The sequence below is a fragment of the Hyla sarda genome, chromosome 7 (genome assembly GCF_029499605.1).
Source record: "Hyla sarda isolate aHylSar1 chromosome 7, aHylSar1.hap1, whole genome shotgun sequence".
Classification (NCBI taxonomy): Eukaryota; Metazoa; Chordata; class Amphibia; order Anura; family Hylidae; genus Hyla; species Hyla sarda.
This window is the reverse complement of record NC_079195.1, coordinates 200964065-201233919: the sequence shown is the minus strand read 5'-3', so window position 1 is coordinate 201233919 and position 269855 is coordinate 200964065. Positions and strand designations below refer to the sequence as shown.

The following is a 269855-nucleotide window of genomic DNA, read 5'->3' as shown; positions in this document are numbered from 1 at the left end:
GTCTGAACTGTAAAAACACAAGATATACCATACATAAAAATCTGCTTCGAAACTAAATAAAATGCACTGCGCCTCCCCAAAGGCTTAGATGGGTTTAATCTTGAAGTGAAGTCCAATCAAACTGAACACCAGACACTTCAAGTCCTGAACAAGGTAATAGAAAACTCTTAGTCCCTCTGGGTCTCTGCAAGACAGACAAAAAAAATAAAATATAACACAACAAGTTGAGCATAAGATTTTACATCCAAGTACTACACCTTATTTACATTGCACCAATGTGGTCTGCAGATCTGTACACTATTATTCAATATCTTTACTAGAGATCGATCGATTATCGGTTTGGCCGATAACCACGATTTTGGGCCTTATCGGTATTGGCAATTACCTTGCCGATTATAAAATAAATTTTTATAATTTTTTTTACCATCTTAGAAATAACTTTTTGTCTGCCTGGTAGTGTGCTCGCTACCAGGCAGCCTTCCCCAGCAGGCGTGACATCACTAATGCCTGCTGGGGGGGGGGGGGGCCCCGACTTCTGCCCTCACTTCAAACATACAGGGTGCCTCCAGCTGTTTCACCACTACAATTCCCAGCTTGCCCTGACATCTATTAGCTGTCAGGGCATGCTGGGAGTTGTAGTGGTTAAACTAGAGGCACCCTGTGCTGAAAAACAAGCTTTGTAACGGGCGCAACCCGCTCCCGCCCCCCCCCCCCCGCACAGTTCCTTATAGAACGGCCGCAGTGCAAATCCCCCCATCGCTCCAGGCCCGCCTCCAAAAAAAACTCCCTAAAAAATCACGGCCGCGCTACCCGATCCCTTACAGCTCCCTATAACATGTCCAAGGCCGAAGCAGCAGCACTGCGAGCCTAGGAGGGAGACCCCTAGTGGACGGTTTTCAAATGTAAATTAAACCATTTGAGTAAAAAAATTAAAAATGAAACTATATTAGAGATATGTTGTAGTACATAAGTACTACAACATATCAAGAAAAATTTATGCTGGTGACAGTGCCCATTTAAATGAGCACTGTCAGATTCAAAAACGTTTTTATATTTATCTTGGCAAAACATTAACCTTTCTAATATACTTCATGAGAAGTGTTTATTAACTTTTAATAGAAATAGTGGCTTATAAAATCATGGCTTTGTACAAGCTGAACCACAGGCATAGACAAAGTCCAGTAAGCGAGGGTAAGACTAGGGCTCACCTGTGCTCTCTGACTGATCGGACAGAGCACAGAGGAGTCCTATCAGACAGGAGAGAGAGAAAGCACAGAGGAGTCCTATCAGACAGGAGAGAGAGAAAGCACAGAGGAGTCCTATCAGACAGGAGAGAGAGAAAGCACAGAGGAGTCCTATCAGACAGGAGAGAGAGAAAGCACAGAGGAGTCCTATCAGACAGGAGAGAGAGAAAGCACAGAGGAGTCCTATCAGACAGGAGAGAGAGCACAGAGGAGTCCTATCAGACAGGAGTGAGAGCACAGAGGAGTCCTATCAGACAAGAGAGAGCACAGAGGAGTCCTATCAGACAAGAGAGAGCACAGAGGAGTCCTATCAGACAGGAGAGAGCACAGAGGAGTACTACCAGACAGGAGAGAGCACAGATGAGTCCTATCAGACAGGAGAGAGCACAGAGGGGTCCTATCAGACAGGAGAGAGCACAGAGGAGTCCTATCAGACAGAAGAAAGCACAGAGGAGTCCTATCAGACAGAAGAAAGCACAGAGGGGTCCTACCAGACAGAAGAAAGCACAGAGGGGTCCTACCAGACAGAAGAAAGCACAGAGGGGTCCTATCAGACAGAAGAGAGCACAGGAGTGCTAGCCTTACCCAAATCCCGGAGTTCTCCTTTAAGAAACAATTTCTTTTATCATACAGGTATATACCAATCATACAGCATTTGACCCCCCCACCCAAGAATAAAAGGACTTTGAATGGGAAGAAGCAGCTATTTTTCTATGTTAACTTTAAGTTTATTTTATATATTTTTTTTAATCATACTAGGAGACTTAAGTACAGTCCATTGCTTGCTTTTATAATATACACTGTACTGTAGATTGCCTATAGTGCAAGAATGACTGACAGGCAGCCTAATAGGCTTAAGTACATTGCAATCCTAATGGCCAACCAACCGTCACTGTAGAACCATTGCAGAGGTGCTCATGGGATGTGTGTGTGTACCCTCTTATTGTTTACCCACTTAGATGCCAGAGTCTGCATTAACTGCAGGATGTAGGGGGTTCTTTGAGGCCATCCATTAGAATGCAAATGGTGGCTGTATAAATAAGATATTATGCCAGTTCGCTAATCTGCATAAGGTAGAAAGGGATTAAATACAAAACTGAGGAGTAATACTTACTTAGACTGATTCACATCTATAAGAGAACCGATTTTTGATGTAGTAAAGGATATGTGCTCATCACCAATCACAATCTCCAGCTCCTGCAACAACAAGAAAACTTTACTAAGACCCAGAACTACTTAAGATCGATGTCTGCATAGGGAATACAGCAGAACACTTTGTTGTTGCTATATCATCTGTGTGATCATAGAACAAAGCTCTAAGCAGAACAGCAAAACCTACCTGCCGACCAACTCTATCAGGCGGGGGCCAGAGGGCATCATCTTCTTTTGTGATTTCACTGTCGTCTATGATCCGTTTTAACTCTTCCATCACACTCTTGTGGACGTATGCCTAGAATGAGAGAATGGACAAGTCATTAAAGGGATGTCATGACCACAGCGCTCTCTGCTGACCTCAACTGTCCAGAGCAGAAGAAAATCCCCATAGCAAACATATGCTGCTCTGGACAGTTCCTGAAATGGACAGCAGAGGTCAGCAGAGAGCACTGTGGTCATGACAGAGGAAATGCATTTCTCTTTAGTATACAGCCCCTAAAAAGTACTGGAAGGATTAAGATTTTTTTAATAGAAGTGATTTACAAATCTGTTAAACTTTCTGGCACCAGTTGATTTAAAAAAAAAAAAATACAAAAAAAAAAAAAAAATACAAAAAAAAAAAAAAATACAAAAAAAATTAAAAGTTTTCCACGGGAGTAGGGATCGACCGATATCGTTTTTTTGGGCCGATACCGATAATCGGTGCAGGATAGGGCCGATAGCCGATAACTTATACCGATATTCCGGTATAAGTTATCGGCTATTTAACCCCCTGCGACACCGCTGCAGATCATTGATTTAAAGCGGGCGTTTAAATCAATGATCTGCAGTGGCTTTTGCGGGGCCATAGGCCGCCGCCGCCACCCGCTTCCCTCCCCCTACCTGTCAGGGTGGTCCGGGCCATCCATCCATCGTTCATGTAGTGTCCGGGGGCGTTCCGGGTGGAGGGTGGTCCGGTCCGGGCTGTCCTCCACTCCGGGCAGGCTCCGGCCTAGTACGCTGCATAGACGCCGCTGCGCAGTGACGCCCGTGCGCAGCGACGCACCTGACGTCACGGCGTCTATGCAGCGTTCTAGGCCGGAGCCTGCCCGGAGTGGAGAAGAAGACCGTGGGAGAAGAAGGACAGCCCGGACCGGACCACCCTCCACCCGGAACGCCCCCGGACACTACATAAAGGAAGGATGGCCTGGACCACCCCCATTACGGGTAAGTTTAATTTTTTTTATTGACTCGGAGGGTGGGGGAGGGGCCCGACCGGTATAGCGGTATGGGAAAAAATCCATACCGGTATACCGCCTAGCATCACGGTGGGTCGGGGGTGCGGTGGGTCGAGGGGGTGGCGGTCGCGGTGCGGGCATTATCGGCTTATCGGCAAGATAATTGCCGATACCGATAATGCCCAAAATCGTGATTATCGGCCGATAATATCGGCCATACCGATAATCGGTCGATCCCTACACGGGAGTACCCCTTTAAGGCTGCACTAAACATTTTTTCATGAAAAGCAGACAAATCAGTTGCTCAATTTGTGGTTCCCCCAGAGCTGGGGTGATCAGGAGTCTCCCTGCTGGGGACATCTATGGTCAATTTCTGCAGTCAGCGGAATGTGCTTAATGTTCAATCACTAATGTTCACTATAAAGCATCACACTGCTACAAGATAAAACTTCTCAATTATAAAAAAATGTAAGGACAATAAGGACAGAGTACTAGGGCCAATGCAGAGGTGGCATTCTGCCTGTTGCTTCATAGTACTGTCTAAACCGGCATCAATGGGCAGTGATTAAAAACAACCACTTAATACTTCTTTGTTACCATCTCAACCTAGTCCACCCTCTAAGGACAATCTTATCCCCTTTCACACTGCTGTTGCTCCCCATCAAGAAACGGCTGTTAAAGTTTTTTTTTATTTTTTTGTGTGACTTTAACGGCCATTCTCGTAACGGGGCAAAACGGGTCCCATTTACTATTATGAGGGCCGTTGGGCACCGTTGTTTTTTTTTTGACGGGAATAGCGGGAGAGAAAAAAAAAAATAAATAAATAAAAAGACTGCACAAGCAGTATTTTTTCTCCCACTATTTTCCCCCACTCTCCCGACAGGCATCACACTGCCATGTCCTAATTGTAGTGTGAAAGAAGCCTAACCTGTGATCAGACAGAAAAAGAAGGTCAGCCTTTGGCCACAAGTATGAGATCTTTTAGCAGATCCACTCAGAAATGCATTGCTGTCTTTGGGGACGGTCCTAGCGCTGCCTGCTGCACCCCCTGTGGAAACTCTTTCTGGATATTCCTCCAGTGGAATGGGCAGAATGCAAAACCAATATGCAGGCAGCATATCTTTAATGTAGTGTCACAAATGAGGTCACCTTACTGTGTAAGGATGGAACACACTATTTAGCCAAATGGTAAGCTAAGAACCTCTTTTTCTATAGCAGACCTGCAGTTAAAAAGGTCTTAAGTTACACAATTTGTTGGGCTATTAGTGTAATTTTCTTGTTTGCATTTGTATTTTAGCCACAGCAACAGACACCTGTGTAACATCTATAATAGTTGTGCTGCCCAGTTTTTGTGTGAGTGAATGTAGACATACCTCCTTCCTGATCATTACATCATTTTTGTAGTTGCTGTTATTGGCATAACGGAGTTTACCTGCAAAAAAAAAAAAAAAAAAAAATTATAAATGAGTTAAAATACAATACACAGAAGAAAATAACACATAAAATGGGGGAAAAGAACCACTTAACAGGCTCACAAGCTGGTCAAATGGTCAGTATGGGGGAGATTTATCAAAACCTGTCTAGAGGAAAAGTTGCTGAGTTGCCCATAGCAACCAATCAGATCGCTTTAATTTTTGAAGAGGCCTCTGAAAAATAAAAGAAGCGATCTGATTGGTTGCTATGGGAAACTCAACAACTTTTCCTCTGGACAGGTTTTGATAAAACTCCCCCTATATGCACATAAAGTATGCATTTCAATTATTAAATGCTTGTATGAAGTAGGGATCGACCACTATCGTTTTTTAGGGCCGATAGCCTATACCGGAATATTGTATAAGTTATCGGCTATTTATCCCCCCCCCCCGCCCCCCGCGGGCGCTTTAAGTCAATGAACTGCAGCGGCTTTTGCATGCCATAGACTGCCGCCGCCACCCGCTTCTCTCCCCCTGCCTGTCCAGGGGTCATGAGTCCTATCACCGCCACCGCCCCCCACCGCCCCATCGCCTCCCCCATCCCCGGTTTTATAATTACCTGTTCCCGGGGTCCACTCTACATCTGGCTCCGGCGGAGTCCTCCTGAGCTGTCACTTTGCACGGTGACGTTACGTCACTGCGCACAGTGTAACCCAGGACGCAGCAGGAGCCAGAAGTAGCGTGGACCCCGGGAACAGGTAATTATAATACATGGGATGGGGGAGGCAATGGAGCCGGGGCGGTCGTGGTGCGAAAAGCCTCAATTTTTTTTTTACCAGGAGTGCTGCTGCAACCTTCTTTTCTGTATATGCTGTAAATAAAGTTAGTTTAGTTCATAAAATATCTGTACCTGTGTTTAATGATCTGTGTCTCACAATTCTTATGTGATCTTTGCTCCAATGTTAATTTTTGGCAGCATACAAAATTACTCAGCTTTTCCCAGGTTGCAGTGCAGCCTGAGACATTACATCACTAGTCAAGTGTTTAAAGAAAACCTGTGAGCATCAATTGGTGAAGCATCTGCTGGGTGGGAAGAAGATCATTCTCCAGAGCTTCAGGGAATTGTAGTTTTATGAACAGCATGCAAAGCTTAGCTGTGCTGCAATGGTTGAAGTGTGGGAGGGAAATAAGTGACCTCTCACTTAAAAACAAGGGATCCTGGGACTTAGTTCGGAGGGAGGGAACGCCAACAGGAAATTTCACAAAAAGACATGTAGCAGCATTATGGTGGACTTGCAACACAGCCATTTAGCCCCTAAGCACGGATCCTGCCTAAGCATGTCCATTTCTGTCAGGCAGGTAAGATTCTAGGAGGAAATTCCTACCGAGTCAGCGCGGAATCTGTGTTTATGTTGTACAGAATTTTTACCATGAAAAAATAAAAATCATAGTTGGAAGTCAGTCCCTCTGACTAGGGGCTCATGCTCAATGGATAGTCTGCTTGCAGAAGAATTCCATTGATCTCTACTGCTCGGTGAACACTGAACGTTCTGATGCAGATCTGGATTACGCACAGAAACCCCCAGTAGTCAACGGGAATTTTATGTTTGCAAAAAAATAAGAGCCTATTCTGAGCTGTTCTAATTCCTTGCTAAATTTCCTCAGTGCGCACAAGACCTAATAGGCTTTTCCAGGTAGATTCTGATAAGAGGATGGGTGGAGGTCTCTTACCTTCCTCTGGCTTGTCTCAGCCTCAGCAGCCTATAGTAATGGAGCACTGATAACACTGACCATGCTATTCTATGGCACAGCATTGCTCAGTATTTGCAATCAAAAGATTATATGCAAGTCCCCGATGGGCGTAAAAAAAATTACAAAATACAAAACAGAAATTAATAAATGTGAATAAGCCCCTTAAAGTTTAAATCCTCCCCCTTTTCCTATTTTGTAACTAAAAATTACATACATATGTGTATTGCCACAAGTGTTAATGTCCGAATGATAATGTTAATGAAAGTGAATGATCAATAGTGTAAATGGAAAACGATCAAAAATTCCAATTAAAACAAAAAATTGTATCAAAGCCTACAGAATATGGCACAAAAAAAAAAAAAAAAAAAAAAAAAAAAAAAAAAAGAGCATTCATATATCCCCACATACGTAAAAATTACAGAGCTATAGGGGTCAGATGAGGACAATTTTAAGCATAAAAGCATTTTCATGCACAAAGTAAAAAAAAAAGTTTTAAAGTAGTAAAATAAAAACAGAACCTTTATAATTTGGGTATCGTAATCGTACGGACCTACAGAATAGAGATAATGGCCCAGATTAATCAAACAGAAAAAAAAAAAGTGATTTTCCCACAAGAACCAATCACAGATCAGCTTTCAATTTTGCCTGCTGTGGAGAGAAAAAAAAATAAATAAACACTTTTTCCTCTTAGCGCATGTTCACACTATGGAACTATAGCTAAATCTCCGCTCACGGAATTCAGCGAGCGGAGATTCAGCCTGGCAGTCGGCGGCAGGACCGCGCAGCACTGCGCCGTCACCACGCGGTGCGGGGCATTATCGGCAAGGTAATTGCCGATACCGATAATGCCCAAAATCGTGATTATCGGCCGATAATATCGGCCATACCGATAATCGGTCGTTCCCTAATAACTACAACTCCCAGCTTGCACAAACAACTAAAGTGCATGCTGGGAGTTGTAGTGGTGCATCTGCTGGTTGCATAACTACAACTCCCTACATGCGCTGACAGACTGTACATGCTGAGAGGTTTAGTTTTGCAACAGCTGTAGGCACACTGGTTGTGTATCACTGAGTTTGTGACCTAACTCAGTGTTTCACGACCGGTGTGCCTCCAGCTGTTGCAAACTACAACCCCCAGCATGCACCGTACATGCTGGGAGTTGTAGTTTTGCAACAGCTGGAGGCACACTGGTTGTGAAACACCGAGTTAGGTCACAAACTCAGTGATACACAACCAGTGTGCCTACAGCTGTTGCAAAACTAAAACCTCTCAGCATGTACAGTCTGTCAGCGCATGCTGGGAGTTGTAGTTTTGCAACAGCTGGATGTCTCTCCCCCCCCCCCCCCAATGTGAACGTACAGGGTACACTCACATGGGTGGAGTTTTACAGTAAGTATCCGGCTGCAACTTTGGGCTGCGGCAAATTTTCTGTCGCAGCTCAAACTGCCAGCGAGAAACTACTGTGAACTAACACTACACTAACACAAAATAAAAAACACTACATATACACATACACCTGCACAGCCCCCCTCCCCTCCCCAATAAAAATGAAAAACGTCTGGTACACCACTGTTTCCAAAACGGAGCCTCCAGCTGTTGCAAAACAACTACTCCCAGTATTACCAGACAGCCACTGACTGTCCAGGCATGCTGGGACTTTTACAACAGCTGGAGGCACCCTGTTTGGGAATCACTGGCGTAGAATACCCCTATGCAAGTCCCTAATTTAGGCCTCAAATGGGTATGGCGCTCTCACTTTGGAGCCCTGTTGAATTTCAAGGCAATAGTTTAGGGCCACATATGGGGTATCGCCGTACTCGGGAAAAATTGTGTTACAAATTTTGGGGGTATTTTCTGCTTTTACCCTTTTTAAAAATGTAAAATTTTTGGAAAACAAGGATTTTAGGCAAAAAAAAAAAATATATATATATATATTTTTTTTTTTACATATGCAAAAGTCATGAAACACCTGTGGGGTATTAAGGCTCACTTTATCCCATGTTACATTCCCTGAGGGGTCTAGTTTCCAAAATGGTATGCCATGTGTTTTTTTTTTTTTTTTTTGCTGTTTTGACACCCTAGGGGCTTCCTAAAAGGTGACATGCCCCCAAAAAACCATTTTAGAAAAATGTTCTCTCCAAAATCCTCTTGTCACTCCTTCTCTTCTGAGCCCTCTACTGCGCCCACCAAACACTTTACATAGACATATGAGGTATGTGCTTACTCGAGAGGAACTGGGCTACAAATACAAGTAAAAATGTTCTCCTTTTTATCCCTTGCAAAATTTCAAAAGTTGGGTCTACAAGAACATGTAAGTGTAAAAAATGAAGATTGTGAATTTTCTCCTTCACTTTGCTGCTATTCCTGTGAAACACCTAAAGGGTTAAAACACTGACTGAATGTCATTTTGGATACTTTGGGGGGGTACAGTTTTTATAATGGGGTCATTTGTGGGGTATTTCTAATATGAAGACCCTACAAATCCACTTCAAACCTGAACTGGTCACTGAAAAATATCGAGTTTGAAAAATTGCTGCTGAACTTTGAAGCCCTCTGGTGTCTTCCAAAAGTAAAAACTCATCAATTTTATGATGCAAACATAAAGTAGACATATTGTATATGTGAATACAAAATTTTTTGGGGGGAATTTTCACCAAGAAAAGATGCAAGTTACCACAAAAAAAACTACTACTCTGGTCTTTAAGGGGTTGAACAATGTACCCCAACTTGTGACTCTGCAATTAGTGCAAAACTACAACTCCCATCATGCCTGGACAGCAGAATTGTAGTCGGCCGGGAATTTTAGGTAATTTGAAGGGGCAGTTCACCCAACCTTCTGTAAAGGAACAGGGGAACAGTTGCCCATAATAACCAGATTCCATCTTGCTGAAAATTTAAAGCTGGAACGTTATTGGTTGCTATGGAAACAGCTCCACTTCTCCTTTTCACAAGGTTTAATAAATCTCAGGTACATTTGCCTCCCTGTATTAGTTAGACCGCCCGCACCCTCTCCCAGCAGCTTCCGCGCACTTTTCCTCCGACATCCCCACCACCCGCACCCCTCTACAGCTCCCGGTCCTTACCGTCAGGCCGGAACTCAAATTCCAAAAACTCGTGACCGAATTTGCCTTTGTGCCCCACGTAGTACCGGAGATAGAAATCGCTGCCCATGATGTTACTGTTGGCGCACGGAAATGACGACACCTCAAGAAGCGGGCGCGGGTGAATGACGTCTCACCGTCTGGTGACGTATTGTGCAGGCCTACTGTGCCAGCCAATGACAAAGAGGTGGGGGCGGTCCCACAAGGGGGGGGTGGACGACGTTGCTGACGCGCCTTTCACTAGAGGCCGCGTGTAACTCCTTTGTATTACGCCCGCACTACCTCGTGAGGTAAACAAAGTCCGGTCTACGGAAAAATGGCGGCTCTCTGTGTGGCGCGATGACTGCCTCTTGGCGTCACGTGTGTGTGGTGTCAGGACACCTGCCAGTGCTTTGGAGCCATGATAAACTGAGACTATCATGGAGGAGATGTATCAAAACTTGGTCAGAGGAGAAGCGGAGCAGTGGCCCATAGCAACCAATCAGATCACCTCTATTATTTTTAAGGCCTTTTTAAAAATGAAAGAAGCTATTTGATTGGTTGCTATGGGCAACTGGGAAAATTTTCCTCTGCACAGGTTTTTATAAATCTACTTCCAAAATGGAGGAGATGTATTAAACATAGTGCAAAGCAATAATTGAGCAGTGGCTTATGGGACCCAGTGTAACTTATCAAAATCTGTGCAGTTGCCCATAGCAACTTATCAGATCCCTTCTTTGATTATTTAAAAAGGTGTATGAGAAGAAATCTGGTTGCTATAGGCAACTGCTCCACTCGCACTACTAATGGGGGATATAGGTGAATGGGGTAAAAAAAAAAAAGTAGTTTTCTCTTGGCCACTAGAGTAGTGCAGCACGACATAGTAAATGGCAAGTAAGGCTAGGTTCATGCTACATTAGGGTAGGTGCACACAGCATTCCTGCCAAAAACGGGATGATGACGTGTACTGTTTAAGTAGGCAGCAGACCCCATTCACTTCAGGATGTATGTGTTATTTCAAAAGCGTCCCTGTTATGACTTGTGTACAGAGCCCCGCTTGTCCTCAGTGTACAGAGCCCCGCTTGTCCTCAGTGTACAGGGCCCCGCTTGTCCTCAGTGTACAGGGCCCCGCTTGTCCTCAGTGTACAGGGCCCCGCTTGTCCTCAGTGTACAGAGCCCCGCTTGTCCTCAGTGTACAGGGCCCCGCTTGTCCTCAGTGTACAGGGCCCCGCTTGTCCTCAGTGTACGGAGCCCCGCTTGTCCTCAGTGTACAGAGCCCCGCTTGTCCTCAGTGTACAGAGCCCCGCTTGTCCTCAGTGTACAGGGCCCCGCTTGTCCTCAGTGTACAGGGCCCCGCTTGTCCTCAGTGTACAGGGCCCCGCTTGTCCTCAGTGTACAGGGCCCCGCTTGTCCTCAGTGTACAGGGCCCCGCTTGTCCTCAGTGTACAGGGCCCCGCTTGTCCTCAGTGTACAGGGCCCCGCTTGTCCTCAGTGCACAGAGCCCCGCTTGTCCTCAGTGTACAGAGCCCCGCTTGTCCTCAGTATACAGAGCCCCGCTTGTCCTCAGTGTACAGAGCCCCACTTGTCCTCCGTGTACAGAGACCTGCTTGTCCTCAGTGTACAGAGCCCCACTTGTCTTCCGTGTACAGAGACCTGCTTGTCCTCAGTGTACAGGGCCCCGCTTGTCCTCAGTGTACAGGGCCCCGCTTGTCTTTAGTGTACAGAGCCCCACTTGTCCTCCGTGTACAGATACCTGCTTGTCCTCAGTGTACAGAGCCCCACTTGTCTTCCGTGTACAGAGACCTGCTTGTCCTCAGTGTACAGAGCCCCACTTGTCTTCCGTGTACAGAGACCTGCTTGTCCTCAGTGTACAGGGCCCCGCTTGTCCTCAGTGTACAGGGCCCCGCTTGTCTTCAGTGTACAGAGCCAAGCTTGTCCTCAGTGTACAGAGCCCCGCTTGTCCTCAGTGTACAGAGCCCTGCATGTCCTCAGTATACAGAGCCCTGCATGTCCTCAGTGCACAGAACCCTGCTTGTCCTCAGTGTACAGATCCCCGCTTGTCCTCAGTGTACAGAGTCCTGCTTGTCCTCAGTGTACAGAGCTCTGCTTGTCCTCAGTGTACAGAGCCCTGCTTGTCCTCAGTGTACAGAGCCCTGCTTGTCCTCAGTGTACAGAGCCCTGCTTGTCCTCAGTGTACAGATCCCTGCTTGTCCTCAGTGTACAGAGCCCTGCTTGTCCTCAGTGTACAGAGCCCTGCTTGTCCTCAGTGTACAGAGCCCTGCTTGTCCTCAGTGTACAGAGCCCTGCTTGTCCTCAGTGTACAGAGCCCTGCTTGTCCTCAGTGCACAGAGCCCTGCTTGTCCTCAGTGTACAGAGCCCTGCTTGTCCTCAGTGTACAGAGCCCTGCTTGTCCTCAGTGTGCAGAGCCTTTCTTGTCCTCAGTGTACAGAGCCCTGCTTGTCCTCAGTGTACAGAGCCCTTCTTGTCAACCCTCACTTCCTTTATTTTGACTCCTCATAGAGACACACATGAAATAGCTGCAGGGACAAAAATATACATATTTTTTAAACCATTTATATTACAAATATACATATAATGGTATTATCTACATTATTTAAAAAGTTTTTGTTGATGACAGGTACACTTTAACGCCGCGTGGACCCGTCCTGCCGAGAATCAGCTGATGACTCAGTTCAAGACATATATCAATGTTTTCCAAACAGTGTGTCTCCAGTTGTTGCAAAATTACAACTCCCAGCATGACCTCATATCCAGTAGAGCTCAGCGGGTGCATCACGCAGGCTCACTCCTATGCTGGAGCTAGGAGGGGGGGTGGCTTCCCGGGGCCGAATACCACTCGCTGTAGCGGATTGAGCAATTGTATTGAGCTTAAAGGGGTTATCCTGGAAAAAACTTTTATTTTATGTATCAACTGGCTCCAGCAAGTTAAACAGATTGGTAAATTACTTCTATTAAAAAATCTTAATCCTTTCAGTACTTATGAGCTGCTGAAGCTGAGTTGTTCTTTTCTGTCTAAGTGCTCTCTGATGACACGTGTCTCGGGAACTGTCCAGAATAGAAGCAAATCCCCATAGCAAACCTCTTCTACTCTGTGCAGTTCCCGAGACAAGCAGAGATGTCAGCAGAGAGCACTGTTGCAAGACAGAAAAGAACAACTCAACTTCAGCCGCTGATATTTATTGAAAGGATTAAGATTTTTTAAAATAATTAATTTACAAATCTGTTTAACTTTCTGAAGCCAGTTGATATATATATATATATATATATATATATATATATATATATATATATATATATATAAGTTATTTTTCCTGGAATACCCCTTTAATAAGACATGGTTTAGAGAAAGGCATTTAAAGCAAAACATGGTGCAAAAGGTGCTGGTTGTCCAATTGGCATGGGAAACAAGCACACAGTGATGGAGCTGCCAAATATAAAAGGGGGGGAACCAAAATTATTGAGGCACCAAAATTACAGGGGTCACCAGGATTAAAAGATCAATGCATGTCTAGGAATATGTAGAGAGGGCTGGGTGACCTACCTACAGTTCCTAAAATGGACAGAGGTGTCAGCAGAGAGCACTGTGGTCAGACAGAAAGGAAATAAAAAAAGAAAAGAACTTCCTGTGGAGCATACAGCAGCTGATAAATACTGGAAGGATTAAGATTTTTAAATAGAAGTCATTTACAAATCTGTTTAACTTCTGTCACCTGTTGATTAAAGGGGTACGCCGGTGGAAAACAATTTCCAAATAAACTGGTGCTAGAAAGTTAAACAGATTTGTAAATTACTTCTATTAAAAAAATCTTAATCCTTCCAGTTCTTAGCTGCTGTATACTCCAGAGGAGCTTGTATAGTTATTTTCAGTCTGACCACAGTGCTCTTCACTTTCCGACCACAGGAGAGGTTTGCTATGGGGATTTGTTCCTACTCTGGACAGTTCCTGACATGGACAGAGGTGTCAGCAGAGAACACTGTGGTCAGACTGAAAAGAACAACTCAACTTCCTCTGGAGCATATAACAGCTGATAAGTACTGGAAGGATTAAGATTTTTTTTAATAGAAGTCATCTAGAAATCAGTTTAATTTTGTAGCACCTGATGATTTGAAAAAAAAACATTGTTTTCTACCGGAGTACCCCTTTAAAAAAATGTTTTCCAGTGGAGTACCCTTTTAAGGGTGATGGAGGGTGTATAGACAGGGGTCTAGAGACACTACACTGAGGTCCTATGACCTAAGCAGTGTGCCTGCTCTTAAAAGGGCGGTCGCACAGGAACCTCCTATGTAGCCCTAGTAGTCTTTGATCTAAAGAGGTGACAAAATATCTCCACAAGGCTAACTACAGCCTCCCTTGACTACCTAGGAGTCACCTCGATGTGCCACCATGCCAGTCCCCTTACAATTTAGTGGGGAAGGGGGGTTTGTGTAAAGGAAGCAGCGTTGGCCTCGGCATCGGACATTGGTTGGGTGTCCAATACCACAGATATTTGGATTCAAGTAATTTTGGTGCAGAAGCAGACAAGAGCCTTTCCTGGGGAAGCTTACAGCTCTAAAGCCTCAGGGGCACCGGCTTATTGTCCTACAGGAGCCTGTTGGCTCTAAAGTGAGGGAAATTGTTGATTTTACACTACGTTCAAATTTCACCATGAATGCTCCACCTGTGGGGGTGCTCACTCAGTAAGGTTAAACATTTCCCAAAGATGGGACAGAGATGGAGCCACGGCTAAGATAGTATCTAAGGAGACAGGAGGCCGCGCTGTGTGTTGGCTTTACATAAGGTTTTTTTTTTATACCGTATTAGTTGCATCTGGCTTTACTGTTGTCTGATAATTTAAGGTCAGTAAGGGATAACATGGAGTTAGCATTGGAGAAAGTGCACAAAGAAGTGGACTTGGGTAAGAGGGCTGATCCATTTTCTGACCCGCCATTTGATAATTTGAGAGCATCCTCTCTTGGCCTAGTCCCTAAGAAAGAGCCAGGTAAATTTCGATTGATCCATCACTTGGCATTTCCACCGGGATATTCGGTTAAAGGGGTACTCTATAAATAAATCTATAAATCTAGGGGTACTCTAGATTTATAAATTACTTCTATTAAAAATTCTTAATCCTTCCAGTACTTATTAGTGGCTGTATACTAAAGAGGAAATCCTTTTCTTTAGGGATTTCTTTTCTGTCACAACCACAGTCCTCTCTGCTGACACCTTTGTCCATTTTAGGAACTGTCCAAAGCAACAACATTTTTATTATTTTTTAATAAAGTGTGTGTGTTTCACTTTTTTTTCATTATTTGTTCCATGATGGGAGTAGTAGTACCTGTACTAATAGACATATCGCCCCGGGTGTCAGTCCTGACATCCGATGCGATCGTCCATAATATAGCAGAGATGCAAGCGGCTCTATACAGCACTCACATCTCTGCTCTGTACTCCGGCCAGTAATGTGAAGAGAGCATCACTCATTCATATTTTCCGCCCAGAGCCGGCCAAAAAAACGCCATGAGGCAGAACTAGCGTTTTTCTTGGCGTTTTTCAAAAAACAAGTAGAAACTTAGCCTAAGTCAGGGCTATCACGTTATGTCGCCTCTTGTCCCTACGTAAAGGTTATTGTGGAAGGGGAACAGTTGGAGGTGTTGATAGATACAGGATCACAAGTGTCTACTATACCTAAAAATGTTGTATATAAAATGTTGTATATAAAATGTTTTCTATAAGTATTGGGATGCTTGTGTATTGTGTGAACCTGATGATGTTGACCTAAGAGTAGGGGCGGGTAACGGGCAACCAGTACCCAGACATGGATATTGGGAGCCAATCATTCAGTTGGGAGATCACGTACTTAGAGGGCAGGGAGTGATTGTAATAAGTGTCTGATAAGGGGTCTGCAGAGTTCATATTGGGGATGAATATCAAGAAACACTTTTTTGCTGACATGTACCGTATTTTTCGCTGTATAAGACGCACTTTTTCTTCCCCAAACCTGGGGGGGGGGAAAGTCGGTGCAACTTATACGGCAAATACCTGTCCTATCGCGGCGGTCCCTGCGGCCATCGACGGCCGGGACCCGCGGCTAATACAGGACATCACCGATAGCGGTGATGCCCTGTATTAACCCTTCAGACGCGGCGATCAAAGCTGTCCGCCGCGTCTGCAGCGACAATAACACTATCCCGACTGTTTAGTCGGGCTGTTCGGGACCGCCGCGATTTCACCGAACAGCATACAGGACGCCGGGAGGGACCTTACCTGCCTCCTCGGTGTCTGCTCCGTGCCGGGATCCCCTGGCATGGCCGGCGCTCTCCTTCGTCATCATCACGTCGTCGCGCACGTGCGTCTGCATGCGTAGTGACGTGATGGCGGCGACGAAGAGCGAGGATACCCGGCAGCAGAGACGTTCCAGAGCGACGGGGACACGGCAACAGCGTTGGAGCGACATCCAGGGCAGCGGTGACGGGTCCACAGTGGCGGGGACAGGTGAGTATTACCTCCTATACCAGTGGTCTTCAACCTGCGGACCTCCAGATGTTGCAAAACTACAACTCCCAGCATGCCCGGACAGCCAACGGCTGTCCGGGCATGCTGGGAGTTAGTTTTGCAACATCTGAAGGTCCGCAGGTTGAAGATCACTGTCCTATACTTTACATTGCATTTGGTTCAGAATCTTTATTTTCTAGATTTTTATCCTATAAAATTAGGTGCGTCTTCTATGCCGGAGCATCTTATATGACGAAAAATACGGTAGATTCTTTGCATGCCTCTTTTATTATGTGCTAATCTTACGTGTCTCAGTGAAGACTGCTGAATATTATTTTGTCACTCCCTCTTTCCACCCGCTGATTGGCAGAACACAATAACTTCTGGTGTTGATTGGTGGTGGGTACTAGAAAACACCCTCAGATGGTGTCTATTCTGGAGGGTGAAATAGGGTGCACTTGGAGGTGCCAGGTGTTGGTTCAAGATTCAGAATTTGCACATGTAATTACAGTGACCCCTCGACCTACGATGGCCCCGACATACGATCATTTCAACATACGATGGTCTCTCAGAGGCCATCGCATGTTGAAGGCAGCATCAACATACAATGCTTTTGTATGTCGGGGCCATCGCATAAACGGCTATCCGGCAGTGCAGACTGCTTCAGCTGCCACCGGATAGCCATTTACGGTGCCCCGTGTGGTCCGCTGACGATCACTTACCTGTCCTCGGGGCTCCGGCACGTCCTCTTCGGGATCCTCTGCATCGTCGGCGCTCTCCATCGTCGTCATCCCGTCGCTGTGCACGCCGTCCCGTCATCCAATAGGAGCGGCGTGCGTAGCGACGTGATGACGGGGACGGAGAGCGAGGATGCCGGGGAAGCAGAGGCCTTGCCGGAGCGTCGGGGACACCTCGGGGACGCGGCGACAGCGATGGACGGCAACATCCAGGGCAGCGGTGACTAGCGGTGATGGTCAGGAGCGGCGGGGACAGGTGAGTACAACTTCCTATACCAGTGGTCTTCAACCTGCGGACCTCCAGATGTTGCAAAACTACAACACCCAGCATGCCCGGACAGCCAACGGCTGTCCGGGCATGCTGGGTGTTGTAGTTTTGCAACATCTGGAGGTCCGCAGGTTGTAGACCACTGTCCTATACTTTACATTGCACGGATCCCTCAACATACGATGGTTTTAACAAACGATGGTCCATTTGGAACGGATCACCATCGTATGTTGAGGGACCACTGTATTGTAATTTATGGCTGCCCACTGCCAGTAGACCCTTTAGGCTAGGTTCACATGGCAGAATTTCTGCGCACAATTCTGCATGAATTAATAGCCAATTCACTTCAATGGAATTATTGCAGCAGAAATTCTGCTGTGTGAATGGGACAGCGGAATCCCATTGAAGTGTATTGTCTATAACTTCATGTAGAATTCCATGAGAACAAGGCGACAACCCCCAATAGAAGCCGCAAGAGAGCGGCTCAGAGTCAGCCAGTCAGTCGCCCATGCAAGGGAGTACGGACACATGGAGAAATGGGAGGCCCCCAGAACTAAAAGTAAAGCGTTCCAATACTTATGTCCATATTGCAAAATATTAGCTTTTAAATGTATAAAACATTCGCAAAACAAAAAAAATTAATCTAAAATTCAGTGTATACATTCTCCTTATGGGGTGCAGGTAGATGCGGGGAAAAGTAGATTTTTTTTAAATATTATTTTAGCAGAAGGTTGCAACTAGAGATGAGCAAACTTACAGTAAATTCGATTCGTCACGAACTTCTCGGCTCGGCAGTTGATGACTTATCCTGCATTAATTAGTTCAGCTTTCAGGTGCTCCGATGGGCTGGAAAAGGTGGATACAGTCCTAGGAAAGAGTCTCCTAGGACTGTTTCCACCTTTTCCAGCCCACCGGAGCACCTGAAAGCTGAACTAATTTATGCAGGATAAGTCATCAACTGCCGAGCCGAGAAGTTTGTGACGAATCGAATTTACTGTAAGTTCGCTCATCTCTAGTTGCAACATAAAATGTAAAAAAAAATGAAAGGGTCTGAAGACTTTGCAGATGCATTGTACATCAGTCATAGCATATGTGTCTACATATAATTTTTTTTAATTAAACTTTATTTTCCAAAAGCATTATAATCTACCCCCCAAAAATCAAACAAAGATTAAACATATTTACATTTTACCTTATATCTTATATATTTAAAAAACAGCTGGATGCTTCTCTCCCTCGCTTTCTGCACTCCATAGACTTAAATGGTAACTCATTAAAACAAATTTTTGCTATTGCACTCCTTATGGTAAATAAAAAATCTTTCTAATGTACTTTGTTTAAAAAAAAAAAAAAAGTTTTCCATGTTTTGTGTTTAAAAAAAAGCTGCCACTAGGCGTCTCCCTACTTGTCCAGATGCCAGATGACATTTCCCCCCATCTCTTGCACAGACTTTGGACTTCTGCTGGCCTGACACAAGTCCAAAATCAGGAAATACTGAGGGGTGTGTGTGCAGCCTTATCCAATCATAGCTCATCTCACACACTGAACTGCTCTGGGCAGTGTGTAGCAGAGTGAGGGAGGAAGTTCTCCCCTGTATGGCTTCAGATGATGTCACGCCTGCTGGGGAACGCCCCCTTCCCAGTCTGTGAATCTGACTGAGACTGAGCAGAAAATACAGAGCAATATCAAGGTTGAAAATGAAAGAATAATAGAAAATAAAGGCAGGGGGTAGTTTATCATGATGGGGGCAGTGAACTGGTTGGATTTTAACGTTTAACAAGATTATGAGAGATACTCTTTAAAATGGAGACCGTGTAGTGAGACAGTAAAGGCAGCATGCCAGGGAGTGAAGCACTCTATCTAATGATCGTGGAGGGGGCGGGGCTAAACACCCAGATCCCCCCCCCCAAAAAAAAAACTTTTAACATGTCAAACTTTTTGTTCAAATGACAGGGACACTACAGAGCAGTGTTTCCCAACCAGTGTGCCTCCAGATGTTGCAAAACTGCTGGGAGTTGTAGTTTTACAACAGCTGGAGACACGCCGGTTGGGAAACACTATTTTAGAGTTTATTCAATAGGTGACAGATTCTTCAACTCAATGAAATGACTGCACACACCGCAAACACTTAGGGTAAAAAAAGTTTAATTTGTCTATGTAGAAACAGGTCGTAATTGCACAACAAGTTAAAAATATGGGTTAAGACATGGCAATTATTTACAGATGTCCCTCTGAAACCCCCCAACATCAGAAACCACAGCCCATGCCCATACCCAGTGCCCACCACCCGCCTGAATACCAATGTCCATTATCCACCTCGGAGGAATGTAGGGGTTACATGACCTCTCTAATACCGAGGGAGCCCGAGTCCAGATAAACATTATATATATATAAAAAAGACACACCAAAGAAAAATGTAAAATTTTAAGAAATTCAACACTTATTTTTAAAAAATATTAACAACTTTGGTTGATCTGTATCTATGTCGGTTAATGTAAAGTGCCCTCGTACAATGCTAGGCCAGCCTGCAATGCATCCACTGACAGATCTGCATGATGTGCGCTGTATGTACCTATATATACACACCATCATACACACACACATATATACACGGAACCAACATGCAGTAGTTGGCATTATATCTGTGCTCTGAGTCACTGACCAGTAAGAGTCATATATTAACCCTTTTTATGGTTTGTCTGCCAGACTATAATGTCCAGAAAGCCAACCAAGAGCCCTATGAATATCCAAAAGCCCATAGAAAAGACAACGAAAAGTATTACGTCTGCTTTTGCAAATGGGAGAAATCCTAAAAAAGTTTCCTTATTTTGCCCACCCTGAGGTCAGATGCACCATTGTTACCCAGCATCCTTTGCACCTGCAGGTATATAGCTGTATAGTGAGCAAATATAACCTGCCTCTTGATATATTCTAGTCTATATGGCTTTACATTGTTATTACAGAAAAACAAAACAAAAAACGAAATAGTGAGTGCTCGTATATGTGTCCCCTATCCACAGGATAAGTGTTGGATCCTGGGCGTCCAATTGCTGTAACCCCCCCATGATCTCCTGCACGGTGCCCCAGCTCTCTTTGTACATGGAGCAGGAGTTGACACGCCTCCTCCATGCATCTCTATGGGAGAGCCAGAGATACACGAGTACCGCTCTGTGGAGGAAGAGAGCCAGAGTGCCATGCAGGAGATTGCCGAGGGTCGCAGCGGTTGAACCCTCTCAAACAGACACTTATCCCTGTAAATAGGGGATACGTTTTTCAAAACCCGAGTACCCCTTTAATTAAAGGGGTGGTCCAGAAATAGAAACAGCTGTTTCTAGAAGAAGGCAGCCATGTTTTTCTAATCCTGTATGACCCCTTTAAAGAGACCGGTATTAGATCGTACCTGCCAAGCAGGGACAAAGGCAAGTATGCCACATATGCTTATAAACATATATGGCCGCTCACTCTCGTTGATCCTGTTTTGGCCCAATGACTGGCCAAGATAGTTCACATTGCTCATTCTAGGGCTCCAAAGTAGAAGGAAGCTTCTTTGAAGCCCCAGATTGAGTCACATGATCGCTCTTAGTCAGTAGGCAATACAGAAAAGACCAACCAGGGGGGGGGGGCCGTATACAATTGTAAGAATTTTTTACCCGCTTTCCTACACCCTCTATTAAAGGAGCTATCCAGTGGTGAAAAACTTATCCCCTATCCTAAAGATAGGGGATAAGTTTCAGATCTCCTGTACGGGGCCCCGACAGCCCGCGGGAAGGGGGTGTGTTGACCACCGCACGAAGCGGCGACTGACACGCCCCCTCAATACAACTCTATGGCACAGCCGGAGCGCTGCCTTTGGCAATCTCCGGCTCTGCCATCGAGTTGTATTGAGGGGGCATGTCGGCCGCCGCTTCATGCGGTGGTCGACACCTGCTATCTGGCCAGCGAGCCTGGCCCCTGTACAGAGAGATCACAGGGGGCCCCAGCGTTCGGAAATGTATCCCCTATCCTTAGGATAGGGGATAAGTTTTTCATTACTGGACTAACCTCTTTAAGGACACCTGATATAGCAGAGACCACAATAGGGCCTCATGTTTAGGATTATTTGTGAGATATTGTGCATATAGGACAGTGTTTCCCAACCAGGGTGCCTCTAGCTGTTGCAAAACTACAACTCCCAACATATCCGGACAGCAGAAGGCTGACCAGACATGTTGGGAGTTGTAGTTTTGCAACAGCTGGAGGCACCCTCGTTGGAATACACTGATATAGGATTTGATCATTTAAACTGGAAGATCTATACTGAAAGTAGCGTCATTCCATGTATTAAATATAGGAGCCCAATACCAGGTCACGAACCAGAGGTGATCTCTAATATCCATAGAACTTACAGATAAAGTGATCAAAAATTCTTACATAGATCAGATTCACAAGAGGTTTTTTTTTTTGTATATTACCATAGATGTAGTAATGAACGGGCTGAAGAAGAAGGAAGAAGTACCATGTTTTCATAGAACTCCTTGTTTCATATTATTTTTGACAGTTTCAGTCAACTTTCCCAAGTCCCCGAATGGAAAATCTGCCTATGGCTATATAGAACTACAAGAGTAGGGAATAAACTGCTGGATAATCTGGATGATTTTCCTTTCAAGACCCAAGTGGAAGGCAAAGTTGTCAGAAATTGCCTCCTGTCTTATCATTGGCCCACGCTATTTCATCCTTCCTCCATGCTTTACACTGCATCTCAGATAACTGCACATGTACAGTGGCGCAAAAAAGTATTTAGTCAGCCACCAATTGTGCAAGTTTTCACACTTAACCCCTAAAGGAGAACTCCAGACCATAAAAATTGTCCCCCATAGTGCCGGCAGTAAAAAAATAAGGATGTACATACCTTCCTCCGCTCCCCCGGGGCCCTCGGTAACCGGCTCCGGTCTCTGCCGCAATCCACTTCCTGGTTGCCGGTGGTCGGATGAATCAGCCAATCACCAGCCGCAGCGCAGTCCGACTCGGCCGGCGATAGGCAGAGCGGCAGTGTGAAAACGCTTCAGGACACAAAATTCTTCACTTCACGTCACACTGCCGCTCAGCCTATCGCTGGCCGAGTCGGACTGCGCTGCGGCTGGTGATTGGCTGATTCATCCGACCACTGGCAACCAGGAAGTGGATTGCGGCGGAGACTGGAGCCGGTTACCGGAGGCCCCTGGGGAGCGGAGGAAGGTATGTACATCTTCATGTTTTTACTGCCAGCACTATGGGGGACAATTTTTATGGTCTGGAGTTCTCCTTTAAAGGGGAATTCCAGGAAAAAACTTATTTTTATATATTTCAACTGGCTCCTGAAAGTTAAACAGATTTGTAAATTACTTCTATTAAAAAATCTTAATCCTTTCAATAAATATCAGCTGCTGAAGTTGAGTTGTTGTTTTCTGTCTGTCAACAGAGCTCTCTGCTGACATCTCTGCTCGTCTCGGGAACTGCACAGAGTAGAAGAGGTTTGCTATGGAGATTTGCTTCTAAACTGGGCAGTTCCCGAGACACGTGTCATCACAGAGCAGAAAAGAACAACTCAACTTCAGCAACTCATAAGTACTGAAAGGATTAAGATTTTTTAATAGAAGTAATTTACAAATCTGTTTAACTTTCTGGAGCCAGTTGATATACATAAACAAGTTTTTTCCTGGATAACCCCTTTAAGGATGCAGGGTTTTTCTGTTTTTGCACTTTTGTTTTTTCCTCCTCACCTTTTAAAAATCATAACCCTTTCAATTTTTGCACCTACAGACCCATATGATGGCTTATTTTTTATCAGTCATGTTACCCAAAAATCTACAACAAAACTCACAAAGAAAAAAAAAATCATTGTGCAAGGAAATTGAAGAAGAAACGCCATTTTGTTATTTTTGGGGGCTTCAGTTTTGAAGCAGTATATTTTTCGGTAAAAATGACACCTTCTCTTTATTCTGTAGGTCCATGTGATTAAAATGATACCCTACTTATATAGGTTTGTTATTGTCGTACTTCTGAAAAAAATCATAACTACATGCACAACAATTTATACGTTTAAAATTGTCATCTTCTGACCCCTATAAAGAAGTTTTTATCGGTACCATTTTTGTATTGATCGGACTTTTTGATCGCTTTTTATAAATTTTTTATGGTATAAAAAGTGACCAAAAATATACTATTTTGGACTTTGGAATTTTTTGGCGCGTACACCATTGACCGTGCGGTTTAATTAACAATATATTTTTATACTTCGAACATTTACGCATCCGGCGATACCACATATGTTTATTTTTATGTTAAATGACACATTTTTTTTTTTTTTTTTATGGGAAAAGGGTGGTGATTCAAAGTTTTATTAGGGGGAAGGGTTAAATGATCTTTATTAACTTTTTTTTCCAATGTTATAGCCCCCATAGCGGGCTATAACATAGCACACACTGATCTTACACTGATCGCTGCTATGCCATAGCATAGCATTTATCAGTGTTATCGCCACTTGACTGCTCCTGCCTGGACCTCAGGCACGGAGCAGTCATTCGGCGATCGGACAACGAGGAGGCAGGTAGGGACCCTTCACGTGTCCATACAGCTGATCGGGACATCGCGGTTTCACCCGACTGATCTGCTGGGAAGCATATTTTTTTAAACTTTGGATGCGGTGATCAACTTTGATCGCCGCATCAAAAGGGTTAATAGTGCACGTGACCTCGATCGGTGACGCGCGCTATTAGCCACGGGTCCTGGCTTTCATTTGCCACCGGTACCAACGCGATATGATGCGGGGTCACCGCGTTACCCCACGTTATATCGCGAGAGCAGGACATACAAGTACGCCCTGTGTCCTTAAGGAGTTAAAACGATGAGAGAGGCCTGTAATTTTCATCATAGGTATACCTCAACTATGAGAGACATAATGAGAAAAAAAAAACCATAAAATCACATTGTCTGATTTTTAAAGAATTTATTTGCGAATTATGGTAGAAAATAAGTATTTGGTCACCTACAAACAAGCAAGATTTCTGGCTCTCACAGACCTGTAACTTCTTTAAGAGTCTCCTCTGTCCTCCACTCGTTACCTTTATTAATGACACTTGTTTGAACTTGTTATCAGTAGAAAAGACACCTGTCCACAACCTCAAACAGTCACACTCCAAACTCCACTATGGCCAAGACCAAAGAGCTGTTGAAGGACACCAGAAACAAAATTGTAGACCTGCACCAGGCTGAGAAGACTGAGTCTGCAATAGCCAAGCAGCTTGGTGTGAAGAAATCAATTATGGGAACAACTATTAGAAAATGGAAGACATACAAGACCACTGATAATCTCCTTCGATCTGGGGTTCCACACCTCTTGGTGTCAAAATGATCAGAAGGTGAGCGGTGAACGGTGAGCAAAAATCCCAGAACCACATTGGGGGACCTAGTGAATGACCTGCAGAGAGCTGGGACCAAAGTAACAAAGGCTACCATCAGTAACACACTACGCTGCCAAGGACTCAAATCATGCAGTGCCAGACGTGTCCCCCTGCTTGAGCCAGTACTTGTCTGGGTCCATCTGAAGTTTTCTAGAGAGCATTTGGATGATCCAGAAGAGTATTGGGAAAATGTCATATGGTCGGATGAAACCAAAGTAGAACTTTTGGGTAAAAACTCAACTTGTCGTGTTTGGAGGAGAAAGAATGCTGGGTTGCATCCAAAGAACACCATACCTACTGTGAAGCATGGGGGTGGAAACATCATGCTTTGGGGCTGTTTTTCAGTGAAGGGACCAGGATAACTGATCCGTGTAAAGGAAAGAATGAATGGGGTCATGTGCAAACCTCCTTCCATCAGCAAGGGCATTGAAGATGAAATGTGGCTGGGTCTTTAGGCATGACAATGATCCCAAACACACCGCTTGGGCAAAGAAAAAGTGGCTTCGTAAGAAGCATTTCAAGGTCCTGGAGTGGCCTAACCAGTCTCCAGATCTCAACCCCACAGAAAACCTTTGTAGGGAGTTGAAAGTCTGTGTTGCTCAGCGACAGCCCCAAAACATCACTGCTCTAGATCTGCATTGGGGAATGGGCCAAAATACCAGCAACAGTGTGTGAAAACCTTGTGAAGACTTACAGAAAACGTTTGACCTCTGTCATTGGCAACAAAGGGTATATAACAAAGTATTGAGATGAACTTTTGTTATTTACCAAATACTTATTTTCAACCATAATTTGCAAATAAATTCTTTAAAAAATCAGACAGATGTGATTTTATGGATTTTTTTTCTCATTCTGTCTCTCTTAGTTGAGGTATACCTATGATGGAAATTACAGCCTCTCATCTTTTTAAGTGGGAGAACTTGCACAAGTGGTGGCTGACTAAATACTTTTTTGCCCGACCGTATACTGGGAAAAACTGCAAGTTTTAGGAAGGGTGGTCTGCCAAAAACACCACTCATTAAACATCTGCAAAATAGGTCAATAGGAATCTGATGGAGGTCCGACCACTGTAACTCCCACCTTTTTAAAGGGGTACTCCACTGGAAAACAATGTTTTTTTTAAATCAACTGGCTCCAGAAAGTTTAACACATTTGTAAATTACTTATTTTTCAAAATCTTAATCCTTCCAGTACTTATTGGCTGCTGTTTACTACAGAGGAAGTTCTTTTCTTTTTGGAGTTCTTTTCAGTCTGACCACAGTGCTCTCTGCTGACCCCTCTCTCCATGTCAGGAACTGCGCACATTACAAGCAAATCCCCATAGAAAACCTATGCTGCTCTTGACAGTACCTGATACGGACAGAGGTGTCAACAGAGAGCACTGTGGTCAGACTGAAAAGAACTCCAGAAAGAAACACAATTTCCTCTGTAGTATACAGCAGCTAATAAGTACTGGAAGGGTAAAGATTTTTTAATAAAAGTAATTTACAAATCTGTTTAACTTTCTGGCACCAGTTGATTTAAAAAAAAAAAAAAAAAAATATTAGTTTTCCACCGGAATACACCTTTACAGAGAACAGGGGTCTCATGTTCCATGTTTGAATAGCCAAGCTTAGTACAGTGCTTGGCTATCTCTATTAGGCCCACACAGTTGAATAGAGCAGTAGTGCGCCCACTGCCCCATTTAAACAGGAGAACTCTGGGTTGCATCATTCCTCTGTTATTCCACCTGGAAAAGTTTGAATAAATTGACAGCTGGGTGTTACCATTCTACTTATCAATAGGGTGTCTTACTATGGACAAAGGGCACATTCACACTACAGAATTCTGAATTTCTGAGCTGAATTCCGTTCAGGAATGTCAATTGGATACGCATTGCCGTCCGATTGGTCCTAGCATCGACTGATTCAGTCGGCACTGTTGTGAATTTTTCCCAGATGGAAATTCCATAGTGACTACACCCTAACACCTTCTACACTGACTGGATACTGTCAGACTCTATAAGGACATGCCTGAATGACAGTGAAATTGGTAACACCCAGTTGTCAATTTATGCATTTCTGAGAGGTATAACATGGGAATTGACTCTTTCAGAAGGAAGAAATCTCTCTCGTATAAGTCAAACCAGACCTTCATCCAAAAGGACAACCATCTGTAGACAGCTTCGCATGTGTTCTTGCACCTCATCAGTACAGAACGACCACCGAGACCCCCAGTGACCTCAACAACAGAGCTTCTATGTTCCCTGGATGAATGGAGTGGTGGTTGGACAAGTGCTCTGCTGCTCCATTTAACTCTACAGACCTGACAAGGATAGTAAAGAACAGTAATCGGCTAACAGGCCGTAGAGTTGGATGAAATTACAGCACCCATGTCTGACCATCTTTCTATTTAAAGGGGTACTCCGCTGCTCAGCGTTCGGAACAAAATGTTCAAAATGCTTATAGCCAGCGCCGGTGGCTCATGAGGTCACGTGCCCACCCACCTCGTGACATCACGCCCCACCCCCTCAATGCAAGTCTATGGGAGGGGGCGTTCAAAATGCTGAGCAGCGGAGTACCCCTTTAACCAAAGGAACACAAGACCCCCACTCTTGTGATTGTCAGGGTTCCAGAGGTCAGACACTCATCACCTATTCTGCGGATAGATTTTTGCCAAAAGTTGAGTTTACCTGTAGTTTGGGAAAGTCACAGAACAAGGGACTGAAGGAAATGCACCATTTATTTAAGGCAGTATTATTTGGAGTAAGAGAAAAAAATACTATCCTATAGAGCAGTGGTCTTCAACCTGCGGACCTCCAGGTGTTGCAAAACTACAACTCCCAGCATGCCCGGACAGCCGTCGGCTGTCCGGGTATGCTGGGAGTTGTAGTTTTGCAACATCTGGAGGTCCGCAGGTTGAAGACCACTGCTATAGAGCAGCAACAGAAGAAATACTTCTCTACAGTAATACATAAAACCTAGAAAAAGGACATTTCTATTGTCATTAAAAATGAAATATTTTTATTCTAACAGAACAAGATGCATCTGCAGTATATAAACCCACACGCAGTCATTTTAGTGTCCGATCCGGTCACCTATAAATGGGTGACGTGAAAACGTAACGCAGTTTGGTGCCAATAATGAAAGGAGAAAGGGATTACAGACACCTAGGGCAGTGGTCTCCAATTTGTGGCCCTCCAGACATCACAAAACTACAACTCTCAGCATGCCCGGGCAGCCAACAGCTGAAAAGAGGGGAATAAGCCAGATTTAGACGCCTCTTCTGCACCAACAAAAATCTGTATGTTGAGATTCAGCATGCTCATACTTTTATTTCCCATACATATTAGAACATTGAACTTGATGTAATGTGTATGGCCAGCTTAAAGGGATTGTCCACAGTTAAATGTGGCCACTCTGTGGTATAAATAGTATACTCACCTGCCCTGATTCCCTGCTCCTTCAGTTCTGGCGGTGCCCAGTCCCATTGCACAGCACTCCTGAAGCTTAAACTCCATATAAGGAAGTGCTGGCTTAGCCAATCAGTGAGTGAGGCGTGTCACACTGCAACCACTGATTGGCTGGGCGGGCACTTCATTGTGTCGAGACAGAGACCAGAAAGTGCTGTGCAGCGAAACTGGGCACAGTGGGAAAGGCGATCAGGGCTGATGAGTACATCTTTTTTTTGTTGCTTTTACCCCAACAAAGCCAAATTTCACTCTAAAAAGGATTCACGGACAACCACCTTAAAGCCTTGTACAAATCACTGTATGGCCAGGTTCACACTGAGTGAAATGCACCAATGTATTTTATGTGTGCAATTTTGTTCATAAATCGGTAAAATAAAAAAGGAAAGCCGCAATAAAATTGTAACCCTTTTTTTCTGCTGATAATGCGCCTATAAAATAAAATACATAGGTGCATATTACACGTGGGAACCCGGCCTATTGTAGCTTTATATAACCTATATAAGTCACGGGGCTGTACTGTACTTTGTAATAATTGGGGAGAATGAATATATATATATTGCCATGATACATAAGACATCGTGTTGGCACCATAAAGCAGGAAAGGGCCATAGGGACTCTGTGCGCCTCCGTACAGGCTCTGCCATAGATGTCCGTACATATTAGGTTAAAGTTGATAAAAACGGGCAAAGGATCATTTGGTGGTTGAAATTCAACAATAATGGATTGTTTTAGCTGATTGACGGCATTCTTTATCTTTCCTTTTGGAAAGGAATATTCTCAAAATGTTCCCAGAAAGATCTTTCATCCTTATCTTTGCATCATTGACAATGACTGGCCAGTTCACTGTAATGGCCGATATGGACTAACATGTGTATTAAAGGGGTACTTCGGTGCTCCAGTGTTCTAACATTTTGTTCAGAACGCTCGGAACCGGAGGCCTTGACCGTGAAGTCACGTCACGCCCCCTCCATTCATGTCTATGGGAGGGGGTGTGGCGGTCGACACGCTACCTCCCGTAGACATGAATAGAGAGGAAGTGGTGTGATGTCACGAGGGGCGTGGCTGTGATGTCACGACCACTGCTGCAGGAACCGGGCGTTTGTTTAGAATGTTGGGTGCTGCGGGAGATCGCGGGGGCCCCAGCAACGAGACCCCACGATCAGACATTTTATCTCCTATCCTTTGGATAAGCTGTCTAGCAGCGGAGTACTCCTTCAATGTGTGTCAGGAAACCATTATTCATCAGACTAATGTTCATTCAACCGTTGTTCAACCATTAACCTAACTATCCAATGTTTCTACAATGCGCTACCCTCTGGAAAACCAGCAGAATTCTGATTTTAGCTCTGGATGTAAACCTAATGTAAAGCAAATATGTTATGTGGCTGGAACGTCCAAAACTGTTCTCAAATGGGATGTCTGAGGTCACACAAGCTGTATAGGGTGCACACAGAATAGAACAGCACAAGTGAAACACTTTAGAAGCGGCTCGTGCTTAGAACAAAGAGATTTAGCATTTTTTTAAATGGCAAAATAAACATTTAGGAAATAAACATTTTCCGCTGCAAACAGGCTCCCTGCTGCCTTATGGAATCAGTCAAATCTAATGAGCAATAATAACAGCTCCCCCCTTCACATCACTGGTCTCCTCCTGTGCTGACAGGAGGGGAGGGGGAAAGAAAGACAGCATTCAGTGCCTGTGAGGTGACTACACAGCTTACAAGGGAGAGAGCACAGCTGTTATGGAAGATCTCAGCAGTATGGCTCCATTCTTTCGCTGGACGATCCCTTTAATGTCAACTAGTGACTACATTCAGGCCACTTCCTGCAGGTATAAATTTATTTAGTTTCCCAACCAGTATTTCAAAACTACAACTCCCAGCATGTCGGGGCATGCTGGGAGTTGTAGTTTTGCAACAGCTGGAGGCACCCTGGTTAAGAAACACTGATTTAGAGGGTGATAGACTAAGCTTTTAAGTCCTGTAAAAATACATATATATGTATTGAGTTATTCTCCTCTAAAATAATGCTTCTAGGAAGGATGATATATTATATAATATTGAGTCTGATACAATTATAACTAATCTGACAACAAAAACCTCAGTTTGTCTCCATATGAAATTGGTAAAGCCAAGACCCCACCCATAACCATGGCGGCACGATGTCTTACAGAACAACGTTCGCAGAACACTCTCTTTCCAACAATGGATCACATAACTATAAATGGCCGCCTATGCTTTGTGCGTATGGTTGACATAACACGATACCCCTTTCTGTGACAGCTAGCGCCACCATTACCTGTCAAGTGTGTCTTTACCAAGAAAGTCAGTGACTATAAAAAAAAGTGATAACCGGAGACATTGTAGACATTATTTTACATTCCTCTGAGCATTGAATCTCATTACGTTGGAGTCTTTAAAGTCACACCCGTCATACTACACCATCCACAAATCCGCAGAGGACACCCCGTTGTTTAGCGTATTAGCCAACTATATATTTCAGGACGTCAAGAGTTAAACTCGTCTTCCGAAAAATTCTCTTCTATTTTCAGATTTTTGTTTCATTCCTAATTTTATTTATTTTTTAATAATTATTTTTTTCTCCAGTCATCATCACCAGATTACAATTCAACTATATATATATATAGAAAGGGAACCTACAAAAATTCAATCGTAACAAGTAATTTTTTTGTTTTCAAGTTTCTCCTACAATATAATGATCAGATCAGATTTCTACTGCTGCCAACATATAAAGCTGGAACATACAAAAAATAAATACTCTCATCCCTGTCATATTTACAGAGGGAACGTCCATTTCCCAATCGCGTATCCCCCCCCTCCCCATCCTACTCCCTCTATACAACCCCCTCCATACACGTCCAGGTTAATAAATATCCTACAAAAAGAATTCCTAAATTTTCATCATTAAGTTAATGCATATGTTGATGGAGAACCACAAAGTTTTGTTATGTACAAAAAAAGAGGTTATAAATATAATAATTTTAAAACGGCAGGTTGTCCCAGGAGCCGGCTATATACAGAGGAGGGGAGGAAGAGAGAGAGGAGGGGACGCCTCGGATCAAGTAAAAATCTGTATAAAAGATTATACATAGAAACCCTTACATCCTTTGGATGTTTGAATCAGTAAATTTTTGTGGTTGTCCATCACCAAAATAAATAACAGCGGGTTTTAGGAGTTTCAGTGGTGAGTGTAGAAAAAAATGTCTTTGCTGCATAAGATATATGGAATCGTTGTCGTTCCCGGGGATCCAGGACACCTCAGACTATTAGACTCAATCAGTTACGTGTCACAGATCTGTAGCGGATCTGCCCGGACGCAGCAGCGCATAACATCATATTGTTGACTTGTCACATGCTGAGGAACTCGGGACCGGTGACAGATTTCCTGATGTTCCTCACTCAACTCAGAAAATGTCAGACCTGGTTTCGCTCCTCAAGGCAAACCGTCGTCTTCCAGGCTCAATGCCACTCGCTGTAAGAAGAAACATAGAAGAATATAAGATATGACATGATGTGAGGCTGCGAATGATAGGAGAACAAAGTGACTACTCAGCAAGGAGATTCCGCTATACCGGGAAGAATAGCGCACATTTCCAACCAGTGTGCCTCCAGCTGTTGCAAAACTACAATGCTGAGAGTTTAAGGTGCATAATTTGGAGGAATACTTGTTGGGAAAAAATGGTCTATGGTTAGAAATAAGATACTGGAGCACGGAATGGAGTGGTTATTGGGAGCACCGTATGGTGCAGTTATTGGGAGCACTGTATGGTACAGTTATTGGGAGGACTGGATGGTACAGTTATTGGGAGCACTGGATGGTACAGTTATTGGGAGCACTGGATGGTACAGTTATTGGGAGCACTGTATGGTGCAGTTATTGGGAGCACTGTATGGTACAGTTATTGGGAGCACTGGATGGTACAGTTATTGGGAGCACTGTATGGTGCAGTTATTGGGAGCACTGTACGGTACAGTTATTGGGAGCACTGTACGGTACAGTTATTGGGAGCACCGTACGGTGCAGTTATTGGGAGCACTGTACGGTACAGTTATTGGGAGCACTGTACGGTACAGTTATTGGGAGCACTGTACGGTACAGTTATTGGGAGCACCGTACGGTGCAGTTATTGGGAGCACCGTACGGTGCAGTTATTGGGAGCACTGTACGGTACAGTTATTGGGAGCACTGTACGGTACAGTTATTGGGAGCACTGTACGGTACAGTTATTGGGAGCACTGTATGGTACAGTTATTGGGAGCACTGTATGGTACAGTTATTGGGAGCACCGTATGGTACAGTTATTGGGAGCACTGGATGGTACAGTGATTGGGAGCACTGTACGGTACAGTTATTGGGAGCACTGGATGGTACAGTTATTGGGAGCACTGGATGGTACAGTTATTGGGAGCACTGGATGGTACAGTTATTGGGAGCACTGTATGGTACAGTTATTGGGAGCACTGTATGGTACAGTTATTGGGAGCACTGTATGGTACAGTTATTGGGAGCACTGTATGGTACAGTTATTGGGAGCACTGTATGGTACAGTTATTGGGAGCACTGTATGGTACAGTTATTGGGAGTACTGTACGGTACAGTTATTGGGAGCACTGTATGGTACAGTTATTGGGAGCACTGGATGGTACAGTTATTGGGAGCACTGGATGGTACAGTTATTGGGAGCACTGGATGGTGCAGTTATTGGGAGCACTGGATGGTACAGTTATTGGGAGCACTGGATGGTGCAGTTATTGGGAGCACTGTATGGTGCAGTTATTGGGAGCACCATATGGTACAGTTATTGGGAGTACTGTACGGTACAGTTATTGGGAGCACTGGATGGTACAGTTATTGGGAGCACCGTATGGTGCAGTTATTGGGAGCACTGGATGGTACAGTGATTGGGAGCATGTACGGTACAGTTATTGGGAGCACTGTATGGTACAGTTATTGGGAGCACTGTACGGTGCAGTTATTGGGAGCACTGTATGGTGCAGTTATTGGGAGCACTGTATGGTACAGTTATTGGGAGCACTGTATGGTACAGTTATTGGGAGCACTGTATGGTGCAGTTATTGGGAGCACTGTATGGTACAGTTATTGGGAGCACTGTATGGTACAGTTATTGGGAGCACTGTATGGTACAGTTATTGGGAGCACTGTATGGTACAGTTATTGGGAGCACTGTATGGTACAGTTATGTGAGTGTAGCTGTAGCACTTACAGCTGGATAGACATGCCCAATCTGAGTTGTTCGACCAATGTGAATCTCTTCTTCTTCCTCCTCTTCTTCTTCAGTAGTTTTCCGGTAGACTGGATTATCAAAATTCATGCTCTTCGTATTCTTCCGCTTCCAGTTTCTCCAAATGAGATATCCAGACAAGCAGAGGAGGGCAAGAACAGCTGGGAGAAAGGAAGAAGTGGTAGGTTAGGAATGATGGCTGAGGGAGCGCAGACAGTGTCAGAGGAAAGAGACACAAGAAAACAAAAGACGACGAGACCGCTGCACAAGAAGATGAGACCGTTGCAGCCTTATCCAATTAAAGCTCATCTCACACTGAACTGCTCTGGGCTGTGTGTAGCAGAGTGAGGGAGGAAGTTCTCCCCTGTATGGCTTCAGATGATGTCACAGCCTGCTGGTGGAACGCCCCTTCCCAGTCTGTGAATCTGACTGAGACTGAGCAGAAAATACAGAGCAATATCAAGGTAGAAAACTAACAAATAATAAAAATAAAGGCAGGGGGTGGTTTATCATGATGGGGACAGTGAACTGGGAGGATTATAAAATTAAACAGGATCATGAGAGGTGCTCTTTAAGGTGTTAAATAAATTGGCATGTTGACACTAGACAGATATAAGTTACCTATGGTTAAAACCAACACTTTTCATTAGGCCTAGTATCTCTATTTTACTCACCCACTGGTACTGCTACACCAATGACTGCAGCAGTCAGCGTGGACCTGAGGTCAGAATCATCATTTTCATCTGAAAGAAAATGAAGGAATACAGGTTAGCAAAATCTAACAATGCCCATAGAGGAAATAGCCAAAATGTCTATACAATAAAAGAGCGCTAAATAGTCTAATTCTGTAGGGCTACGAGCATTAAAGGGGTACGCCGGTGGAAAACTTTATTTTTATTTTACTTTTTTTTAAATCAACTGGTGCCAGAAAGTTAAACAGATTTGTAAATTAGTTCTATTTAAAAAAATCTTAATCCTTCCAGTACTTATTAGCTGCTTAATACTAGATGAAATTCTTTTCTTTTTGCAACACAGCGCTCTATGCTGACATCACGAGCACAGTGCTCTCTGCTGACATCTCTGTCCATTTTAAGAACTGTCCAGAGTAGGAGAAAATCCCCATAGCAAACATATGCTGCTCTGGACAGTTCCTAAAATGGACAGCAGATGTCAGCAGAGAGCACTGTACTCGTGATTCAGCAGAGAGCTCTGTGTTACAAAAAGAAAATAATTTCCTCTGTAGTTTTCAGAAGCAAGTACTGGAAGGATTAAGATTTTTTTTAAAGAAGTAATTTACAAATCTGTTTAACTTTCTGGCACCATTTGATAAAAAAAAAAAAAAAAAAAAAAAAGAGTACCCCTTTAACTTTCAAGTTGGCCCCTGGTTTAGTATACCACATCACAGGTTGCCTTAAGCTGGCCATGCATATTAAATACGTTTCAGGAGTGGCTGCCCATTTAATGTTCATAAAAGCAAATGTCAGGGGAGAGAAGGATCAGGCAAATGGGATTTCATCTGCCCTATCCTTTTGTTGTCATGGAGATAAGCTTCTGAAAGAGGTGCCTGGCAGTGTCTCCCCCAAATAAAAACAGACCATTGCTCAAGCCGAGTGTGCATGTGTATAAGGTAGGGTTTCCCAACCAGGGTGCCTTCAGATATTGCAAAACTACAACTCCCAGCATGCCTGGACAGCCTTCGGCTGTCCAGGCATGCTGGGAGTTGTAGTTTTGCAACACCTGGAGGCATCCTGGTTGGGAAACACTGGTATAAGGTGATCAGGAGAGATGGTTATTGTTCAACCGACAGCATAAAATGTATGCGCAACTATAAAGCAGCAGTAAACTAAAGGAGAGATAATTCATCACCAGAAGTTTGGCGGCAGCTTACCCCTCTCCCCATTGAGAACACATGCACGCTCCTTTATTCATTCACATGGCAGCAGTATATTCTGCAGGTCTGTACATTCTGACCTTGTCTCCAGTAGGACACACATATAAAAACTTGGCAAGATACTGTGCACAAAACTCCACCTAGAACATTCTCTTGTGTAACACACACATATATATATATATATATTCCTTACAGCAGCAGTATAACACATTTGAGGTAAGATAATAGCATGACAAAATGAGAGGCTCTTACAGTGTTGGTATATACTGTTGTTCCCGGTAGTTGTAACCTGGATTTCTCTGCGGTTGGACATAGAGGTAGTTGGGAGGTTGTCCGTAGGGCTGGAATAAGATGTTGTCTCAGTGGTAGTGGCTATGGTGGTAGTGATGGTGGTGGAGGGGGGCTTTGTGGTAGTCTTGGTAACTGTAGTGGGAATAGGCTCTGTAGTGGGGGACTCAGTCAGGAGCGGGGGTAAAGTTGCTTGAGTAGTTGTCACTGCAACTAAGGAAAACAAAACAGATAATTGTTAGAAACTAAAATGCTAAAAGAAACTAAAAGCTAAATATGAATCCAAAAGGTAGAATTGTCCGGCACTGGATATGCATAGGAATCTTTGCTTTATTTCTGCTTTGGCAAGGATTAAGCACCTGACGCGTTTCGCACCGTCAGGTGCTTAATCGTAGATTAGACTACGATTAAGCACCTGACGGTGCGAAACGCGTCAGTTGTTCCTGCTCTGTAATGTGACTCTTTGCCAAAGCAGAAATAATATTCTTATTCATATCCAGTGCCAGACATTCTTTCTTTTGGATTTGTATTGTGAAGCCGGGGCGGGACCGGTGGGTCCGATAGCACAGGTGAGCTATAGCGGTCATCAATGAGTGAGCGGACAACACAGTTCTTTGTTCAAAAGCTAAATATGTGACAAAATAATGACAGATTTTTATTTATGTCGTATATACATCCTGTAACTAAAGCTGGATCTGCCAGGTCTCTTATCTCAGGGCAGCAAAGGATCGAGGAGGAGAGGTTAGGCTTGAGGAGATACAGTAGTCCCTCAAGTTACAATATTAATTGGTTCCAGGACGACCATTGTATGTTGAAACCATTGTATGTTGAGACCAGAACTCTATGGAAACCTTCTAATTGGTTCTGAAACCCCCAAAATGTCATCCAAAAATAGGAAAAAGTGAGGATTAAAGAAAAATAAGTAGATAACTAATATAGATAAAGCAAATCCTTACATATAAAAGTAATAAAGATCTGCTGGGAGCTGCAATCACTGTCTATTTCAGTGTTTCTCAACCAGGGTGCCTCCAGCTGTTGCAAAACTACAATTCCCAGCATGCCCGGACAGCCGAAGGCTGTCCGGACATGCTGGGAGTTGTAGTTTTGCAACAGCTGGAGGCACCCTCTTTGGGAAACACTGGTCTATGTAGAGGACAGGAGCTTCTTCAGGGTCCTGTACAGCACACAGTGTGCTAAAAAAAAGTAACATGGAGACGCCCTCACCTGGTGTCCAAAGGAGCAAATAACCCTGGTACAGTTAAAGAGTAGTACAGGACATGTATTACCTTCCTGTACTGTAGGGGGCACTACCAGACACCAGTCAGTGCATGCAGGGGTTTTACCAATGAATTGTCCATTCTAATTGGTCGGTTCTTCCAGCCATTGACACGTTTCGCAGATTCCATAGCATTGTATGTGGAGTCCGGTTTCAAGTTACAATGGTCCAGAAAAGGCCATTGTATGTTGAAACTATTGTATGTTGAGGCCATTGTAAGTTGAGGGATCACTGTATAGATATAAAAAATGTAGAAAGCAGCACTTCCAAATTCAATGGAAAAATGCCTGGTGCAAAGCAGCTTCCGGAGTATTGGCCAAGATAACCCCAAGTTCATACAGCAAAAAGATCTTACTGCAGCACACAGCACAGAGTGCAATTGGACTGTGTGCTGCAGTGAGATCCTTTATACAGTGGTCCCTCAACAATGGTAATCCGTTCCAAATGAACCATCGTTTGTTGAAACCATCGCATGTTGAGGGATCCGTGCAATGTTAAGTATAGGAAGTTATACTCACTTGTCCCCGCCGCTCCGGACCATCACCGCTGCCCTGGATGTCGCCCTCCATCGCTGTCGCCGCGTCCCCGGGGTGTCCCCGACGCTCCGGACGTCTCTGCTTCCCCGGAATCCTCGCTCTCAGTCCCCGCCATCACGTCACTACGCACGCCGCTCTTATTGGATGACGGGACGGCGTGCGCGACGACATGATGACGACGAAGGAGAGCACCGGCGATGCAGGGGAGCCCGAAGAGGACCTCCGGAGCCTCGAGGACAGGTAGGAGACCATCACCGGAGCACACGGGGCACCGTAAACGGCTATCCGGTGGCAGCTGAAGCAGTCTGCGCTGCCGGATAGCCATTTATGCGATGGCCCCGACATACAAAAGCATCGTATGTTGATGCCGCCTTCAAAATGCGATGGCCTCTGAGAGGCCATCACATGTTGAAATGATCGTATGTCGGGGCCATCGTAGGTCGGGGGTCACTGTATATCCATGGGCCCAGCATCTTTCCCTATATTTTATACAGCTCTCATATGAGAGATCAGACTAATTGCTTTAAAGTGTTCCTGTCATTTAAAAAAAATCTTTTGACATGTCACAGAGACACGTCAAAAGTTTTGATTGGTCGGGGTCTGGGTGTTCAGACCCTCATGGATCACTAGAATGAGTGGGGAAAATTGCACAGCTGAACGCTTCCCTGGGTCACAGATCTCCTCGCCTCAGTGCAGGAGACGGACTCTATAGCAAGTCTATGGAGCCCAAATGGAGCACAGAGACCTGGAAGAGAAGGGCTCAGATGTGTGCTTCTCCCTGCTGGTTCTAGTGTTTGGGCACCCAAACACCAACCAATTTGGGCACCCAAACACCAACCAATTTGGGCACCCGAACACCAACCAATTTGGGCACCCGAACACCAACCAATTTGGGCACCCTAACACCAACCAATTTGGGCACCCAAACACCAACCAATTTGGGCACCCAAACACCAACCAATTTGGGCACCCAAACACCAACCAATTTGGGCACCCAAACACAAACCAATTTGGGCACCCAGACACCAACCAATTTGGGCACCCAAACACCAACCAATTTGGGCACCCAAACACCAACCAATTTGGGCACCCAAACACCAACCAATTTGGGCACCCAAACACCAACCAATTTGGGCACCCAAACACCAACCAATTGAACCTTGACACATCTCTGTGACATGTCAAATGTTTTTTTTTTTGTTTTTCTTTCATTTTCAAATGGGCCTGTGGAAAATGAAAGAAGTGATCTGATTGGTTGCTATGGGCAACTAGGCAACTTTTCCTTTGCACAGGTTTTGATAAATCTCCCCCTTTAATTGTATTTATTTCTTTGTCTCTACCACTAAGGCTGTGTTCTCACATTGGGGGAGATTTATCAAAACCTGTGTAGAGGAAATGTTGACCAGTTGCCCATAGCAACCAATCAGATCGCTTCTTTCCTTTTTCAGAGGCCCTTTTAAAAATGAAAGAAGCGATCTGATTGGTTGCCATGGGCAACTGGTCAACTTTTCCTTGACACAGGTTTTGATAAATCTCCCCCCCCCCCATTGTGTTTTAACTTTCATGAGAACACGATGGAACGTGTGAACACAACCGAAATACCTTGCAATAATAGTATCTATCGGAGTCTGATCCATTGGGTTATTTTACCTTTGCCACAGCTCCTCATATCCGGCCCCAGCTCCACGCCGTCTGCACAGGCACATGTGTACTTGGGAGAATGGACAGAAATCTGCGGGGCGGCCAGGCACAGATACTCACACCCACCATTCGGTAGTGCCCCTTGGTTACAGGCATTAACAGCTGCAAAACACGAAATCATTGAACGAAAGGAACCACCAGGAATGAAAAAAAAGATTACAGAGAGTATAGAGCAGTGGTCTTCAACCTGCGGACCTCCAGATGTTGCAAAACTACAACTCCCAGCATGCCCGGACAGCCAACGGCTGTCCGGGCATGCTGGGAGTTGTAGTTTTGCAACATCTGGAGGTCCGCAGGTTGAAGACCACTGGTATAGAGATAAATATCCGAGACTGAGGAAAGCAGAGGTCACCACGTTGTATATAGTGATGTCTTCTATCTGACACAGCATAAAACCTGTTTCTTTTATTTTTTACGCCTCTGCTTGCTGTTAGTGAACTGCACTAGGCTTACATTCAGAAGCTGAAAACCTCAACTAATAATGTTCTGTTCACAGAGATCTTTCAATCACAACAAGTTTATCTGAATAGTTATGTGAGGAAATACTTTCCGGTAGACCATTGAAGGGATTGAATGAGCATTTTAAAAGGGTCTCTCTAGGATATACCATCACTTTATGATCGGCGGGTGTCGAACCTCTGAGACCCCCCCAACGATCATGAGACTGAAGGGGCCTGCTATAGCACTGAAGCCTTATTTGCCTGAATAAAGCGGCACTATAGTTCCAAGCATTGTCGGGTGGCTGGTGCAGGGGAAAATCCCCCAAAAAAGACCTCCACTGTGGTCCCCTTTCTTCTGTTCATCAGTGGGGTTTCCAGAGGTGGGACCCCAACCAATCATATAAAACATGGCAAGAAATGGAATGCAGCCTAAATGGTATATCTTAAAGTCATATGCCACTAATGTCTATTTGGTGGTAAAATATCCAGCCATTAAAGGGGTACTCCGCTGCTCAGCGTCTGGAACAAAACTGTTCCGAACGCTGAAGCCGTCGCTGGGAGCTTGTGACATAATAGCCCTGCCTCCTCACGACGTCACGTCCCACCCTCTCAATGCAAGTCTATGGAGCCGGTGCTGGGAGCTTGTGACATCATAGCCCCGCCCCCTCGCGACGTCACACCCCACCCTCCCATAGACTTGCATTGAGGGGGTGGGGCGTGACGTCATGAGAGGCGGGGCTATGACCTCACGAGCTCCCGGCTCAAGCGTTTGGAACAGTTTGTTCCAAACGCTGAGCAGCGGAGTAGCCCTTTAAAGGGGTTATCCAGCTATCCAGGGCCCGACTCTCCCTGCTGACTGCTCTGGCCCCCACCATCCGAGGTGTATGGTCTTAGCAGTGACCGTCCGCTCAGCTAATCACCAGCCGTAATGGTGTCCCGCCTCAGTTGGGGATTGACTGGATGGCCCGCCATTGCTAAGAGGAGTACATCTCAGAAGGCGGGTGCCGAAAAGTAGGCCCATTAGGAAGAATGGGTGTGATCATGGCTGCCATTAAGTAAATCTTGGCAAATGCCAGGACCTAATAAACATGGAGTGCCTATAACTAACAGCTCCACACTTATCCAGCCAAAGATAAAGTATAAAGATGGCCCACCATTATGTGTCCCCCAAGGACCCACATTCACCAGGAGGCCCTGGGTGAAAGAAACCCTCCTATACACAACTGTATAAAAGCGGCCATAGTCACTGCATACTGAAAGGCGCTACATGAAAGCGCAAGATAAGCTGAGCCGTCTCCTGTACACTATGTAAAAGCAGCCAACCCTATTGCACCCACCCCATGCCAACCAATTGTTCTCACTTTACAGAGTAAGAAAGATTCTCGTACCTTTTGGTTGCTTTAACTGGTGAACAACAACAATATCATGAGGATTGTTGAGATTCTCAGCAAGGACCTGAATGTCTTTTCCTGTCAATCTGTTGGCGCTAAAGATGGCTTCATTCTCCAGGTCGGTCCAGAACACCTTATCCTGGAGGACCAAAGAGGGGAAAAGATTAACAGATGGCATAGAAAACCTACATTAAAGGGGTACTCCCCTGCTCAGCGTTTGGAACAAACTGTTCCGAATGCAGGAGCCAGCAGCCCGTGACGTCACAGCCAATCCCCCTCAAAGCAAGTCTATGGGAGGGGGCGTGACAGCCGTCACGCCCCCTCCCATAGACTTGCATTGAGGGGGCAGGGCATGATGTTGTGAGGGGGCGGGGCTATGACGTCACGAGCTACCGGCGCCGACTCCAGCGTTTGGAACAGTTTGTTCCAAATGCTGAGCAGCAGAATACCCCTTTAAGTGGAACCTGCCTTTATAAAGTAGTTATGCAACAAAACAAATTAGGGTCAGCGTCACACGTGCCGTATTTTACCCATTGAGTAAGAAAATACACAACAGCAAAATATGGCACTGAAGGACCCTCCGCCATCATACAGTGGTGGGATTTTACCTCAAAAACTGCCAGACCAAACGGGTGACTGAGCTTATCCTCGGAGAAGATGAGCAGCTTCCTGTTGGAGCCATTAAAGTCCACGCTGGAGAGGGTATGGAGCTTGGAATCCACCCAGTACAGGCGGTGGGTCAGCACATCTAGAGCAATGAGATGGAATAATCACTGATAGGGCACAGAAATGTTGAGCCCCAATGCTGCCAGGCTACATGCACGTTTTATGGTATCATGGGCTCCAAATAAGAGACATTTGATTGAATATACAGGTCACCACTGTATATAAACTAACAATATAAACTAACAATTTATTTGATAGGATTCTGTGTTGCGACATTCCTCTGTTGCTCCGCCTGGAAAATTTTGAATATAGTGATAGCTTGGGTGGTCCCATACCCCTTATCAATAGGGGTTTTCTTTACATTCTGGCAAAGTTAACACTAATTGGGCAGTATCAGCCTCTGTAAGGCAGCCTTCGGCAGGACGGGCATACCAGGATTTGATGTTTTGGAACAGCTGGAGGCACATTGGTTGGGAAACAGTGCTGTAGGGACTCACCTTAATGACAAGGAGAATGGCAACTCCCAGTTGTCAATTTATTTATGCATTTCTGGGAGGAATAACATGGAAGGAGATTTATCAAGCTCCATAGTGTTTTTTTTTTTTGCTTACAAAAGTCGCATCTGTTTGTGCAATTGCGACTTTTCCCTATCCCGTGGGACTTTTCAATTTTACTTACCTTTTTTTTTTTTCCTTTGCATTGTTCCGAGATTCAGCAATAGCGACAGTCGCTAAATATGAAAAATACTCAGTTTTTACGTCGCATCGTTATTTGAGCTCCTGAGCTGCCTAGAGAAACTTCATTCAACCGCTAAAAATCTACTGTGAACTAAGGCTATGATAACACGGCCGCTGTCTTCCGTCAACCGCCTACAGACTCCCGCAGCCGGGACTTCTACTACTCCCATCATGGAACAGACATGTTTTCATGATGGGAGTAGTATTCCCAGCTGCAGGAGTCTGCAGGCGTCTGGGGAGGCTACATTAGTGCTTGTACTACTACCCCCATCATGGAACAGAGTCTGTTCCATGTTGGGGGTAGTAGTACAGGGGCTGAGGGATTCATCGCACAGGGTCTCACTCCTGAGACCTGATGCGATCAGAAGTTATTAACCAGGGGAGCGGGCGGCATGCGCGTCATGCGGCATGTGTATACTATGTTTTGCTTTCATTTTAAATTCCCTGCTGGGAGCCCTGAATGGCTGGTGCCGGGTGGCCATTCAGGGCTCCCAGCAGGGTTTTTAAAGTTACTCACTAAAGAACGTGCCCCCCCAGTGCTATAGTTATAGGTCCCCCCCCTCAGCTATAGTTATAGTGGCCCCCAGCTCTAAAGTTATAGTGCCCCCCCAGCGCTACAGTTATAGTGCCCCCTGCAGCGCTACAGTTATAGTGCCCCCTGCAGCGCTATAGTTATAGTGCCCCCTGCAGCGCTACAGTTATAGTGCCCCCTGCAGCGCTACAGTTATAGTGCCCCCTGCAGTGCTATAGTTATAGTGCCCCCTGCAGCGCTATAGTTATAGTGCCCCCTGCAGCGCTAGTTATAGTGCCCCCCGCAGTGCTATAGTTATAGTGCCCCCCGCATTGCTATAGTTATAGTGCCCCCCGCATTGCTATAGTTATAGTGCCCCCCGCAGCGCTACAGTTATAGTGCCCCCTGCAGCGCTACAGTTATAGTGCCCCCTGCAGTGCTATAGTTATACTGCCCCCTGCAGCGCTACAGTTATAGTGCCCCCTGCAGCGCTACAGTTATAGTGCCCCCTGCAGCGCTATAGTTATAGTGCCCCCTGCAGCGCTATAGTTATAGTGCCCCCCGCATCGCTACAGTTATAGTGCCCCCCGCAGCGCTATAGTTATAGTGCCCCCTGCAGCGCTATAGTTATAGTGCCCCCTGCAGCGCTAGTTATAGTGCCCCCTGCAGTGCTATAGTTATAGTGCCCCCCGCATTGCTATAGTTATAGTGCCCCCCGCATTGCTATAGTTATAGTGCCCCCCGCAGCGCTACAGTTATAGTGCCCCCCGCAGCGCTACAGTTATAGTGCCCCCCGCAGCGCTACAGTTATAGTGCCCCCCCCAGCGCTACAGTTATAGTGCCCCCTGCAGCGCTACAGTTATAGTGCCCCCTGCAGCGCTACAGTTATAGTGCCCCCTGCAGCGCTATAGTTATAGTGCCCCCTGCAGCGCTATAGTTATAGTGCCCCCTGCAGCGCTATAGTTATAGTGCCCCCTGCAGCGCTATAGTTATAGTGCCCCCTGCAGCGCTATAGTTATAGTGCCCCCTGCAGCGCTATAGTTATAGTGCCCCCTGCAGCGCTATAGTTATAGTGCCCCCCGCATCGCTATAGTTATAGTGCCCCCCGCATCGCTATAGTTATAGTGCCCCCCGCATCGCTACAGTTATAGTGCCCCCCGCAGCGCTAAAGTTATAGTGCCCCCCACAGCGCTACAGTTATAGTGCCCCCACAGCGCTACAGTTAGTGCCCCCACAGCGCTACAGTTATAGCCCCCACAGCGCTACAGTTATAGTGCCCCCCCAGCGCTAGTTATAGTGCCCCCTGCAGCGCTAGTTATAGTGCCCCCTGCAGTGCTATAGTTATAGTGCCCCCCGCATTGCTATAGTTATAGTGCCCCCCGCATTGCTATAGTTATAGTGCCCCCCGCAGCGCTACAGTTATAGTGCCCCCCGCAGCGCTACAGTTATAGTGCCCCCCGCAGCGCTACAGTTATAGTGCCCCCCCCAGCGCTACAGTTATAGTGCCCCCCGCAGCGCTACAGTTATAGTGCCCCCTGCAGCGCTATAGTTATAGTGCCCCCTGCAGCGCTAGTTATAGTGCCCGCCGCAGTGCTATAGTTATAGTGCCCCCCGCAGTGCTATAGTTATAGTGCCCCCCGCAGCGCTATAGTTATAGTGCCCCCCGCATTGCTATAGTTATAGTGCCCCCCCAGCGCTATAGTTATAGTGCCCCCCCAGCGCTATAGTTATAGTGCCCCCCCCAGCGCTATAGTTATAGTGCCCCCCCAGCGCTATAGTTATAGTGCCCCCCCAGCGCTATAGTTATAGTGCCCCCCCAGCGCTATAGTTATAGTGCCCCCTGCAGTGCTATAGTTATAGTGCCCCCTGCAGCGCTACAGTTATAGTGCCCCCTGCAGCGCTATAGTTATAGTGCCCCCTGCAGCGCTATAGTTATAGTGCCCCCTGCAGCGCTATAGTTATAGTGCCCCCTGCAGCGCTATAGTTATAGTGCCCCCTGCAGCGCTATAGTTATAGTGCCCCCTGCAGCGCTATAGTTATAGTGCCCCCTGCAGCGCTATAGTTATAGTGCCCCCTGCAGCGCTATAGTTATAGTGCCCCCTGCAGCGCTATAGTTATAGTGCCCCCTGCAGTGCTATATATACTGCCCGCCGCAGCGCTTTTATATACCTATAGCCCCCGCAGCGCTATGTGATTCGATTAGCAGAGGATCGGACCGGCCGGGGAAGTGCAGCGCAATGTAGCCCCGGCCGGTTCGATCCCCTGCTAATAGAATCATTATGACACATAGCGCTGCGTGGAACAATATATGTATGTGTGTATATATGTATATATTCACATATATAGTGCTGCGGGGGGCAGTATATATCTATAGCGATGCGGGGGCAGTATATATATATATATATATATATATATATATATAAATAAATATATATATAGCGCTGTGGGGGGCAGTAAATATATATAGCGCTGAGAGGGGCAGTGTATATATATATATATATATATATATATATATATGTATATAAATATATATATATATATATATATATATATATATATATTGCTTTGGGGAACAGGGCCTGACCAACAGGGCAAGTTCACGGTAAGCCCGATGGCCAGCCAGTCCCTGGACGTAGGGAAATCATTAATGCTTTAAAACATGCATATGTAAGGGGGTTTTCGCGTGTTGTGCTTTCAACGTGCCACTATTTGATAAATCGGTCGCACGTAGGCAAAAGTTTGTGAAAAAAAAAATGCATAAAAAAAACCATACGTTAGCAAGGAATGATAAATCTCCTTCATGGAAATTAGCTCTTCTCCAGAAGGAAGAGACGCCTATCTGTAGGCAGCCGGTTCAAGGTTTTTTCCACGGGATACAGTCTACAGGCCGTCTCTCATGCTTTTGAAGAAAAATCAGATTTGACTGATATTATATCGTTTTCTTCTCCCAAAAGAAAGATACGTTACTCCCATAGAGCACTGCCTGGAAATATATGTCTCCATACACCAACTGGATCTCCTCAATGAAAAACAGCACGATACAAATGAATGTGCTGAAGAATATAATAGGACTATGCCAAAAGGTGCCCCCTATATAAACATACACAAACTACGGTGTAATCAATGTCAAATATATATTTCATTGGAAAGTCATCTAAGTACATGTAACTACATACACAGCCCTAAACCATTAAAAAAAAACATATACAGACAGTTTAGGGTATATTCACATGCAATATCTTGTGTGTATTTGATGTATTCGAAGCTGCAGATTTTATGCTGCAGAGTCCAATTTAAATGAAATGACTGAAAACTTCACATCCTGCGCTGGATACTGTACGTTTTAATAGACCCTTCAACAATGGTGGGTTTAGGAGATCTGGACTAGAGATGAGCGAACTTACAGTAAATTCGATTCGTCACGAACTTCTCGGCTCGGCAGTTGATGACTTTTCCTGCATAAATTAGTTCAGCTTTCCGGTGCTCCGGTGGGCTGGAAAAGGTGGATACAGTCCTAGGAAAGAGTCTCCTAGGACTGTATCCACCTTTTCCAGCCCACGGGAGCACCGGAAAGCTGAACTAATTTATGCAGGAAAAGACATCAACTGCCGAGCCGAGAAGTTCGTGACGAATCAAATTTACTGTAAATTTGCTCATCTCTAATCTGGACCAAAAGATACCTATAGTCGAACACTACAGGCAGCGAGCAGGTACAGACCAAATAATGAATTCATTAATTAAACAAGGTTTATAAAGTGCATAGGGCCAAAGATAATCTAATCAAACCTAATGATAAGATAAAATGAACCGTACGAAATGATACTAGTAAATGCCCACTAGAGGTCACTGTTGTTCAGCTATAGAGACATAGGGGGAGATTTATCTAAACCTGTGCAGAGGAAAAGTTACCCAGTTGCCCATAGCAACCAATCAGATGCCTTCTTTCATTTTGCAGAGGCCTTTTAAAGGGGACCTCTCATCAAATAAACTTTTGATATATTTTAGATTAATGAATGTTGAGTAACTTTCCAATAGCATGTTAATGAAAAATAGGCTTCTTTCTATTGTATTTTTGCCGATCAGTCCTGTCAGCAAACATTTCTGACTCATGCTGGAGTCCTAAACACTCAGAGCTGCCAGCCTGCTTTGTTCACAGCCAAACAGGCTGTGAACAAAGCAGGCTGGCAGCTCTGAGTGTTCTCCTTTGTGAACAAAGCAGACGGGCAGCTCGTAGTGTTTAGGACTCCAGCATGAGTCTGAAATGCTTGCTGCCAGGACTGGTAGGGAGACCCCTAGTGGTCATTTCTTCAAAGTGGAAAATTAAATAGAAAGAAGCATATTTTTTTAATAACATGCAATTGTGAAGTTATTCTGCATACATTAATCTATAATATATCAAAAGTTTTTTTTGATGAGAGGTACCCTTTAAAAAAAAAAAAATGAAAGAAGCGATCTGATTGGTTGCTATGGGCAACTGGGCAACTTTTCCTCTCGACAGGTTTTGATAAATCTCCCCCATACAATGCAAGACTATTCACCTGTCCAGTGTTCTTTGTCTTTGTGCTCCATAGACCAGTGTTTCCCAACCAGGGTGCCTCCAGCTGTTGCAAAACTACAACTCCCAGCATGCCCGGACAGCCTTCGGCTGTCCGGGCATGCTGGGAGTTGTAGTTTTGCAACAGCTGGAGGTACTCTGGTTGGGAAACACTGCCACCGACTTATAATGGAGCAGAAAGACAAAGATCGCAGAGAGCCAGGAAGTAAAGGGTGCTACCACATGCTAAAGAGAAGAAATATAAAATTCTCTTGCGCTGGTACTATTGTCCGGTGGACGTTTAGCGCATATTTCCTATTTTCTCCAATATGTGCTGGAGGTGCCATGGCGTTGAGCACACTTCTACATATATGGTGGCGCTGCTCACTAAATCATTTTGGGATGCTGTATTTCAGCTGTATCGGGCCTCGGCCTTTTGGCTAAGATCAAGTGTAGTATCTGTTGTTATCAGGTAGTCCACTGGTCAGAATGGATGGCTGCACGGAGGAGCAGGTGTACCGGGGCGTTCCGGGGCTGGTGCCACAGAACCAGCTCAACGGCTGCTCTGATGTGCTCGGTTTCCTCCAGATCTGGCCATGAGGTTGGGGGATGTAGAGCTGAGGTACATTTGTGCCATGGGGAGTGGTGACCCTGGGGTGCCTAAACTTACTGGGTGCACTCCCCATTGAGTGGAAGCACTGCACTATTACTCTTCACCTTTGGCACTCGCCCTTGGTACCCCGGCCTTCTGGCTAGGATCCGGGAAATTTTTATAGATCCGACCGGATGACCGGGACAGTATATCTTTTTTTTTGTATGTCACTGTGCCTCTTTTATGTGTTTGTTTTGTACACAGGATTGCCAGGATGCGGTAGCCCTTCTGGGTGTCCCTCCTGGCGGTCTAGGGGAGGTGTGGGTGGCCATTAGGTTCCTCACCTCCCTGCAACCCCTGGGCACCTTGGCTTCAGTCGAGATGCCACCAGTATACGGCTCCTCGGCTGATACCTTGGTTAACGCCTAGGTTGAAGCCAGGAGCATTTTCGGCCCCTTAGTAGCTTCGGCGAAAAGGGGCATCGAACCTGGATCCTTGCAGGTGCCTTTTGGCCCGGAGGTGAAGGGTAGGTTTTTTTGGGGGGGCCTCTCTCCTGTTGGAGAAGGGCTTAAGGATAGACCGCATTCCTTTGTGCACGTTTTTTCAGTGTGACACGTTTGCACTTTATCTTGCACTTTGGGTGAGAGAGAGCACTTGCCTCAGCTCTTAAAAATCGGGCCTACTCAGGTCCCTGATACGCCACACGTGGCCTTGTTGTCTTTATTCTTGGGAATTTCGGCAAAGGCAAAAAAGAAGTTTGAGGCATTTTTGGAAACAGGGTCATTTCTTGCCACTTTCTATGACTAAATGGAGCTAAAAAAAAACAATATGAGAATGAAGGAACAAATAGCTGAAATACATGACCGGCCTGCTTGTTTAATTTTTGGGAGCAGTGATGGACTCTACTGAATTTCCAACACTCTTGGGTCAATTTGTGATTTTGGTTCTCTTCGTCATCAGGTGATTGGATCCCCTGCCCCCCCCCCCTTCTTTCCCCTCTCTTACTCTTTGCCCTCTTTTTGTTTCTGTTATTTGATTCTTTTCGCTCTCTGTTTGGCTTTCTTGCTTACCTTCTGGGCAACAAGCTACTGCAATACTTTCAGTAGTAAGTATATAACTGTGGCTCCCCAGCCGGTTCTTGTGCCTTTTAATATGATTTTTGGGGTATCTCATGTTTATGCTTTTTCTTATGGTAAAAGCTGATATTTATAAACCTTTACATTTTGCTTTTAATATGTCTTTTTTGCTCTTACTTTACATTACCTATTGATGACATGTAATTCATTGTAATGAAAACAGATTACACATAAAAGAAAGGCACCTATTTAGTAGGTTTGGCGCCTTTCCTTTGATATATGGGACTGGGGCACTGAGGACACTGTCTGGGTAATAAATACTTAGAGGGGAAGTGATGACAACAGTTTTCTAGTTCACGCTCGAAGACTGTAGAGCCAGGCATCAGGAGCGCACATGTCAGGGGTAGTAGTTCCCTGATGGTAGAATCTGTAGCCAGTACGGGTAAGAGCTGCCTCCAGATTCATAGGGGGATGGATTGTACTTTTCACATGAAAGAAGCAGCAATACCCGGGAAAACAAGAGCTAATAAGGAAACCGCCTCTTTAAAGTCCGAAATTGTTAAAGGAGTACTCTGGTTTACTAAAATATATCCCCTATTCTGCATGAAAAGAGCTGTGTGGACCACTACACGAAGCGGTGGTCAACACGCCCATCCATGCATCACTATGGGAAAGCCGGAAATACATGAGCGCTGTATCTCTGGCTGCATGGAGGGGGCGTTTTCATGCTGTAGTAAACACAGCTCTTTTAATGCAGAGCTGGGCGGACATGCAGAAGATTGCTCTGGAGATCAGACACTTATTTTAGTAAACTGGAGTACTCCTTTAACCTGTTAGCCCTTGCGTCCTGGTACTTACCTGAAACAGACAAGTCAGAAGAGCCAGCAGCTCCCTAAAGGCAGATTTACCCTTGCTAGAAACTTAGAGTGATCAAAAGAAGAAAAGCAGATCCCTCCCGGCTGCTTCTGGAATGGAGCCTGTCATTAAATGGGCACAGACACATGCCAACAGTTTTGATCGGTCTAGGTCTCAGTGCTGAGACCCCCACCGATCAGTAGATTTGACTTATAACGGAGCATCGAGATAAAGATCAATATAAGCTGGGGAGGGAAGATCAATGGCGCGCACTTCTCTAGGGTCGTTCTCCTGATCTGTAGGGGTCCCAACGCTAAGACCCAGACAGATCAAAACTTTTGTGCATCCTGGTGACAGTAAAACTTTGCCAATGATCTGCATGTCACAAACTAAAATAATTCATCACAGTGAAAGTGGCGCAGTCCGGCACATTTAAGCGTTATACTGTGATCTACCTAATGTGATCCCATTGGGCCATTCGATTTCATCAGAAACCAGCACCTGGCGGTCACCTCCATTCAGTCCGGCTTTCTCTATCTTAGCTGGGTCTCCCCAGTCCGACCAGAACATGAACCTGAAAGAAGAAAACAAACTAGTCAGTGTATGCTTGCATTCTCGTAAATTGTTTCCCGAAGAGTGTGAATCCAGCTTATCCAAAACTACAACTCCCAGCATGCCGGGACAGCCGAAGGCTGTCCCGGCATGCTGGGAGTTGTAGTTTTGCAATAGCTGGAGTCACACTCCTTGAGAAACACTGCTCTGGTATTTAGTATCCACATGTTTATACAGGAACCCATAACAGGTGGATGTTTTCTTAGGTCACGCACCATTCCAAAATGCTACGCTGCGCCAAATTCATGCTACAACTTACCCTGTTGTAGGGTCCACCGCAATGGCTCTTGGGTCCCCCAGGCCCTGGTTAAACAGCGTTTTCCGTTTGCAGCCATCGGTGGTCGCGACAGAAATGGTCTTATTTTCGGAATCCGTCCAGTAAATGTTCTTATGGATCCAGTCCACAGCAAGACCCTCGGGGGAGTGGAGATGGCTGTTCACCAAGACGAAATGTTCTGCAGGGTCTGAGGCACGATCCAGAGGAGAACTGCATAAAACACATTAAAACAATGTAAATAGTGAAATGCTAAATCAGATCAGATAAAGGCCACTTAAAGGGGTACTCCGGTGGAATTTTTTTTTTTTTAAATCAACTGGTGCCAGAAAGTTATACTGATCAGTAAATGACTTCTATTGAAAAATCTTAATTCTTCCAGTACTTATCAGCTGCTGTATGCTCTAGAGGAAGTTATGTAGTTCTTTCCAGTCTGACCACTGTGCTCTCTGCTGACACCTCTTTCGGTGTCAGGAACTGTCCAAAGTAGGAGCAAATCCCCATAGAAAACTTCTCCTGCTCTGCACAGTTCCTGACATGGACAGAGGTGTCAGCAGAGAGCACTGTGTTCAGACTGGAAAGAACTGCACAACTTCCTCTGGAGCATACAGCAGCTGATAAGTACTGGAAGAATTAAGATTTTTTTGATAGAAGTAATTTACAAATCTGTTTAATAGAGATGAGCGAACTTACAGTAAATTCGATTCGTCGCGAACTTCTCGGCTCGGCAGTTGATGACTTATCCTGCATAAATTAGTTCAGCTTTCAGGTGCTCCGGTGGGCTGGAAAAGGTGGATACAGTCCTAGGAAAGAATCTCCTAGGACTGTATCCACCTTTTCCAGCCCACAGGAGTACCTGAAAGCTGAACTAATTTATGCAGGAAAAGTCATCAACTGCCGAGCCGAGAAGTTCGTGACGAATCGAATTTACTGTAAGTTCGCTCATCTCTACTGTTTAACTTTCTGGCACCAGGTGATTTGATTTTTTTTTTGTTCCCACTAGAGTACCCCTTTAATGCCCTGTGCTCACAGCTGTCCGGGCATGCTGGGAGTTGTAGTTTTGCAACAGCTGGAGGCACCCTGGTTGGGAAACACTGTACTAGAATGTAACAATACAATAGCATGATAGCAGAAGTATTAGTCCTTTAGTCTTTCCTACAGAGCAACTAGGAGTGAGATGGGCTGCCATTGCCTTACATCAGTGTTACCTAGCCTGTGGCTCTCCAGCTGTTGCACAACTACAACCTCCATCATGGCATTCTAATGGGAAACTCAAGACCCTCATTTTCGAGATCTTAGGGGGTCCAGTGGTCGGAGCCACCCCAAATCATACACTTATCCCCATCCTATGAATAAGGGATAGGTGTCAAGGAATGCACAAGATATATAAAGAAATAAAATAAGTGGCGCAGCAGATACCTGTTGGATCCAGTTTACCATATACAATAAACACTCACCTGTAAATTTTGCGATGGAAAAGGTCGCACCAGTAAATCTTTTTGCTTGTCACTTCTACATCCAGAGACACGACATTTTTTAATTGTGAGGCGAGGCGCGAGTAATCTCTGCGGACCAGATCGATCTGGCGGAGTTCGTGGCGGTTTGTGAAGATCAGATATGGACTCTGTCCTGTGGGAGACAGGAAGTGAGGCACAAACTCTTACACAAGACATTAAAGGGGTACTCCGGTGGAAAACTTTTATTTTTATTTATTTATTATCAACTGGTGCCAAAAAGTTAAACAGATTTGTAAATTACTTCTATTAACAAATCTTAATCCTTCCAGCACTTATTAGCTGCTGAATACTACAGAGGAAATTCTTTTCTTTTTGGAACACAGCGCTGTCTGCTGACATCTCTGTCCATTTTAGGAACTGTCCAGAGCAGCATATGTTTGCTATGGGGATTTACTCCTACTCTGGACAGTCCTTAAAATGGACAGAGATGTCAGCAGAGAGCTCTGTGTTCCAAAAAGAATTTCCTCTGTAGTATTCAGCAGCTAATAAGTACTGGAAGGATTAAGATTTTTTTAATAGAAGTAATTTACAAATCTGTTTAACTTTCTGGCACCAGTTGATTAAAAAAAAAAAAAAAAAAAAAGTTTTCCACCTCATTCACCTAATGTCTAATTGATGCACTTTAGTGATGAATGCCATCTGGCTTTATACATAGCCAGACTTTCCTTAGTGCTATTACTTATACAGCATTTCATTGTAGGCACTTTATTGTGAAATGCCATATAGTTCTATATATCCAGCATATAAGTTTTTCTTTTGCCACCATCTCATTACTTGTACTTTTATGATGTTTTTAATCGGTACGTCCAGATTCATTAATAAAGATTTTTCATATTTTTAGCTATACCTTGTTGTTGCAATCATAGTTCTTTGTAGGTTTAGCATTTCATTATTGTTTTAGGCAGCATACACTAGGCTCTTTTGGTGTGTACCCCCCTGTTGGGGATGATTACAATGATTCTGATTAATATATATATACAGTGGTCCCTCAACATACGATAGTAATCCGTTCCAAATGGACCATCGTTTGCTGAAACCATCGTATGTTGAGGGATCCGTGCAATGTAAAGTATAGGACAGTGGTCTACAACCTGCGGACCTCCAGATGTTGCAAAACTACAACACCCAGCATGGTTTGGCTGTCCGGGCATGCTGGGAGTTGTAGTTTTGCAACATCTGGAGGTCCGCAGGTTGAAGACCACTGTTAGGAGAAGTTGTACTCACCTGTCCCCGCCGCTCCGGACCCGTCACCGCTGCCAGGGATGTCGCCGTCCATCGCTGTCGCCGCGTCCTCGAGGTGTCCCCGACGCTCCGGCAAGGCCTCTGCTTCCCCGGCATCCTCACTCTCTGTCACCGCCATCACGTTGCTACGCACGCCGCTCCTATTGGATGACGGGACGGCGTGCACAGAGACGTGATGACGACGATGCTGGGGATCCTGAAGAGGACGAGCTGTAGCCCCGAGGACAGGTAAGTGATCGTCGGCGGACCACACAGGGCACCGTAAACGGCTATCAGGTGGCAGCTAAAGCAGTCTGCACTGCCGGATAGCCGTTTATGCGATGGCCCCGACATACAAAAGCATCGTATGTTGATGCTGCCTTCAACATGCGATGGCCATCGCATGTTGAAATTATCGTATGTCGGGGCCATCGTAGGTTGAGGGGTCACTGTATATACCGTATTTATCGGGGTATATCACGCACCCTCATTTTACCAAGGATATTTTGGTAAAAAAAGTTTCTTACCCAAATATCCATGATAAAATGAGGGTGCGTGTTTGTGCATGCGTATACCCCGATACACCCCCAGAAAAGGCAGGGGGAGAGAGGCCGTCGCCGCCCGCTTCTCTCCCCCTGCCTTTCCTGGGGTCTAGAGCCCTGCTGCCGCCGCTTCTCTCCCGCTGGCTATCGGCGCCGCTGCCTGTTCTCTCCCCCTGACTATCGGTGCCGGCACCCCATTGCCGGCGCTGATAGCCAGGGGAAAAGAAGCGGCGCGGGCAATGGGGCAGCGGCGCTGATAGCCAGGGGGAGAGAAGGGGCAGCGGCACCCATTTCCGGCACCGCTGCCCCGTTGCCTTCCCCATCCCCGGTTGCATAATTACTTGTTGCCGGGGTCGGGTCCTCGCTGCTTCAGGCCTCCGGTGTGCGTCCCATGCGTTGTTGCTATGCGCTGCACGGTGCGGCACAATGACATCACTCGTCATTGCGCCGCGCTGTACAGTGCATAGCAACAACGCATGGGACGCACACCGGAGGCCTGAAGCAGCGAGGACCCGACCCCGGCAACAGGTAATTATGCAACCGGGGATGGGGGAGGCAACGGGGCAGCGGCGCAGGCAAAGGGTGCCGCTGCCCCTTCTCTCCCCCTGGCTATCGGCGCAGCTGCCCCATTGCCCATGCCGCTTCTCTCCCCCTGGCTATCGGCACCGGCAATGGGGCGCCGGCACCGATAGTCAGGGGGAGAGAATGGGCAACGGCGACGATAGCCAGGGGGAGAGAAGGGCCGGCAGCAGGGCTCTAGACCCCAGGACAGGCAGGGGGAGAGAAGCCGGAAGCGCTGGCGGTCTCTGCACCTGCAAAGCCGCTGCAGTTCATTGATTTAAAGCGCCCGCTTTAAATCATTGAACTGCAGCGGCTTATCGGCGTATAACACGCAGGTAGACTTTAGGCTAAAAATTTTTGCCTAAAAAGTGCTTGTTATACGCCGATAAATACGGTATATATATCTATCAATGCTAATCATATGCTGCAGAAAAACATTATTATTCTTATCAGATATATCAGCTTAGCCATTTGCTTGTAACCAAGAGTTGAACCTGCTCTCTGGATAATACTTGAGAAGCAAGAAAGAAGATTTATGGTGTTCCAAAAAGGAAGATGTAACAATGAAACGAGTAGTAGTCCGAATGAAATCATTCTGAGGAAAATGCAATTGGTGCAAAATAGGGGATACATCTGTAATCTTCAAAATAAAACAGGAAATCTGCCCTATAATCTCATATGACTATAATATTTACGCCTGTATAAGTGTTTAGATTTGAATAACCAATCAAGACGTGACAAGATGATTTTTTATGCGATTGACAACCTCCCCTTTTGATAATCATATATAACAATGTACTTCCTTAATAAAGCCAGATTCTTCTTTTCTTCTGCCTAGGCTGAGAAGGGAGATTGTACCAATCTTTCTTGTCTGATATTCTTTTCTTACGTCAACACTCAGCACACAAATTGGACAGCAGCAGTCACTCACATTTGAGGCCTAAGCAGAGACACTCCTTGACACCCCTACCCTCTACAGCTATTTGGTTTGCTATTGGATGTGCTAAATGTCTTTGCATATAACAATGACGCTTCAACCTCATTTTGTTACCAGAAATATTAGAACATTTTGAAGGAGTGCATATGATCACATCTGCATTCTATAGCTGGCCATACACTTAAAGGAGTTATCCAGGGAAAAAAACTTTTTTATATATATCAACTGGCTCCAGAAAGTTAAACAGATTTGTAAATTACTTCTATAAAAAAATCTTAATCCTTTCAGTACTTATGAGCTTCTAAAGTTAAGGTTGTTCTTTTCTGTCTAAGTGCTCTCTGATGACACCTGTCTCGGGAACCGTGCAGTTTAGAAGCAAGCCCCCATAGCAAACATCTTCTAAACTGGGCGTTTCACGAGACACGTGTCATCAGAGAGCACTTAGACAGAAAAGAACAACTCAACTTCAGAAGCTCATAAGTACTGAAAGGATTAAGATTTTGTAATAGAAGTAATTTACAAATATGTTTAACTTTCTGGAGCCAGTTGATATATAAAAAAAAGTTTTTCACCGGAGTACCCCTTTAACCCCTTCATGACCTGGGCATTTTTTGAAAATCTGACCACTGTCACTTTAAACATTAATAACTCTGAAATGCTTTTACCTATCATTCTGATTCCGAGATTGTTTTTTCGTGACATATTCTACTTTATGTTATTGGTAAAATTTCACTGATATTTGCATCCTTTCTTGGTAAAAAATCTAAAAATGTCATGAAAATTTTGAAAATTTAGCATTTTTCTAACTTTGAAAGTCTCTGCTTGAAAGGAAAATGGATATTCCAAATAAATTACATATTGATTCACATATACAATATGTCTACTTTGTGTTTGCATAAAAAAATTGACAAGTTTTTACTTTTGGAAGACACCAGAGGGCTTCAAAGTTCCGCAGCAATTTTCCAATTTTTCTCAAGATTTTCAAAATCGTAATTTTTCAGGGCCCAGTTCAGGTTGGAAGTGGATTTTAAGGGTCTTCATATTAGAAATACCCCATAAATGACCCCATTATAAAAACTGCACCCCCCAAAGTATTCAAAATGACGTTCAGTAAGTGTTTTAACCCTTTAGGTGTTTCACAGGAATAGCAGCAAAGTGAAGGAGAAAATTCTAAATCTTCATTTTTTACACTCGCATTTTCTTGTAGACCCAATTTTTGAATTTTTACAAGGGGTAAAAGGAGAGAAATCACCCTAAAATTTGTAACCCAATTTCTCTCGAGTAGGGAAATACCTCATATGCGTATGTAAAGTATTCGGCGGGCGCAGTAGAGGGCTCAGAAGGGAAGGAGCGACAATGGGATTTTGGAGAGTGAGTTTTTCTGAAAGGGTTTTTGGGGGGCATGTCCCATTTAGGAAGCCCCTATGGTGCCAGAACAGTGGACCCCCCCACATGTGACCCCATTTTGGAAACTATACCCCTCATGGAATTTAATAAGGGGTGCTGTGAGCATTTACACCCCACTGGCGTTTGACAGATATTTGAAACAGTGGACTGTGCAAATCAAAAATTTTATTTTTCATTTTCACAGACCACTGTTCCAAAAATCTGTCATACACCAGTGGGGTGTAAATGCTCACTGCACCCCTTATTACATTCCGTGAGGGGTGTAGTTTCCAAAATGGGGTCACATATGGATATTTATTGTTTTGCGTTTGTCAGAACTGCTGTAACAATCAGCCACCCCTGTGCAAATCACCTCAAATGTACATGGCGCACTCTCCCTTCTGGGCCTTGTTGTGCGCCCCCAGAGCACTTTGCGCCCACATATGGGGTATCTCCGTACTCACGAGAAATTGCATTACAAATTTAGAGGGTCTTTTTTCCCTTTTAACTCTTGTGAAAATGAAAAGTATAGGGCAACACCAGCATGTCAGTGTAAAAAATTTATTTTTTTACACAACATGCTGGTGTAGACCCCAACTTCACCTTTTCATAAGGGGTTAAAGAAGAAAAAGCCCCCGAAAATTTGTAAGGCAATTTCTCCCGAGTACGGCGATACCCCATATGTGTCCCAAAACTGTTGCCCTGAAATACGACAGGGCTCCAAAGTGAGAGAGCGCCATGCGCATTTGAGGCCTGAATTAGGGATTTGCATAGGGGTGGACATAGGGGTATTCTATGCCAATGATTCCCAAACAGGGTGCCTCCAGCTGTTGCAAAACTCCCAGCATGCCTGGACAGTCAATGGCTGTCCGGCAATACTGGGAGTTATTATTTAGCAACAGCTGGAGGCTCCGTTTTGGAAACAGTAGCGTACCAGACGTTTTTCATTTTTTGGGGGGAGGGGGGGCTGTGTTGGGGTATGTGTATATGTAGTGTTTTTTACTTTTTATTTTAGGTTAGTGTTAGTGTAGTGTAGTGTTTTTAGGGTACAGTCACATGGGCAGAGGTTCACAGCAAGTTTGCCGCTGGAAGTTTGAGCTGCAGCGCAAAATTTGCGCCATCTCAAACTTGCAGCACTCACTGTAAACCTCCGCCCATGTGAGTGTACCCTGTACATTCACATTGGGGGGAGGGGGCAAACATCCAGCTGTTGCAAACTTCGAGCATGCCCTTTGGCTGTCCGTGCATGCTGGGAGTTGTAGTTTTGCAACAGCTGGAGGAACACTGGTTTGGAAACACTAAGTTAAGTAATAAACTTTCAAGTGTTTTGCAACCAAACTTAGTGTTTCCAAACCAGTGTGCCTCCAGCTGTTGCAAAACTACAACTCCCAGCATGCATGGTCTGTCAGTGCATGCTGGGAGTTATAGTTTTGCAACAATTGCAACAGCTGGAGGCACTGAGGTAGGAAACGGACAATGTTTCCCAACTAGTGTGCCTCCAGTTGTTGCAAAACTACAACTCCCAGCATGCCCAGACTGCCCAGGCATGCTGGAAGTTGTAGTTCGGCAATATCTGAAGGATCAGATGTTGCCGAACTACAACTTCCAGCATGCTTGGGCAGTCTGGGCATGCTGGGAGTTGTAGTTTTGCAACATCTGGAGGTCCACAGTTTGGAGACCACTGTATAATGGTCTCCAATCTGTGCTCTTCCAGATGTTAGAGAACTACAACTCCCAGCATGCCTGGACAGACTGAGCATGCTGAGATTTGTAGTTTTGCAACATCTGGAAGAGCACAGATTGGAGACCATTATACAGTGGTCTCCAAACTGAGGACCTCCAGATGTTGCAAAACTACAACTCCCAGCATGCCCAGAAAGCCAAAGGCTGTCTGGGCATGCTGGGAGTTGCAGTTTTGAAACTCTCAGAGGCAGCAGTGAGATCGCTTTACGGCGATCTCACTGCTGCCAATGAAGATGCCGCACTGCTGCTGCAAACTCACCGCCGGGACGCAGCGCAGCCGGGACCGCATGGAGGACGCCGGGACCGCTCGGGACACCGCTCGGACGGGTAAGTGACGCCGGGGGACAGGTCAGGGACACTTAGCAGACTCACACACCGCGCTGCTAAGTATTTTCATAGCGAAACGCTGCTATCAGCTAGTCAGATTTGACCAGCTGATAGCAGCGATCGCTGGGGGGGGTGGGGGATGAAACCCCCCGTGGTCGCATGGTAAGATGGCTGGCTATCAGTGATAGCAACCATCTTTCCGGGCGCTGCGGGATGCCGCGAGTAGCGGCAGTAATGTCCATGACGTACCTGTATGTCATGGGTCGGGAACACCTTGCCACCCATGACGTACAGGTATGTCATAGGTCGGGAAGGGGTTAAAGTGGTATTCCAGGCAAAAACTTTTTTTTATATATATCAACTGGCTCCAGAAAGTTAAACAGATTTGTAAATGACTTCTATTAAAAAATCTTAATCCTTCCAATAGTTATTAGCTGCTGAAGTTTTCTGTCTCACTGCTCAATGATGATGTCACGTCACGGGAGCTTTGCATGATGGGAGAATATCCCCATAGGAACTGCACAGCTCCCGGGACATGAGTCATCAGAAAGCAGTTAGACAGAAAACAGCAACTCAACTTCAGAAGCTAATAACTACTGGAAGGATTAAGATTTTTTAATAGAAGTAATTTACAAATCTGTTTAACTTTCCGGAGCCAGTTGATATATATAAAAAAAGTTTTTGCCTGGAATACCCCTTTAAGTTGTTGGTCAAAGCTTATTCTGTGACATCTCTCCCCTGATCCCCCAGCTCAGCTGAACATGCATGTGTTTCCAAAGTAGAGAGAGAAAGAGAAATGCAGACTCCTCTGGCAGCAGCTTATCCATCAAAAACAAAAGAATCGGACTACTTAAGTTTAACATGCCCGAACCTTCTCTCCCCAACATCTGCTTTTGGGAAAGAGCTGGGAGGCCATAATTACACTTTAGTGCCCATTCAGCTCCGGAAATGCAGCAGCCTCTTATCGTTCTTAATTGGATTCTGCTGCACCATTCACAATACAGAATTTATGCGGCATACGTTCCGGCCCCCGGACTCCATAGAAGGAATAAGTATGTTCATTCTTTCTGTGGAATCTGCTCTAAAATAAACTGCCGTCTATGGAGACTACGCATTTTTGAGCAGTCCTAGCACCGTTTTGCCGGCGCCCGCTCCAGACAGATTCCGTAGTGTGAATGAGCCCTTTGTTGGTCAGCTGGTCCTCATGGAATTGGCTGGTTTATTTGACACTTACCTAATGTGTATGACCGGCTTTAGAACCTTTGTGATCTTATATAAAAAAAAAAAAAAAAAGATTAAGAAACCAAAACGCACAACAAAAACGGAGAAGTAAAAATAAGGAAAACACTGCCGGTATATATCAATAGGATAGCAAAGTTCTGTTTTGTATAATAATCGGCATCCATCTCCATTATTTTTTAGTAACCTAATGGATGGCCCTATAGTCTAGGACAGTGTTTTCTAACCAGTGTGCCTCCAGCTGTTTCAAAACTACAACTTCCAGCATGCCCGGACAGCCGATGGCTGTCCGGGCATGCTGGGAGTTGTAGTTTTGCAACAGCTGGAGGCACACTGGTTGGGAAACACTGGCCTAGGAAATTACACACCATTGAGCGTTTGACTCACTGCCCTTAAGCTATTCCCTCCAGGCTTCTGGATATTGTCCCTTAAATCCTGTATTCATGTTCTTCGTTGTAAGGTCGTGAATAATTCACTTGATGTAACTTTGCTCATCCATTATCTTCCCCGACTGACATGATCGTCCCCGGCACTCACCTGCTGCCTTGCACGTCTTAGAAACACTGTCCATCTGAAATCCTTCATAACATTCGCACTTATAGTCTCCTTTGTAGTTGACGCAGATCTGGCTGCACGCATCGGGGTTCTCGCACTCGTCTATGTCTGAAATCAAATACACAAGGCAATAGAAGGTTAGGGTCCCATCTGCGTCAGAGGCTTTGTTTTTGGGGATCTATAACAGTTTTCATTCAGGAGGAGTAAACGAATTGACAGTCCACTGAATGACACCAACGGATCCCAAAAGACCCCATTAACTTTAATGGGGTCTGTCGGGTTTCCATCTGGTGTCTGTCATTTTGCAGAATTCTAATGGTACAAAAAATATACTGCATGCAGAATCTGCAACATGAAAGATAAACAACATGCGACACAGTGTTTTTTGATCTTGGATTCTCTTAAAGGGGTTGTTCGGCGGAAAAAAATAATTAATGGTTTCAAAATGTATAATAAAGCTACTTACTAATATAATGTTATTTGCCATAGTGCACAGATTTTGTATTATCAGCTGCACTCTCTCCCTTGTAGATGTGACATCACATCACAGGTTGTACAAGCAGTCTTCTCCATCCTTCCTCCGCCTGTCTGCTCAGGAGGAGACCAGTCATGTGAAAGGGGGGAGCTTTTATTTTGCTCATTAGATTTATGACTCGTTAGATAAGGTAGCAGTAAACCTTTTTCAGTCGCAGTAGTTTCCATAATTACAGACTCACTGCTGCCTTATCTAATGAGTCACGAATCTAATGAGAAGTAATAAGAGCTCTCCCCCTTCACATCACTGGTCTCATCCTGGGCAGACAGGAGAGGAGGGAGTAGGAGGGATGAGCAGACTAAATTCAAAGAGTGTGACGTGATGCCACAGCTACAAGGAAGAATGCACAGCTCATAATAGAAGATCTGTGCACTATGGCTAATAACATTATATTTGTAAGTTACTTTAAATATACTTTTTAACACCATACACAGGTTGTATCTTGCACCGGAGAGCCTTTAAGGCCTCTTTAATTGAGAATTTCCCTCTCACAATAACCAAAACATATAGCCCGGGTTAGGCTCCCAGGTTTGTTTCTTGATCATATAGTGGCCAACTCATATTAGAGGCTGGTTCATATACAACCATCTTATGTGACCCACAAGCCCATTTTGGGTAATTTTTAGTGAATTCTACTGCTCTATGACCATTCCTGTCCGCAGTTATATACTGAGAATCATCTACCTGGCAGAGCGAGTTTGGAGAGAATCCAGATCAATTGCTTAATGCGATGACATTGTAGCAGACAGGCATAATTCTCTCTGAAGTTTCCTGAAATTAGCTCATTGCCGGAAATTGGTGTTTGGAACCAATGTGATGTCCTTCCATAGGGGGTGTGTGTATATATATATATATATATATATATATATATATATATATATATAAAATGTTTGCATAACCTCTGACCAACTACAAATTAAACATCATATCCCACATTCGGTTTTCTTCAGACACCTACAAAGAAGATGTGCCCTTAAATACTCAGCTACCCCTAGGCCCTGGATTTCTCATTATCCATTAATTTGAGTCCCCGGCTCTCAGGGACCTTAATCTCTGGCCTATATTCACCTCAAAATTAGGCTGGGTTCACACCACGTTTTCTTAAATACGGTTCCCGTATACGGTTTAGAGGAGGGGGGCGTGGCTTAATCGCGGCGCCCGCACTCAGCCGTATTCGGGAACCGTATTTAATACAAGTCTATGAGCCGACCGGAGTGAACCGCAGCCTCCGGTCGGCTTCGTTTTCGGCCGTATGCGGTTTCCCGACCGCAGGCAAAAACGTGGTCGACAACGTTTTTGCCTGCGGTCGGGAAACCGCATACGGCCGAAAACTAAGCCATCCGGAGGCTGCGGTTCACTCCGGTCGGCTCATAGACTTGTATTAAATACGGTTCCCGAATACGGCTGAGTGCGGGCGCCGCGATTAAGCCCCACCCCCCTCCTCCAAACCGTATACGGGAACCGTATTTAAGAAAACGTGGTGTGAACCCAGCCTTATACATATTGGAAATGCTTATACAAGACGGCACCTTCCAGGATATTAAGGAATCGCCTTTATTTGTATCACCTGCAGCTAATAATAGACAAACAATTACACAAATGTTTCCTCACCCCTCTCTGGATCAAAAAAAAAACGGAAGAATATTATCCACTGAGTGTATTAGAAGTGTATACATCCATTCTGACTTATGGCACATATACTGGGAATATTCAATTATTTAGAGCTTTTGGAAACAGAGAACAGATTTCCTCTCTGTGGTCTTAAAGGGGTACTTCGCTGCTTAGCATTTGGAACAAACTGTTCCGAGTGCTGGAGCCGGCACCGGGAGCTCGCGACGTCATAGCCCCCTCATGACATCACACCCGCCCCCCTCAATGCAAGTCTATGGGAGGGGGCGTTACAGCCATCATTACCCCTCCCATAGACTTGCATTGAGGGGGCGGGACGTGACATCATGAGGGGGCGGGGCTATGACGTTACAAGCTCCTGGCTCCAGCGTTTGGAACAGTTTGTTCCAAACACTGAGCAGCGGAGTACCCCTTTAAACACTACCAAAACCTCATAACCAAGAAGTGGGATTGGTCGCAGATTTGTTTTGTACCGGCTTCTGTACACCGAGAGGCAATGCTGCATGTATCGTAACTTCCACTGTCTCCCTATAATCCCATTGTTGTATTATCCCGTGAATAAAAGAACTTTGTGCACTATACGAGCTAGAAGGAAATATTCCCATTGCACAGACAACTGAACAGGTACTTGATATATATCTATCCAATGATATAGGAAGTACGTATGTATTCGCCGCATCTAGCGTCTAACTGTGGGGGGTAGGGTAGGGTACGGGGAGGCATATCATCCCTGTGGATCCGGTACCTTGAACAGTTAGACGCTAGATGCGGTGAATGCATACGTACTTCCTATATCATTGAATTGTATCTACTGCTTCTGTACTATTAAGGTGTACCGTATTTTTCGCCGTATAAGGCTGGGTCCACACTACGTTTTGTCCCATACGGGAGCGCATACGGCAGGAGGGAGCTAAAAGCTCGCGCTCCCGTATGTAACCGTATGCGCTCCCGTATGCCATTCACTTCAATGAGCCGACCGGAGTGAAACGTTCGGTCCGGTCGGCTCATTTTTGCGCCGTATGCACTTTTACAACCGGACCTAAAATCGTGGTCAACCACGGTTTTAGGTCCGGTTGTAAAAGCGCATACGGCGCAAAAATGAGCCGACCGGACCGAACGTTTCACTCCGGTCGGCTCATTGAAATGAATGACATACGGGAGCGCATACGGTTACATACGGGAGCGCGAGCTTTTAGCTCCCCCCTGCCGTATGCGCTCCCGTATGGGACAAAACATAGTGTGAACCCAGCCTAAGACGCACTTTTTCTTCCCCAAAACTGGGGGGAAAAAGTCGGTGCGTCTTATACAGCGAATACACCCCTATCGCGGCGGTCCCTGCGGCCATCAACGGCCGGGACCCGCGGCTAATACATGACATCACAGATCGCGGTGAAGCCCTGTATTAACCCTTCAGACGCGGCGATCAAAGTTGACCGCCGCGTCTGAAGGGAAAGTGACACTAACCAGGCTGTTCAGTCGGGCTCTTCAGGACCGCCGCGATTTCACCGAACAGCCCGACTGAATAGCCGGGTTAGTGCTTACAGGACACCGGGAGGGACCTTACCTGCCTCCTCGGTGTCTTCTCCGTTCAGGGATCCCCTGTATGGCCGGCGATCTCCTTCCTCGTCATCACGTCGTCGTGTACGTGCGTCGCCGTGCGCAACGATGTGATGACGGCGACGGAGAGCGAGGATACCCGACCGGCAGCAGAGACGTTCCGAAGCAACGGGGACACGGCGACAGCGATGGAGCGACATCCAGGGCAGCGGTGACGGGTCCGGAGCGGCGGGGACACGTGAGTATTACCTCCTATGCAGTGGTCTTCAACCTGCGGACCTCCAGATGTTGCAAAACTACAACTCCCAGCATGCCCGGACAGCCAACGGCTGTTCGGGCATGCTGGGAGTTGTAGTTTTGCAACATCTGGAGGTCCCCAGGTTGAAGACCACTATTGGGTTCAAAATCTTTATTTTTTTTAGATTTTGCACCTATAAATTGGGTGCGTCTTATACGCCGTAGCGTCCTATAGGGGGCGAAAAATACGGTATTTACTTTTGTAAAAGACTGTTCCTGCTTGCATTTATACAGTTTATATCTCCTATAGTTGAGTTTCCTGGTTCCCCCCCCCCCCCCCCCCCCCCCCCGCCATCTCTCTTCAGTATCTATATATATGTATAGTAGAAAAAATTTCTGCAGCACCACTTCAGAATCAATGCTTGGTGAACTCGATCAAAGTCCAACCACAGTAGGAAAACAATGGTGCAGCACACCAACGTGCAAAAGAAATTGTGAATTTATTGTCTCACATCACAGCAGCAACGTTTCAGTCCCACACTGGAACCTTTTTCAAGCTTAAAGATACATAATACTTAAAGGGGCACTCCGCTGCTCAGAGTTTGGAACAAACTGTTCCGAACGCTGGAGCTGGGAGCTCATTACTTCATAGCCCCGCCCCCTCATGATGTCCCACCCCGCCCCCTCAATGCAAGTCTATGGGAGGGGGCGTGGCAGGTTGTTCTTCCTTTCTGTATACCCCCCCCCCCCCCCGTTTATGTATTATGCCGATGCAATAAAGGCTTGAAGAAGGAACATACTGGTGCGTGGCCGGCTATCATTTCTCTTTCTACACATGAATATTTGTATCTACTGAACATTGCAAGTAGCCTGAGCACCACCTACACTAGAGATGAGCGAACTTACAGTAAATTCGATTCGTCACAAACTTCTCAGCTCGCCGGTTGCTGACTTTTCCTGCATAAATTAGTTCAGCTTTCAGGTGCTCCGGGGGGCTGGAAAAGGTGGATACAGTCCTAGGAAAGAGTCTCCTAGGAATGTATCCACCTTTTCCAGCCCACGGGAGCACCGGAAAGCTGAACTAATTTATGCAGGATAAGTCATCAACTGCCGAGCCGAGAAGTTTGTGACAAATCGAATTTACTGTAAGTTCGCTCATCTCTAACCTATACCTTGGTGCAAGAACCAACTATATACACTATTTATATACCTCCTGCATTTCTGAAATCACAGTGCCGAACGGGTTTTTCTTTGTGCTACTTCTATATATGCGTGTGTGCAAAATCATAGGATGTTGCGGAATCTTGTAATACCTTTTTTATTGGACTAACAGTATTTTGTAGCGATAAACTTTCGGGATTCCTCCCTTTATCAAGTCCAAAGCATTTCTGAGCTCACAAGGAGAAAACACACAGGTCGCAACTCACAAAATATGCAGGGGTTAAAATAACAGAAGTGGAGAATTCACACTAAGTTGGGCCATAAATTGTGTAGCTGTAGGATGATAGACTACATAGACAAGGATGAGTAGGGGGGAGCAGAGGTGAGAAAAGTTGGACATGGCGAGAAAAGACAATCCAGGTACAGAACCAAGGACTAGAGATAAGGATGAGACAGGGAGGGACGGGACGGAGGGGTGAGATGGTGATACAGCAGGACATGGGAAAATACAGGAGAGGGGACAATACAATGCAGGTTATAGGAAGTTTTGATAATGGGCTAAGAAGCTCAAATCCACATTTATGTCCTCTGGTCTTTGAATCATAAAAAAACTTTTGGCTTCAAACGTCTTTCTTTCTTAGATGTTTTTGGAGTTTCCTTTCAGAATCTTAATTTTAAGGTCAATCAGGAGTGACCTGTTTGGGTGAAATGGTGTCCTCTGGGGTGCAATAGTCCTATCCTTTACAGTTGTTGATGGAAGATCTGTGTAGGTTCTGAGAGATCTGTTCTCTCTAAAGGATTATCATTCTGTCCAAGCACCAAACTAGATTCCATTAAGCTATACTCCGACTTAGAAGAATTCTTCAGGAGACAATTGCCTCTGCCATAGAGTTGTATTGAGGGGGCGTGTCTGCCGCCGCTTTGTGCGGTGGTCAACACGCGCTATCTGGCCAGCGAGCCGGAGCCCCGTACAGGAGATGGCGGGGGGCCCCAGTGGTCGGACCCCCGCAATCTGAAACTTATCCCCTATCCTTAGGAGAGGGGATAAGTTTTTCACCACTGGACTACCCCTTTAAAAGAAATCTTCCCTGAACCTCCCAATTTAGCATTCAGACAACCAACCAATTTAAAACAAAAGCTGGTTACATGGCATGGACAGAGGTGTCAGCAGAGAGCACTGTGGTCAGACAGAAAAGAAATTCAAAAAGAAAAGAACTTCCTCTGAAGCATACAGCAGCTGATAAGTACTGGAAGGATTAAGATTTTCAAATAGAAGTAATTTACAAATCTGTTTAACTTTCTGGCACCAGTTAATTTAAAAAAAAAAAAAAAATGTCCACCGGAGTACCCTTTTAATTTGGACTCACACAGCAGGTGACCCGTAAATGGATGATTTCCAAATCCCTTTCATGAACTAGTTTGCTATGAGAGAGGTGAGTAGGGGCCCCTTTAACCCCTTAAGGACCGAGGGTTTTTCCGTTTTTGCATTTTCGTTTTTTCCTCCTTGTCTTTAAAAAATCATAACTCTTTCAATTTTGCACCTAAAAATCCATATGATGGCTTATTTTTTGCGCCACCAATTCTACTTTGTAATGACATCCGTCATTTTGCCCAAAAATCTATAGCAAAAAACATTGTGAGACAAAATTGAAAAAACCCCGCCATTTTGTAATTTTGGGGGCTTCCGTTTCTACGAAGTGCATTTTTCGGTAAAAATGACACCTTATGTTTAGTCTGTAGGTCCATACGATTAAAATGATACCCTACTTATATAGGTTTCATTTTGTCGGACTTCTGGAAAAAATCATAACTTCATGCAGGAAAATTAATACGTTTAAAATTGTCATCTTCTGACCCCTATAACGCGTATGGGGCGGTATGAGGGCTAATTTTTTGCGCCGTGATCTGAAGTTTTTAGCGGTACCATTTTTGCATTGGCTTTTTATTCATTTTTTCATGATATAAAAAGGGACAAAAAATGCCCTATTTTGGACTTTGGAATTTTTTTGCGCGTACGCCATTGACCGTACGGTTTAATTAAAGATATATTTTTATAATTCGGACATTTCCGCATGTGGCGATACCATATATGTTTATTTTTATTTACAATGTGTTTTTTTTTAAATGGGAAAAGGGGGGTGATTCAAACTTTTAATAGGGGAGCAGTTAAATGATCTTTATTCACTTTTTTTTTGCAGTGTTATAGCTCCCATAGGGACCTATAACACTGCACACACTGATCTTTTACATTGATCACTGGTTTCTCATAGGAAACCAGTGATCGATGATTCTGCCGCTTGACTGCTCATGCCTGGATCTCAGACACTGAGCAGTCATTCGGCGATCGGACAGCGAGGAGGCAGGTAGGGACCCTCCGGCTGTCCTGTAAGCTGTTCGGGATGCCGCGATTTCGCCGCAGCTATCCCAAACAGCTCGCTGAGCTAACCAGCATGCTTTCACTTTCACTTTAGAAGCGGTGTTCAACAGCACGTCTAAAGGGTTAATAGCGCGCGGCACCACGTTCAATGCCGCGCACTATTAGCCACGGGTCCCGGCCATTGTTAGAGGCCGGGCCCGACCCGCTATGAGCGGACACATGACGTACCGGTACGTCATGTGTCCTTAAGGGGTTAAAGAGGTTACCCAATATATGATGGCTTTAGCACTTATTTGTCAGACAGTAATGGACATGCTTAGGAAAGATGTGTGCTTGTCTTGGGGCTAAATGACTGTGTTGTGAGATTACCACAACAGTGCGGCTTTTATTTTTTATTTTTTTTGTGAAATGGCTATTTCCTGTTGGAGATTCCTTCCTCCAACTACAAGTCCGGGGATCCCTTGTTTGTATGTGTGAGGTCACTTTACTCCCTCCCACACATCAGCCACCTCACCCAATGAAGCACACCTGAGCTCTCTTCAATGCTGCACTGTGGTTTAAACTACAATTCACTGCAGTGCTGTGGAGAATGATCTCCCTCACACCCAGCATTCGATCCACCCACTGAAGCACAGACACACGCCCTTTCATGTCTCAGGCTGTACTGCAACCTGGGAAAAGCCTGAGAGAACATATTTTGTATGCTGCTAAAAATGAACATTGGGGCAAAGATTACTAATCACAAAATTCTTTAAAAAAAATCCTGTATATGACTTACCTCCGCAGGTTTTTTTGTCAATTAACTTGTAGCCTGTGGGGCAATCACATTCGTGTCCCACCATCAGGTCCTTACAGATGTGCGAACAGCCGCCATTATTTATCACACACTCGTTGACACCTAAGAAAAATATGAAATAGTCTTAAAAGGGCAGGACTGTGCCGCACGCATCTCCATTGTTTTAGATGGCACTAAATGAAAATAGCAAAATGGGCAATTTTTTTTTATCATTAATAAAAATCTTGAGATTAGCACAGAGTAGCTGCACATATTAACCAGGTACAGTCCAGTTTTTATTATCACTACGGGCAATACTTCAATGTATTAGTTTGCAATAGTTTTGATGATGAATTTCTGGGGGTACAAATATTATTTCACAAACTAAATTCCATATTTAAAGGGGTACTCTGCCCCTAGACATCTTATCCCCTATCCAAAGGATAGGGGATAAGATGTCAGATTGCGGGGGTCCTGCTGCTGGGGACCCCCGGGATCTCGCCTGCAGCACCCACCTCAAAGGCTTCCGGCAACGCTGGAGGCTTTGGATCCCGACCACGCGAGCAGAAGGGGATAAGATGTCTAGGGGCGGAGTACCCCTTTAAAGGGGTACTCCAAGGAACTAAACCCATAGCCCATCCTTTTCCTCTCACCAACCAATGTATTTGTCTAAATTTCATTCATTAGCTATATAGAGCTATTTCCCTCTTTCAGCTGTCACTTACATGCAGAGAGTAATCAGATCCTGCAAACCCCTTACTGAGACCTAGCCCCCACGCTCCTGGAAGACAAACACCACGTGATTTCCGGCTTCACAGCCACACTTCCTCCTCCCCTCTCTGTGTGAGGATCTCTCCTTAGCACATAACGCTGCTCTTTGCCTGCAGTAGATCTAATCACTGACTGCTGTTATTCAGAGAATATGATTTATTGCTGGGGGGGAATGGATAGTTTGAAAGAAAAGACATATACAGTGCATTTACAACAACACGGCATGTACTCAGATAGCAAAAGCATAGGGGATAAAATGGGGATAGGGGATAAAATGTTTTTGCCCGGAATACCCCTTTAATGTATTCCTCCATGTACACACTCAGTAGCTCCTGGTTATCACATGTAGGCCGCCGTTACACTTGGAGCTTTTTGCCGAAGCTCCGAAATCCTGAAGTTTGTTTGTGGTATTAAAGCTTAATGAGAACAGGGATCCAAGTTTACAGAAAATCAACACATTACTATTACATGAGGTTTGCTTAGTCTGTAAATGTTATCCAATGCCGATTCTGGGTCCCATGTGCATAGAACCGTTGCAGGATCCAACTTCTATTCTCTTCATCTGGAAGGATCAGAAGTCTGAGTTCTGTTACAATCCACACAGTATGTTCTTGTATTCTTCCACCAAATAATGGAAGACGGACGGGGAGAGGAAACTCACCGCATTCCTTCAGGGGCTCATCAGACCAGTCTCTGCAGTCCTGACGGGAGTCGCACACTTTTCGAATGTCAATGCATTCTCCGCTTTTGCACTGAAATGTTCCTTCTGCTTCACATGGCATTTCCACCGCTGCAAAAGATGGAATCGGTATTATTGGAATTTACAAGATAACTCGTTGATAGGACTCGATGAGCTGTCTAGCTGTCTACCTTTAAGAAGATGTGTAAAGCTTTATTCAGTTTGCCACTGACAATGCTGTCAAGTAGCTTTCCCAGACTTCTGAATGTCAGATCCACTTATCTATGCTGCTATACATCTTTCCAAGAGAAGCCTGGAAAGCTGGGTGAAAAGGTTTGGCATTTACATCACCATTCTGCTCTTCATTGCACGCAAATGGGATGTTGACCTTGTGAGGGAAATTATGCTATTTATGTTGTCTACGATTTTCTATAGTAATCTTCATTTATCCTTGGGCCTCCTTACAATGTAGCCTTGTACTCCTTCAAGACTAAGGGCCCCATACTTATAGCGTACCCGTCAGATCCAAAATATATATATTTTTTTAATATATCACTCAGTACCTAATCCTGACCATGTACATCTAATTTTTATGTGTCTAGCACCTTTATGTATTTTTTTATTACACTTTTTTATTTAGCTCACTAGTCTGAATTCCTCTCAAAGGGAGGGGGCGTGGCCTCACTCTACAGGTCTCCGCCCCCTCCCTCAGTATGCTGTCTGCTCACATCTCCCCTAGCATTAACAAAACTACAACTCCCAGCTTGTCCTCACTGACAGTAGCGGGACACAAGCTGAAAGTGGGAGGATTTTTCCTCCAGCTATGAGCCCTGCACTCACAGCTGTCAATCAAGGAAGTGTGTCCATGACATAGGTGATGACGCATGGACACAGCAGGACTAGTATGTGTCCAAGCAGGCAGGGGGGGCAGTTGTTTGACTGGCTTTTTCAATATGAAATACTAAAAATGTTCTAATGAAAGCAATTCCAAAACCTATTGGTTATACATGCTTTTGTAACTTGTATGCCCATTTAAGTAAAAATCTGTCTAATAAAAATATCCTTTTATAATATATATTATGTACTTTTAGATAAAATACTAAGAATATGGGGGCTACTATGAAGGAACATATAACAGCTGCATAGGAAGCACCTTTTGCCCTTGCCTTAGGAGGTATGGAAAAATAAACATATGCATGAGATTTACGACTGGAGCACATGGGCTAGAATTTTAATAAGATCGCCATGAGGAGGGTGGTAATGGACAGTTAACCTGATTGGTGGTTGTTTATCTTTACGTCATCTTTATGCTATACTTTTCTTGAAGGTCATTTTTGCTTATATAAAGACAAGAGTTTCTAATAATAAACAGAACACTTATTTGACTATTTTTGTGTGTATAGTCTGTATCTGGTGCGTATAGTCTGTATTAATTGGGACATTTTCCTAACAACCTAAATCAGCATGGTCAGGCCCAAACACAGTCAACTAGTGACTATGTCCAGTGTTTGTACTCATCCTCAAAGGAGCAGCGTGCTTCTCTTTTGAATCAAACTCAAAATATGCATATGTTTCAGATAAAAAGGGGTCCCTAAGAAAAGGGGATTTAGTCCCAAAGGGGCTTCGGCCCTGTGGGAAATTGTTGATATTGGTATTTAACCCTGGTACCCCTTGGGATAGTGCTTTTTGATTAGAGGGGTCCCTAAGAAAAGGGGAATTAGTCCCATAGGGGTTCAGCCCGGAGGGAAATTGTTGGTATTGGTATTTAACCCTGGTACCCCTTGGGATAGTGTTTTTTGATTAGAGGAGTCCCTAAGAAAAGGGATCTAGTCCCATAGGGGTTCAGCCCGGAGGGAAATTGTTGGTATTGGTATTTAACCCTGGTACCCCTTGGGATAGTGTTTTTTGATTAGAGGGGTCCCTAAGAAAAGGGCTTGGGCATTTACTGTATATACACCAAAATAAACTGGACTTACCAGTGCGGCATCCAGTCTCATCACTACCATCAAGGCAGTCTCTCACCCCATTACACTGATACATCCCATATACACAGGATCCATCTCCACACTGAAATTCATCCGGACGACAGGATACCATAGCTGTGAGAGAAGAGAAGTGCACATTAACATTGCTATCAATAACCCGATTCCAGCAGGTCATGTCTAAGTCATCCATACTCACGGCAATCCTTCTCATCGGAGTTGTCTTTGCAGTCCTGGTCCCCGTCACACCTCCAGTTGAGGTGAATACACTTGCCGTTGCCACATCTGAACTCTAGGGCACCGCATTGCGTTACTGCCTGGGGCTGACTTTTCAGACCGCAGCGATCCTCGGATTCGTCTGACTGGTCCGCACAATCGGCTTGTCCATCGCACACCCACTTCTCGGGGATACACACACCCTTCCCACAGCGAAACTGTCCTGATTTACACGTGACTAAGGCGCAATCCACTTCATCGCTTCCGTCTCCACAGTTATCGATGCCATCGCACACGAAGCTCGAAGAGACGCAGAACTTATTGCTGCACTGGAACTCGCCCCGCGGGCAACCTGTGCAAAAGACATGAGCAAAGACATCTTACAATGCAAATAAACTGTGTGTATAGTTGTAAGGAAAACACCATTGTGATATAAAGCTAAGCGACTCCATTCTAACAAGGGACAACTGCTTTGTTGTGTAGTCAGAGTCTTACTGCATAATGTGCTATTATCACATTTTATGTATACACAGAATACAGCAAGATTACCCTACAGCATTGTTTCCCAACCAGGGTGCCTCCAGCTGTGGCAAAACTACAACTCCCAGCAAGCCTGGGCTGCCAAAGACTGTCCAGGCATGCTGGGAGTTGTAGTTTTGCAACAGCTGGAGGCACCCTGGTTGGGAAACACTGTCCTACATCAATTAACTTTAACCTGCGGCTCTCCATCTGCTGCAAAACTACAACTCCTATCATGCGGAGAGCTGTCAACGGGCAACAGCTGGACAGCCACGGGTTGATTACTACTAATAGATGTTATCATTTTGAGGGGTTATGTCAAAATTTTAACTTATCGCCTATAGATCTCTATTGATCTTTCGAAGATGGCAGAGTGACTATATGGAGACACCCTTTCCACAGAAGAATGGGGTCCCTTGTCCTGAGTGAATAGAGTGTCAACACATAAACTCACCACCGCTCTATTCAATCTCCAAACATAGATAAGCACTGCACGCAGTAGAGGCACTAAGGTTGGACCCCACCCCCATGATCAAATACTTACTCCCTGAATGTAAGGTGATGAATTTAAAAGGGGTACTCCGGAGGAAGAATTTTTTTTTTTTTATATGATGGTACCAGAAAGTTATAAAGAAATTACATCTATTTGAAAATCTTAATCCTTCCAGTACTTAGCTGCTGTATGCTCCACAGGAAGTTGTGTAGTTCTTTCAGTATCAGGAACTGTCAGAACAGTAGATTTTTGTTCTGAGAATTTGCTCCTACTCTGTATAGTTCCTAACACAGATAGAGGTGTCAAAAGAGAGCAAGAGAAAACGAAGGTATATCAGCTTACCCAGTCGTATCCAAGATGCAAGGAATCGTGGCACAATACACCTGAACCAGCGGGAGCTTCGGATGAATCTCTGAGGCCAAGTCCTCAGGTGGAGTAATCACGGAGAAGGAAAGGAAGTTCCGGAACTTCCTTTCCTTCTCCGTCAAAAGAGAGCACTGAGGTCAGACTGGAAAGAACTACACAACTTCCTCTGGAGCATACAGAAGCTGAAAAGGAATGGAAGGATTAATATTTTTTACATAGAATGAATTTACACATCTGTATACCTTTCCAGCCCCAGTTGATTTGAAAACTATTTTCCCTCCTGAGTACCGCTTTAAGATTTTGCCTACGAAGAGGATTAAACAAAGATCCGGCCACCCCAAAGGTTAAAAGTGATTAATCAGCACAGAATTCAAATAGAAAAACAAAAATCAAACAATGGCCTTCAAGGGCGGTTCACGAAAGACACAAATTACTTCTCCTCCTCCTTAAAATGTCTCTTTCTATAAGAGATAACACGGAATCGTCTGGACCCAGAGAAAGGAATGTTCTAATTAAACACAATGATTTATCAATGTTTCCCCAGAACGTCAAGGTTATTAACCAGACCTGAGAAAACCGCACGGCAGAAACGGGAGAATACAGAAAAGAAACAAGGAGACTTCATAGACAATGGGAAGGTTTGAAGCACTTTACTTTCAGGTTCCCCAGTTTCCCCCCATAATCCAAACTCAAACTGGGAGTGTGTGATTTCCATCTTTGTACGGCGCCATGGACTATGCTAGTGTCATCAATTAAGAATGTAAGAAGCGATCTGATTGGTTGCTATGTGCAAGTTTACCTCTGCACAGGTTTTGCTAAATCTTCCCCTAAAATCCTATAGCACCTGCAAGGCCCTGCTCAAGAAAGCTCATGTACAGACCAATCGGAATGACTCAAAGATTCTCTGGCAAACTTCAGATGGGCCTGTGCATGTGCTTTCTTGAGCAGGAGGACCTTGCAGACGCTGTGGGATTTCAGCCCTTTCCAGCTGCTGAGATCATTGACAAGATCCTCCCTTATAGTTCTGAGCTGATGCCTCACCGATCTCATGATCATTGGAACTCTACAAGGCGAAATCTTACACAGCCCCTGACCAAGGGAAGGTGATAGTTATTTTCTGTTTCTTCCATATGGGAATAATCAAACACCTCTGTCCATGTCAGGAAATGTCCAGAGTAGGAGCAAATCCCCATAGCAAACCTCTCCTGCTCTGGACAGTTCCTGACATGAACAGAGGTGTCAGCAGAGAGCACTGTGGTCAAACAGAAAATAAATTCAAAAAGAAATGAACTTCCTCTGTATTATACAGCAGCTGATATGTACTGGAAGGATTAATATTTTTAAATAGTTGCACCAGTTGATTAAAAAAAAAAAAATATATATATATATAAATGTTTTCCACCGGAGTACCCCTTTCATGCTTATGCAGACATATAAAATCACATCCCTTCCCCTTCATCAAACCATACCCCTTCCGCCTAAGGAAGTTTGTGTCACTTAAATCCGACCTTTTCGCTATATAAATTCATGCTGGGAAAAGGTCGGAAAGTGAGCTGTACCATACTCGACCCTGTCCGGCTGGCCGGCAAGTCAAGTATGATACTGCTCACTTTCCTGGCTTATAGCTAGCAATAACAAAAGGGTCTCAGGAGTGAGACCCGAACCAATCAAAACTATTTGACATGTCAGGGCAACAATTTTACCCTATATAACGCTTTGCCAAGCATTATATAGGGTAAAATCTGATGATTGCTTCCCTTTAAGCATTAATAACTCTGGAATGCTTTCACCCATCATTCTGATTTCGAGACTGTTTTTTTCGTGACATATTCTACTTTGCGTTATTGGTAAAATTTTGTCGATACTTGCATCGTTTCTTAGTGAAAAATTCCAAAATGTTATGAAAAAAATTGAAAATTTTGCATTTTTCTAACTTTGAAGCTCTCTGCTTGTAAGGAAAATAGACATTCTAAATAAATTATATTTTGATTCACAAATACAATATGTTTACTTTATATTTGCATCATAAAGTTTTGGAAGAAATCAGAGGGCTTCAAAGTTCACCAGCAATTTTCCAATTTTTCACAAAATTTTCTAAATCTGAATTTTTCATGGACCAGTTCAGGTTTGAAGTGGATTTGAAGGGCCTTCATATTAGAAATACCCCACAAATTACCCCATTATAAAAACTGCACCCCTCAAAGTATTCAAAATGACATTCAGTAAGTGTGTTAACCCTTTAGGTGTTTCACAGGAATAGCAGCAAAGTGAAGGAGAAAATTCTAAATCTTCATTTTTTTACACTCGCATGTTCTTGTAGACCCAGTTATTGAATTTTTACAAGGGGTAAAAGGAGAGAATTCTTCCTAAAATGTGTAACCCAATTTCTCTCGAGTAAGGAAATACCTCATGTGTATGTCAAGTGTTCGGCAGGCACAGTAGCGGGCTCAGAAGGGAAGGAGCGACAGTGGGATTTTGGAGAGTGAGTTTTTCTGAAATGGTTTTTGGGGGGCATGTCACATTTAGGAAGCCCCTATGGTGCCAGAACAGCAGAAAACCCCCCACATGGCATACCATTTTGGAAACTACACCCCTCAAGGCACGTAACAAGGGGTCCAGTGAGCCTTAATACCCCACAGGTGCTTGATGACTTTTCGTTAAAGTCGAATGTGTAAATGAAAATAACTTTTTTTTTCACTAAAGTGCAGTTTTTCCCCCCAAATTTACCATTTTTATAAAGGGTAATAGGAGAAAATGCCCCCCAAAATTTGTAACCCCATCTCTTCTGAGTATGGAAATACCCCATGTTAGGACGTAAAATGCTCTGCGGGCGATCTACAACGCTTAGAAGAGGAGTCACATTTGGCTTTTGGAAAGCAAATTTTGCTGAAATGGTTTTGGGGGGGGGGGGGGCATGTCGCATTTAGGAAGCCCCTATGGTGCCAGAACAGCAAAAATACCCACATGGCATACTATTTTGGAAACTTCACCCCTCAAGGAACGTAACAAGGGGTACAGTGAGCCTTAACACCTCACAGGTATTTCATGACTTTTTGTTAAATTTGGACGTGTAAATGAAAAAAAAAAAATGTTTTCACAAAAATGCAGTTTTTCCCCCAAATTTTAGATTTTTACAAGGGGTAATAGGAGAAAATTACCCCCCAAATTTGTAACCCCATTTCTTCTGAGTATGGAAATACCCCATGTTAGGACGTAAAATGCTCTGCGGGCGATCTATAATGCTTAGAAGAGGAGTCACATTTGGCTTTTGGAAAGCAAATTTTGCTGAAATGGTTTTGGGGGGGGGGGGGCATGTCGCATTTAGGAAGCCCCTATGGTGCCAGAACAGCAAAAATACCCACATGGCATACTATTTTGGAAACTTCACCCCTCAAGGAACGTAACAAGGGGTACAGTGAGCCTTAACACCTCACAGGTATTTCATGACTTTTTGTTAAATTTGGATGTGTAAATGAAAAAAAAAATGTTTTCACTAAAATGCTGTTTTTCCCCCAAATTTTACATTTTTACAAGGGGTAATAGGAGAAAATTACCCCCCAAATTTGTAACCCCATTTCTTCTGAGTATGGAAATACCCCATGTGTGGATGTCAAGTGCTCTGCGGTCGAACTACAATGCTCAGAAGAGGAGGAGCGCCATTGAGCTTTTGAAGAGTGAATTTGTTTGGAATGGAAGTCAGGGGCCATGTGCGTTTACAAAGCCCCCCGTGGTGCCAGAACTGTGGACCTACCCACATGTGACCCCATTTTGGAAACTACACCCCTCATAGAATTTAATAAGGTGTGCAGTGAGCATTTACACCCCACTGGCATTTGACAGATCTTTGGAACAGAGGGCTGAGCAAATGAAAAATTTTATTTTAATTTTCATAAACCACTGTTCCAAAAATCTGTCAGACCCCTGTGGGGCGTAAATGCTCACTGTACCTCTTATTACATTACATGAGGGGTGTAGTTTCCAAAATGGGGTCACATGTTGGGGGTCCACTGTTTTGGTACCATGGGGGCTTTGTAAACACATGTGGCCTTCAATTCCAGACAAATTTTCTCTTCAAAAGTCCAATGGCGCTCCTCTTCTGAGCATTGTAGTTTGCCCGCAGAGCACTTTACATCCACATATGGGGTATGTTCCTACTCAGAAGAAATTTGGCTACAAATTTTGGGGGGCTTTTTTTCCTATTTTCCCTTGTGAAAATGAAAAATTTAGGGTAACACCAGCATTTTAGTGAAAAAAAATATTTTCATTTTCCCATCCAACTTTAATGAAAATTCGTCAAACACCTGTGGGGTGTTAAGGCTCACTATACCCCTTGTTACATTCTGTGAGGGGTGTAGTTTCCAAAACGTGGTCACATGTCGGTATTTATTTTTTTGCGTTTATGTCAGAACCGCTGTAAAATCAGCCACCCCTGTGCAAATCACCAATTTAGGCCTCAAATATACATGGTGCGCTCTCACTCCTGAGCCTTGTTGTGTGCCCGCCGAGCATTTTACGCCCACATATGGGGTATTTCCCTACTCGGGAGACATTGCGTAACAAATTTTGGGGGTCTTTTTTTCCTTTTACCTCTTGTGAAAATAAAAAGTAAAGGACAACACCAGCATGTTAGTGTAAAAATTGTTTTTTTTTTACACTAACAGGCTGGTGTAAATCCCAACTTTTCTTTTTCATAAGGGGTAAAAGGAGAAAAAGCCCCCCAAAATTTGTAGTGCAATTTCTCCCGAGTACGGGAATACCCCATATGTGGCACTCAACTGTTTCCTTGAAATACGACAGGGCTCCAAAGTGAGAGAGCTCCATGTGCATTTGAGGACTAAATTAGGCATTGCATAGGGGCGGACATTGGGAATCACTGGCATAGAATACCCCTAACAGGGTGCCTCCAGCTGTTGCTAAACTCCCAGCATGCCTGGACAGTCTGTGGCTGTTCGGAAATGCTGGGAGATGTTGTTTTGCAACAGCTGGAGGCTCCGTTTTGGAAACACTGCCATACAATACGTTATTTTTATTGGGGGGACAGTGTAAGGGGGTGTATATGTAGTGTTTTACCCTTTATTATGTGGTAGTGTAGTGTAGTGTTTTTAGGGTACATTCACACTGGCGGTGGTTTACAGCGAGCTTACTGCTAGGAGTATGCGCTGCGGCGAAAAATTTGCCGCAGCTCATACTTGAAGCAGGAAACTTACTGTAAACCTGCCCGTGTGAATGTACCCTGTACGTTCACATGGGGGGGGGGGGGGCAAACCTCCAGCTGTTTTAAAACTACAACTCCCAGCATGCACTGACAGACCATGCATGCTGGGAGTTGTACTTTTGCAACAGCTGGAGGCACACTGGTTTGAAAACCTTCAGTTAGGTTCTGTTACCTAACTCAGTATTTTCCAACCAGTGTGCCTCCTGCTGTTGCAAAACTACAACTCCCAGCATGTACTGATCGCCGAAGGGCATGCTGGGAGATGTAGTTATGCAACAGCTGGAGGTACGCAACAACAACTCCCAGCATGCAGAGGCAGCTGTTTGCAGTTTGGGCATGCTGGGATTTGCAGTTTTGCAACATCTGTAGGGCTACAATTTAGAGATATCCAAACAGTGGACCTCCAGCTGTTGCAAAACTATAAATCCCAGCATGCCCAGACAGCAAACTGCTGTTTGAGCATGCTAGCAGTTGCAGTTTTGCAACATCTGGAGGGCCACAGTTAGAGATCACTGCCAGTGATATGCAAACTGTGGCCCTCCAGCTGTTGCAAAACTACAAATCCCTGCATGCCCAAACAGCTGTCTGGGCATGCTGGGAGTTGTAGTTTTGCAAGATCTGGAGGGTTACAGTTTAGAGACCACTGTATAGTGGTCTCAAACTGTACCCTCCAGATGTTGCAAGGCAACTTACCGGCTTCCGTCGGATCCAGGGAGCCAGCCGCATGACATCGCCGGACTCCGATCTCTTCCACCGTTCGTCGCCCACAGCCTCGCCCGCGGGGTAAGTGGACGTCGGCGCCAGTCCTCTGTCGGTTCCCCTATCTGCCCCGCCTATTGTGGGCGGGCAGAACCGAAAGTAAAGCCCCCGATCTGCTATTGGTGGTCGCGTCTAGACCACCAATAGCAGGGATAGGAGGGGTGGCACCACTGCCACCTCACTCCTATCCCTTCAGGGGAATCGTGGGTGTCTTGGACAACCGCGATCCCCCTTATATTCCGGGTCACCATAGACCCGTATGACCCGGAATCGGCACAAATGGCAAGTGTGAAATCGCTAGCGATTTGCAGCTATCGCCGACATGGGGGGTCTGATGACCCCCCCTGGGCATTTGCGCGGGGTGCCTGCTGACCGAAATTCCCACGGGCGTACAGGTACGCCCTTGGTCCTTTAGTACCAGGGAGCAAAGGCGTACCTGTACGCCCTTGGTCCTTAAGTGGTTAAAGATGGACTCCGGTGGAAAAACTTTTTTTTCTTTTTTTTTTAATCAACAGATGCCAGAAAGTTAAACATATTTGTAAATTACTTCTATTAAAAAATCTTAACCCTTCCAGTACTTATTAGGTGCTGAATACCACAGAGGAAATTCATTTCATTTTGGAACACAGAGCTCTCTGCTGACATCACGAGCACAGTGCTCTCTGCTGACATCTCTGTCCATTTTAGGAACTGTCCAGAGCAGCATATGTTTGCTATGGGGATTTTCTCCTACTCTGGACAGTTCTTAAAGGGGTTATCCACCATAAGGTGATTTTAGTATGTACCTGGCAGACAGTAAAGGACATGCTTATGTGAAGGAAATTATACAGTTAATCCATATTATTTATAATTTTAATAGTATTCTTCATTTAAGTGTGGGACTAGCATTATACTCGTGTAGGGCCTAGGACATTGTATTCAACGCCAAAGAAATTGTAATCATTAGTATTGAACAATAAATGATATGTTTGTGTACTTATTGTGTATCTTGGAATAGGAAGTTGGGTAAGAAGTCATGCATGCAGCTGGGAAAAGTACATATCGACCATTTCCACCGGACACAAGGACGCCTAAGTTCATATATGAAATTTATGAGCTTAGCCTATGGAGCCATGAATCTAGTAAAGAGGAACTGATCGGATGGGACTGGACAGATAACATAATTTGTTGATTGTTGAAATTTTGTCCTGGTTAATATTGTACTTGGCCCAGTGCCTAATTTTGCCTTTAAAATAAACCAGCTTTCAACTAATAAACCGAACACTTATTTGACTATTGTGGTGCATACAGTCTGTACAGGAAGGATCTGCACGTGTCTTGGGGCTAAATGGCTATGTTGTAAGATTACCATAACATTGTAGCTAGCTTTTGTGAACTGGTATTTCCTGTTTGACTTTTCTTTTTCTTTTTTTTTACTACAAATCCCATAATTCCATTTTCCTCCCTCCCACACATCAGCCACCCCACCCATTGAAACATAAATGAGCTGCATCCATTCAAAAGACCTGTGGCTTTCAATCAGGGTGCCTACAGCTGTTGCATTAGTTGCAGATTGATCTCTCTCCCACCAAGTGAGCCCTCCACCCATTGAAGCAGACAGGCTCCCTGTCATACGCTGACTAGTGAGTCAGGTTTCGGCTGCATTGCAACTTGGGAAAAATCTGAGACAACAGTCATTTTGTATGCTGATAAAAAGAAACAGTGGGGTGAAAATCACAGAAGAATTGTGAGAAAACCGTCACACACAGGTACAGACCCTATATTATGAACTACACTAACTTTACAACCCCTGTAGCATACACCTTAATAAAGTTCAGCAATACCAAGAAGTATCAAAAAATGCAATTTTTTTTATTGAGTACATCTATTAACAAAGATAAAATCACAGTTATTAGTACTACAAAATGCATAGGTAAGTGAATAGAAATAACCCAATGTAGAGCCAAATGCCACCTGCACTTACCCCAACGTACGTTTAGCGCTACTGCACGCCCCCTGACGAAGAGCAGTAGCGCGAAACGTACGTTGGGGTAAGTGCAGGTGGCATTTGGCTCTACATTGGGTTATTTCTATTCACTTACCTATGCATTTTGTAGTACTTATTACTGTGATTCATGTATACTTTACTATTGTTATGTAACTTACTACATGTATGTGGTTAAAACTAGGCATTCCAATGTTCTTTTAGCCTATGCCCCTTGTATTTTCTCAGTCCTGTGCACCATGCTTATCAATTTGGATTTTATCTTTGTTAATAGATGTACTCAATAAAAAAAATTGCATTTTTTGATACTTCTTGGTATTGCTGAACTTTATTTAGGTGTCTGATTATTTTGTATTCCAGCAATCTACATTAATTTATTTATTTGTTTGGTGACATTAAGCCCCTGTAGCATAGTCAAATAAAAAAAAATCCTTGAATACCCCTTTAAAATGGCCTGAGATGTCAGAAGAGAGCACTGTGCTCGTAATGTCAGCAGAGAGCTGTGTTACAAAAAGAAAATAATTTCCTCTGTAGTATTCAGCAGCTAATAAGTACTGGAAGGATTAAGATTTTTTTTTAAAAGAAGTAATTTACAAATCTGTTTAACTTTCTGGCACCAGTTGATTTAAAAAAAAAAAAAAATTAAAGTTTTCCACTGGAGTACCCCTTTAAAAGGAAATCTGCATTTGCTGTTAAGAGCTGCAGTCATTGTTGGATAGCTGTTCTGATGTAAGAGCAAACTGTACATTTCCTGGAGTGGTGGTCGCCACTTAGAAATTCTCCTTTTTATTTATCAGCAGAGTGTCAAGGAGGTGGGGCTGAGCTGCTCAAGTGCCACAACAATGTACTAAAACTATCGCCATGTACTAGAGAAACAAACTGTTTTTGTTGTGAAAAGTAATAAAAAATAAAAATAATTATATATATATATATATATATATATATATATATATATATATATACACACACACACAAACACATATATATCTGATATATTTACAGTTTTTAGGATTTGGCATGTGTTCTTTGGACATTAAGGAGTTCAGACTCCCCCATCTGTAGGACTGCCATAACAAGGACTACATCCAGCGTAAAGGGAGGAATCTGCAGATTTTGTCTTTTTTTGTGCACGCTAAAGCGTTCACCCTGTTGACGCTACCTAGGACTTTGAATTTGAACAAACTGCTGCAAATCAATGATACATTCTATATCTCCTGCTGCAGCAGATTATCGATTCTTGACAAAACTTTGTACCAACAACAGAAACACATTTGGCGGAGAACGTGACTCATCGTGAACCTCATTACCAGATAACTCCGCTCCTTATTCTCTGCTCTATCGGTTTTGCAGTTTCCATGCTGCCTTCTAGTCTGTAGAGTGAGACACAACTGAAAAGGTGTTTGTTAGAAAGTTATCAAGAGGTAAGGCAAGGCCGCGACGCTACGCCAAACCTATGCCTATAACAGACACCATACAGTGGGGTCCCGCTGTTCTGTTTTAAAAAAAAAATCAAAAATATTATATAACATATATATATATATATATATATATATATATATACATACACACACACAAACACACACCTTTTTCTTTTTTTAACCATTTATTTATTAATTCATTTTTTAATGAATACTATTATATATGACATAACATACTGTTATACAATTCTACACCTTCTTTCTGTATTATACTGACATATAATGGTCAGACAAAAGTCAAAATGGCCCTCCAAGCTAATGCAGTTGTCCGCCAACCAGGGTGCCTCCAGCTGTTGAAAACTACAACTCCCAGCATGCCTTGACAGCCAAAGACCGTTGCCAAATACTGAAGGGAAAGGGCCCTGGTGCTCTATAGGATAGGCCAATGTTTCCCTACCAGGGTGCCTCCAGCTGTTGCAAAACAACAACCCCCAGCATGCCCGGATAGCCGTCTGTCTGGGCATACTGGGAGTTGTAGTTTTGCAACAGCTGGAGGTACACTGGTTGGGAAACACTGCTGTAGGTGCTGGTTATAAAGTTACAGCAATGAACATTTAGATTTTACTGTTCTACTTATCTCTTTTTAGCTGTATATAAAACCCTCCCCAAAGTGGGTGGCAAAATTTGGCAAGAGGGGGGTGTGGTAGGGGATTTCCTGGTAAACATTTCTGTCCTTACTGTTTAGCACAGAATACAGCTGCATAGAGGTTTTGTCAGCAGAAGGAGCATGATTTGTTATGGCACAATATTCGGCTGAAAAAAAGATAAGAGGCCAGACCGGGATCTCAAAGTAAGTGCTGATATATCTGATATATAGTGTACGACGCTGCTGCATTTCTAGCACTTAGAGGGCGATTTCACACCCAGCATTTTTCTGGACAAAAACTGTATTTTCATCGTTTTCTTTTTTCCCGGCCAGAAATTCCGCAGCCAAATTTTATCGGAAAATCAAAAAAATTCTATAAAATCTATTTGATTGCACTAAAAACACCAGGGGAGATCTTCAAAAGGGAATCAAATAGTAAAACTGACTCTGTTGCCCATAGCAACCAGTCCCAGCTCTGCTTTCATATTGTAAACAAGCTATAGTGAAAATGAAAGTTCAGCTCTGACTGGTTGCTATGGGCAACAAAGGCAGTTTTACTATTAAACTGTTTTTGATTATCTCCCCCTATGTGTTTTGGTGGATTTTCTTTTTCATTTTTGGTGAAAACACAGCAGGCTGTATGTGTGACTTTTTCCCCGCATGTGCGGCATTTCTTTTTTCTATATACTTCCATAGGGGTTTAAAAAAAAAACGGGTTGGAACTCTATACCACCTGGACCAGATTGTATAGCCCGCTTCAGATTTTGATTTCTAACCAGCGCCAAAAATGGTCATATCTGAATGCAGCCCTAAAGTCTACCTCCACTGCTTGGTTTTCAATTTCATGAATTTTACTATAGGGCAGAATCGTTTACGATTTTTCAAAAACACTAATTTAGAATTTGGGGCGGAAATAGCTTACCGAGCACCCGCTCTAGTGATATGCTCCGTCTCTATAGCACCTGCCTCCAGTGCAAGTCCCAGTGCCGTAAAAATCACATTGTCCTGGGTTTCATGCTGGAGACAGATGCTATGGAGCCAGGCCGGGAAGCTCCATCCCCTAATGTGCGACTTGAAAAAATTTGTTTTGATTATTTATTTAATGTACCGTATATACTCGAGTATAAGCAGAGTTTCTCAGCACCATTTTTCGTGCCCAAAACATCTCACTCGGCTTATACTCGAGTAATGGAAAATAAAAAAATAAAAAACGCAGGCATACCGGTGGGGGTGGCGAGGGGATGGGCTGGGCCATCCATCGTCACCCATCTATGCTGCAGGGACCGTCCGACTTCCAGCGGGGAGGGTGAGCTGGTCCGGGCCGTCCATCTTGACCAGGAGGCCCTCTTCTCCGCTCCAGCTGGCCCTGGAGTAGTAACGCTGCATTGACGTCGCCGTGCAGGTATGTCCGTGTGCAGCAGACGTCCGTGACGTCAGGGGCGTCCCTACGTGGCGGCGTCAATGCAGCGTCACTAGTCCGGGGCCAGGCCGCTGCGGAGAAGAGGGCCTCTCGGTCAAGATGGATGGCCCGAATCGGCTCCCCCTCCCCCGCTACGGCTGCTAGGGAAGGACCGACAGAGCTGCAACTGGGGAGGTGAGTAGAGAACAAGAGAGGGGGGTCTGGATGATGACAGGGGGGTATGAGGGGGATCTGGATAATGATATGGGGGGCAAGGGGGATCTGTATGATGGGGGGGGATGAGGGGGTCTGGATGATGACAGTGGGAGTTGGGAGGATGACAGAGGAGAGCGGGATGATGACAGGGGGGGATGATTTATTTCCCACCCTAGGCTTATACTTGAGTCAATAGGTTTTCCTGGGTTTTTGGGGTGAAATTAGGGGTCTCGGCTTATATTCGGAACGGCTAATACTCGAGTATATACAGTATTTATTTATTTTTTAAAGTAAAGTTTTATTTATAATTACAGTTGACCGCATCATGTCCTTGCAGTAGTTTTGAGGGATTTTTGTACAAGAACCAACATTTTACTTTGGATGGGATACAGGAAATATTTTTTTATGAGTCACTTCCTGTATGTGAAGTACAAAGAGTGAATTAGATGCAAAGTCAATTGTAATCCTAGCTCAAAAAAAGAAGAAAAAAAAAAATTCAAATAAAAGTATTTTACTTTTGTTACAACTGAATTCTCCTTACAAATCTGCACTAAGCCGTAGTCATGGCCTAGTGCAGGCATTAGGCTGTCTGGATAACAGATTAGCACCCTGCGATTTCATTGCCAATTGGACCACTGGACCTCCAGATGAGTGAGCCATATGCGGTGCCAATCATTACTGGCAGGTGTCAGCTGCAGATAGCAGCCAGTATTTGATGGGAAAGATGCAGGCCCGCCCCCGTTGAGAAAAGGGTTAAATTAAATGGCTGACAAAAACCTAGTTGCCAGGATGAAGTTCTCTTTTGTCCTGGTGCCTGGGATTTGTCGAGCCCTGTCCTATTGCATAGTGATTTGTGGCACTCAGAAAGCTATTGCATCTACAGTGCTGTATTATAGTCAAAACTCAAAGAAGTACTGGAGGTACTCTAAGTTTAGTTTAATAAATAGTCTCCAGTGTGTACATGGATTATAGAGAAAATGATTCTTTAGGGTGACTTGAGAAATATGAGTATTTAGGAGACTATGGTAACAGATGGGTATAGTGGTGCCATGTATATCAAACCCTTAAGCAGGACTAATGGATAACTATTAACAGGGTGCTTGGTCACGTCAGTCTACTGGATGTTCACATTGTTATCCCATTATATACAAAACTTCCCTCCTCTTATCAGAGCTATTGAGCTTGTTCTGTCTTTGTCAGAGAGCTGGGTGCAGACACCATGATAAATTGTGTATGAACAAAGTCCTAATATCGAAGAGGTAAGAATCAATGGTGCTCTTACTGGTGACCAGTCTTGGAGAACACACTTTATGGAGGAGCATATAGAGGTTTGCAACTGTCTACATCAGTGTTTCCCAACCAGTGTGCTTCCAGCTGTTGCAAAACTACAACTCCCAGCATGCCTGGAATGCCTTTCTCAGCCCGCCCTGAGTGCTTCCTTATGGATCAGGCAAAGATACAGCTCTGTGCCTGATCAATGAGTGTGCAGCCATTCACTGCTATACAGTCCTCTCCCTCCTCCTGCTGGGTGCAGGGCAAGAACGAAAGCTGGAGGCCATGTGCACAAGAGAATTTCCCCCAGAAGCAACATACCCCGATAAGTCCTACATAACTGCAGATTATGTCATGAGCATGTGAATAGTCACATGACCGGGAAGACTGGGAATAGTCAGATAACTAAACCATGTGCAGGGACCTTTCTTTAGTAAAATCAAAGTAAATAAGCCTAATTTGTGTGTGTGTGTGTGTGGTGCTGCTGCGTGTTTATGTGTGTGCAGCACTGCTGTGCATGTGTGTGTATTAGAGCTGTGTGTGTGTGTTCCCAAAGCCTTTCAAGATACCATGAACATGTGATAAGTCACATGCCTAGGAGAAGTCACACAGACTTAGAAGCAGGTGTCATGTGTGCAGGGAATTAAAATCAGTGTGTGTAGTAGTGCTGTGTGTGTGTGTGTCAGCATGCAGCAGAGCTGTGTGTGTTTCAGCATGCAGCAGAGCTGTGTGTGAGCATGCAGCAGAGCTGTGTGTGTGTGTGTGTGTGTGTGACAGCATGCAGCAGAGCAGTGTGTGTGCATGCATGCAGCAGAGCTGTGTGTGTGTGTGTGCATGCAGCAGAGCTGTGTGTGTTTGTGAGCATGCAGCAGAGCTGTGTGTGTGTCAGCATGCAGCAGAGGTGTGTGTGTGTGTGTGTGTGTGTGTCAGCATGCAGCAGAGCTGTGTGTGTGTATGTATGTGAGCATGCAGCAGAGCTGTGTGTGTGTGTCAGCATGCAGCAGAGCTGTGTGTGTATGTGAGCATGCAGCAGAGCTGTGTGTGTGTCAGCATGCAGCAGAGCTGTGTGTGTGTGTGTGTGTATGTGAGCATGCAGCAGAGCTGTGTGTGTGTGTTTGTGAGCATGCAGCAGAGCTGCATTCTGTATGTTTGCCCACTGACAAACAAACGATCAGTCTACAAGTTTACAACAGTTGGTGCGTTGTAAGTTGGTGCATTGTGCGTTGCACATAGAAGAAACATAAAATATTTGTCAATCTCCCTCAGTCGGGGGCTCTATGTAAGATCTCAACTTGTGGAGATTTCATGATCATGAGAACAGTGAGAATTCAGCCCGGAACTACACAGGAGGATCTGGTCAATGATCTCAGCAGTCAGGACCATAGTCACCAAGAAAATAATTGGTAGCACACTATGCAGTGAAGGACTAAAATCCTAAAGAACCTGCAAGACCCTGCTCAAGAAAGCTCAAGTACAGACCAATCTGAATGACTTAAATGTTCTTTGGCAAACTTCAGATGGGCCTGAGCATGTGCTTTCTTGAGTAGGAGTGTTAAAGGGGTACTCCGGCCCTAAGACATCTTATCCCATATCCAAAGGATAGGGGATAAAATGTCTGATCGTGGGGGTCATGCTGCTGGGGACCCCCGCAATCTAGCATGCAGCACCCACCTGTGAGCACTGCAGGAAGCGCTGGAGTCTCCAAGTCTTATGCCTCCCGACCACGGGGACGGAGTATCAGGACGTCACGACTCCGCTCCCGTGTGACATCATGCCCCGCCCCCTCAATGCGAGTCTATGGTCCCTCCCATAGACTTGCATTGAGGGGCGGGCGTGACGTCAGTATACTCCATGCCCATGGTCTGGAGGCATAAGACTTGGAGCCTCCAGCGCTTCCTGCAGTGCTCACAGGTGGGTGCTGCATGCTAGATTGCAGAAAAACATTATTACCCTTATAAGATATATCATCTAGCTATTGCTTGTAACCAAGGTTAAACCTGCTCTCTGGGAAAGCATCCAAGAAGCAAGACAAAGATTTGTAGTGTTCCAAAAGGAGAAGTAACATCCGACTGAAAAATATGGAGGAGTAGTCAGATGATGGAAGAATGACGGACACACCAAGAATCTTTGGCATAAACAGGAAACACCTGAATCATATAGCTGCGTATAATATCATTAATAAAAAATTATGTAATATATAGATATATTTAAACAACCAATCAAAATATATCACAGTGATTTTAAATGTGAGAATCAACTTCCTCTTTGATAACCTTATAAAATAGTTGTCTCCCCAAATAAAGCAAGCCATTGTGCGCTCCAACTCTGTGTCTAATGTCACTTCTTCTTGCCGGCACGCAGCTACTTATCTCTAATTTGGACAGCAGCAGTCACTCACATTTAGAGGCCTAACCAGAGCCAACCAGCGCGGAGCGATACAACCTGAGCAACTCCTTAACAGGAGGACCTTGCAGGCGCTGTGGGATTTCAGTCCTTCCCAGCTGCTAAGATCATTGACAAGATCCTTCTGTGTAGTCCTGAGCGGATTCCTCACTGTTCTCATGATCATTGGAACTAAGTCGAGATCTTACATAGCCCCTTACCATAGAAGGGTGATCGTTATTTTCGGTTTCTTCCATTTGTGAATAATCGCACCAACTATTGTAAACTTCTCACCAAGCTTTTTGGCGATGGTCTTTTAACCCATTCCAGTCTTGTGTAGGTCTACAATCTTGTCCCTGACATCATTAGACAGCTCTTTGTTCTTGGCCATGGTAGAAAGTTTGGAATGTGATTGATTGCTTCTGTGAACCGGTGTATAAAAGGTAACAAGCTGAGATTAGGAGAACTCCCTTTAAGAGAGTGCTTTCAATCTCAGCTCGCTACCTGTATAAAAGACACATGAAAGCCAGAAATCTTGCTAATTGATAGGGGATCAAGTAAACTGCAAATCAATTTTTAACTTACTTGAAAACCATTTTTTGGGGGTTTTCTGGTTGATCTGGTACTTCTTATGTCTCTCACAGTTACGACTACAGGCACATTGTTCACGATTAATCATGTCACGACTACAGGCACGTTGCTAACAATTAGTCCTGTCACGACTATAGGCACGTTGGTTACACTAGTCTTGTCACGACTACAAGGACTTTGGTTTATGTTTAGACCTGTCACGACTACGGGTTCTAGGGTCACATGGTATGTTTTTAGACACCTTGTAGTGTTTGCTGAGAAATGTAAATTTTTCCTTTACTGTGTATGTAAAAGTAAAAAATGTAATTAAATTAAAAAAAATAATAATATGTCATCCTCCATCTCTGTAAATTATTCAATAAAAATAAATTAATTGGGATAAAATGACTTCCACATTTTGCCTCACTTTTACTAATATTTGCTAATTTGAAACAGATGGCATCAGCCTTTCTTCCAGTGAAGCCCAACAATCAAGACTGAACTTTGTTTTATTACCAATATTAATGGTTTAGAGAGATAGTGATGCCCGTACCAAGATCTGTATCCTGGACAACGCCTGATAATGTCCGACTAATAAACTATTTGTGTCAGGTTGACCATCTGGAGGAAAAGAGGAACAAGATTATGATTGCTTAACGCTTAGGAGAAAAAAACAAAAATAGAATCCAGGTTGGAAGCTGTTGAGAATAGAGACAATACACCTACTCCAGCTTCACAGGTCATTTCCACTCCCAGCACTTCTCAGCCTAGCATGTTAGGTGGGTTGGACGGTTCTCTAAGAAGGAGATTTATCAAGCTCCGTAGTAAAAAAAATTTTACTTGAAAAAAAACTTTATACATGCTGCGACTTTTTGATTTTTGCTTATTCCAAAGCATATTTCTGAAATCTGCTCACGTAGTAATAATTTTTTTTTTTTTACTTTGCAGTGGTCATGTATTTATCAAATACGATAGTCGCTATTTATGAAGAAAAAAAGTTGCATCTCCATTTAAAAGTCGCATATGTATTCCAGGTCCAACCTGTCATACAGAAAGTGCATATGTCTGGTTTTCCCGGGTTTTGCTTACGTGCGATTTATCTATCAAAGTCGTGAGACTATTTAATAAATAGATCGCATGTAAGCAAAAGGAAGTTTAAAAAAATTGTCATATAAAAGCCATTAGTTTGAAAAGAATGATAAATCACCTTCTAAATGTTGCACCGTCACACTTCATTCCCAGTAACATCAAGAAGGACATACTTTAAGGCAAACTAGTTAACCTAGCATCCTTACTGGTTGTGTCACACGAGGCCCCAGACACCAAGACTCTTGTGTGTTGGGAGGTCTCCATTATCCTAAAGTCGAAGGAAATGCCTGAATTTGTTCAGGCGTTTAGTCTCTTCCGTGACTTAGGGTGGGTTCACACTACATTTTCCCCCATACGGGAGCGCATACGGCAGGGGGGAGCTAAAACCTCGCGCTCCTGTATGCCTTCGTATGCGCTCCCGTATGTCATTCATTTCAATTAGCCGGCCGGAGTGAAACGTTCGGTCCGGTCGGCTCATTTTTGCGCCGTATGCGCTTTTACAACCGGACCTAAAACCGTGGTTGACCACAGTTTTAGGTCCGGTTGTAAAAGCGCATACGGCGCAAAAATGAGCCGACCGGACCGAACGTTTCACTCCGGCCGGCTCATTGAAATGAATGACATACGGGAGCGCATACGAAGGCATACGGGAGCGCGAGGTTTTAGCTCCCCCCTGCCGTATGCGCTCCCGTATGGGGGAAAACGTAGTGTGAACCCAGCCTTAGTCTGTTCTGTCAGCCCACAAAGGAGGGAGGAACTAGACCTATACATGTACAAAGTAGGGGACTTGGGTTACAAGTATGGAGGCTCTGCTTTATATGAATACCACATGCACTTGGTCCAGTTTAACCACGTTACCAACTGAGCCAATGTAGACACCAAACTTTTCTGCCACCACTTTGCTGGTCTCAGAGCCCCTGCTTGTAACCAGTGCCATTCCATGACTCCCACTACTGATTGGTGCAACAAACAAAAAACTTAGCTTCACAGCTAGTTCAACCCAGACATGCAAGTGCTCCACCTACTCCCGTTATTCCCAAACCAGCAGCAGCCCTAGAAAAACAAGGTCGCCCCATTAGGTCGCAAATTTGTAACAATTTTTATTATACCGCCTGCCATTACAATCAGTGCAGGCTTCTTCCCCTGTGTTCAGTCTGTTTCCGTGCTCACCCCAAAGTGTCATGTCCTCAAAGGGGTTTGGCTGCATGACTAAGTGTGGTGTATACAGGGCTATTGAGTGATTATTTGCAGGGTCATCCTGATACTGCATGGGTCCAGGGTTGACAGAGGAATTTCACACCAGCATAGTGTCAATTCCCCAAACATCTTTTGAGTGTAATAATTTGTTGTCAGCCGCCAGGGATTAAGTTTTAGTCACTACCCTACTGGAGGTTGAGTTATTGAAAGGCTTTCTCATCGGTCCTTTGTCTTTCCCGCCTTTTGACATCTGGGGAGTGAATCCAGTGAGGGGGGTGTGTGTGGAAAATTTTCAAATATAAAAAGGTTAATTTACGACCTTTCTGCACCTCATTCTTGTCACATCCCCAGTCTAAATTCATTGATACCATCGGAGGAGTTCTCCATGAAGTACTCCTCCACAGACGAGACTTGCTCTTGGTTGAGCATCCTGCCGTGATCACTCGTGACCTTGATAGCTTGCAAACCATTTATTCTAACCTTCACGTACCGATGGCACCTAACAAAGTCGAGGGCCCTAGTACTGAGATCGCCTTTCTGGGTTTGCGGCTAGACACTATGAGAATGCAAGCTAGTCTCCCTCTAGATAAGCTGTCTAGGATCAGGGCTGCCATACACAAGGTAGTAGTGTCACAGTTGTCCACAAAAGGTGGAGATGCAATCGCTCCTCGGTATTCTAAATTTTGCTATAAAAATAATCCCTCAAGGTAGATCTTTTGTCTCCAGACTACTTCAGTTGATACTTACAGCCCCTGATGAGGACAGCACTACCCGGTTAGGCAGAGAGGCACTAGTTGACCTAGCCAAGTTTCTGTCCCAAGGGAATTGTTCATTCCAAAAGCCTCGCAGCAGTCCCCATGTGTCCATACCAATGCGGCTTCAGGCAAGTCTCCTCTTTGTTTGAGATCTACCCCGTGGTGGCAGCCGCACAGGGAGTGGACCAACACTACTGTCATATTCTAGACTGACAATTCTGCTGTTGCAGACATCCTGAATAGTGGTTGCTCTAGTCCCAAAGAAATTATGTCCTTTGTGAGGAGATTAATTTGGCTTTCTTTACTGCATTACACTGCTCAAAAACATAAAGGGAAAACTTAAACAACACAATGTAACTCCAAGTCAATCGCACTTCTGTGAAATCACACTGTCCACTCAGGAAGCTACACTGATTGACGATCAATTTCACATGCTGTTGTGCAAATGGAACAGACAACAGTTGGAAATTATAGGCAATTAGCAAGACACTCCAATAAAGGAGTGGTTCTGCAGGTGGTGACCACAGACCACTTCTCAGTTCCTATGCTTCCTGGCTGATGCTTTGGTCACTTTTGAATGCTGGCGGTGCTTTCACTCTAGTGGTAGCATGAGACGGAGTCTACAACCCACACAAGTGGCTCAGGTAGTGCAGCTCATCCAGGATGGCACATCAATGCGAGCTGTGGCAAGAAGGTTTGCTGTATCTGTCAGCTTAGTGTCCAGAGCATGGAAGCGCTACCCAGAGACAGTCAAGTACATCAGAAGATGTGGAGGAGGCCGTAGGAGGGCAACAACCCAGCAGCAGGACTGCTACCTCTGCCTTTGTGCAAGGAGGAGCAGGAGGAGCACTGCCAGAGCCCTGCAAAATTACCTCAAGCAGGCTACAAATGTGCATGTGTCCTCTCAAACGGTCAGAAACAGACTGCATGAGGATGGTATGAGGGCCCGGCATCCCCAGGTGGGGGTTGTGGTCACAGCCCAACACCGTGCATGACGTTTGGCATTTGCCAGAGGACACCAAGATTCGCCAATGACACCCAGTGCTCTTCACAGATGAAAGTAGGTTCACACTGAGCATGTGACAGAGTCTGGAGATGCAGTGGAGAACATTCTGCTGCCTGCAACATCCTCCAGTATGGCGGTGGGTCAGTAATGGTGTGGGTGGCATTTCTTTGGGGGGGGGGGGGAGGGGGGGCCCGCACAGCCCTACATGTGCTTGCCAGAGGTAGCCTGACTGCCATTAGGTACAGAGATGAGATCCTCAGACACCTTGTGTGACCATATGCTGGTGCGATTGGCCCAGGGTTCCTCCTAATGCAAGACAATGCTAGACATGTGGCTGGAGTGTGTCAGCAGTTCCTGCATGAGGAAGGCATTGATGGTATGGACTGGCCCGCCCGTTCCCCAAACCTGAATCCGATTGAGCACATCTGGGACATCATGTCTCGCTCCATCCACCAACGCCACATTGCACCACAGACTGTCCAGGAGTAGGCGGATACTTACGTCCAGGTCTGGGAGGACATCCCTCAGGAGACCATCCTCCACCATATCAGGAGCATGCCCAGGCATTGTAGGGAGGTCATATGGGCACGTGGAGGCCACATACACTACTGAGACTCATTTTGACTTGTTTTAAGGACATCACATCAAAGTTGGATCAGCCTGTAGTGTGGTTGTGCCTGTAGTTTTGAGTGTGACTCCATATCCCGACCTCCATGGGTTGATAAATTTGATTTCCATTGATAATTTTTGTGTGATTTTGTTGACAGCACATTCGACTATGTAAATACGATAGTATTTCATAGGATTAGTTCATTCATTCAGATCTAGGATTTATTAACTTAGTGTTCGCTTAATTTTTTTTGAGCAGTGTAGTTTCATTTCTTTGGGGAGCATATTAGCGGGGAGAGGAATATTGTGGCAGATGCCTTGTCTTGGCTTAATTTTGAAAGTTTTTCCCAGGTGTCTCCAGGTGTGCCATACCCACTCCTACTCCTCACCTCAGGTCATTGATGATGGATTAAATCTACATATTAACAGTTCTAAGATGCTCATTTCACCGACGCTTTCATACAATACGCTCAAATCATATAACACAGCATGGAGGTTGTTTGTCAAGTTCCAGCATACATACCCTCAACAGCAGCTTGGTAATATCAAATACCTACTGGCTTTTATTGCTTTCTGTCATTCAAACCTAAAACTGTCTCACAACACGATAAAACTCTACCTCTCGGACATCCAGCATTTTCAGTCCTTAGAGTCTCCAGACAGCCCGTCGCTCTTTTCCACCCATCCTATCCGAGCAATCCTTAAAGGGATTAGTAACGTTAACAGTACACTAGGCTCCACACGTCAACCAGTATCTGGGCAGCTATTCAGGTCTGTCACAGGCCCTGTCGGGCATTCAATTTGGTTATACTTTAAGTTTACTCATTAAAACTGCCAAGCATCTAGCATATTACGGCTTCCTCAGGTCGGGTGAATTATCTAAGACACATGCTTCTTCGGCTTTCAGGAAGTCCCAGATAGTGTGGTGGGACGCCTATGTCCTAACACTATACTCTGCGTATTTCCCTACCGGTGTCCTGCTATGGTCATCCGAGAGTGGTTACGGGTTATTAGCAGGGAGCCACGTGATTCTCCATTATTCCCTACAATCGTGGGTGCCATTAACAACTGCAGTGTTTATAAAATACATCCGTGTGTTACTTAGTAATATGGGGGTCAACCCGATGTCTATATCTGCCCATTCTTTCAGAATAGGAGCGGCCACGGCCGATTCTAAGAATAATACCCCAGTTCCTATTATAAAGAAACTCGGGAGGTGGAAATCTTCGTGTTACTCCAGATACATTCCGGATCCACATTGTGAAATGTTGTTAGCATTTAAAGGGGTACTCCGGTGGTTAATTTTTTTGACTATATGGCATCTTCTTTGTAAGTTTAGTTTTTTTTTGCAATATACATGTGTTATATGTTTTGGCAGCATGTGTGTGTTTTTCTTACCTGTTTGTTGGGAAGGAAGTTCTGTAGTTTAGAGGGTTTTCTTTTACTGTTGTCCACAGTTCTGAGTTTGTTGTGGACAAGATGTCACAGTTTTTCCCCCCACTCTGTCTGCATGAGAGGAATAAGCCACGCCCCCTCATCTCATCCAGCTGAGTACACAGCTCCTCACCTCCCCTCCCCCTGCTCTGTATTCTAAGGAAGCAGGTCTGCACAGGAGAAGGACCTTACAGAGAAGATAAGTGTTATCTGAAGGGGAGGATGAGAAGGTGCACTGGCTGGGGATGTATGGACTGTAGGAGAATAAATCTCATACTGGGAATGATCTCTATGGGGGAGATTTATCAAGACTAGTGCAGAGGAAAACTTGCCCAGTTGCCCATAGCAACCAATCAGATTGCTTCTTTCATTTTTCACAGGCCTTTATAAAAATGAAAGCAGCAAGCTGATTGGTTGCTATGGGCAACTGGGCAAGTTTTCCTCGCACAGGTTTTGATAAATCTCCCCCTATATGTGAAGGGGGAGGGGGGACTCCTGAATGACACATGCTGGGAGTTGTAGTTCCTGTTGTGTTTGTGTGTGTGTGTGTGTGTGTGTGTGTGTGTGTGTGTATATGCTTGTTTTTACAAACCAGTGTGCCTCCAGCTGTTGCAAAACTACAACTCCCAGCATGCCCTGACAGACTTTGGGCATGCTGGGCATTGTAGATTTGCAACAGCTGGAGGTACACTGGTTGGGAAACACTGTTCTAGCCTATTCAGCATACACATCATGTTACACCAGTGTTTTCCAACCAGTGTGCCTCCAGCTATTGCAAAACTACAACTCCTAGCATGCCCAAAGGCTGTGAGGGCATGCTGGCAGTTGTAGTTTTGCAACAGCTGGAGGCACCCTGGTTGGGAAACACTGGTGTATGCCCTACAGAGGTGTGGTGAACTACAACCCCCAGGAGACTACAGAGGCAGCATGCTGGTGTTATACCACAGACTGAAGACTCCTGAATGAATGCTGGGAGTTGTAGTCCCTTTTGTGTTTGTGTGTGTATGTCAGTGTATCCCAACCAAGGCTGATTATATTAGTGTGCTGTGTATAAGGGGGCTGACCCGGGAAAATAGTAGGATGGGTAAAGGGCGGAACAAAAAAAAAAAAAAAAGGAGCTGCCCCAAACCAGCAAGGCATGTGGCATGCTGGGATTTGTAGTTTTCAGCACAGCAAGAAGCAGGAAATAGAAGCAAAGCTAGGAAAACAAAGTGGGGGATAAAAAGACAACAAAGAACTGAAATAGAGTAGGCTAAACAACAAGAATAGAAATGAAACAAAACAAATAGGGCAAGTCAAAAACGGAAAAACACGTTGACCACCAGAGTACCCCTTTAAGGTTCTGGTTATGTGACTGCATTCCATTCATGCAATAAAATATTCCTGCTTCAAACCCTAAAGAAGTCTTTGCCCTCTTTTAGATATATCTGTCGCAGCAGTTATAGCACAACTCAAGTTGCTTAGCATAGGGATAGGTAGGCTCAGGGCTTGGTTCTGATCGTTGTCCTGACCACAAGTGTTAGGCTAATGATTAGCAGTGTTTGTGGGAGGGGCGGCTCTTACCATACAAATAGGGCCCATCTGCACCTGGCTAGCTGACGTTTTCAGTGTTTCTTCCCTCCAACCCAGCCCTATTCTTAAATATCTCTCTCCAGGGTATGCCCTCTCTTAGGTACATAAGTAGGCTCAGTTCTGATAGTTGTCCTGACCACAAATATATAGTATGCACCCACATGTAGGTGTATACGTGGGTACTGTACAGCTGTGTATGCAGCAGAACTGTGTGGGTGTATAAATATATATATATATATATATATATATATATATATATATATATATATATTATAGTGTGTGTATAATATGTATGCAGCAGAGCTGTGTATGGGTGGGTACATAATGTCATGGAAAGAGTTTAAAAAAAAACTAAAATTGTCACGACACAAAGTATTGTGCAGGACTGGTATTACAGAGCACTATGTGAGAATAAGAGGACAGCATAAACATTAGAGCCAGTTTCTCATGAGTATGATATGTCCACATTTGGCCAAACTATGAGGGACCGTCATACCACCAATTCAGCACATAATCAAGATATTGGTGAATCTGCACTTGTTTCTATGTCCGGCTTAGGTAGCTACAAGTTGCCCATAGCAACCAATCAAATCTCTTCTTTCACAGGCCTTTTCAAAAATGAGAAAGCAATCTGACTGGTTGCTATGGGCAACTCAGCAACTTTTCCTTTGGACAGGTTTTGATGAATCTTCCCCTAAGTGTTATGTACTGGGTACTAAAAATCTGCATGCATCGTATGTCTTAGGGGGGTTAAACTGGGAGAGTCACTGGTAGAGAAGGATCTGGGTGACTTGTAGATCATAGACTGCAAAATAGCACAATGTCAGGCAGCTGATTCTAAGGCCGGCATGATATTGCCCTGTATCAAATGAGGCATGGAACCAAGGGACAGGGACATAATACTCCCCCTTTATAAAGCATTGGTACGGCCTCACCTGGAATATACTGTTCAGTTTGGGGCACCAGTTCATAAAAGGGACATTGTGGTGCCGGAGAGGTTGCAGTACGCACAACTATACTAATAAGAGACATGGAACATCTTAACTATGAGGAATGATTAGAAAAATTTGTATATACATGGCCTATACAAAAAATACAGGGAAAAACTGTTCCAGGTTAAACCCCCTTAAAGGATAAGGGGGCACTCCCTCCATCTGGAAAAAAAAAAAAAGTTTAGTCTAACGTGGCGAGAACCCTTCTTTACGATAAGTGAATCAATGGAACAGTCTACCTCAGAAACTGGTCACAGCAGGAACAGTTGAAAGCTTCAAAACAGGGTTAGGCTGGGTTCATATCTCGTTATAGGCAATAGGGGACCCCATACGGCTGGGGAGAGCTAAAACCGGGCGCTCCCGTATCCCTGCCGTATGTGGCCCGTATGTAATGTATATCAATGATCTGACCCGAGTGAAACGCTTACTCTGGTCGGCTCATTTTTGGCCCGTATGCGGTTTTCCCACCGGACCTAAAACCGTGGTAGACTACGGTTTTAGGTCCGGTGGGAAAACGGCATATGGGGCAAAAATAAGCCAGCAACTGAAATACATAAGGGCTTATTGGTACCGTATTGCGTAAAACATGATGAACCCAGCCTTAGATACATTCCTAGAGCAAAATAACATTAATGTTTATACAGACATATAGAATCACATCCCTTCCTCTTCATCCAACCATACCCCTTCCCTTTAATTGCTTGGTGGAACATGATGGACGTATGTCTTTTTTCAACTATACTAACTATATACTTTGCTCTGATACTCAAGTGCTGGGTGTCTGTGTCATTTCCTCCGATATATTGTATTCACCACAAGTGTACTCTTAGAACCAGTCTGCACTTCACAATAGATTCAACAGACATGTTGCCCAGACATGTCAAAAGTTGTTGATCGCACTGGGTCTCACTCCTGTGACCGGCTGCGATCACTAGTTATAAGCCAAGGAAGTTTGCGTCAATTAAATCAAACCTTTTCGTTATATAACTTCATGCAGGGAAAAGGTAGGAAAATGAGCCCCACCATACTCGAATCTCTGGCTGGCTGGCGAGTCAAGTGCACTACTGCTCACTTTACTGGCTTATAACTAGCAATCGCAACGGGTCTCAGGAGTGAGACCTGAACCAATCAAAACTTTTTGACATGTCAGGGCAACATGTGAAAAGCTTTTTAAATGATAGTCACGCTTTGAAGGAAAGAGCCGCAGCAACCTCTTCATTAATCGGCAAAAAGACTGCCTGGAATCCAACATGAGCTAGGACCAGAGCCGAGCAAATATTCTGCTGACATGTCATATGCTAAACATGGGAACATCCCTTTTTACAACCCTTTATAATGATCTTGTTCCCCTGTGAAATACATAAAGAAGTATTATATAAGTAACAAGTATCACATAATAGACAATAAAGCTGCACATGACTTGACGATTCAAGTGAATGTAGCCAAGGCTGGGTTCTCAATACGTTTTCCCCCATACGGGAGCGCATACGGCAGGGGAGAGCTAAAAACTTGCGCTCCCGTATGCCTTTCTATGCACTCCCGTATGTAATTCATTTCAATGAGCCGACCGCAGTGAAATGTTTGGTCCGGTCAGCTTATTTATGCCCCGTATGCGCTTTTACAACCGGACCTAAAACCATGGTCGCATACGGGGCATAAATGAGCCGACCGGACCGAACATTTCACTGTACAACAAGTGTACAACATTTACACCCCGACTGTATAATCCCGCCCATCACCTGACCTAGAATGTCATAGAATTTAGCGCGCTATTATGGGTTGGATTTTTTTTTTGGCCCTATGAGCTCTAACAGGTTTTTTTTTTTTTTTCCAGAATGTCTGATCCAAGGAACCATCCTGAATGGACAACAAATGGGATTTATACAACGAACAACAATTCTTCACATTCCCAGACTATGACTGTTAAGATAACCATGAATGGAACTAAAATGGAGATCACCGCAAAGATAGATCCTCATTCCTTTTATACCATCCTGAATGAGCATCCAGGAAAAAGCCTCTTGGGAGATGAAATAGAAATTGCTACAAAAAGCGGAAAGAAAAAAGCATATGGAAATATTGTCACAGGAACTATTCATATTGATGACCGACCGACTTCTGAGCAGATCATATATGTGCGCACCTTCCCGAAAACTGTAATCGGGTGGAAGCAGCTCCGTGATCTGGGGTTGATGCAGGCCGACACAGACACAGATTTTGTTGTTGATGTCCCCCCTGTGCGAATAGAGGGGAGAACAGATCCCGGCTATTTTCATCAGGGCTATTTATACAAGCCTCTGATAGATGATGCAAGAAGAGTCATTGCTAGTTGGGTGAGAAAGGGGTTAATAGAACGCTGCAATAGTGTCTGCAACGCCCCTATTTCTCTTAGTACCAAATCTAATGGAAAGGTCAAAATTCATTTCAAGTTTCGGGACTTAAATGAATGTTCAGAGGAGGAGCCTCCCCATCCAAAGTTCCATGTTGTAAAAGCGATTGAAGCTATAACCCTGGGAAAGTATTATTCGGTTTTCAAGCTTTACTATGCAGAATGGCAAATTCCTCTAGACACATACACCAAGTACAAAACCGCCTTCACTTTTATGGGCAAGCAATATGTCTGGAACAGGTTACAGGGAAAGTATAAAAACACCATGAGTAGACTTAGTGAAGCTCTGGAGAAGGTCCTTGAGCGGTTGCCCCAGAACCTGTGGAAACGTGTGACCTACTACACAGATACTTTCTTAATATCTGCAGAAACCAAGGAGGAATGCGACACATTCACATATAAGCTAATGCATCACCTGCAGGGCAGCGGCTTCGAAATATCCCAAACACAGAAGTCTAAGCCTATAGTGTCCTTTTTAGGTAAAGAAATAAGTGAAGATGGAATAAGGCAGGGTAAGGATTTTATACAGAAGGTAAAGAATATTAAATCGCCGAGAGATTCACATGAATTAAAAGAAATCCTTGGCCTTTTAAATGGCGCCTTCGCCTATACTCCCGGGTTCAGCATTCTCAGTCACAGACTGTATAAACTAACCAGCAATAAACATAAATTTCATTGGGATGAAAAATCCGAATCTGCATTGGGTCTTCTGAAGAAACAAGTCCTACTCAATAGATTTGTGGTTCCTGCTTTAACCACAAAAGAGCCGTGTACTGTTGAGATATTTGTCAAGGAAGGAGCCTGGATGGCACAGATCCTAAACAGCACCAAGAAACCCTATCGTTTTGACAGTGGTGTACTCCGACCTACCAAGAAAGCCGAGATCTTTGCAATTCAGGAGCTCAAAGCCATGAAACATGTCTGGAATAAACATAGGCATGTCCTGGAATGTAGAGACGTAGAATGGGAGGTGGAAAGTCAAGAAATTGCAGGCTACGAGGACGACCTTGACAGCGTTCCAAAAAGACAATCACACAATCTGGACTTCCTCAAGACACCGGGATGCAAGATCAAAGTTGTCCAAGGTGAACGTAAACCACCGATTCCATGGCCACAGAATCTGTGAAAGTCCAACCAAGAATTTATCTACCCGAATGACTTTCTATATTTTAAATAAGTGCATTTAAGAAAGATATTTCTGGTGGAAGGATCCTGCTGCCAAAGCCTCCTGTGAGGGTCAATAATAGCGCCATGATTTTCAATGAGCCATGAATGGTATTATAACTAAGCCCTTTCCTCATTAAAGGAGGGGAAGCTGCTATACAGTGCTATAACATAAGATATTAATTGGTTCCAGGAGAACCATCATATGTTGAAACTATCATATGTCGAGTACATATGTCTATGTAAAAATGGTAATTGGTTCTGGGGCCTCGGAACCATTGTATGTTGAATACATATCTCTATGGGAAACTGCTAATTGGTTCTGGGATGACCATTGTATGTGGAGTGTATGGGGAGTGTTTAAAAAACCAGGGTGCCTCCAGCTGTTGCACAACTACAACTCCCAGCATGCATGTACAGCCATTGACTGTCTGGGCATGCTGGGAGTTATAGTTTTGCAACAGCTGGAGGCACACTGATAGGGAAACATTGATGTATGGGGTGTATAGTGTGTCTATGTATTGTATATGATGTGTGACATTGCATACAGTACTGTACAGTTCTTTAAATACCTTCAGGGGGGACAGAAAGTCCTCCATTACGATCCTGCCGACTACGGCTCCATAGGAAAGGAAGGGGAGGGCAGCCAGCAGCTCATTGGATGCCTGCAGCAAGATGCTGCAGGCTATTGGCTATGGCTGCACTGGGGGGGCGGGGCTTACACGGAGCTCACAGTGGAAGCCTGTATGAGTTAGCAGGACAGCGAGTGAGTAACAGGAGGCAGAACGGGGCACACGGGGCACATTATACAACTATCTGTCAGTTGCTGAAGTTGTCAGCGCTGTCAGATAGCTGTTTGTACGATGGCCCCGACACACAGCAGCATCATATGTCGATGCTGCCTTCAACATACAATGGGCTCTGAGAGGCCATCATATGTTGAAATGATCATATGTCGGGGCCATCATAAGTCGGGGGATCACTGTACTAGACACAGCCCATGAGCAGCGGCAGAGCTGTTTTAGAGGGGTAAATAGTTGCTGTTATGCCTTTAGACTTTATTTTTGTTTTTTAGGATAGAGAAGACAAAATAACTTGCCAAAAATGTTATTTTCTAGCATTTCATGGCTCAGTAAGAAGCACCAAATATCATTCTTCAGCTCCCCCCTTATTTGCTCTCTTTTCCTCTTATTCTTCCTCCCCGCGCCACTTTTGAAGTTTACATTGGCTCCAATATGAGCCGGAGTGTATGCACCAGACTCGTTGGCCCATCATTTTACCTTCATCACGCTTTACCTTTATTATGCATTTTTTGGGGATTTAAAAAAAATATATATTTTTTACTAATGTTTGTATGTTAATGGCTGATAAAAAAATATCTGTAAACAAAAATAATCTGAGTTATTTCTGAGCATTCTGTCCCTTTTTTGTACTTAATTTAAACTATATAGTGAAACTTTTTCCCTATTTTTTTTTATCATATGTTCTGTGCACCATTATAGTGGGCAATTGCTGCGAACTGTGTACAACAGGGCTATACAGAAGGTATAAGTGATAGGTTAAGCGCACGGTCATGTAAGAAGCCAGCATCTTACATGACAGTTAGGGGGGGAAATACCGTTATATACCGTGGAACCACCATAAGTTACAAAAATACCGCGATACACATATTTGGCCATACCGCCCAGCCCTATATTGGCCCAGTGTTTACCAACCAGGGTGCCTTCAGCTGTTGCAAAACTACAAGTTCCAGCATGCCTGGACAGCCAAAGACTGTCCGTGCATGTTGGGAGTTGTAGTTTTGCAACAGCTGGAGGCACCCTGATTGGAAAACACTGCTTTACATCATGAATACCTTAAAGGGGTACTCCGATGCTCAGTGTTTGGAACAAACTGTTCCGAATACTAGCGCTGGCAGCCTGTAATGTCATAGCCCCACCCCCTCATGATGTCACACCCGGCCCCCTCAATGCAAGTCTATGGGAGGGGGCGTGACAGCCATCACGCCCCCTCCCATAGACTTGCATTGAGGGGGCGGGGCATGACATCTTGAGGGGGTGGGTCTATAACATTAAGAGCTCCCGGCGCCGGCTCCAGCGTTCGGAACAGTTTTTTTCCAAACGCTGAGTAGCGGAGTACTCCTTTAAGAAAAGGTTACATTAAATATTTGTGCAGTAGAAAGTAAAGTATCAAGACAATGAGAAATAGATTCTGCTTCTTATTTTAAATATTTTTTTCTTGTCTTGGAAGACTCTGGTTTCCAGTCTCCACTTTTAGTGCACAGGTTACTGAAATGGAAAATGTATGACTTTAAGAGAAGGAGGGGATCACATTGTAATTAGAGATGAGCGAACTTACAGTAAATTCGATTCGTCACGAACTTCTCGGCTCGGCAGTTGATGACTTATCCTGCATAAATTAGTTCAGCTTTTAGGTGCTCCGGTGGGCTGGAAAAGGTGGATACAGTCCTAGGAAAGAGTCTCCTAGGATTGTATCCACCTTTTCCAGCCCAAGGGAGCACCTGAAAGCTGAACTAATTTATGCAGGAAAAGTCATCAACTGCCGAGCCGAGAAGTTCGTGACAAATCGAATTTACTGTAATTTTGCTCATCTCTAATTTTAATGAATAAGCTAATCTAATGGAAGACACATTGGAGTGTTGGCCGTTGGCTGTCCGGGCATGCTGGGAGTTGTAGTTTTGCAACATCTGGAGGTCCGCAGGTTGAAGACCACTGCATAGGAGGTAATACTCACGTGTCCCCGCCGCTCCGGACCCGTCACCGCTGCCCTGGATGTCGCTCCATCGCTTTCGCCGTGTCCCCGTCGCTCCGGAACGTCTCTGCTGCCGGCCGGGTATCCTCGCTCTCCGTCGTCATCATCATGTCGTTACGCACGCCGACACATGTACGCGACGACGTGATGAGAAGGAAGGAGAGCGCCGGCCATACAGGGGATCCCTGAACGGAGAAGACACCGAGGAGGCAGGTAAGGTCCCTCCGGGTGTCCTGTAAGCACTAACCCGGCTATTCAGTCAAGCTGTGCGGCGGTCCTGAACAGCCCAACTGAACAGCCGGGTTAGTGTCACTTTCCCTTCAGACGCGGCGTTCAGCTTTGATCGCCGCGTCTGAAGGGTTAATACAGGGCATCACCGCGATCGGTGATGTCCTGTATTAGCCGCGGGTCCCGGCCGTTGATTGCCGCAGGGATCACCGCGATAGGGGTGTATTCGCCGTATAAGACGCACCGACTTTTTCCCCCCAGTTTTGGGGGAAGAAAAAGTGCGTCTTATACGGCGAAAAAGACGGTACTCACTGCGGCAAATGTGTCTTGTGGCTCAGTGGTGGAGGAAAATTGATAGCCCCCCCCATTCCAGATGCTACTAGATAAAATCGCAGATATACGGAGAATGGAAAATATGTCCGCCATGGTGGAAAACAGACTGGATGCTTTTGATACTTTGTGGCACCGGTGGGATGAATATGTGGAGTCCCTGAGAGTGGTCTGAGGCAGTGGACGGACCCCGAGGAGCTGGAGCCGAGCGGATACTTCTTTATTCTCTTTATCTTCCCTACTTATCCGTCCCTTTATCTTCCATACTTACCTGTCTTTTTCTCTATTAACTTTCTACCTCTTACAAACTTTTTACCTCCTGTTTTTTTTTTTTTTTTTTTTTTACATTATTTTACATCTTCTTCATTGCATATTGCCTGGATTATTGACCATAAGCTGAGGTGTAATGGATCCGGAGTCAAGAGATATTATTAGTATCATCTAATAGCACTTCATATTATCCTCGCTTCATTAAAGTGGTACTCCGGTGAAAACCTTTTTTCTTTTAAATCAACTGGTGGCAGAAAGTTAAACATATTTGTAAATTGCTTCTATTAAAAAAAATCTTAATCCTTCCAGTACTTATTAGCTGCTGAATGCTACAGAGGAAATTCCTTTCTTTTTGAAACACTGATGACATCACGAGCACAGTGCTCTCTGATGACATCTCTGTCCATTTTAGTAACCATGCATAGCAGATGTATGCTAAGGGCAGCATGGTGGCTCAGTGGTTAGCACTGCTGCCTTGAAGTGCTGGGGACTTGGGTTCAAATCCCACTTATGACAACAATAAATAAAGCATTATTATTATTATAATAACGTCAGCAGGGAGAACTGTGCTCGTGATGTCATCAGAGAGCATTCCAAAAAGAAAAGAATTTCCTCTGTAGTATTCAGCAGCCAATAAGTACAGGAAGGATTAAGATTTTTTAATAGAAGTAATTTACAAATATGTTTAACTTTCTGCCACCAGTTGATTTAAAAGAAAAAAGGTTTTCACCGGAGTAACCCTTTAACGGCTTTTATCTAAGCTTCATGTCTCTGATGTGGGGTCTTCCCCGGATACTCACAGAGCCGACCTGAAATAATCTGGACTATACAACATCTTTACAGCCGGATCTATGTTATCATATTGTAACCTGGTCTTATTAATATGTAATGACTCTGTTTATGATTCTATGTACTTTTATTTTCTTATTCTCAAATATCTGTTTTAAAGAAAAATTATTTAATAAAAAAACCAGTTATATATATATATATATATATAAAAAAAAAAAAAAAAAATACGAACACAAAATTTTTAATGTAATCTGAATAATTGGATAAAATAACAAAAACAACTGTGACCTGCTCAAACTGTATGTGATCTACACATCATGGGCAAAATATCTTCATATAATATTATTAATTTAAAAGTTGTTTCTTGTTTCAGTTACTCTATACCAGTGGTATTCAACCTGCGGACCTCCAGATGTTGCAAAACTACAACTCCCAGCATGCCCGGACAGCCGTTGGCTGTCCGGGCATGCTGGGAGTTGTAGTTTTGCAACATCTGGAGGTCCGCAGGTTGGAGACCACTGCTCTATACCATAGAAAACACAGAAAAGTCTGCAATGAAAGTCAGCATTAATCGTTTGTCCATTTTAGGCCAACACAATTTTAGTTTTACCTGGTCTTTCTCTGTAGCATTAAAGGGGTTTTCCAGGAAAAAACTTTTTTATATATATCAACTGGCTCCAGAAAGTTAAACAGATTTGTAAATTACTTCTATTAAAAAATCTTAATCCTTTCAGTACTTATGAGCTTCTGAAGTTAAGGTTGTTCTTTTCTGTCTAAGTAATCTCTGATGACACGTGTCTCGTGAACCGCCCAGTTTAGAAGAAAATTCCCATAGGAAACCTCTTCTAAACTGGGCGTTTCCCAAGACACATGTCATCAGAGATTACTTAGACAGAAAAGAACAACCTAAACTTCAGAAGCTCATAAGTACTGAAAGGATTAAGATTTTTTAATAGAAGTAATTTACAAATCTGTTTAACTTTCTGGAGCCAGTTGATATATATATATAAAAAAAGTTTTTCCCTGGATAACCCCTTTAATATTGTCTAATGTTGGCCACACAAACGTTTCACTTTTCGGGTAAGAACATAAAAATCTTACATTAAATGTGCAGTCTACATTGGGGTTGCTTGCATCTTCAGTTTCACTTGTTTCAAAATTGAAGTGGGCTCCCGACTCCAACCCGCTTCCATACTCTGCAGCGCCCGGCTGATTTCAGCAGCTGGGGCCGCTGCTAATAGCCAGCATGTGGCGATCGCCGCGGCTGGCTATTAACCGTGTAGATTGCCTCTGTCAAAGCTGACAGCCGCATCTAAAGGGACATGTGAATGCTCCCTGGTGGGCTAGTGGGGTGGATGCCCCCCCCCCCCCCCCCCGCAGCGCGATCACAGGGGGGTGATCCACTATAGAGGTAGCCGGAGCGCTTACCTCTGCATCCCTGGTGTCTGTGGCTCTGTCATTGATAGATCCTGGCTGGACTAGGCTCTATCAATGGATCGCAGACCACACAGAACAATGGAGTTCAATAGAACTCTATTAATCTGTATGAGGAATCTAACGATTCATCCTAAAAGACCCCTAAAGGATTAATAAAGTGTAAGTGTATTTAGCATCACAGCATGCGTAATTGTACAACCTATTACAATATAACATTATGTATCCCATACGGTAAATGGCGTAAATGTAAAAAAAAAAAAAAAAATGTAAAAAAACCCCCACAGAATTGCAATTTTTATAATATCCCAGAAAAAAAGTAAAAAAATAAAAATAAAAAAAAAAGATTAAAAAGTCAGATCAATACCAAAATGGTACCGATACAAAAAACTGATTATGGCACAAAAATTACCCCTCATATAGCCTCATACGAAAAAAATTGCAATATATCGTCTTTGAGACAGAATCGGGGTATATCGGGATATATCGTATCGTCATACGTGTATCGTGATACTTGTGGTCATGGCTCGAAGAGCCTAGAGTGGGACCTATACAAACTGTATAATACTGACCGTACTTACCGACCTGGAAACAGGAGACCATCCAGAGGACCCAAGAGGGAAAAGCTAGCGGATGAGGTGTGCCCAAATTACCGCGACCGTGGGTACGCCTGATAGAGGGCATACCCTGGTGAGAATTATGAAAATGAGGGAGGGTTGGATGGGTTACGCCAAAGTAACACACGCCCCCAGCTGTGGGAGAGGGGTGGTTATATACCCCACGCCACTCCCACCAATAAAGCCAATTAGGCTTAATACATATCGTATCGCCAGATTCTTGCCAATTCACACCCTTTGTGTATACAGCATAAAACCAGAGAGGAAAGGGTTACAGAGCAGGGCTGCCAAGCTGCTCCAAGAGCAGTGAGTCAGCAGAGTGAGGGAGGGGGACGAGTCCTCACAGTGCAAGCAACAGAAGAAGGACACGCCCCTAACTTTGGGAAGATGAAAAATACATTTAACAACTGTAATATGCCATTTTTTGTCAAATATGGTTAATATAGACATAAAAATGACACGTACATGATCAGGATGAGGTACTGAGTAATATAGAACCTTTTTGGGTTTTTTTGTGGGATCTGACAGGTTCACTTTAAGTATTCTGCAGGGCAAGACAGGAATTGACATCTCTGTGTGAAAGTACCTGAAAAAAGTATTGGTTCTCAGTCTTGAAAACACATGGCATAGAGACATCATTACACTTCTGCCAATATGGTGAAAGATGTAACTGGATGTAAGATTATTTTATTGGAATAAACTATGTTTGTCATCTCTACAAAAGTCTCTTACAGGAATTGCTGCACCAGTATACAAAGGGGGATATTTGTCTATGACAGAAAGTCTGGGAATGCTAATTCATGACAACCTTTGACACATAAAAAACAGGAATAAATCTCTGCCAAGGTTTTATGACCGCACTATATCATCTAAGGAATCTGGTCCAGGGATAAGTGGGCAACAGATCTTTGTACCTTTACATCAATTTAGAGTAGTGGTCTCAAACTGCGGCCCTCCAGACGTTGCAAAACTTCAACTCCCAGCATGCCTGGACAGCCAAAAGCCTGTCTGCCTACTCCAGAGGAACTACACTGTCCCTGAAAGGTAAATCAAAGCTTTCCTCTCATATCTGTCCTTACCGGTGGTCTCAAACTGCGGCCCTCCAGACGTTGCAAAACAACTCCCAGCATGCCTGGACAGCCAAAAGCCTGTCTGCCTACTCCAGAGGATCCACACTATCCCAGAAAGGTAAATCAAAGCTTTCCTCTCATATCGATCCTTACCAGTGGTCTCAAACTGCGGCCCTACAGATGTTGCAAAACTTCATATCCCAGCATGCCTGGACAGCCAAAAGCCTGTCTGCCTACTCCGGAGGATCCACACTGTCCCTGAAAGGTAAATCAAAGCTTTCCTCTCATATCGGTCCTAACCAGTGGTCTCAAACTGCGGCCCTCCAGAGGTTGCAAAACTTCAACTCACAGCATGCCCGGACAGCCGTTGGCTGTCCGGGCATGCTGGGAGTTGAAGTTTTGCAACCTCTGGAGGGCCACAGTTTGAGACCTCTGATTTAGAGACTATAAAACTCTCACTCTCCTGTTTGCTGATCTATGAACAGTGGAAGGATTTACTTTCCAACCTCCATGGGGGGGAATAAGTAACACAGTGTGAGGAGTAGATAGTACAAATTTAAGGTATTCGCCTTTTTTCGCAGCTCACCAATACCCAAAACTCTGTTTCGCCTAATCAAAAATTACAAATCCACTTGTTTGAAAACCGAAATACTCTGTGAATGGTCTTCAATCTTGCAAATTTTGGAGAATGCATGTGAAAAAAATGGCTCAACGGCGACACGTTTTAAAATATGCATAGCTCTGCAGGTCTTAAAAAAAGTGGCTCACACGTGTGTGCCGAAATATGGGCCACAAATTTGACAGACAATACAAGGTTTTCATAATGTTAAAAGAGGTTAAAGGAGTACTCCGGCAAAAGCAAACTTATCCCCTTTCCACAGGATAGGGGATAAGTAGCTGATCGTGGGGGGTCCGACGGCTGGGGCCTCCTGCGATCACCAGGACGGGATCCTGGCATTCTCAGTGAGGAGCGCGTGTAGTCTACTGGCAGACTGCACGCGCGCCATTCATTTCTATGGGAGCACGGATGATGCCCAAAAACTGTACTCTGGTCTTTTTGGCGCTCCCATAGAAATGAATGGAGCGCTGAGTGCCAGGGTCCCATGCCAGTGATCGCCAGAAGCCGGACCACCCACAATCTTGCGGATAGGGGATACTTTAATTTTCAAAGGAGATCTCCTTTAAGCGTACGCCAACATATGCGCCATGAAATGTGTTTGTGTATGCACAGGAAAAAGGTGGCATGCATGAAGCCGCACCCCTTTTTGGGAATACATCAAGATCGTCGGGAAAAGGATAATTTAATGATCAAAACGTTTCAATAATATGGTACAAATGCTGTTCGCCCTCCTGTATGGATCATTTCATCATTTCATTGTTTTAGGTTTTGTCAGCCATTATCACTTTAACGACACATGTATGCCCTGGTCACGGTCCGGGTGTATGAAACGTACTCACAAGTGCATCATACCTGGTGAGTACCGGTAGCTAACTGGAGCTGGGACTCACCACTAATGAAGGACAACAGCGTGAGCATCGATGTCTGGCATTAAAGGGGAATTCCAGGAAAAAAAACTTTTTTTTTTGTTTATTTTTTTTTTCATCAACTGGCTCCAGAAAGTTAAACAGGTTTGTAAATTACTTCTATTAAAAAATCTTAATCCTTCCAATAATTATCAGCTGCTGAAGTTGAGTTGTTCTTTTCTGTCTGGCAACAGTGCTCTCTGCTGACACCTCTGCTTGTCTCAGGAGCTGCACAGAGTAGAAGAGGTTTGCTATGGGGATTTGCTTCTACTCTAGACAGTTCCTGAGACAGGTGTCATCAAAGAGCACTTAGATACAAAAGAACAACTCAACTTCAGCAGCTCATAAGTACTGAAGGGATTAAGATTTTTCAATAGAAGTAATATACAAATCTGTTTAATTATTAATCAGCTGATATATAAATATTTTTTTCCTGGAATACCCCTTTAAGCCTTCAGTTAGCGCAATCAAAGTGGATTGTGGCATCTAAAACCTAAAAATACACGTGTTGGCTAGCTTAGGGGGCTGATCGGGTCCTTCACGGCGTGGTCTCAGGGTCCCGATCAGCTGACATGACAGGTAGGGGGCTGTGGGAGTCGTAGTTTTGCAACAGTTTGGGCACACTGGTTGGGACACACTGTTTTATAGAGAAGGGGAGGCCAAACTGCTATCGTCTTCTCTACCCACAGGTATAACTTTTTACTGTAATGCTGTACAGATCACTTTCCAGCAGCCTCCTCATCATTACAGGCAGACCAGGAAGTCTCAGATTAGTTTTAGGCCTAGTGGGGAGCATGGAAATGGCAAGATTCCAGGGTTATGTTACAAAATAGATTGGAAAATTAGGGGGGGGGGGGGGGGTGCCTGTATTGACCCAGAACCACAAGAGCAGATCTAATGGGCTGGAGCACGGTGTTTAAGACCAAGGTGTAGATCGAAAAGGGTATGTATTCAGGATGAGCCCTGCTTGCTCACAACAGAACATTTTATTTAGTAGTTTATCATGTGAAAATTATTTATAAAAAAGTTTTGTGGGCGAAACAGGAAACCATGAAACACCATGTAACTGCAGGCAGCTTGTCGGTTTTAATCGACTTCTTCGTTGCATTCATCCAGCCTAGATGCAGTTCCATAAAGACACCACTAGATGGAGCAGCAACACACGTGTCCTATTAAGGGACAGACATCGGACAATGGATTACATAAAAAAGAGAAAATGTGCTTCACCTGCACTGCGCCAGGCAGGAAGGGGACTGATCATCCGATACCGATGTGGTAATTACAGTTTGCGATCACATGGGATCAGAATCCGTTAGGATACATTTGCAGTATCCCAACCAGGGTACCTCCAGCTGTTGCGAAACTACAGCATGCCCGGACAGACAATGAACAGAATTGCTGGACTCCGGTGTCGCGTGCACTACATTCTGAGGCATAACATAACCACTAAAATGTTGCACAAGTGCACCATTTTTTTGGAAATGTTACACACTCTAAGGAAATGTTTCTCCACCAATGTGCCTCCAGCTGTTGCAAAACTACAACTCCCAGCATGCCCAGACAGCCTTTGGCTGTCTGGGAATGCTGGGAATTGTAGTTTTACAACAGCTGGAGGCACCCTGGTTTGGAAACACTGCTCTAAGGCTAGGTTCACACCACAGAATTTCCAAGCAGAATTCCATTTGGAAATTTCGGTGCAGCAGAGTCCCATTGCTGTCAATGGGATTTCACTACACAGTCCACACTACCGAATTTCAGTGGCGCTGTCCTGGGATGTCTGGGAATGCTGGGAGTTGTAGGTTTACAACAGCTGGAGGTACCCTGGTTTGGAAACACTGCTCTAAAGCTAGGTTCACACTACAGAATTTCCGAGCAGAATTCCATTTTGAAATTTCGGTGCAGCAGAGTCCCATTGCTGTCAATGGGATTTCACTACACAGTCCACACTACCGAATTTCAGTGGCGCTGTCCTGGGATGTCTGGGAATGCTGGGAGTTGTAGGTTTACAACAGCTGGAGGCACCCTGGTTTGGAAACACTGCTCTAAAGCTAGGTTCACACTACAGAATTTCCGAGCAGAATTCCATTTTGAAATTTCGGTGCAGCAGAGTCCCATTGCTGTCAATGGGATTTCACTACACAGTCCACACTACCGAATTTCAGTGGCGCTGTCCTGGGATGTCTGGGAATGCTGGGAGTTGTAGGTTTACAACAGCTGGAGGTACCCTGGTTGGGAAACACTGCTCTAAGGCTAGGTTCACACCACAGAATTTCCGAGCAGAATTCCATTTTTAAATTTCGGTGCAGCAGAGTCCCATTGCTGTCAATGGGATTTCACTACACAGTCCACACTACCGAATTTCAGTGGCGCTGTCCTGGGATGTAAAGAAAGACACAGGCACTGATGTGCCACTCGCCCACTCCGCGATGGAACCGGACCAATGATCGTTCTGCTCTAGCTAAGAACGGCTGGAGCACCGGCAAGTGCAACCGCCGCCGCCGCGAGCTCCTGGCGTCTGACGTTGCGCGAGGGTGGTCATGTGTCTGGCGGTCAGCTGATCAGATGGATTCGGCCTACTTCACAGCGATCTGACGATTGCGGCAACACTTGAGCGTATGTGTGGATGGCAGCCAATAGATGGCCCCCGTACAGGTGAATCCTCACAATGTGAACACCAGAAGGTAAGTCCAGTGATCCGATATAGCCGTTGATTGGAAAGCTGTAATGTCCCTTATGGAAACAGGTCCCAAATGTTAGGGTGGAAATGAGTAAATCCAATAATCCGGCAGTATACTGGTTCCATTTATACTGCCGGACAATATTCATTATTTATTTAATTTTATTTCTATCCCTCCGGAAGCATATCCATACTCAAACACTGTTTACATGATCGATTATAGTGAAAATACTACTATCCATATAGTTATACTTCCCAAGGTTCAATCAGTGATAACATTTATACAATCATTTCTATTTAAATTAATATGCAGCCGTAGGGCCCTGCGGCTGCAATTCTTTTGATTTATTTTCCACAATTTTAATTTTGTCTAATTGTCTAATCTTTTAGTAATAAACTATTTTATTTATTATACAGTGATCCCTCAACTTACAATGGCCTCAACATACAATAGTTTCAACATACAATGGTCTTTTCTGGACCATTGTAAGTTGAAACCAGACTCAACATACAATGCTACAGACAGTCCAGATTTGTGAAACGTGTCAATGGCTGAAAGAACCGACCAATCAAAATGGGCATTCACTGGTAAAACCCCTGTATTACTGAAGTGTATGCACTGAATGGCTGTCTGATAGCGCCCCCTACAGTACAGGGAGGTATTACATGTTCTGGACACTTTACCTGTCCCAGGGTTACCTGCTCCTTTGGACACCAGGTGAGGGCGACTCCATTACTTTTTGGGACACTGTGTACTGTACAGGACCCCAAAGAAGCTTCTGTCCTCTACATAGACCAGTGTTTCCCAAGCAGGGTGGCCCCAGCTTTTGCAAAACTACAACTCCCAGCATGCCCGGACAGCCTTTGGCTGGAGGCTTCCTGCATGGGAGACACTGACATAGACAGTGATTACAGCTCCCAGCAGATATTTCTTACTTTTATATGTAAGGATTTGCTTTATCTATATTAGTTATCTACTTCTTTTTCTTTAATCCTCACTTTTTCCTATTTTTGGATGACTTTTTGGTGCCTTCAGAACCAATTACCAGGTTTCCATAGAGTTCTGGTCTCAACATACAATGGTTTCAACATACAATGGTCATCCCAGAACCAATTAATATTGTAACTTGAGGGACCACTGTATTGGTCTGGAAGTTTACAATTCTTTTCCATACTAGACCACATATCCACTGTACAGTCTTTTTTGGAGTGGTTTTGCTGAGGACTGAGTAATCCATTTTTTGCATAATTTACAAATCTGTTTAACTTTCTGGCACCAGTTAATTAAAAAAAATAAAAAAATAAAAAAATAAATAAAACATTTCCCACCAGAGTACCCCTTTAAAGGAGTACTCCGGAGGAAAAAATATATATTTTCAAATCCTTCCAGGACTTCTCAGCTGCTGTATGCTCCAGAGGAAGTTGTGTAGCTCTTTACAGTCTGACCACAGTGCTCTCTGCTGCCACCTCTGTCCGTGTCAGGAACTATGCAGAGCAGGAACAAATCCCCATAGCAGACTTATCCCACTCTGGACAGTTCCTGACAGGGACAGAGATGTCAGCAGAGAGCACTCTGATCAGACAGAAAAATACACCTTCTTCTGGAGCATACAGCAGCTGATAAATACTGGAAGGGTTAAGATTTTTAAACAGAAGTCACTTACAAATCTGAATAACTTTCTGGCAACCATTGATTAGAAAACATTTATTTTTTAAATGGAGTCCCCACATGTTGCAAAGGTTGGATCGGTCAGGATCTGGGTGCTGAGACCCCACTAATCACTAGAACAAGCAGGAAGAGGAACCTCAGCGCAGCACCCCTCTCCTTGCTGCTGAAACGGGCCCCATAGGCTTTACAAATAAGCAATCTCTTGCAGAGAGGAGAAAGGCTGGGAAAAAAGCACTTCGCTGAGCCCTATATCCCACTCATTCTAGCAATCAGTGGGGGTCTCAGGACCCAGACGCTGACCTATCAGAACTTTTGACGTGTCTCTAAGACATGTCTAGTTTTTTTAAAACTGAAAGTGATACAAAAAGTTTTTCTTTAAAAAGTAAGATTTTGCTAAGGATTTGCTGTACAGGACGAGTTGAGAAAAATGGCGCATAAGTAAAGGCCTGTAGTTAAAGTAGTAAATGGCCAGTGACTGGCAATTAAAGCAAAAAAAAAAAAAAAAAACTGACAGATGCCCACGGCAACCAATCACAGCACAGCTTTCATTTTCAAGAACCAAATTTGAAAACGCGCTTCCATAGTGTGACATAAGATGGCGACATTTAAGCACTTTTTGGCCGAGGTGCATTTCATTCACGTGTTGCCTTAGCCTTACAGGGGTATTGGGGCATTTGACAAAAATTCCTAAAACATGCTGAAATACCCCTTTAAGCACGCTTAGAATAAAAATGCTGGACATACTAAGGTTCTGTCAGACTTTCTGCGCTCTTTGAATGTTCAAACAGAAGGGGTCAGGAGGCTGCTTAAAAGCACTAGTAGAGGAGGAATAAGTGAGAAGATAAGGGGTTAATGCAGTGTTTCCCAACCAGGGTGCCTCCAGCTGTTGCAAAGCTAAAACGCCCAGCATGCCTGTACAGCCAAAGGCTGCCCAGGCATGCTGGGATTTGTAGTTTTGCAACAGCTGGAGGCCCTATATTTGGAAACAAGGGGTTAATGGATGGTTCTGCATCAGGCAATGGAATCTCGATGTCTGGCCGAATATGGAGGCTTGGTGGCTGGTCTTCTTATGGGGCCACTGTGGCTGCCATACACAATTACTAGCAGGCACTGTTTTAAGGGTGCGTTCACACACTATTTGTTTTTGTGGGTTTTCTGCTGCGGATTTGTAAGGGGGCGAGCTCTTCTCGGCTGTCCGCAGCAGATTTTCCACGGAGGAATTTACCCTGCGGAAAATCCACCGCAAACCCCATTGAAGTCAGTAGGGACTGTGGCAGATTTTCCGCAGCGTAAATTCCACTGCAGAAAATCCGCTACGGGCAGCCGAGAAGAGCCCGCCCCTTTCAAATATGCAGCGGAAAACCCGCAAGAACAAATAGCATGTGAACGCAGCCTAAAGGAGTATTTCAGGATAAAACTTTTTTTAAATTTTTTTTTTTATATCAACTGGCTCCAGAAAGTTAAACAGATTTGTAAATTATTTCTATTAAAAAAAATCTTAATCCTTCCACTAATTATCAGCTGCTGAAATTGAGTTGTTATTTTCTGTCTGGCAACAGTGCTCTCTGCTGACATCTCTGCTTGTTTCGGGAACTGCACAGAGTAGAAGAGGTTTGCTATGGGGATTTACTTCTACTCTGGACAGTTCCCGAGACACGTGTCATCAGTGAGCACTTAGACAGAAAACCACTCAACTTCAGCAGCTCATAAGTAGGGATCGACCGATTATTGGTTTGGCCGATATTATCGCCCGATATTCACGATTTTGGACGTTATCGGTATCGGCAATTACCTTGCCGATAATCCGATAATGCCCCGCACCCCCACCACCATGCCGCACTGCCCCATTGCCTCCCCCATCCCCGGTTTTATAATTACCTGTTCCCGGGGCCCACGCTATTTCTGGCTCCTACGCGTCCTGTGTTACGCTGTGCGCTGCTCTGCGCAGCGCAATGACGAGTGACGTCCTCAACGCAACGTCATTGCGCACAGTGACAGCTCAGGAGGATGGCGCCGAAGACAGAAGTAGAGCGGACCCCGGGAACAGGTAATTATAAAACCGGGAATGGGGGAGGCAATGGGGCAGTTAATCCAAAAAATCTACCCTTTCAGGGTCAAGGGTATATCAACACCAGAATCACAAAATACCCAAAGGGCACAAAAACCCTCCTTACAGACCCTACTAATAAATAACTTATCGGTGTATACAAATCAAAGGAAAATATATGAAATGCAGTGTTACCTATATTACCTGAGGGAAATGAACAATGTTCTGTATAAACAAGTGTCATGGCACCTATGAACAGAACGTGGATGTAAATATTGGTGCCACACTTCATAGGAAAGCTGCAATATCTGGTGCCTGCAGTGCACCCAACACCCTCCCGCAACAATGATTAAAACATCAAATCAAGTAGTCCCCTAACATGTTTCGCACCATAGAGCTTTCGTTTTTTATTTGGCAATAAAAAATAAAAATAAAAAAATGATATATATAATACATACATACATACACAGTCATGGCCGTAAATTTTGGCACCCCTGAAATTTTTCTAGAAAATGAAGTATTTCTCACAGAAAAGGATTGCAGTAACACATGTTTTGCTATACACATGTTTATTCCCTTTGTGTGTATTGGAACTAAGTCAAAAAAGGAGGGAAAAAAAGCAAATTGGACATAATGTCGCCAAACTCCAAAAATGGTCTGGACAAAATTATTGGCACCCTTAACTTAAATAACTGAAATCAGTCGCTTCCTATAACCATCAATAAGCTTCTTATACCTCTCAGCCGGAATGTTGGACCACTCTTCTTTTGTAAACTGCTCCAGGTCTCTCTTATTGGAAGGCGCCTTCCTTGGTAATCCTCAGATTTCATGATGTCTTGTACACATTCAAGGCACCCGGTGCCAGAGGCAGCAAAACAACCCCAAAACATCATTGAACCTCCACCATATTTCACTGTAGGTACTGTGTTCTTTTCTTTGTAGGCCTTATTTAGTTTTCGGTAAACAGTAGAATGATGTGCTTTACCAAAAGGCTCTATCTTGGTCTCATCTGTCCACAAGACCTTTTCCCAGAAGGATTTTGGTTTACTCAAGTTCATTTTAGCAAAATGTAGTCTTGCTTTTTTATGTCTCTGTGTCAGCAGTGGGGTCCTCCTGGGTCTCCTGCCATAGCGTTTCATTTCATTTAAATGTCGACGGATAGTTCGCGCTGACACTGATGCTCCCTGAGTCTGCAGGACAAAGTGAATATCTTTGGAACTTGTTTGGGGCTGCTTATCCACCATCCGGACTAACCTGTGTTGACACCTTTCATCAATTTTTTTCTTCCGTCCAAGCCCAGGGAGTTTAGCTACAGTGCCCTGGGTTGCAAACTTCTTGATAATGTTGCGCACTGTGGACAAAGGCAAATCTAGATCTCTGGAGATGGACTTGTAACCTTGAGATTGTTGATATTTTTCCACAATTTCGGTTCTTAAAGGGGTATACCAGGATTTTTTTTATTTGACTATGCTACAGGGGCTGTAAAGTTAGTGTAGTTCATAATATAGTGTCTTTACCTGTGTGTGACGGTTTTCTCACAATTCTGTGATTTTCACCCCACTATTTATTTTTAACAGCATACAAAATGACTGTTGTCTCAGATTTTTCCCAGGATGCAATGCGGCCTAGACCTGACTCACTAGTCAGCTGATGACAGGGAGCCTGCTTCAATAGGTGGAGGGATCAATCTGCAACTAATGCAACAGCTGTAGGCACCCTGATTGAAAACCACAGGTCTTTTGTTTCGATGGGTAGGGTGGCGGATGTATGGGAGGGAGGAAAATGGAATTGTGGGATTTGTAGTCAAAAAAAGAAAAGTCAAACAGGAAATACAAGTTCACAAAAAGCTAGCCACAGTGTTATGGTAATCTCACACGATAGCCATTTAGCCCCAAGACAAGCGCAGATCCTGCCGAAGCATATCCATTACTGCCAGGTACGTACTAAAATTACCTTATGGTGGATAACCCCTTTAAGTCCTCAGACAGTTCTCTTCTCCTCTTTCTGTTGTCCATGCTTAGTGTGGCACACACAGACACACAATGCAAAGACTAAGTGAACTTCTCTCCTTTTTATCTGCTTTCAGGTGTGATTTTTATATTGCCCACACCTGTTACTTGCCCCAGGTGGGTTTAAAGGAGCAGCACATGCTTGAAACAATCTTATTTTTCCACAATTTTGAAAGGGTGCCAATAATTTTGTCCAGCCCATTTTTGGAGTTTGGTGACATTATGTCCAATTTGCTTTTTTTCCTCCCAATTTTGGTTTAGTTCCAATACACACAAAGGGAATAAATGTGTGTATAGCAAAACAAGTGTTACTGCAATCCTTTTCTGTGAGAAATACATAATTTTCGAGAAAAATTTCAGGAGTGCCAAAATTTACGGCCATGACTGTATCTATATTTGTATATATATCTACACACACACACACACTCATACACCTACCTCACAATCATGTACGTCAACAATAGACTGTGCTCTCAAAAATACTAAAATAATGATCAAACAATATTATCCAAAAGGGTTATAAAAACATATTGGGGGAGATTTATCAAAACCTGTATAGAGGAAGGGTGGGGCAGTTGCCCATAGCAACCAATCAGATTGCTTCTTTCATTTTCAAAGAGGCCTGTGAAAAATGAAAGAAGCTATTTGATTGGTTACTATGGGCAACTGCGCCACTCTTCCTCTATACAGGTTTTGATAAATCTCCCCCTATAAGGAACATCCAAAACAGCTATCATGTGCTATCACAGGCCCTGCATATCAAATTGTGTGAGAGAAAAGGTGGAGCCCACAGCAGCCAATCACAGCTCGGCTAACGAATTGTGGTAAAGTGAAAGCTGAGCTGTGATTGGTTGCTGAGGGAATCTCTCTCGCACGGTTTGATAAATCTGGGCCATAATGTACAAAAATCTCCCTGAATCTTTATACACACGGCCACCTTCTAGCAACTTTGCATCAGTAATTACAAATAATGGCACGGAAATTAAAGGGGTACTCCGGCGCTTAGACATCTTATCCCCTATACAAAGGATAAGGGATAAGATGCCTGATCGCGAGGGTTCCGCCGCTGGGGACCCCCGTGATCTTGCACGCCGCACCCAGTTTATAATAATTCCCATAGGCTTGCATTGAGGGTGGCGGAGCGTGACGTCACACGGGGCGGAGCCTTGACGTCACAACGCTCTGGCCCCATGATCGACAGTAATCAGACCCAGAGCGAACACGCTCTGGGGACTGATTATAAACGGGGTGCAGCATGCAAGATCACAGGGGTCCCCAGCGGCGGATAGGGGATAAGATGTCTAAGCGCCGGAGTACCCCTTTAACTTTGCAACAAAAATGCTTACTCAGATCCCTTATGCAAACAAAATGTACTCTGCAAAAATCTTAACTAATAGTGATTTTTTTTTTTTTTTTTTTGTGAAACTAGTTGAAAACTATCACTTTTGGTGACCGTCGGTGGGTGAAAATGTCATTTCTGACTGACCGAAATCTGTTCCACCTGACTGAAATGTCAGAATCTTTATTGCTATGACTGCAGTGTGTAATAGGCATCGACGAGAGAAGCGAACCTTTAGGCAAGTGTTCAACATTTCCGCAGGGCCGCCATGGGATAACAGTATGACATAGTGTCTATTAAAAGCAATGGCCTGTCTATGTAATGCTTGTACAGCCAGGTCCTCCTGAGAGGGAAGTGGATAGAAACGTTCTTTGTAGCTATTCTCTGCTCTGGTTTACACACAGAAGATTAGGGCTGCAATGATTAATCAATATTTTCGTAAAAAAATGATAACGGCCATTGATTAATCTAGCTCAGATTCATTGTTAAAGGGGTACTCCGGTGGAAAACAAATATATATATATATATATCTCACAAAAGAAAACGTCCGGCACTCAGGGAGTTGTAGGTAAAACTTGTAGATCTTTATTCAGACGCTGTTAGGCAGGACAAAAATCTGATGCGTTTCGCACGCTCAGGTGCTTAGATCTACGACTAAGCACCTGAGCGTGCGAAACGCGTCAGTTTTTGTCCTGCCTAACAGCGTCTGAATAAAGATCTACAAGTTTTACCTGCAACTCCCTGAGTGCCGGACGTTTTCTTTTGCGATTTCTACTGAGCCGGAAGCGGTACCGGTGTCCGTAGCACGAGGACGTGCAGTAGACGCAGGAGTGGTGAGCAGCTCTACCTTGTCTGCATATATATATATATATATTTTTTTATAAACTTGTGCCAGAAAGTTAAACAGATTTTTAAATGACTTCTATAAGAAAATCTTTCCCCTTCCAGTATTTTTTAGCAGCTGTATGCTACAGAGGAAATAATTTTCTTTTTGAATTTCTTTTTTGTCTTGTCCACAGTGCTCTCTGCTGACATCTGATGCCCGTATCAGGAACTGTCCAGAGCAGGAGAAAATCCCCATTGCAAACCTATGCTGCTCTGGACAGTTCCTGACACAGACAGAGGTGTCAGCAGAGAGCACTGAGGACAAGACAAAAAAGAAATTCAAAAAGAAAAGAATTTCCTCTGTAGCATACAGCTGATAAGAAGTACTGGAAGGGTAAAGATTTTTTAATAGAAGTAATTTACAAATCTAAAATTTATTTTTAATGTATTCTTTTTGTTTTTATTCCTTTTTTTTATCACTATTAATTAATAAATAAATAGTTGTTTTCTACAGCGCCGGTATTATTGTATTATATATATTTTTTTTAATTCCAAAAACCCTTCTTATAGAATACAGGGATCCATAACTAATACCTGGCAGCTTAATATTAGAACATTTGAGTGGAAGCGCTGGTATATATACATATAGTTGTTTGATCTTTTCAATTTACAAATCTGTTTAACTTTCTGGCATCAGTTGATTTAAAAAAAAAAAAAAAAAAAATATATATATATATATATATATATATATATATATATATATATATATATATATAATAATAATAATAATAATAATGTTTTCCACCGGAGTACCCCTTTAAGCAAAAAATTAGTTACAAATGTCATAATAACGCCAGTGTTATGACATCTGTAACATTTTTGGATCAGCGCTGCTCTTCTGTGGGCGGCAATATGAGCACGGGAATATGAAGTTACAGTGCTGTGATGTCATATTCCCCGCCAGGAATTCTGATTGGTTGGCACCGATTGACCAATCAGCGCTCCCGGCGGGGAATAGGACATCACAGCACTGTAACTTTATATTCCCCGCTGGGAGCCGGCTGGGCAGAGGGCAGAGCACAGTACCATCTTCACCTCGTACGAGGTACAGGCCCCATCAGTTAGGGAATAATATGATCTAAGAGACGGTCCCTTTTTGCTTTGCTGGTACTGCATGATTGACGTACAGGTCTTCATGCTGGGAGCGGGCTAAGTCGCTGGACCCTCCGACTGTTCACCGGCAATACAAGTCAGCATGAATATAACTTCACAAACCGCAGACAAAGTAAGGAAAAGGACCTTCTCTTAGATCGCATTATGCCCTAACTGATGGTCTCTGAACCTTTGTACAAGGGCATAAAGTTTCACTTTAAATGCTAAGTCAGTGTTTCCCAACCAGGGTGCCTCCAGCTGTCGCAAAACTACAACTCCCAGCAAGCCCAGACAGCCTTTGGCTGTCCAAGCTTGCTGGGAGTTGTAGTATTGCAACAGCTGGAGGCACCCTGTTTGGGAAACACTGTGCCAAGTAATAATAGGGGTGCGGGGGAAACATAAGAAACCTTGTTCACTTGTTTTTAGAAGCCTACTGAACATCTTTTATGGTCATATTGTAGTTTTTTGCCCATTTATCGCTTAATTTATCGGCAACAAATCGATTGGGCAATTAATAGCTTGTTGCAGCCCTACAGCAGCTTCACATACGGAATATGAGTAGCATATTACAGTTGAAGCAAAGTGGATGGGATAGGTAGCAAATCTGCGCATAAAATGACCCGAGGTTCGGATTTACGCTGCAGAGTTATTGCACAATTTCCCCATTGACTACAAAGCAAATCTGCAGCATTTTTGCAGCAAAATCTGCAACAATTCCTCACAAATATGTCTGCACAGTGGGGAAATGCTGCAGAATATTCCCATTTTATCATGGACGGATAAATTCTCAATAACAGCAGCAACTGCTGCAAAACAGTCATAGATTATCATCAAGCGTGGTTTAAAGATCTGTTCTGCGAAAGGAAAACAATGCCCGTACTGCGCCAATACACGCTAATTATACACGAGGAAACAAGACGGGGGGGGGGACAAGAGTTAAAGCTGGAGGGAGCCTCTCTAGATCAGTGGACAAACCCCCTGACCTCGAGTCCCATCACATGACTCCCGGGCCAGTCAGTCATTTAATCTTTCTAGGAAGACAAAAGAGACACGTGCTTGAGGGTCCTCCCCGTATCAGAGGCGGTTACCATGGCAACGGTTACGATTAAGCCAGCTAGATAGAAAGATAGCAAAAAGATTGGAGAAAATCCAAAAATCAAATACAAACAATAACAGGGAGTCCTACACAAACATGCTTCTATTTGTTCTGATGCGCATGAACTTGGCCTGTCTTTTTTCTACAGGACCGAGAACAATGAAAAAACTGGTTCAGTATTGAAAGGGTTAGGGCAGCTGCCTATGGCCTAAAGCCGCAAAAATGCACAAACTCACCATTTAACCCTTACATGAGTCCAGAACCCCTGCTCACATGGTCTTCGTTTATAAGGCCGGCGTGTACTGACAAATGTCACAGAAGCCAATCTCGCAGGCAGCAGCGGTGATATCAGTATGTATGGCATATACCTGCTGCGGCAACATAGCCAGAGACTAGTGGGGAGCAACCAACAGTGATGGGATCTACCATCACTGCCAATGGCGACAATATCAGCAGCTGGTAGACAATTGCTGGCATGGACGACTCCAGTGGCCTTTAGACTATGGCTGATCACTTTTTTTTATCTTTTTTATTTTTTTATTAAACAATTAAAATCCATCAACACTTGGCATTCATTTTATAGATACATATGTTACATCAAGATCAAGTAAAATAGAAATTCTTTGAAAAAGCAATCCTAGAACAACCATATGTTGTATATCCATCAATATCTTATAATTCCCCACTATATCCCTTCCCCCCTCCCTCTTTGTCAGCCAGGGGAAAATTTTTTTTTTTTTAAATTACAAAATTTTTATATTTACTACCAGTTCTTAAATTTTTCTGCCATTGAGATCTTCCCCTTTTCCCATTAATTCATATCTGCTCTTTGCATTTAATGATTTCAAGCTCTTTCAGCCACTGTTTTGGATCGGGAGGTTCTGAACTTAACAATTTGCGCAAAATAAACAATCTGGCATAAAAAAAAAACCACCTTACACATCATATCAAATAAATTTCTCTCAACATCACAATGTTACCCATAATAAGGGAGTCACAGTCTCCCGGTAACTGTCTGCCCGTTCCATTTTCAATTTCCTCTCCGATTTTAGTCCAGAACACTTCAATGTGTTTACAAGACCATATCATATGTATGAAATTTGAACGTTCCTCCAACATTTCGGGCAGGTTGAAGTATTCCGTACTACAAACTTAAATCATATGGGGCATAGTATACTTTATACAGGAGCCGAAACTGCGTTAGTCTGTGCTCCATATTTTAATGAAACCTTTTGGGCACTTAGCCAGATTTTACTCCAGCTATTCTCAGATAGGGGGTAGAGATGAGCGAACTTACAATAAATTCGATTCGTCACGAACTTCTCAGCTCGGCGGTTGCTGCCTTTTCCTGCATAAATTAGTTTCTTTCCAGTGCTCCGGTGGGCTGGAAAAGGTGGATATATTCCTAGGAAAGAGTCTCCAAGGACTGTATCCACCTTTTCCAGCCCACGGGAGCACCTGAAAGCTGAACTCATTTATGCAGGAAAAGTCATCAACTGCCGAGCCGAGAAGTTTGTGACGAATCACATTTACTGTAAGTTCGCTCATCTCTAATAGGGGGCCTACCTCTTTTAACCATTTCTCACCTACCAAAATTCGATTATTTTCACCTATTAAATTATTATACATTATTGACAATCCCCTTTTTCATCTTGCCCATGTGCAAGAGTGTTTCCATTCCCACGTGTCTATACACCTTAAAAATCTCTTTATTGTTTTACTTACTGCAAACTGTAGTTGCAATTCTTTTTCTTTAAGTCCAGAGTGCTCTTTTAAGTGCACTCCGTTGACCATCTACAAAATGGTGATCTAGCTTATTAATTCCCCTCTTCTCCCAAAAATTGGTGATTACCCAGAATGAATTTCTTAATGTTTAAATTTCCCCATATCGGAGTAAATATCAAGCTACCTTTAACACCAAACTTATTTTTCAAAAAAACAGCAAGCTTTCTCAAGGATGGAATGGGATGGAGTGGGCCCACCCCCCGGGAGCACTGGACAGTTTCATACACTTTTTGTATGTTATCATGAATAGAGATGAGCGAACTTACAGTAAATTCGATTCGTCACAAACTTCTCGGCTCGGCAGTTGATGACTTTTCCTGCATAAATTAGTTCAGTTTTCAGGTGCTCCCGTGGGCTGGAAAAGACGGATACAGTCCTAGGAGACTCTTTCCTAGGACTGTATCCACCTTTTCCAGCCCACCGAAGCCCTGGAAAGCTGAACTAATTTATGCAGGAAAAGTCAGCAACCGCCGAACCGAGAAGTTTGTGACTAATCGAATTTATTGTAAGTTCGCTCATCTCTAATCATGAACAGTCCTTCCTGGCATAAACCCACATTGTTCCTTCCCAGGGAAGTTCATAAGCTGGTAGACTGTGATTGTAATGGACCTCTCCAGAAGCCTTTGCACGGTGGCTTACATGGACCGTTTCAGTAGCTGGTAGACTAGGACTGGCCCAGGCCGCTTCAGTAGCTGGTAGACTAGGAATGGCCCAGGCCACTTCAGTAGCTGGTAGACTAGGACTGGCCCAGGCCACTTCAGTAGCTGGTAGACTAGGACTGGCCCAGGCCACTTCAGTAGCTGGTAGACTAGGACTGGCCCAGGCCGCTTCAGTAGCTGGTAGACTAGGACTGGCCCAGGCCACTTCAGTAGCTGGTAGACTAGGACTGGCCCAGGCAACTTCAGTAGCTGGTAGACTAGGACTGGCCCAGGCCACTTCAGTAGCTGGTAGACTAGGACTGGCCCAGGCCGCTTCAGTAGCTGGTAGACTAGGACTGGCCCAGGCCACTTCAGTAGCTGGTAGACTACGACTGGCCCAGGCCACTTCAGTAGCTGGTAGACTACGACTGGCCCAGGCCACTTCAGTAGCTGGTAGACTACGACTGGCCCAGGCCACTTCAGTAGCTGGTAGACTATGGCTGGTATAGCAAACTGCTGGTAGACTATAAAGCATTGAAAAAGGTACATATGCTGGCACTGGTGGATATCGTTAGTAGTGAACAACAGGGTACTTGACTGGTGCAGCAGTGAGACCGCAACTCCTGCAATGGTAGACTTCACCTGGTGCACAACCCATGTATAGAGAGACGGCAATCTCAACAAAGTAAAAAGAAGAAAACACAGGAGAACTCGCGGTACTTCGGTCAAAGCAGGCTTCTTTATTCAGGTAGCGGCTGAACACATGTTCTGGCGGGGCGCCAGGAGCTCGCTCCTGGCGCCCCGCCAGAACATGTGTTCAGCCGCCACCTGAATAAAGAAGCCTGCTTTGACCGAAGTTCCGTGAGTGCCCCCGTGTTTTCTTCTTTTTACTTTGCTGGTAGACTATGGCTGGTGTAGCAAACACCCCTCTAGTAGCCTTCAGATGATGACTGGCCAGGACACTTCAGTAGCTGGTAGACTATGACTGGTATAAAGCACAACTACAGACAATGCCACAGACAACAGAAACTCAGATTAACATTACTAAGTGTCTCGTGTCATTGACTACCTGGGTCCTGGAATCTATCCTGACCTCCTAAAGAAAAGATGGACAACCCTTTGCCTATTTCCTAACATATGTATGTTTAAAGTGTCTCTTCAGTGTCCTTGTGGGCTTGGCAGCCAGTTGGGCACTTTTGGTATTTGCCAGTGTTCTCCAATTGGTCACTATCCAGCTGTTGTGAAACTACAAGTCCCAGAAGGAAAACCACAGGTTGGAGGCCAGTGGTACATACCATTACTCAACAAAAATAAATCAATCAAAACTTAATGGACTCGATTTTCTTACGTCAAAAGCTCAACACAAAATTCATCTTGGTATTATTCTATCTTTCCTGCCATGAGATGAGGCCCAGCCTGAATGAATATCAGGTTAGCCTGCAGCACGCTGACATGAAACCCGTGCGTGTAGATTTGCATCCCCACAAGGAGCTGTTTACTTTTAGTTAAATGTGGATTTGTTCCTTCCGACATCCTAATCTGCATATTCTCATAAGATCCTTGTTTATTTAGCGCTCTTGCCAGTATGTTTTGCTTACCGCTTTACTCATTTGCCGTCTTTGGAGACCCCTTCTTTTAGGTACACCGTCAGCATGCCCTGGTCTGCATTCACTTTGTATAGAGGAAACTTTATGCCAAGTTTTTTTTTTTTTTTCATGAAACATATATGAGCAGAGCCTGTGATGTTTTATACAAAGCCAGCTGCATGAGGCGTGATCTTACAGAAGTAAAATGTTTGGGACAAGTAGACAGCTCCCACAGTCCGTTCTGTATTTGAAGTTTGCCATTCGGGTATATTAATCCCCATCACGAGCAATAGGGAGGGTGGACGGCAGTTTCTGATTTCATTGGAGGTTTCATCTCATCTGCCAAAGTGTTGTTTTCTCATCAAAACTTTTAAGTTATGAAATGAGAATTTTGGCAGATGAGCCTGAGGGGCGTCTGAGTTTGTCGCGCTTTTCATCGTCTGCAGGTCACCAGCCCAGGTTATGGCAGACGGTAATCTATTCATAGAATACAAACTGCTTTTAACAATACATAGGTTATAGAATTTCCCATAATGCATTTCCTACAGTAATAAACAAATGTCTCCAAATCAAAGTATCATAACAACTGAATTTCTCGCACTAGGCAACATTTTAGACTGAAAGCCCATAGAATGATATGGGGTTCCTGTAGTGTTTTTTTCTTCCTTAAGTAAGGGATACGGAGACAGTGCGATTGTCATGGTAGATTACCAAATTACCATAACCTTTCATGAAAATCTGGTTACTACCCAAAATGATTCTATGCTGAACATACACATTGTTATAGAATAAGGGCCCTGGTCCGCATAACCTGTGTCTGGCCAACTTTATTGGTCTATTTATTGCAGTGACAGATGCCAAACTTGAAGCCAAATTCTTCTTTTTTTTTCCGTGATGTCAACACCAAAAGGGGGCTACTTGCCCACCAGCTTTTCCAGACATACTGATTAATTCTGATCACATCAAAGACAACTATGCTGAAAGGTCTTGCAGGAGGGTAACCAATGCCACCTACCGAGATTACTAAGAAAGTCTGCATACAGTAAAGAAAGGATAAGGAGGAACATAAGACTGCATGTAATCGGTCTTCGTGTTGGACGTGGTCATGGCCCCATGCAGCACTCTTTGTACATCTGACCCATAATTGTGATCAGAATTAGGGTAAGATGGGCATTTAGTAATCATCACGCACATATTTTGCCTCATGTAGGACAAAATACTATAAATGTAAGGCTGTCTTCACTTTACCTTTCAGAGCCTACATTGGCGTTTTCAATTATATTATATTACTATATATATATATATATATATATATATATATATATATATATATATATATATATAAAACAGTGCAGCATGCAGTGCTATTCTTGTTATTAAAATAGTGAACAATATACCAGCACCCCAACAGATCCCATTATATGATAAACAAGCAAAGTTAAAGGGTAGCTCCCACCATCCGTTCTTTTTTTTTTCTGTCCCTGCCTATTGCCCATCTATCCCTAACCCCCTCCCTGCCTTTACATTTTTTTTTTTACTATATTAAAAGGTCTTTTTGTCTGCCTGGTAGTGTGCTCACCACCAGGCAGACTTCCCAAGCAGGCACTACGTCACTGATGCCTGCTGGGGCCGACACTTCCGCCCTTAGTCCACTATACAGGGTGCCTCCAGCTGTTTCACCACTACAACTCCCAGCTTGCCCTGACATCTACTGGCTGTCAGGGCATGCTGGGAGTTGTAGTGGTGAAACAGCTGGAGGCACCCTGTGGTGAAAACAATAACTATGTGCAGAGCAGCAGCAGCGCGGCGCTCCCCCCCCCAATACCTCTAGTGCAGAGCGGCGGGTAGATGCTGGAAGGCGGGGCAGGCATGTCAAGCAGCGGCGGCGTGAGGTGAAACACCTCACAGCGGCTCTCCCCCGAAACACCCCCCCCCCCCCCATACCTCTAGTGCAAAGCGGCAGCGGCGGCGTGTAGATGCTGGGGAGGCGGGGCCAGCATGTCAAGCCAGGGAGCCAATGCGCTCTCAGCGCTCGCTCCCCCCATTCTGATTGACAGGCAGGGAGCGAGCGCAGGCAGAATGAATTAGGACTGATGCCCGGCCAGCATCAGTCCGAATTCAGGCGTGACGTCACGCCAGCCTGCAGCCGGCCACTAGGAGGGAGACCCCTAGTGGCCGGTTTTCAACAGTAAAATAAACAATTTTAATGAAAAAAAATTTAATAGGTTTACATTAGAGATATGTTGTAGTACATAAGTACTACAACATATCAAAAAAAAAAGTTTGGTGACAGTGCCCATTTAAGAGCAATGTCCACTGCAGCTCTTGGTGATCGAGGAATGGATCACACAAGGCTAAAGCTAGCATAACCAGCAGCTTTTTCTCCCAGAGAAGAAAATCAAATCTACCTGCCCAATCCTTCTGCCCTGAAACATCTGCTATTGTTGGGAGACTTTGGAGGCCGCCATATGCAGAGAGTAGGCTGGTACCACCGAAACAGGTGCTATTGGTTGACACTTCTCTTATGTTTTTGGCCAGCTTTAGACATAGACATCATTACAATTCTATGTGTTGCCCCTCTTATGTTCCGTATTGTGTAAAACATAAATTGTTTAAGGTTGGAGGATAGTCTAGACAAGACTTGGAGGTGTGCTACATGGGCAACCTTCAACGGCAGCAAAGTACTTGATCCCATCATACCTGCCCTGATCAATTCTGAGAAGTAATGGCAGATAAAATAATAGAGAAAAGAAAGAAGTAGCAGACTTTTCCAAGTGAAATTTAGTTACGTTTTTCCAGATAAGCATTTTTTTCACTGATAATTGTAACTCACCAGAAGGGCAGTCCTTCTCATCGATGCCATTTTCACAGTCCCTCTCTCCATCACATCTCCAGGTGGCCGGGATACATTTACTGCTGGACTCTCCACAGCTAAACTTCTCTGCAGCACAAACCTGCTTCACTGCAAGAGAGAAGGAAAATACGTTAATCAGCACAAGAGAGGATGAGGAATAACTTTTATTTTGTCATATAGTATAACCTAGAATGACATGATCCATATTGACTTGAATTATGCATTTAGAGAACCTTTCAAATAAAAAAAAATGTAAAAAAATTTCCCCACGATTCTGTACTCCATACCCCATTAACATTATTGAATTTTTTTTTGCAAATTATAGGAATAACTGAAATTTCACATGCAGATAAGTATTCAGACACTTTGCTATGACACTTGATATTTAGCTCTGAGGCCTCCCGTGTCTTCTGATCATCTCTTTTATCACCTTTACTGGAGTCATCAACAATTCAGATGATTGGACAGGATTAGGAAAGACACATCCCTGTCTATATAAGGTCTCACAGCTGACAATAGATATCAGAGCTAACGCAAAGCCATGAGGAGGAAACAACTGTGTGTAGAGCTCAGAGACCAGATTGTGTAAAGCCAAAGATCTGGAGAAGGGTACAAAAAAAAAATCGGTGGCATATAAAGTTACCAAAAGTACAGTGGCTTCCATAATTCTTACATGGAAGAAGTTTTGAACAACCAGGACTCTTAATAGAACTGGCCACCCCACCAAACTGGAAAAAAGAACCCCAAGGACCCTTTCAAAAGATTGAACTTTTTGGTTTCAATTGTAAGCCTCATGTCTGAAGGAAACCAGGCACTGCTGTTCATGACTACTACAGGGAAGGCTGTAGGGACAGGTAGACTAATCAGGACTGATGGAAAGCTAAATGGAGTAAAGTACAGAGATATTCTCAATAAAAACCTGATCCTGAGTGTTCTAGTCCTTAGACTGGGCTGGAGCTTCACCATGCAACAAGACAATGATCCCAAGCACACTGGAATCGATACCATAAGGTTTTTTTTTTTAAATCTAAATCCTGAGTAAAAGGTCTGAATACTTATGTCAAAATATTTTAGTTTCTCCTTTTCAATAAATCGGCAAAAAATTCTAAACATTCTGATTTCGCTTTGCCATTACGGGCTACCAAGCGTCTAATGATCGCAGAACATTAACTTTTTTATTTTAGCTCATGGACACAACATTAAAAAAATAAAAATTTTTTTTTTTTTAAAAGGGTCTGAAGACTTTCCTAATACATTGTATTGTCTTATAAGAGGCATTACAAGTAAATATGGGTTCCATAAGGCCCCTCCACCATAATCCCTTTCTGTAGTGAGTCAAGACAAGGATAACATAGGACAGTATAGTTGTGGTGCTGATGTCAGGAATGTATGATCTTCTTTCCGAATCCTCCCTCCGTTCAAGAGCATGCAATACACAGATTGGAGGCCCGTCCTGTGATTTACATGCATCAGCAGCTTCTAAGTATTAGAGAGAGCCGGCAGAATCACATCATGTCAAGCTCTATCCTGCAGCCCTGTAATTTAGTGCAATCTGTTTTTATTGGTTTTTCACGAAGGATTCAAACATTGCTGAAAAGCCACACATACAGCAGAGGTGAAGGTATAAAACCAGTGCAAGGTTGGCAGCAGAAAGATTAGTAAAGATGGTGGATTATGGACCCCAAATAAGGCCCCTTGTCCTATGTGGGAAGCCTCGGACAAGTCTCCACCCAATGAGTTTGGAGAACAATTGAGTTAGGAAAGTGATAAGTCATATGTTGCATGGTCATGTTCACCACTGACTTGTACACTCCATGACATGGGTATGTACAGTAAGTGTACACTTCAATTCAGATGGCAATAATAAGAATGTATGCTTGACAAAGAGGGGAAATTCCTGGCACCACTAGTTCTGTCACTTCACATCTGAGGTTCCACACTTAAAGGGGTACTCCGCTCAGCGTTTGGAACAACCTGTTCCGAACGCTGGAGCCGGCAAAGAGAGCTCATGACATCAAAACCTCGCCCCCTCATGACAACATGCCCCGGCCCCTCAATGCAATTCTATGGGAGGGGGCGTGACAGCCGCCACACCCCCTCCCATAGACTTGCATTGAGGGTGCGGGGCGTAACTGCATGAGGGGGAGGGGCTATGACGTCACGAGCTCCCAGTGCAGTTTCCAGCGTTCGGAACAGTTTGTTCCAAACGCTGAGCAGCGGAGTACCCCTTCAAACTGGTACATAGCAATCGTAATCTAGTAAACGACTGTAACCCACATATACACGAAAGGGAACAAAAGAAATAGGTGCACTCACCCGTTCTTTATGGTTTCTTACATTTAATTTTCATGTGAAAACATACAAGCAAGGCATACGGCGATTGAGGAGCAGACAGGTGGAAGGTCAAGTTGGGACGTTCATAGGATGACAGGCCATTTCACACATTTAGCGTGTCATCGGGTCCATGGTGAATGAATTGTTTTGCTCTCTCATTGATATGTGCTACTAAGAATATGGTGGTTCTATATAATAATTGAACCAAGAAACCTTACAGAGAGGACAATCAGGAGAAAGATGTGCAAGGTTTATAGCGTAACAGGTCAGACGAGGCACTTAAGATGCACATATACACTTTCTCATTAGAAGTTCTTTCTTGGGAACACAAACCAACCAACCATATCAAACTGTCGGCTCCTGCCAAGACTGGCAGTACCAGGTTACCCCAGGGAAATGGGCTGTTGACGACGCACACAAATGAGCCAAGCAATTTGCTGTGTTAATGGTTGGGATGTGCTGGTGCAGCAGTACAATGGACAAGACACTGCTACAGGAGAAAACAGGGCTCATGGTATTTTGGTTAGTGTTATTATGCAAAACCTGAAACAGTCACAGTAAAAATAATATGGAAAGGTTGAAACTTGGAAGGAAACTTGAAGATGCTGGACCCCAATGCAAAACCTGTAACAGGGCTCACCTATAGCACTGGTCTGTGTGTGTGTGTGTGTGTGTGTGTGTGTGTGTGTATGTATATATATATATATATATATATATATATATATATTTATATAAATATTTATGTATGTATATACGGTTTCAAGAAACAAACAAAGATATCCGCTCTCACCACTGGATTCACGACTCAACACTCATAGGTAGAGATGCTGGTGGATCTCGGTGGTAGGTGATGCATAGCGCTCAGAGGCTATTACCGGCAATTTCCCGTGGTGTGCGCATCTTCCAGCCTCTTCGAGGCCGGAAGAAGCCCACACCGCATGAAATTGTCGTAATAGCCTCTGAGCGCTATGCATCACCTACCACCAAGATCTTCGAGGCCGGAAGAAGCGCCTCGAAGTTAATAGACTTTGAGCGCTATGCATCACCTACCACTGAGATCCACCGCCATCTCTACCTAGGAGCGTTGTGTCGTGAATCCAGCGGTGAGTGCGGATATCTTTGTTTGTTTCTTGAAACCATATATCTGATACATCTATCCTTTTATTTATCCCAGCACCACCGGAGACTCTATTGGTTTTGATCTCCATCGCTACATCACTATCCTATTCCTGCAGTAATTTGAGTATTAACCACCGCATTGCCTATTATTAGTAGTGCCACCGTTTGACCTCTGTTCACACATGTGTGTATATATATATATATATATATATATATATATATATATCCATGTGAGCAGATATAACCAGCCTGACGGGTTTCCGTCAGTACACAGCCTTAATCAGAAACTACCTGGAATACACTTTGTGCGCTGCATTGCATTTACAATGGCAGGGACTAACCCTCGCCTCCCCCTTGTAATGCATCGACTGCTCTGACAATTTTCTTCCTTGCTCCGGGAGCCGCACTATTTACATTGTAGTATTCTTACAGTCTGCTAACAAAAACTCAGCAGGTAGTGAGGAAAAAAAAAAAAGGAAGGAGAATGTTAAAGTTGCCATTCTTGCCAAGGCATCCGGATCAAGGCTTATTAATAAACCCCATCCAGGCGGCAGAAAGAAATGTAATTTAACAATGAGTATTCAGTAAAGAGAGATTATTATATCTAAGTAGGGGAGAAACAGAGGGTGGGGATATAGTAGCAAGTGAAAGACTTTGGCCTATGAATGGAATGAGGGTATGTGCGCGGTACTGGGTCGATGCCAGTGCTCCCCCCACCACCTCACACAATGCCAGGGCGCACTGTTCGTAGACCCAACTTGGTTTCTAATGAATATGCATGGCCGTAATTGCATTGCCTCCTATCACGGCCGGCATTAAGCAGGTCTTCCTCTTGCGAGATTTGCCAGTAATTAGTTCTATATTTGTCGGAGTCCCTATATATAAAGCTCAGATTACTTCTGTGCACTGATCTCCAAAAAGAAAAAGCTGTTTGGCTCACAGAATCACTCTTCAACCAGCTTTCCTCCATTAGAACAATGTGACATTCTTTGTCTCCACGTTCCGGCTCTGCTTGGCACCGTGTTATTTATGTCTTAACGCAGAATGAAGACAGATTTTTCTGGGGCTGATTTATTAGAGAGCAGCGTGTTAATTCTTTAAGGGCTTGTAACATTAATGAGACTTGAGACATACATTACCTGGAAACAATACACCATACTGGACGATAATGACACGAAATACTATATACTAATGGACTCCCAAATCCAGGGGTCCCTATATACCTCTGGACTACCAGTGCCAGGGAATATTATAAAGCACTCAACTATTAGAGACAGGAGATTCTATATACCACTGGACTACCACAGACAGGGGTCACTATAAGCCACTGGACTACTAGTGGCAGAAGATTTTATACACCACTGGACTATTAGTGCCAGGGAATAAAATATACAGTACCATTGAACTACCAGAGACAGGGAATACTATATACCATTGAACTACCTGTACCAGGGGATACTATTTACAACTGAACTACGAGTACCAGGAAATAATATATATACCACTGAACTACCAGTGCCAGGTGACGCTATATACCACTGGACTACTAGTACCAGGGGACACAATATACCACTGGACAACCAGTACCAGGGGACATTATATAACACTGGACTACCATTACCAGGGAATACTATATACCACTGGACTACCAGTACCAGGGGATACTATATACCACTGGACTACCAGTACCAGGGGACACTATATACCACTGGACTACCATTACCAGGGAATACTATATGCCACCACACTACCAGAGACAGGGGATACTATACAGCAGTGGACTAAAACTATCAGGGGGTTATTATATACCACTGAACTTCCAATGACCGGGAATGCTGTATACCACTGGATTACCAGTACTAGGGGACACTTTATATATACATACACTACAGGACTACCATTGCCAGGGGATTGTAAACACAACTGAACTACTAGTGCCAGGGAATACTATATACCACTGTACTACCAGTACCAGGGGATACTATATACTTCTGCCAAGGGATACTATATACAACTAAACTACCAGTACCAGGGGATATTATATATATATATATATATATATATATATATATATATATATATATTTTACCTCAGCCTTTATTTTATAGCTTTGTAATTTAATAGGTGGCGTAAAGAAAAATGTACAATAGGTAGAACATTAACTACATAGATATAATGAAGTCCTGAGATATCTTCTCGAGTCTATTAGCAGCAGAATAACCAAGATAAATAGAGGAGGAACCAGCGTAACCTTAGTAAGACAAATATATAAAGCTTACAGGCTAATGTGAAATTCAATCTGTAAATTTGTCACTTTACGGTGACCAGTGTTGGAGTAGGAGCCAATCTTTAGCTTCCTCAAGTGTATTGAAGAAAACTGCTTTGTCCCTTTGTCGACAGTCCAGAGACGAGCCGGATATAGCTTAGCGTAGGGAATATTACGTTCTCGGAGAGACTTCTTCACCTCCGAGAAAATGGCTCTCTGTTTTTGTAATTCCATGGAGAAATCAGGAAACAGAGAATATATGGCATTATCATATAGGATACTCTGCTGGTGACAGGCGACTTGCAGAACTTAATCTCTTTTATTGCAATTGAAGAACGGCGCCAAAAACGGTCTGGGGGTGCTCCAGGAGGGGGGCGTCTGCTTGGTACATGGCGTGCACGCTCCACAGCAAAGACCGAGGAAAAAAATATAAATCCGGAAAAAGTATCTTACTCCAGGATTCAACAAATTCATCAAGGTGACGACCTTCTGCCCCCTCCAGGAGACCTATGATCTGACATTATTATGTCGCAGATGGTTCTCCAAAATTGTCAGCTTTCTGTCGCCATTGTTCAGACCTAAGAGTTGAGATGAATAATAGATTGTGGCGGTTCTATCATCTAGTTGAGAAATGTGTTACTCTGTATGCTGAACCCGACCTTATCTGGGAAGACGAACATATACATTAAAGGGGTACTGCGGTGGAAAACAAATCTTTTCAAATCTTAAAATCCTAAGCCTTTTAGTACTTCGCAAAGAGCACTGTGGTCAGACTGGAAAGAACTACACAACTTCCTCTATAGCATACAGCAGCTGTCACCTCTGTCTGTGTCAGGAACTGTCCAAAATAGAAACAAATCCCCATAGCAAATCTCTCCTACTCTGGACAGTTCCCGACACAGACAGAGGTGGCAGCAAAGAGCACTGTGGTCAGACTGAAAAGCGCTACACAACTTCCTGTGGAGCATACAGCAGCTGATAAATACTAAAAGGATTAAGAATTTTAAATAGGAATGATTTACATCTCTGTATAACTTACTGGCACAAGTTGATTTTAATTTTTTTTTTCCCACCGGAGTACCCCTTTAACTCAACAATTTACCTGTTAGCAAACATTAACATGAGGCACTAGCAGCCAGAACTTTTCCAGATACATTAAAGCATCTCCAAAAGACCATCCTCTTTGAGAAGACCACCCCCTTATCCAGAACAGATTTCATGTGATGAATTTTCAGTCTAGAATACATTATGCATAGTGGACATTTTCTTTGAGCAGACCACCACCACAGAAGAGCATTTTTATGCAATTTTGGGTGGTCTTTTCAAAGAGTCTTCACTGGATTTGCTTTAGAGTCAGTTCCTTTGCTTCTCGGAAAGGTGGATTGGTCCATAATCCTGGGGAACCATATTGGCTGGGGTTTTGGGAACGCTAACATGTTTCATTTAAGGAATATTTAAGGTATCTTCATTGCTTGGGTCTAGCAGATTCCTTCAGATTCCCAGGAAAAGGCTGCATCTTAGGAGGAGACATTGCAGTATTGTTATCTATGTAATTCAGTAAATTCGAAGAGATGATCGGTATTGTTGTGTGCACGTTTGTAGTCAGAGCAATAAAACAGTTTTCCAACAAGAGCGAGCGAGAGAAAGAGCGAGCGAGAGAAAGAGCGAGCGAGCGAAAGAGCGAGCGAGCGAGAGAAAGCGCGAGAGAGAAGGCGCGAGAGAGAAGGCGCGAGAGAGAAGGCGCGAGAGAGAAGGCGCGCGAGAGAGAAAGCGAGAGAGAAAGCGAGAGAGAGAAAGCGAGAGAGAAAAAGCGAGAGAGAGAAAGCGAAAGAGAATTTGAAGAATGTTGCAGCACTCCCAAGGTAAGTTAAAGAGGTAGCTTTATTCCATCAAGCAAAAAGGTGCAACGTTTCGGCTGCCCATGGGCAGCCGAAACATTGCCCCTTTTTGCTTGTTGGAATAAAGATACCTCTTTAACTTACCTTGGGAGTGCTGCAACATTCTTCAAATTCTCTCTCGCTCTCTTTCTCCTGGACAGCTTGGCTGCTGGCACCCATGTTTGTTGCTTCACTTTTCCTATTATATATATATATATATATATATATATATATATACACATACACACATATTTATTTCTCCACATGTATCCTGGAGTATTAGCATAAAGTACTACTTCTACAGTCTTGGTAATAAAGGATAGCAGCAGTGTATGTCATATTTATTATGTCCCAAATAGTCATTAAAATAGCGATATGGTACAGTATAGGCAATATAGAGTCCAGTGTCTGCCATATACATATATCCACAGGCAAATAGTAATAGAAGTGTTAGTATTTATTAACTAGTCAGCTTATACCCTGTGCCCTGTGATGCCAAACCAAAGAACCAGGTATAAAAAAAAAAAAAAACAGCCAATACCACACTGAGAAGAAGCCGATAAGCATGGAGAGCACTGGATGTATATGACAGGACTGAGGGGAATACAGGTGATGCTGGGAAATTAAATGGACAATTTCTTCAATAAATAAAAAAAATTAAGTAAAAAAAAAAAAAAAACCTCTGGAGCAATAGCTAAACACGTCCATCCATGTTACTTGCAGGCTCTGCCCTTCTACCACAGTACTATCACTGCCAAGGAATACTATACAGCCAGGATATATTATACAGCACAGGACCACCGATGCAAGGGGATACTACATACCATTGTACTACTAGTGCCAGGGGATACTATACAGCACTTGACTACTAGTAACAGGGGATACTATACAGTGCTTGACTACTAGTAACAGGGGATACTATACAGTGCTTGACTACTAGTAACAGGGGATACTATATAGCAGGGTACTACTAGTGCCAGGGGATACTATATACCAGGGTACTACTAGTGCCAGGGGATACTATATACCAGGGTACTACTAGTGCCAGGGGATACTATATACCAGGGTACGACTAGTGCCAGGGGATACTACATACCATTGTACTACTAGTGCCAGGGGATACTATACAGCACTTGACTACTAGTAACAGGGGATACTATACAGTGCTTGACTACTAGTAACAGGGGATACTATACAGTGCTTGACTACTAGTGCCAGGGGATACTATATACCAGGGTACTACTAGTGCCAGGGGATACTATATACCAGGGTACGACTAGTGCCAGGGGATACTACATACCATTGTACTACTAGTGCCAGGGGATACTATACAGCACTTGACTACTAGTAACAGGGGATACTATACAGTGCTTGACTACTAGTAACAGGGGATACTATACAGTGCTTGACTACTAGTAACAGGGGATACTATACAGTGCTTGACTACTAGTAACAGGGGATACTATACAGTGCTTGACTACTAGTAACAGGGGATACTATACAGTGCTTGACTACTAGTAACAGGGGATACTATATAGCAGGGTACTACTAGTGCCAGGGGATACTATATACCAGGGTACTACTAGTGCCAGGGGATACTATATACCAGGGTACGACTAGTGCCAGGGGATACTATATACCAGGGTACTACTAGTGCCAGGGGATACTATATACCATGTAACTACTAGTGCCAGGGGATACAATGTACCATGTAACTACTAGTGCCAGGGGATACTATATAGCGCTTGACTACTAGTAACAGGGGATACTATACAGTGCTTGACTACTAGTGCCAGGGGATACTATATACCAGGGTACGACTAGTGCCAGGGGATACTATATACCATGTAACTACTAGTGCCAGGGGATACTATATACCATGTAACTACTAGTGCCAGGGGATACAATATACCATGTAACTACTAGTGCCAGGGGATACAATATACCATGTAACTACTAGTGCCAGGGGATACTATACAGCGCTTGACTACTAGTGCCAGGGGATACTATACAGTGCTTGACTACTAGTGCCAGGGGATACTATATACCAGGGTATTACTAGTGCCAGGGGATACTATATATACCACTGCACTACTAGTGCCAGGGGATACTACATACCACTGTACTACTAGTGCCGGGGACACTATATACCACTGGACTACCAGTACCAGGGGACACTATATACCACTGAACTACCACTGACTAATAATAATAATAAAGGTATACATCCCACTGGATTACCAATAAGTAAGCACAGTATATACCACAAGACCTCTATTAAAAAAGGATAATTACATAGTACTAGATTAGTTGGGGATCGAGTACATAATACGTTATATACTTGACTGGATGACCAAAGACAGGGCACAGGATATACCACTGGACCATGACTATGTACTGTACCGCTGGATTACTAATGACCAGGTACTGTATGCATGGATTACAAGTGACTGGGCACAGTATGAACCAGAAAAAATACAATATAAAGCATATGATGTATATAACACTGGCTGTTATGGTCAAACACTGTATAACAAATCAACCTCAGGCACATAATAAATCAACATTGGAGAAAGCAAAGCGTCCCCTGGGTACTGACAATATATAGCATAGAACACTAGTCACCCGTTTATTTGCTGCCCTCAGGGATTTGTGTCTGTATGTACAAATTATAGAAATGGCCATAAAGCGATCTTATTGCGCTGTAATTTGGGCCGCCTTGCAGTTTTACAAATGAAGGCACTTGACAAATTGACATTTTATTACCAGAAATCACGTATACAGTAATGGTAAATCTGCTCCATAGTCTGGAGCGGCAGATTATATATTATTTGGGTGCCAAGACAGCGCACTGTGCCACTGAGGCGGGCATGTTACCGGGCGATTAATGATCTGTCTTTTGTTCCTAGCGACTTTGTAATCTACATGATAGTGAACTGCTGCAGTGGATAAAAGGGCTGCATCCTCCGCGAGCGGGAGCGGGTAGCCTATCCATATTCATCATCATCACCGGGCACAGAACTGAAATATCAAGTGTGGTGCGCTTCCTATTGAGATTACGCTTTACACCTTTTTCCATTTATGCTAATGGAAAGTATACTTCAAGCTGTGACATTTATAAAGACAAACATTTTCCTACAATGCCGGCGCTGATAAACAAATCTTCAAATATTACGTCTGGTTTACCCAGGCACAGAGTTCAATACTGGCGCTTGTGCCCCTAGGCCGGGGAATTATACATAAAAGACATCTTTACATAGTAACTGCTTAATTCTTGTGATCCATAGGTGCAGGTCCTCCACTCCAACTTAGGTGCACAACTCCACAGAAAATGAGGACAGGGGTGGCGCTGTTTCTGTAAGAGAGCAGCTATGTTTCTCTATTCCTGGATAACTTGTGCTCCTCATAGTAAAAATAAATGGTCCTAGAATAAAATGGGCTCAAGGTGAAACAACCGTCAATAATGATCACTGGAAAGGTCACACTTTTGTGTCGTCAGCCTTCACAGCCTCTACTGCTATCATCGTACCGCGCGACTCTCCAAAGCGTAAATTACTAAATGTTTCCCCCAATCTCGGGGGACGCTGACATTTTAGCATCACACACACAATAATATTCTCAGGAAAAATAAAAAATTGCCTTTCCTCTCTGAAGTTCACCCCTCCCCCCCTACACCAGAGATTTGCGGAGATGGGTCTATGATCAGATCTGCGTCCCTGAGACAGATGTCAGATTAATTACAGTCTCGGAAACATCCAGCGCGCTGTTCACACTGATAATGAAATCTCAGCCATTGTTATTGGGGGGGGGGGGGGGGGGGGATAAAAGCATTACAAACACTGATCTGTGCAAAAGATTCTGTCGTCCCGATGTGGAGATTGTGTGATGGACGGGAAACTCCAAAGAACGGCTGATGCATGAAATAGTGTGGGAATTATCCGCTCTGAATCTGCTGCCGTGACCCGCGGCTCCACAACAGCATGGAATCATACATTATATGGAACTGCAAGAAGAGGCTGCAACGTGAGCCCTTTCCACACCGATTGGCCCCACTAATAAGGACAACAGCGCAAACCATGAAGGGTTAATTATAAGCAACAAATTGGGGTGGGGGAGATATTATAACACGGGAACAAGGGGCAACCAGTCGAGTGTCAGAGTTCTCCTATATGAAACAATAAAAATCTGAAACCTTGAAAAGCTTCACGCATTGTTTCCCAACCAGTGTTGCCTCCAGCTGTTGCCAAACTAAAACTCCCAGCATGTCCAGAAAGCTGTATTATAATACAGGAACAAAGGGGTGACCACTTGGGTGTAAGTCCGGCAGGGTGTCTGGATAGAGTCCCCCTATATGTAACCAATAGATCTATTAGGAATCTGAAACAATGAAAGGCTTCCAGCATTATTTCTCATTCAGCGTGCCTCCAGCTGTTGCAAAACTATAATTCCCAGCATGGCCGGACAGACCTATTATAATATAGGAACAAGGGATGACCACTCGAGTGTCAGTCCGGCTGGGGGTCTAGACAGAGTTCTCCTATATGTAACCAATAAAACTATTAGGAATCTGAAACCCCAAAAGGCTTCGAGCAGCGTTTCCCAACCAGTGTGCCTCCAGCTGTTGCAAAACTCCAACTCCAACAACTGAGACCACTTGAGTGTTAGTCTGGCTGGGAGTCTGGATAGAGATCCCTTATATCAGGGGTCTCAAACTCGCGGACCTCGTGCCAAATGAGGCCCGCGGAATGAAATTTTGGGGCCGGCTGCATAACCTAAGCTTACTGCGGGCACTGCAGGGCTGGGTGAATATGGTCTCAGCCCTGATAGGAAATTTCTGAGGAATGTGCGCTCAGCCTATCAGGGCAGTGAGACCATGTTCGCTCAGCCCTTATAGGAAATTTCTGTGGATGAAACGAGCGCTCAACCTACCGGGGCTGGGAGAATATGGTCTCACTGCCCTGATAGGCTGAGCGCTCGTCCTTTTCTGTGATTGGCTGGCAGTGCCGAAAGGAGAAGAGGAGAAAGGAAAGTAGAGCGCAGGTGGCCGTCTCGTACAGAGAAGAGTGTGTCTGACCGAGCACAAGAACATAAGCCCAGATTTATCAAACTGTGTGAGAGAAAAAGTGGAGAGATTTCCCCACAGCAGCCAATCACACCTCAGCTTTCACTTTACCACAGCTCGTTAGCTGAGCTGTGATTGGTTGCTATGGGAAAATCTCTCCACTTTTTCTCTCACACAGTTTGATAAATCTGGGCCATAGAGTAGAAGTGTGCGCAGGCCTCTAGCCATGGTCATAGGGACTGTCCTGCTCCAGGACTCCTGGTGCGTGAACATTAGAGGCGGCAGGGGCGCAATCTGTGACACACTGGCGGCGTCCACAGACAGCTGCTGTAGGAGTGTAGGCAGTACAGTTGAGACAAACTAGTGTTGTTGTGCACAGTGCAAATACATTTTATGTCACCCAGCCCCAGTCACGTCTTACTCAAAACCTGCTGTGAAGAGAAAGGTTGGCGATGAGCAGACTTTTTCAGAAGTGGGAGATGGAATATTGTTTTGTTGACCACAGGGGCATTCTGACGTGCCTTATAAGAACCGAGAATGTTGCGGTGTATCAGACGTCATTTTATAACTAGACATGCTGAGGAGTATGCAAAATACCAGGAAGATGCGAGAGAGAGGCCCAGGTCGCCAAACTTAAAAGGGTACTCCACCCCTAGACACCTTATCCCCTATCCAAACGATAAGGCATAAGATATCTGATTGCGGGGGTCCCGCCACTGGGGACCCCCGCAATATAGCATGCAGCACCCACCTGTAAGCACTGCAGGAAGCGCTGGAGGCTCTCCGTGTTATGCCTCCCGACCACGGGGACAGTGTATCGTGATGTCACGACTCCGCCCCCGTGTGACATCACGCTCCGCCCCCTCAATGCAAGTATATGGGAGGGGCGTCACGCCCCCTCCCATAGACTTGCATTGAGGGGGCGGGGCCTGATGTCACACGGGGCGGAGTCGTGATGTCACGATCTTCCGTCCCCGTGGTCGGGAGCCAGACCCTCCAGCGCTTCCAGAGCAGTAACAGGTGGGTGCTGCGTGCTATATGGCAGGGGTCCCCAGCGGCGAGACCCCCGCAATCAGACATCTTATGCCCTATCCTTTGGATAGGGGATAAGATGTCTAGGGGTGGAGTACCCCTTTAAAAACTGTCTACTGAGGCAACAAGAGCTTTTCAAGAAAGCAAACAAAGAGTGATGCAGCAGTCGAAGCGAGTTATATGGGGAGTGAGATGATTGCAGGAAAGCCATTCAAAGAAGGCGAGTTCATCAAAAAGTGCATGTTACAGGCAGCAAGTATAGTCTGTCCAGTTTAACAACATCCGCCTGTCAGCCAACACAGTGGTAGAGTGACAACAGAGTGGTATTTCTGACCTGTCAGGTAACATTTATGAGAAATTGTGTGGAAAAGCTAAACATTTCCATTCATACTCAGTCGCTCTAGATGAGAGAACAGACTTTACCGACACTGCGCGGCTCGCAATATATGTCCGTGGTGTCGATGACAATTTTGAAGTGATGGAGGAGGGGCTCACGGTGATTCCAATGCACGGCCAGACCACTGCTCAGGAGATATTTCGGCAGCTGTGTAAAGCCATTGTGGATGCTGGCTTACTATGGAGCGCCATCAATGACCGGAAGGAAAAATGGACATGTTCAAAGAAAATTACAAGAGGAGGGTGTGGAAGAGGCTATTGCTCTGCATTATCCATCAGCAGGCCCTTTGCGGCAAATGCCTGAAGTTTGACGATGTGATGTCTGACGTTGTGAAATTCATCTACCATATCAGATCCAGGGGTTTGAGGTATCGACAGTTCCGCACCTTTTTAGAGGAAATAGAGTCAGTATACGAGGTTGTTATATATATACTTCACGAGGTGTGTTGGCTTAGAGTAAACGTCTTAAAGATGTTTTTTGAGTTGAGAGCAGAAGTTAAAGTCTTCATGGAGAAGGATGGGGTGGTTGTTCCTGTACCAAGTCCTGATCCCAAATGATTCATGGACTTGGCTTTTCTTGTTTTTATCACACAGGAGCTGAATGTAATGAACAAGAAGTTACCAGGCCAGGGGCAGCTTGTCAGTGTTGGCTATGACAATGTCAGGGCATTCACTGCAAAACTCGTCTTGGAACTCGTCTCATGATAAGGCTGGGTTCACACCATGTTTTGTTAAATACGGCTTCGTTTTCGTCCGTATGCGGTTTCCCGACCGCAGGCAAAAACGTGGTTGACCACGTTTTTGCCTGCGGTCGGGAAACGGCATACGGCCGAAAAAGCAGGGAACCGTATTTAATGTATGTCTATGAGCCGACCGGAGTGAACTGCAGCCTCCGGTCGGCTCATAGACATACATTAAATACGGTTCCCGAATACGGCTGAGTGCGGGGGCCGCTATTAAGCCCTGCCCCCCTCCTCCCAGTCGTATACGGGAACCGTATTTAACAAAACGTGGTGTGAACCCAGCCTAAGCCCAGCTTTCTCAGACAAACCTCTGCCCTGTCCCAACATGCAAGGTACTCATGGACTCGGGCACACCATTCAGTAGTATTAAGTATAATGATGCCATTGCAAAACTACAGAAAGAATTTGATGACAGGTTTGCAGACTTCAAGACACACACAGCTAAGTTCATGGAGGTGAATGGAAATCTAGACGAGCTTGGACAATTTATGAGAGAATTGCCCATCAGCTTTCCTGAGATTTCTAGGATGTTACAGCGGATCATGTGCCTTTTTGGGAGTACCTATCTATGTGAAAAGCTCTTCTCCACCATCAACTTTAATAAGTCAAAGTTCAGGGCCAAAATTACTTATGAGCATCTTCAAGCCATATTGAGGGTCTCGGTTGCTTCCTCACTCAAGCCAAATGTTGCTGAGCTGTGTAGGAAGCGCTACAAGCAGGAGGTAAGAGAAGCCTATGATCTTACGGAACATTAATGTTTAGAACTGTTATTTAGATTGTACATTTTTGAATTTTTAATCTCTTTTTTGTGGAATACTTGATGTGGCCCAGCCTAACCCAGCTTCTACCTACAGTGGCCCCCAGATAATTTGAGTTTGAGACCCCTGCCCTATATGTAACCAATAGAACTATTATATGAAACAGTGAAAAGCTTCGAGCAGTACTTGCCAACCAGTGTAACTCCAGTTGTTGAAAAAAATACAACTCCCAGCATGCCCGGACAGCCTACAGCTGTCCGGGCATGCTGGGAGTTGTAGTTTTGCAACAGCTGCAGACACACCGGTAGGGAAACACTGGCTTAGAGCCGCTAACAAAGAGTAAAGCTGGCCATACATTTTAGAAGTCAGCCAAACAGAACATTTGTTCGGCCAGCAAGCATCTCTCCTAATACCCACCATACACAAGCCAAGCTTAGCCGACCATGCGCATTTTTTGAATAACATGCCTAAACATCTGCCATGGCTGCCCCCCATAAAATGGTTAGATAACTGTGCCATCTTTAATCCAATGTGTTTGGCCAGCTTTAAGATAACCCGTCAGGTCTCCTAACCCCTATAAGCCCTTTCCCAGTGCCATATAGAGGAGGATACAACAAATATGCTTCCTCTGATGCCGCACTAAAAAAACTAAAAAAACAACATTAATCATCACTATCCACTATCAGGTAAGTAGTCCTGGAGGTGGAGTTGTAGGACATGTACTCACGCTGCCCCCGCCTGCCTCTATGCCCCTAATTTACATGTTGGGCTTTGTATGAAGTGCCCGGTGAGTCAATCAAATGTGAGTGGCTGGGAATAGAGCAGGGGCAGAGTGACTACATCCGCTGTGGCTCCGCCTCCAGGACTCCTCCTTACAATGATTAAGGTTGTTTTTTCCCCAAAGTGCATTATCAGAAGAAGCGTATAGGCACAGCGTCCAGCCAACAACTACATGTACTGGGGAGGACTCATGGGGTGAGGGAATCCGAGAGGTTCCCTTTAAAGAGATATTCCGGTGAAAAAAAAAAATGTTTTCATATCAACTGGCTCCAAAAAGTTGAACAGGTTTGGAAATTAAGTCTATAAAAAAATCTTCATCCTTCCCATACTTAACAGCTGCTGAAGTTGAGTAGTTATTTTCTGTCTGACAACAGTGCTCTCTGCTGACATCTCTGTCTGTCTCAGGAACTGTCCAGAGCAGGAGAGGTTTACTATGGAGATTTGCTCCTACTCTGGACAGTTCCTGAGACAGACAGAGGTGTCAGCAGAGAGCACTGTTGTCAGACAGGAAAGAACTACACAGACAGGAAAGAACTTCCTGAAAAGAATAGAAAAGAACTCAACATTAGCAGCTGTTAAGTGCTGATAGGATTAAGATTTTTTTAATAGAAGTAATTTACAAATCTGTTTAACTTTCTGGAGCCAGTTAATATGAAATAATTGTTTTTCACTGGAATACCCCTTTAACTCCTTCGGACACAGACCTAGATTATCCATTTATAACCATGTTGGTCATTCATTTGAAAGGCTGGAATGTAATACTAAATTTTGCTTGCGGCATCTCATGACGCCCCTCCCCCTCAATGCAAGTCTATGGGAGGGGGGCGTGATATCATGAGGGGGGTGGGGCTCTGACGTCACGAGCTCCCGATGCCGGCTCCAGCATTAGGAACAGTTTGATCCAAATGCCGAGCAGCGGAGAACTCCTTTAAGCTCCCTTTACTGCTTGACAATTCTAAGGCTATTGCACAGCAACCTCTCTACACGCCTCCTATTTTGGATTTTTTTTTCTAGAATGAACAACTTAAAATAACGTATCTAAGACCAGTCAACACCTTGGAATTCACAAGCTCATTTTTCGGATGCTTAAGACTTTAGCTGTAGCTGGTATGTGTACGGGGTTTGAAGTTTTAGTACAGAAGAGAGGACTTGTTTTAAAGGCCTGTTCACACTTACTGTAACTGCAGGTGGCTTCAGACTCGTCACTTCCGTCAGGACATTCCTCCTCACCGTCACACTTCCAGCGAGCTGACACACAGTGGCCATTGTCACAGGTAAACTCGGTCTCTGCACAGGTTGTTTTAGCTGCAAGAAGAATTAGGAGAAGTCAGGGATAAAATAACTTTATATATATAAAAAAAAAAAAACTCTAGGATAAGAAATGACTCATCTAGGACAATCTAAGCAACAAGTCTACTTAAAGGGAACCTCTCATCAAATAAACTTTTGATATATTTTAGATTAATGAATGTTGAATGACTTTCCAATAACATGTTAATGAAAAATATGCTTCTTTCTATTGTATTTTTCCCGATCAGTCCTGTCAGCAAGCATTTCTGACTCATGCTGGAGTCCTAAACACTCAGAGCTGCCAGCCTGCTTTGTTCACAGCCAAACAGGCTGTGAACAAAGCAGGCTGGCAGCTCTGAGTGTTCTCCTTTGTGAACAAAGCAGAATGGCAGCTCCTAGTGTTTAGGACTCCAGCATGAGTCTGAAATGCTTGCTGCCAGGACTGGTAGGGAGACCCCTAGTGGTCATTTCTTCAAAGTGGAAAATTTAATAGAAAGAAACATATTTTTTAATAACATGCAGTTGTAAAGTTTTTCTGCATATATTAATCTATAATATATCAAAATCTATAATATATCAAAAGAGAGGTACCCTTTAAGAAGCCCCTTTCTTTTAGCCACCAGTTAGTTATAGACCATGGTCTAGCGCTCTGCTAGTACCCAGTAGAATGGTAGTATATGAGAAACTTCTGGCAGGGCAGACCATCAGTTATACTGAGAAAAAGGGGGAACTTTTTGAGGGCGCACCAAACCTTTATATCCAACAAATAATTCTGAGGATCTTTTAAAACTTCATTTTTAATAATATTGCATTAACAAAATTAATAAAATTAAAAATTCTGGAGACTGTTCACACATGGATATGTATAGTCATCCAGTTTTTTCAATGGATACAGTTTCTGTATTGCACAATTGACACACCTTTATACTTTATATACTTTGGCTAGGTGCACACCACCATTGAGCTGTGCTAACCGTGTAAAAATACTGAGTGTCCGATATTTTTTCTCTGCTTAAAGGGGTACTCCAGTGGAAAAAAATTTTTAAATCAACCGGTGCCAGTCAGTTAAACAGATTCATTACAACAGATTTGTAAATTACTTCTATTTAAAAATCTTAAACCTTCCAGTACTTATCAGATGCTGTATGCTCCAGAGGAAGTTGTGTAGTTTTTTCCAGTCTGACCAAAGTGCTCTCTGCTGACACCTTTTCCAATAGATCACCCCTTGGGGCAATCCAATAGTACCCTAATTTCCCATATACCCTCTAAAATATTTAAACTTTATTGTTAATTGAATCAAAAAATATCAAAAATATCCACACTTTTAAAAGGTATCAGAGCAGTACTCCCTGGTTTGTATCCAAACACTGTAAGTATCTCCACTGAGACTATTATCGCTATCTTTCGCTGAGTGTGCCTGCAGCTCACACTCCAGCTTCCTCCGGAGACTGCTCTGATTTACTTAAAAACACCCTACTCAGCCCCCCCCCCTGACACCTCTGCTGACACCTCTGTCCATGTCAGGAACCATCTTGAGTAGAAGGAAATCCCCATAGCAAACCTTTCCTGCTCTGGACAGTTCCTGACACGGACAGAGGGGTCAGCAGAGAGCACAGTGGTCAGACTGGAAAGAAATACACAACTTCCTCTGGAGCATACAGCAGCTGATAAGTACTGGAAGGATTAAGATTTTTAAATAGAAGTAATTTACAAATCTGTTTAAAGGGGTACTCCGCTGGAAAACATTTTTTTTTTTAATCAACTAGTGCCAGAAAGTTAAACAGATTTGTAAATTACTTCTATTTAAAAATCTTAATCCTTGCAATACTTATCAGCTGCAATTTTATCCACAGGAAGTTTTTTTCTTTTTGAATTTCCTTTCTGTCTGACCACAGTGCTCTCTGCTGACACCTCTGTCCAAGTCAGGAACTGTCCAGAGCAGCATAGGTTTGCTGTGGGGATTTGTTCCTGCTCTGGACAGTTCCTAAAATGGACAGAGGTGTCAGCAGAGAGCACTGTGGTCAGACAGAAAGGAAATCCAAAAAGAAGAGAATTTCCTGTGGAGCAAATTAGCAGCCGATAAATACTGGAAGGATTAAGATTTTTTAATAGAAGTAATTTACAAATCTGTTTAACTTTATGGCACCAGTTGATTTAAAAATAATTGTTTTCCACCGGTGTACCCCTTTAAGTCCATCTCAAAATAACGTACACCCGACGGACCCTATTCAAGCCAATGAGATACATCGGGGCCGCTTTGTGTCCATTGTGCAAAGGTTCCCCCCAGCTTTGTTGTTCTTGAGCGAACGGACCTTGAACAGGACGGAGCTCGATGGTGGTGAGCACTTTGCCTTAATAATCTCCTATGGTACCTAAAGTATGAAGTCTAAATTTTGGCCAACTCTATTTTCAGGAGCACTGACCCTTTCCATTGGCGCTTGAATTGGGCAACGGTCTACCCGTGTAAAAGGGGGCTTAGCCAGACTTTGTCACATAGTAGGCGAGGCTCAAAGAAGACAGACGTACTAAGTCTGACCTATAGTGTCGATCCAGTTGAGGCAGACACCAATTGCCCAACTTTAGGGGGAAAACTCCTTCCCAACTCTAAAAAAGGATGAATTTCTAGACCTATGACCCGTCTCCAGAACCTAATACCCATAACTTGTAAAATAATATCCTTTAACCCCTTAAGGACCAGGCCATTTTACACCTTAAGGACCGAAGCGTTTTTTGCAATTCTGACCACTGTCACTTTAAACATTAATAACTCTGGAATGCTTTTAGTTATTCTGATTCTGAGATTGTTTTTCGTGACATATTCTACTTTAACTTAGTGGTAAAATTTTATGGTAACTTGCATCCTTTCTTGGTGAAAAATCCCAAAATTTGATGAAAAAAATGAAAATTTTGCATTTTTCTAACTTTGAAGCTCTCTGCTTGTAAGGAAAATGGATATTCCAAATAAAACATTTTTGGGTTCACATATACAATATGTCTACTTTATGTTTGCATCATAAAATTTATGAGTTTTTACTTTTGGAAGACACCAGAGGGCTTCAAAGTTCAGCAGCAATTTGGACATTTTTCACAAAATTTTCAAACTCGCTATTTTTCAGGGACCAGTTCAGGTTTGAAGTGGATTTGAAGGGTCTTTATATTAGAAATACTCCATAAATGACCCCATTATAAAACTACACCCCCAAAGTATTCAAAATGACATTCAGTAAGTGTATTAACCCTTTAGGTGTTTCACAGGAATAGCAGCAAAGTGAAGGAGAAAATTCACAATCTTCATTTTTTACACTCGCATGTTCTTGTAGACCCAATTTTTGAATTTTTGCAATTGGTAGAAAGGAGAAAATGATTACTTGTATTTGAAACCCAATTTCTCTCGAGTAAGCACATACCTCATATGTCTATGTTAATTGTTCGGCGGGTGCAGTAGAGGGCTCAGAAGGGAAGGAGTGACAAATGGTTTTTGGGGGGCATGTCACCTTTAGGAAGCCCCTATGGTGCCAGGACAGCAAAAAAAGTGAACCTTAATACCCCACAGGTGATTCACGACTTTTGCATATGTAAAAAAAAAAAAAAAAAAAAAAACAAATTTTTACCTAAAATGCTTGGTTTCCCAAAAATTTGACATTTTTAAAAAGGGTAATAGCAGAAAATACCCCCCAAAATTTGAAGCCCAATTTCTCCCGATTCAGAAAACACCCCATATGGGGGTGAAAAGTGCTCTGCTGGCGCACTACAGGTCTCAGAAGAGAAGGAGTCACATTTGGCTTTTTGAAAGCAAATTTTGCTCTGGGGGCATGCCGCATTTAGGAAGCCCCTATGGTGCCAGAACCGCAAAAAAAAAAACACATGGCATACTATTTTGGAAACTAGACCCCTCGGGGAACGTAAAAAGGGGTAAAGTGAACCTTAATACCCTACAGGTGTTTCACGACTTTTGCATATGTAAAAAAAAAAAAATTTTTTACCTAAAATGCTTGGTTTCCCAAAATTTTTACATTTTTAAAAAGGGTAATAGCAGAAAATACCCCCCAAAATTTGAAGCCCAATTTCTCCCGATTCAGAAAACACCCCATATGGGGGTGAAAAGTGCTCTGCTGGCGCACTACAGGTCTCAGAAGAGAAGGAGTCACATTTGGCTTTTTGAAAGCAAATTTTGCTCTGGGGGCATGCCGCATTTAGGAAGCCCCTATGGTGCCAGAACCGCAAAAAAAACTGTAATCCTCCGCCCATGTGAGTGTACCCTGTACATTCACATTGGGGGGGGACATCCAGCTGTTGCAAAACTACAACTCCCAGCATGTACGGTCTATCAGTGCATGCTGGGAGTTGTAGTTTTGCAACAGCTGGAGGCACACTGGTTGTGAAACACAGAGTTTGGCAACAAACTCAGTGTTTTGCAACCAGTGTGCCTTCAGCTGTTGCAAAAGCTACAACCCCCAGCATGTACGGACAGCGGAAGGGCATGCTGGGTGTTGTAGTTATGCAACAGCGGGAGGCATACTACTTTGGCTGGGGATGCTGGGGATTGTAGTTATGCAGCAGCTGGAGACACACTGGTTTGCTACTTAACTCAGTGTGCCTTCAGCTGTTGCAAAACTACAACTCTCAGCATTCACCGACAGCCAACGGACATGCTGGGAGTTGTAGTTATGCAACCAGCAGATGCACCACTACAACTCCCAGCATGCACTTTAGCTGTTTGTGCAAGCTGGGAGTTGTAGTTACACAACAGCTGAAGGTACACTTTTCCATAGAAAGAATGTGCCTCCAGCTGTTGCAAAACCATAAGTCCCAACATGCCCATAAGGGAATGCTGGGAGTTGTGGTGGTTTGCCTCCTCCTGTTGCATAACTACAGCTCCCAGCATGCCCTTTTTGCATGCTGAGAGCTGTTGCTAAGCAACAGCAGGAGGCTGTCACTCACCTCCTGCTGCTGCTTGATCGACGCTGCAGGTCAGTCCCGCCGCCGTCGTCGCTCCTGGGGCCCCGATCCCAACATTAACGCCGGGGATCGGGGTCCCCAGCAGTGTCTCTGACGGCCCGATCAGCCAGTAATTCCGGGACACCGGGTCACTGGAGACCCGATTGACCCGGAATCGCCGCAGATCGCTGGACTGAATAACAACCCCCCTGGGCGATATGCCGCGATGCCTGCTGAACGATTTCAGCAGGCATCGGGCACCGGCTCCCCTCCGGCTAGCGGCGGGGGGCCGGGAATGGACAGGACGTACTCCTACGTCCTCGATCCTTAAGGACTCGGAAACGAGGGCGTAGGAGTACGTCCATTGTCCTTAAGGGGTTAAAGGGGTACTCCGGTGGAAAAACATTTTTTTTTTTTTTTTTTTTTTTAAATCAACTGGTGCCAGAAAGTTAAACATATTTGTAAATTACTTCTATTAAAAAAATCTTAATCCTTCCTGTATTTATTAGCTGCTGAATACTACAGATGAAATTCTTTTCTTTTTGGAATGCTCTCTGATGACATCACGAACACACTGCTCTCTGCTGACATTATTATAATAATAAGTCTTTATTTATTGTTGTCCTTAGTGGGATTTGAACCCAAGTGCCAACCACTAAGCCACCATGCTGCCCTTAGCATACATCTGCTATGCATGGTAAAATGGACAGAGATGTCAGCAGAGAGCACTGTGGTCGTGATGTCATCAGTGTTCAAAAAGGAAGGAATTTCCTCTGTAGCATTCAGCAGCTAATAAGTACTGGAAGGATTAAGATTTTGTAATAGAAGTAATTTACAAATATGTTTAACTTTCTGGCAATAGTTGATTTAAAAAAGAAAAAAAAAATTGTTTTTCCATCGGAGTACCCCTTTAATAAAGTCGACTGACCCTGTTCAACGAATCAACCTAACAACATGTAGCAGAGAATTCAACAGTCCCACTCCTCTTACAGTAAAGTATCCCCATCAATAAATGTATTGAAATCTCAGTGTTTCCCAAACAGGGTGCCTCCAGCTGTTGCAAAACTACAACACCCAGCATGCCCAGACAGCCTCTGGCTGTCCGGGCATGCTGGGTGTTGTAATTTTGCAACAGCTGGAGCTGGACTTATTGGGAAACACCGCTCTAGACTTAAAACAGGCCCCATTTATCACAGACCTAGCTGAGATCTTACAATCCATTGACACACCTATACATAGCTATTAGTTCGTCCCTAAGCCATCATCAAATTCTGCATCATTTGCGACAAAAAAAGAATTTTTACCCAATACATAAACCAGGACATATACCGTACCGTATATACTCGAGTATAAGCCGAGTTTTTCAGCACGATTTTTCGTGCTGAAAACACCCCCCTCGGCTTATACTCGAGTGAACTCCCCCACCCGCAGTGGTCTTCAACCTGCGGACTTCCAGAGGTTTCAAAACTACAACTCCCAGCAAGCCAGGGCAGCCATCGACTGTCCGGACTTGCTGGGAGTTGTAGTTTTGAAACCTCCGGAGGTCCGCAGGTTGAAGACCACTGCGGCCTTCAACATCATCCAGCCCCCTCTCACCCCCTTTAGTTCTGAGTACTCACCTCCGCTCGGCGCTGGTCCGTTCCTGCAGGGCTGTCCGGTGAGGAGGTGGTCCGGTGGGATAGTGGTTCCGGGCTGCTATCTTCACCGGGGAGGCCTCTTCTAAGCGCTTCGGGCCCGGCCTCAGAATAGTCACGTTGCCTTGACAACGACGAAGATGCGTCGTTGTCAAGGCAACGGCTCTATTCCGGGCCGGAAGCGCGGAGAAGAGGCGCCCCCGGTGAAGATAGCAGCCCGGAACCACTATCCCACCGGACCACCTCCTCACCGGACAGCCCTGCAGGACCGGACCAGCGCCGAGCGGAGGTGAGTACTCAGAACTAAAGGGGGTGAGAGGGGGCTGGATGATGTTGAAGGCCGCAGTGGTCTTCAACCTGCGGACCTCCGGAGGTTTCAAAACTACAACTCCCAGCAAGTCCGGACAGTCGATGGCTGCCCGGGCTTGCTGGGAGTTGTAGTTTTGAAACCTCTGGAGGTCCGCAGGTTGAAGACCACTGAGGGCGAATGATGAGAAGAGGATGATGAAGGGGGGGTGTGGGGATGATGAAGGGGGGTGGGGATGATGACAAGGGGATGATGAAGGGGGGGTGTGGGATGATTACAAGGGGATGATGAAGGGGGGATGTGTGGGATGATAAGGGGATGATGAAGGGGGGGATGTGTGGGATGATAAGGGGATGATGAAGGGGGGATGTGTGGGATGATGACAAGGGGATGATGATGAGGATGTTAATGACGGGTCTGGATGATGACAGGGGGGGATGAGGTATTTCCCACCCTAGGCTTATACTCGAGTCAATAACTTTTCCTGGGATTTTGGGTTGAAATTAGGGGTCTCGGCTTATACTCGGGTCGGCTTATACTCGAGTATATACGGTACTACTAAATTGGAGGTTAGGGCTTTAACAATAGATACTAGTATTTGTCTGTGTCAGGGTAAGGTCACAAGCTGTGTGAAACCCACTGGCAGCAGGAAATGTGCTGCAGATGCGCTATGAGCAGACACACAGGGCTTCCCCACCAAAGTCCTGTGCGCGCAGCAAGGATTGAAGGTGGGCCGCACGTCACAGTCACGTGGGCCGACTGGCTCACCTCCAAACCTTAAAGGAGTACTCCACTAAAAAACATTTTCTTTTACATCAACTGGTGCCAGAAACTTAAACCGACTTGTAAATGACTTCTATTAAAAAAACGTAATCCTTCCAGTACTTATCAGCTGCTGTATAATACAGCGGAATCTCTTTTCTGTCTGACCCCCGTGCTCTCTGCTGACACCTCTGTCCATGTCAGGAACTGTCCAGAGCAGGATAACTTTCCTGTGGGGATTTGTTCCTGGTCTGGACAGTTCCTAAATTGAACATAGGTGTCAGCAGAGAGCACCGTGGTCAGACAGAAAGAAAATTCAAAAAGAAAAGAACTTCCTGTGGAGCATACAGCAGCTGATAAGTACTGGAAGGATTAAGAATTTTTAAGAGAAGTAATTTACAAATCTGTTTGATTAAAAAATGTTTTCCCAGAGGAGTACCCCTGTAATGCGCATACAGGGCTGCAGCGGGAAAGCCCTGTGTGTCTGCTCATAGCGCATCCGTAGCGTATTTCCCGCTTCCCCATGGATTTCGCGCAGCGCGAAATATGCTGTGAATGCGCTGTTTGGGACCCTACCCTCAAAAGGTATTTGTACTATAGAGAAAGACCATACAACTGCTATATTTTGATGCATTCTGCTTCGTCACTTTCCCCATAGGACCCTAATAAAAATGTTTGGAAGCCTTACGACGTGGAAACTATTAACCTGAATGCTACTGACTGGCACCAGAATCTTGCTCTTTCAGGTTCCCCAAATGTCTCATAAAGCAAGTAAGAGATCCTACCGCCTGACAGGTTTTCTTGTAACCACTAGAGTATTGCCCAGGTACCTTGACAACACTTATTACTTGCATCAAGCAAGAGACAGAATTATCTGCTAGGCTCTGTCTTAAGAGGGCACAGGGGACCTGCTGGAGTTGTGAGAAAAGAGAAGGTAAGGCTTATTTTACACGTCTCTACCCAAGTCGACTGGATATACAGACTTCTAAATTACTTTGTGGACTCAATACTCATCGATGTAACAGGGATGAGTTTTTCTAGTGTTGCAGAGTCAAGTTTGTTGTAGTCCAGTCTTAAAGGGGGTACTCCGGCCCTAAGACATCTTATCCCCTATCCAAAGGATAGGGGATAAGATGTCTGACCGCGGGGGTCCTGCCGCCCACCTCTTCGACACCCACCTCTTTGAGCTGCACGCTGCGCTGCCAGCTCACAAACTGCCGGGTGCCGACCACGGGAGCCGGAGTATCGTGATGTCACGCCCCCTCCCATAGACTTGCATTGCGGGCCCGGGGCGTGACATTACACAGGGTCGGAGTCGTGATGTCACGATACTCCGGCCCCGTGGTCAGCACCCGGCAGTTTGTGAGCTGGCAGCGCAGCATGCAGCTTAAAGAGGTGGTTGCCGAATGCAAGATTGCGGGGGTCCCCAGTGGCGGGCCCCCCCGAGGTCAGACATCTTATCCCCTATCCTTTGGATGGGGGATAAGATGTCTTATGGCCGGAGTACCCCTTTAAAGTGTACCCGTCATGTCACAGAAAAAAATAATGCTTCTATATGTTACTCGCTAGGTCATATAGATTCTTTACATGTCTATGTGTCTTGCTTCTGTATTTGGCTCACAAATCCCTCTGCTGCTCACTTCTTCTGACATCCACTGCTCAGGAAAGTGTGTGTCCGAGCCCGTCCTCACTCGCATTTGTGTATCTCCAGCACTCTCATAAAAATGCATGGAGGGGGCAGAGCAGTTGCTGCTGCGCACCGTGGTCGATACACTTCATGCGGAGGGCCAGACAGAAGATCTTTGGTGGGGGGGTACTTTTTTTTTTATTTTATTTTTTTTAAACTGGACTACTCCTTTAAAGGTGTACTAGAGAAAGCCCAACATATCCCCTATTCACAGGATAGGAAATAATTTTCTGTGGGGTCACACACACCCCCTCCCCCGATCTGATAGGCCCCCCACTTTAACACTAAACTTACCATACTCCTGAGTGCTCTGGCCCCCACCCTCGAAGACACGCTTATGTGACAACCCGCACATGGTGTTTTTTCTGCCATTTTTTTTTGCCAATTCTTTAATGAAAATCTCAGGGTGAAGAATGAATCATACGATTTGTAATGAGAATAAAATAGCAAAGAAAAAACACCACTATTTTTGAAAAAACAAACAAAACACAAACTGAACCTTGGGCGTACAAAATGAAGGGCAGTTTTTTGGTGTATTTTTTTTTTAGGTCAAAATAATGTCAGAGAAAGGTTATATGGAAATGTAGACTACGTAAGGTTTTGTCCCATTCACTGCAGTGTGTAACACAGCACATTCCTTCATCTGCAATGACCAGCAAATATATACAGTGATCCCTCAGCTTACAATGGCCTCAACATACAATGGTCTTTTCTGGACCAATGTAACTTGAAACCAGACTCAACATACAATGCTTTGGAATCTGCGAAACGTGTCAATGGCTGGAAGAACCGACCAATCAGAATGGATATTTCACTGGTAAAACCCCTGTGCATGCACTGCCTGGTAGCGCCCCCTACAGTACAGGGAGGTATTACATGTTCTGTACTCTTTACCTGTACTAGGGTTAGCTTCTCCTTTGGGCATCAGGTGAGGGCGGCTCCATTTTCCTTTATTGTTTTTATTTTTTATTTAATTAAATTATTATTATTATTTTTTTTTTTTTAGGACATTGCGTGTTCTGTACAGGACCCTGAAGAAGCTTCTGTCCTCTACAAAGACCAGTGTTTCCCAAAGAGGTTGCCTCGAGCTGTTGCAAAACTACAACTCCCAGCATGCCCGGACAGCCTTCGGCTGTCCGGGCATGCTGGGAGATGTAGTTTTGCAACAGCTCGAGGGACCCTGGTTGGGAAACACTGAAATAAACAGTGATTTACAGCTCCCAGCAGATCTTTCTTACTTTTATATGTAAGGACTTTCTTTATCTGTATTAGTTATCTACTTATTTATCTTTAATCCTCACTTTTTCCTATTTTTGGATGACATTTTGGTGGCTTCAGAACCAATTACCAGGTTTCCATAGAGTTATGGTCTCAACTAGAGATGAGCGAACTTACAGTAAATTCGATTCGTCACAAACTTCTCGGCTCGACAGTTGACTTTTCCTGCATAAATTAGTTCAGCTTTCAGGTGCTCCCGTGGGCTGGAAAAGGTGGATACATTCCTAGGAGACTCTTTCCTAGGACTGTATCCACCTTTTCCAGCCCACCGGAGCACCGGAAAGCTGAACTAATTTATGCAGGAAAAGTCATCAACCGCCGAGCCAAGAAGTTCGTGACAAATCGAATTTACTGTAAGTTCGCTCATCTCTAGTCTCAACATACAATGGTCGTCCTGGAACCAATTAATATTGTAACTTGAGGGACCACTGTATATGTATATATTATAGATATATATATATACATACATATTTGGAAGAAAGTGACTTCTCCAAGGTCATAAGGAGCAGAGGTGTCCAGAAATTCTGCCGCTGTCATTGCTATTCCGGAGACGCATTTAATAACGGAGCTTCTCCAACAGCAGGTAAGATGTATTAATATAAATTCATCATAAAGCCATGTACTGCAGAGCACAGCACCCAGGACAAGCATTACATTAATATTATAGCCTGTCTGACATACTTTCTATAAATACAGCACGCTACAGTACGTGAAAATACCGCTCATAGTGCGACAGATCACATGCATCGCTTACAAAATGGCTTAAGGAAAAACTCTTAAAGGCAAAAGAAGTTAAAAAAGAAAGTTATTCACAACTGGTGACCCAGATGCATAACTAAAGGAGATGTCTGATTAAGACGTCATGTCCCTTAAAACATAGATGATCACACCGTACTTTATCTGTAGTAAAACAGCTCCACCCGTTCAAGCCTTATACAATTCAGTGTTAGGCCCAACCTCATTGGCCGCAACATATCCAAAAGTAAGAAAAAACAAACACTGCAGCCACATAGTGCTTTATAGTTAACCAAATTGTGTTACAAACTTTGGGCAGTGCTATACTGCTTTTGCAAGGGTCCGTATCCCATCCTGGGGGTAGACAAGCTTCACTTTAAACCTCTGTCTTCCAGGTGCAGATGAAGAGAACATTGGCTTCATACGCCACCATTTACCCTTGTAGGCCACAGACAACTTTAGGCCTGCAGCCTACTAGAGGGCAGGTCTCCATGACGGCTGCTGCACATGTGCTTAGGCTATATCCTCCTCTGTTTAGAATGGATGTGGCTTGTAGCCTGAGCAGTCTGCAAAATGGGGTTGGCATGCTGACATTATCAGACCTGTCTCCACTATCCTGCAGGCCGCTCAGTCTACAGGCTGAAAACACTCTGAGCAGAGCATTACATGGTGCACAATGTGCAGGAGCCATCTTCATCTCTGACTGACTAGGTCTAGTGTTGGACATCCTACGCTGCTCTACTGATCACCACCAAGCTCGGGAGTGGGCAGTGTGCAGGCTGACATGCCATGGTGGAGGTGAGTGCGGAATTACTTCTGCCACCAATAATGGGATGGTGGTAAACCCACAGATGGAGGTAAAGAAGTTGCAATCTGGGGAAAACAATATAAGGGCACAATGAATGTTGGGGACACCATTGGAAGCATCTTGTGTAACAGTTACTCTGGGGCCCTATCTGTATTGAATATCACTTTTGTGGTGACTACAGTTATGTCACTCTTACTCCATTTGAAGGTGTACTGGAGGATAGGGAGTTTTTATTGAGAAGTTTGGAAAGGTGCTAAAAATGTAAGGAACCTAAGATTGTCTAGACAGCAAACTTTGCTGAGGAGTTGTGGCTGGAAGAAGTATTCCTGGTGGTCTGGAGAACACAACAAGCTATGAAGTACCGAATTGTAGTGTATTTTACCTGCGACTATCTGATCAGTGCTGTAGTCTGCTGTATGTTCTGTAGTAATATCCATCCTGTGACTGTATCTGATCAGTGCTGTAGTCTCCTGTATGTTCTGTAGTAATATCCATCCTGTGATTGTATCTGATCAGTGCTGTAGTCTCCTGTATGTTCTGTAGTAATATCCATCCTGTGACTGTATCTGATCAGTTCTGTATTCTCCTGTATGTTCTGTAGTAATATCCATCCTGTGACTGTATCTGATCAGTTCTGTATTCTCCTGTATGTTCTGTAGTAATATACATCCTGTGACTGTATCTGATCCGTGCTGTATTCTCCTGTATGTTCTGTAGTAATATCCATCCTGTGACTGTATCTGATCAGTGCTGTATTCTCCTGTATGTTCTGTAGTAATATCCATCCTGTGACTGTATCTGATCAGTTCTGTATTCTCCTGTATGTTCTGTAGTAATATACATCCTGTGACTGTATCTGATCAGTGCTGTATTCTCCTGATGTTCTGTAGTAATATCCATCCTGTGACTGTATCTGATCAGTGCTGTAGTCTCCTGTATGTTCTGTAGTAATATCCATCCTGTGACTGTATCTGATCAGTTCTGTATTCTCCCGTATGTTCTGTAGTAATATCCATCCTGTGACTATCTGATCAGTGCTGTATTCTCCTGTATGTTCTGTAGTAATATCCATCCTGTGACTCTATCTGATCAGTTCTGTATTCTCCTGTATGTTCTGTAGTAATATCCATCCTGTGACTGTATCTGATCAGTGCTGTATTCTCCTGTATGTTCTGTAGTAATATCCATCCTGTGACTGTATCTGATCAGTGCTGTAGTCTCCTGTATGTTCTGTAGTAATATCCATCCTGTGACTGTATCTGATCAGTTCTGTATTCTCCTGTATGTTCTGTAGTAATATCCATCCTGTGACTATCTGATCAGTGCTGTATTCTCCTGTATGTTCTGTAGTAATATCCATCCTGTGACTGTATCTGATCAGTGCTGTAGTCTCCTGTAGGTTTTGTAGTAATATCCATCCTGTGACTATCTGATCAGCGCTGTGTTCTCCTGTAGGTTTTGTAGTAATATCCATCCTGTGGCTGTATCTGATCTGTGCTGTATTCTCCTGTGATATCCATCTGATCAGTGCTGTGTTCTCCTGTATGTTATGTTAGTGTTGAATTGAATAAACAAAAGCAATATCCTGATAACTTTTACAACTTCCTATCCCAACTCTTTACCAAGTAGATCTCAAGACATTCAGAATTTGCAAAAGTAGATCTAGACCTCTCTATGGTTGCTCTTGACTTTTAAATCTTCAGATGGTTTTGTGACAACACTTCCATAGAATTCAATGAGTCCACAATGAATTTCTTACCAAGTAAGTCTGAAGTCCTTAGAAAGTGAAGGTGGAAAGAGCGATCATAGACCAAGGTGCTTTGTATTTATAAGGATGGAAAACATTTGTTATCACCCGCCATAAGGCAAACGCCTTTGCTGCTGTTTGATAGGAAGTTGCCATTGATTACAATAACAGTAAAATCCATATCTTTGAACCTGCAAAATGTTCATAAATCATGAAATACCCCACAGATCTTTTTAAGGACAGGAACGTCCATGTAGGCCATAGATTTCCAAGTACTAGATGTAAAAGAGCCCATCATTAGGGAATCGATCTGTAGCTATTATTGTAACTGAATAGATGGCGATACACCATACTCTCCAGTCTCCTGAACCAGCCTGTGCAGAACAGGAGGATTACATTTTAATAATGTGTAAAGCCTTCAGTGTAGCGGGGATTAGAGGATGATGTGCGCGCATAAAGGGACGCCAGGACAGGATGATAACCTATGCCAACCTCTAGCTCCTCTAGGATCTACCGGACCGTGACACGGAGCATGGTTTCTTGCTTAACTTAAAGGGTCGGCAAGAAATGCCTGCAGAAAACTTCCCCTTTTTTAACACACGAGTTTCCAGGTCTCCAGCACGTTTCCAAGACAACAGCAGCCATTAGAATACAAATCACCTCTGCTGCAGCAAACACCAAAGCTGCATGCAAATGTGAGGGGCGACTGAGTAAACAGGGAGTCACCGGGGTCACCATAGACAAATAGAGTACAAAGCGGTAGGTTATTGATGTCCTACACTGTCCCTTGCTCCATGGGAACTGCAATCGTTCCGGTGTTATGTATGGGGCCGCGCATTTCATCACGTGTAAGCCTGAGCTTGTCACTTTGCTGTGAATTATGCCACAATGCCTGGGTCACATAGTAACCCCTATGCTCTAGTCATTTAACCCCGGGGAGTTTAAAAAAAAAAAAATAAATGAAAAAAAAAAAAAAAAAAGACGACAACTCTTTTACGGCACGCGGATTACAGAGCAGGACGGGAACATAAGTAGCTCATAATACATAACTGCTCGGAGCCACTATTATCCAACCCACCAAGTCTCTATAGAGCCAGAGACAATATCTCAGCACATAGGTCTTTGGCATACAATAAAAGGGAATAGGAAGTAATTGTGTTTTATAGCTACATGTTGCCACATTGCGTAGGTGGGTAACAAAGCGAACAAATTACATTCGGCTCCTTTTCTACTCCAGGTCTAAGTGCCGTATGCCAGATACCTAATGCATTATAATATGGCAGGCCGCTGATATAAGCTCAGAAGCTCGCGCTGCCGCCTATGTCTATGCTGGCCCGCAGAGCTGAACGGCGAGGCTTGTTTTTCTCTGCTGGGAGAATTAGGCCCCTTAATCCTCTGACCTAGACTGTACACACAAACACATACTCTGTGGGGATACAGCCCCATCATTTGTATCCGCAGGAAGGGTATCCTCCCCCCATCCTCAATCAGGGTAATGACATGCTATTCTGAATGTACGGCACACCGAGATTCCTACTCAACACATGGAATATCTGAGACAACCAGGGATATTCTTTAGGTTTAATATAAAAGGAACTCTTAAAGAGACAAAAGAGACGGAATATAAAAGGGAAATGTTCAATGTAGATAGGAAAATGGCAGCACAACAGAGTCCACGGAAAGCGCACTTTACATCACCTGAAAACAATATATATAGTGTTCTGAAGGATCTTGTGTGTTTTATTTGTAAAATACCTTAATATTACAGAAAGGGAAATGCAGTGGGCGAGAGGTCCCCATCCCAGTCCTCAAGGCCACCAACAACAGTCCAGGATTTGAATTATTCTCTGTTCAATTCTAATGGAGTAACCGAAAAAACCTGGAATGTTGGTGGGCCTCGAGGACTGGGTTGGGACCACTGCAGTAGATCACTCAATGTCCACTGCAACTTTAAGTGGAGTTGCCCCTTTGAACGAGTTATTTAAACAATAAAATGTATCCCCTATCCATAGGATTGGTGAAGCTTCAACTGCTGAGACTTCCACAAGAACCAAGGCTGGTTGTCCCAATGGCAGCCACCAATCCATCCACTGTCTATGGGACTTCTGAACATAGAGGTCAGCACTCAGCAATGTTTGGAGGTCCCATAATGACTCCCCACCTCCTTAAGAACAACAACCTTATGACAGAATAACATTAAGCCTTGAGATCCCTCAAAAACAACTATGAAACAGTGATAGGAGGAGCAGAAAAAGGAGGAGGAGTGGCTCTCCAAGACAGGTTAGAGTACCAAAAGTAAGCAGATCGGATACTATCAGATGATAAGTATAAGAAATTGACAGACGACCCTACAACGGTTTACAATAAAGAGTACATGGACCTAATTAATACAGTATATATGGATGGTATCCTTAGCAAGAAAGAAAAACAAATTCTTACTAATTTTGTGGGCGGCTGTGGCAACTCTGCAGGATCTCTTGTACTCCTACTCCTATCATGAAACAGAGTCTGTTCCACGTTGGGAGTAGTAGTACAGTGGCTGAGGGCCCGATTGCACCGAGTCTCACTCCTGAAACCCACTGAGATCCTAACTTTTAAGCGGGCAGCATGCAGCTCCGCTCCCCAGCCGGCCAGCGATGTGAAGTATATCAAATCTCTGTTCTGTAACTTCATATTCCCCGCTGGGAGCCCTGACTGGTTGGCATCGATTGACCAAACGCTCCAGCAGAGTCACCACAGCCCCCAGCACACTCCCACAGCCAAGGTTACAACTACTCCCATCATGGAACAGAGCCTTTTCCATGATGGGATTACCGCAGCGCTAAGGGGTGGCTCTTGCACATCTCCAGCTGCAGGAGTCCTGGGTGGCTGTGCAGGAAGTTTAAAAAAAAACAAAAACAAAAAAACTGTAAAATATACCAGCCAGAGTCCTCTAAGTTACACGAAATGTTATGTTTTATTATGCAATGAAGAATAGAGGTAAATACACCAACTGCTAAACCACAGGGCCTTTGTGGACAAAACCAATAATGACTGCTACCATAAAAATTCATAAGAAAATAAACAATAAAATTGTAAAAAAAATATGCTCCTAATATTCCAACATATAGTGTACAGAAGTGTGCCACATATTATACAGAGGTTTCACAGATGCATAAGACTGTGGAGTTGACTAGCAAACCTTAAAGATATTTATATATTTGACAGATATATTAGGCTAGGAGTTGACTGACAAAACCTTAAAAGGTACTTATATTAGTATCTCAAAAATGGAAGTCCAGAAAATAGATAGGAATAATGGGGGAGATTTATCAAAACCTGTGCAGAGGAAGAGTGGTGCAGTTGCCCATAGCAACCAATCAGATTGCTTCCTTCATTTTCCACAGGCCTCTAAAGAGGCCTGTGGAAAATGAAAGAAGCAATCTGATTGGTTGCTATGGGCAACTGCACCACTCTTCCTCTGCACAGGTTTTGATAAATCTCCCCCATTATTCCTATCTATTTTCTGGACTTCCATTTTTGAGATACTAATATAAGTACCTTTTAAGGTTTTGTCAGTCAACTCCTAGCCTAATATATCTGTCAAATATATAAGCAGGCAGAGCTGACACAGGTGAGGTTGGCCTCTACATGTTTGAGGAGCGCATGCGCTGGCGGTACTTTGATTGGCAGGATGCGGCCAACTGGAGCGTTAAAGGGGTTATCCAGGAAAAAACTTTTTTTTTATATATATATCAACTGGCTCTAGAATGTTAAACAGATTTGTAAATGACTTCTACTAAAAAATCTTAATCCTTTCAGTACTTATGAGCTTCTGAAGTTAAGGTTGTTCTTTTCTGTCTAAATCCTCTCTGATGACACGTGTCTCGGGAACCGCCCAGTTTAGAAGAGGTTTGCTATGGGAATTTGCTTCTAAACTGGGCGTTTCCCGAGACACGTGTCATCAGAGATTACTTAGACAGAAATGAACAACCTTAACCTCAGAAGCTCATAAGTACTGAAAGGATTAAGATTTTTTAATAGAAGTAATTCACAAATCTGTTTAACTTTCTGGAGCCAGTTGATCTATAATAAAAAAAAAAAAAAAAATAAAAAAGTTTTTTCCTGGATAACCCCTTTAAACTTGGTAATAATGGAGCAACTTACAAATATTAAATAAAAAATAAACAAAGAAACGTGCACAAAACCATGGTTGACCACAGTTTTGTGCACAGGAAAAAAAAAATATATAACTTACAAGTACAAAAACATACACCACCGAATACATCTAGTTGTGTAAGTATTTGTACGGTAGGTCAATGAATAGAAAACCGTATACGGCAACAGTTTAGCAAAAATGTCATGTGAATGAGTGGTTGTCCTTTCTGGACCAGTCTAGGTAGGTACTGACCACAACTAGACCCTTATCTAGGAAAGTCAGATCCTTCCATTTTTCCTGTTTCCAACACATCAACTTCAAGGACTGACTGTTCCTTTGCTTTCAATAAATCCCTTCCCATGACAAGAGCCATAATCACCAGATAATCAATGTTATTCCCGTTCACTTCCAGGGATGTTAATGTTACGGCTGATCGTTGTATATGATATAGATATATATACACCGATATATATATATATATACACACACACACACGAAAAATAAAAATAAAATTATTCCTCACAGGCTTCCATAATATTACCGTATATATTATCTTGTATCTACAGAAAAACGTCTAACTCTTTATAGAATGTGTTAATTTTACCATTTACATCATGAAACTGATCTACTACCGGAGGGTAAATACTCCAGGATACATAGGTCAGAAGAGGAAACACCTCAATCCTATAAAAGATGCAGAAAAGTTCACCATACACAACTTCAAGGCTTAACAAGGACAATAAATCTGCACTAAAATCTATTACCGCAGTTTACAACAAAAATACACAATTGTGAATTTAAACCCCTTAACGGTAAACACCATTTATATACAGCGCGCATGTCATTGGAGCTCGTCTCAGACTGTGGGTACAGGCTGCTGTTAGTAGCTGGGACTCACCACTAATGCAGGACATCAGCTATCAGGCTGATGTCTGGCATTTAACCCTTAAATGCCATGATCACTGCTGATCACGGCATCTGAAGGCTGGAATGAGTGCCGGTGGGTGCTGGGTACTGATTGGGATCCTCTGCAGTGCAGAGGTCCAAATCAGTTAAAACAATGGACGAAAGACTACTGCTTGGCCATCTTGGATCTTCATAGGCCTCTTTCACACTACCGTTTTAACGCGGCAGTGTCACGGGCGTCGGGGAAAATAACGAGAGAAAAAAAATATTGATTGTGCCGCATTTTTCTCCCGCTACTCCCACTGAAAACAGCAGCACCCGACAGACCCCATTGACTATAATTGGGTCCATCGGGGCCCGCTATTGCCCGCTGCGCCCCGTCAAAATGACGCCAGTCAAACAAACAAACTAAGATCTTGACAGGGCGCAACGGCAGTGTGAAAGAAGCCTTAGACAGTATGCCTCAGGAAGACTGTACAAGAAGAGCACCGATACTACTGATCAGCGATAATCTATGGCATAGCACTGAACAGTACTGGCAAACAAATTAATACTTTTTAATAGTGCCCTATGAGGAAGTACAAAGTGTAAATAAAATAATTTATAAAAAATGTAATAAAAAATATAAATAAGCCCCTCCCCAAACAAATATGAAAATCACTCCCCTTTTTGCCATTTTCAAATCAACAAAACACAAACAGAGATAAACCTATTTGGTATCGCCACATGCAGAAACGTTTTAGAAACTATTATAATAATATTATGTTAACAATACAGCAGAATGGCGCAAAAGTAAAAAAAAAATGCCAAACCCCAGCATTGCTAAATTTTGGTAATTTCACACGCCAGAAAAAATAAAATACGAAAAAGCCATCAAAAAGCCTCATCTAAACAAAAATGGTACAGATAAAGACTAAAAGGTAAAAAAAAAAAAAAAATGTCAGGCACAAAGAAAAATTAGCCGAATATAGTGTAAAAAATTAATAAATAAATAAAAAATATTAGGGCCGTATTATGGCGATTTTAGGCACTCATTTTCTTAAAAAATTTTTTTTTTTTTTTAAAGTAGTAAAATAAAAAAATAAAATAAAAACCTTTATAAAATATTATGATTATAAACTTATTGACCTAGAGAATAAGGCATAGCAAGTGGAATGTTCCTTCAGATAAGTGCCAACCAGCATGCCTCCAGCTGTTGCAAAACTACAACTCCCAGGATGCCCGGACAGCCGTTGGCTGTCCGGGCATGCTGGGAATTGTAGTTTTGCAACATCTGGAGCTCCCCTGGTCTTAGATGATGACTACAGAGTTTATTCGCTTACAATTGTTTCCCAGTGTGCCGCAGTTGAACTATGACTGCAAGGAGAAGATCTTAAAAAAATGTAAAAAAAAAAAAAAACATCTGCGGTGTTATAGAAAACAGTAACAGAATGGATGAAGGGAAGTGAGTGACAGCGCGGTGTAATAAATCAGCTTCCCAATAATTACTGCACAGCATGGGGAGCGGCAAGAAGCTTAGCCTCGGGATCCCCGTGCTTTAATTGCGCTTCCATTGGCCGCACTTCACTTCAGACTGTTTGAAGTGCCGTTCAATCCATAGGATCCCTAATCTGGCGCAGACAATCTCCGTGCCGCCATGTACTCTACAATGGCTTCCAATCCGGCTGCGTGCTAAAGGAAATTTTTCTAGGAAAATATACTCGCATGGTGTAGACTCCATTGAAAATCTCTGGACTACCGAGATCATGTACCTCAATGGGGGGTAATGGACACGCTTGTACCTTAAAGGGGTACTCCAATGGAAAAGATTTTATTTTTAAATCAACTGGTGCCAGAAAGTTAAATAGATTTGTAAATTACTTCTATTTAATATTTAAAAATCTTAACCCTTCCAGTACTTATCAGCTGCTGTATGTTCCACAGGAAGTTATTTTCTGTCTGACCACAGTGCTCTCTGCTGACACCTCTGTCCATGTCAGGAACTGTCCAGAACAGGAACAAATCCCCATAGCAAACCTCTCCTGTTCTGGACAGTTTCTAAAATGGACAGAGGTGTCAGCAGAGAGCACTGTGGTAATACAACAGAAATTCAAATAGAAAAGAATACAGCAGCTGATGAGTGCTGGAAGGATTAAGATTTTTAAATAGAAGTAATTTACAAATCTGTATAACTTTCTGGCACCAGTTGATTTAATAAAAATATTTTCCAGGGGAATACCCCTTTAAGCAACATGGGATCCTCATACTTCTGTTCTGTCCCCTTAAGTCTACAAAGACTAACAACAAACAATGTATGTGCATATGTTAGGTAATCTATATTTTGTCTTTACGGTGTCATACCCTTTAAAAAATAGGTACTCCGGATGAAAAAAATATATACATTTTAAATTAACTGGTGCTAGAGAGTTATACAGATTTGTAAATTACTCCTATCTAAAAATCTTAAGCCTTCCTGTACTTATCAGCTGCTGTATGCTCCAGAGGAAGTTGTGGTGTTCGTTCCTGTCTGACCACAGTGCTCTCTGCTGACACCTCTGTCCGTCACAGGAACTGTCCAGAGCAGGAGCAAATCCCCATAGCAAACCTCTCCTGCTTTGGACAGTTCCTGACAAGGACAGAGGTGTCAGTAGAGAGCACTGTGGTAATACTGGAAATAACTACACAACTTCCTCTGGAGTATACAGCAGCTGATAAGTACTGGAAGGATTAAGAAGTAATTTACAAATTTCTTTAACTTTCTGGACCCAGTTGATTTGAAAATATTTTTTTCCTCTGTAGTATCTAAAAAAAGTAAAATACATTTGTAATTATTCATAAATAGTGTATATTAGTACCAAGGTTTATAGGTTTTCTTTTTTTTGGGGGGGGGGGGGGGGGGGTTTGGGGGAGATCTATTAAAACCTGGGCAGAGGAAAAGTTGCTCAGTTGCCCATAGCAACCAATCAGATCGCTTCTTTAATTTTTAGCAAGGCCTCTGCAAAATTAAAGAAGCGATCTGATTGGTTGCTATGGGCAACTTTTCCTTTGCACAGATTTTGGTAAATCTCCCCCATTATGTGCTTCTCTCATTAGAAGTCATGTGATTCTTTCATCATGTGACATAAGGATTTCTATCGAAGAATTAAGCTATGGTCACACACCTTTGGAGAACAAAGGTGGACATTCGGCAAATTGCGAGCGCTGATAGAGCATGCCACGCTAGGACCAATCGGAAATGTGCCATCTCCATAGACAGCAATGCATTTCCAAGAGAATTCCACAAAAAAAAAAAAATTTACATGTCTACTTTTTCGGTGGTGGTTGGAATCAGAGTTTCAGCGGCAGATGTTTTCGCTGCAGAAATTCTGCTGTGAGAGAGGTGCAGCAGAATCTCCTATTGAATGCAATGGGACTCTGCTGCAACAGAATTTCGGCGCAGAATTTTTCCGCCAGACGGCGCCAGGAAATTCTGTCGTGTAAATATGGCCTATGGGAAGAAAAACGCCATACCCAAGCTGTGTTTTTCAACTGACACTGAGCCTAAAAACAGACACACACAAAAAAATAAATAAATAAAAAAAAAAAAAAAAAACCTTGCCATGTGAGTACAGTGACCCCTCGACCTACGATGGCCCCGACATACGATCAATTCAACATACGATGGTCTCTCAGAGGCAGCATATGATGCTTTTGTATGTCGGGGCCATCGCATTAACGGCTATCCGGTAGCGCAGACTGCTTCAGCTGCCACCGGATAGCCGTTTACGGTGCCCCGTGTGGTCCGCTGACGATCACTTACCTGTCCTCGGGCGCGTCCTCTTCGGGATCCCTGCATTGTCGGCGCTCTCCATCGACGTCATCACGTCGCCGCGCACGCCGTCCTGTCATCCAATAGGAGCGGCGTGCGTAGCGACGTGATGGCGGCGACGGAGAGCGAGGATGCCGGGGAAGCAGAGGCCTTGCCGGAGCGTCGGGGACGCGGTGACAGCGATGGACTGCGACGAGCGGTGACGTTCCAGAGCGGCGGGGACAGGCGAGTACAACTTCCTCTAACAGTGGTCTACAACCTGCGGACCTCCAGATGTTGCAAAACTACAACACCCAGCATGCCCGGACAGCCAACGGCTGTCCGGGCATGCTGGGTGTTGTAGTTTTGCAACATCTGGAGGTCTGCAGGTTGTAGACCACTGTCCTATACTTTACATTGCACGGATCCCTCAACAGACGATGGTTTCAACAAACGATGGTCCATTTGGAACGGATTACCATGGTATGTTGAGGGACCACTGTATGTATATCAGTTTCCCAAAAATTGCCATTTTGGCTTTCCACCATGTGAACAGTGCTGCAGAATCCCATTGAAATCAATGGCATCAAAGGATTCGAACAAAAATACAGGGTTTGTGTCGAGCGCTGCTGTGTCAAAGGTTGCGGAAGAACTTCAAAATGCCATCGGGAACACAGGACAATTGTATATTTCATCATAGGTGTATATACATCAGGACAACGCGTTTCTGTGCAAACTCGCGCCTTCCTCAGGTCCACAATAAGTAAGTTAGCAGTGTCCTGAACAGGGCTCCCTGTGTAACGGCATGTCCAGATATCTCCTCGCATTTTTTACTTTTATCTTTCTACTGAAATCAATGGGACTCTGCTGCAGTGGAATATTCTTCACGGACATTCCGCCGTGTGAACACACCCTAATGAGTCTGTATGTCATGACAGACACTTCTAACAATGACGACGCACTATATCTAACAGTAGTGTAGAGTACAGTACGATCTGTGAGTCTGAGGTGGAATGAGGAGAAACATCCATTGTATTCACCCTGGAAAATAATAATTTTATACACCATGATTTTTTCACTTGGCATATTCAGATATACAATTATGTAGGTACAGGTTTCTGTGACTCAGTCTCTCCGTAGATGCCTATTTTAAAGCATTTACTGAACTTTAAGGAAAACTGCTTTTCACAATACGTTGAGAGCTTGGAATATAGTGGTTAGGTCTGTGTGGTCACTTCTCTATTCAGGGCTACAGCTCAGTCCAGAATTCTGCTAATTCCAGAGACAGAGCCCAAATTATAGCCAAGACTCTATTCACATTCACACCGCAGGCTCTATTCGCATCCTTCTTGACACATTATGACATATTTGACAGAAAGAATAGTGTACCGTATTTTTCGCCCTATAGGACGCACCGGCGTATAAGACGCACCCAATTTATAGGTGCAAAATCTAAAAAAATAAAGATTTTGAACCCAATAGTGGTCTTCAACCTGCGGACCTCCAGATGTTGCAAAACTACAACTCCCAGCATGCCCGGACAGCCGTTGGCTGTCCGGGCATGCTGGGAGTTGTAGTTTTGCAACATCTGGAGGTCCGCAGATTGAAGACCACTGCATAGGAGGTAATACTCGCGTCTCCACGCTGCTCCGGACCGGTCACCGCTGCCCTGGATGTCGCTCCATCGCTGTCGCCGTGTCCCCCATCGCTCCAGAACGTCTCTGCTGCCAGCCGGGTATCATCGCTGTCCGTCGCCACCATCACGTCGTTACGCACGCCGACGCACGTACGCGACGACGTGATGACGAGGAAGGAGAGAGCCGGCCATACAGGGGATCCCTGAATGGAGAAGACACCGAGGAGGCAGGTAAGGTCCCTCCCGGTGTCCTGTAAGCACTAACCCGGCTATTCAGTCAGGCTGTTCGGGACCGCCGCGGTGAAATCGCGGCGGTCCCAAACAGCCCGACTGAACAGCCGGGTTAGTGCCACTTTCCCTTCAGATGCGGTGGTCAGCTTTGATCGCCGCGTCTGAAGGGTTAATACAGGGCATCAACGCGATCGGTGATGTCCTGTATTAGCCGCGGGTCCCGGCCGTTGATGGCCGCAGGGACCGCCGCGATAGGTGTGTATTCGCAGTGTAAGACGCACCGACTTTTTTCCCCCCCAGAAGAAAAAGTGCGTCTTATAAGGCGAAAAATACGGTAGCTTGCAGTAATATTCTTCCCCGACGTACACCATAATGGAAAGTGTCATATAAGGCCCTATATACACAACAGAAAATAGGTGGGGACAGAAATCCAACATGCTTGATCCATCTCGGGCATGTTGGATTTTTCCCGCCCAACCCGCTTGTCCTCAGAGAGATAGACCGCCACCAAGTTGCTTACCTCTCCTTTTCATTTCGAACACACATATACTAGGCCAAGCCAAACATCCATGTGTACAGAGGAATCGGGACAGACAGCTGATCAAATGTTTGTCCAACAGCTATCCAATGTTTAAAGCCCCCTCCCCCCCCCCCAAAAAAAAATGTTGCTCAGTACCTCATACTGATCATGTACATCTAATTTGTATGTGTCTACGACCTATATTTCTCTCAGAATTACCTTTATTTACTTACCATCATTGCTCGTGAGGTTTCTGTCCAAGCAGAGACATGGGGCGTGTCCCTCTCTTCTCCTCACTGTGATGACTACTCCTCTTCCCTCACTCTGCTTTGACTCACAGAGGGCCAAGAGCAAGCACAGCATGTCTGGACCTGCCTGCGGCCCTGTCAATCACTCATGGTATCCATGACAGTTGGACACTGCAGGACTGGTATGTGTCCCAGGAGGCAGGGGGACCCCTAGTGGCCACTTTTTTTCCTTGCTTTTTCAGTATGAAATACTGAAAATTTTCTGATGAAAGCAATAGCAAAACATTGTTTTTGCATGCTTTATAACATATCAAAAGTTATTGTACCTGACAGTGCCCATTTAAGGGTTCCTTAAAGCAGGCCTGCAGCAGGTTTTTAGGGTAAAAAATTAAGGGCATGGTTGCACAAAGCTTTTGACCCTGAAACCTTCCAGCGCCAAAATATGATTCTGTAAAAAAAGATCAGCAGATAAGGCTTTTGAGCCCATTGGGCATTTCCCTCGGTTGCAAGAGCCCAACAACATAAGGCCCCTTTACCAGTTAGTCACTTTCCTGTCAATTGGGGGTAGAGGACGAAACCACAAAGAATGAAGTGTCCAACTGGGGAAGGGGCTGAACTGTGCTGGTCTCTAGCAACCGAAGGGAACACCCAGTGGGCTCCGAGGCCTACCTTTTTTAAACTCTGGTATCTTGGAGCTGGAGAGGTCAATGAGAGGTATGTATGCATTGCGGGTCAAAAGCCCTATATAGCCATGCCCCACTTTAAAGCCTTAAAAAATTCCTAACAGGTCCTCTCTAAGTCAATAGTGCCATCAGGCACCATTTGTGTCGGCCATGGGATGGATCTAGCTTTCAGTCATGGTTTTTCTACTTGTAGGACGGAATAGAGGGAAAAAAATAAAAGATAGATGTCTAATAGAGTGGAGAAGTGGAGATAAGGCAAAGGCAACCACCACTTTTAGGTTTTTAAGTAGTTGTTCATCTGGCTAAAAAGTATTTCCAACATAGGTTAAGGGTAGGGTCACACATGGTGTATTTTTCTGTGTATTTGACATGAATGGGTAGCAAAATCAGCTGCAGAAAATATGCAGCAAAATATGTCCCTACCCTTAAACTTATCCATATGACCCTACCCTTAAACTCTAAAATAAAGTGGAATTATGCGGAATACATAAGAAACATACATCTGCGAAACTAACATTTTGACTATTTCCCCTTAAGCTTTGAAACGCCACATGGTTAGTTTGTCTACAATGACCACATTATCTACAATACACCAGCTCCTTAATCTATTCCAGCCCTATTAATAACATTGGCAGCGTCCCATTTCCACCAGCCCCTCTAGTAACATGCCTTGTCAGATGGCACCAGGGAGTGGTTTGGCAGAGGACTAGCCTCTCTCCATCCCAGCTGGGTCTCAGTCTGGTTAAAGGAACCTGTGCGGCCTGAATGTACAAGCGCGCTGAAAACTTGTGAAAGGTTATCAGACTCACTTTATATGACATATTTGGGTCAGTATTGGTTAACCCTTCGTGCCCATGTGGCACTGGCTGTTAGGCCTCATAGACACAGTTGTAATACAACTTCTGTAGCCAAAAGGTTAAGTTCACATCAGTGTTGAAGGCTCGGACATACATAATCCAATAAAATAACAGGACAAATATTTAGCAAGCAGTATTTTTTTGCCCTGTTATTTACCAGTAAAATGACAGACACCAGGCGAAAACCTGAAGGACCCCATTGGCAGACACCAGGCGAAAACCTGAAGGACCCCATTGGCAGACACCAGGCGAAAACCTGAAGGACCCCATTGGCAGACACCAGGCGAAAACCTGAAGGACCCCATTGGCAGACACCAGGCGAAAACCTGAAGGACCCCATTGGCAGACACCAGGCGAAAACCTGAAGGACCCCATTGGCAGACACCAGGCGAAAACCTGAAGGACCCCATTGGCAGACACCAGGTGAAAGCCTGAAGGGCCTCAAAGGGGTCATTTAGGCTCAGTTATGAAGCAGACCATCCAGCTCTGAGCGAGAACTGAGCGAGGACTGGACCGATAGTACTGTATGATGGCAGGAGCCTTGGGTGGATGGCACATGTCAAGTAATCCTGATCTTTTCAGTAGACTAAGCCCCAATGAGTGTAATAGTAAGAGTGATCTATTACTGGGCTATATATGTGTAGATCACCATAGAAAATATGGAATCCAAATGCAGTCTTAACAATGTCATGGATATATTGCAGATGTGCTGCTGCATAAACAACAATAAAATACTGTTGCAAATTTTAAAGGGGTACTCCGATTTGGAAAAACTTATCCCCTATTCACAAGGTATAAGTGTCTGATTGCAGGGAATGGCTTTGGGAGGGGAAGCAACTATTGGGACACACCCTGCAATCTCCGGAATTCTGCCCTGTCAGGGGTCTTTCCCCCTGAATGCTCTGGACCCCACCTTTGGAGACACTTGTCCTTAACAGCAATGAGAACCCGCTCAGCCAATTATCGGCTGAAATGGAGTCCTGTCTTGATCGGTGATTGGCTGAGCAGGCAGTCACTGCTGCTAAAGATGGGGTCCAGAGCATTTGGGGGGGGAGATGGCAAGATGCCACTGGTAAGTTGACCGGGCAGAGTTCAGAATATTGAAGGCTGTCCCAGAAGGGTGCGTTCACACTAAGGAATTCAAGAGGAATTCACAAGGAATAATTTTGGTCAGGAAATTGTTGTCTTCTGTCATTTTATCCATCAAGCGGAATTCGAGCGGAATTCAAGTGGTATTTCCATGTGGAAATGAAGAGGAATGAAGAAAGAGGCTATTTAATCTACTTTTCGGAATTCCGCTTAAAAATGATGTTGGGCAGAATTTTTTTTTTACCATTGACTTCTATTAGATTTTGCTTGCAGATTCACCTTGAAGAATGAACATGTTCTTTCTTCAAGCGGAAAGGAACACAGCGTTGGAATTCTGCTAGCAGAATTTCCGCAGTGTGAACAGGACAGCAGAAAAAAAACATTAAAAAGCCAATGTGCAGAGGAGATGGGCAATAATTTGGAGAGGAGAATTCAAGAGGAATTACTCGAGTAAATTCCTCTTGAATTACTCAGTGTGAATGCAGCCTAAGGGGCAAGTCTCTGGTTACGGGACTGCCCAGGAAGTTTAAAAAATGCCCTGTAGCCGGAGCGAATTGTGATTAACGCTTTAAATCCCATCTATATTGATGTTAAATTTTCTGCTTGGAAATTCCGCAACATTCACACAACTTGTAGTCTTAGCCTTAAGATACTGAGAGGTAAGGAATTCAAAAAGATCTTTTCTCTACAACCGGGAGTGTTGTCATATCAGAAGGAAAAACAAAAATGATGTACTATTGATTAGTCTGTCGCTTTGTAAGCAATGTAATGTCTCGCCTCCTGGCTCGGCTATCTGTTCAGTTCTATTTCAGAGAACATTTTTAACTCTATTGATACTGCTCTGGAACTGCGTATAGAAGATTTGGTCATAGGTTACATGAACATATGGTTTTTGCTGTACATCATCAGTATAGGTCAGGAAAAAGCAATACCAATGTACTGTACTACCTTGGCATACCCATTGAGTTTATTGGACTGAATTAGTCTGCTATTAACTACCGGTGTGTTAGCATACTTTTTTTTCTCCAGGGGTCCTAATGTAGCCACACAGCAAAAATAAGACTTCAGCACTTAACATATGTTGGATAAAGTGATAAATACAGAGGCAGGGTTTTCATATTTCCAATAAATGGTCATTTCAAACAAACAATCTCCCTCCATTTCATATTTTATGTAATTCCTAAATATTTTCTACATCACTTAATAGACCAAAAATGTCTCCTTTCCCCAGAAATACAGCTCTAAAGTCTTGGCCACTAGGTGTCTCACTTCCCTGCAATCTGCTGTCAACTGTCTGTTTTTAGGGGAAATCTGTCTCTAGTAACAGCCTTAGCATGAGGGATTACAGAAAGTGGGATTGGGGAATTAGCCTTGAGATAGTAGAAAGACAGTGTGACTTCATCTGTGGCGGTTCAGAGACGTTGCAATATCCATGTAAGGTAAATAAAGTATTTTCTTTCATCTGAGCAGCAGCACTCTGTTATGTAGAGGAAAGTTTTTAGCAATCTCCCGCTTATCACGGACAGGATTACAATGAAGTGTGACACCAGAATACAGATAAAACCTGATTAAGCCATTCACATTAGACGATGATCAAAGCTCAACCCCCCCCCCCCACACACACACCCTAATCCCTGTACCGGTCATGCCTAAAAAAACAAAAACAAGACCCCTGCGGCGCAATCTTTCCTATGGTCCACGTAACTGCTGTAGAGAATATCATTAAATGCTGTTAACAGAGCAAAGCAGGAGCTCAATATGGCTGCCTTGAGGAAAAATAAACTAAGAAATAAAAAAAAAACTATTACAATAAATAAAATAGAAACATTAGGAATAACATATTTTAGTACCTGGCTCTAATTTGTCAAATAAATCTAGGTGACACATTCCCTTTAAATATCAGCCCCATCTCTAACTTATATGGGGAACAAAAGATCAAGATCGTGCCCAGAAACAGACGTCTTACCACAGACATTATTACGTCTCGGCAATCTCCACAAGGCTGAGATCACGTTAAATCGTGTCTTCAAGTCTATCAAAGTTTCACAGCTTCGGGACTTTGACAAACTATATTTCTCAATCAATTAACATGCGGCACCTGCAGAAAACAAGCGACACCAACGCCAGGAAATGGACAGCTCCTGATTAAACACCTTCTGACTAAAAATCCCCCGGCTCTAACCTGCCAGCCAGAGCGGTGACACGCTTCCATGAGGCCACTGTGAACCCAAACGCAATCGGTGCCAATGAAATTAACTGCGAGGCTAATAACGTAACTGGCAAATCCCAATCCAAAATATCGAACACCGTGGTAAAAGGTCTCATTTTTATAATTAGAAAAAAAGATACATATTATGGATCCCTCTCTCCCACTTTCCTAATAAATCCAAAAGCCACGTTAACACTTTTAGGCAGTGTTCACACTATAGTTTATATCACAGTTTTGAAAAATTGCTGCCAACACTGCAATTTAACCAAAATATGTGAACAATGTGTTAAAAGCAAGGCTGTATTTTCAGTGTTAGAAATAAAGGAATCTGTAAGGCGTCCTCATGACTAACCTTGCTTTCGAAGGACATTACTTAGATCTACAATGATCAACAATAAAATGACAACACCAAGATGGGCAAGCCTCAAAAGCCCGATCGAAAGCATATTTTTTTTGCCACATGAAACCTCAGAAATTGAATCAAGTCAATAGAGTATGACTGCGCAATGCCTCCATTTGTCAACGTGCCAGGTATTGGCACTTGTGGCAAAGTGAGAGGGACAGAATGCTTAAAGGGGTAATCCAGTGGAAAACTTTTTTTTTTTTTTTTTAATCATAGTAACATAGTTCATAAGGTTGAAAAAAGACCAGAGTCCTTCAAGTTCAACCTATATCCCTACTGAGTCCCTACTGAGTTGATCCAGAGGAAGGCAAAAAAAAAACTCATACTAGAGGTAAAAATTCCTTCCAGACTCCAAATAAATCAACTGGTGCCAGAAAGTTAAACAGATTTGTAAATTACTTCTATTAAAAAATCTTAATCATTTCAGTACTTATTAGCTGCTGAATACTACAGAGGAAATTCTTTTCTTTTTGGAACACAGTGCTCTCTGCTGACATCTCTGTCCATTTTAAGAACTGTCCAGAGCAGCATATGTTTGCTATGGGGATTTTCTCCTACTCTGGACAGTAGAGAGCACTGTGCTTGTGATGTCAGCAGAGAGCATTGTGTTCCAAAAAAAATAGAATTTCCTTTGTAGTATTCAGCAGCTAATAAGTCCTGGAAGGATTAAGATTTTTTAATAGAAGTAATTTACAAATCTCTTTGGAGATGGTGCGGCACTGCGTTTTGGAGTGTGCTGGAGGTAGGATGGCGAGTGGGAACAGGTGTAGCTGTCTTGCCTTAGGCGGTGCTCAGATATGATAGACAATATTCACAGTGTCCATAGAGAAGCATAAAGAAATATCGGCACTCACCAATGTGGCTGTGAAGTCTTATTTATTGAGACATACCGGCCGGACGAAGCACGCTAGGCGTGTGAAACAGGAGCTCGGTCGCCACCACTTGTCCCCCCACCACCCCTCTCTTCTGTACCCTTACTTGTGAGTATGTCTCAATAAAGAAGACTTCACAGCCACATTGGTGAGTGCCGATATTTCTTTATGCTTCTCTATAGACACTGTAATTTACAAATCTGTTTAACTTTCTGGCACCAGTTGATTTAAAAAAAAAAAGTTTTCCACCTGAGTACCCCTTTAATCTGAGAGACCTTGGAGTTGCTATGTGCATAGGCCAAGAGTGCTTGGGAGATCAACGATAAACGCAACAGGTGCACAGAGGTGAACCTCGGCACAGACAGATCGTCATATTAAAAGAGCTTAATAGTAAACTATTCTGTACTGGGAGTGAAATGGGACGTCATATACCAGGCCTAGGGTGGGAAAGAGTGTCAAGACAAACCATCAGAAGAAGCTTGCATGGACACGACCAATTATGGGTGTTACTGACCTCACACCAGATTATAATGGTGAAGAGCAAGATGGCAATGAAGGTCTATCCTCTTCAGCGATAAGTTCCTCTTTATAACTTAGACTGTGTGGACAACAGAAAAAAGAGGCCATGGGATTATGGCATTCATTAATGTGGTCGTGGAACCAGTGGTACAGCCATTTCTGTAAAGTGTCCCAGAAGTCATTGTTCAAAATGACAATTCCAAGCCACATGTTGTTTGAGCAACTGTGAGTAGCCTGTGTGGCCTAAAGTGCTACCATGGCATGGGGCAAAACCAGCAAAGGGAGCTGCCAGCTGAGCACCCAAGTGCATTCTGCAGACTAAAACATTCCTCAGACAACCATTAATATCCTCATTGATAGAATGTCAAGTGCAAGTACTTCTGCGTGTTGCGCCCATACTGCACAAATATAGGAGCTCCGAATATTACCGTAGGTTTCCAATTTTTTATCCTCATTTGCAAATCGTTAGCATGTCTATCGATCCGGTAATTTACATCATTCCAGGTCTTCCTCGTGTTGTAATTTCAATGTTGAGGAGTGTCAGTCGCCTTCCATACTCAAGGTCTAAGTCCTAACTGGATTAAATAGTTGCAGGTCTACAGATATCAGTCCCCAAAAAGTGGGATCATCAATCATAGTAGAAAAACCTCTATTCCTTCTTATTAATTATGCAATGTTTCAACTCAACTACAGCGTCTTTATTCCAAGCAGCCAGATGGCACAGAGGCAATCGCAGCATGCCAGTCTTAAAGGTCTGATTCAAAACGCGTATAAGTTTGGAGAATAAACTGATTGTAGTAGTGCATTCATACCATGTATTGTGCTTCCAGGAGCCAGATATGGCGGGAGAAATTTCAAACCCCCCTTGCCATATCCCATTCAATCCAATGAGCCAAACAGAGTCAGTGACTCTGGTTTGGTCATTCTTTCTTACCGTATCCAGCTTTTGCCCAGACTGAAAACCATGGTTTGCTGTGGTTTTCAGTCTGGGCCAAACGCCAGATACTGATGGAAAATGACCCTACTGGAGTCACTTACTCTGGCCCATTGGATTAAATGAGGTCCGACAAGGATAACAAAGTTAGCTGCTGTGACATCTTCAACAGGTCCCCAAGTCATGGTTGGTTGTCACATGAATCAAGAAGCATGAAGCCTATGGTTCGATACGCTATTGTTTTCTACAGGATCTTTGGATAAGCAAATCACAGGGATTACTGCTTATGGGACTTCTTGAAAACAGATGTGTGGAAACCTGGCAGGTGTTTAATTTACCTGCAACGCCTCCAGAGGAGAAACAGAGTATTGCAGTGTTACCAATGAAAACCAAAGGAGAGTGTGCGTGTGTAATGCATGGAACCTCCCGAGGTAAGAACACATTTCATAGCAGTCTTCCACTTTGGCTAAAACACGAGCGTCCTGAACAAGGGATCCCACCTCTATTAAAGGGGTATTCCAGGATTTTTCTTTTTATATGACTATGCTACAGGGGCTGTAAAGTTCATGTAGTTCATAATATAGTGTCTGTACCTGTGTGTGACAGTTGTCTCCCAATTCTTCTGTCATTTTGGCCTCAATATTTATTTTTAGCAGGATACAAAATTTCCCAGGTTGCAGTGTGTCGAAACGTGACATCACTGGTCAGATAATCAGAGGGAGCCTGCCTGCTTCAATGGGTGAAGGGACCGCTGGGTGGGAGAGAGATCATTTTGCAACAGCTGGAGGCACCTTGGTTAGAAAACACTGGTCTTTTGAATGGAATGCAGCTTATTTGTGGAATTATTGGATTTGGAGTTTGAGAACGAAATCCAACCAGTTCAGAAAAAGATAGCCACAGCATTATGGTAATCTCACAACATAGCCATTTAGCCCCAAGACAAGCACAGATCCTTCCTAAGATTGTCCATTATTGTCTGGCAGGTACATACTAAAATCACCTTATGGTGGATAACCCCTTTACTCAGAATTCTGTTAGTAGAATATAATAACCTTACAACCCATTTAAAGCGGAACTCTGGTAAAGGACATCTTATCCACTATTCACAGGTGTTCTTAACATTTATGTTCAGAACCATGGCTCTCCTAGCATTTGGAGCAGCCATGGTGGACATCTCCATTCATCTCTATAGAGGAGCCAAGGATACAGTGTTCGTGTATCTCCGGCTCTCCCATAGAGATACATGGAGGGGGCTGTGCTTTGTTGACAGTTATCCGGCACGGAGCGGAGATCACACTGTGCATGAGAATTACCGGGGCGCCGGGCAAGAGACCGCAGTCCAAACGATCGGACCCCCCACAAACAGACACTTATCCCCTATCGTGCGGATAAGGGATAAGATGTCCCCTACCGGAGTCCCCCTTTAAGTCCTGATACAATAAAGTAATTTGGATAGTACAGCCGAGCAAAAGGTGTAAATTACAATAAAAACACAACGTAATGGGATGTGCCTTACTGTAATACAGATAAGATCAGTCCTTAAGAAACAGAAAATATCGGCACTCACCAATTCAGCTTGCAAGTCTTCTTTATTGAAGCATACTTACAAAAAGGGTAATGAAGAGAGGGGTAGTGGGGGGACAGTGAATGGCGACCGAGCTCCTGTTTCGCACGCTTGGCGTGCTTCGTCCGGCCATGATGAAATGGCCGGACGAAGAACGCCAAGCGTGTGAAACAGGAGCTCGGTCGCCATTCACTGTCCCCCCCCCCCCACTACCCTTCTCTTCTGTACCCTTTTTGTAAGTATGCTTCAATAAAGAAGACTTGCAAGCTGAATTGGTGAGTGCCGATATTTTCTGTTTCTTATGGACTGATCTGTACATTGCTTGCCATATCTGAGCACCACCTCCAGCAACACCGCTACACTAGCATCCATCTGCCGTCTTACACCCCAGGACACCAGCAGCAGTGCCGCACCACTTCTATTGTGAAGTAATACAGATAAGGCAGAGAGGAGATTGCAGACATAATCTAAAGACAGGCTATGATATAATCACGTCCGACTTCGCATTCGAGACAAATCACATCGCTTTTCAGATTCTCCGAGAGAAAACAACCTTGAACTCCCCCGTTTCCCCAGGGACAGTCTCCAGTCTGATAGGACTAATAATATTACATATAATAATCTTCTGCAATGTGTGAGGGCTGACAGCACGATGGCCACCTTCCTGCTCTACAGTAAACTAACCTTGTGACAGAGAAAAGATGTTCAGGCTACTGTATTCCCAGCCTATTATAAAATAGCAGACATGAGACAGCATAGAAAGAAATTACATTTACCGCCATTCATTTAGTGTTCATCTCCTCTGTGGCGGCATACACCTCGAGCGTCTTAATATCTTAGACGTTCTCGTAACTGTGTCATAAGGCCTTGTTCACATCTAATTTAATTGTTTCCATCTAGTGCAGTGTTTTCCAAATAATGTGTCTCCAGCTGTTGCAAAACTACGACTCCCAGCATGCCCGGACAGCCAACGGCTGTCCGGGCATGCTGGGAGTTGTAGTTTTGCAACAGCTGGAGACCCACTGGGGATTTATCAAAACCTGTCCAGAGGAAAAGTTGCTGAGTTGCCCATAGCAACCAATCAGATCGCTTCTTTCATTTTGCAGAGGCCTTTTCAAAAATGAAAGAAGCAATCTGATTGGTTGCTGTGGGCAACTTGGCAACTTTTCCTCTGGACAGGTTTTGATAGATCTCCCCCATAGTTCTGGAAAACACCCACCTTGCGCACGTGCCAGAAAAAACTTAAGATGTATACATGGAACACAACTTGTGAAAGGTGCCATCCCATCAAAGTGATATCCATCACCCATAGGCTATTATGGCATCTGTTTAAGGGATATTCTTAAAGTTGTCTTTCTTCCAAAAACAGCAGCAAATCCGTCCATGGATCGTGTCTGGTATTGCTGCTTAAACGGGAACTCAGTTACATGAAGGGCTGTGGAGTCGGAGATGGACGAAATTTTGGGGACCTGGAGTTGGAGTTGGCAAACAATGCACCGAGCCTCTCACTGATAAGGGATTAAGTAAATATGTTTTTTGCAGGACTAGAGACACTTGTATAAGTGAAGGGAATGGAGGGTGAATAGTTCAAGGCTGAAGCTGTAAACCATTGGAAAAACTGCTGCCATTCAGCTAAGGCTATAAAAACTTGTAAACTCGATTGTTAGCTTAAACTTTAAACTTGACTATGGGATTCTGCTAGGGAAATCATGTTTTATAATAAATGCCCCTTCCTGGATCCTCCCACTGCCCTATCTTCAGCAGCAGATCAGCACACAAACTGTTCAATACAGTAGACTGTTGGCTTCCCAGCCAGTAGTCCTGTGGTAATGACAGATATGTTGCCTTTCTTTCCTTTAAGGAATGTATGAAATACAGAGGAGTCGGGGAGTCAGAGTCGGAAGTACAAAAAACTGCGGAGTCAGAACATTTATCTACAGACTTCACAGCCCTGGTTACACGAGTACTTATCCCCTACCTACAGAATCCTGTGGATAGGGGATAAGTGCCTGATCGTGGAGGGTCAGACCGTTGGGACCCCCGGCTCTCTCCATGCATGTAGAGACCTCCACTTTTTGCACGGATTCCTGTCTACCACGGCACTAAGCAATGAACAACACACCCCTCCATGTATTTCTATGGGAGAGCCAAAGATACACTGGGGGAGATTTATCAAAACCTGCCCAGAGGAAAAAGTTGATTAGTTGTCCATAGCAACCAATCAGATCACTTCTTTCATTTTTAACAAGGCCTCTGAAAAATGAAAGTAAGAAATCTGATTGGTTGCTATGGGCAACTCAGCAACTTTTGCTCTGGACAGGTTTTGATAAATCTCCCCACAGAGTCTGTGTGTCAACCACCGCTTCATGCCGTGGTCGACAGTAATCCATGCACGAAATTGAGATTGCTCTGTGCATGGAGAGAGCTGGGGTGCCAGGCAGGAGATCGCAGGGTGGTCCCAGCGGTTGGACCTCCACAATCAGACACTTATCCCCTAGCCACTGGATTCTGTGGACAGGGGATAAGGACACATGTACTGGTACTAAATACCAGACACAACCCATGGACTGGTGTGCTGCAGTTTTTGGAAGAAAGCCAACATTAAAGGGGTATTCCAGGAATTGTATATATTTGACTATGCTACAGGGGCTGTAAAGTTAGTGTAGTTCATAATACAGTGTATGTACCTGTGTGTGATGGTTTTCTCACAATTCTTCTGTGATTTTTCAACCCAATATTTATTTTTAACAGCATACAAAATGACTGTTGTCTCAGATTTTTCCCAGCTTGCAATGCGGCCAAGACCTGACTCACCAGTCAGCTGATGACAGGGAGTCTGTCTGCTTCAATGGGTGGAGGGATCGCTTGGTGGGAGAGACATCAATCTGCAACTAATGCAACAGCTGTAGGCACCCTGATTGAAAACCACAGGTCTTTTGAATGGATGCAGCTCATTTATGATTCAATGGGTGGGGTGGCTGATGTGTGGGAGGGAGGAAAATGGAATTATGGGATTATGGCATTTGGAGGCAAAAAAGAAAAAGTCAAACAGGAAATTCCAGTTCACAAAAAGCTATCCACAGAGTTATGGTAATCTCACAACATAGCCATTTAGCCCCAAGACAAACACAGATTCTTCCTAAGCATGTCTATTACTGTCTGCCTCGTACGTACTAAAATCACGTTATGGTGGATAACCCCTTTAAGAATATCCATTAAAACAGATACCATAATAGCCTGTGGGTGATGGACATCACTGTGATGGGATGGCACCCATCGCAGGTTGTGTTCAATGTATCCATCTATCTAAAGTTTTTCTGGTGTATGCACTAGGTCAGTGCTTTCCAAACTGTGTCTGCAGCTGGTGCCGCGCATAGTATATGGTAAAATCTTAGGATTGGTTCCCTTTAATATTTTTTACTGAAATCACGGCTCATAAAAAAATGACACTAGGGGTCCCCATACCATCCAAAACATAGTCCTGTCAAGCTACAGTATCATTTTGAACTCAGCTGAAGCACAGGCAGGGACAACGTTTAGGAAGTGAGGGCAGAACTAGCGCTCCTCTGTGCTCACTCCTGTCCTGTCTATCAAACTCCGGTCTGAAAATATAGAGGAAGGTGTTACAGAGCAGCCTGCAGTGATTGGATGAAGAGACAAATATAATTATGGGGTGCATCAATAGGGGCATAGATCCCCACGACAAGGAAATAATTCTACCGCTGTACAAATCACTAGTCAGACCACACATAGAATACTGTGTACAGTACTGGTCAGACCACACATAGAATACTGTGTACAGTACTGGTCAGACCACACATAGAATACTGTGTACAGTACTGGTCAGACCACACATAGAATACTGTGTACAGTACTGGTCAGACCACACATAGAATACTGTGTACAGTACTGGTCAGACCACACATAGAATACTGTGTACAGTACTGGTCAGACCACACATAGAATACTGTGTACAGTACTGGTCAGACCACACATAGAATACTGTGTACAGTACTGGTCAGACCACACATAGAATACTGTGTACAGTACTGGTCAGACCACACATAGAATACTGTGTACAGTACTGGTCAGACCACACATAGAATACTGTGTACAGTACTGGTCAGACCACACATAGAATACTGTGTACAGTACTGGTCAGACCACACATAGAATACTGTGTACAGTACTGGTCAGACCACACATAGAATACTGTGTACAGTACTGGTCAGACCACACATAGAATACTGTGTACAGTACTGGGCACCAGTGTACAAGAAAGATATAGTGGAGCTGGAGAGGGTTCAAAGACGGGCAACCAGGATAATATGGGGGATGGGAGGACTACAGTACCCAGAAAGATTATCAGAATTAGGGTTATTTAATTTAGAAAAAAGAAGGCTTAGGGGCGACCAAATAACTATGTATAAATATATCAGGAAACCGTACAGAGATTTCTTATTATAACCTTATGAACTAGGTTACTACGACCCAGCACTGCACAGCAGACTCTGGGAGGAAGTGAATGCATAATGAGTGAGGGCGGGCTCAGTGCTTGCCTCAGACACACCCCTTCCTGAGCAGTGGATGTCAGAATGAGTGAGCAGCAAATAAGAGGGATTTGTGAGCCCAACATAGAAGCTAGACACAAAAAGGACATGTAAAACATCTGCATGACCTAGTGAGTAACATATAGAAGCATCACTTTTTCTGTGATATGATTCCCTTAAATAATGATGCCCAATTCAGGGCATTGCAGATGCGTTGAGGAAATTCAGAAAGGAAGCACCAGCAGGAACACAGAGATCAGCTTTTCGCTGTGGGACCTCTCTTATGAATAGGTACTTGTCCAAAGCCAAGAACTCATCTATGGGTCTATTTAAAGCAAACATTTTGATTCCATTTAATTGAAGACAAGTTGTTTTGGTAAAAAACTGCAGAGTATAAATAAGCAAAAAATATTTTGTGGAGGCGATGGGGGTGGGGGAGCAATTAAAAAAAATTGGAAAATGGGACTAAAATGTGTTAAGTCTTTCTGGAAGCCAGTCACATGGGCCTACAGAAGCATCTATGGATCACACAGATATTGCATTCCGATAGTAATTTCATCCCAGATTAATTCAATGTTCAGCTATTTATTCTACAGCATCTGTTTGCCGAACGCTCGGTCTGGTCCCCATCTTCCCAGCGGCTGTCAGCCTCTGCTGCAAATAATAGATGGAGCAGCTGATGGAATCAGACAAGAGCATTGATTACATGGCCAATAGAAGCAACCTGCGAGCTGCTAGAGAGTATTATTATCGGGAGCTGAAATGTGACACCTGCTACAGAAGAAGGGAAACCCCCCGCTGCATTCTCCCTAAGGGTGCTTTCACACCACGTTTTCAGCCTATGGCTGCCAGATCCGGCTGGGGGAGGGGAAAACCGTGCACTCCCGTACATCAGCCGGACCAGTGCTGAAATCCATTGACTTTAATGAGCCGACTGGAGTCACCGTTAGTACGGTTTTAGGTCCAGTCAAAGGGCAGAAATGAGCCGACCTGAGTCAAACGATAACTCCGACCGGGTCATTAAAGTCCATGGATTTCAGCGCCGATCCGCACGGTTTTCCCCTCCCCCAGCCGGATGCGGCAGCCATAGGCTGAAAGCATGGTGTGAAAGTACCCATAGTGGAATTCCCCTCCCCCTAGTTTCTAAAGCCATTTTTCCATTCATTTTTTTGGGGGTTAAAAATCTCTACTCTCAATAGCCAGCCTTTATCTACTCCTACCCCTACCCCCTTTATCTGCACTACATTCTAAATTCTATATGCAAATTTTTTTTACTAGACTTCAAGGATTTAAAGGGGTTATCCAACATCAGATGACTTTAGTAATTAGGTGTTATACAGATCATTACCAAGGATCTGTGCTTGTGTTGGTGGTAATGGTTGTGTCCTGTGTCCACCTTCACGCTGATGATTTGTTTTTGGGAACTGGCTACTTTCGGTTTCCGTGGCCTCCTTCAAACTAGAATACCCAGGGATCCTTTGTTTCAAGGTGGGAGGTGACTTTTTCCCTCCCACACATCGGTTGCCCCACCCATTGCAGCACAGCCACGCTCCCTTTGATCACATGACTTCACCTGACATCACCTGACACATAAGCTTTGGACCTGTCTGATGAGGAGTGCATGCACATGTGCGCTGGTAATGTCATCAGGAGGCTGGCTTCACACACAACAGGTGAAGCACCCTAGCCACATTTCAGCACCTGACTTGTGATGTATTTTCTTGGGCCACACAGCAAGCTGGGAAAGGTCCGAAACAACACTCATTTTGTAGGCTGCAAGTACTGAACTTCCTGGAAAAAGAAAGACAAAGAAATTTGATACCAGACACCACACACAGGTAAGGCCTCATTCACATTGCCGTCGGAATCCGCTATTTGGAGTTCTGTTGGCAATTCAGGCAGAAAAACAAGACTTTAGTGAAGAAAAAAAATGTGCAGGTAGTATTTTTTCTCTGCTAAACTCCTGTAAAATTGAATGTGGTCAGTCGGGACCCGATAGTAGCCGTTTGCATCTGATGCAGATGGGACCCTTAATGGGTCGGACGCGAACGGCCATGTGAAAGAAGTGAAGTATATTAGTTACTAGATTAACTTTACTGCCCCTGTCTCACATTCAAAGAAATAAAAATCATGGATAACCCCTTAAGCCAATACACTGATGTTCTTTAGATGGTCATAAGGTCTTGGCAGACCGATCATCTCCACCTGTCCAATATGGTTCCCCACAACATGGGCATCAGTTAAGTTGAAGAGGGTTGTCCCACCCATAAGAAGATCTACTATCCATTAGGGGTGTGAATCACCAAGAATTTGGCGATTCGATTCGAATCGCGATACCAGTGTGGTGATTCGATATATCCCGATATATCGAGATACCGTCTAGGTGACGATACATCGCGATATATCCCGATTCTGTCTAAAAAACAATGTCTTTTACACTTTTATTAAAACTTTTTTAAAATTTTTTTTGTACACTTTATTAGTCTTTTAGGAATCATTAGATTCCTCAGACAGATGAATAGTGTTCTATTGAACTCCATTTATCTGCGATCCATTGATAGAGCCTGGTCCAGCCAGGATCTATCAATGACAGAGCCACGGAGAGCAGGGAAGCAGAGGTAAGCCCTCCGGCTACCTCCACAGTGGATCACCCGCCCGCGATCGCGCTGCGGGGGGGGCTATCTAGCCCACCAGGGAGCATACACATGTCCCTTTAGACGCCGCTGTCAGCTTTGAGAGCGGCGATCTAAAGGGTTAATAGCCAGCCGCGGCGATTGCTGCATGCTGGCTAATAGCGGCGGCCCCCGGCTACTGAGAACACCCAGGGGCTGCAGAGTATGGAGCGGGCACGAGTCGGGAGCCCGCTCCATACACACTGCAGAGCACCGCATGCTGGATATTAGCGGCGATGATGCATCAGCGGCCCCCGGATGCTGAAATCAGCCGGGGGCCGCAGAGTATGGAGCGGGCACGATTCGGAGCCCGCTCCGTACACCCAGAGCGCCGCCGCGTCAGATCCGGCTGACAAAATGTGGAACTTGTATCTCCTGATGCCCGGGACATGCTGTTCTGTGCATCAGGAGATACAAATTCCACATCACTAAAAGAATCGATTCAAAAATATTTTGAATCGATTCAGTATCGGCAAGTGAAAAATCGCGATAATCGCAGGAATCGATTTTTTTCTTACATCCCTACTATCCATACCCCCCTCATATTCATCTATATCATTGGTCTCCAATCTGTGGACCTACCAACGTTGCAAAACTACAATTCCAGAATGCCCAGACAGCCAACGGCTGTCCGGGCATTCTGGAGTTGTAGTTTTGCAACATCTGGAAGGTCCCCAGATTGGAGACCACTGATCTATATGGTCGCTTGGTTGAACTTGATGGACATGTGTTTTGCAATATCTAGAGGTCAACAATTTGGAGACGGATCTGTGTTTGACCCCTGTAAAAATCACATGACTACTGTGGCCCACATTCTTTTCCTTGTCGTGAGGTGCTCCATACTTGCTGTTTAGTCGTGTGGCTCACGTTTTTTATACAACAATTGAGTATTAGCGGTTTATGGCTACCGTAGGCCGAAACATGTTCTAGTGATGAATCTATAAACTAACCCCCGGTCATAAGGAAATTAAAAACATACAACCAAAATGAGAAAACTTGTCGTCTGCATTCAGGGCAGACAAGTCAATTCTTAAACTGAACCAATATCCATGAGGATAAAGATGATCGATCCCAGCCCGTCCATCAATAACCTTCATTCTCCTGAACATTGATTTTGTCTATGAAGGTGTCTGTAAGTGCACATGCTAATTCTAATAAATGATCCGAGGCCGAAAATAAATCTGCAGGAGGCATACTTCATGGATAATAGTATTTTAATCCATCTCTGCTAGACAAAACGTACAGCAAAATATCTCTGAGATGACCAGCCAAAACTGCATTGAAAATTAGTCTTCTCAAAGATGAACTAAAATATCGTTGTAACTACAGGCTGCGATTACTAGAAGGAACATGAGAACTTACTACATATACAGTGGATATAAAAAGTCTACACATCCTAGAGCTTGTTCACATTGGCGCTGGAGCTCTGTTGGCAAACCTGTTGGAACAACAGCGGAGAAAAAAATATAGTGCATGTATTATTATTTTTTTTTAATGTAAACTACCAGAAACCCCCGATCGAACCCATTTAAGTGAATGGGCCCAGTGGTGACCCAGTGGAGTCAGTTGTGCTCTGACCCGATTTGGGGCCAAAAAAAATAAAAAATAAAAAGAGCCAAAACGGAGGGAGGGAGCAAAACGGCACTGTAAAGCTAGCCTAAATAAGTCACTTAAAATTAAGGCAAGTGCGTAATGACTTATTTAATATGTTCTTGAATGTGATTGGTTAATTTTAAACACAGCCACATCCCCAGTTAAAGGGGTATTCCAGGGAAAAACTTTTTTATAGATCAACTGGCTCCAGAAAGTTAAACAGATTTGTATATGACTTCTATTACAAAATCTTAATCCTTCCAATAATTATCAGCTGCTGAAGTTGAGTTGTTCTTTTCTGTCTAAGTGCTCTCTCTAAGTGCTCTCTGATGACATCTGTCTCGGGAGCTGTCCAGAGTAGAAGCAAATCCCCATAGCAAACCTATTCTGCTCTTTGCAGTTCCTATGGGAATTTGCTTCTACTCTGGACAGCTCCCGAGACACGTGTCATCAGAGAGCACTTAGACAGACAGAAAAGAACAATTCTACTTCAGCAGCTCATAAGTACTGAAAGGATTAAGATTTTTTTTAATAGAAGTAATTTATAAATCTGTTTAACTTTTTGGAGCCAGTTGATATATATATATATATATATATAAAGTTTTTTTTCTGGATAACCCCTTTAATAAGACGGTGTGCACACTTATGCAACCGGGTTATAGTGTGTTTTTTTTTTCTTCTTTTTTTCCCCTTCAAAGTTTGTTTTGCAATTTAAATGTTATTGGTGAGACTAAAGGTGGAAAAAGTTATGACAATCTTTATTTTATTCTTTAACATTATTATGTTATTATTATTGGAAGCTGGCATTTTAATAGAGTGTGTAGACTTTTTATATACACTGTCCAATTCACTGTATATAGTTGTCCAGTTTACTATACGCTGCTCCTGTCCTCCCCCGCCATCTTTGCTCTCTCATGCATGCACATGCTGCCTCGGGCATCCAGCATTTTGCTCACCACCGTTCTCCTCCCATTGGGACCTCTAAGTGCACCAAAGTTTTTCTTTCCCAGCCAATGTCTAGTTGTTCCAGAATATAAAGGAATCCATTTCCCAACCTGAGCAACAAGGTTTCTAGGTTACTGAAAAGTGTGACCCGCTTAGTTTCCAGACCTCATGAGTCTGTCTACCGCCTTGTCTTGGCCATTTATAAGAGAGCTCACCTGTCCTAACCTTGGCTCGTCTACTGCTGTACTAAAGGAACTCTGCCGGCTCTGACCTCGGCCCGTCTACTGCTGTACTAAAGGAACGCTGCCGGCTCTGACCTCGGCCCGTCTACTGCTGTACTAAAGGAACGCTGCCGGCTCTGACCTCGGCCCGTCTACTGCTGTACTAAAGGAACGCTGCCGGCTCTGACCTCGGCCCGTCTACTGCTGTACTAAAGGAACGCTGCCGGCTCTGACCTCGGCCCGTCTACTGCTGTACTAAAGGAACGCTGCCGGCTCTGACCTCGGCCCGTCTACTGCTGTACTAAAGGAACGCTGCCGGCTCTGACCTCGGCCCGTCTACTGCTGTACTAAAGGAACGCTGCCGGCTCTGACCTCGGCCCGTCTACTGCTGTACTAAAGGAACGCTGCCGGCTCTGACCTCGGCCCGTCTACTGCTGTACTAAAGGAACGCTGCCGGCTCTGACCTCGGCCCGTCTACTGCTGTACTAAAGGAACGCTGCCGGCTCTGACCTCGGCCCGTCTACTGCTGTACTAAAGGAACGCTGCCGTCTCTGACCTCGGCCCGTCTACTGCTGTACTAAAGGAACGCTGCCGGCTCTGACCTCGGCCGGTCTACTGCTGTACTAAAGGAACGCTGCCGGCTCTGACCTCGGCCCGTCTACTGCTGTACTAAAGGAACGCTGCCGGCTCTGACCTCGGCCCGTCTACTGCTGTACTAAAGGAACGCTGCCGTCTCTGACCTCGGCCCGTCTACTGCTGTACTAAAGGAACACTGCCGGCTCTGACCTCGGCCCGTCTTCTGCTGTACTAAAGGAACGCTGTCGGCTCTGACCTCGGCCTGTCTACTGCTGTACTAAAGGAACGCTGCCGGCTCTGACCTCGGCCCGTCTACTGCTGTACTAAAGGAAAGCTGCCGTCTCTGACCTCGGCCCATCCACAGCTGTACTAAAGGAACGCTGCCGGCTCTGACCTCGGCCCGTCTACAGCTGTACTAAAGGAAAGCTGCCGGCTCTGACCTCGGCCCGTCTACAGCTGTACTAAAGGAACGCTGTCGGCTCTGACCTCGGCCTGTCTACTGCTGTACTAAAGGAAAGCTGCCGGCTCTGACCTCGGCCCGTCTACTGCTGTACTAAAGGAAGGCTGCCGGCTCTGACCTCGGCCCGTCTACTGCTGTACTAAAGGAAAGCTGCCGGCTCTGACCTCGGCCCGTCTGCAGCTGTACTAAAGGAACGCTGCCGGCTCTGACCTCGGCCCGTCTACTGCTGTACTAAAGGAAAGCTGCCGGCTCTGACCTCGGCCCGTCTACTGCTGTACTAAAGGAACGCTGCCGGCTCTGACCTCGGCCCGTCTACTGCTGTACTAAAGGAACGCTGCCGGCTCTGACCTCGGCCCGTCTACAGCTGTACTAAAGGAAAGCTGCCGACTCTGACCTCGGCCCGTCTACAGCTGTACTAAAGGAACGCTGCCGGCTCTGACCTCGGCCCCTCTACTGCTGTACTAAAGGAACGATGCCGGCTCTGACCTCGGCCCATCTACTGCTGTACTAAATGAACGCTGCCGGCTCTGACCTTGGCCTGTCTGACCACACTGTCTGCAGCTTTGGTACTGTGCTTTAGAGGAGTAAAATGTTGCGACGGAGATTACTGTGAAGGTAGCAACCAGGTGATTCCCTGCAGCTCGCCGGAACGTAAAGCACATCATTTTCTCCAAACACTGTGGCCGATCAGTTCACAGGGTATATGTTGGTATATAGGGTATAGGTTACAGGTGGTCAGTCCGTAGTCTAGTGAAATGCAAAAATGTAGAAACCCCAAAATATATTTGGACTTCTCAAAGTTTAGGCTCCGTAATAGGTCTATGATAACCCTCTAAAAGGATTTCTATTGATTATTTCAGTATTACATATACATATATATATATATATATATATATATATATATATATTTTTTTTTTTTTTTTTTTTTATTATATTATTATTATTATTATTATTATTAAAGATCTGCTTGCAGACAGGCAGAAGCATATATGGGCACCCTACTAGGAAAAAACAATAAGGGGGTTTTATTACCCTTGTATGCAAGTTTTCTGGTCAAAAATAATTATTTGTTATTCGTGTACAAAGGTTATAAATTTCCCCATCTATTGTCAATAAGGTGACCATAGATTTATAGGTCTTGCTGCATGCAAATATTTTCACTTTTTCACGCTGTGTACACCACTAAAAAAAAAAATGTGTACATCTTAGCGGGAGAGGGTCAGAGTCTCCCATGGCGTGGAAGATTTATAGGGGTAATTCGGCATTTTAGTCACCTATCCAAAGGGGATAAGGGTTTGATCGCAGGGGGTCCGACAGCTACGAAACCTCCCCACAGTCACCAAAACACCAACCCCCTCCCTCTGCACAACTCCTGCAGGGCACGCCAGCTCACCTTGTGCACGGAGTGGGGTCGACACTCCCCCTCCATGCATCTCTATGGGAGAAAGTACAGCGCTTGTGTATTGCTGGCTCCCGCATAGAGATGCATTAAGGGGCCGTGTCCAGATTGAGAGGTGGTGGTAGTCTTCAAACTGCAGTCGCTGCCCCCCCCCCCCCTCCATATGTTGAAAAACTACAACTTCACCAACTACATTTTAAGGACAGTGAGTTAAAGGGGTTCTCCACCCCTAGACATCTTATCCCCATATCCGATCGCAGGGGTCACCTCGCTGGGGACTGCCGCAATCTCCCTGCTGCACCCGGCATTCGTTTAGAGTGTCAAGTGCAGTGCCAAAGGCTTGGGAAGTCACAGTCTCGCCCCCTCAATGCAAGTCTATGGGAGGGGGCATTACGGCCGTCATGCCCCCTCCCATAGACTTGCATTGAGGGGGCAAGGGTTTGACATCACGAGCAGGGTGTGACTGTGACGTCACAAGCCTCCGCCCTGCATCGCCAGTCATCCGGCACGGGGCGAAGTTCGCTCTGTGCACCAGATGTCTGGTGTGCCGCATCAAAAATTGCGGGGGTTCCCAGTGGCGGGACCTGAGATAGGGGATAAAATGTCTAGGGGCGGAGTACCCATTTAATTCCCAGTCTAAGGGTGCATTCCCACGTGACATATTTTGCTGCGTATTTGGTGCTGCGTATTTTCCTACCCATTGACTTCAACAGGGAAAATAAAATATGCAGCAGCAAATACGCCGTGTGGGAACGTACCCTTAATAAACTTCCCCCAGTGTCTTTAACATTGCTTCATACCCGCAAAACAGTAAAACGGTTATGAAATAGTAACTCCACAAACATCTTGAGTATTACGTTTTTTTTTTTTTTTTCTTCTGGTAATACCTTAAATTATCTGTGATGGATAATGAAACATTTATAGCCAGCTAAATAAGTGGCTGGGAGATGTAAATGCGTTTTCCCTACACAATGACAACGCTCATTAAAAAAGATTTCTTTAGATTGGGCATGTAAAGTAGCCCCACTGGGGATGGCAGCGCCTCTACCCACCAGGGTAAGGAGTGATTGTGAGAGCGGCACAGGCCTCTATACCTGTGATTAATGTATTCAGAGTCACAGTGAATTATAATAAGACACGCAGCGGGTTCTCCGGCAGGAGCTGGGATTCACAGAGAGCGGCTACATTATCTTCTATACCTTCTCCACCATAACCTTCTTTCCGACTTTCCCTGTGTGAGTCAAACTCCTCTATAATGGATTTACAGTCAATGTGAATCACTTCAGTTACTGACTTGGATGAACAGACAGGTACATAACTGATGTGGGTGGGTAGGTGTGAGTATAAATATTTAATTGGACGCATACAGTATGTCGACTAACACCGAGAAGACAATGTCTCACTGGCAGTCTTCCCTTGTTTATAAAGTTGCATCAGACGCTTCATTATGAACATCCATTACAGATGCTGACATAAACACAGTACAAAAAGCAGCATGTAGCTGGTAACTTGCCAGACGTGACAAAAACCCAAAGACCTTTTAACCCCTTAAGGACGCAGCCCTTTTTCACCTTAAGGACTGAGCCCTTTTTCGCAATTCTGACCACCGTCTCTTTACGAAATAACTTCAAAACGCTTTTACCTCATATTCTGACTCTGAGATTGTTTTTTCGTGACATATTCTACTTTATTTTGATGGTAAATTTTCGGTGTTACTTGCATCCTTTTTTGGTGAAAAATCCCAAAATTTCATGAAAATGTTTAAAATTTTGCATTTTTCTAACTTTGAAGCTCTCTGCTTGTAAGGAAAATGGATATTTCAAATTTTATTTTTATTCACAAATACAATATGTCTACTTTATGTTGGCATCATAAAATAGACATTATTTTAGCTTTTTGAAAGAATTAGAGGGCTTCAGATTTTGCAATTTTCATGAAATTTTTTAAAATTGCTGCTCTACTTTGAAGGGCCAGATGTTACAGAACTATAACTCCCAGCATGCCCGGGCAGTCTAGGCATGCTGAGAGTTGTAGTTTGGCAACATCTGGAGGGCTACCGTTTGGGCACCACTGTAACAGTGGTCTCCAAACTGTGACCCTCCAGATGTTGCAAAACTACAACTCCCAGCATGCCCAGACAGTCTTTGGCTGTCTGGGCATGCTGGGGGTTGCAGTTTGGCCTTCCTAGTGGTTGCCACAGTAAAGATCACTTTACCCCCACCGTAGTTTCTCTACCTGAGCCAGGATCCAGCAGTCTCCAGCGACGATCGGGGGTCCCCAGGCATCTTCTCCTCCAGGTACCGGCCTCCATCTTCTCCCCCACCTCGCTTCTATCCCTCAGGATGATGAGGGCTGTCCCTGACAGCTCTGATCATCCCTATTTTCCGGGTGATCGGGTCACCAGAGACCCGATCAGCCCAGAATAGCAGAAAATCACATGTCTGAATTGACATGCGATTTTCTGCGATCGCCGACATGGGGGGGGGGGGGGTCTCAGGACCCTCCTTGGCGATGTGCCGGGATGCCTGCTGAATGATTTCAGCAGGCATTCTGGTCCGGTTCCCAACCGGCTAGCGGCGGGGACCGGAATTCCCACGGGCGTATGCATACGCCCCACGTCCTTAAGAACTCGGGATGCAGGGCCTATGCATACGCCCGGCGCCCTTAAAAGGTTAAAGTTCAAGGGTACCTTTCATCAAAAAAAAATTTGATGTACTATAGATAATTGTATGCAGAATAACTTTCCAATTGCATTTAATTTAAAAAAAAATATGCTTCTTTCGATTTAATTTTCCACTTTGAAAAAATGACCACTAGAGGTCTCCCTACCAATCCTGGCCGCAAGCTCTTTTTATAGATTTCAGACTCATGCTGGAGTCCTAAATGTCAGACTGGAGCCAGGACATGGACAAGCTCAGCTGGCAGCTCTGAATCTTCTCCTCTTTGTTTACAACTGCTAATGTAGCATGTGTGGTGTCTGGGGTGTTGCAACGGTGAAGCAGGGTCTGGTGGTATTAACCCTGTGGGGCAAGGTGTTATTAACCCCTGATTTGTCGTGACACCCGGATGTGGTTGTTTTCTGTATAAGGCCCTGCCGACAACCAACCCAGAAACGGCAGGCAATAAAGGAATGTCCACAGCAGGGATTGTACGATAACTGCAACTTTTACTTAAACTTCTTATGAAACAGTCTTTACAGTTATACAGTTTCTCTTGAGGCAACCGGGATGCAGGATACCTCACAGGCTTGCTGGGACTTGTAGTATTGAGATTTATGCAGGCCACTGTGCTACTAATTGTATGCTTGAGTTGAGTAGTAGTCATTAGAATTGTAGATAGAGCTTGATAACTCAAATTTTGAAGTGGCTGCAGGTTCCTTAGGCTTTGGCCTAGCTTAGATGAATTTAGATAGTACAGGTATTGTGCTTGTCTGAAGTCCAGGAGATAAGAGAGTGAATCTAGAGACTACAGCCCCTTATATACTATGGGGGCTGGACTAAAGCCCATTGGTTGCAAAGCCTGTAGGTCCTCGGACTGCTCGGAAATGCACTGTCTCAAAAGATTCTTGTCTATTCTTTCTGCGGACACTGGAATCAGGATTTTCAGATGTTTTTGCTGCAGGAATTTCGTGGCGTGCACAGTGCAGCAGAATCCCATTGAAATCAATGGCACTCTGCTCCAGCGGAATTTCTGCCCAGAATTTCTGCCGTGTGAACATAGCCTAAGTATGTTCTAGAGCTATTACAACATTTTGTCCCTTCAATAGTCCATAGTATTGGTCATCTTTCCTCTACATGGCCAAGTAGAGCTTGCCATCATAAGAACTTACCAAGAACTTGTGGTATACCTGCCATAAATGCACTATACAGTATAACATGGATATTGGGCACGTGGCACGCCCAGTGATGACCCTTCCTCCCCTATAAGATTTAATTATTAGTTCTTCATGGAAGATTACTACCACTCTTGCCTCCTGACTAAATATCCCATTCTAGTTCCATTCAGTTCTAGGTCTATAGGACCCAAGGCCACAAACAGTCATCAGTAAAGGAAGTAGTTCTAGAATAATTTAATCTAGACTTCCCCCTGGTTTCTCAGTACAAGCCACGACTGGCAACCTACAACATCTACTGCCAAAACTTCACAGCCTTCAAATTTCACAATTGTGTGAAGTACCCTATTTTTCGCCGTATAAGATGCACTGGGGGGAAAAAGTCGATGCGTCTTATACGGCGAATACACCCCTATCGTGGCGGTCCCTGCGGCCATCAACGGCCGGGACCCGCGGGTAATACAGGACATCACCGATCGCGGTGATGCCCTGTATTAACCCTTCAGACGAGGCGATCAAAGCTGACCGCAGCATCTGAAGGGAATGTGACACTAACCCGGCTGTTCAGTCGGGCTGTTAGGGACCGCCGCGATTTCACCGTGGCGGTCCCGAACAGCCCGACTGAATAGCCGGGTTAGTGCTTACAGGACACCGGGAGGGACCTTACCTGCCTCCTCGGTGTCTTCTCCGTTCAGGGATCCCCTGTATGGCCGGCGCTCTCCTTCCTCGTCATCACGTTGTCGCATACGTGCGTCGGCGTGCGTGCGTAACGACGTGATGACGGCGACGGAGAGCGAGGATACCCGGCCGGCAGCAGAGACGTTCCGGAGCAACGGGGACAGGGCGACAGCGATTGAGCGACATCCAGGGCAGCGGTGACGGTTCCGGAGCGGCGGGGACACGTGAGTATTACCTCCTATGCAGTGGTCTTCAATCTGCGGACCTCCAGATGTTGCAAAACTACAACTCCCAGCATGCCCGGACAGCCAATGGCTGTCCGGGCATGCTGGGAGTTGTAGTTTTGCAACATCTGGAGGTCCGCAGGTTGAAGACCACTATTGGGTTCAAAATCTTTATTTTTTTAGATTTTGCACCTATAAATTGGGTGCGTCTTATACACCGATGCGTCCTATAGGGCGAAAAATATGGTATATCGGACAGATTCAGCAGTTTGTGAAATGGTCCCTTACTCTTCTTATATAGTCATCTCTCCAGTAAGCTTTACTTTTCCTTATTTTCTTTCTATAAAACTTTTAAAGTGGTATTCTAGGATTATTTATTATTTGACTATGCAACAGGGACTGTAAAGTTAATGTAGTTCATAATATATAGTGTACCTGCCTCTGATGGTTGGTCTCGCATTTTTATGTGATCTTTGCTCTGGATGTCCATTTTTAACAGAATACAAAATTACTCCTATCTCAGGTATTCCCAGGAAGCAGTGTGACCAAGACACATCATCACTAGCCAGTGATGACAGGGAGCCTGTTCTACTTCAATCGGTGGAGTGATCACAGGGAATATGCAACAGCTGGAGGCTCCCTGATTAGAAATCACTGGTCTTTTGCATGGAATTCAGCTCGTTTGTGGTTCAATGGATGTGGTGGCTGATAGGTGGGATGGAGAAAAGTGGAATTATGGGATTTGTAGTAAAAAGAGAAAACTCCAACAGGAAATATCCAGTTCACATAAAGAAAGCCACATCTCACAACATAGCCATTTAGCCCAAAGACAAGCACAGATCCTTCCTAAGCATGTCCATTACTGTCTGGCAGGTACGTACTAAAATCACCTTATGGTGGATAACCCCTTTAATTTTCCTTTTCCACCAATACTGACGAAAACTTGGAAATGTCTATTTAGGGTATTGTGGTAGACATCAGAGATGATCTACCCAAGTTGGATTTCCATATCATGATGAAATCCATCAGCTATGTGGTAATCCAAGATATCGGGATAGACTTATCCAGCAAAAAAAGCAACAGAATACTGTGCCAAAGTAGGCGCCATGTACTAAAGGAAAAGGAATAGTAAATTAGTGGAGGTGAAATCTGATTGGTTTCTCGATCAGCAGACATACACAGCTCTCAGGAGATACAGCTTCTTCTATTCATTGCATACAACCATATACACAGCCAAGAGGAGACATTCCAATGACACTGAACCTGATTGGTTGCCATAGGATACTGCTCCTATTACTTTACCAGTTTTAATAAACCTCCCTCATTGTGCCACAAACACACACACACACATATATATATATATATATATATAATAAATTTGGTATGAGTTAGGAGGGCACTGCTTTTACTTTCCCTTTATTATGTAACCGCGTGGTGGAATAACTAAAGCGGTGTCAGTGGCCGTAGCTGCCAATATTGCTTTTCCCTGCCGTGGTGCTAAGTGATCTGAAATACTAGTACAATAATATAATTGTTGAAGAGAAAAATCACTAGCACTCACCGGTCTAGTGGACTTCAGTGTTCCGGTTATCCGTTGTGCTGGGAGACGAGGCCGGAAGAAGCACACGGCTGTGCGCGAAAACGGCTGTTAGCCTCTGAGAACCCTCATCCACACGTCTCCCTGCACAACGGATAATCCGGAACACTGAAGTCCACTAGACCGGTGAGTGCAAGTGATTTTTCTCTTCAACAATTATATATTTTAGACACGTTAACATCAGCAGTTTTGAAAGTGTCCATAAGTGGAGGTGTGGTGCCATTTTTTGGCATTAAAATATTGGTGTAAATTACATTAGCCATGTGGATGTATAGGGAAAAAGAAAAGTAGCTATATAAACTCAACATAAAAATATCACGTCATCAATACACCTAAGAATTGTGATTGGTGGAAGCCAAGTTCTAGGACCATTCAAAATAACTAAGGATCAAGAAGAAACCCAAGGAAATTCGACCAACGTCATGCAGATGGAAGCAATTCCAATCAATGATAAGTAATATTTTAGTGGTATGGCTATGACCCACATGAATTTTCCATTTTTAGAAGAGGACAGAACCAAGGACATGAATATTTATTATAAACTAGAAGAAGACAATAAGATGCATTGTGCATGGTAACTGCTTCGTTTACGGACCACACAAGTTTATAACCCCCCGCCGGTGACAGCTTGGCATTCATCACAGATCAACTGACAAAGCATTTCATGCAAATTAATACACAACAAGCAACCAAAATATTCATAGTCTCTACACAAGTGGTACAAGTACATTGTATTATACTACAAGCCAAAAAAATTCAATGTAGCCATCTGCAGGGTGTTCTCTAATTGGGAGCAAACATAATTATCCCACTAGACACTTGTCACCAGCAGCATGTCCCCAATCTTCCCTTGATGCATAAGTCTTACCATGTACAGATGGGTACGGTTACTGGATTTAAGTAACCAATTACTGAAATATGACATCCTGAAAGCACCAAAATATGTAATGTATTACAGCACTATTCCAGTGTACACACAAGGATTCTCCCACCCACCCCAAAACTCCCCTTGATCAAGCAGCATTAGAGAGCGCAAGGTCCCGCCCTTTGATAACGGGTACGGCAACACCTAGTTATTAATGCATTCACATATTTACAGGAGGACTAATAGAGGTACAACACCGTTATAATAAAAGATTTAAAGCAAGCAAAATGTATTTTTTTTAAAGGATCAGGGTGGCAAAAAAAAATGTATACTCACCCTCCCCACATCTGCCTTCCTTCTTATGTGGAAATGCCCAGTCAATCCCTGGCTGAGACAAGTAACCTCTGTGGTCTCAGTGGTCGGACCATCCCCCCTGATCAGCTACTTACCTCCTATCCTGGGGATAGGGAATAAGTTAATTTTTGCAATAGTTCTCCTTTAAATGTTCAAAGTTCAGCCGAGGACTTGGATTGCAATGGAAGACTGAACATGTTCAACTGTCTGGCGAAATCCGCCGGATGGTTGAAGTCTCGTCTGTCAGTTGGATGGTGCTTATGTCCACATCAATCTACATAAGCACCGAATTTGGATAATTTTGTAAGATCAGCGGTGAAATACAGTCGCAGGCAAGGGGATTGAATTTTACATCTCTCCTCCACAGCACGTGGAAATTGACCTGCAGTGAGGATTTGTTGCAGTCGTTCACTACAGACTTCAATGAGGGCGGAAAAAAATAAAAATCTGAAATTAAATCCAAAAGCAATGTCACGTTTCAGGATTAACTAGAGATCTTCAGCAACATCTGCAACTGCGGACTTCAAAACGGTTCACTTTTATCCACAGCAAACGCGGCCAGTGTGGACTTCGCCCAAGCGACTCTTTATAGACAGAGAATGTGGAAGCTGTCCATACATCTGATGCATAATGATGCATTATCTGAGGCTGGCGGGGCATGTGGGATACAGGCCTTCACATCCCTGGGAGACGGAAGCTTACCCACCTTTGATCTGCAAGTTTCAATAAGGCCGAATAATCTAATGGCTGATTTGATGCCGGTATAACTGAGACGCGCGTCGGCACAGCGAGGACCGTAGAGAGATATGTATTTGCTATCGGCTCTTTATTCCTTAGATCACTGTCGTACAGAGCTGGTTTTCGGCACACACACACACATATATATATATATATATATGTATATAATTTCATATTCTATTTTATTAAAGGAACATTCCAGTCAAACATGAAAACTTAGATCCGCCGCTGCATACAATGTCTAGTGTAAAATACATATGCAGAATAGTAGATACTTTTAGAGCCCAGTACTGAATAGTACAGGCTGTACGGACATATACCTGCCCATCAGACTCAGAGGTATTGTGGTGTGAACAAAGTGAATTTAAATGGATACTGACTGGTTACTGATTCATAATAATAATAATAATAAATAATAATGACTAGGGGTCCCCATACCATCCAGAACATAATCCTTTCCAGCTGCAGCATCATAGTTGTCTCAGCTGAAGCACAAGCAGGGACAAAGTTCAGAAAAAGTGAGGGCAGGACTAGCACACAGTGCTCACTTACATAGTTACATAGTTACATAGTTAGTATGGTTGAAAAAAGACATACGTCCATCAAGTCCAACCAGGGGATTGAAGGGAAGGATGTAAGGGGATAAGGGAAAGGGATGTAGTTTTATAATTCTGCATAAGCTTTAATGTTATTTTGTTCCAGGAATGTATCTAACCCTGTTTTAAAGCTGTTAATTGTTCCTGCTGTGACCAGTTCCTGAGGTAGACCGTTCCATAAATTCACAGTCCTCACGGTAAAGAAGGCGTGCCGCCCCTTTAGACTAAACCTTTTCTTCTCCAGACGGAGGGAGTGCCCCCTCGTCCTTTGGGGGGGTTTAACCTGGAACAGTTTTTCTCCATATTTTTTGTATGGGCCATTAATATACTTATATACGTTTATCATATCCCCCCTTAAACGTCTCTTCTCAAGACTAAACAATTGTAACTCCTTTAATCGCTCCTCATAGCTAAGATGTTCCATGCCCCATATTAGTTTAGTCGCGCGTCTCTGCACCCTTTCCAACTCCGCAGTGTCCCTTTTATGAACAGGCGACCAAAACTGAACAGCATATTCCAGGTGAGGCCGTACCAATGCTTTATAAAGGGGGAGTATTATGTCCCTGCCCCTCGAGTCCATGCCTCTTTTTATACATGACAATATCCTGCCGGCTTTGGAAGCAGCAGCCTGACATTGCATGCTATTCTGTAGTCTGTGATCTACAAGTACACCCAGATCCTTCTCTACCAGTGACTCTGCCAGTTTAATCCCCCCTAAGACATACGACGCATGCAGGTTATTAGTACCCAGATGCATAACTTTACATTTATCCACATTGAACCTCATTTGCCAAGTGGATGCCCAGACACTTAGTCTATCCAAGTCATCTTGTAACTTATGCACATCCTCTATACTTATGCACATCCTCTATAGTTATGCACATCCTCTATATGCACTTCTGTCCTATAAGACTCCTGTCTAAAAAGAGAGAGGAGGGAGAGAGGGATGAAGAGAGCCAGCACAGCAGACTAATGGAGGAAGTAAATGCATGGGGAGTAAGGTTGGGCTCAGTGCCCGACACGCCCCTTCCTGAGCAGTAGATGTCAGAATTAGTGAACAGCAGAACAGAGGAATTTGTGAGCCAAATACAGAAACTAGAAACATAAAAAAAAATAAAAAGACATGTAAAATATCTGCATGATCTTGTGAGTAACATATAGAAGCATTATATTTTAAGAACGCTTTAAAGGTTATGTAGGAATAGAAAAATCAGAACCTATTTCTTCCAAAACAGCACCACACCTGTCCTCAGGTTGTGTGTGGTATTACAAATTGGCTCCTTTCACTTCAATGGAACTGAGCTGCAACACCACACACAACTAGAGGGCAAGTCTGGTGCTGTTTTTGGAAGGAAAGGATAAATCTTTTAAAGGGGTACTCTCGTGGAAAACTTTTTTTTATTATTTTTTTAAATCAACTGGTGCCAGAAAGTTAAACAGATTTGTAAATTACTTCTATTACAAAAAATCTTAATCCTTCCAGTACTTATTAGCTGCTGAATACTACAGAGGAAATGGTTTTCTTTTTGGAACACGGTTCTCTCTGCTGACATCATGAACCCAGAGCTCTCTGCTGACATCTCTGTCCATTTTAAGAACTGACCAGAGTAGGAGAAAATCCCCATGGAAAACATATACTGCCTGGGCAGTTCCTAAAATGGACAGAGATGTAAGCAGAGAGCACTGTGGTCATGATGTCAACAGAGAGCTCTGTGTTCCAAAAAGACGACAATTTCCTCTGTAGTATTTAGCAGCTAATAAGTACTGGAAGGATTAAGATTTTTTTTAATAGAAGTAATTTACAAATCTGGTTAACTTTCTGGCACCACTTAATAAAAAAAAATAAAAAAATAAAAAAGAAGTTTTCCACGGGAGTACCCCTTTAATCTAACAATAGCAATATGTCTTCATTTTTAAAGATAGTCTTAATACAGTGTTGTAGGCACAACACTATGTGACGGTTGTATGCATAGTGGTTTCAGGTTTTAGATCCTTTGCATGGGACAACACTGGTCTTGTGTCGCGGCCATCAATAAAGTAACATTAATCTACTCATCCTCCCTCCATGAGCTGCCGGAGCACCATTTCTTATCTCCCAAATTGCTCAGAGCAGATTACTGCATAGCAGTGTTTTCCCTGGTTAGAAAACACTGGTGTATACAGTGTTGTTATTGAGTTTAGTGCATAAACTGTATGCAGGAAGCTCAAAAGCTCCCCCTACAGGTGGAAACATTTTATCATTTATCTATATGCGATTCTTATGATAAAGCTGCCTAATACTGGAGACCTGCTCACAGTGCAATCCCCTTATACTGATTTACACCATTTGTACAAGCAATTCTCTAATATTTGATGCAAATTCGCTTTAATAAATAACTTTTACACTGCACCGCACCACCACCGTGCCATGGAAACAAGACCTCTTCAAGACTAATAAAAAGCCTGAGACTATTCACCATAATGTCACAGTGACCAAGTGGTCTTATTAACACTCTAAATGATCTAACGCTCTAAAGTGACATCACACGGTCACCTATTTATGTATCCCCTGCACTTTATCATGCATGCTGCGAGGGCTAATTATGGCGGAGAGAAGGGGGGGGGGGGAAATCGCACATTAGTTCGTTTTTATTTTGACTGTGTATTCGTAACAATGGACTTTCTACTTTTAATTTAAAAAAACGGACCTCGAAAGTTGGCAGGCGTTGCCAAGACCCCAGAAGAGTAACTGGCACAAGACGGGAGACAGACTGAGGAGCGAGGCAGAGGCTGGCAAGTTATATAACTGGCTCCCATCTGTCTGTAGGAGTCAGGTCTATGTGAGATGTCCTGATGTCAGGCCTGGAGATAAGCAGGAGATGATCGGGATTAAGCAGCTGCAAAATCGAACACACGCGTTTCATTCCTCCAGCAGGAAGAGCCAGGACGGAGAGCCCATGTGTAAAAAAAAAGGTTAACCCTGGATTAAGCTGCCAGGAGCTGAACTATTCCCTGTATCATTACCGCTCAATGTCTGGAATTTTGTATAGTTTTGATGTAGCTGTCAAGTCTTTTGTAAAGCGGGACGAAAAAAAAATCCATACTGAAACGTACGGCTGCCTAAAGAAATACTGCACACAATATTATAGACACACAAAAAGGGCAATAAGACACACCGAAGCAAACGTCAATTGTAAATAATGGGGCCTTAGAGGTTTAGTGGTTATAAACACGGAAAGAACATTCAGAGGACGTGAATTTTTTTTGTATAAGAAAATAAATAGACAAATAAATAAACAAAATAAATAAACAAACACCAGTCTATGGCTAGGTTCTTCACATTTTTTGTAAAAACACCCAAATGCGGCAAAAGTGTTTTTTTGGGTAAAAAATTTAATAATTTAAAAAACGCAGCGGCCAGATGTTATCTGAAAGTCAATAGGGACTTCTAAAACACCAAACCCACTTGGCTTTCTTTAGTCTGGCATTTTTCTGTGGTTATGGGCTCAGGTGCAGCTTTCTAAAATTGCAGCAAGTCTATGGGAATGTGGGTTTAGCATTGGTATTTTTTTCCCCAATTTGAATTGTCATGCTTAAAAGACAGGGGGGGGGGGGGGGGAACGCCAAAGGGGGGGAAGCAATAAAAAAAATTTAAAAAAAATTAAAAAAAAAAAAACACCTCAAGACTAAATACCCACCTTTATTTAAAAATAAATAAGTAAAAAATAAAATAAAAAAAACACCACCACAAAAACTGTCTTTGGGAGTGCAAAATGAGAGGGGAAGTTTTTTTTGTGGTATTTCTCTTCAGGCCAAAAACGTCAAGAAAAAAACAAAAAAAACAAATGAAAGCCTAGCCTAAAAATAATTCACTTTTTAATGGATAATCATAGTCAGTGACAAAAAATTCTAATTTGAAAATTTGCATTACAACCAAAACCCTTCTGAATTACAACCAAAGTCACATGCTGGGGACTTTTAGTGTAGATGCGGTACTGAAAAGCGGCAGCAATTTACAGTCCAATTCATATATAGGGCATACAATCGATTCTCTAGTCTGCAGCTTGTCGATTCTGTTGTATATCTGTCATTGATTTTTGCAATGCTAGGGAAATCCATACCAAAAATCAGCATGTAACTTCAGATTTCATCAAGGTGCGGATTTCGCAGAACATGTGCAAAGGGAAAAAGTCTGCAGCATGTGGTTTATTGGTCCCGTTACTTAAAATAAATAAATAAATAACTAAAAAACTTTTGATCACTTTTTACACAGAAATTTAAAAATGGACTCAAACTGATAATTAGCCGAGGGAAGTGCATGGTTAAAGGGGTACTCGCTACTAGACATCTTATCCCCTCCCCTATCCAAAGGATACGCCCTCTCCCATAGACATGCATGGAGGGGGCGTGGCGTCATAACCACTGCCGTCGGAACTAAACGAGCGCTGGGTGCTGCATGGAGATCGCAGGTTCCCAGCGGCGGGGCCCCTGTGATCAGACATCTTATCTCTATCCTTTGGATAAGGAATAAGATGTCTAGCGGTGGAGTACTGATTATAGGTCTATGAACCACATCTAATGCAATGAAAATGTCTGTATTGCCCATAGCAACCAATCAGAGCAGAACATTGATTTAAAAAAGGATAGAAAAATACGCAGCAAAATACAGGACATATGACCCTACCCTTCCCAAGGAGTATTCCATTGGAAACATCTTATCCCCTATCCAACGATAGGGGTTAAGATGTTAGATCCGCTGCGGCACCCCAGTCATACGGGGCACGAAGCGAACTCCGCTCTGTGCCCAATGACTGGCGATGCAAGCCACCACGCCCCCTCCATTCACTTCTATGGGAGGAGCCGTGACGGCTATGTACTAACCATCACACGCGGAAGATGCAAGTTTCCGTTTTCCGTACGCTGGCGCTGACAGCCTGAAGATCGCGGGGGTCCCCAGCAGCAGGACCCGGCGATCTAACATCTTAGCCCCAATCCTTTGCATAGGTGATAAGATGTTTCCTACAGAGAACCCCACAAGATATAAAAGCTGAGCTCTGGTTGGTTGTTATCAGAAACAAACTTTTTCTTTAGACAGTTTTGATCTTCTACCCTGGAATCCACAATTCGATTACGTTCTCATAAAGAGACTACAGTCAGTTCCTGTGATAAATTACAGGACAAATATAGAAGGCGCACCAGCATAGTATTACTACATCATTAATATTAAAGGCGATTATTTACAGTAATGGCTTCTGCTGCAGCTTGAAACCCAACCAAGAACAAAAGAAGTTTTATTCTTCCGCTAAGCAGAAGCACGAGTCATAAATAAAACACTGCATGCTTCTAGCACAGAACCAGTCTTTACAATACATAGACCTATCAGAGCATCAGCGGACAGGAGACAGGGAAAAGCAGCATTTTGTGTATGCTCCCGCTACGCCCCAGCCCCATCTTAGATTTGGCATATTAGAATATTGTGCGACACTCCCCGAGGGGTGTGTGTGCAGCCTTAGCCAATCAAGCTCATCTCACACTGAACTGCTCTGGGCTGTGTGCAGCAGAGTGAGGGAAGAAGTTCTCCCCTGTATGGCTTCAGATGATGTCACACCTGCTGGGTAACACCCCTTTCCAGTCTGTGAATCTGACTGAGATTAATAATAAAAATGAAGGCAGGGGGTGGTTTATCATGATGGGGGCAGTGAACTGGGAGGATTATAACATTTCACAAGATCATGACAGGTACTCTAACTTCCCCCTATGGTGGCGCTGCAGGGAAATTAAACTCCTACTGCTGGTTTCCCTACAAAGACATTTTGGAAATAGTTTACCATCAAGGGACAAGTCTAAGAAAGAGTAAATGCACTAAAAATGGAAAAAGGGATACGCGCCCCTAGTGAAGAATGTCAATAGGTATATGACAAGTGGACTTACACTTACCAAGTAGGGTTGCGCTTAGAGCACAACACCTCAGAAGACATCTAATGATAGCAGCCTGGGACCTGCAGCCTTGGCTCATCCGGTAAATAGACACTGGTAGGACACAAAAAAACTGAGCTTCTCGGCGCTGGTCCAATGTGGTGTAAAGCAGTTAGGACACGAGGTTCACATCCTAAAATACGATTAATTAGCGCTACAGCAACGTGTTTCTGGTCCGGAACGGACCCTTCATCAGGCAAGGTGCAAGATGCCCCTTGCCTGATGAAGGGTCCGTTCCGGACCAGAAACGCGTTGCTGTAGCGCTAATAAATCGTATTTTAGGACATGAACCTTGTGTCCTAACTGCTTTACACCACATTGGACCAGCGCCGAGAAGCTCAGTTTTTCCTGTTTCCTACCAAAGGAAGAGTAAATGTACAACACAGAACATCCCATAACGGGTGGAGCTGCTCTTTAAATCTATATAGGTTTTTCCCTTTGGAACCCAAAGTGATACAAATTTAATCAGCTATGAAACGTAGAGCCTGGATAAGAAGCACACGGAGCAGAGGGAATTTTAATGTACATTTTGGTCCCAATTAAACATAAAAGGAAAAAACCCTTCTTAGTATGCAGGGTCTACAGATGCACAGAGCCGAGAGGTTGTAGCATCTGATGATTTTTCTAACAATTCAATACCACTTGTGGATCCCCCATTAATTCTGCTAAGAATTCTGAACCAAGTGACAAATGGAAGCCATACAGCACCGTGCAGGGTCCATACAGCCAGCCACACAATAGTTCTAGTGAACAATAGGTTTTCTCTGTTCTCACACCTCGCTTGTCCTTGTTCTGTTACACATCGATTCCCTATTAATAATGAACTGATTCTGTCCAGGGATCCGCTGCAGATAAAGCTGCTGTTTTGTTCCTTGAAGACGGATGTCCTATTTCCGTCTTAGTGCCGGGTTCTGACAAACCCCAATACAAGCCCCAATCATGACACCCTTGTACGAGTCTAGACAGGACATTAAGAGCTGTTTGTTTTATTCTCAAAAGAAACCCTTGGTGATTCAGGGCAAAAAGGCAGGAATTTGACTGCAAAAAGGGAAAACTTTTGTTCCGGGAAAACTTAAAGTCAAAGCAAAAATGCCAAACACGAGATGGATGGGAAGAGTCGGGACCTAATCAGGCAGAATAAGAGGATTGGGAATGGAAACTGCCCCATTTTCATGGGCCTGAAGAGTTAAAAGGGATCTGCCCTTATGGATAAAGGGTCATCCATAAATCATAATTACTGTCATCCCTATTCAAAACAAAATATATAATTCCCACAAAATGCTGGAAAGAAGAAAAAAAGGGAACTTTTAAAAAGTAACTAACCAAACCGCCCAATATTTTATTCCCCATTTATTGGTGCTCTTCTTATTGGTCAGAAAATAGAAAATAAGATATGCATGAAATGCAGAAAATATGCCGTCTTCTGCTTAAAATGGGGCAGAATCTAAAGGGGTACTTCGACCCTTGACATTTTATCCCTTATCCAAACGAGAGTATAAGATCCTGCGATCTCCCTGCTGCACCTAGGGTTCATTTAGAGCAAGCCCCCTCCCATAGACTTGTATTGAGGGGGCGTGGCCATGTCACAAGCCTCCCCACATCCCCAGTCATCCAGCACAGAGCAAAGTTTGCTCCGTGCACCGGATGTCTGGGGTGCCACAGCCAAGATCGCGGGGGTCCTGATCATCCTTTGGATAGGGGATAAGATGTCTAGGGGCGGAGTACTATAACGCAGAAGGAGTATCAGAAAATACTGTGGAGGAAGTTCAATTCACTTCAATATTACCCACAGATTCTGTCAGAAGAATGAACATGAACATGAGCAAAAGCATTGAACCTGTCAATCGTTATTGCAGAATTCTGCACAGCACCTCATTAAAATAAATGGGATTCTGAATCTCCCCCCCCCCCCCCCCCCCCACCCGGATCCTTGTGTTGAACAAACAGAAATTCTGCATGACCTCAAAAAATCTTAATGAAATTGAAGCAGAATCGCATGAATTCTGCTGTGTGAACATAGCCTTAAAAAGGACTACTCTGGCAAAAATGAACTTTTCCCCTTTCTACAGGATAGGGGATAAGTAGCTGATCATAGGGGGTCGGACCGATGGGGCTCCCGGTTACTGTGATGGGACTGCGGCAGACTCAGTGAGGAGCGTGTGTCTACCGTAAGATGGCACACGTTGTATTTATTTCTATGGGAGCGCCGATGATGCCCGAGAGGTGTACTCAGGTCTTTTTGGCGCTTCCATAGGATGAAGCCCATGCCGGCTGCAGCACACGCTCCTCACTGAGCGCCTGTGATAGGGGATAAATCATTTTACGCCGGAGATCTCCTTTAAGCTGAAAAGTATCAATCCTAGTTTAAAGTACACTGCTCAAAAAAATAAAGGGAACACTAAGATAACACATCCTGGATCTGAATGAATGAACTAATCGTATGAAATACTTTCGTCTTTACATAGTTGAATGTGCTAACAACGAAATCACACAATAATTATCAATGAAAATCAAATTTATCAACCCATGGAGGTCTGGATATGGAGTCACACTCAAAATCAAAAAGTAAGACGACACTACAGGCTGATCCAACTTTATGTAATGTCCTTATAACAAGTCAAAATGAGTTTCAGTAGTGTGTGTGGCCTCCACGTGCCCGTATGACCTCCCTACAACGCCTGGGCATGCTCCTGATGAGTCTGCGATGCAACGTGGCGTTAGTGGATGGAGCGAGACATGATGTCCCAGATGTGCTCAATCGGATTCAGGTCTGGGGAACGGGTGGCCAGTCCATAGCATCAATGCCTTCCTCCTGCAGGAACTGCTGACACTCCAGCCACATTAGGTCTAGCATTGTGAGGAACCCAGGGCCAATCGCCCCAGCATATGGTCTCACAAGGGGTCTAAGGATCTCATCTCGGTACCTAATGGTAGTCAGGCTACCACTGGTAAGCACATGGAGGGCTGTGCACCCCCCCGCAAAGAAATGCCACCCCACACCATTACTGACCCACCGCCAAACCAGTCATGCTGGAGGATGTTGCAGGCAGCAGAACATTCTCCACGGCGTCTCCAGACTCGGTCACATGTGCTCAGTGTGAACCTGCTTTCATCTGTGAAGAGCACAGGGCACCAGTGTCGAATTTGCCAATCTTGGTGTTCTCTGGCAAATGCCAAACGTCCTGCGCGGTGTTGGGCTGTAAGCACAACCCCCACCTGTTAATGTCGGGCCCTAAGAGTCTGTTTCTCACCGTTTGAGTGGACACATGCACATTTGTGGCCTGCTGGAAATCATTTTGCAGGGCTCTGGCAGTGCTCCTCCTTGCACAAAGGTGGAGGTAGCGGTCCTGCTGCTGGGTTGTTGCCCTCCTATGGCCTCCTCCACATCTCCTGATGTTCAGGCCTGTCTCCTGGTAGCGCCTCCATGCTCTAGACACTATGCTCGCATTGATTCGCCATCCTGGATGAGCTGCACTACCTGAGCCACTTGTGTGGGTTGTAGACTCCGTCTCATACTACCACTAGAGTGAAAGCACTGCCAGCATTCAAAAGTGACCAAAACATCAGCAAGGAAGCATAGGAACTGAGAAGTGGCCTCTGGTCACCACCTGCTGAACCACTCCTTTATTGGGGGTGTCTTGCTAATTGCCTATCATTTCCACCTGTTGTCTGTCCCATTTGCACAACAGCATGTGAAACTGATTGTCAAATCAGTGTTGCTTCTTGAGTGGACAGTGTGATTTCACAGAAGTGTCATTGACTTTACATTGTGTTGTTTAAGTGTTCCCTTTATTTTTTGGAGCAGTGTATCATATGTTTATGTGGTTGATTTTGTTCAAACCTGTATATTGTCTCTTAAAGGGGTACTGCTGCGAAAAGTAACTTAAGTTTTCTTTTAAGATTTGGGCAGCTCACACTATATTAGGAAATCTGTCTATACCGAGGTACTGAGGTGCACCATACCCGTAGTGCCAATTGATAAATAGAAACAATAATACGTCAAGTCACCACGTACCATCTCACAACTTCCAGCTGCACTATTCGTCTGGACCACAGGTAATATCCATCTATAGGCCGAGTGAAACCCGTGCCAGCCTGTGTGAACGGCCACAGTCTCATTTCTATCATATATGGACATACTGAGACTTTGAGTCGTTATTATCAGTCTTAATACAACTACAATTTAAGGCGGCATGTTTTATCATATTTTTAATCATATCCTATTATGTCATTATTATTTTTCTTTTATACTTAATTCTATTTTAAACATTGTGTTATTGGTATATTTACTGAATCTGCAGCAAGGGCCCTGCTCAGATGTCAGTTTATTGTTCTATGAAATAAAGCACTAGGTTATCTTGTAAAACCAGCTATATCTCCAGTCTTAAAGCTAACTATAAGCATATCTATACCTTGAGGTTTGACAAGTAACTTATCCCCTATCCAAGAGTCTGATGGCAGGAGGTATGATCGCTCGAACACGCTCCTTCCGGAGTAGTGGATGTCAAAATGAGTGAGCAGCAGAACAGAGGGAATTGTGAGCCAAATACAGAAGCTAAACATATTTAAAAAAAAAGGTATGTAAAGAATCTGCATGACCTAGTGAGTAACATATATATGCATTTATTTTCTGTGATATAACAGGTACGCTTTAAAGGGGTACTCCGCTGCTCAGTGTTTGGAACAAACTGTTCCGAATGCTGGAGCGGGGAGCTTGTGACGTCATAGCCACGCCCCCTCATGACATCATGCCCCATCCCCTCAATGCAAGTCTATGGGAGGGGGCGTGATGGCTGTCACACTCCCTCCCATAGACTTGCATTGAGGGGGTGGGCGTGACATCATGAGGGGCGGGGTTATGACATCACAAGCTCCTGGCTCCAGCTTTCGGAAAAGTTTGTTCCAAACGCTGAGCAGAGGAGTACCCCTTTAAGTGTGCTATTAGAGAGCAAACAGTCACAGGATTCTGTTTGTATGTGGTGTAATCCAGATACAATCTATATATCTATATATATATATATATATATATATATATATAAATAAAACTCAATGTGTGTGTGTGTCGACTAAAGATATTAACATGAAACTTGGCCACATGTTACTTATATGTCTACAACAAACATAGGATAGGTGATTTAACCCTTACCAACCCCATTTGCCAGGGTCGGGGTTTTTATTTAAAGTCCCATACAAGTCTATGGGAAATATATGTTACTGCATAACTTCCAAACGGCTGGAGATATTTCCATAATACTTGGTCACATGTTACTTATATGTCCACTTAAAATATAGGATAGTTAATTTAACCCTTAACTACCCCCATTTGTGAGGGTCTGGGTTTTTGTTTTAAGTCTCATGCAAATCTACAGGTAAATTTATGTAGAGGACGGGATATGAGGTCGGGATATGACAACAATATATGAGGATAGAATATGAAGTCAAAAGCTTCCTCCTTTGTTGATGATTTTCCTCCCCAACAAGGATTAGGAAGGAAAAAAGAGGCAACGCCGGGTACTCAGCTAGTGATAAAATAAACTCAGAGACTTCTTGGAGCTGTATGCTACAATATAACCGCTGCTTAAGAAAGATTCAGAGCAGCGAGAGCTAAACAGAGTGAATATAGAGTTCTTCTCGATGCCTGTGGCGGAAAGCATTGACAAACACTGGGGAGATGTGGAGAATGTGCCTGCAGCCTTCTACACAATCTTATTTACAATAGAGCAAAAATGCATCTTAGGAAAGCCGTCCTCTCAGGATTTAAAGGGAACCCGTCATGTTGATAACGCAGTACAAACTGCACACGACATGTTATAGAGCAGCAGTAGCCGAGTAGATTGATATATAGTAAAACATTTAAATGATTTATTTAAAAAAAAAAAAAAAACACTCAGTTCATTCAGGGATTAGAGGCCCCTACAAGACAGGGCATAAGTGTCTGATTGCAAAGGGTCCGACTGCTGAGACCCCCACAATCTCCAATCTCCAGAACGGGGCCCCCAATCTCCCTTGTAATGAGTAAAAACTTTTTTTTCCCCTTCTGGCCAAAAGGGGCAAACAAAAATTGTGTCTGTTCATAGCTTCAGTCATATCACAACTGGCCTAAAATCTTATGTCACAAATCCAATGTTTCTAAAAACCTGTTAGGGCTCATTCACACCACATTTTGGGGATACAGCAGCTGGATCCGGGGGGGGGGGGGGGGGGGAGAATTTAAAAACCGGCCACTGCCGTATCCCCGCCCAACCTGCACTGCACCCTATTCATTTGAATGAGCCGGATGGTGTCAGATCGTGACTCCGGTTGGCTAATTTTTGGACTGTATCCCATTTTGTTGCCGGACTGAAAACCGTAGTCTGCCACAATTTTTGTTCCAGATATAAAACTAATATGGTTCAAAAATGAGGCGACCAGGGTCATTATCCGACTCCGTCCGGCTCATTCAAATGAATGGGGTGCGATGCAGGTTGGGCACGGATACGGAAGTGGACGGTTTTTAAAATTCTCCTACTGGATCTGGCTGCCGTATCCCCCAAAACGTGGTGTGAATGCACTCTTCGCCGTATGGTAGTGCCTTTTTACACGTTTACACATTTTTCAAATTGTGCCCATATGTTTCTCAATATTTCAACACTATTTGTAAGCTACTGTGCATGTGTAATATAAAACAAAATACATAAAATAGATAAAGATTATAGGTTAAACGGATTGAAACGTACAGTAATTTAATTTATTATGATTTTCATAGACAACAATGTTAAAAAATGTATATAATATATCTGATACCATTGAATTCCATTATATATATATATATATATACATATATATATATATATATATATATATATATATATATATATATAGATGCAAATCATAAAATGTTGCAGTATCTTGTAATACCTTTATTATTGGACTAACAGCATTTTGTAGAGACAAGCTTTTGGGATTCCTCCCTTTATCAAGTCCAAAGCCCAAACTGATATTATTGAAATCCTTTTTTCTTCTTTTTTTTTTATCAGGATGATAGAATATAAAAAATATTGGGCACAAATATAAATGAACCAAAACAGGTGCATGTATTGGATACGTTTAGATACACAGTTCTTCCAGGACAGAATCGGAATCATGATGCAAAAATCGTGATGCGAATGCGGCCTTACTCAAGTACTGTACGTACAGTCTAGCCTCAAATGGAACGTGAATGCTACTTCAAGTACTATTCAGAAAATAATAAAGTATTTCAGTCTTTGACATGTAGAGGGAGAAATTAACTCGATGAGTAAATCTTTCCCCCGAGGCGGCCGCTTTCTCTTGGCACCAGAAAATTATCATTATCTCCGAAGACCTTAGGTCCCCGTGGACCCCACCCACCGTACACCAGATGATGAAAGCGCAATCCTGAAAACATATGTAATTATAAGCTCAGGGAGAACACTTAAAAGCTAGCGGCGGCTCACCTGACACAAAGAGGAGGCCGGATGAACTCCATTAATAGGGCAGATTATTTAGAGAATTACATTCTGCAGCAGGTAAAAAGCTGGGAACACCGGGGGTCATTGCTGAGAATGGCGTAAAAATTAAATCATTTGCATGTCTGATGCTCAATAGAGGGTCATACCCATAATGGCAGGCATATGCCAATTACAAATTAATCTTTTTTTTTTTTTCTAATATGAACACAGACAGTCAAAAAGTAGGGCAAACCTAATATGCACTTTGCAGCATATGGTATTATAACCACAGGAGAGACGGATATTACACGGTTATGCTATTACAGGGACTTCAGGAAAAGGAGAAAAAAAACAAACCGCGAAACAGGAAATTGGAAAAAAAAAAACGTAATGATTAATATTTTTCTATTTACTTAAAAATTTCTCATTCTTGGGATTGTGATGGAATAAATATTTAAGATATTCTCACCCATTTAGTCCTTACCATAGCCAGTCAGCTTTGTTCACATGACTGCAGCGATGATGTGCCGGTATAGCCGCAGCGATGATGTGCCGGTATAGCCGCAGCGGTGATGTGCCGGTATAGCCGCAGCGGTGATGTGCCGGTATAGCCGCAGCGGTGATGTGCCGGTATAGCCGCAGCGGTGATGTGCCGGTATAGCCGCAGCGGTGATGTGCCGGTATAGCCGCAGCGGTGATGTGCCGGTATACCCACATGACTCCTGCAGCCACTCATTGGCCTCAGTAGTATACAGCATAAAGCCACTGAGAACGTGTGGATATATACGGGCACATCATCACTGCAGTGAGTAAAGCCGTCAGGGAGGACCAAAGAAGAGGCATTGGAGGTGGCAAGGATTCAACGGGTATTTCACCACTGCCGATATTTCACCACCACGATAAATCTTTATATTATATTATTCGGAGAGCCAACACATTACACAAGATAGTATGCCCATTTTATATTTTCTCACATCAGTCCCTGCCTCCCTTAAAGGGCTACTCCGGTACAGTTTGTTCCAAACGCTGAGCAGCGAACGCTGGAGTTGGCACAGGGAGTTTGTGACGTCATAGCCCCGCCCCCTCATGACATCACATCCTGCCCCCTCAATGCAAGACTATGGGAGGGGGCGTGACAGCAGTCACGCCCCACCCATAGACTTGCATTGAGGGGGTGGGGCATGACATCATGAGGGGGCGGGGCTATGACATCACAAGCTCCCGGCTCAGGCTCCAGTGTTTGGAACAGTTTGTTCCAAACGCTGATCAGAGGAGTACCCCTTTAAGGCTCACAATCGAAATCTGGGAATTTTAGAGAAACACACACAGTATATGTCCTAGAGGAAATTTTTATAAAAAGCCATTTTATCAACTAGTATGCCCATCATTATCATCTCCCCCAAATCTTGGGAAGAATCAAGAGTCAATCTTGAAACATGTAACACTGCTCTTTTTTTTTTTATCTCCTACTTCCCAGCATGATTCTCCTCAGTTCAGGCGCTAGAATCATCACAGCTGTAGGCTGCAGAACAGCGAATCAATAGTTAAGCCCATGCAGTTACAACAGAGCAAAAACATTCAAAATAAAAAAAAGTAAGCGCCTCGTCTCCATATATAAAACTACAACTGTCTATTTTATTCCAGAATGTGATTTACATTAAACGAATTTTCTCCAGACACTTTATGACCATTGGAACCGATCCTGGATTAGTCAGCATACCCACCAGGCTTCTCATCTAAGTCAATTTGTGGCAGATATGAAGCACTTTTATGTCGAGAAGATCTAGAAGGCCTCCATTGTTTAAAGGCGCTTTGTAATATAATAGCTTTTTTTATGGCTTTATAGGTTTCTGTTATTTAGTCAATTGTGCCCCATGTCTCAGAGTTTTAGATTAGTAATCCCACAGATAAACTAGAATGTTTTTTTTTTCTTCTTTTTTTAGTTTCTTTCTAAAGCAGAGCTTTCTTCAATCCTAAATGACAAAAACAGACACCATGTAGTACCGATTTTTAACTGTGGCTCCTTTTGTCACCAAATTTGGCCTTTAAATAGGTACAAAGAATCCCTATGGGTGCATACCACAGGGTCATAGTCATATTAGGGGTCACCGGGTTATAAAAATATTCCTTCCTAAAAGCGATACTTCTAGAAATAAAATGGCCCCACAGTACAGCATAAAAAGTGGCACATCTTTACCACATGCCCCATATGAAATCGGAAGTGCCAACATACAGTACTGTATATAGTCTATGGTTGACAGTTATGGCTTTATAAAACTGTACAGCTGTATTTAAAAGGGGCTACTCAAAGAATAAAAGTTCTCTCCTATCTACAGAAGAGGGAATAACCCGTGGGCTAGAGGGGGCCCAATACCAAAGGTCGATATAGGCCCCCCTATTATTGTGTCTGATTTTGCCCCCCAGGACAGACTGGTCTTTTGCCCCCCAGGACAGACTGGTCTTTTGCCCCCCCAGGACAGAATGGTTTGTTTATGTACCCTTTCTTTTCATTAAACATTGACCAATACCCCACCTCCATTAATTTGTTAACAATGCAGTTTCAAGGAGTTCTGCCCAGTTTTTCCACCAACAGAAAAAGGACTAGTGCCAACTGGGGCTGGGCCCCCCTCTCCAATGACTCCTTTGCAGCCCCATGGTCTGCCTCTGTGGTAAGTATGCCCTTGGGGATAACTAGCTGATAAGTTGGGGTCTAACAGCAATAACCCACACCAATCATGAGAACGGAGGTCAATTGTGCTCCGAGTGAACGGACTGGAAGAGCAGATGTTTGGGCATGATAGACGTCTAAATAAGATTCCGAAATTGATCACTGCAGGAAGCATCGTGCTAATATTTTCCTGATGCCCAAAGAAGGGATCACCTCATTATTGTAAGGATACACAGAAGTGAATAATAAATAAGGTGCAAATGCCTGTAAAAATACTTTCTAATCTGGTACACGAGGGGTTTGCCAATGTTGGCAAGAAGTCACCGGGTCAGAGACAAAGCTGCAACTAGTAATAGGCAAAGAGGAGTCTACGTCACTCCCTGTTGGAACACAGAGGTCTCTTCGGCTGTCAATCATGTCTGCACAGAAGGATTACAGACAAAGAGCTGTGACTAGTTTGGCTTAGTCTCCTCCCCGATGACTACTACATTCATTAGCATACCCTGTGTGCCAGATTAATAATATTTTTTCTGGCATTTCTGCTGCTTAATCTCTGTAATGAACACATGGTAGGACACCTTATTATGATGTATATCATGCTCTGCCCTTGCTTGTATGCCCTTAAATGTGCTGACCGGTTCCCTTTAAGGGAGAATCCACACCACAATTTGGGCATACGTCAGCCGGATCCAGTGGGAGAATGTAAAAACCGTCCACTGCCGTATTCTCGCTGGACCCGTGCCGCACCGCATTCATTTCAATGAGCCGGACGGAGTCAGATAGTGACTCTGGTTGGCTTATTTTTGGACCGTATCGTTTTTTGTTGCCGGACTGAAAACGCAACAGACCATGGTTGTCAGTCCGGCAACAAAAAAATAAAAAAAACTGTCCATAAATGAGCCAACCAGAGTCGCTATCTGAGTCCATCCGGCTCATTAGAATAAATGGGGTGCAGTGCAGTTCCGGCAGGGATATGGCAGCAGCCAGTCTTTTCTATTCTATCCGCAATATGCCCAAATGGTGGTGTGAATGCACCCTAACTCCAATTCAATCTATTTCTGTGACTTTCATTCAATCCCAGTTACTTTTTCGTTCAGTCTCAGGCTGGATGTGACAAACAGTGGCCACCTGACCAGTTATGAAGACAAGTGTGAGTTATAGAGGTATGACCCAGATCATTAGTGGATACGCCATAAATGTGTACGATAAGAATACCTCTATAAAAACTCTACTGGTTCATTTATTCTGGGATTAATCTACATCCTAGAGACATGTGACCTAACTGCACTTTATCAGTATGTGACAGGGAAAGGGGAGGATAGGTCAGCCTCGAAGCGTAAAATGATTTTATAGGGGGCTTCACAGAAAAACCACACAGTGAGGTCCCTTCTTTTTCATGCCATTCACTCTCTCCAAATGAAGTAAACAGGAGCTATGTTTCTTTAAAGGGTTTCTATCTCATACATTTGTTTTCCCAGATGGAAGTCAAAAGCTTTCGAAGCAAGGAAGTTACTCAATTTGCGTAACTTCCGGTGCATCGCCGTTCATACAACTCCCAAGTCAATGAGAAATATGTAAACTGTGTAACTTCTCCGCTTCGGCTGCTTTGTGGATTCAAGGCCACCTCCGGCAACTGCAAACAGGCCAGGGGGATTGGGAAACAGACTTTAAAGGGGAATTAAAGTCTAGTAAGGTGAAAGAGCCCGGGTTTTTAATGCACAAATCGGAACAGTTTCCATATCAAAAACCATCCAGTTATTGGCTGTGTTACATTCCATAACAGGAAAGTAGCAACATTTTTAACCCGACTTTATAGGCAGCTGGAGAAGAAAAAAAACTACATAAAAGCAAAATAAACATTTAATGTAGAATGTCATAAAAATGCGGCAAAAAATGCTGATCTTTGTCCATTCCTTTATGATTATCGCTCTCAAAAGAATGCTATGCACCAGTGAGCGGTTATTTACCACAGCCATATTTGGTAACCGTATGCAGGCTATCATATGCCGTGAACGTTGCTTTGATATACTCCTTACTGCTCAAAGCATCTTCTCGCTAAATTTTTGATGAGCACTTTAGCCTTTCTTTACCGCTGCCTGACATGGCTGAGTGTATAGCAGCATTATGAGGATATATATCACTATACTGGGTCTTGTCATCTTGGACTTCTAAATGTTCATATATTCCTCTCCAGAAAGCCTGTGCAGGTAGTGGCGCCTTTCATGGCCGATAAAGGCCGAGATTCGGAGAAGATCTGACGCGGCTTGACCATGTTTGAATGCTACTGGAGCCACTTTGAGCATAATAAGAGACTTCCTCATTTCTAATCTAACATTCTCTTTATTCTTTCCCGCAGAGAAGATTCTCTTCTAAAACCTTCACATCTAGGGAGGTTCTTGTGGTTTTTTTCTTGTTTACAGTCGCACCTTCCCCGGTGATGTTTTAGCATAGGAAGATGAGAAAGGCGTAGACCAATTATAGTGACCCCCCCCAGTTCAGGCTGGAATATGATCACATGTTACTCAATGGGTGTTACATCTTCTCCCTCCACTGCTCAGATCTTCCATAAAGTTATCCCAAAAAAGGTATAAACAAAAAATTTTAATTAATCATAAAGAGTAGTTTGTAATACGTTTTGTGGATCTTCACGGAGGATGAGAAATTGAGACTGTAGAGCAAAGCTTGTAGTAGAATATTGTACAGTAAACTTATATTTATGTGTGTAGAGGTGTGAATGTATTTGTCTAGTGTATTTTTAACCTAGAACCCTTTAAAGCAATGGTCCCCAACCAAGTCTTCAAGGCCCACCAACTTTCCATTGGAATAGAATTAAAGGGGTATTCCAGGCAAAAACTTTTTTTTAAATATCAACTGTCTCCAGAAAGTTAAACAGATTTGTAAATTACTTCTATTAAAAAATCTCAATCCTTCCAATAATTATCAGCTGCTGAAGTTGAGTTGTTCTTTTCTGTCTGGCAACAGTGCTCTCTGCTGACATCTCTGCTTGTCTCGGGAATTGCACAGAGTAGAAGAGGTTTGCAATGGGGATTTGCTTCTACTCTGGATTGTTCCTGAGACAGGTGTCATCAAAGAGCACTTAGATACAAAAATTTATCAATTAAAAAATCCTAATCCTTCCAATAGTTATTAGCTTCTGAAGTTTTCTGTCTAACTGCTCAATGATGATGTCACGTCCCGGGAGCTGTGCATGATGGGAGAATATCCCCATAGGAGCTGCACAGCTCCTGGGACGTGAGTCATCAGAAAGCAGTTAGACAGAAAACAGCAACTCAACTTCAGAAGCTAATAACTATTGGAAGGATTAAGATTTTTTTAATAGAAGTAATTTACAAATCTGTTTAACTTTCCGGAGCCAGTCGATATATAAAAAAAAGTTTTTGCCTGGAATACCCCTTTAAGAAAAATTCTAATCCTGGACTGCAGGTGGGCCTTGCGGAATGGGTTGGAGATCTCGGCTTCAAAAGACGTTCTCCACTGCCCGAATCACCTCCAGCATGAAACACTGACAGGTTCCTTTATCTCAACAATATATAATACACCCTGAAGCGTCTCCGAGGAAACATAGCTGTAATATCTTTTCCCATCATGGATCAACTTTGGGAGTGCTGCAACCATTCTCGGGACAGAATCAGCAGAATCAGTATTCTTCCCCCTCTGGCAGCAGACAATACTATCCCTTCTTACTTTCCTGCAAAAGGCTTTTCATCAGCTATACTTCCATGTCCGTCCTATTAGATGCCAAGCAGTAAACATAGGATCAGTATACAGAGCGCTGGCTGTGGTAAGATTGACTGAGCATGTGCGTCTTCCAGCATGTAGGGTGCATGGGTGTGCACCCTGCTATACACTCTGAATACCAAGTGGCTCTATACTACATAAGTGTCGCTGGATTATTATTCTAAATGGCTACAGTCAGAATCAAAAACATTTTATATGTTGCACATCTAGGCAAAACATTAACCTAATATACTTCATACCTAAAAATATAGAAATTATAGCTTTAAAAAAAATAAAAAATAAAAATAGGCCACTAGGGGTACTCTGTTGCTCAGTGTTTGGATCAAACTGTTCCGAACACTGGAAACAGCGCAGGGAGCATGTGACGTCATGCCCCGCCCCCTCAATGCAAGTCTATGGGAGGGGGCGTGACGGCTGTCACGCCCCCTCCCATAGACTTGCATTGAGGGGGCAGGGCAAGATGTCATGAGGGGCGGGGCTGTGTCATCACGAGCTACCGGCGCCGGCTCCAGCATTCGGAGCAGTTTTTTCCAAACGCTGAGCAGCGGAGTACCCCTTTAAGCAGCAGAAGAGAGGGATGTGCGAGACAAAAACTGAAGATTAACACATAAGACATGTAAAGCATCTGCACGACCTAGTAAGTAACATAAATAAGCATTTTTGTTTTTCTTTGATATGACACAGATGCTTTAAAGGGGTAGTCAAGGAAAAAACTTTTTTTTATATATATCAACTGGCTCCAGAAAGTTAAACAGATTTGTAAATTACTTCTCTTAAAAAAATCTTAATCCTTTCAGTACTTATGAGCTGCTGAATTTGAGTTGTTCTTTTCTGTCTAAGTGCTCTCTGATGACACCTGTCTCGGGAACTGTCCAGAGTAGAAGCAAATCCCCATAGCAAACCTCTTCTACTCTGTGCAGTTCCTGAGACAAGCAGAGATGTCAGCAGAGAGCACTGTTGCCAGACAGAAAAGAACAACTCAACTTCAGCAGCTGATAATTATTGGAAGGATTAAGATTTTATTAATAGAAGTGATTTACAAATCTGTTTAACTTTCTGGATCCAGTTGATATGAAAAAAAAAAAAAAAAAGTAGTTTTTTCCTGGAATACCCCTTTAATAATACTAGAATACCAACAGAGCCTGACACTCAGCTTTACTTACTCTCCTGCTGCTCCGCCAGCGCATTTGCACCATATAAAGGTCTACACTATATAAAGAAAAGTTACACGTCAAGACTAATAGAGTTCTTAAAATAGGATGCAATAATCATCAGTACGCAATGCTGGGTCTGTAACCGCAGTCTATGGGGGCCGTCTGGTGTTGCTCTGTAACATAATGCTGTGCTTTACAAACGCCTTGAATCTTTAAATGAACACAAGGGATCGAAAGTACTAAAGAACAAACTTTGCCATTTTGCAGTTTTTTTCTGTCAGGTCACATTGATACGATTCAGTATACGGATCACACTTTCCTTGTTTGCTGTGATTTTCATAAAGCGGCAGCAAAGCACCATGGGTTTGAAGCAATTTTGTAAAAAACAAAAAACAAAAAAAAAAAACACAATTTGACAGCACCATCTGAATACACCTAAAGTATATACAGGTTACGCTCTTGTAGAGCACTACAGTACATTGTTGGTACGAGAGAGTCAGGATAGTGGCAAAAAGGCATTCTGATATATACGGCCCCAGCTCTTTGACTTTAAAGGGGTACTTTGACAAGAAACCTATTTTTTTTTTCAAATCAACTGATGCCAGAAAGTTAAACAGATTTGTAAATTACTTCTATTAAAAAATCTTAATCCTTTCAATAATTATCAGCTGCTGAAGTTGAGTTGTTGTTTTCTGTCTGGCAACAGTGCTCTCTACTGACATCTCTGCTTGTCTCGGGAACTGCACAGAGAAGAAGAGGTTTGCTATGGGGGATTTGCTTCTAAACTGGGCGGTTCCCGAGACACGTGTCATCAGAGAGCACTTAGACAGAAAAGAACAACTCAACTTCAGAAGCTCATAAGTACTGAAAGGATTAAGATTTTTTTAATAGAAGTAATTTACAAATCTGTTTAACTTTCTGGAGCCAGTTGATATATAAAAAAAAAGTTTTTTCCTGGATAACCGCTTTAATCCTTCCAGTACTTAGCTAGTGTATACTACTTAGGAAGTTCTTTGTGAATTTATTTTCTGTCTGACCACAGTGCTCTCTGCTGACACCTCACAAAAAGTACACAGACCAAATATAGTCACTAGGAGAACATGTTTGGTTTTTTAAAGATCAAAGGTCCCATTGCAGGTAGGCTATGGTGTATGCTAGCATTGCTTTTTTCCCGTACCCCAATGTATAGCTTGTCCGGCCATGCTGGGAGTTGGAGTTGTAGCAACAGCTGGAGGCATGCTGGTTGGGAAACTCTGTCCCATACAGTAAAAAAAAGTGGAAAAAAAAAATGTTAAATCAACCGGTGCCAGAAAGTTAAAAACAGATTTGTTAATTCTATTAAAAAATCTTTATCCTTCCAGTACTTTTTGGCGACTGTATGCTACAGAGGAAATTCTTTTCTTTTGAATTTCTTTTTTGTCTTGTCCACAGTGCTCTCTGCTGACACCTGATGCCCGTATCAGGAACTGTCCAGAGCAGGAGAAAATCCTCATAGCAAACCTATGCTTCTCTGGACAGTTCCTGACACGGACAGAGGTGTCAGCAGAGAGCACTGTGGACAAAACAAAAAAGAAATTCAAAAATAAAAGAATTTCCTCTGTAGCATACAGCTGCTAATAAGTACTGGAAGGATAAAGATTTTTTAATAGAAGTCATTTACAAATCTGTTTAACTTTCTGGCACCAGTTCATTTAAAAAAAAAAAAATAATAATAATAATAATGTTTTCCACCGGAGTGCCCCTTTAAAGGGGTACTCCGGTGGAAAAACAATTTTTTCTTTTTTAAATCAACTGGTGCCAGAAAGTTAAACATATTTGTAAATGACTTCTATTAAAAAAAATCTTAATCCTTCCAGTACTTATTAGCTGCTGAATGCTACAGAGGAAATTCCTTTCTTTTTGGAACACTGATGACATCACGACCACAGTGCTCTCTGCTGAAATCTCTGTCCATTTTAGCAACCGTGCATAGGAGATTTATCCTAAGGGCAGCATGGTGGCTCAGTGGTTAGCACTGCTGCCTTGCAGTGCTGGGGCCTTGGGTTCAAATCCCACTAAGGACAACAATAAATAAATAAAGATTTATTATTATTATTATTATTATATTAACGTCAGCAGAGAACAGTGTGTTCGTGATGTCATCAGAGAGCATTCCAAAAAGAAAAGAATTTCCTCTGTAGTATTCAGCAGCTAATAAATACAGGAAGGATTAAGATTTTTTTAATAGAAGTAATTTACAAATATGTTTCACTTTCTGGCACCAGTTGATTTAAAAAAAATAAATAAATAAATAGTTTTTCCACCGGAGTACCCGTTTAAGGCTAGCACACAAGCTCATGATTGCCAGGCTTTTGGAATTATGCAGTATATAGTTACACAACCAGGTATCTCCAAATTTCATCTTCTGCCCCCTAGCTTTGTTCAATTGTCATTACACCAGCAGGACAGATATACACACACATGCCACACTCTGCAGGCGTTCCACTTCTGTAATTCAGCGCATACCTGACAGTAATGATTTAATTCCTTCTCTTAAAGCAGTGGTGTCCAAACTGTGGCCCTCCAGATGTTGCAAAACTACAACTCCCAGCATGCCCGGACAGCCAACGGCTGTCCGGGCATGCTGGGAATTGTAGTTTTGCAACATCTGGAGGGCCACAGTTTGGACACCACTGTCTTAAAGAATAGGTAATACAAATCTGAGGTAAGACTGAATCGCCTGCCCGTCCCCCCCGTCCCCCTCCGGGAGCAGTTGCTGGCCTACATGCCCCTCCGCACAAAGCCTCCTGTTCCGGATTACACTCTGCAGTCTGATCGCGTTCGGGAACTGCTCAAACTCCAACATTCTTTGTCCACTTCATGGCCAGCCTGGCATCTCTAACATGAGGTATACAGCCGCATACTGCGTCCATGGAGAAAGGGAACATCTTTTAGGAGACAAAAATGGTACATACAACAGCAGCTCTATACATCCACATATAGGTGGCGGGATTCACAACATGCATGCAAATGCCATTTACGTAATGCAAGGCCCCCCTACCCCTCCTTCTCCTTCTCACAACACCCTCGTTGCCCCACTCCACATACAAAAGACTGTTCACAGCCGCAGCGGCAGGAACAGGGTATGAAGTGGAGCGCTCTTAATAAATAGCTGCTAGGAGATTAAAGCCGACACACAGTAACGACATTGTGCTCCTTTAAATTTCCAATGAAGATTTAATTGAGTGTGTGTTATAAACAGAAAGGGACTATTGCAATTCTATTTCCTATCCCTCCTTTAAAAAAATTTTTTTTTTAAATCACAAGGTCAGCCGCCATTTTTTTTCTTGTCGATGTCGAAGAAAAAAATAAAAATAAAAAAAAGGCATAGTACAGAATCAATTTCCGCAGTCTTGTGTCGTCGGTGGCAACGTGGGGGTTGGGAAAAAGATGATTAGTGTGTATTTACATAGGGAGATAGGGTGTCATAAGGTTTTTAAAAAAAAAAAGTAAAAATAAAAAATGAAGCAAAACCTAGAGTTTTTTGCGCTAGGGTTAGGCTGGGTTCACACTACGTTTTTCAACTACGGTTCCCGCATACGTTTTCTATCAAAAACCGTATGGGGAAAAAAACGGATGGAACAGTATGGGAAAAAGTAAACCGTATGCGTTTTTAAACAGTAAACTGTTTTTAGAAGTGCATACAGTTCCGTCAGTTTTTATAGAAAAAAAAACCATACGTTTTTGAAAATGTTGTCCATTTTTAATGGGAGGGGTCTTGGGTGGGGACTTTAGGATTCAAATGCGCATGTGCAAAGTAAAAACGTATATGTTTTTCCCGTATGGAACCGTATACATGTGCGTTTCCCATTGACGTCCATTTAAAAAAAAAAAAAAAACGTATGCAGTTGACCACAATTTTGTCTCCAGTTTAAAAACCGTACTGCAACCGCATACGTTTTTTTTTTTAACATGGACGTCAATGGGAAACGCACATGTATACGGTTCCATACGGGAAAAACATATACGTTTTTACTTTGCACATGCGCATTTGAATCCTAAAGTCCCCACCCAAGACCCCTCCCATTAAAAATGGACAAAATTTTCAAAAACGTATGGTTTTTTTCTATAAAAACTGACGGAACTGTATGCACTTTTAAAAACGCATACGGTTTACTTTTTCCCATACTGTTCCATCCGTTTTTTTCCCATACGGTTTTTGATAGAAAACGTATGCGGGAACCGTAGTTGAAAAACGTAGTGTGAACCCAGCCTTAGATGTTTTTCACATGAAACATGCTTAAAATTAAATACTTTATAATAAGGTCACATCAGGAACCAGTGGTGTATATCAGATTTCTGACACCTTAGCCTTGGGATCCTGAAGGGAAAAAATTAATAAAAAATCTCTTCTTGCTATCTCCACAACAAACAGCACCCACTGGGCTTTTAATTTTTTTATTTTTTTTTGGTCTTGAAAATTACTGCAAAAACTGCCCTGTTATTTTGCACTCCCAAGATGCAGTTTTTGTGTCTTTTTTTTTTCAAAAATTGTGGGTTTTAGTCTTGGCGTTTTTTCCCCGCATTTTTATCATGACAAGTCATGTGATTTTTTTTAAACATGTGGCTTAAGGATTTTGATTGAAATAACAGGGGTGCGCAAGAATGACACCAAGGCAAACCCACATAGCATGTGTTTGCTACCTTAGACTTCTATGGGAGAGAAATGACAAGTATTTAAAAAAATAAAAGAAAAGCCCAAAAACCACAAAAAATGCCAAAGATAAGAGGGAAAAACGCCAAGCGGGTTTAGCATTTCATAAATCTCATGTGGCATTTGTGGCCACTGGGGACCCCCACCATCTCTGGCATGGCACCGCAGTCATCCGTGCACATAGCAAACTCCGCTCTTTGCCAGATGACTGGCGACTACAGCCACCACGCCTCCTCCATTCATATCCATGGGAGGAGGCGTGACTGCTACGTACTAGCCCCCTCCCATAGACATGAATGGAGGGGAAATGGCGTGACGTCATAAACATGAAAGCTCCAAGCTTGCATGTTCCGGATGCCGCCGCTGCCAGCCTGGAGATTGCAGGGGTCCCGCCACTGGGGTCCCGTCCTTTGGATAGGGGATAAGATGTTTTTTGCCGTAGTACCCTTTTCAAGTGGCAAAGGGTGCAGGGCAGAAACGTACTGGCTGCCACCCCCTCAAAGGTGACTAATGGGTAAGCACTCCTGTGGGTGCTAGTGGTGGGGAAAAGTCCAGGCATGCCGGGAGTTGTAGTTTTGCAACAGTCTTCTTCCCTAAAAGCCTTGTGTAAGCAGAATCCCATATGTTTCCATTAAAGGGGTACTCCGGCCCTAAGACATCTTATCCCCTATCTAAAGGATAGGGGATAAGATGCCTGATTGTGGGTGTCCCATCGCTAGGGACCCCCACAATCTTTCATGCAGCACCCCGCTATCATCAGTCTCCGGAGTGAACATTGCTCCGGGTTTCATTAATCACCATCATGGGGCCGGAGTATTGTAATGTCACGGCTCCGCCCTGTGTGACGTCACGCTCCGCCCCCTCAATGCAAGCCTATGGGAGGGTGTGTGACAGCGCCTTGGATAGGGGATAAGATGTCTTAGGGATGGAGTACCCCTTTAAATGGAACTGTATGCAGGGCTGGTGCAAGGATTTTTTGCCACCCTAAGCAAAAGCTAATTTTGCCGCCCCATTGACTCAGCACATTGGCCCACCCTTTGACACACCCCGCCTTACTACTGGGGTGACACACTGTAACAAACCTCCTCCTCATGCTGCTGGCTGAGTGAATGATTCTGATGCTGGTTGTCTAACTTTCTTGCAGCAGGCAGAGCAGCGCCCCCCATCAGAAGGGCACTCTAGACTGCTGCCTATTTTGCCTATAGGCTGAGCTGGCCCTGACTGTATGGGACCCTGTACAATCTCTCTGCTGTGCGCACAAGACCTAACTCTGCATACAGAACACTATGGTATCTACTTTGTACACCTGAAAGACAATTTCCTAGCGCACACAGACTGCTGTAGCAGAAGACATTAATGTCTTTGGCTAAGATAAGAGAAACCGTAATATGAATATTTTTTCAGAATATAAGCTATAAAAATTGTGTAAATACATTTATTATATAGGATGAGCAAAGCAATATCTGCCAAGTAGAGATGAGTAAAATCAATTTTCTCTTTCCCCCTTATGTCGATAATTTGCGAATCCATAGAATACAACGTAAAAATCAATTATCTTGAATGAAAAAAAATTAAATTAAAAATCAACCTCAATGGAAGCCTTTTTTTATTTTATTTTTTGTAGATCTGTGTGCGGCTCTTGCTATGGCAAACGTAAGATGTGCATGCATCGCCAATTAACAGTCCCTTAGGGTGCGTTCCCACCTGCCGTATTTTGCTGTGTATTTGCTGCTGCGGATTTTCCTACCCATTGACTTCAATGGGAAAATAAAATACGCAACAGCAAATACGCCAGGTGGGAACGCACCCTCAGGGCATGTTTCCACGTGCCGTATTTTGCTGCGCATTTGCTTCTGTGTATTTTCTATCCCATTGAAGTTGAAAGGGAAAGAAAATACTAAGCAAAATACGGCACGTGGAAACGTGCCCTTAAACACCACGGGTGTATTAGAATTTGCCAGAAAACTGATACATAACAGTGAAATATCCTAAAAAAAAAATATATGATATGTTAAATAGGGATCGACTGATCTCGTTTTTTTACGGCCGATACCGATAATCGGTGTAGGTTAGGGCCGATAGCCGAAAACTTATACCGATATTCCGGTATAAGTTATCGGCTATATATCCCCCCACGACACCGCTGCAGATCATTGATTTAAAGCGGGCGCTTTAAATCAATACACTGCAATGGCTTTTGCGGGGCCAAAGGCCGCCGCCGCCACCACCCGCTTCTCTCCCCCTGCCTGTCCGGGGGTCCTGAGCCCTATCACCGCCACCACTCCCCCCCACCGCTCCGCGCCCCCTACCGCCACGCCGCACCCCCCACCGCACCGCCCCTGCCCCATTGCCTCCCCCATCCCCGGTTTTATAATTAAATGTTCACGGGGCCCGGGGTCCACTCTACATCTGGCTACGGTGGCGTCCTCCTGAGCTGTCACTGTGCGCACTGATGGTGACGTCACGTCGCGCACGTCACTCGTCATTGCGCACAGCGTAACGCAGGACGCAGCAGGAGCCAGAAGTAGCGTGGGCCCCGGGAACAGGTAATTATAAAACCGGGGATGGGGGAGGCAATTGGGCCGGGGCGGTGCGGTGGGGGTGCGACGCGGTGCGGCAGGTCGGGTGGGGGGGGGGGCAGTCGCGGTGCGGTGAGGCGGGTTGGGGGGGGGGTCGCGGTGTGGGCTGTGCGAAGGCGGGGCATTATCGGCTTATCGGCAAGGTAATTGCCGATACCGATAATGCCCAAAATCGTGATTATCTGCCAATCCGCTAATGTTAAACATAAAATAAGGCTGTATTCACACAAAATGTGACCGAATCCCTTCCACGTTCAACATGGCGCCTGACTCTTTCAGTCATGATGGCGGGCATTTTATCAGAAGACTTAGTAAAATGCTTGACACCATGACAAATCCTGTGGCATAGAGGGATATTTATCAAAACCTGTGTAGAGGAAGAGTGGTGCTGTCGCCCATAGCAACCAATCAGATCGCTTCTTTAATTTCTAAAAGAGCCTGTGAAAAATAAAAGAAATGATCTGATTTTTTGCTATGGACAACTGGTCGGCTTTCCTTTTTTCCCCAAATCTTGATGTATCTCCCCTTTAAAGTGTAATCATGGAATATTCCATTTAATTAGCTTGTTCTCACTTGAATTTTCCATGATTTACCGTTTGGCGCTTAGCTCGGACAATTTTGGCACAACAAAAATAAAAAACAAAAGTGGCGTGAAAACCACCGAAGAGAGCGCATTACTGCACCTGCACTTTTTACCGTGGCCTAGGAAGCTACAGATCTCTGCACTAAAATAACGCTCCCATATGTTTAAAGCAGCACAGAAGGGACCTTTGAAAATGTGAGGGGGGGGAAAAAATTTTAACAATATGACCGTAACACAAATGACAGCAGTTTTTAAATTACAAATAATTTTTTGCTATTGCACTCCTTATGGTAAATAAAAAAATCGTTCTAATGTACTTTGTTTAAAAAAAAAAAAAAAAGTTTTCTATGTATTATTTGTGTTTAAAAAAGCTGCCACTAGGTGTCTCCCTATTTGTCCAGAGCACATTTCCCCCCCATCTCTTGCACAGGCTTTAGACTCCTGCTGGTCTGGTAGAAGTCCTAAATCCAGAAATGCAGTCTGGAGTGCTGAGAGGGCTGTGTGCAGCCTTAGCCAATCAAAGCTCATCTCACACTGAACTGCTCCCAGTCTGTGAATCTGACTGAGACTGAGCAGAAAATACAGAGCAAGATCAAGGTAGAAAACTAACAAATAATAAAAATAAAGGCAGAGGGTGGTTTATCATGATGGGGGCAGTGAACTGGGATGATTATAAAATGTAACAAGATCATGAGAGGTACTCTTTAAATAGGTCACGCATTGTAAAATAAAATAAAAAATAAAAAAAAACTTCCGTAATGTTGGAATTACTCTTTTAGGGTAGGGTCAAACGTGCCATGTTTTGCTGCATATTTTTGGTATCCAAACCATAGGAAGCTATCCAAAATAAAATAAATTAAATTAAAGGGGTACTCTGGTGGAAAACTTTTTTTTTTTTCTAAATCAACTGGTGCCAGAAAGTTAAACAGATTTGTAAATTACTTCTATAAAAAAAAAAAAAAAAAAAGTCTTAAACCTTCCAGTACTTCTTAGCTGCTGAATACTACAGAGGAAATTCTTTTCTTTTTGGAACACAGAGCTCTCTGCTAACATCACGAGCACAGTGCTCTCTGCTGACATCCATTTTAGGAACTGTCCAGAGCAGCATATGTTTGCTATGGGGATTTACTCCTACTCTGGACAGTTCTTAATATGCACAGAGATGTCAGCAGAGAGCACTGTAGTCATGATGTCAGCAGAGAGCTCTGTGTTCCAAAAAAGAAAAGAATTTCCTCTGTAGTATTCAGCAGCTAATAAGTACTGGAAGGATTAAGATTTTTTAATAGAAGTATATTACAAATCCGTTCAACTTTCTGGCACCAGCTGATTAAAAAAAAAACTAAAAGTTTTCCACCAGAGTACCAGGTTATCCAGGAAAAAACTTTTTTATATATATCAACTGGCTCCAGAAAGTTAAACAGATTTGTAAATGAATTCTATTAAAAAATCGTAATCAGTGAGTATTTATGAGCTTCTGAAGTTGAGTTATTCTTTTCTGTCTAAGACCTCTCTGATGACACGTGTCTTAGGAACCGCCCAGTTTAGAAGAGGTTTGCTATGGGGATTTGTTTCTAAACTGGGCGGTTCCTGAGACAGGTGTCATCAGAGAGCACTTAGACAGAAAAGAACAACTCAACTTCAGAAGCTCATAAGTACAGAAAGGATGAAGATATTTTAATAGAAGTAATTTACAAATCTCTTTACCTTTCTGGAGCCAGTTGATAATATATATATATATATATATATATATATATATATATATATATATATATATATATAAAAAGTTTTTTCCTGGATAACCACTTTAAGATTCCAAATTTTAAAAAATTAAGAAGTAACACAGTCTTTTAAAACTGCAACATCATATACACAATAAGAGGAGAGTTACGGGACACATTATGTGGCATAACAGGGCAAAAAGGGGGTAAACAAGCCACGGATGCAGGAACCAACTATGGAAACTGTATGATCTATACCCTACCATGGACCTCCAACTGTTGCAAAACTACAACTCCCAGCATGCCTGGAGTTGTAGTTTTGCAACAGCTAGAGGTCCACAGTTTGGTGACCACTGCTCTATACAGAACATTACATTCCGTTTACACTCTCTAATATTTATTGAGCTTCGGCATCCGTACCGCTACATAACCTCTCCGTTTACTTTCCAAAGTTCTTCTTTGCCGGAGCACCCGCAGAGCTATCTCCATCACTCCTTATTTATCCCGGCGGGGAGTTTCTTGTTCATTGTAGGATATATGTGGGAACTGTTATTAACAGCCCAGCAGATAAAACAATGGGAACTCCCGTCCAGTGTGCATTTTCCCTCCCAAATAACCACCCTGGAAACCAAAAAAAAAAAAAAGGGTTCTGCGTCTAGAAATAATAACTAAGCCGGTACACATGGAGAAAAAGGGAATTATGCGGAACGTTAAAGAGGAAGAAGGGGGCGACCAGTAACAGGACGAACCCCAGATACATGAACAGAATAGAAGACTGGATATTATAAAGAACATAAGGGGAGATCAAAAACTGTCCAGAGGAAATGCTGCCCATAGCAACCAATCAGATCGCTTCTTTCATTTTTAGCAAAGCCTCTGAAAAATGAAAGAAGCAATCTGATTGGTTGCTATGGGCAATTCAGAAATGTTTCCCCTGGACAGGTTTTTATAAATCTCCCCCCATGTTGTTTATAGGGGAACCAGGACCATCACCTTGACTGTACTTACTGGGGTTATCCTAAGATAACCATAGGAGAGAGGATAGATAGCTGATCGGTGGGCTCTGATCTCTGGGACCCTGACCAATCAAGAATACATGCTTGGCCACTGCTCTTTTCACTCTAAAGCCAAGTTCAGCACTCACAATGTTTGGAGGTCTAATAGAGAGTGGTGGCCAAGCATACACCAGCCTCTCCATTGACTTCCATTCTTAAGATTGGTGGGGGTCCCAGCCAATCAGCTAGATGTTCCCTGTTTGAACTATTTTTTCTTCAGAATAAGATAGAAGAACTTATGTAGTGCCACTTTAAATGAGCATTCCCATCAAGAGATAGATATAGTTAGTTAGATATAGAGATAGATATAGTTCGATAGATATAGTTAGATGGATATATCATATCCACAGGATATAACATAACTTTTTAAAGCGGTACCCTCGTGGATTTTTTTTTTAAAATCAACTGTGCAGAAATTTATACAGATTTGTAAAGTCAGAAAGATTTGTAAATGACATCTTTTTAAAAATCTTAATCCTTACAGTACTTATCAGCCGCTGTATGCTCCAGAGGAAGTTGTGTAGTTCTTTCCAGTCTGACCACAGTGCTCTCTGCTGACACCTCTGTCCGTGTCAGGAACTGTCCAGAGCAGATGAGGTTTGCGATGAGAATTTTCTAATGCTTAGGATAGTTCCTGACACGGACAGAGGTGGCAGCAGAGAGCACTGTGGTCAGACTGGAAAGAACTACACAACTTCCTTTTGGAGCATACAGCAGCTGATAAGTACTGGAAGGCATAAGATTTAAAAAAATAAAATAAAAAAAGTAATTTACAAATCTGTATAACTTACTAGCACCAGTTGATCTGAAAAAAATTATTTTCCTCCAATGTACCCCTTTAATAGATGTTAGTCCCCCCTTCAGGCTAGTTTTGGCCATTGGAAGAGGTTGAAAAAAATCAAAAACAGTTATGCCGAATGTTTTACTCCAATAGAGCGAATGGGAGTTATACAAACGGTGTAAAATTATACATTCGGCTGTTTTAAGCTTTTCAACTATCTCTGGCGGCAGCAACCAAGCCGAAGGAGACCTCAATCTTGAGATCTATCAGATATCCTGTTAAAGGAGTAGTCCAGTGGTGACTCAGTGGTGAGCAACTTATCCCCTATCCTAAGGATGGGGGATAAGTTGCAGATCGCGGGGGGGTCGGCTCGCTGGGGCCCCCTGCGATCTCCTGTACAGAGCCCCGACAGCCCGCGGGAAGGGGCGTATCGACCTCCGCACGAAGCGGCGGCCGACACGCCCCCTCAATACAACTCTATGGCAGAACCGAAGCGCTGCCTTCGGAAATCTCCGGCTCTGCCATAGAGATGTATTGAGGGGGCGTGTCGGCCGCCGCTTCGTGCGGAGGTCAACACACGCTTTCTGGCCGGAGAGCCTGGCCCCCGTACAGAGAGATCGCAGGGGGCCCCAGCGGTCGGACCCCCTGCGATCTCAAACTTATCCCCTATCCTTAGGATAGGGGATAAGTTTTTCACCACTGGACTACCCCTTTAATATTGCAATACCGGTAATTCTGCATATGGGAATGAATACCCCCTTTATTTGTCAGGTCCTGAAATCAGGATTTGATGTCAATCCACATATAATTTACGGGCACTGTACAATCTCTATTGATGTATATTCTAGTCTTGCACGGCTGAATAACAAGCATCAAGGAGCGATCCTGATTCTCCTAAATTAGCCTGATATAGGTAATAAGTAGCTAGTCCCTATGTTAATACAGCAATCCGCCACTTTAGTGTAAAACTAATCATGCACGACAGCTACAAGGTAACAGGATTCCTCCCTGAATGTTGATAGAGAGCGGTGAAGACACCGGCAGATCGCCTCCACAGTTACCGCCGCACTGAAGATTCCTACAGAAGGATGGCGCTACCCATGATAATTGGTTTAACTAAAAGAAACAAAAACAGAAGAAGTAATTGAATTCGCTAATCTGCGAAACACAAAAAAAAAAACAATTAAAAAAGACAATAACTATAATTCTGCGGCATACAAGCCAACAGAGGAAGGAAAACATGTAAGACGGTAGGAAATAAAAACGTACATCCGTAAGTACCTAGGACTATTCATTCGCACTTCTCTTCACAGACGTCCCAATGCACAAACGCTCTCTATGAAAGCCTTCGCATCTAAACCCCATAGAATAGATCATCAGTGATTTCACGCAGCAACAAAAGCCATTTGGGGGTCACACACCCTGAAGCGGAACTTCCAACTGAAAGGAGACAGCGGGATAAAACAGAGGTTTGATCAACAGTGTCAAACTAAGAAGAAAAGGGGCCGAATCGGAAAAGAATGCGTAAAACTTCAAGAATAATCTTTTAAACTGCGGTGGGAGTCACAGAGAGTGCGAATACCTGCCGTCATATTCATAGGCAGCTCTGCTTACTGAGCTATCCTGGGGGTCAGAATTGATATTAGGAAGCCAAGAAAAAAATTGTAAAAAAAATTAATAAATGAATAAATAAATAAAAAAGCAATAACATTAACATAGTAACATAGTTCAATGCTATGGCTGAGAAAAACTGGTTAATAAACTGATGTGTGGAGTGGGAAGGCGCAAAGATTGGAAAAACTCCTGGGGGTGCTAATCATAAGTCCAGAAATATTGTCTACAACAAATGGTAGAAAACAGAAGATTGCACTCACCCATCGGAGGTAAAAATGATATCTTTATTCGATGTTTGTTAAAACATGCTGGGGTGGGGGGGGGAGAGAGATGCGGTCAGCATCTCTCTCCCCCCACCCCAGCATGTTTTAACAAGCATGGAATAAAGATATCATTTTTACCTCCGATGGGTGAGTGCAATCTTCTGTTTTCTACCATTTGTAGTAACATAGTTCATAAGGTTGAAAAAAAAAACAGAATCAATCAAGTTCAACCTATAACCCTAATGAGTCCCTACTGAGTTGATCCAGAGGAAGGCAAAAAACCCTCATACTAGAGGTAAAAATTCCTTACGGGCTCCAAATATGGCTTCAGTCGGATCAAGGTTCGAGAGATCTCTGTACGGCCCCTGATATATTTATACATAGTTATTAGGTCTCCCCTAACAATAGCAAATAAAGTTAGAAGGGCACAGAACCCTGACGAGTATTACTGCCCTATCATACTAGTAATGGATGAGGTCCCAGCACATAGACATATACTATCTTCCAATATCTTTAGGTCCTCTTATATAAAAGAGAACAGAGCCCAAAACATGGTTATTAACCACACAGTGTGAATTGGACTTAAAAGGGGTACTCCGCCCCTAGATATCTTATCACCTCTCCAAAGGATGGGGATAAGATGTCTGATCGCGGGGGGGACCCCCGCGATCAGACATCTTATCCCCATCCTTTGGATAGGTGATAAGATATCTAGGGGCGGAGTACCCCTTTAAGCTAATCTTACCACCTAACATAAAAATATACCTGGACCCCCGCGATCAGACATCTTATCCCCTATCCTTTGGATAGGGGATAAGATATCTAGGGGCAGAGTACCCCTTTAAGCTAATCATACCACCTAACATGTAAAAATATATGTGCGTATATAGATATATATATATATATATATATGCAAAAACATAGAGTGTTGCTGAGGACTCAAGGAATAAATTGTCCAAAAAAAAAAAAAAAAGAATTACAAGATTCTGCAACATTCTGTAATTTTGCATCTGCATCACTGGACTAATGCGGCTACTCCAAATACTGTATATACCGCCGCTGGATCTGCAGTAATGTAGCCAACACATAGGTGCTGAATCCAGTAGGTAATAGATCAGATCAATATGTAGGTAAAAGAATGGATAGGAGAGCACTAACCACTGTATATATATATTGTGGTGGTAAAACGTTTAACTTATTTAGGAGTCCAGTGGGCAGCGGCTTCACTCCCTCAGTAGGCATGCATAAAGAGATGGCCGTCAATCATTAATTATGACCGCCCACTGGACACCTAAAAGGCAGCATGAGCTGAAATTGAATTTATAAGATTACACATTATACTGACTCTTTTTCTATAAAAACTTATATATTCATTTTCTCAGCTCCTCCTACTCTATAACATGCTGCCTACAGATTAGACTGCTTATTCGACATGACCGATTCCGTTTAGATTTGGGTAATGATACCTCTACAGGAATTTTTACATTTGCATCTGATCCCAATGCTCCTGAGCTTCTAGTTTTTATATATATGACCAGATTACCTGATCTGTACTGCACATTGGTGATACAACCATATACACATAGCACAGACCCGGTCATGTGTAGTTGTGTTCATTCTAGTAGACCGCCGTTCACCTTTTAAACCTCACATTGGGACCTTCAGTACTGATAGAAGGTGAATGCAGCAGAGCATTACCGTAGCGTTAGTCCTTATTTACGAGCGGCTGATATTCCCTTCAGCATTTCCCGTCTTATGCATGTTTTCGGTAATTGGTGGCTTTCATTGACTATAAGTGAAACGTCTCCCCAGACGTGGTACACAAATCCAATATGATAAATGTTAGGTATTGAATGCAGCTCTATTTCCCGGACCCACCAGCTCATCTGTGACATTTCCATTATTCTACATCCCGGGGAGTTTGCATGGATTTCACCGGCTTTGTAAATGCAGGAGGGATGTTTTTTTATCGAACGTCGACTATTCACTTAAAGGGGTACTCCGCTGCTCAGCGTTTGGAACGCTGGGGCCAGTGCTGGGAGCTTGTGAGGTCACAGCCCCACCCCCTCAATGCAAGTCTATGGGAGGGGGCGTGACGGCTGTCACGCCCCCTCCCATAGACTTGCATTGAGGGGGCGGGGGTGTGACATCATGAGGGGCGGTGCTATGACGTCACGATCTCCCAGCGCCGGTTCAAGCATTCTGAACAGTTTGTTCCAAACGTTGAGCAGCGGAGTACCCCTTACGGCCACAGTTTTTCCTGTTGTTCTGCTCCATCATAGAATAGCTAAAAAAATAACAGGTGCCGGATTCCCCTGCATGCTGGGCACCACCGCGCTGATCTAACCCCGCTGACTGTAATGGAGGCCAACGGGGTTTCCCTGATGGTGCCTTGCATTTTACTGGACAAAATAGCACTGCATGCTGTATAATTTTTTCCTGGGACAAAGGCTCCTATCGAAACCTCAGAAATATAAAATGGCGTATACTTCCCCCACATTTAGCAAAATTGCGTACGTTCTTCATAAATGGTTTAAGAGAGGTCTAAATGAGTTTACTCCGGGCTGGAGTGAGATTGTGTAAACATTTTCTAAAATTGTTGAAGTTGATAAAACAGCTACCACTGCAAAATTTTAAACACATTTTACATCATCCTTAGGAGTTTCAGGCGGTATGGAAAAAAAAAAATGTAATTGGGGATGTGCAGCCTACAGCTGATTGCCACAAAGGCCACATGAACAACCCAGTGATAGTTTGTGTGACCCTCCCTGCACGGCGCTCAAGCCAACTCAGCAGCAGAAGGGGGGGGGGGGGGGCCCCATTGTCTGGTAAGAACAGAAAACTCAGGCTAAAATTCACACAGGCACCAAAATTAGACAATAGAAGAGTAGAAGAACGTTATCTGGTCTGAGGAGTCTCCATTCCAGCATGTGTTGCGAATTGTGGAACTGTGTGACGTCATCATGTCCATATGGAGGAACTGTGTGACGTCATGTCCATATGGAGGAAGTGTGTGACGTCATCATGTCCATATGGAGAAAGTGTGTGATGTCATCATGTCCATATGGAGAAAGTGTGTGATGTCATCATGTCCATATGGAGAAAGTGTGTGATGTCATCATGTCCATATGGAGAAAGTGTGTGATGTCATCATGTCCATATGGAGAAAGTGTGTGATGTCATCATGTCCATATGGAGAAAGTGTGTGATGTCATCATGTCTATATGGAGGAACTGTGTGATGTCATCATGGCCATATGGAGGAACTGTGTGATGTCATCATGTCTATATGGAGAAACTGTGTGATGTCATCGTGTCCATAAGGAGAAACTGTGATGTCATCGTGTCCATATGGAGAAACTGTGTGATGTCATCATGTCCATATGGAGAAAGCGTGTGATGTCATCATGTCCATATGGAGAAAGTGTGTGATGTCATCATGTCTGTATGGAGGAACTGTATGATGTCATCATGTGCATATGGAGGAACTGTGTGATGTCATCATGTCCATATAGAGGAACTGTGTGATGACATCATGTCCATATGGAGGAACTGTGTGATGACATCATGTCCATATGGAGAAAGCGTGTGATGTCATCATGTCCATATGGAGAAAAGTGTGTGATGTCATCATGTCCATATGGAGAAAGTGTGTGATGTCATCATGTCCATATGGAGAAAGTGTGTGATGTCATCATGTCTGTATGGAGGAACTGTGTGATGTCATCATGTCTGTATGGAGGAACTGTATGATGTCATCATGTGCATATGGAGGAACTGTGTGATGTCATCATGTCCATATAGAGGAACTGTGTGATGACATCATGTCCATATGGAGGAACTGTGTGATGTCATATCCGTATGGAGCCAAATCTCTGTTTCCAACACCTTGTAGAAAGAATAAAGGTAAAAGGGGCTCCAGTCTGGTACTAGCAAAGTGTCCCTAATAAAAGTGGCCAGTGAAGGTACCTACATAAAAGAGAGAAGAAAAGACCACCCCCACCACACACAATTTCTGATCTAGGCCTACTATTTTCTCTTATCCTAAGCGACACACTGAACATACATTCTATATCATAAAGTTTCCCGCCATGGTTACTCCTAGCTCTGAATATTTAGCAGATGACAGTCATCCAAGTGTAAAGTATAAGTAAAGGGTAAAGGGATATTTACAGGCTTTACCCAAGACAAAAGAGTACTAATGCATATGACACATTCTAATGGTACCAATAAAAGGTAAAAGCTTCCCCAGAGACAATCTCACTAATGGAAGCAACGTTCTTCTGAAGATGCTCACCGGGGACCCAAGCCTAGCAAGATCAGAGCCCACATCTATTGACAGGGGGTTATTATTATATTAAGAAGTATAGAGATACACAGATATATATAGCTTAACATTCTTTAAAAGGACACACCTCAAAATGAGACAAAATGGCCAAGACACCCTAAAAAAATTATTTACAAGCTTGTAGGGGAAAAAAAAAAACTGGATCTGAATAGCTATAGACCCAAAGGTAAAGGGAGATTAAAGAGTACCTCTCATGACCTTGTTACATTTTATAATCATTCCAGTTCATGGCCTCCATCATGATAAACCACCCTCCCCTGCCTTTATTTTTATTATTTTTTTAGTTTTCTACCTTGATATTGCTCTGTATTTTCTGCTCCGTCACAGTCAGATTCACAGACTGGGAAGGGGCGTTCCCCCGCAGGTGTGATATCATTTGAAGCCATACAGGGTAGAACTTCCTCCCTCACTCTGCTACACAGCCCAGAGCAGTTTAGGGTAAAATGAGCTATGATTGAATAAGGCTGCACCCCCCCCCCCCCCTCAACATTTCCTGAGTTTGGAATTCTGCCAGGCCAGCAGGAGTCCAAAGTCTGTGCAAAAGATGTGGGGAAATGTGCTCTGGACAAGTAGGGAGACACCTAGTGGCAGCTTTTTTAAACACTAGAAACATGAAGTTTTCTGTTTTTTATTTAACAAAGTACATCAGAAAGATTTTTTTTATTTTTTACCATAAGGAGTGCAATAGCAAAAGTTTGTTTTAATGAGAGTAGACTAAATTCAACCAGGGTAAAACCCAAGTATACGAAGTTCCCACCTAGAAATATGACCAACAACCACGCCCATCCCACCTGATATCACTAGTAACGGGGTTATTCGGGAAAAGACATCTTATCCCCTATCCAAAGGATAGGGGATAAGGGGTCTTTGCCCTGATAACCCCTTTAATCCTTGGACAGTAGAGTTCTAGTCTTCCCCCTTTTTGTCTTCGAATAGGAGTACAAAGTCCGTACACAGATCCATTACACCCAAGAAAAAATGGTGCCTGATGCCCATTGACTTTTGTAGGGTTTAACATGAGTGGTTCTCTTTAAAACCGCGTTTAATAGCTGAGGCTAGGTTGAGGTCAGTTTTTTTTCCATTATCTTGTTCTGATGGCTTTAGATACGGTGGTGCTAGATGCTTTGCATGCCAGAAACAGATAGGGTCTATTCACAGGGCAGAATTTCCGCTTGCGGAATTCCACCTGAAATTAACGTCCATAGACTTCTATGCCATTCCGCACTCCCATTCACACTTCTGAATTTCTGCTTGCGGAATTGCAGAGTTTTAAAAACAGCTGTAAAATAATGGTCATAACATTTTTATTGAATGGGAATATTAAATGGAACTAGATAGAAAAAAAAATTATTTCGGTCTTTGGTTATACCTTTGAGCTGTAAAACTGCCCTTCACCATACACTGTGTGTGAACATAGCCTAATGATGCACACCTTAAAGAAGTAGTGCAGTGAAATATAACTTATCCCCTATCCAAAGGTTAAGGGGGGTTTGGGGATAAGTTATAAATCCCAGCGGTCAGACCCCCCCCCCCCCCCAAATCTCCTGAACGGGGGCCCTAGCAGTCTGCTGGAAGTGGCCACTCCGACCCACGCAGGAAGCCGTGGCCGACGCACCCCCTCCATGTACCTCTTGATAAAGCCACAGACATGGTGAAACTGTCGAGGGGTACCTGAACTTTCAGTTTTTAATAATCAGGATAGCCAGGCATGTCCTAGCGTACTACAGACGCTAGTGATTGCAAAACGGAATACAGTTATACCTAACAGGCCGGCTGGTCTGAGAGAGTAATGATAATATATATATATATATATATATATATATACACTGTATGATACTCTATGGCTATTCCTGTGCTTTTAAAGTCACCTGGTGTGTGAGTCAAATAATAAAGCATACATATTTTTAAGTGGTGTGGGAAACAAAGGGTGTTCTTGGACCACCAATGAATAAAATAAATTAATTAATAATTACCCTCCACATACTGGTCTCACTAGTGTGAAATATAACTTATCCCCTATCCAAAAGGTTAAGGGGGTTTTAGGGATAAGTTATAAATCCCAGCGGTCAGACCCCCCCCCCCCCCGAATCTCCTGAACGGGGGCCTTAGCATTCTGCTGGAAGTGGCCACTCCGACCCCTGCAGGAAGCCGCAGCCGACACACCCCCTCCATGTACCTCTATGGGATACATGGAGGGGGGTGTCGGACGACGCTTCAAACGGGGGTCGGCACGCCCCATTCCAGCAGACTGCCGGGGCCCCGTTCAGGAGATCGTTGCGATCCCAGAAGTCTGACCCCCTGCGATCTATAACTTGTCCACCCTTTGGATAGGGGATACGTTTTATTTCACTACAGAACTCCTTTAAAGTAAACCTGTCACCATGATTTATAACTTTGTGGAAAAAAAGATCTAATAGAGCCTTGGGGGGGGGAGGGGGGGGGGGAAACGACTAAACGGAAGAGGACAGGCCAGAATACTAATGAGACAAGGGGGGAGTTGCGTGATCCAGCTCTCCACCTCCAATTCGCACTGGAGCACTATAGCAAGGAGCTTCTAATGTGCAGAAATTCAGACATATGTAACTTAAAGCGTACCTGTCAGATCCCAAGAAAAATTTACATTTTTTTTTATATATTACTCATTACATCTAATTTTTATGTGTCTAGCACCTTTATTTTTTTATCACGCTTAATTTAGCTCACTAGTCTGAATTCCTCTCAAAGGGAGGGGGCGTGGCCTCATTGTGCAGGTCTCCGCCCCCTCCCTCAGTATGCTGTCTGCTCACTTCTCCCCTAGCATAAGCAAAACTACAACTCCCAGCTTGTCCTCACTGACATTAGTGGGACACAAGCTGAGAGTGGGAGGATTTTTCCTCCAGCTCTGAGCCCTGCGCTCACAGCTGTCAATCAAGGAAGTGTGTCCATGTCATAGGTGATGATGCATGGACACAGCAGGACTAGTATGTGTCCAAGCAGGCAGGGGGGGGGGGGGGCAGTTTGACTGGCTTTTTCAGTATGAAATACAGAAAATTTTCTAATCTATTGGTTGTACATGCTTTACAACATATCAAAAGTTTTTGTATCTGACAGTGCCCATTTAAACATGTAAGTTACACTACTTTTTACAGCTATGCACCCCCACTATAACCCAATATATTGGAATTAGAAGGGGTGAAATAGCTGTCAGATTCTCTTTAAACCTTTTAATCTATAACATGGTAGATTAGACTGCTAGTTCAATGTGACAGAGACTCATTAAAAAGCAGACCCAAATAAGTAGCAGCTAAGTGTCCCCAATAGCCACTTAAATAACATTTTTATTTTCAATCTCAACTAGAGTTCTCCTTTAAACCATCGTATTTCTGACTCAGTAATGCTATGTGAATTAGCATCCGTGGGTATGAAAGTCAGGACTTTCTTTACCCTCAGGGATTATTTCCATAAATTCTAAAATACTTACAGATCATCCGTCCGATTTAAAGACACATTAATTCAGACTGGCAGGAAAGCAATGCCAAGGTTTTACAACTCCTTGCATCGAAACTACAGCCAATAGATTAAAAAAAAAAAAAAAAAAAAAAAGTATTAAAAAAAAAATGACAAAACTAAAAAATGTAATACCGAAATGTCAGAGATTCTTACTTAATAATAATGTGTCACATTGTGTCTATGCTATACTCACTGCGCACAATTTTTTTTCTTCTTTTTAAATCTCTATTGGATTAAATTATTCAAAAGAGGTTATTAAAAAAACACACATTAAATTGGATTATATAAATAGAGAATGAAATTGCCAGATCTTTAGGTAAACAGAATATTATCTGCGTTCTCTAGTCAACTCGATGCAAATCCGCTTAGGGCAGGATATAAAAAGATAAGCCACGTGTCCTGCTTTGCAAATTAAAAAGAAAAAAAAAATAATAATTTTGAGAAAAAACACTGAAAAATAAATATATATTTTCTGCAGTATCTGTAGCAAGAAATAAAAAAAATAAAAAATCTCTCAGGAGATGGCTGATATATATATTAAAAAGTGTGCGCCCGTAATTTCCAACCAGGGTGCCTCCAGCTGTTGCACAACTACAACTCCCTGGTTGAACTTGATGGACATATGTCTTTTTTCGACCGTATTAACTATGTAACTATGTAACTATGTAACTATTTAACTCCCAGCATGCCCGGACAGCCAACGGCTGTCCGGGCATGCTGGGAGTTGTAGTTTTGCAACAGCTGGAGGCACACTGGTTGGGGAACACTGGTGAACACCATTATAAATTGACCCGGGTTGTAAGCGGGCATAGATTTTGGGCCCAAAAAAATGTGCATCAATTGTTCACATAAACTACTACTATTTTACTTCCAAAACTTGGCAAGTGGCCAGGAAAAGCAAATTTTTGCGCAATTTTTATTTTTCCCACACTGCTAGGCGAAGACAAACACCATGATAGATTTATCAATACCTGTCCAGAGGAAAAAGTTGCCCAGTTGCCCATAGCAACCAATCCGATCGCTTCTTTCATTGTTAACAAGGCCTCTGCAAAATGAAAGAAGCGATCTGATTGGTTGTTAGGGGTAACTGGGCAACAAACTTTGCACAGGTTTTGATAAATCTCCCCCCCCATATGTTCATACCACTTTTGAACAAATACAGTCAATGTGGGCATTAGGAAAGAGCTTGGCGCAAATGCCATAAGCAGCCATAGGCCCCAATTGACACGGCGAAGGCCTAAGTGGTGTGTGTCAGCAGACTGCACTTTCCTAAACATGGCCGAAGATCACCGGACAGTCAGGCATGCTGGGAGTTGTAGTTTTGCAACAGCTGGAGGCACCCTGGTTGGGAAACACTGGGCACTACAGTGGCATATGTGAGGGGTATACAATGGGCAACACTCCTGATATATAGGGCAAAGCAGTGTGACCATACAGCAAGTGCGTAATACACAATGCATTAGGTGACCTCCAACCTAACGCAAAACTACAACTCCCAGCATGCTGTCAAGGCATGCTGGGAGTTGTAGTTTTGCTACAGCTGGAGGTTCACAGGTCAAGGAAAAAGTGCATTAGAGAGTCCTTCAGGCTTCCTAGTGAATAATCTTTAGTAATGAGCTTAGACTGTTGCCTAGCAACAGGCCCTCAACAGGAGACCCCCTTACTGTAGTAGATAAAGGCAAGACCACCGTCTATTACAGAAGTGGCTGTGTTTTCAGTTGTAAACAAAGCTGTAATGCAGTCCTGTGTATGAGGCCTTACGAAAGTCGATTTTTTTGCGTAACGAAGAGAGTCATAGGCTAGCGCTACAAAGCGATTTTGCGGCGACACAGGTCACATGGACAAACATCACCGAGTCACGCTGCGAGAGCAAGAGAGAGAAAGACAGTAGAGCTTCTCATGGGATAGTAGTCTTTAAAAGATGGATGTATTCTGGGGCAATGCTGGTGGGGCAATAGGGGCAATCTCGCTCACCTTTTGCGGCTGTGTGCCAGACACAACCACCTATGACAGCATATGGTAATGGTGCAGCCACCCCTGTGTCGGCAGTCAGGAAGCCTTGGCCGATTGTAAAAGCATCAGAAAACTGGGTGTAAAAAATCCAGGGGGTCTCGGCGCAATCCGTGATGTATGAATACAAAGTCCATTTATTGTAGTGCCAGACACACGCGTTTTGAGGCCTAACCAGCCTCTTTTTCAATATTACAATGGCATATCAATTGTAACATTGAAAAAGAGGCTGATTAGGCCTCGAAACGCGTGTGACTGGCACTACAATAAATGGAATTTTTATTCCTACATCACGGATTGCGCCGAGACCCCTTGGATTTTCTACACCCAGTTATCCGATACGTCTTCGGTAATGAAAGTGAATAGGGTCGACCTGCAAATGGCCATGACCTGTCACCAGAAACCTACCTAACATGGACTCCTTGTTGCGGTGACATGCATTAGCTGTAATGCAGCAGAGTGACAACGCAATCTTCGAACTGCCATATTTATAGGGGTTGTCCGGAAAAAAATTGTTCTTTCATTTGACTATGTTGACATGGCGGACATTCCACAAACAGCAGGAAATGCGCTCATAAATGCGCCATCTCCATATAGGCCAATTCATTTTGTTCAATTCAATTTTTTTTTCTGAATATATAAACATAACATCTATTGTACACTGAGGACAAGCAGGGTTCTGTGTACCGGAGGACAAGCAGCAGTCTGTACACCGAGGACAAGCAAGGCTCTGTACACTGAGGCTCTATAACACGCCCCAGGCTCACACAGCAGGATGATTGACAAGCCAGGAGCCTGCACAGAGCCCTGCTTGTCCTGTCCTCACTTCCTGTATTTGGAGTCATCATAGACAAACACAGGCAACAGCTGCAGGGACAGCATTTTTTCACCCAAAAATCTACACATTTTTTAATCAATGTATATTACAAATATACATATAATGGTATTATGTACATTATATCAAAAGTTTTTGTTGGGGACAGGTACACTTTAATGGATTAATATAAATATCAAGTCATTAAGAAGAATTAAGGTTTCTAAAATTATACCTTCAAAGAGAGCCTGGTAGATATTCAGGTGCAAACCAAGCTTGATAATCCTCTTTTAGAGCCGGGGTGACCTCCTTTCGCCGCATTCATTATTTAATGAAGAGTATGTATATATAAGAGAGTAAATACCGTATTTTTCGCCGTGTAAGACGCACTTTTTCTTCCCCAAAACTGGGGGGGAAAAGTCGGTGCGTCTTATACGGCGAATACACCCCTATCGCGGCGGTCCCTGTGGCCATCAACGGCCGGGACCCGCGGCTAATACAGGACATCACCGATCGCAGTGATGCCCTGTATTAACCCTTCAGACGCGGCGATCAAAGCTGACCGCCGCGTCTGAAAGGAAAGTGACACTAACCCGGCTGTTCAGTCGGGCTATTCGGGACCGCCGCGATTTCACCGCGGCGGTCCCGAACATCCCGACTGAATAGCCGGGTTAGTGCTTACAGGACACCGGGGGGGACCTTACCTGCCTCCTCGGTGTCTTCTCTGTTCAGGGATCCCCTGTATGCCGGCGCTCTCCTTCCTCGCCATCACGTCGTCGCGTACGTGCGTCGGCGTGCGTAACGACGTGATGGCGGCGACGGAGAGCGAGGATACCCGGCCGGCAGCAGAGACGTTCCAGAGCGACGGGGACACGGCGACAGCGATGGAGCGACATCCAGGGCAGCGGTGACGGGTCCGGAGCGGCGGGGACACGTGAGTATTACCTCCTCCTGAAGTGGTCTTCAATCTGCGGACCTCCAGATGTTGCAAAACTACAACTCCCAGGAGTTGTAGTTTTGCAACATCTGGAGGTCCGCAGGTTGAAGACCACTATTGGGTTCAAAATCTTTATTTTTTTAGATTTTGCCCCTAAAAATTGGGTGCGTCTTATACGCCGGTGCGTCCTATAGGACGAAAAATACGGTACCCTAGTAAGTTATATTCTGGTAAAGAGTATAATCAACTTATCTTCTTATACCATTTTTCCCTGTCTATGGAAGTTTATATATGTCTGTCCAGGCCTTCCAATTGTCCAAACATCTATATTTCTTCCCTGTTCTAAAGAGTTAATTGATCTAATTTCAACTAATTACACACACGAAATACTAGCAGGACAAACAGGGCAATGCATTTCCAAGCAGATTTCGCAGAAAAAAATTGACAGGTTAATTCGTTCTGTGGAGGCCGGAATCGGGATTTCAAGGAAATTCCTCCACGTGAACACTGAAAACAAATGGGACCCTGCTGCAACAGAATTTCAAAGCAGAGTTTTTCTGTCTGATTCTGCTGTGTGAACATGGTATAAAATTGACCAGGCGGTCAAAAAAAAAAAGCTTGTACCTACCTACCTTCCTCCCTGAGCGCCTCCGTTAAATAGGCACCCTGTCTCCGCTGAACTTTGCTTCCTGCTGCTCAAGATGGCACAACACATAATTGCCAAACACTGGGCACAGAAGTGTCCCACCTGAGCTAGTGATTGGTGAGTGGCAATGTGTCATGAAGTCTGCAGCACCAGGAAGCAATGTTAAGCGGAGAACAGGTGCCATGATAGCAGAGGCTGCGTGGACGTGAGAAAGGTAAGTACAGGCTTTTTTTTTTTTTTTTTTATGTTCTGTTATCAGACAGCCTGGGCATATTTATTAAAACATAATTTTTGCTGGATAATCAAAGGGATAGACCATGATTAGAAGGTGGGCAATAGTCCAAAGCTCTGCACCTCTAGCTGTATGAAGAGAACATGGCGCTCAAGACAGTCGAGCCTCTTCAATGTTTACTACAGCTTCCATACCTCTACTGAATTAAATAAAAATAAATTTAAAAAAAAAAAAAGAAGTATATGTGGCCTCTGTTGCTGCCATCTATAGGGGCTTTTCTGGGAATGGTCCTTTAAATCCAGATAAAGTGATGTCATTCTGAGCAATGTGAGCCCTGTCCTCTGTGAGTGGTGCTGATTCAGCTCCGCCGTGTAGCAGAACTATACGCTTACCACTAGCGCAGCTCAGGAGTGACATTTCTACAGTATAAATATAGTACCCAGCATTACAACTATATCTGATCTGCATACATCCCTTCAGTATTTGATGTATTTGACCAACATACGTCATTGCCGTGATGGAGGAGCGTACAATTTACATAGGATAAATGCACATCAAGCAGATCCCCATATAGAGACCTCACGTGCAATGTCAAAATTCTGCATTAAAAAAAAAAGCTCTCGGCGCAGATCCATCTGCCCAATACCAATTAGCGTTATATCCTGACAAGTGAAAATTCACATTAATAATTCAGTTTAACATTCCCGTAACCCCTTCTGCCTGCATTAGAACTTCACACATCTCTGCAAGACGTCCCAGAATTCAGCCAGTCTCCACACTTCAGACTCATCACAGCGGTGGTTCCCTTCATGGAGATTCTATCCACAAATATTTAAAAAAAAAGTTTTGAATTTACTTTTACTGTGACTATACAAATACAAAGCAATTTTTTTTTCTCTTCTATTTAAGGCTCCTTTCACACTAGTGATTTCTCCGTTATTGAAGTTCCGTCGCATATTCCATCACAATTTTTTGGCAAAAACCTGCCGTTACAAAACCCCTGACGGCCGAGACTAAATCGTATTGCAGCCTTTGGGATTTTGTAACTGCCCGTTTGCACCCGTATATGCCCGTAATTCATTACGGATGTTATACAGTGACGGGACATCGTGGCGGAAAAATTACTGCATGCAACGGAACATGTGACGGAACTTCAATAACGGAGAAATCACTAGTGTGAAAGGAGCCTAAGAGCCAAGGAACGTGCTCTCTAACCACCCAGAGTGCAAGAAAAAGTGCAAACATGCTACACAAAAAAAAAAAAACGTGCAGAGGATTAGGGATCGACCGATATCGATTTTTTAGGGCCGATACCGATAATCTGTGGAGGTTAAGGCCGATATTCCGGTATAAATTATCGGCTATTTCTCTAGCCCAAACCCCCCCCCCCACACACCCTGAAGCCGCTGCAGATCATTGATTTAAAGCGGGCGCTTTAAATCAATGAACTGTAGCGGCTTTTGCGGTGCCAGAGACCGCCACTTGCTTCTCTCCCCCTGCCTGTATAAAGCCCCCCTGACTTATAATACCCCCTGTCTTGTGCCCCTCATATATAATGCCCCATGTCCTGTGCACCTCACATATAATGCCCCCTGAGGGTGCAGAACAGGGGGCATTATATGTGAGGGGCACAGGACATAGGGCATTATATATGAGGGGCACATGTCAGGGGGCATTATATGTGGGCATTGTATGTGAGGAACAAAGGACATGGGGCATTATATGTGGGGGTCACAGGACAGGGGGTATTATGTATGAGGGGCACATGACGGGGGGGATTATATGTGGGGACAAATGACAGCCCACCCCTCCCATGTGCCCATATAATGCCCCCCTGACTTATAATACCCCCTGTCCTGTGCCCCTCACATATATTGCCCCCTGCCCAGTGCCCCTCACATATAATGCCCCATGTCCTGCACCCTCAGGGGGCATTTTATGTGAGGGTACAGGACAGTGGGTATTGTAAGTCAGGGGGGCATTATATGGGCCCATGACAGGGGGGGCTGTCATGTGACCCCACATATAACCGCCCCTGTCCTGTGTTCCTCACATATAATACCCCCCTGATATGTGCCCCTCACTTCAATTTGCCCCCCTCACTTATAATTTGCCCGTCCATCCATACAGCGCCTGAGCAGTGCTCACCTTTCTCACGCTGCTACGTTCTTGTACTGTGAGTCAGAGCTGCAGGGACGTGATCATGTGATGTCATCACGCCGGCCTGCCGTGGATGGCGTCCCCGCGGCTCTTACTCCCTCTGCAAGAATGAAGCAGCGTGAGAAAGGTGCGGGAGTGGAGGAGCGGGACAGCTGACAGCTCCTGCTCCACCGTGCTGTCAGCTGTCAGGCAATTGCTCCGCACGGCAAAACAAGGCGTGCGCACGAATCGCGGGACTTGTTTTGCGCATTATCGGCAGGTTAGAAGCCGATACCGATAACGGGAAAAAAAACGTGAATATCGGCTGATAATATCGGCCGTGCCGATAATCGGTCGATCCCTACAGAGGATGCGGTCTATCGGAAGCCCTTCTCTGACAGGAGAGAGGCCCCCCTACAAACCTTACCCTTCGCCTCCGGACCAAAAGGTACCTGCGAGGTTCCAGCTTCGATGTCCCTTTTTGATGAAGCTACTAAGGGACCACAAATGCTTCCGGCATCCCCCTTGGCATTAGCCAAGATATCTGCCTGCAGAGCTGTTAACGGTCGGTACCCTGCCCATGCAGAAGTACCCGGGGTTTTTGCAGGGAGGTGCGGAACCTGATGGCCACACACACCTCCCCTAGACCGCCAGGAGGGACACCCAGAAGGGCTACCGCATCCTAACAATCCTGTGGACACACAACAGTAAAAGTGACACAGTGACAAAAATAAATAAATAAGTGCGCAGATATACTGCCCGGACATCCGTCCGGATCTATAAAAAATTCTCTAAAACTCGCCACATCAAGGCCACCTAATCAGAGTGGGTCCCTAACCTAACGCTGGTGCAGCGCCGGGCGGCGGCCACTGCCATCGCGACCCCAGGCCCACAGGAGGAGCGACCCAGTGGCAAGACAGCCACACTACTGCCCGTCCAACCGCTGGCTCCGGGCCACACCACCCCGCAGACAAAGAAACACAGTAACAATGGCCGCCACAGAGCACCACACCAGTGTGAACACCTACCAAGTACTCCTTGCCAGAGGGCTGGGAGAATGCTAGGAGGAAACCCATTTGCAGTCTAATGCTAATTAAAAATGCCTGGGCCGAATGGGTGGAGCGGAGTGCTGGCTATGAAAGAGGGGAGAGACTACAATTGTAGTCTCTCCCTTCTTCCATGGCCAGCACTCCGCTCCACCCATTCAGCCCAAGCATTTTGAATTAGCAGGAGACTGCATAAGGGTTTCCTCCTAGCATTCTCCCAGCCCTCTGGTAGGGAGCACATGGTAGGTGTTCACACTGGTGTGGTGCTCTGTGGCGGCCATTGTTTCTTTGATGCTTTGTTTGTGGGGTGGTACGGCCCAGAGCCAGGGGCTTGGTCGGGCAGCAGTGCAGCTGCCTGGCCACTGGGTCGTGGACATGGTGTCTCGGAGGCAGTGGTCGCAGCCCGGCGCTACGCCAGTGTAACGTTAGGGACCCAATCTGACTAGGTGGCCATGAAGTGGCGAGTGGGCTTGTACTTTTTGATCAAAATGTATAATAACAACCTGTTAGTTTATGAAATTATGTTGAGAAGCAAGTAGATCAAAATACAAATGGTGGATGTGTGGCTATGTTCTCTATTTGTGTTATAAAAGATTCTCTGATCCTAGCCAGAAGGCCGGGAATCAAGAGGAGAGTGCCACAAGGGGAAGAGTTCATGGTGCCAGTGCTTCAACTCAGTGAGCCAGTAAACCCAGTGAGTTTCAGCACCTCGGGGGTCACCACTCCGCGAGGCACTAAAGTACCTCGGCTGTAGACCCCCTCCCAGCTTCATGGGGAGTCACAGAGGGAACAGGTCATATCAGGGCAGCTGATTCCTCAGAACCAGCCGCGGAACGCCCCATTACACCTCTTCCCCCTCCATGCAGCACCCATCCTCACCAGTCCCACATCAGTGGTACCCGATCCCCCGATATGAACTGATAAGAACAGATACTGCACTTGATCTTAGCCAAAAGGTCAGATCACAAAGTTTTCAGTTTTAGGCTGGGTTTACATGGCCGAAAATGTGCGGAATGTCAATCCAGAAAACACGAGTGGACATGCTGCACATTTGAATAATCCAGGAACGCTAGGGCTGCTCGTAAAAGTGCCAACACAGATGGCAATGCATCTCCGAGTGGAAGCCGCAAAAACAACAGCCGCAGAAAGTTTATTCTTGCTGCAGATGCCGGAATCGGAATTTCCGTGGTAGAAACATCTGCTGCAGAAATTCCACCAAGTGCACAGTGCCAGGGAATCCCACTGAAATCAAAGGGATTCTGCTGCAGCAGAATGTTCATGCATAATATTCCTGCAGAATTCCGCGCGGACATTCCAGCGAGAGAATATAGCCTGTTATTAGCAGGCAACGGGGGAGATTTATCAAAACCTGTCCAGAGGAAAAGTTGCTGAGTTGCCCATAGGAACCAATCAGATTGATTCTTTCATTTTTCAGAGGCCTTGTTAAAAATGAAAGAAGCGATCTGATTGGTTGCTATGGGTAACTGGGCAACTTTTCCTCTGGACGGGTTTTGATAAATCTCCCCCAATGTGTCAACAACAGGAAATCCACCACTATGAACAGACAAACAGAGCTACCCGACAGCAGGAGGGAGCTCACGTTGTCACTGCTGTCGGCACATCCACGGCACATCTAGAGCAGTGTTTTACAAACCGTGTGTCTCCAGCTGATGAAAAACTACAACTCCCAGCATGCCCAGACAGCCAAGGTTATCCGTGAATGCTCGGAGTTGTAGTTTTGCAACAGCTGGAGAAACACTATTTGAAAAACACTGCCGTAGAGAGAGCAGCATCAGCAGTATACAGATAGAGCTGGGTAGAAAGGTGTCTGTGAGCTGGCAGGAGCGATCTGATAGGTGATGATGTCATCCTGAAGTTCACAAGAAGTCAGCTGACCCAGGACTGACCACTTCCGCTGACACATTAAGCACTGAGATTTTTCTCTCAGTAAGTGATAACATGGCCCAGTGACATGACACAGTGGAGTCACAGCTAACAGGAAGGACCATGTGACGTCACAGAAATAACAAACATAGCATCATAATAATACAAGAATAATACACCCAGTGACGTCACAGTCCAGAGGTAATAGGCACACTGGCGTCACAGTCCAGAGGTAATAGGCGCACTGACGTCACAGTCCAGAGGTAATAGGCGCACTGACGTCACAGTCCAGAGGTAATACACCCAGTGATGTCACAGTACAGAGGTAATACACCCAGTGACGTCACAGTACAGAGGTATTAGGCACACTGACATCACAGTACAGAGGTAATAGGCAGAGTGACGTCACAGTACAGAGGTAATAGGCAGTGTGACATCACAGTACAGAGGTAATAGGCAGTGTGACATCACAGTACAGAGGTAATAGGCAGTGTGACATCACAGTACAGAGGTAATAGGTGCACTGACGTCACAGTACAGAAGTAATAGGCACACTGACGTCACAGTCCAGAGGTAATAGGCACACTGACGTCACAGTACAGAGGTAATAGGCAGAGTGATGTCACAGTACAGAGGTAATAGGCACACTGACGTCACAGTACAGAGGTAATAGGCACACTGACGTCACAGTACAGAGGTAATAGGCACACTGATGTCACAGTCCAGAGGTAATAGGCGCACTGACGTCACAGTCCAGAGGTAATAGGTGCAATGATGTCACAGCCCAGAGGTAATAGGCGCACTGACGTCACAGTCCAGAGGTAATAGGCGCACTGACGTCACAGTCCAGAGGTAATAGGTGCAATGACGTCACAGCCCAGAGGTAATAGGTGCAATGACGTCACAGTCCAGAGGTAATAGGCGCACTGACGTCACAATCGAGAGGTAATAGGCGCACTGACGTCACAGTACAGAGGTAATACACCCAGTGACGTCACAGTACAGAGGTAATACACCCAGTGACGTCACAGTACAAAGGTAATAGGCACACTGACGTCACAGTACAGAGGTAATAGGCACACTGACATCACAGTACAGAGGAAATAGGCGCACTGACGTCACACTACAGAGGTAATAGGCACAGTTACGTCACAGTCCAGAGGTAATAGGCGCACTGACGTCACAGTCTAGAGGTAATAGGCGCACTGACGTCACAGTACAGAGGTAATACACCCAGTGACGTCACAGTACAGAGGTAATACACCCAGTGACGTCACAGTACAAAGGTAATAGGCACACTGACGTCACAGTACAGAGGTAATAGGCACACTGACATCACAGTACAGAGGAAATAGGCGCACTGACGTCACACTACAGAGGTAATAGGCACACTGACATCACAGTACAGAGGAAATAGGCGCACTGACGTCACAGTCCAGAGGTAATAGGCACAGTGACGTCACAGTACAGAGGTAATAGGCGCACTGACGTAACAGTCCAGAGGTAATAGGCAGAGTGACGTCACAGTACAGAGGTAATAGGCAGAGTGACATCACAGTCCAGAGGTAATAGGCACACTGACGTCACAGTACAGAGGTAATAGGTGAACTGGTGCCACAGTACATAGGTAATAGGCGAACTGGCGCCACAGTACAGAGGTAATGGGCACACTGACCCCACAGTACAGAGGTAATAGGCACACTGACCCCACAGTACAGAGGTAATAGGCACACTGACCCCACAGTACAGAGGTAATAGGCACACCGACGTCACAGTATGGAGGAAATTAGGAACATTGACGTCACAGTAAAGAGGTAATAGGAACACTGACGTCACAGTACACAGCAAGTCCTGGAATTTCATAGTGTGGGTGTGGTACATGGCCCCCTCAGGTCACCGACCTACTGACCCCACTGTAGACTCCTTTTACGTGCTGAGATTCAAGAAGCCCCCCTCTGCACCCTCTCCAGTTCAGCCTTGTCTTTCCTATATACAATTCGTGACTAGTAAAGGGTAGAGATGTTTGCGCTGCTATGCGATCTATACTATTCTTTCCATATCGGTTCCTTATATGACCTTTGTCTGTATAAAGCTGTGTTTCCCAACTGGGGTTCCTCCAGGTGGTGCAAAACTACAACTCCCAGAATGCCTGGACAGCCAAAGGCTGTCCAGGCATGCTGGGAGTTGTAGTTTTGCAACATCTGGTGGCACCCTGGTTGGGAAATACTGCTATATACAGACAAAGGTCATATAAAGAACGGATATGGAAAGAATAGTATAGATCGCATAGCAGCGCAAACATCTCTACCCTTTACTAGTCACGAATTGGAGCGCAGGTTTCGCAAATGCAAAGCACATTACGACACCAAAGCCTTTTAACAGGGAAGTGTGGCGGCATTAATGCCACATATGTCACCGTGAGGCGTGGCGCATCTGACAATGCCCTGACAGCATGACAAAGCAAGACGCTCACTCACTTCCTCGTAAAACCAGAAACCGCAGTGTTGTGTGTACACAGAGGAGCCGTGCGAGGCGGCACCAGGAGCAGCAGTGCCATACATCACTGCGGAGCTCAAAAATGCCCCCATCGAGCCCCCAATCCGCAGGAACGACCCCACATGTTGCTTATTCTCTGGCAGATTTGCGAAACACGCGGACGAATGACATGCTGGAAGGAAGGAACGTGCAATGGTTAATGCTAGAAACACCCTCCGGTGCCCAGTGTCAGGGGTGTGTATACAAGTTGTGCGTTACTACTGGGCCCCTCCGCTCCATGTGACTCTGTCTGATGCCGCGCTGCAGCCAATGAATCCTGGGCGACCGTGTTCATTCACAAAGAGCGGCTACATCCAGTGCATTGATCATCGCAGATATGACAACGTGGAGAAGAAAGAAATCCACATTCTAATAGGTGCCGCATTACATGCATGATCTATACCAGTGTTTCCCAACCAGAGTGCCTCCAGCTGTTGCCGAACAACAACTCCAAGCATACTCGGACAGCCTATACCCAGTGCATCTGATCATCACAGATATGACAATGTTAGGAAGAAAGAAATGCACATCCTAATAGGTGATGTACTTGGTAGATGCAGTATACCGGGGGTTTCTCAACCAGTGTCCCTCCAGCTGTTGCAAAACTACATTTCCCGTCATGCCCTGACAGCCCTTACAGCAACCATTATCCTATACCCCAGGGTGCACCCATCCTATTGCTCTCCAGCTGTTTCAACACTACAACTCTCATCATGCACTGACAGCCAATAGATAGAGTCAACCACTCCTATACCATGGCTTCTGCAAAACTACAACTCTCATCGTGCGCTGAAAGCCAACACATTAGCCATTATACTATAGCTCAGAGTGCATCCATCCTGCTGAACTCCCATCATGCCTTAACAACCCACACGTCAACCACGATCCTATACCACAGTGTGCGCACCCCATCCAGCTGTTGCAAAACTACAACTCCCATCATGCCCTGACAGCCTATTTATCAACTACTATCCCATACTCCAGTGTTTCCTCAACTGGCAGCTTCCTCAGCTATTGCAAAACTACAACTCCCAGCATGCCCAGACAGCCTTTGGCTGTCTGGGCATGCTGGGAGTTGTAGTTTTGCAACAGCTGGAGGTGCCCTGGTTGGAAAACACTGCTGTATACAATAGGTGCCTGATCACCCAGGCAGTCACAAGAACACGCCAATGCACGGCACATGGGACAGAAAGAACTAATGGATTTTTCTAATGCTCGGCTGGAAACACATACAATAAGACACTTCTTCAAATGTGATGCCATTAAAGGGGTACTCTGGTGGAAAACTTTGTTGTTGTTTTTTTTGGTTTTTTTTAATGAACTGGTGTCAGAAGGTTAAAAAGATTTGCAAATAACTTCTATTAAAAAATCTTAATCCTTTCAGTACTTTTTAGCAGCTGTATGCTACAGACGAAATTAATTTCTTTTTGAATTTCTTTTTTTGTCTTGTCCACAGTGCTCTCTGCTGACACCACTGTCCGTGTGAGGAACTGTCCAGAGCAGCATAGGTTTGGTATGGGGATTTTCTCCTGCTCTGGACAGTTCCTGATACAGGCATCAGGTGTCAGCAGAGAGCACTGTGGACAAGACAAAAACGAAATTCAAAAATAAATTAATTTCCTCTGTAGCATACAGCTGCTAATAAGTACTGGAAGGGTAAAGATTTTTTAATAGAAGTAATTTACAAATCTGTTTAACTTTCTGGCACCAGTTGATAAAATAATAATAATAATAATAATAATAATATTATTATTATAAAAAATGTATATGTATATATATATACATATATATATATATATATATATATATATATATATATATATTTTCCCTGGAGTACCCCTTTAAAGCAATGTATTCCACAGTACGAACATATACCATGTGCTTCCCATGGGATACGCGCCATGAGAGCCTGCACACCGCAGCCTGATGTACATTACCTGAGTATGGAGGAGCTGGTTTAGAAACATTAAAGGGGTTAAACGGTTAATCACAAAATTATACCGGATAGTTCAGTGGTCTCCAGGCTGTGGCAGAACTACAACTCCCAGCCTGTCCGGGCATGGTGGGAGTTGTGGTTCTGCAACAGCTGGAGGGCCAAAGTCTAAAGACCACTGGAATATGTGATAAGTATCTGATTGATGAACGTCTGACCAATGGGACCCCAAAAACTCCATTCAATTCTATGGGGGAGATTTAGCAAAAAAAAAACCTGTGTGGAGAAAGAGTGAGGCAGTTGCCCATAGCAACCAATAAGGTTGCTTCTTTCATTTTTAAAGAGGCCTGTGAAAACTGAAAGCAGCGATCTGATTGGTTGCTATGGGCAACCAGGGCTGTGGAGTCGGTAGATAAATGTTCCGACTCCAAAGTTTTCTGTACTTCCAACTGCGACTCCGACTCCTCTGTATTAATATGTGAATGTATTTTATACATTCCTTGAAGGAAAGAAAGGCAACATATCTGTCATTACCACAGGACTACTGGCTGGGAAGCCAACAGTCTACTGTATTGAACAGTTTGTGTGCTGATCTGCTGCTGAAGATAGGGCAGTGGGAGGATCCAGGAAGGGGCATTTATTATAAAACATGATTTCCCTAGTAGAATCCCATAGTCAAGTTTAAAGGGGTACTCCGCCCCTAGACATCTCATCCCCTATCCAAAGGATAGGGGATAAGATGTCAGATCGCCGGGTCCCGCTGCCGAGGACCCCCGGGATCGCCGCTGCGGCACCGCGCTTTCATTACTACACAGAGAGAGTTCACTCTGTGCGTAATGATGGGCGATACAGGGGATGGAGCAGTGTGACGCCATGGCTCCGCCCCTTGTGACATCACGGCCCGCCCCCTTAATGCAAGTCTATGGCAGGGGGCGTGACGACCCCCATGCCCCTTCCCATAGACTTGAATTGAGAGGGCAGGCAGTGACATCATGAGGGGCGGAGCCGTGATGTAACGATGCTCCGGCCCCTGTATCGCCCATCATTACGCACAGAGCGAACTCGCTCTGTGCAGTAATGATAGCGCGGTGCCACAGCGGCGATCCCGGGGGTCCCCAGCAGCGGAACCCCGGCGATCTGACATCTTATCCCCTATCCCCTATTTGTCAGCACAGAGCAGGGAATGGCCGCGGCAGCTCTCTACTTTACGGGACCTGCGTGGTTGCCAGGCAGACGTGTGACGTCCCCTAACTTTGCGCGGAGGTGCAGCACAGCGCAGGAGGACGTCACCCTTCTGTGAAGCCCCACCGATCGGGACTCTGGAAGCGCTGTATACCCGAACAGGCAGGGTAATGTTAAAAAAATGTAAAAACAAAGTGTATCGGAGGGAGGGATGTTATTATATGTATATATATGAACCCAGGGGGATCGGAGGGGTGCGGGGGGAAAAATAATGGCACAAGGGCATTAAGATGGAGGGGGGGGCGAGGGATAATGGCAATAGGGGATCAGAGGGAGGGGGAATAATGGCACAAGGGAATTAAGTATCGCATTAATATAAAGGTAAGTACACACCATTACGAAAATAAGTAATTTTATGACTTATTTTGTCCACGGGTGCCCCTAGCGTGTAAGTTCGGCACAAATTTACGCACGAGGGGTACCCACGGACATACTTTCACTCTTTGGGGGGTACAGTCGCAAAAAAGGTTGAGACCACTGCTCTAGTGTTCCTATACCAACTATCCTAGCTGTTGAAAAGCTACATCTACCATCATTCCGCGACAGCCCATACATCGACCATTACCCTATACCCCAGTGTGCACCCATCCTGTCACTGTTGCAACACTACAATTCCCATCATGCCCTGACAGCTCATACGTCATCCACTATCCTATATCCTTGCTGCTGCAAAACTTCATCTCCCATCATGCCCTGAAAGCCCATAAATCAACCAGTATCCTATACCCTAGGATAAACCCATCCTGTTGCTCTTTAGCTGTTGCAACACTACAACTCCCATCGTGCCCTGGCAACCCATACATCAACCAATCTACTATACCCCAGTTATCCCTCAACCTGTGGTCCTGCAGCTCTTGCAAAACTATTACACCCAACATGCTTTGTCAACCCATATGCACTATATTATACCCCAGTGTACACCCATCCTGTCACTCCCCAGCTATTGCAACACTACAACTCCCATCATATCCTGACAGCCCAACTATCAACTACTATCCTTATACTCCAGTGTTTCCTCAACCCTCAGCTCTCCAGCTGTAGCAACACTACAACTCCCATCATATCCCGACAGCCCAACTATCTACTACTATCCTATACTCCAGTGTTTCCTCAACCCTCAGATCTCCAGCTGTTGCAAAACTACAACTCCCATCATGCCCTGCCGAAGGCTGTCGGGGCATGATAGGAGTTGTAGTTTTGCAACAGCTGGAGAGCTACAGGTTTGGAAATCCTGCTATCCCCAACAGATATAGCAGGGGGAATAAGCCATGAATTGCGCTATGTAGTTTGCTGACAGATCTCGGGGCGACCATTGGGATTTTTCGCCCCCCCTTTTCAATCCTCCTCCAGATTGCTCCCGCTTACAGCAAAATGATTTCCGCCACAGACCATATTTGAGGGAATTGCTGAGAATGCAAATTACGCGTCTTTGGGCACGAGGAGCTCCGAGCCAGATGTTTAAGACGTTTCCTTATGCATCTTCATCATCGTGATGTCAATCAATACAACGTGATATAGACACATAAGGGGTGACCCTGCACCAACAGCACCCCACTAAATCCCCCACCCCCAGTGCACCAAAGCTTTTCCTCCCCAGCTGATGCAGTATATTAGGTGTCAGCACGGTGTAACAGTATAAACATTCCCCCCCCCCCCCCCCCCCCCGGACTCACGGCAGTCCTCTTCATCACTGTTATCGGAGCAGTCATCATCCTCATCACATCTCCACAGGCTGGGGATGCAGCGCTGGTTCAAGCACTGGAACTGGTTCTCCTCACAGTCAGAAGGGGGCAGCGCTGGGGGGGAAAAGCCAGACGTGAGTGCGGTACTGGCTGGGGTGGAAAGGAGTGGGTGAATGGAGGATGAGCCGATTTGTCATGGAGGGTGCATGATGGGGGTGATGAACAATTAGACAATACGAGCGTTGTTAAGTGGCGATGTGCCCATGAGGGGTGAGTGGGGGTGAGGACCCCGTAAACACACTGCAGTATCTTGTATTGGGTCCAAAATTATACTCTCTCTCTCTAGGTTCCATTTCTGAAGCAAAACCGTGACAGGAAAAAGGTCGTGTGAACGAGGGCATCGACTGGGTACAGGGGCAAGAGATGCATTGGTTTACAGCAGTGTTTTTACTCGCTGGCTGTTGCAAAACTACAACACCCAACATGCTCTGACAGCCTATAGGGCAGTGTTTCTGTTTCACAAGCCTTTTCCTCTCTGGCTATTGCAAAACCACAACTCCCATCATGCCCATACATCAACCACTATCCTGTACCTAAGTATGTGCTCAACTTTTGACTATCCAACTGTGTAGCAAAACTACAACTCCCATCATGCACTGACAGCCTATACGTCAACCACCAATCTGTACCCAAGTGTTCCCTCAACCTGTGGCTACCCAGCTGTAGCAAAACTACAACTCCCATCATGCGCATAAATCAACTATTATCCAGTACCACAGTGTATCCCAACATGTTTATCTCCAGCTGTTGCAAGACTACAACTCCTATCATGTTATGAAAGCCTACAGGGAAGCGTTTCCCAACCTGTGGTCCCGAAGATGAGCGCACACTTGGGTGCAAAACTGCAGTTGACGTATGGGCATGATGGGAGTTGTAGTTTTGATACAGCTGGATAGCCACAGGTTGAGCGCAAACTAGGGTACAGTATAGTGCTTGGCATATAAGCTGTCAGGGCATGATAGGAGTTGTAGTTGTACTACTAAGAGAAAGCCTCTGATTGGGAACCACAGGTTTAGAGCAGTGTCTTCCAAGCTGTGTGTCTACAGCTGTTGCAAAACTACAACTCTCAACATGCTATGATAGCCTATAGGGCAATTACTCTTTGGCTGTTGCAAAACTACAACATCCATCATGCTATGAAAGCCTATATGGCAGTGTTTCCCAACCATTTCACTCTCTGGCTGTTGCAAAACTAAAACTCCCAGCATGTTATGACAGCTTGTAGAGCGGCGTTTCCCAATCTGTCTCTCTCCAGCTGTTGCAAAACTACAACTCCTACCATGCTATGACACCTTAAATGCCGACCACTATACTGTACTCAAGTGTTTACTCAACCTGTGGCTACCCAGCTGTAGCAAAACCACAACTCCCATCATGCCCATACATCAACCACTACCCTGTCCCCAAGTGTGCGCTCAACTTTTGACTATCCAACTGTAGCAAAACTACAACTCCCATTATGCATTGACAGCCTATACGTCAACCACCAATCTGTACCCAAGTGTTCCCTCAACCTGTGGCTACCCAGCTGTAGCAAAACCACAATTCCCATCATGCCCATACATCAACCACTACCCTGTACCCAAGTATGCGCTCAACTTTTGACTATCCAGCTGTAGCAAAACTACAACTCCCATCAAGGATTGCCAGCCTATACGTCAACCACCATCCTGTACCCAAGTGTTCCCGCAACTTGTGGCTACCCAGCTGTAGCAAAACTACAGCTCCCATCATGCGCATAAGTCAACTATTATCCTGTACCACAGTGTCTCCCAACATGTTTCTCTCCAGCTGTTGCAAGACTACAACTCCTATTATGCCATGAAAGCCTACAGGGCAAGGTTTCCCAACCTGTGGTCCCGAAGTTGAGCGCACACTTGGGTACAAGATTGCAGTCGACGTATGGGCATGATGGGAGTTGTAGTTCTGATACAGCTGGATAGCCACAGGTTGAGCGCAAACTAGGGTACAGTATAAGCTGTCAGGGCATGATAGGAGTTGTACAACTAAGAAAGCCTCTGATTGGGGACCACTGGTTTAGAACTGTGTGTCTCCAGCTGTTGCAAAACTACAACTCTCAGCATGCGGCTGTCCGGGCATGCTGGGAGTTGTAGTTTTGCCACAGCTGGAGACCTGCTGTTTGGAAAACACTGGTTTAGAGGAAGATGAATGGGGGGTAACTGGGCATAAACTGGGTGAAGCAAAGCAATGCCTGGCGCAAGCGTCTTACACAATTCTATTTGCATTTTGCAACTTAAGATGCAGAACTTTCCTTCCCTCCTATAGACATTCCTGTCACCGTACAGACCTCTAGGACATTGCCCAGTACAGTTATAAAGGGTTAAGAAGAATTCCCAGTAGGCACTGGTCTATGCCCAGCACTGAGGTGCCCGCTGTGTGCCACTTAATCCACTGCCCACACAGAGAGCAGTAAAAACTTTGTAGCCCATAGGAGTCTATGGAGATTGTGCACAACATCCCTAAGGTTATCTAAGCAGAAGTAAAACAAAAAAACATAAAATAAAAAAAACCGCAGGGAAGTCGCATCATGTGATCTGTGCCAGGAAGTGATAGAGGGTAGAGGTGACCCTGGGTGAATGAGATGGGCACAGGCAGAGGAGGGTGATGAATGGCGGGGCAGGCTGGGGTGATGGTGCTGATGTAGCCCGGCCTGGATGTGATGGAGGAGACATAGGATGAATATGATCATGTAACCTGTACGGAGGAGCCCGGAGCCCCCGCCCGCCTCTTACCTCTGCCAGTACGGGTCCCCAGCACCAGCAACAGTAGGAGGCCCGGGATGGCCCCGCTGCTGCAGCCGCTCCTCATGGTGCCTCCGCCGGGTCCCGGGGCGCATGGAGCCGGCAGCCAGAGCACTGACGACCGGAGCTCCGCCCACGGGGTGTGACCGGAGAGGGGCGGGGTCTGCAGGAAAACCCTGCGAGCGTTTACACGTAAGGATTGACAAGTGAGGGGGGCGGAGCTACGCGGAGACAATCAGAAAGAGGGGGCGTGGTCGCTGTCAACCTGCGCCGTGTGTGACACGCCCCCCTGTGGGCGGGACACAGGGAAGATATGTAAAACAAACGGGGAAGGTAACTCTTTAGTATCCGGGAAAATGTCCTTCAGTATCCTGAACGGGGGGGACCATAAGTCTCAGCAGTGCTCGGGCTGGACCCAGTAGTTTCAGGAGTCCGTTTGCAGCATTTTTTTTTTTAGCGTTTTTGGTGCAACTGCAATGGAAAACCGCAGGTAAATTTTGGTTTACATTTTTTACTGTAATTAGTACAGCAAATAATACAGAAAAACTTCATTTTTGCACGATTGTCCCCCCCCCCCCTCAAAAAAAAAAAAAAAAATTTAGAATAAAATTGTATTTCACTGCACTGAAACCTTATAAGGCTACGTTCACACGTACAGACTTCAATGGGTAGCAAAATCAACTGCAGAAAATATGCAGCAGATCCTGTAGGATCTGCTGCATATTTTCTGCAGTTGATTTTGCTACCCATTGAAGTCTGTACGTGTGAACGTAGCCTTATAAAGTTTCAATGCAGTGAAATACAATTTTATTTAATAAAAAAAAAATGGGGGGGGTGGCAACGTGCAAAAATTTTGTTTTTCTGTATTATTTGCTGTAATTCCTATAAAAAGATAAAAATTAACCCTTAGAGGACGTAGGGATTTTTCATTTTGGCATTTGCGTTTTTTTCCTCCTCGCTTTTTAGTAGTCTTTTAGTTTTACCTACAGATCCATATGATGACTTATTTAATGTGGGACCAATTGTACTTTGTAATGACATCACTTATTTTACCACAAAATTGTATAATGTACAATTATAACGTTTTGTAAAAAAATAGTTTGCTTTAAATTTCCCTATTCTGTGCCCTATAACTTTTTTAAATTTTTCTGTATTCTTTTCCGTATTTTTCCATGATCTGTAGTTTTTATCGGTACCATTTTTGTTTTGATAGGACTTTTTGATCACTTTTGAATAACTATTTTCTAGTATATGAAGAAACTAAAAATACGTAATTCTGGACCTTGTTATATATATTTTTTGTACAGTTGACGCCATTGACTTTTTTATTTTAATAGTTTGCACATTTCCGCTTATGGGGATACCACATATGTTTATGTTTATTTTTGTTTACAAAATTTGGGGCTTATTCACATTTATTAACACTTTTTTTTTTTACATTTTCTTAACTTTTTTTTTTTTTTGTTCCTATAGGGGACTATTACATGGAATCTTTTGAATGCAAACACTGGACACTGCAGTGCTATAGCACAACACTGATCAGTGTTATCGGCGCTGCATTACTATAGGCTGCCTACAGTATTGGAGCGCTGATCAGGACGGAGACAGGTTTTGCTATGGTGGTCCCAGTTAGCTCCATTGAGCTTCTGGGGAATTTATTTTTCAGCAATTTTAACTTTGGGGTATTCCAGGAAAAAACTTTTTATATATATATATATATATATATATATATATATATATATATATATATCCACTGGCTCCAGAGAGTTAAACAGATTTATAAATTACTTCTATTAAAAAATCTTAATCCTTCCAATAATTATCAGCTGCTGAAGTTGAGTTGTTCTTTTCTGTCTGACAACAGTGCTCTCTGCTGACATCTCTGCTTGTCTCGGGAACTGCACAGAGTAGAAGAGGTTTGCTATGGGGATTTGCTTCTCCTCTGGACAGTTCCCGAGACAGGTGTCATCAGAGAGCACTTAGACAGAAAAGAACAACTCAACTTCAGCAGCTCATAAGTATTGAAAGGATTAAAAAATGTTTTAATAGAAGTAATTTACAAATCTGCTTAACTTTCTGGAGCCAGTTGAGGTCCCCATACCATTTGGAGCAGTGTTTTTCAAGGAGAGTGCCTCCAGCTGTTGCGAAACTACAACTCCCAGCATGCCCGGACAGCCGAAGGCTGTCCGGGCATGCTGGGAGTTGTAGTTTTGCAACAGCTGGAGGCACCCTGCTTGGGAAACACTGATCTAGAGCATAATCCTGTCCGGCTGCAGCATCTTCTTTGCATGCTGGGAGTTGTAGTTTTGATTGAATGAAGAGACCCAGCACAGCAGACTCAGGGATGAAGTGAATACATAATAAGTGAGGGCGGGCTCGGTGCTTGCCTCAGACACACCCCTTCCTGAGCAATGGATATCAGAATGAGTGAGCAGCAGATCAGAGGGATGTGTAAGCCAAAGACTATGTAAGCCATACAACTTCCCAAAACGTGGCCTAATAATAAGTGCAAAAAAATGTGTGTGTGGGGGAGGGGGGGAGTGATGGCGAGGTATATATTTTGGCCATTTATTTTTATTTTTAAAAGAGCTCAAAATATAATAAAGTCCATTGAGGCAGATCACCACTGCGGCCAGTGATTGGCCAAGTGGGTACTTCCTTGTGGCGAGCAGCAAGGACTGGGCACAGTCAGGAACGGCTGCAACAGGGGATCATGGCAGGTGAGTATGGACATTATTTTTATTTATTTTTTTAAGTAAATTAAAGGGGTACTCCGGTGTAAAACTTTTTAAATCAACTGGTGCCAGAAAGTTAAACAGATTTGTAAATTATTTCTATTAAAAAAAATCTTAATCCTTCCAGTACTTATTAGCTGCTGAATACTACAGTGGAAATTCTTTTCTTTTTGGAACACAGGGCTCTCTGTTGACATCACGAGCATAGTGCTCTCTGCTGACACCTCTGTCCATTTTAGGAACTGTCCAGAGTAGCATATGTTTGCTATGGGGATTTTCTCCTACTCTGGACAGTTCTTAAAATGGCCAGAGATGTCAGCAGAGAGCACTGTGGTCATGATGTCAGCAGAGAGTTCTGTGTTTTTTAAAAAGAAAAGAATTTCCTCTGTAGTATTCAGCAGCTAATAAGTACTGGAAGGATTAAGATTTTTTGATTGAAGTAATTTACTAATCTGTTTAACTTTCTGGTACCAGTTGATTTAAAAAAAAAACAACGTTTTCCACCGGAGTACTTCTTTAAATCCTAAATAGGGACAATAGTAATATTCATTGCGTCCCCACAATAAAGTTGCGCAGTTTACAAATCTGATTCCATTCTTATTGTTTTGTTTCAAAAGTTACTTGAAATTTTACCTTTACAAGACTTAAAAAGATCTAGGCATCTTTCATTCTTTCAAGTGAACGTGT

At 44.0% G+C, this 269855-nt stretch overlaps 4 protein-coding genes across 8 annotated transcripts in view; 2 read left to right on the top strand and 2 right to left on the bottom strand.

Annotated features, from left to right (window-relative positions):
- The window catches only part of MAGOH (mago homolog, exon junction complex subunit), a 10119-nt gene extending 36 nt beyond the window's left edge, over positions 1-10083 (bottom strand). Inside the window, exons 1-5 of the mRNA XM_056532208.1 lie at positions 9867-10083; positions 4990-5048; positions 2584-2694; positions 2359-2441; positions 1-184 (exon numbers count right to left, since the gene is read on the bottom strand). The exon at positions 1-184 is cut by the window's left edge and continues 36 nt beyond it. Coding sequence (XP_056388183.1) covers positions 85-184; positions 2359-2441; positions 2584-2694; positions 4990-5048; positions 9867-9954 — 441 coding nt within the window. The 5' untranslated portion in view covers positions 9955-10083 and the 3' untranslated portion in view covers positions 1-84. The remainder of the gene's footprint in view (positions 185-2358; positions 2442-2583; positions 2695-4989; positions 5049-9866) is intronic.
- Positions 10084-26284: 16201 nt separating this feature from the next.
- Positions 26285-266597, bottom strand: LRP8 (LDL receptor related protein 8). Of its 4 annotated transcripts, XR_008846595.1 has the most exons (20): positions 266425-266597; positions 263603-263725; positions 148521-148649; positions 130957-131085; positions 72804-73172; positions 72599-72721; positions 70605-70733; positions 69176-69295; positions 60884-61009; positions 52331-52502; positions 50859-51086; positions 50443-50561; positions 41625-41764; positions 41014-41155; positions 39135-39287; positions 35637-35885; positions 34168-34236; positions 33476-33654; positions 27685-31722; positions 26285-27574 (listed from the first exon to the last, which is right to left on the bottom strand). XR_008846595.1 is itself a non-coding variant. In XM_056532188.1 (19 exons), exons 1-19 carry the CDS (start codon positions 266498-266500, stop codon positions 31684-31686), a joined length of 2814 nt encoding a protein of 937 aa, XP_056388163.1. In that variant the 5' UTR covers positions 266501-266597; the 3' UTR covers positions 27670-31683. The 4 variants fall into 4 exon arrangements, 3 of the variants coding, with proteins under 3 accessions (XP_056388163.1, XP_056388165.1, XP_056388166.1); XM_056532188.1 differs by lacking the exon at positions 26285-27574 and having other exon boundaries at positions 27670-31722; XM_056532190.1 differs by lacking the exons at positions 26285-27574; positions 263603-263725 and having other exon boundaries at positions 27670-31722.
- Positions 84282-102862, top strand: LOC130283045 (uncharacterized). The gene is made up of 2 exons (XM_056532197.1): positions 84282-84424; positions 100548-102862. The coding sequence occupies exons 1-2, from the start codon at positions 84372-84374 to the stop codon at positions 102226-102228; spliced, it is 1734 nt and encodes a 577-aa protein (XP_056388172.1). The 5' UTR covers positions 84282-84371; the 3' UTR covers positions 102229-102862.
- Positions 146084-176430, top strand: LOC130283050 (EPM2A-interacting protein 1-like). 2 transcript variants are annotated; one of them, XR_008846596.1, is made up of 4 exons: positions 146084-146528; positions 148359-148451; positions 148532-148618; positions 156934-157310. XR_008846596.1 is itself a non-coding variant. In XM_056532209.1 (2 exons), the coding sequence occupies exons 1-2, from the start codon at positions 146145-146147 to the stop codon at positions 175676-175678; spliced, it is 387 nt and encodes a 128-aa protein (XP_056388184.1). In that variant the 5' UTR covers positions 146084-146144; the 3' UTR covers positions 175679-176430. The 2 variants fall into 2 exon arrangements, 1 of the variants encoding a protein (XP_056388184.1); XM_056532209.1 differs by lacking the exons at positions 148359-148451; positions 148532-148618; positions 156934-157310 and adding an exon at positions 175676-176430.
- Positions 266598-269855: the final 3258 nt, after the last annotated feature.

Coding starts and splice junctions, on each gene's coding strand:
- LOC130283045 (XM_056532197.1), top strand. CDS start 84,372: ATGGCACAATATTCGGCTGAAAAAAAGATAAGAGGCCAGACCGGGATC. Junction 84,425..100,547: donor GGCCAGACCGGGATCTCAAA/GTAAGTGCTGAT, acceptor TTTTTTTTCCAG/AATGTCTGATCCAAGGAACC.
- LOC130283050 (XM_056532209.1), top strand. CDS start 146,145: ATGGACTCGGGCACACCATTCAGTAGTATTAAGTATAATGATGCCATT.
- LRP8 (XM_056532188.1), bottom strand. CDS start 266,500: ATGAGGAGCGGCTGCAGCAGCGGGGCCATCCCGGGCCTCCTACTGTTG. Junction 41,156..41,624: donor TTGGTCTGGCAGTTTTTGAG/GTAAAATCCCAC, acceptor TTGGTCCTCCAG/GATAAGGTGTTCTGGACCGA. Junction 33,655..34,167: donor TGGTGTAGCAGTACCAGTGG/GTGAGTAAAATA, acceptor CCTTTCTCCCAG/CTGTTCTTGCCCTCCTCTGC.